Source organism: Camelus bactrianus, chromosome 2 (assembly GCF_048773025.1).
Source record: "Camelus bactrianus isolate YW-2024 breed Bactrian camel chromosome 2, ASM4877302v1, whole genome shotgun sequence".
Classification (NCBI taxonomy): domain Eukaryota; kingdom Metazoa; phylum Chordata; class Mammalia; order Artiodactyla; family Camelidae; genus Camelus; species Camelus bactrianus.
The window spans coordinates 48,297,760-48,586,117 of NC_133540.1; the positions used below are offsets into that span (position 1 = coordinate 48,297,760).

The 288,358-nt window shown below is 36.8% G+C and overlaps 2 long non-coding RNA genes and 1 other non-coding gene across 4 annotated transcripts; 2 read left to right on the forward strand and 1 right to left on the reverse strand.

Annotated features, from left to right (window-relative positions):
* Positions 1–49,095: 49,095 nt before the first annotated feature.
* Positions 49,096–236,206, forward strand: LOC123616184 (uncharacterized). Its single transcript, XR_006724064.2, has 5 exons — positions 49,096–49,229; positions 62,461–62,557; positions 89,494–89,757; positions 225,619–225,706; positions 226,191–236,206. It is a non-coding gene; the product is annotated as an uncharacterized LOC123616184 (long non-coding RNA).
* TRNAA-CGC (transfer RNA alanine (anticodon CGC)) lies at positions 174,259–174,331 on the forward strand. Its single transcript has one exon. It is a non-coding gene; the product is annotated as a tRNA-Ala (tRNA).
* Positions 202,095–213,686, reverse strand: LOC123616185 (uncharacterized). Of its 2 annotated transcripts, XR_012498980.1 has the most exons (4): positions 206,852–213,686; positions 204,217–204,361; positions 202,930–203,171; positions 202,095–202,426 (listed from the first exon to the last, which is right to left on the reverse strand). It is a non-coding gene; the product is annotated as an uncharacterized LOC123616185 (long non-coding RNA). The 2 variants fall into 2 exon arrangements; XR_006724066.2 differs by lacking the exon at positions 206,852–213,686 and having other exon boundaries at positions 204,217–206,838.
* Positions 236,207–288,358: the final 52,152 nt, after the last annotated feature.

The window sequence follows — 288,358 nt, forward strand, 5'->3', positions numbered from 1 at the left end:
ACAATATTAACTGGTGCATTGTTATATGAAAACTTTTCAAAAATGAGGAAAATTTATTTTTATTCCTAGATTTTCTAATTATTTGTTGTAAATATATATTAAACTTGACTTTAATCATATTAACTTTTCTGTCTTTTAAGACACCCATATGATTTATCTGCCTCAGTTTATTAGTGAAGGTATTTCACAGAAAGAGTTCCTGCTATCCATCATCCTTTCAGTCCCAGGATTAAAAATGCCAATTGATTATGGTATATTTTGTGATATATTGTTAGACTTACCTAGTTAATATTTTGTTTAGGATATTTGCTTCTATGTTTCTAAGACAAATTATTCAGTACGTCCTTCCTTTTCTTTTTTTCCTTGCTAGTTGTGGGATCAAGATTATACTTACCCTATACAATAAGCAGGCAGATTTTGCAGCTTTTTATTTTCTAGAAACACATATACAATATAAAAAATAACTATTTTTTAAAAGTTTGAGTAACATCAAACTATTTTGAGAAGAATTTGAGGAATTATGGTAAAGCAATCTAGATTTTGAGAAGTTTGTGGGAGGCTCTGACTATGATTACAACTTCAGTTTCATTAATACTCACTGTTTTGTTTAAGTCTTTTATTTCTTGTTTTACATTTTGTGTGTTTTATATTTTTCTCCAAGTTTATCCCCTTTAATTAAGTATTCAGATTTACTAATAAATTCTTGTTCATAAGAATCTTTATTATTACCCATTTTTGGTCATTTCTTTGAGTTCTAACTTCCTGAAAAATATGTACACCTATAAAGCTAAAAGTTTTCTTCTGAATATCATTTAGCTATCATAGACATGTTATCTTTCAGGTCTAAGTACTTCACAATTTTCCATATGATTTCTCTTTTGATCTAAAGTATATGTGATTTTTGTTTTCAGAAAAGTGAAATTTTGTTAACTATCTTTTTGTTATTAAATTCTAATTTTATTCTATTATGGCCAAAGAACATGATTTATAAGCTATTTGTTTTAGAATGTATTCAATATTGCTTTGAACAGTAGTAGAGGTCAATTTTTATAAATTATTCATGTATGATAAAAAGTATATTCTTTCTTTATTAAGTTTAGAGGTTTATAAATACCTAATAGTTGGATCTTACACATTACATTATTTATACCTGTCATGTTTGCCATTTTACTTTTTGTCCTGCTTGATATTCTTAGCTATTGAACAGTTATATTAAAAATCTCTAACCACAATGGTTAATATATCTATTTCTTCATACATTTCTTTTATATATATATGTATTTTTTTAATTGAAGTATAGTGAGTTTACAATGTTGTATCAATTTCTGGTATACATCACAATGCTTCAGTTATATAGGAACATACATATATTTGTTCTCATATTCTTTTTCACCATAGTTACTACAAGATATTGCATATAGTTCCCTGTGCTATAGTTCCCAAGTTCACTATGAACTTGTTTAATTATTTTATATATATTAGTTAGTATCTGCAAATCTCATAGTCCCAATTTATCCCTTCCCACCCTCTTCCCCACCCACACTACCATAAGTTTGTTTTCTATGTCTGTGAGTTTGTTTCTGTTTTATAAATAAGTTTGTTTGTCTTTTTTTATTCTTTTAGATTCCACATATAAGTGATATCATATGGTATTTTTCTTTCTCTTTCTGGCTTACTTCACTTAGAATGACATTCTCCAGGTCCATCCATGTTGCTGAAAATGGTGTTATTTTATTCTTTTTTTACAGTTCAGTAGTATTCCATTGTATAAATATACCACAGCTCCTTTATCCAGTCATCTGTCAATGGACATTTAGGTTGTTTCTATGTCTGGGCTATTGTAAATAGTGCTGCTATGAACATTGGGGTGCATGTATCCATTTGAATTAAGGTTCCCTTTGGATATATGCCCAGGAGTGGGATTGCTGGATCATATGATAAGTCTATTTTTAGTCTTTTGAGGAATCTTCATAGTGTTTTCCATAATGACTGCACCAAACTACATTCCCACCCACAGTGTAAGAGGGTTCCCCTTTCTCCACATCCTCTCCAGCATTGATCATTTGTGGACTTTTGAGTAATGGCCATTCTGACTGAGGTGATATCTCAGTGTGAGGTGATACCTCATTGTAGTTTTGATTTGCATTTCTCTGGTAATTAGTGATACTGAGCATTTTTTCATGTGCCTTTTGGCCATTTGTATGTCTTCATTGGAGAAATGCTTGTTTAGGTCTTCTGCCCATTTTTGGCTTGGGTTGTTTTTTTGTTATTATGTTGTATGAGCTCTTTATATATTCTGGAAATGTCTTCATGAATTTCTGTTAGTTGTAACTTTATATATTTTGAAACTATATTATGAAATATGTCATCATGATGAACCATGATATCTTCATTCTATATTGTTCCTTTTTCCAGTATGCAAAGATCACATTTGTCTCTTTTCATTGTTTCTTGCCTTGAATTATACCTTGTGAGATACTAGTACCTGAAAATTAACTATACATTTCCCTTTAAAAAAGACCTGTGGTCCAAATTTTCTGACCACTGCTATGAATTCATTTGACTATACGTTCCATTTCAGTGAATAAGACCTAACTGCTTTTTAAAACAAATGTGTGCTATGAAGAGAGAACTTTGAAAATGGATACTTGGAAATTTTGTTTGTTGTTTTAGATTTTGGTTGCCAATAATAACATAGAAAGAACCCTTACTCCTCAAAATTTTCCACTTGATGAATGTGGGAGAAGAGAATGGGCATGTGTGGCTCAGGCCCCCTCCCTATTTTTGGGATCTGTCCTTTGTCCATGCAGCAATTGCTTCTGGTATGCAACAGGCTTGGCAAGAAGATCTGAAGTCCGGGGACTAGTTCAACTCAAGAGGATGTAAAAGAGCAAGCTGATTCGATTGTTTAACTTAGTCACATATTTAACTTAAGTTTATTAGTAATAAAGCTGACATTTTAATCTCATCCGCCTGACTCCCACATTTACATTCTTAAGTCATTCCAAACTTGGTGAGAAAAAAAAGAGTATTATTAGTATTATTATTATTACTACTACTACTACTATTTTTCCTTTGGGTCCTCAAATCCCAAATAGTCCTGTTATGGAAGTGAAGAAACATATATGATTGCTATATTCCCAGTGCTTTTGCTCAATTAATTGGCTGCAAATATTTGATAATAGCCATAAAAATGACAGTGAAAGTGGGTAGTTGGTATTTGGCCTTTGGTTTCTGAAGCTCCTGGAAGGCAGGGAATGACCTAACGATTCTTGGTCCAGGAACATCTGGGATCTGGGGAAAGAAAATGAGAAAATGGAAATTTGAAAATATAGAGATTCATTAAGACCAGTCACAGTTTTTAAATTTATCCATGGATTTATCTTATTGCATTCTATCATCACAATGCCTTAATGTTTCTGCTAATAATGGAAGTACCCAATTGGTTTATTATCCAGTTTTTAAATTATAAAATTATAAATTATAAATTATAAATAGGCCTCTGGCATTCCTTCAGCTATGTAGAGTAGCTAAAATTTATCAAAGACCTAAATATTTCATGTTTGCAGTAGATTAAAGATGGTCAAAAATTCGTTGACACTCTTCCTGTCAAGAGATTGGTTCTGTGTCCCTCACTATAAATTTAGTATGCTTTGATGACAGATGTGTCTCTTGGAACATTACTTTTTGGAATCCTAAACCACCACATAAGCAGTCTGATGTTTCTACGCTAAAAGGCATCCCAAGCTAGCCACATGGAGATACCATACAAAGAAAGGAGGAAACAGCTGACAGACAAAATCAACATGGCTAGTAAAGCCATCTTAATCATCTCCAGAAGTTAGAGCTACCCGATTTGAGATCCAAGACATCCTGAAGAAGAGAACAGTCATCACTGCTGTGCTGTGCTGTGCCTAAATTCTTCACCCACAAAATCATGAACATAATAAAATAGTTGTTTTATGTTATTCGGCTTTGGGGAGATTTGCTTCATAGTTATAGATTATGGGATAATCATTGAGTCAGAATTTGTATATACATATATAAATATATTTGTGTACATGTATGTGTATAAATGCATGCGTATGTGTATATATAATATATGTAGGTATCTTAAAGGAACTATCTGAAATAGATTTCAATTATCCATTCAATTTTTTTAGTTATAATTATGTCAAACTTACAATAAGAATGTATATTATTATTTCAAAGAAATGTCATTTAATTCAATTAGTATCCTCATTTGTCAAATACCTGGAAGCAAACTGATATGCCAAATAAGACTAAAAAAAATATTTCTTAATTCTTGATCTCGATAAAAGCCACATTGCTTTTATCTATCTTTTGTGCTTTATAAGGGTCGTGCATTTTTTATAATGGGCCAGTCTAAAAGACACTGACTCAGAAAGCTTGATTCTTTTTTAAAGTGTTACCTATTTCTGCTTTTTCTTTGTTATAAAAATCTCTCTTCAAACACAACAATGGGTTTGGCCAGAAAAACTCTTTTTGAAAAAGAAGTAATTTTAATAACATGAGTAATAAATATTGCAGTTTGTTAAAACAAAGCACAGTGTTTGTTCTCTGAAAGCATTTATATGAATGTATAGGTTATTTGTAACACTGAAAATCCTTATTTAAAAAAAAAAGGCTGCAACATGATTTTAATAAGAATATTTCAGGAATTTGTCTATCTTTTGACACATCTTTGACTAGAGAGTACTTCCATTGAAGAGAAACTAAGTTATTAAGAAAGCAATACCTAAGTATAAATGAGTCAATGTCTTAATTATGGAGATATTCTTTCTATTTTAAAATGGAATTATAGAAGGAGGTACTGATGTCTCTTAATAAAAGAGGGGAAAGTACATTTTGAGCATTTAATTCTCATCAATAAAGTGACTTTAATTTTAAATGAAAGAGAACTCTCATTTCCAAGGTCAAAAGTGGTGCTAACAAGTAACTCTTCTTCCTGGGGCTTAGTTCTGAAGTTCAAAAGATTATTAGGTGACTTTTACCAGTCTCTGGAAAGCAAAGGATTTTTTGCCTCAGTTAAATGGTACTTTTCCAATCTATTTGTGTGGGGGATTCAGGCATTGAAGTTACTAATTATCATTATTAGGTGTGACGAGATTTCCATTTATCAATTAAAAATGCACTTCAGTCTGAACTCCCAGGGTTTTGATCTTCTGCTATAACAGAATGATAAAAAGTGTCATGGATAGTCAGTTTTAACTTACGTTTCTGCTTTAAGTAGTCCTGCAAACATAGACTTGTCCATCTATCCCCCTGAGACAGATTTCATCCCTTTGTGATTACTCAGAGTGGCCACTAAAGGTCACTCTTACTCCATTTTCTCAGGCCAGTTTTGAAACATGAGCCCAGGTATTAAAATCTGTGAATCTCCTATCTTTGCACTAGCACAGGATGCACTTGGGATGGAATATTTGGGGGCCAAGGAGTACTAGTTAGCATACCCATCCAATTCAGAAAGAAGCAAAATCTACCTGTGTAAGTGAGAAGTTTGAAACAGAAGGTTTGTGATACAGCCTCGCACTGATACATTTCTAGGAACTTCATCAAAGTTCATAAAGTTTATTTTAAACTGGACACTGGCAGATGTGAAATTCAGTGATTATATTCTGGCCCACAATGAAAATGTTTTATTTAAAAGAGAAATAAATCTTTTTCAGGAAACACATTTAAAACCTCAAATATTTATTGAGTTAATAAATTACAACTGATCATATTTGGAGAGGGGAAAGAAAGTTGAAAATAGCACTTGCCAAGAATTTAACAGCTTAAATCATCTGTAAAAGTAAAGACATTACATGTAAGAGCTATTTCCTTTTTACACATTAGAGTTTTGGATATTTAGGAAATGCTCATATTTAAAAGTCTTGGATTTCTTAGGTAAAGGAAAGATCATATTTTTCTGCACAATATACAGGAATTACTTCAAATAACCAGTATAAATGCTTAATCTCACTAATAATCAGGAGAACATAAATTAAATCAATTAAAGATCTGTTTAACTGTAAAAATGACCAAAAAAATTTAATGGGGAAATATCAAGTATTAATATTGTGGGCAAGTACATCACATTTTTCTGGGATGGTAAATAAGTGGTGACATTTGGCACTCTCTGGTGAAATAGAATGTGAATTCTTACAGATCTGACAATTTACTTCTAGGATTTACCTTAGGGAAACACTCATTTGTTCAAGGAAGTATGTATAATAAGTTATGGTGAAAAAAGTAGCACAATCTAAAGTTAATTATTGAGAGACTGTCTAATTCTGTATCACAGAATATCATTCATTAGTTAAAAAGAATTATTCTTTATGAGCTATGATGGAAAGTTTTTTAAAGACATTTAAATGATGAAAAATTGAAATGCTATTAGATATGTAGAGTAGAATAGTGTACCTCTTAATTTACAAAATTATAATGTTGGTTTGAGTCACATAAAATTGCTAATGGTCAGCTATGTTCAATCTACAAATTTCATATGGTTCAATACATACATAGAAATACTGAGAAAGTAAACTAGCTTTTTCTATGACCTAAGATTAGAGTAGTGATATGAGGAGACTTTTAATTTTTAAATATCTTAAAGTGTTTTTTTAATTTTTTAAATATTTAAAATATTTTTGCAAGGAGAATGTACTTATATATTGTGTAAATACAAGTTATTAAACAGATATGTGATTTTCCCCCAAATTTTAAATCATTTACATTCATATGTATGTATTATATAAATTATATATAATATATATATTTGCTATATATATATATATCTCCAGGTAAAATATTAAGCATTCCTGTTAGCAGATGTCAGCAAAAGTCAACTTGCCTGTCAATAAATAAAATATGTTGGATAAAAGTAGCTTGAAGTCCTATTCTGGGTCCTCTAAAAAAGCCAACTCTCTCCCCAAGACATACTGTACAAATTTGTAGGGCTAACTTCCCATGCTAACCTCTGATTCAGATCATCTTATGCTAAACTATTCTAGTTACTTTCAACAGACTTTTCAGAAGCAAGGAATGGGTTTTTCCCTTGCCCTTTCCCTTCCCCTTTTTTACCCACAGAGTAGTCCCAACAATAACAATGAACTTTGTAGATGTTTCTGGTGATTTAGAAAGATAGAGGGGTTTACATCACAGCATATAATTGTGTTTAAAGAATACATTCCTTTTCTTAATAGTTTCCTGTTTTATTTCTGCCCACTCGGGCTCTGACTTCCCTACTTGTTTTTCACCCATCCTTCCAACCACCTTTCATGGATTGTCACTAGGAATCACAATTACCTATATCTCTGTTAATGGACAGAGCAATTCAACTCTCTCCAAGATCTTGTTCCAACTCAGGTTGACATTCATTTTTGCCTATGCCAACCTTCCAGGATCCTCTGATGAACAATGTCATCTTATCCTTTAATGCTATTTACTTTCTCTAGAACACAACTCTGAGTTAAGTTGTGGTTATAATTTTTCACTTTTTACTGGTATATAGATTAAACAAAGTATGGCCTTGGTCCTCATAGATCTCAGAATCTGGGAGGAAATAGATAAGCCTAAACAAAGTTTAGTTATTATATAAATTTGGATAACTTTGATTTAAAACTAGTTGAATATGTTTCTTAACTGCACTTCTGAGCACACTGAGAACAGTTATTATGCATAGGGATTCTTCAACAGACATATCTAGTATATGTCATTTCAAACCTCTTTGAAGACAAAACTCTTACAGAAAGAGAGTTCTGTAAAACCTGCAATTGAAAACTGGTTAGCACCTAATTGCAATACAGTGCAAAAAATGTTAAACCACTAATATAAGACAACAAAAGAAAAAAATCAGTAATTGTTCCTTGGAGGAAAGAATCAGGAAAAATTTCAAAGAAAAGTAACATTTAAATGTGAACTTGAAATATAATTTTCTGAGCATTTCCTTGCTCCAATTAATTCTACAAATTGTTGTCAGAGTAACCTTCCCAAAGCACAGTTCTGATCATGTTACTTCTGAGGTCTGCACATCAAGTATCCTACTTAAGGTTCCTTTCATTCTTGTTCAAACTTACTATTATAGACTTACTTTCCTCTTCTTTCTCTCATGTGGTATATGCTCTATACAAATTAACCCTTGATATCAATCCCTCATATATTATAGGTGCTCAATGAAGTAATATTTTCAATGAGCATGAATGATCTCTCCAAATGGTAGCAAATGTACAGTGATCTTGATATATTTTTAAACCTTTAGCATATAATAACTTATTTGATAAAAATAGTCATAAAAACAGCAGAAAGTTATTATTATCCATGTAACCGGCATACACAGTACACTCAATTCCCTTATACTTTTGTCTCCCTCTGATCCTTAAACATTGTTCTCAGTGGAGAACAATGCTCCCCTACCCCAAAGTGAAAACTTCAGTTAGTTGCAGGGCTTTTCTGCCAATTTTTAATTATAGAATGCCTTATGGTCACAAGTTATGAAGACAGCCTCAGTTCAGTAAATGGTGCCACTCCAAACATAACCTACCATTCAATCTCATCTTTTGTAGCTGACACCAGCCTTCAGCTAGATGCCAACAAAAAAGAGACCATGAGCTTGCTGCTTCCAATTGTTGCCTGCTCTTCTTCTCTGATACTCCAGCGTGCTGTTTCACTCCAACCAGAATCTAAAATGATCGGGAAGAGGACAGGTAGGTAGGGGCAGGAGGATACTTTTCACTCCACACTGAGGGGCTTCTATCTCCTGAGGTTGGCAGATACTAAAATGGATTCTTTTTGGTGGAGTTTCCTGAGGATCTTAATATGAACTCAGCAGAATCCTGCTCTCTTTGGCAGATGGGTCTTGTGTCCCCTGCCTCGGACACCTTCTTGGGATTCCTGTCTCATCACTGGGTGTCTGTCAGCATGCATCCAGTCTTTCTGCTAAGATTTCTGCTCTCTTCCCCACGGCCCTATTGAATAGGACCTCAAGTGACCCCTCCGTTTTGCATGGCCCACTTATGGAGAGAGGAAACACTTGTGAATCCTTTGCCCCCCAAAATTGAATGAACTCTGGGCTTGCAGCTCTCCCCTACATCTAGGCTTCCCCACACAGTTTGCCAGCCTTTTCATTGCTCTCAAGATTTCCTGGACAAGAGAGGGATCCAGTTCAGAGTTCTCTCAGTCACAAGTCCTCCATTTCTCCACCCTCTGGACTTTCTTGTATTTTCTAGTAGATAAAGAGAGTCAGTAGTCAAGTTCTTGGCTATTTCCTATGAAAATTTTCATATGCAGATTTATCTCACAGATTGATATATGATAACTTATGGGAAGAGACTGCAGTGAAAACTGAAGAAGGAAGGATCAGATTCTGATATCCCCTTATACTCATTTTTACCAGAGGGAAAAAAGGAAAGAGAGAAGTTAGTTTTCTAGACCTTACCAAGCATGTCACAGGTTTTTGGCACTGTGTAGGCCCTGATTATGATTAAGATCAGATCACCTGACAGTGAGATGGGTACAAAAGCTTAGAGAAATTTTATTTTGATTTAGAAAAGTAAATAAATGAAATTGGCATTTCTTTACTCAAGTGTTTTGGTGTCAAATTTATACTGGCCCCACAAGATAAACCAAGGCCTCCTGCCTCCTTCCAGTGATTTTCCTACTATGGGATGTTTAAACACCTAAGAAAAAAGGTATACACATCCTGTGTGGTACTTTGTAGAAATGGATACAGTTTGAGTTATTTTTAGTCTATGGTGGAAGCCATAGCAAATGGTGAAATTTAATCAGAAACCATGATGATAGTTTATTAACCAAAAGTTAAAAAAGAAAGTTTTACTTATATTTTTAAATCAATTAAGTATTCCCCAAAAGTGATACTCATGACCTAAATAAATGGAAATACAACTTAATTTTGTGTTTTTGTTTGCTAAGGAGCAATATTACATAAAACCTCCACACTGATGATGAACAAGATATGTTAAAGCAGAAATTAATTTATAAAGAAAATATGGTCATTTTCTTATTTATGTTTACTCTAATGGTACCTATTAAAAGGGTATTTCTATGAATCACAAATGAAAAATATTAATGAATATATCAATAATTATATAATAGATCTTGACTCGTAGAATGAACATTGTCACCATTTCTATTCACTACTCACCAAATACAGGATCTTGTTCATAAACTTCTTCATGCAAGTATACTGTCTGTCTCCAAAGAGAAATCAGGTGAAAATAAAAGCTCTGTTTCCAAAGTCACTTTTATTTAAAGAAACAATCTAATTCCTCACACATCTCTCCAAAACAGCAAACAACTAAAATGGCATAAGATTTGCCAGAGTCCAGAATGTCAATAATTTTACTTTGGCTAATAATTAAGGGATTTACTTGCCTTTTTCATGTGATTCAGCTTAGTAGAGAGTATTGTTTCAAATTTTCACATGCACAGAGATTTCAATTTAAAAATTTTTAAATCTTTCATTTTCCTAATAGATGCTACTGCAACTAAATACTTTCAAAGCATTCAATTCTATATTTAAGGAAATAATTGTTTCTGTTTCCTAACTAATGGTACCTACAACACCCATGTCAAATGTAAGAGGATTTCCAAGGTTATCAAAACTTTTCAAAACTTCCAAACTCTATTCTTTACTAATAGTTTTCTCCACCCAGTATTTATACCTCCTTTCCCCATACCAAAATAATTCTAAGATCTTGAGCAAGGAATGTCATTTTATTAATGACATTTTAATTAATGACATGAATGATATCATTTTATTAATGACATTGCCAGTTATCTCAGACTTTCTCTTATTTTTATCCTTAATGATCAAGGAAATATTGACATGACAAAATGGACTGTGCTCTGATAAGATCTGGCTGTTTAGAATAGAAACTACTGTGAGATTTATCTTTTTAAAATGCTTACTAATTGTACAAAGTGCTACAGGTGTTAGTAGAAACAGAATAGCGAATCTATAAAAACCCACATACTAAGGTCCTCTGCTTTATGACAAAGGCAACTTTTTTTCCTGCTGTGAAGTGGGAAAGCATGGTCTTATTTTTTCAAATGTACTTCAGCAATTGAATATAGAGAGAAAAAGTATCTTGACATTAACCTCATGTCACACACAAAAGTCAATTCCAGGTGTACAGAAGATGTAAATGTGAAAAGGAAAACAATAAAGCTTTTAGAGTCCAATACAATAGCCACTGGTCATCAACTGTTTACAATGTAAAAAGTCAGTTCCTTGCTCACACTAGTCACATTTTAAGTTATCAGTCAGTACATATGTCTAGTAATTACTACATTGGACAAAGCAGGATAGAACATTTTAATCATCTCAGAAAGACCGTGTAGTAGCAACAATCTGTTTACTAGGACACAAAAAGCGCTAACAATAAAGGAAAAAATTATATACATATTAGAAGGGAAAACTAGAAACTTCTGTTAATATACTTTACCTTCATGAAATCATAAAAATGAAAAGAATTTTAGTGCCATAAAACTATAAACCATAAATAGACATTTAATGTGGTAAGTGAGATATTTTACATCAATTAACTTGCTTTTTTTTTATTTAAGAGTGCAGAGCTGTACATTCAGGTCCAGTTCTATTTTCAGTATTTCTTGGAACTTTACTAATACCACTACCAGTGATGTGTACTACATTATCATGTTACTCAGTAAGTTAGTACATTAAGGATTTGTTTATTAGTTTAGGAGAATCATTATCCAGGCCCAGATCAGTTCCTCCCCAAGTTTATACCATCTTAATAAATAGCATTACCATTCATTTTATCTGGTTGCTCAGTTAAAAATAGAGTAGTCATGCATGATTTTTCCTTCTCGCACACAAAAACTTAATCCATTTCTGGATGTCCTTAAGGGCACCACCTACATTCACTACCAGGTTTATCTATCAATAGAAGAATGTTTGAAGTAACAATCCAGAGTTAAGGATTCAACAGATTTTGTTTTTCCCTCAGGCACTCTCTTGACAGGCCTGTAATGAAAAACAAGAGAAAGATGGTCAGAAGTCAAAATTTCAAACATTTCAAAGTTCAGTTTGTGCCATATTGTTCTTACCATGCTAAATCTTTTACCACTCACTTGAAAGTGAATTTATTACATGTTCAAAGAGGTTGTTCAGATGCCTGCTCTGCTTGGTTTTCATCAGTACAGAGAGGCTGAGATGAATAAAACTTACAGGAGAGAATATCAGAGAAAGGACTTGAAGCAGTAAGTGTGCAGAAGCTCTTTACTCTGGGACAAGAGGAGAGGAGAGAGAGCCACTCTCTGATGGAAGCCCCAAAAGAGGTGGGCTCACCTCCACATGAAGGAGTGTGGCACAACTTTCTGAGGCTGTGACAGAGACCAGATTATCCTATGATGTCACTGTGGCTGGTTTGGAACTGGTTTTGGCCACACCACTCATGACCTTATGTCATTATTTGGCCTTGGAACAAAATTCTCTGAGTCTTTGGTTTTAGCCATTGTTTCTTTTAATAGTAGTATAGGCAACTTTGTCATCATCTAATTGTTTAATATCAATAATAATAGTAATATTTGTCAATATCAACTGTTTACTTTATGCCAGGCATTGTTTAACACGCTTCACATGCATTGAACACCCCCTTTTACCAACAACTCTCGAAGTAGGTACAGTCAGCCCTGCAAATCCATGGGTTCTGCATCTTCTGATTCAACCAAACTCAACTGAAAATAATTTTTTTAATTTTTCAGAGATTTCCAAAAAGCAAAACTTCAATTTTCTGCCTGTCAGCAACCATTTACATTGTATTCACAACTATTTACACAGCATTAGATTGTATTAGATATTATAAGTAATCTAGAGACGATTTAAAATATCCTGGAGGATGCATGTCAGTTATATGCAAATACTATGCCATTTTATGTAAATAACTTGATTTTGGTATCTGAGGGGGGTCCTGGAGCCAATCCCCCATGGATACCAAGGAACAACTGTACTATAATTGTCCCATTTTATAGATATTGAAACTGAAGCATAAAGGGAGCTAAGTTATTTGCCCAAAATTACACAATCGATGAGAGACAAAGCTTGGATTAGAACTCAGGCATCTGACTTCAGATTCCAAGATCTTAATCATTTACAGAGTTTTAAATGTAAATGAGAGGTCAGGAAGACAATAATAGATGTGACAGTTGGACTGGCTAAGTCTAAGGTAGGGAGCTATGGAAATCTCTGGTAAATTGGAAGGATTTGGCCAACTCAACAAGTCATATTAGTAGTTGGATATATTTATTAAAATGAAAACAATCTTAAGGGCTAACACTTTAGCTAAGTTGCTGGTTAAAGATACAAATACAGGCTTCTCTTTTCCAAATTTCCTAAAAAGTTTAGCCCCTCCTCTTTCTTCTACCATTAATGAAGTTCTAAACTTCTCTGAAGACACAGATATAAGGTTTCTGCACGCTCTGAATTTCTTGGCTTTAATCTGAACTGTATTCTAACTCCTTTCCATGTGCTATTGTCTCTCTTTTAAGCTTCTGTAATTTTTTTCTTTGATATTCTCAAATTTCACTATAATGTGTCCAGGCATAGTTTTGTGGGGGTTTTTTCCCCATTGTCTTTCCTCTTTGCCATGCTATGGACCCTTTCAGTCTGAGATTTTTTTTTCTGTTTTTAATTAATTCTGAGAAATCTCTCTTGATTATTTCCTCAAATATTTCCTCCTCTCAACTTTTATCTCTTATTTTCCAGGAATATTATATAGGATATTTCATTTATGCTTCTCTCCCACATGTCACTTAATTCTTCTGTAAGTCTTCCATATGTTTATCCTTTTCTGATTCCTTCTGGAATGTTTTTTAAACTAAACCTTCAATTTGTTACTTAATGGATTACTTATTTACATAACCTATTATATTCTTTATTTAATCTATTATAACTTTCACTCATAATATTTCTGCTTGGTTCTTATGGTTTCTTATCTGTGTTGCATATTTTAAATAAATTCCTTTATCTCTTCTAATTATTATGCTAAATTATATTATTTAGTTATTTATTCTACTTTCTGCTTCCACTGAAATATGAATTCAAGTTTATTTGTAGTTTTGAAATAGTTGTGCTCTCTTTAATTCTCTCTCTTTCTGTCTCTCTCCCTCCTCTCTATGTGCCTATGAAATCATATTCCCTTGGGGTTATTGGATAATCTAACTGGAAATGCATGAAGTGGGAGGGAGGTGGATCCTGTATTCCCTGCTGGTTCAGCATTTTGGTAGAAATTGGAACTGAAATCTCTCTTCTACTCTTTTTACTGTTTTCCAGATATGATAGAGAACATGTGCTCTGACCACAAAGCAATAAATTTAGAAGTTAATAATAAAAAATATAAATAAAATTCTTAAACTTGGAAATTTTTTAAAATTGCCAAGTAGCTCATGAGTTAGAAAGAAATCAAAACAAAAAAATTTAAAGAGTTAGAAGTATATGATAATAAAACGCATCTCAAAACGTACAGGGCTGCATAAGCCATGCCATAAGGGAACATTAGTCTTTTTACGTGTGTATGTCAGGAAGTCAGAAAGGCTGTAAATTAATGATTTAAGTGTACAACTTATGAATGTAGAAAATGAATAACAAAATATACCTAAATATAGTATAAAGAAAAATAAAATAAAAATAACAGCATAAATTATAAAATAGAAAACAAAGATACATCTGAGTATCAAAAATGTAATAGATTAGGGGTGATATAAGCAAGATGGCAGATTAAGAAACACCAGACCCTCCTTCCTCCCTCAGAGAAACAAATTCAACAATGCATGGACCAATGTAGAATATGTTTTGAAAATTTATTAAAAATGGACAAATGCTTTGAGAACTGTAACTTATCAAATCAGAATTAAGAAGAATTCAAAAGCCTGATTAGTCCTGGAACTATTAAAAAATTGAAGTAATAGTCAAACAAAAATATTCCCAAAATAAAACTTTAGGCACAGATAGTCTTATTAGCTATTTCATTAAACTTTCAAATAATGGATAATTCCTATGTTAGGAAATCTGAAAGTCTTAGGATAAAACTGACTGTTCTATAACCATGATAGCAAGTAAACAGCAGAAGTGGCTTTAACCATATTTAGTTGATCAATGACAACTCACTTAGTCAACCTTTACGTGAAAGCCAACCGATAAGTGAGTCTCAAGCGTCAGTTAGGCGGCAGCAGACTCACTACAGATCATGCTTCTAAAACTAACATTGACCTACACCTACCTGTGTGAGCAACAGCAACAACAAACACACACTTAGGAAACTAATAGAAAACCCACTTCTGCCCCATGCCCAGCCCAGTACAACATAAAACAAACTCTTAGCCAAAATCCTGTGTTTCAGAGCAGCAGTTTACGTCTCCCAACGAGACCATGCATGACTCCCATAGCCTTTCACTTTGTAACATTCTATAGGGTGCTCAAACAAATGAGCATGTTAACCAGATACCTGTGCCCAAATTCCATTTGTCCTTCAAATTTGCTGCCAAATGAGCCTAATTAAAAATGAGCACTCACTTAATTTGTAGCATTTTTGTTGATAACTTATTTTTGTTTTTTACACTACAATGTATAACCAATAGGTTTTTATTGTAAGGCAATCAGGCTTAAATTATGGCATATGCCAATTAGGCCTTTTTTTTTTTTAACTTTTTTTTATTGAGTTGCAGTCATTTTACAATGTTGTGTCAAACTCCAGTACAGAGCACAATTTTTCAGCCATACATGAACATACATATATTCATTGCCACACCTTCCCTATCTGTGAGCCACCAAAAGATCTTGCACACACTTCCCTGTGCTATATAGTACAATCCTGTTTATCTATTCTACATATGCCTGTCAGTATCTACAAATTTTGAACTCCCAGTCCATCCCTTCCCACCACTCTCCACCTTGGCAACCACAAGTTTGCATTCTATGTCTATGAGTCTGTTTCTGTTTTGTATTTATGTTCTTTATTTTATTTTATTTTATTTTTAGATTCCACATATAAGCAATCTCATATGGTATTTTTCTTTCTCTTTCTGGCTTACTTCACTTAGAATGACATTCTCCAGGGACATCCATGTTGCTACAAATGGTGTTATGTTGTCATTTTTATGGCTGAATAGTATTCCACCGTGTAAATATACCACTTCTTCTTTATCCAGTTGACGGACATTTAGTCTGTTTCCATGTCTTGGCTATTGTAAATAGTGCTGCTATGAACATTGGGGTGCAGGTGTCTTTTTGAAGTAGTGTTCCTTCTGGATATATGCCCAGGAGTGGGATTCCTGGGTCATATAGTAAGTCTATTCTTAGTGTTTTGAGGAATCTCCATACTGTTTAAAACAGTGGCTTTCCTTGCTTCCCTCTCCCACTCTTAATGATTTAGATGTCTTCTTTTACAATTTTGTCTTTATTCTTTTTTGTAATTCATGGCAGTTATCTCCTTTCCAGTTATGAGTTTCTCATTTTTGTAGCATCCTGCTTCTTTTCTATTTAGACTAGACCTGTCAATATTTCTTTCAGCATGGGTTTAGTGTTGCTAAACTCTTTTAGTTTTTGCTTGTCTCTGAAGTTCTTTATCTCTCTTTTGATTCTAAAGGATACTTCGATTCCTGGATAGAGTATCCTAGGCTGCATCTTTTTTTCATTCAGGACTTTGAATATATCTTGCCACTCCCTTCTGGCCTGTAGTGTTTGTGTAGAGAAATCAGCTGAGAGCCTTATGGGGGTTCCCTTGTAACTCAGTCTTTGTTTTTCTCTTGCTGCTTTTAGGATCATTTCTTTATCCTTGACTCTGGCCATCTTGATTATGATATATCTTGGTGTGGGTCTGTTTGGGTTCTTCCTGTTTGGGACCCTCTGAGCCTCTTGTACTTGGATATCTGATTCCTTTAGGTCTGGGAAGTTTTCAGTCATGATTTCTTCAAAGACCTTTTCAAGCCCCTTTTGTTCTTTCTTCCCCTTCTGAAACCCCTATTATGTGTAGATTGGCACACTTTATATTATCCCATAGGCCCCTTATATTGTTTTCATTGTTTTTTATTTGTTTTTCTCTCAGCTGTTCTGATTGTGTGCTTTCTGTTGTCCTGTCTTCTAGGTCACTTATTCATTCCTCTATATTATGTAGCCTGCTTTGTACAGCCTTTAGGTCAGCTGTCATCTCAGCAAATGAGTTTACTAATTCTTGGTTCTTCTTTATAGCTTCTATTTCACTTTTGACATATTTTATATCTCTAAACACTTCCTTTTAGTTCCTTCAGTACTTTGATTACTCCTTTTTTGAAATCTTGATCTAATAGGCCATCAATGTCTATTTCCTTGATCATGCTTTCAGGGGATTTCTCTTGATCTGTTAATTGGGAGTGGTTCCTCTGCTTCTTCATATTGCTCATATCTCTCTGGCACTGTGGCTAAATGAGTATCAGTTATCTAGTTCTGGAGGTGCTGTGCTCTTAATGATTTTATCGAGAGGTCTTTGTGTCTTCGCCCTGTTTGTCGAACTCAGCTTGCTGTTTCCAGAGGCCTTCTGCTGGCGCCCTCATCTGTGCTGCTCCCAGAGGCTGTCGGCTAGCAGATAGCGCTCCCTTCCAACCCTGGGTCAGGTGCTGAGCTCCTACCTGGTGGGTAGGCGAGTCACTCCGCCTCCTGATGCCGCAGTCAGATGCTGCGCTAGGGCGAGGCAGGTGGGCGGATCACGTCCCCCTCCAGCACCGTGGTCAGGTGCTGTGTTCCTGCCAGGAAAGCAGGTTGCCACCCGCCCTCTCCCGGCGCTGGTCGCTCCGCTGCTCTGTGAAGCTGCTCACTCCACCTCAGGTCAGTGCTCCGAAGGGCTCGGGGAAGACCGCAGAATGGCCCCACCCCTGCTCCGTGCCAAATCTCAGCTCCTTGTTTGTCTTGGCTGCGCGAGTTCTCTGAGGTTCCAGGGCAGAAAGATCCTATCTGCCTCAGGCTGTAAACAAGTCTCCGTCCTGTCTAGGAGGTTGTGGAGCCCCCGGGTGCGGATTCAGGGCTCAGCCCTGCCCCCGCCCCCACCCGGGCGCTTCGCACAGGAGATGGCGGCTGTGGATGAGCTCCACCTCTCTTCTTGCAAGAAGCACCAATTATGGCGGTGCAGGTCTGAGGAGACAAAGGCTACGGTGCCCCTCCCCCCAGAGCACACCAGCCCAGTTGCTTTGCTTTTTTTGCAATTTATAGGGGACCAAGGTTGTTCTGCTCCGTATCCCCTCCCAGCCACAGCACACAGCCCCCTGCAGTCCCCTGGGGCTGCCCCAGTGCAGCTGCCTCAGTCCTTTGCCCGGCTCGGGTGGCCTGTCCCAGCCCCCAGCTGCCGGCTCGCGTCTCGGGCTGGGTGTCACAGGGACTCTTTGTGCCCGTTTAACTCAGTTCTGTCGGTCAGGGGGTGCTCGGGGCAGATCTGAGCCTCAGAGGCTCCCCCTCCATCCCACTGGCCTCTCTGTTGGAGAGGAGAGACCCAGCAAATGAGCGCCAGTCCTCCTTTGCCGCTCCCACCCCGCAGGATTGGTCCCGCACTGTTTTGCTTTTTCTTTTTTGTTTTTTCCTTTTCTCCTACCAGATTTTTGGCGTCTTTGTCTTTCAAAGAGGGCGATGTTCTGTCGGAGTTCAGCAGGTGCTCTGGTTAGCTGAGTAGGTCCGTAGATGTGAGTTTTGGTGTATTTGTGGGAGAGGGTGAGCTACAAGCGTTCTTCTACTCCACCATCTTGCTTGTCTCTGGTTGTATTTTCATTTTCATTTGTCTCAAGGAATTTTTTTTTAATTTCAACTTTGATTTCATCATTGACCCATTGATTTTTTAATAGCATGTTGTTTAATCTCCATGCTTTCCTTTTTTTCTCCTTTGTTTCTCTGTAGTTGATTTCTAGTTTCATGGCATTATGATCAGTAAAGACGCTTGAGATAATTTCTATCTTCTTAAAATTGTTGAGGCTTCTTTTGTGCCCAAATACATGATCAGTCCTAGAAAATGTTCCATGTACACTTGAAGAGAATGTATATCCTATTTGTTGGGAGTGTAATGCTCTGAAAATATCCACCAAATTGAATTTTTCTATTGTATCATTTAATTTCTCTGTTGCCTTATTTATTTTCTGTCTGGAAGATCTGTCTAGTAATGTTAATGCGGTGTTAAAATCTCCGACAATGATTATATTCCCATCAATTTCCCCCTTTATCTCTGTTAGTAATTGTTTTATGTACTCAGGTGCTCCTATATTGGGTGCACATATATTAATGAGTGTAATATCCTCATCTTGTATTACTCCTTTAATCATTATAAAATGTCCTTCTTTATCTTTCTTTATGGCCTTTGTTTTAATTAGGCCTTTTAGTTTGGAGGAACATCATATATTGAAAATTAGAGATAGGCTTTTGTATAAAGTCACTAGATGTTTTTGTTGCAGTATTTAATAAATATTTTTTCAGTTAATTTGCTTATCATTTCCTTTCCCTTTTGTTTGACTGTTTGTACAAAGTATAACCTCATGTATTTTTGTTTTGCCCTGGATTGTCTTGAGTTAAACACATAACACAGTGTGCTTCATAGGGAAACTACAAAAAAAAAGTTAGCAGATCATTAATCTTCATAGGCTGTAATGGCTAATGTCTTTAAGCAAGGATTCTTCATACAGGAGAAAAACAAATCTTTGGAGATATCCAAGATTTGACACCAGATTTGGAAAAGAGACAGTGAGTACAATCAGGTAGTAAAATGCATCAGGTTAAGATAAAACTAGACAGTTCAAATTGGCACCTGACAAACTCTTCCACGAGGCAACCTATCATATTTGGAACATGTTGACCTTGTTAGTAAACAAATACTAAGAAGAAATATTTTCTATGATAGCAAAAGATATGACTAATTGATACCTCATCTGTAACTTTATTTCCTTTATCAGGCCTGGGAAATCTTCCAGGGAGCCTTCCAATTCCTTTCTATAATATTTTAATTGTACCTGTTTCCTCATTGTCATCTAATGTAACCTAATAACTGTTGTCCAGAGTATTAAATTATTCTACATTTTGTAGAATCTTTGTCCCAATAGATGATACAACAAATGATTCAAAGCCATGAACAGGATAAAATCATGCTGACTGAAGCTCAATGAAAGATCAGACTTCTGCAAACAAAACCACATTTTCAAGAAAAATCACTTTTGTTAAAAGTGGTGGAAAGCTGGACAGTCCCTGATGGTCTCATGAGCAGCTTTGGTTGATTAAGAATGAAATGGGAGACCTGAGAATTTTATAAGCTCCCACACTACTAAGAAATTGTTGATGTTCTATTACCATGGGTGGTATGATACAAAATATATATATTTGGTCTTTGCTTTGTATTCCTGGCACAAAACTTCAAAAACCTTTGGAATTTCCTGAGTGACAGAAATGCTTTTTATTACTCATAACAAGCCTTGTTTTGGCAATGAAGTTAAGCTAGCACGGTGACTCATGGTGGACCCACAGAAAGTTTCAACAGAGGGGCTGGCCAAACACATAATAAGAGAATCAGACCTTTCATTCCCACCTCCCAATATCTGGGGGGGGGGGGGGAGCTGGAGATTGATTTAATCAAGTGCTAATAATTTGATCAATCATACCTATGTAATGGGGCCTCAGTAAAAAATCTTGAACAAGGTAGTCCAGGGCACTTCCAGATTGGTAAACATCTTGATGTTTTGGCAGGGAGGTGTGCCTGGATTCCAGAAGGAAAGAGAGTGTGAAAGTCCTTTACCTCCCCTCTCCCAATCCAACCTTGTTCTGTGTCTCTCTTTGCTTAGCTAATCCTAAGTCTTATCCTTTACAATACAACTGTAATCTTCAGTACAGCACTTTCCCAAGTTCTGTGAGTTTTCTAGAAAATTATCAGATCTGAAGGGGCAAGGGTTCTGGAACTCCTGAATTTGTAGAAAGTCATCCAGAAGTGCAGGTAGCCAAAAGACCTAGGACTTTCTTCTGGTATCTGAAGTGGTGGCAGTTTTGTGGGACTGTGCTCGCTAACTTGTGTGATCTGTGCTAACTCCAGGTAGTTAGTGTCAGAATTGAACTGAATTGTAGAACACTCAGTTAGTGTAAGAAAATTCGTGTAAGAGGAGATTTTAAACCTGTTTAGTTAACCAGTGACAGCTGAATGAACACACCTTTGAGAGCCAACCAATCAGTGACAGCCTTACATTATGAAAGTCAGCTAAGTTTCAATGGACTTACTCCAAGCTATGCTTCTAGGACCAGTATCCCACTCCCATCTCTCTAAACAACACTGACCATGCTTCTGTAACATTGACATCTGCCCATTTCTGTCCCTATATCCATCATAACCAGAATCAAATCTTCCTGCCAAAACCATGTATCATCAGCTATTTGTTCCATCCAGTGTGACTGTATCTGGCCACTGTAGCTCTCTGTAGTTAAATAAGGCATAAATCAAGCTTTTCTACTAAAGATAGTGCATGGTAGTCTGATGTTTTGACACATGTAAACTCTTTCATGGATTGTGAAAAAAGAAACACTCCTCAAGTTATTCTAAGAAGTCATTATAATTTTTGAAACTGTCAGAAAATGATAATACAAGAAAAGAACTTTACAGACATATTTACCTGATGACTATAGGTGAAAAATTCCTAAACAAAATATCACCAATTTCCACATGGCAGCATAGTAAAAAAAAAAAATACATTATGATTAAGTTCAGTTTGCCCCAGGTATGTAAAGATAGCTCCATGTTAACATTAACGGATTACATCATAACAATTAATACAGAAAAACTTTTGATAACAATGTAAAAGTATGCCTAAAATTTAAAATAAATCCTTATGAATTAGCAATAGGAGGCAACTTCTTCAACTTGATAAAATAATTTATGAAAAACCTACAGCGATTATGATCCCAAATGGGGAAATTTTAGAAGCACTCCATTTAAAGTTAAGGCGAACAAGTTACTCCTATCATCACTTTCATTCAATATGTATTTGAGCTCAAAATGCAAAAGACAGGAGAAGAGCATTATTATCTAAGGAATAAAAAAGAGAAAATAAATTTGCATAATTAGCCAATGATATAATTCTTTACATAGAAAACACAAGGAAACTACAGGTAAATTATTAGAAAAAATAAGAAAATTTGAAAGATGGATGGATATAAGATTAATGTATAAAAATCAATTATATTTGCACACACTAGTTATCAGCTCAGAGATCATTAATATTTTTGTGATTGATCACTATGTGGCTTTTAGAATATAAGTTAAAATAAGTGGCATTGAAAGTTTTAAAAAAGACTTCTAGTTCAATATACTTATTTGTTTGAATTAGGGTTTTTTAAAATTACTTATTGCTTATGAGATTTAAAACTAGGAATTAGAATGATTCAACCAATAGGTGATAGTCATCAGTAGGTAAATAGATAATTAGAAAAAATATATTTTATCTCATGGAAAAATGCATTTCCAATAATATTTTATTTATGTTTAATATGATATATCGAATAGTGTAATATATTATTTTTGTTTGATTTTATGTTATTATATTTATAATGGTAAGTCTAATGATAACTGCAGTCATTTCAATAAACTCAAACACCATTCACTCTTTTCTTTGCCCAGAGGGACCACCACTCTTTGTGCTCCAAATACTTCTGCTGTGGCTTGGAACACGCCCCCAGGCAAAAAGCCAAGGTGAGCTTGGAGGTCACTTCATATGTTTCCTTGCTTTCAAGGAATCACAGTCCTGACTTATTTGGGGTCCAATGCTTAAAAACAGTTCCTTCATATATTTTGTCCAGATTTATAGTTATTTGCTCAGAGGTAAGCTGATACTTGTTAACTCCCTTATGGCTACAAATAGAAATTAACAGTAATGTTTTTACATGTCACTCTTTATAAACTCTAAAAATTACATCCTCTTCAGATATTTAATTTATGGTGAAACATTTGAGATAGAAGCCTAAAAATGTGCAAGTGTTTTAAAGTTGCAAAGGCTAAGGTGGTGAATTATGAGATCTATTTGTACATTTTTGTTTGTGATACAGAGAAAATTTGTAGGCTCTGGGATATGTGGTCCTGAAAATGGGAAGAGAAGTCCCATGCTAGAAATGAAGATTTTGGAGCTGTTAGTATAGAGTCTCATTTTGGGGTTCTCAAAGTAGATGTAATTACCTAATTAGAGGCAGTCTTTTAAGGAAAAGGAAAAGGACCTAGAAATGAATGCTGAGGAAATCCAATATTTAACTGTTATTCAAGGAGGAAGTACCAGAGAACAAGACAAGGAATAAAGAGAAAAAAGGTAGGAGAAAAAAAATATGAAAATGCAGCTTACAAAAGCTAAGGAAAATTTAAGAAAGATGAGTGGTCCACTATCTTAAAAGTGTAATGAGATCAAGAAAGACAGACTGAAAGGAGGCCACTGAAAGGATCTAACAGCGCACAATAGTCTTGAGTACATTTAAACTGAGATGCTAAGTTTTCAGAGGGAAGTGTGGAGATTCAGAAAAGATAGCACCACATGCAAGATTGCTTAATGGTACAACACAATGTGGTCCAAAGCACACATGACAAGATTTGCCTTAGATGGAGTTTTGGCAACATTGGTTCTAAAGGGATTAAAAATAGCCTTCCTTAAGGCTCTCTAATTCACTTAGGTGTCTAGATATAATCAAGAGCATTCGTAACATCAAGTACATATTGTTTAACAAAGGGGGAACTAACCTATTTTTTCAGTCGAAAAAGATGTGGCACCACTTACCCATGCCTCCTATTTTACACCCTGGTTCCAGTGCAGGATGTGTTAACAGTCCAGGCTTCTTTCTCTGGTTGTTTTGACTTCACCTCACTGGTTTTTTGTTTTTGTTTTTGTTTTTGTTTGCCAACCTTCTGTTCAGAGAAATTCACATGGGTTGGGTTGGATTGGAGGGCATTGTTCAAACAAGAAGAAAGTGCCAACTGCAGCAGTCTCATCCCATTATGGTTCTTTTGTAAAGTTTTTATCCTCCTTTTATCCTGCTAGGTTATGCATTTTAGAGCAAGTTAAGCTTTCCAGTAGGTCCATCTCTTCCAAGAGTGTTGTATCAGAAACACTGTATCTCAATAACTCATTTCCAACTCAGGGAAGCAGAGAAAATAGTCATTATTGGATCAACAGGTTTATTTTGCTTAAGGAGACAAAATTTAATAAATAGCAGGAATAAAATTATTGAGCTAAATATGTTTAAGGTTTTAAATAAAATGTAGGACTTCTATGTTCTTATGAAGGATAAATATTCATAAATGATATTTTGTGTAAAAAGAGCATGGATTTATACATTTGGTGATGGAAAGTTTAGGTGGATCCCATTTTATAGCTACTCTCTTCCTTATGAAATAGGAAGAATGATAATTTGCTAAGAAGTAAGAAAGTTGAGGCTAATGCTGAAGTTGAAGGGAATGGGACAAGTTTAAAAAGTATTCCCTCAAAGTAAGAGAGACATAACTAGAAGAATAGTGAGGGACTACTTGACATTGTTGATCATTAAGTCATATTGATACCAATCTTCTGTCTATTTTATTTCCCCCCTTCACCCTTCACCCCGAGGTGTTTAGCAGGCTACATTTAGGAAAAGAGAAAGCAGATACCTGGAATCATGAAAACTAGAATCTTTTCCAGTGTAGTTAGAAAAAAGAATGGCAACATGGTTCAGAGTATTGACTAGAAATGAATAAAGACAAGAGAGGGCTTTTGCACTTGAGGCAAGTTGAGTGGCCAAAAAAAAAGAGTAAGATGGCAGGCAGGCAAGTTTAGCAGGCAAAATGGAAGAATATCCAAGAGATTGTGTGCAGAAAGCAGATGTCAAGAACTGTGAAATATTCAAGATTTAACCCTATGTGCCATACTTCTATGAATGTACATAGAAGACACAGACCAGTAGTGTGGAGATGAATAATGATTGATTACTCACAGGAATAAAATTAGCCAGAATACATATAATTAATTTGTAACAGTTTTCCAGGATCTATTTTCCATAGGGCAACACAAAGGGCCATGTGGACACACATGGACACACATTCAGTGGCTTGATTACAGGAGAGGAAAGTTGAGTTTAGGGAATACAAAGTTTTTATAATGGTCAGTGAGCACTTGGTAGAAGATATTTTTATTATACTGGATGGTAAACACAACTGCCCTTTGCTCTAGAGGACAATATCTTTCAAGATTGTAAGCAAACATGCTTCTTGTCCTGGAGGGAGACTATTTCTATCAAATTCTTTGAAACAATTTTCTATATACCCATTCTTTTAAAGATAGTTCAGAACAAAGGGCAATCAATACTTCACTTTCAAAATGTGCAGAAATGTGAGACAACCATGGAGACTTGTCTTCCAGTATTGGGCATCTGATTTATGGGTTTTGTGAGAGAAATAATTTCAGGTGATGACAATTTCCTGGCTATGGTTTTGAGAGCTTATGGCTGAGAAGTAAATGAACCAAGAGTTGGATATGTTGCTTATTTGAATATTGAAATTTCCTATGATGATGGCAAGGGTTTGAGTTGAAAGGAAAACAGGAATTAAAGTCTTCAATAAGAAGTAAAAGACATAATATATAATAATGAATTATACATAATGTAAGCTTAAGTATAGGACATATAGGACATAAACAGTGGGGGTTAGAAAAGTAGAATGTCTATCTTATAGCTAGATGGTATAGCCTCAAACAGAGATTTAAGACAATGAATATAATTAACAGCATGAGGAAAATGGCTTTTACATTAAGCTAGTTGAAAGATGAAGGGAAAGAAAATATCTTTTTGAAATGACACCATTGTCCTAATTCTCAAGCTTCAGTGGATGTTTCTAATAAAACCCAGTGAAGACAGTTCATTTAGGAACCTGATACCACTTAGCACATCATCCTGTGTCTAAAGATTGAAAAAGATTCAGCTGAAATGCCCATGCATGGATGACTAGAAGACATTCCGAATCTACCCAACTCTAAAGTACTTCTGGAAGTATTTCATGTTGCAATCATTCTCTGTGTACTGCTTAAAAGAAGAATAATCCATTCATGTATTCCCTCACAGAAACAATATAGATCTAAGTAAAGGACCAATATATTTTATTTAAGAACCCAGCCTTTAGAGTTAGGCAGAAATAACTTTTAATCCCAAGACTTAATCCTTGTTTAACCTAGAAGAAATCAGTTAAGGTCTCTTTATTTGGTTTCTTCATCTATAAAATAAGATGATGAGAGGAGAATGATGATGAACATTATGATGATAATAAGGTTGTTTTAGAATTAAATGAGACAAAATATAAAAGTCTTGATAACTAGAAAATCCATGAATGGTAATTATAATCACAGTTATCATTTTATTACTATGGTGACATAAAGTTCATCTTGTCAACAGACAGACTTACCTTCCTCACTCAAATCAGAAGATTTGGTATTTGTCTTTAAGTAATCTTAAATCATATCTGAAATTATAGTGATTCTTCCTAACTTGGAATACTGCATTAGTGTTTCCATCTCAATTTAAATCAGTTCAGATCAATTTAGCAGATTATACGATTTTTAAGACCTATTCCTGTTCTGGGTTCTTGGAATAAGTATATGAAGAAGTTACTGTCTGCACATAAAGTATACAAAATTTATCACATGCTATGACACAGATGTTACCTCTCTGAACACCTTTAGTTGATTCTTAATAACTGCCTGAAAAAGACTCTAAGACCACATATAGATTCAACAGGGGAAAAAAAATCACCCTGTTTATTCTGAGAGTTTGCTAGAGATTAGGGGAAGGTTGCATGCATCCTAAGCCAGATAAGAGCAGAATGAGGTAACATTTAATTTTATCTGTGAGTACAGCTTTACTGCTTTACTGAGAATTTTGACATTTGAATTAAGCTTGAAAAAAATGAGTAGGAACACAGAAGAAAAGTTGAAAAAGCATTTGAAGCAGAGAGATAATAATAAACAAAGACATGCATGAGACAGAAAGGATATTAAGTACTTGGGAAATAGAGTCTTGAAAACATAAGAGTGCACATAGCAGTAGGATATGGGAATATACAGTAAATGGGCTTGAATGACATGCCAAGGATTTGGACTTTGTCATGAGGTAATGGGAGATACCAATGAAATTTAATAAACACTCGAACAGATGAGTATTTAAGATTACTGGCAACAGAGTATGTGATATATTTAGAGGAATAGATGCTGAAAATGAGACTAGATACTAAAATATTCAGGTACAAGATGGGTATGATCAGTGGGTAGAACAGACCTTGAGAGAGATAAGCACTATTGTGACCAATTAGATATGGGAACTATGAAAGAAGTGGTAGATAAAAACACCTTTCAAGTATTCACTGAAACAAAATAAGTAGATTAAAATGGCATTAAATAAATTTGGTTTTGAACATGTTAAACTTTCAAACTTCAGCTGCAACTTTATGGAGAGTCAGCCACATTCTAGGTCATGTTGGCAAACTTTTTGTTGAAGGGTCACACAGTAAACATTTTAGGTGTGGTGTGCCACACATTCTCTCCTGCAAGTACTCAGCTCTGCCATTGCAGTGAGAAAGCAGCCACAACAATGAGTGAGCGTGACTGTACTCCAATAAAACTCAATTTGCAAAAACAGGCAGTCAGCCTGGGGACCTGTAGTTCAGGTGATGCTTAACGATGTGAATGTGGCAAAGTTCACCCAAAGAAAGTAAATGTAAACAGGGAAACAAAGTTTTTGTAGAAGGTTGAGGAAGAGGAGATAAGGATACTGGAAAAGAGTAGTCAGACATGTAGGAAATTAACCAGCAAAGATCTGAGTCATGGAAAAAGAAAGATAGCATTTCCAGGAGAAAGAAGTGGTCACTGGTGTTTCATGTTTTAAGTTTGCCAAAGTAACTCCATCAGGGAGTGAATGATTCAGTCAGCCAAGTGGAATGTATGTCATATTTTCTAAGCTAATCCAAACTAGAAAAAAATATTTAAAGTAGTACTCTTAGTTGAGTTCAATGAATGGATTACAAACAGTGATTTCCCTCCAGTGTCGACCACGTAATATCAAAATTAGGAGGATGAAGAGAAGGGGCAGTGTGCAAATGTTTAGTATGAAAGGATACTGCCATGGTGCCCATTATAGAGTGATCAGTTACTGATATGGTGTTCAGTTGGCTGGTGCCTATTTTGTGATTTTGTTTCATACCAGATCACACAGCTCGTAAGATGATTTCCAATACAAACAGCACTATTGATTATTTGGTGTAAACTGTTATAAAATTATTTAGAAACTGTGTCATATTTTTCAGAATCATTCCCTAAATGATATAAAATTATTTAGAAACTATATCATATTTTTCAGAATCATTCCCTAAATGATATTGCTTTTTTTCTGACACTATTCTCTCCACTTCTTATTTTTCATAGTGGAATAGGGCTCAGAATTTGTTAAGAGTAGTAAAAAAATGAAAAAAAATGATTCTTTTTCTAGAAACAATATACTGAACTGGACAAAGAAAAGACAATCTATAAGTCAACAATCAGGAGCTAGTTAAAATTACATGTATTTCCTTCCTTAAGAATGTATGGTTTCTGTTCAAGATTTCAAGATTTGTATTGTGTACCTAAAGGAAGCCATAATCCTACATCCTATTTGTGGTAATGCTTTCATGGGAACTAAAGGCAACACATAATAAGCAGATACCAATTCTTATTGCTTCATATTCCAAACCGTATAAAAATGAATATTATTCACTAAGGTTTACTTAGCCACAACTCCCATTGGCTTTAGTGGGAGTTTTGCCATGGCTAAAGACCACAAATAAGGTCCATGTTTCTGGTAATAAAAAGACTGCCCTGTTACTGTGGAGAAACTGTTAAACCACAGAGTGAAAGAAAACAGTTTCATGTCACTGGAGAAGTCTCCAAGTTGACTTCCATTAAAATGTAACCTTATATTAGGATGTGGATAATTAGAAAGTACTTAGGATAAAGGACAAAGGTTACTTTCCCAAAAGAGAAATTGTGTTCAAGTGAATGGAGGTTGTAGATGGGACGCCTAGGGATACTGGCTGCTTTCCCATTTTGACACATACTTGACTTGTCTTCTTTGGCAAGTTATACACAGGTCCTCCCTCTCCCTTGGTCCCATGTGCCAAATCCGGGCCCTGGTCATCTCACAGCTGGACTACCCTTACCTTTCCTTCCTACAATACTTCCTGCATATCTGCTCTCCAATCAACCGAATACTCTCCTGCTCATATTACCTTCATTCCTTTTCATTCAGTTCATTTTGCTCTTCTCTTTAAAAATCTCTCAGCAATTTCCCATCCTTACCTTCATAAAAGTTATTTTCTTGTCTTTGGCTTTCAATTCCTCAGTGACCAAAATCTGCCATCTGTTCATCCTCACCAAACTGATCTATTCAAGTGGAAATACTGACAAATCCAACAGAGAATATGCATTGAGAAAAATCAGCCCTTCTGAATTCCAGGGGCTAAAATATATGTCAGCCAGTTTGGGATTCTATCATGTGGCAAAATGAGTATCCTAAAGCAATTTGTTAGATTTTTTTTTAATCATTTTTTTATCTTAATGTCAAAGACAAAAAGTTTCATCTAGGTCTGATTACCCAAAACCTCTTTCTGTTTTTCCACATAATTAAAACTGTAGGTTTTTTGTTTGTTTTGTTTGTTTGTTTGTTTTTAAGCTGGAATGGACTTTTAGTATTATCTAGTCTGTGGTTTGAAAACTGTTATTGTTTTCATAGCAGAATTATTTATTAAAGACACATTTTATAATTTTTTTTTTTTTAGAAAATGTGTTGCACTGAACCAGAGTGAGAGTACCTGAGTACTACTCACCCTCCTCCTGTTCAGGTCCTGAGGTTGCTAGGGGCCATAAAGACTTCACCAGTATATTCTAACTTTCTCAATTTACAGCTGAGAAAACCGATGCTGAGAGAGTATAAGTTTTGTTCTGAGCTATAGTTAAAGGCAGAGCTGGCACCGGAATTCAGTGTCCTGATTCTGAATCTCTAGGACTTCTTCCACTACTGCCTTCATAATCACTCTTCTTTATTGTTTGTTTGGGAAACCATATGTCCAGGTTTCTGTGATGAATTTTGGCATAAATCATGGGAATGGTTGCCTTTGGTGGAGTATGATGTCTATACAAAATGGTTCGGACACTCTCTGGTCACCAATCCAGTAACACAAATTCAGGAGCTTCCTTGGGCCTATTAATTTCTCTTGGCTAATCCAATGATTGAAATAGAAATTATTAATCTTCATGAAAAAAATCATGAATAAGCATTCTACCTATTAAATATATGACTTAATGATTGAATTTATAATGCAAAGCTATTTGAGAATTATTCACATGGATGAGGAAGAAGAACTATTAGGGTAGGAATAGTCTCCTGTCAGGCCCAACCCTGACTTTATGAGGTGCACACACACGGCGAAACTACACATGGAGAAAAAATGTTTAAAAAAAAAAAAAAACTACACATGGAGGTTGATGTATCATATGTCTAAATATTTTAAGGCTGTAAGTCAAGCTAGGCCCAGCCATGCCTGAGTTCCTGTCCTCCCATCCACCGTCCCCTGCTACCTGAGGACTGCTCTATCAGCCCTGAGATTTCAGGACTTCTTGGCTCTATCCTGGACCGATCTTCATTCTATGGAATGGGTCTTCTGGAGCAAGGTAGAGTGGAAACTGAGGCTGAGTCCAGGACTCCTGGATGGTGTCTAAATCTATTAGAACCCCAAGTGAGACTGACTTGGTTAGCCTCCCTAGTAGTCTAGGGTATATAATTTTCCCTACTCCACCCTCACTTCTCTGACTCAGCACCTCCAGGTTAAGCATCTCCCCAAACTATCCCTTGTCCTGCAACTCTTGACTTTAACATTTTTCCCAAGCAGAACTCTGTCAAAAGAATAACCAGCTCAACGCATTGAATAGCCATTTCAGGACAAGAAAGTACTAGAGGTTTTTATGGTTTAATTGATCCTGATATTTTACATTTACATAAATTTAACAGTCTTGTGTGTGATGCAGAGGAAGAATTCTCTGAGCCCCTCTGATTAAGAATGAACAAACAAACAAAGAAATATCTTGTTGAAGGGAAACTTCTTGTTTTTGTGATTTCTGGACCAGAATATAAGGCATTTTTCAACTTTGGGCTACAAAGCATTATAGAAGCAATGTGGAAAGCTTGTTTGTTAAATTTTCTTCATAATTAAGGTAAAGAATTATTTTAGAAAACAGTTTTGGTTTATAAAATAATTGATATTCATAATTAGTTTATTCTGACTGAATCAGATGAGACTTCCATTTCAATGGAGAACTACTATAATATATAGTTCTTATAATTTTTTCACTCCTAAAAATCACCTATTGAGTTAAAAAAAGAATGCCTTCAACCATCAACTAAATTCAGTAGCTAACATGAGCATTTTAAAAAGTTTATACACACCAAAGCATGGTGCTTTAACATTAGAAATAGTTCTGTTTCTGTAATGTTTCCGCTCATGCTGTTATTTTCCACTGACAGGTAAGAGTGAGGTTTTGACACTCTTAATATAACATAGGGTGTTAATCTTATAATCACCCTGTCAGCACTTTCTGTCAGAGTGTTAATGGCCACCTTTCAGCCACTCAGAGACTCTTGCCAATAAAAATAATACCGGCATCCAGCCAACCAGAAGTTATTCAGCTACTTTTTTCTCTTCATTTTTTAAAAGCAATGAATAAATTAAAAAATAAAAAGTACCAGCCTTCGAGGCAGAAGTCTGTATCTACATCCTACTTCCCTATTTCTGCAAGTCAATTCTTTGCTTGGTAATAAAATTCAAACTTTATCTTTGGTCTGAACCTGTACTACATTTAAGCTACTCAAAGTATTTCTTAGTTTTCACATAAATATTCCAAGAAAAAGGCCAATCTTGACTGAAAATAGAAAGCATCCTTTCAACCAGATTGAAAGGGGGAGCTACTTATACACAGTTAAGAATCACCAAAGAATCAGTGCATATAGGGGTTGGGGAGTGGGAGACAAACTATTGGGTGTAAGATAAGCCCAAAGATGTAGTGTACAAACCAAGGAATAGAGCCACTATTTTGTAATAACTGTAAATGAAAAGCAATCTTTAAAATTTGTATAAAAATTTAAAAATTTTAAAAAATAAAAATAAAATAGGGCTATAAAAAAGAACCAGTGCATCTAAAAGCAACAACTAGTATACCTATATAATGCTATAGGTATATTTACTATACATTAGGAGACTCTAAAATCCATTTCACACAGAAATTTGAAATAAAACAGATTAATGAAATTATAATTGCCTGAATTTTTATGTTCTGGATTGGATCCTTCATTGAATCAAATAAAAGCCTACAACTTTTGTCTCTGGCCACTCAGCAAGCAAATAAAAACCTAGGAGGGAAAAATATAAGTTGACTGATAGGAAAGATTATCTCACCAACTGACAGTTCCTTTTTCTCATGTTCATTTCACTCTTTTGCCTTCTAAAGACATTCATTTAGGTTTGAGGACTTCTGTTCTGTGTTAACAGCTATCTTCCAACTCATCCAAGTTATACCCAACCACCCTGTATTTAAACGTTCTAAATTAGTGCTTTTTTGTGTGGATGGCTATATGTGTTTGGAACATTTTTGGCAAGGAAATAGCTCTGTGATGCATAATTTTTTATTGAAATATAAGGATATTTAACATTACACATAGACTTTTCCCAGTGGAATGCCTACTCATAAATCTACAATTATCATAACCACAAAGATCAGTATGAAAATAATCTAAGACATACTGAACTGAATTTCTCACTTTTTGTTTCACCTTAGCTGATGTGCCTTTTATATCTCTTGTGTGTTGTTTTTTTAAAAAGTGACATGTATGCAATAGTACTATGATTAGTATTGATTAAAACAAAGAGTTTATGCAGTACTTGACTGATTGATTTTATGTTAAGGATAGATCTGTCATCCTTTTCTTTTAATCACAATACTTTTCGATGGTGTTTTATTTTTCCTAATGGCAGACTGCACATGGAAAATATATTTCCAAGAAATATAATCCAAAGAAATTCGTAACATCCTCTTTTCATTGAAAACTAAGTGAAATGTATCAGCAAATCTTTCACTGGGTTTGGATCTAAAACAGGGAAAACAATGAAGTACCAAGTATAGAAACAATTTTATGAGGACATGGGTAACATACTTTTCTGAGAGAGATTCCCTTTCCAAAATGCTGGTTAAAACAAACTCAAAGTAAAATTCAAAGCTAAAAAAACCCAAGTTCAGTTTAAAAAAAGAATGGAAATTTAATCAAGCTTGTATTGGGTTTTATGATTTGCCCAGAAACAGAAGGTAGGAATGGAAGGAAGTCAGTGAGTAGAAAATTAAATTATAAGTTCAACTGAACTTGCTTTAAGCCACTATAGTTGTCTCTAGGAAAATGTATTGAAATCTAAATTAAAACTCAGATGTCTCATTTGGTAGAATTTCAGCAAAATTATGGCATATACAAATGACTTAGTTTCTAAGGCATTTTTTATAGATTAATTCTTTTTAAGCAAAAGAAGCTGCTAATATAATTTCCTGTAAGTCCTTAATTTCATCTGTAAAATGAGATCCAATTAGATGTGGATTCTCCCTCCTCCACCAGAAGATCTATTTTCTCAAAATCTTTAGTGTTCTATGAGAAAAGAGAAAGGATTATAGAGTTGTGGAAGTAGACATTCTTTGGGTTCAAAGTGATGACATGTTATCATTTGGTCACTGAGGAGGTAAAAAGTGGTCCAGACTGACAGTTAGGCTTAGTAGAAACAGATAACCCAAACCACTTTGATTGGTATGTGACACTGTTTTCTTGAGCCAGCAATCAACTCTATTGAATTTAAAGTACTATCAAACATGATCAGCAACTTGGAGACACTCTATTTAATGATCTCAAAGTTTCCTTTATATTATATGATTTTTCTCAGACTATAGTTTGTTTTATCTATCAAGGACATGTTATAACTCTATCGAGTATATGCCATTTTTTCTAAAGATATGGAGAGAATTTTAGTTTTTTATTTTTCTGACTCTCTTTAAATTGCATTAATTAAATGGTGTTTTTATTTACATTTCTATTCACTACAAATGTATGATCAATAATCTGAATATATTCTTGTCAAAGCAATATGCATTTAATTAAAAAAATAAAGTGCCTTCATATTCCTTCTTTTTCTATTTCATAACTTTCTCACCCTCCAAATGTGAGAGACTCTATTTTCTTTTTTTTTAATTGAAGTATAGTCAGTTTACAATGTTGTGTCAATTTCTGGTGTACAGCATAGTGTTTCAGTCATACATATACATACATTTATTCCTTTTCATATTCTTTTTCATTATAGGTTACTACAAGATATTGAGTATAGCTCCCTGTGCTATACAGTATAAAATTATTGTTCATTTTATATATAGTAGTTAATATCTGCAAATCTCAATGTCCCAATTTATCCCTTCCCATACCCTCTACCCCCTGGCAACCACAAGTTTGTTTTCTATGTCTGTGAGTCTGTTTCTATTTTGTAAATAAGCTTATTTGTGTCTTTTTTTTAGATTCCACATATAAGTGATATCATATGATGTTTTTCTCTTTCTGGCTTACTTCACTTAGTATGACAATCTCCAGGTACATCCATGTTGCAGCAGATGGCATTATTTTATTCTTTTTTAATGACTGAGTTTTATATATATATGTATATATATACACACCACAACTTCTTTATCCAGTCATCTGTCAGTGGACACTTAGGTTGTTTCTATGTCTTGGATACTGTAAATAGTGCTGCTGTGAACATTGGGTTTCATGTATCTTTTTAAATGAAGGTTCCCTCTAGATATATGTCCAAGAGTGGGATTGCTGGATCATAGAGTAAGTCTGTTTTTAGTCTTTTGAGGAATCTCCATACTGTTTTCTATAATGGCTGCACCAAACTACATTCCCACCAACAGTGTAGGAGGGATCCCTTTTCTCCACACCCTCTCCAGCATTTATCATTTGTGGACTTTCTGATGCTAGACATTCTAACTGATGTGAGCTGGTAACCTCATTGTAGTTTTGATTTGCATTTGAAGGATTCTATTTTCATGCTCACTCATCTTTTACTTGTTCCTGAGTATTCTAGCATTCTGAAGTTCTCACATTCACCTGAGTCAGGTTTTCCAGATACCAACACATGGCAACATGGCATAATATTAGAGGGGTTTCTGGTAGTTTTTTTTTTTTTTTTTTTGCACTTAACACATATTAAATAATAAAAGGAAAAAATTCTAATTGATAAAGGCATCATGTAGTTTTATTCTGTAGCTATATTATTTTGTTTGTAAACAGCAAGAACAAAAAATGACTCTAGGTTGACTTTACAAAGAGTGACTCCATTTGAAGGACATATGGGATCTTGTAGGATTACAGGGAAGGCTGAAGATGAACAGCCTCTCAGCTGTCCAGAACCAGTCTCAGTAGCAAGGCTTGCTTGACAGTCTTCCTGAGGAGTGGGTGAAATCCAGCTCATTCTTTCAGCCTTTGCTTTGCACTACTGAAGTTCAGAGTCCCTGGCCTTCCCAGTGTGGGGACATGCACAAACAATGTCCAGGGATCTGAAAGCAGCTTTTGAAGGGGAGGGCAGGCACATGGATTTCATGTTCCACTAAGATGACTTTCAACGAGGGGAGGTTCATCTGCAAATTAAATCGTGGTGCTGGGTGGCCAAAATACTAAAACTCATTACAGTAATATTTATCTTTATAAGTGAAGCACTATACTTTCCCACCAGTGGCAAGGAAACTCACATAAAAAGTGATGGTTAGGTAATGAGAAGAAAAGAGGGGGAAAGAGCTTACTTTTATAGATACTCTAAAACCAACCAAATGAAGTCTTATGTTAACATACTGTAATAACAGCAAAACATTAATGACTTAGAAGTTATAGGTCTAAGTCACTAGGGACTGACTAAAAGAAACTGGTGTTAAGACATTTACTTAGGCTGATGACAGTTTGCTACTAATTAAATCATTAACTGAGGATTCTGCAACACTTTGGCAGTACTCAACATGCTTGAATCAGTTTCTCACACCTAGTTTAAAGGAATGCTCTTGCTTTCTTTTTATCATTAAATAAACTTTGCTTAATTAGCAGTTACCTTCTCAAGTTTGCCAAACATAGCTTGGCACTTAGTCTAACTAAACACAGGATAAACTAAGAACAAACTTTAAGAAAATTACTTTATGGTATTTTATTAAATATACCAATGAAAGTGCAAAACAACACAAAACAAAACAACTTAAATAGAATTTCTACAAAGATATCAAAAAATACTTTTTTAAACTTCCAAACACTCAGGAAAGAAATGAATAAAGAAATTGAGAAATTTTATGGGAATAAGGATTCAAAAGTGGGCACATGATATCAGTAGCTAATTTATTCTCTTACAAACAAACTTAAAAATCGAAATAAGCAAGAGTAAATCCAACTGGTTTTTCATTATACTCTGAAATGTACCACCATAATGTGTCATAAGCAGAGAAAAAAACCTTCCTCCCTCACTCACCTGACCCAACTAAACTTTTAAACTTCCTAACTCTCAGCATCTAGTTTGTATAATATATCATCAGGAAATAAAACTAAGTTATGAAACCACTAACTGAAAAGTGACAGGCAGAGACAACATTTTGAGGCTAAACAATTAGTACATACTCAGAAAGAAGATCTGTATTATGAGAAGTTTTTAAATGGCTGCTGTTCTCAGAGTTTGAAATTCATTTCAGGAAGATGAGAATGACTTTGAAAAAAAAATTAAACAAGACAAAAAGCAGAAAGTGCTTAAGTTGTGCAAGAAAGTAGGAAATGAGTTGAAGCTTGAGGATGAGATGCAGTTTTAAAAGATGGAGAGTGAATATTCCAGGGAAGGCAAAGATAGTCATGAGTGTGGTGCCAGGCAGGGGCATCACTTGTAACTGGGAACAGGAGTTCTGGAGAAGAAGGGTCAGGATCACATGGTGTGGGATAGGAGAACTTTGGTTTTGGTGGACAAACAGAAGATTCACCTGGCCAGATCAAGAGGTCTAAAGAATAACAGAAAATGGTGTTGATTAGTTGGGGTCACATAATGGAAAGCCTTGAATAACATACAGAAGGAACGTAGAGGTATTTGTACTTGAAGAAATAGGACTTATCAGAATGATAAGTCAACAATGTAAATCAGAGAAAAGTCTGGATGGCGTTTGCAGAAAGGATATGTCTACCTCTGTGTTTCTTTAACATGATAAATACCAACAGATTTAAAATAGAAGCTGAAATCAACTAAATCATAGAGACCAGAAAATGTACTGCCAAAGAAATGGAAAACCCACAGTTACATCAATGATATGACTGAAACAGAAAAAAAAATTTTTTTAAATAAAAGTGCAGTATTTAATCAAGCAATTGAGTGGAAATGTCAGCCCCTATTGCGTTCATGGTGCTGAGCTATAATCATTTAGTCTTTTAACCTCTAGCCTCAGGTCTGCCTAGTCTGAAGCCAATTCTTCTGTGTAGAGCAGGGAGTATACTGGAATCTTCAGTCTGGGTGTCTGGTTAAACATCAAGGCAGCCACGTGCATTTATCACTTTTCCCTTCTCAAATCCTACTAAGTTAGCAGAGAGAGGGAAGGGGGAAGGAACAAAAGGAGGAGGAGAGAGTGAGAGAGAGGAAATGAGGAAGCAAGTGAGACAGGCAGAAGAAAGCAGGAGAGGGACCAAACATAGACTAGCAATTTCAACTACTTAACTATTTTTTGAAGTATGGGAAGCACGTGGAAGGGTAATTACCTTATAAGAGGAGAAGTTACAAACTAAGGACCTGCAGAAAGGAATATCAAAAAGAAGGGAGATTATTTTCTCCTAAAGAACTCTGTATTTGGAGGTAATAAACTGCCAAAGACTACAAAATAAGATGCAGACTTAAAAACAGGAGAACTGCTTCAAAAATCTGTGTGTGGAACAAGTGCTACACACACACACACGCACACACACACACACACACACATACCCATCACAGTCCTCAATGTGGAAAGCTACAGGATCATTCTCTCTTGGCACTCCCCACCCCAAGGCACACACAGACTTTTGACCTCTCCTCTAGCTGTGACCTCAGGAGATCATGAGTCTACTACTTGTAGAAATTGAACCAGTACTTTCCAAATTTAGGGACAGCAAACACAGAGAAGAATGGCTGTGAAGTGCCACAATAATAAGAGGGAAATTATGATGAAGTCTTTAAAATTGATGCTGGGACCTCCATCCACCTCCCTCAACCCTTCTCTCACAGTGTGAACTGTTGAGGAAAATAACTCAGGCAGACGAAGAGATGATTCTTCTCTGGAGAAACATGAGTGTTTCAGAAAAATGATGTCTAGATATTGACATACAGAAATCTTCCAAGAAAAAGTAAGCTTGCTGTCTAATCATGCTATTAAAAAAAAAAAACCCATTCACAAGCCCACTCAGACACACAGTGTCCAGTCCCTTTCTAGAGCTCCTTGTTTAATATCAATGAAGAACAAAGTATTATTTGAGGAAGGCCTGCAACATGGAAGCCAAAATAAACAAATAGACAAAAGGGAAGAAGAGTGAAATTGCAGAAGTAGAAAAGACTTTGAAAAAAAATCGAGTTAACATCATCAGCTATATACGAAATGCCATTTAATCTATGATATATCAATAAAGGAGTTGAATAGAAAACTCTGAGAAATCAACAAAGAACTCTTCGAAATTAAAAGTGTGATTGCCAGAAACTTTTAAAGGGAAGTTGCATCCTCCAGGAATTGGAGGTCCTTTTCTGATGGAATACACATTTTTTCCCAGTTGGGCTGTGTCTTATTATACTCTGCTTGTATTATGGCTGTTTCTAGACTCCCAGAAAGGTCACATTTCCAAAGGGCAACCAAATAACCAGTCCCTGCCTCCTTGGAAACATCTCTGCACAAACTAGATTATGGAAACCAATGTGCCAAAATGCTTCTGCTACATTTTTAGGGTTACCTACGTTTTGGGGCTATGGATAAGAAATTATAAAGGTAGTACTGCAATAACCACATCTTTCAAAAATAAGTTTCAGTGTTTATTTTCTTGTTATTAGTTTGAATATTGTATATTGAAATTTCTGTGTTTATGATGACTGTACCATAAAATGTATAGAAAATTATAAATTAGACTATTGTCTGCAATAAAATACTATTTATCTGAGAAAAAAAGAAGTGCAGAGAAGGGACTTTTTCATGGCATTAAAGCAATACCATAATGTCAAATGGATTTGGACATAAAGCACATATTTTCTCAATACTTGTATTTTAAAATTTATATATAAGCTAATGGATTCTCTGAATCCATTAGCTTCTATATTCCTGCTGAACCCCATTTGAATTTACTGATAACACATCAGTTTTACATTTAGCAGCCTTTGTTAAATCTTGGAGACAGAGTGGTGAAAATAAAGTTAAATAAAGCTTATGAATTTTCTATAAGACAGATTTATTCATGTTCTTTCTAGAATCAGAATGGCTAATTAAAACTTGACTATAATCTCAGCTGGACATTAAACTTACCCAGTTTCAGAATTCCCTCCAAATATTACTGATGATAAAATATTAAGGAACACAGTAATAATTTTAATGGAATTTATCACTTACTTAATTTTTTTTCCTTATTTAAATTTTATTTCTTAAAAAAATTATTAGTTTTCTGTTGTTACTTGGAGGAAGTAACACATTAAATAGGGTAGAAATAAACACTTTTGTTTCATTGACTGAGGTTACCCATATTTGCCATGTGCTGCCTATCTGGATTTTAAAAATTTGAATTCATATTGAATTTTATAAAAGATATGTGCAGCATAAGCAATTAAAGTTTATTTTCCAAGGGATTCCATGCAGTTGCAAGTCTTCCTCAAGAATATCATTAAGTGTCATTTTTTATTTTTTAAAAGCAATAAAAACATGGAGTCTTTATTTTCCACTTAATGGAAAGTTTGAAATTGAACAGGCTGTAACATCTCAGCTGCCGTCCTTAGCTCCTTATCCATTTTCTATCACTTGACTTTGAAACACTGAAATTTAATTGGGATAACTGGATCATTCACAGAGTTATAGTTTGACCACTCTTGGTCATTTTTTCCGTGTTAAAACAGGCTGCTTCTAAGAAGGTGAGTTGTATATGTATGTGAATGCCATTAGCAGAACTGCAGTAAGAAGCTGGACTAAAAGGGCAATACTCAGGATGTGCTCTACTGTAAAAGCTTAAAATATTTGAAGTTTGAAAATGAATTCATTATATGGAACATATAAATATCTATTCTTCTAAAACTCACATGAACATTTACTTTTACTAGAATACTAATTTTTTGTTCACAAACTTGTATAAAAATGTAAAGTTCATTTGGAGAAATATTAAGAGACATATTATATTCATTGAGATCAGTAACCTAAACAACAGTTTTTAATCTTTAATTTTTTTTTTTCACAATAAAGCCTATATTCACATTACCTTCTTATCCTGGTATTTCAGTTTGGGGAATAGTTTAGTATTAGCTCTTTATTACTTTTTAAAGAATAACAGTAGCTACATTTACTGAATACAGAAACCATGTTAATTTGTGATGTTCAATCATATCTTGCTCACTCTTCATTGTTTCTGAAGTTTTAGTGTTTTAATCTGTTTCTGTTAAACTCCATCTATCCAATCTATTTGCCTATGGAGACAACTTGTATCACTATCATGGATCTCCTGAAATATAGCAGTCAAAATTATACCTAAACTATTTCAAGTAAAATGAGACTAGAATTTTGTACAAACCAAAAACATCATATTAGCTTTTTGATAATTTTCTTGACTGTCACAAATATAAGCCAGGAAATAGAGGAGTACAGGTTGTAAACTATTTTGATTATTTCTCTTACAAAATTTTTATTTGTCATGAATTAAATTTATTTTTGAATATGACAAATTGGAAATTTTTGATTGAGAGAGTTCCTAATATACATAATTGTTCTTCTGCTCCTTCCATTTTTTCTCTCATTTTCTCAAACCATTAGTATTCCGAGGCTAGTGCACAATTTTTCTGTATTTCAAGAAATTTCTTTGCCCTTGGAGACCTAGTACCTGGAACTTAAATATCTAATGAGCAAGTCTAACTAGGTTGAGAAGACTTGAGGGAAACAGATTAAAAGTTATGAAGGCATATTTAGCACAAGTCTAAGCTTGATATTCACCAAGTTTAGAATTTGGGTTTAGATTTCAACTTGATTTATCTTTTACTAACAAAGTGTTGACATTTTCTTCCTTTATTAGTGAAGTCCAGTTTTATGGAAGAGAAAATACCATAGTAATTTCCAAAAGCAAGGGACTCAATCCAGGGGATTGAATGTTTACAATATCATTGGAAGAACTGAAGGAATGCAAGTCAGAGGCCAACTAGGTGGAAGGTGGAAAGGAGTTTGTGAGAAACAACCACATAATTTACTGCACTCCCTCAGTCTAGCCATTCAAACCTTCAAACAGGCATGAAAATTCCAAATTAGATAGAATAGCATAAATAAAGCAAGCAGCATTTAGTCTGAGAAATAATCAGCTCTTGAAAAAAAGAATCAATGTTCTACTAATGGCGCTAGTTAAATATCCTCTTTAAAGATACTTTCTAAAAAGTATTTCCCCCTGAGTTTCAGGTTCAATATCTAGGACAACAAGTTTATCACTGATTTAGAAAAATAACATATAGGTATATATGTCCTTCCCTATCCTCATTAAAATCTTCCTAACACAAAATTTGGGAGCAGATAAGAATTGGTCTATAAAACAGTACAGTGGAAAGAATATGGATTTTACATGGATTTCTGAGACAAGAATGAGTTCTAATTCTGACCTCAAAGATTAATAACTATGCAATCTTCTACAGGTTACTTATCTTCCTGGGCCTTTGTTTTCTTATTTACAAAAATAATTAAAATACTTTGTAGGGTTGTTTTGAAAAGCAAATGAGATAATGTGTCTTAGTAAACAATAGTATTTACTGAAGGAATGACCTATACATCACAGATATAATACAACACTTCTGCCTTCTTTTGTCTATCTGAGACATTTAGGAGATAAGCAGGTTATTGGACAACAATTTCTGTGGTCATGATGGTAATAGTAGAAGAAATACCAGAGGGAGAATGGTAGTTTCTATCATCCAATGACCCACACCATGTGCTAGGAACAGTGCCAGAGCTTTGAATACATTTACTTTAATAGATTTAATGTATTGAATAAATAAAATAGTCAAATAAAAGCTTGTAGTAGAAGAAGAAAATGGAAAATAGAACCTGAGGGAACAGCCCACTTTGGAAAGAGCAAAAAAAGGGAGTCAGCAAAACAAAGGGTCCCAATGATTGTAAAGGAATAGAAGAACCAAACAAATACTGTCACATAATGAACAGGGAAGAGGAGAGTTTCAAGAAAGAGGAAATACTGAAAGGTACAAGATGCAACTGAGATAATTAATGACTTAATCTTGGACTTTCCCAAAGTACAGAATTGGTCATCTCCACTCTCTATCTTGAGCATTGTTATAATTTTCAGAGTCCTGGCTGAGAATCACTTTTCCCACTTAGGTTCATAATGTTTATTTGTACTTAGTCATGTCCCTTTTCAGATGATGGATTTGGCAAAGTAAACTAATTATTTTCCACTTTGCAACGTTCAATTATAATTTTCATATATATACATATATATACACACATATATACACATAGTCACACATACAAAATATATAATAAAACATGTATTTCCATAATATTGGTGGATATTTAATTTGAATAATATATTTAATTTTGAATAATATATTATAATTTGAATTATAATTACTATATATATAAATAAAATACAATATTCTCACTTACTGCAGGTATCTGGTCATCGTTATCCTTTACCTATTTACATAGTCTTGTTAAATTGTTCTGAAACTAAGCACAAAATTTTGCTTCTCTGAAGAGCTTAGCTATTGCTACAAAATTTGTGACTGTATCCTCCTTTTCCAAACCATTGCAATAACTGTAAAATTAGATGTTTAGTACCAATCTAGTAAACTCCCATCAGCAATATTTATCCATCAAAGAAATGTTATTCATGTTTCACATAGCCGGTGTTTAACATTACATTTCCTCCAATTCATCCTGACACAATTTATTTTAAAAAGTACAGTATTGGGTGCAAACCTCTAGAAAAAAACTTTTCAAAAATATAAATTATTTTTGCCTAAAATTAATGTAGAATTGACAAGTTCTAACCTATTGGACATGGGATAATATCTAAGAGACATTTTCTTTTTGTTTTACTCTGCAGATATTGCTGATTTAGAAATTAAAAAATGCTGTTTTGTTAAGCTTTGTCCATTATTGTTTTTCAGAGGTTTCCATGCAATTATGTTATTCTTTATGTTGACTGAATGGTGGATTCTGTAACTTAATTCACCTAGCCTACATCACAGAGGATTTCCAGGGTTGATGCTTGCAGAGCTACTTAGAGATTAAGGTCTCCAATTCCCTCTGGGACCTGAGTTCTTGTCCAAGTGAACAAATTATGGCTAAACTGTCTCAATAATTCTCAAAGTAATCAGTTCTTATAGATGTGGGGTGATGACTTATTCTTGGTTATTAGCTTACCTTCCACCAGGCCTCCTTTCTTTTGTAGTTCAAGATTCTAATTCTGTGTGTCTAGTCTTTGAACCAAGTCATATATTCTTTGGAGTCTCATCACATATGGCCTTATCAGCTCCACCACTTGCTGAGCTACTCTCAAGCAATACTTGCAAGCTGCTGAGAACCAAGTTTCTCCGTGCTAAGCTTTGGTTTCCTCATAGGCTGTTCTCCATACCTCCCTCAAGAACCAGCTTGATGTTTCCTGGTTTAAAACCGTCAAAGTTAAAATAGTGAAATCAGATTTTATTCAGTAACCACTACCAGTAAGGGAAAGAACTGAGGTCCATTCCAATTTGCACAGAAGTAACTGGGTATTTTAAAGGGAAAATAAGTGGGTAGGTAGAGGGAGTGAGCAAGGGCTCAAACAGAGTCAGGAAAGTTGTAAATTGGATTAAGTCAGCTGTATTAGCTAGCTGGCAATTATGAAAGTTAAGATTCTATCCACCCCAGAGACTAGGCCCTATCTTTCCTGATGATTTACATGTCAAAGGAATGGCTTTCAGGAACCTAAGAAAGGCACCCCTGAGTTGTAGGAGGTACATATACCTCTCAAAAGGACAGAGGAAGAATTAGAAATTGTAAGCCTTTTTTAGAAACTGCTCTAAGAAAGGGAGGTCAGGGCCTATGGTTAAGTGCTGGCTTGAACAGTAAATTCTTTGACAGTCCTGAGTATTTTCAGGCAGAAACTCAAAAGGAGTCTTGAGTCTTCCCAGGAGCTTGGTTTTAGTCTGCTAGAAGTCATGTTAAAGTTTGGTGAAGTCTTTTAGTGCAGGAGTTTGAATGGAGTGTTCCTGCCAAGATTTTTTGCAGGCTTCAAAATTACCCCTCAGAGATGACCAATTCCTGGAAATTGCTGTTTCTCATTTGTCTCTGGTTTCACAAACTAGAGAATGGTGAGAATGATAGTATCACTGCCTGCCATTCTAAGAAGGATATTTCAGAGGGAGCAGAGACTACTGATTTCATATTTTGTTACAAAAAGTGCTTTGTTGAATTCTCAGTAAATGGTCCATCTATGCCTTGAATGGTAAGTAAGCATCAATAAACCGACCAGGAGAGAGAAGGAAATTCCATGCAAAGGGCCTATATAAGGCCAAAGTCACAGAAAATATGCTTTGATTTTATATGTAGCTGCCAGCACAGTAAATCTTCTAGTATGTTAGTTGATTTCTTTTCAAGAAGCTATTATCATCTGTACTTGTTATCAACTAAATTTTCCTTAAGCATATACATGCTCTCAGTTCAGTGTCAATACCCAATTCTGAAATGTTGGAAAACAGCTTTTGTTCTCGCTGCATCAAGGACTTTGCCTTGGCCCAATGCAGCACAAGCCATCCATTAAACATTCACATTCAAAGAGTTAGAGTTCATGGGATCCATGTAATATACTGAAACACCTTTAAATATCCTATGCAATGCTGGGGATTACATTTTTCCTTTTAAAAAAATTTAGCAGGTTGGTGTAAACTAAATCTTAACCAGAATATTAGTACAAAGCAGATAAAATATTGAACAGCTCTGGCAGAAGTTGAAGGACATGTCCAGACCCCACTAGCCTCCAAAAGGAAGTACCTCTCTCCTTCTGAAGGTCCATTATACAACTCCATAAATACACAGAATTCTGTAGAGAACTTTGAAAATTATTGGATTAGATGAGAGACAGCAAATGAAATAAGAGACAGCAAGTGAGATAGTGCATAAGGGCCCGTGGAACTGATGCCAGCAAGAGCAGAGGCCTTCCAATCTGATATTTTTCTTTGGCTATGCTTGCCCAGAAAAGTGCCAACAGCCAGCAGCCCCAGAAACTGGGTCTCTTGGTTCCCAAAATGATCCTCAAAGCTGAAAAATCTTCTAGCTCAAAAAGCTTCCCATTTTTGGAGTAGGTCCTTTACCTAAATTTAGTACTGCATCATTTATAGATGTTTTGTTCCATTATAGTCTGTCCTTGAAAATCCCATACTATTTGGTCATTTATTGGTTAAGTAAATGTTTAAATAACATTACAACCCTGTGAAATTTCTACCCTTTATGTGACTATTGGGGCCTCATTTAAATAAACTTAAAGGCTGTTATTTATCACATTTTGGGATTCAGGAAACTTATGAACAGACCCTTCAGTAGATCTTACATTTTAAACACAATTTATTTGAGAAGTATACAAAAATCAATTTTAAATAGTGTATCCCCATACAGGTAATAGAGTGAAGACATAGCTTTTTATTCTGGGAAATAAACAGGTTCTACTTCAGTGGTCCCAAAGATCTGATTTTTAAAGTATTCTCAAGAGCACCTAGGCTGAACGGAAGCAGAGGAAAGAAATGCAATAATAGATGGAATAAAGATGATGATGTAAGAGGCACCTGAGTTCTCTTCCTCCCACAGATGCACTGAATGTACAGCCATGCATGAGCAATCCTCTCTGAGAGAGATCTAGAAACTGAGTGACTCCTACATGTTGGGCAAATGAGAGAATACCTGCATCCAAACAGATAGGAAAGGCCAGATGCACTCTTGACATAAACCCCACTCCTTGCACAGTGCCATACAATCAGGAGAGAACTCTCAACTCCCAGCTTCTCCCTGAGGATGGAAGAGTTTGGACCCCACATCTGGTGCCCCAACTTTTAAGACTACCAGTGGAGGGCAGGGTTCCCAGAATACCTAGCTCCAAAAGCCAATGGTTCTCTGGTCCCTGAGACCCACAAGACTATGGTAAACAAAGAAGTGATCTGTAAGTGGTGAGAGTACTTGGCACAGCTATCCCCCCAGGGCTTTAGGTAGAGGGAGCAGGCAAAATTGCCCATCTCCACCTCTTCCTGAAAGAGTTTATTTGCATAATTTAAAAGCTACCTGATGTCAAGCTGCTAAATCATAAGACAGTAAAGGCTAGCTGAGATGGTCCCCAGAGACCAGGGCAGCTGGAAGACTGTACTCTTGCTTTCTCCTTCCAGCGCACTCCAAATCACCAGTAGCTCCCTGGACAGAACTTGTGCACAGATCTGGTGCCCTAGCTTTTGCAACAGCCACTCAAAGGATGGGTCTTTGGATTACCAGGCTCTAAGAACCAAATGAGAGATTGCATGCACAAGTCCCACAGGACCACAGCAGACAAAGAAACAATTTTTAATAGGCACAGGGGCAACCTCTAGCAGCTATACACCTGGGGAAGCAGGTAAAAATGCCCATATCTCAGTTTCCTCCTGGAAGGGGCTTAACCACATACTTCCAGCTGCACCTGAGAGTCCAACTTCCAATCAGTCTGCAACTAGGTGCTGACTGTGATCCTCCCCCTTAGGACACTGATGGGTATTGGAACACCCTCAACAACTGGGAGCTACTGAGAACAAAGAAGGAGGGTTGTACAATCATGAACGTTTGGGAGACAACTAGGTGCTCAGGCCAGGCCGATCAGCAAGGTTCATCTCCTACTTGAGCTCACTCTGTCAAGGCTGTCTCTTTCATCTACTGTGCAGAAACCCACAAAGAGAGTCAAGGAAAAAGAGGAAGCAGAGGAACATGTTCCAAACAAAATCTCCAGAAACAGATTTTATTGAAGTGGAGATAAGTGATTTACCTAATAAGAGAGTTCATACTAACAAATATCCTCACCAAGGTCAGAAGAACAATGCGTGAACGAAGTGAGAGTTTCAACAAAGAGATAGAAAATATAAAGTATTCTCAATAGTTTTCTTTTATTGATTTAGAGCAGTAATGTTTATTACTTTTTAAAAGAGCCAAATCTGTTTTTACACATATCTGCAAATTGTTAAGGAAAATGCATACCATTTTATTCTAATTTCATACTATTTGTAGGTATATAGATATTCTTATATATCTGAAATAAAGCTACCAGATGTCACTCTTTTATATCAGATATTGCTCAGAATATTTAAAAATTCTGGTAAGTTCACTGCAGTTCAAATAAAGAGGTCTAAGAATCTTATCCAAGCAGCTGTGGTTCCTATTTGAATTTTAGCCTAGATTATTAAAACCTCAAACCACAAAATCCCCTAGGAAATCTTGCATAAGCATTGTTCTCATTGAAAAGGGCTGGGATCAGAAAGGAAGCAAGAGGTTCATGCTTTAGTTGGCTTTAGAACATCAAAAACCCAGTGGTCAATTCCCCTTCAGATGTGTGTTCATAACCCCTTTTAAAGGCAATGAAAATTATATGTGTGGATTTGGGGAGAACATACCCCCAAGTAAGGAAATTAAGAAATGCCAAGAACAACCAAATTTCTTTGCTTCAAAAAAATTGGCTTAAACAATAGTTATTTTAAAAAATAATTTTAAGCAATATGTCAAGTAAATCTATTCATCACTGATAGGATTTCTATGACCAGTTTGAAGGAAAGACTTAAAAAATATTTTAACCATATTTCTTTTCTGGTTTCAAACAGAAAAATACAGTTGCTAAGCTATTTTTGAAAAAGCACTTATTTATGTTTCTCTAAAGCAAATATCTCATAATTCAAAAATTGGTTATTTTTCTACCAGGGCCTGATGGGAACACTTTCATATTTGCTAATAGTATAGCATGTAAAAAAAACATTTTGTAGACAGAGCTTCCAAAACAGTAATGCTTTAGATATTGCTTTTATCACTGAGAGACGAGGTAATGTTCTTAAATTTTTCTAAGAATGTCTGTGATAGACAATATTAATTTAGCAGAGGAAAGGTGAGTAAGGGAGGAATGGGTAGGGGAGTTATTATTTTTGACAAAGCGGATAGGGAGTTTGGCCGAAAATACTCTTCACTATATCCAAACCACAAAGGTTTACTAAACAGAAATTTGAAATCAAAAGACAAACAGGATGTTCATCTGGGACACATTTTTGGACACATACTTTTAATACCACATGAAAGCTGTGCCATCCAGATGTGAAAGCAATAAAATTTAAACAAAAAACCCCAAACAATAAAATAAGAAGTGAAACTGAATGATAGCCTTTAACAAGGAGCCCGTTCTGTCACTGGATCAGAGACAAAGCTATTTACTCTGAGGAAGAGGTGGGGCAGGTTCTGTAGGCCTGGGCTTCCTCACAATGGAAGAAGTAAATAGCAATCTGGTTTTAGGAAACAGTGCGCTTTGGCAGCCTCTGCTTTCTGGATTTCTTAAATTATCTGTTTTAGACTGAAGTGGAAACTTATTAAAGTCAGTACTTTAATATCAGATCAGCTTCAGGAAGGAAAACAGAGAAAAAATTGTTGGTACATATTGTACCCAGAATGTTATGAAGCAAGAAGTGAATAACAATTTCTGTGAGCTACCTAAGGCTAGTCATCCTATCACAAATACAAAATGATAATGTCATTAAAACTCGGCACACTTAAGAATTTGGAAATAAGGTCTTTGCTAAGACTTAAGATAGGACATGTTACCGTAACATAAAACTATTGTCTTTTTCACACAACCGGAAGGGAAATTTTTCAAGTATCATGTAAGTATTTTTCAGATTCTTAATTTTAATATTTTAAATTACAAATGAGAGGTAACTAGGCAGCCATAAAAGTCGTTACTTGAGTTTCATATGTTTTAAAATGGCAAATGTTATGCATTTAAATTCACTTTTTTTTTTAATAAATAGAGTGCTCAAAGTCCAAATGTCTATTAACAATGTCTGATTCTCTTGTCCAGGTTGTGATAAACCCTGGCAGATGCTATCTACCAAATTTCCAGATTAAGTTTCTGTCATTTGCTGTATTTCAAAAAAATTAAATATAACATTCTAAAACATGTATAAGCCATTTGTATTTTCCCCCCAAACATTAGTTTTGGAGATCAGGAATTAAAACTTCCAAAATTTTGATTGTTTAAACATTTGTTTTCTTTAAGCTTTATCTGCTATATTCTTAAAATTTAAGGCAAAAATACTTAAAGTAAAAGAGTTAAAAGTTATTTTTGATAGTGACAAAGTCACATGTTTTATATCCTGTAAAGGAAGAGAAGACGCTTGGGAAAGCACCAGTTTGTGAGACACAATTATTTCAGAGAAGTAGATTATTGATACTTAATGATAATAATCTTAGAACTATTTGAAATTTTTATAATTTTTACTAAAAATTATTACTTATTTTGTACAATTTTGAAGTATTTTTGACAGAGTTTTACTTTCCTAAATAAAACAGAGGTTGACCTGCCATAGTTTACAAAATAATAGTAGCCACAAAATACTTTAAAATAGAAAGCTTGAATAAATATTGATGTAAACCCAAGGGAAGCACATGGTTGGGTTTTCCTTTCTCCTCTATTTCATTAAAATTGATATAAGACTTTACTATTCATTCTTAATTGGATTATCATGCATTTTTCTCATAACAGTTTGTCATGATTCTTGAATTATAATTCAGATAGCATTAGATTTTCCTTTAGTGCTTTGAAACTTTGCTTTTCATTAACATGTTTATTCTTGCAGTTTTGAAGTTTATATAACAATATAAATTTGTTATGCTAAATGTGTTGAAGAGTGACCTATAGTATGTTCATTTTAAACAATATAACAAATTACCACAAATTTATCAACTTAAAGCAACACATGTTTATTATCTCATAGTTATCATAGGTGAGGAGTTCAGACACTCCTTGACTGGATTCTCTGAGATAGTCAAGGTACAGACTGGGCTGCAGTCTTTCTGAAGCTCAGGGTCTATCTGGAGCTCCCACTGATTGTTGACAGAACTCAGTTCTTTGTGGTTGGAGAATTGAGTTCACTGTTTTCTTGCTGGTTAGGTGCTGTTCAGCTACTAGAGGCTACCAAAGCTCCCTGTCAGGCGACCCTCTCATAACTTGGCATCTTACTTTTTCAAAGCCAGCAAAAGAGGCTCACTCTTGCCTGTTAAAGGAAGTCTTATATAGCACAGTAACATCATGGGAGTGATGACCCATTACCTTTGCCATATTCTATTGGCTAAAAGCAAATCACAGGTCCCACCCACACTCACAGGGAGAGGATTATACAGGGCTTAAAAACAGAGGACACAGATTACAGTGGCAATCTTTAAATTCTGCCTCCCACTCTACTGTTTTACTAAATTAGGAGGACACTTTTATTAAAAATGATTTCAGGCATTCAAAATATTACTTTAAATCTGGGAGATGTTAACTTACTTTTTTACATAAAATTTATTAGTATACTTAATTTTAATTTGATATTATTCAATATAACCAACTGCGTGTACATTTAGAGAGTAAAAGGCACAGATAAAATTTGGCTCCCTGTAAAAGCAGAAAGTCACACTGAAAATATTTCCTTCAAATATTGCCATTTAATAAGAACACTTTTAAAACAAAAATGATATATTTTAGCTTCCCTCCTCTACACTATTTTGGAATTCACTATTTTTGATATTTTTATTACAGAAAATGAAATTTTTTTCCTTTCCTTTTTCATTCATTCACTCGAGTATATATTAAGTCTCTTCTGTATTTCACGCTTTTTGTAAAGTTCTGAGAATGTCAGTTAAAGAATAATGAAGAATTACATCTTTTGTCATTTACTAGCTGTATGACAATGGACAAATTACTTGACCTTTTTGGGCTTTAGTTCACTCAACTTTCAAATAAACATGTATAATTTTGATAGCATTTCATTTGCAAAATAATATTTAGTCTCTACAATAATCCTGTCATCATAGGAGGCCTGAATATTCTGAGACAAAAGATATAGCAAATCTTTTTTACAAGCTTGAGTCTAGTAAGTGAGAGAATATCACAGACTTAACACTGTTATCATTAAGAGGAGTACACAGGAAGACATGGAAAGCATAAAATCTGAGATGAGTTTTGATGGATGAGTGGGAGTAAGCCAACTGTGTCACATGAATTTAATAGCAAATGCAAACAGGTGCATGAGAGAGCACGTGTACTAGGGGAAAGTGCAAATAAATCAGTCAGATGGAATGTAGTCTGTAGACACAGATTTGTATGATAATAAAGTATCCAGATAAGCACAGGTCAGATCAAATAAGTACTGACTGAGAAGCTCAGACTGTATCCTGAGTAATGGGGAGCAACTGAAAGATGTTACACGAGAAGTAAAAGAGTTATCTTCCAAGGGATTAAAAAGAAGGCTGTTAGAAATGGTGAGGATGGGATGGAGCGAGCTATTAAGGAGGTAATGTAATTAGTACTTCATGGCTAATTGGAGGTGGAACATGAAGATGAAAAGGAAAGGAATAGATGACTTGTGGGTTTTTTGACTGAGTGAGTTGACGGTTCTTTCATTAACCAATAATGGAGAGGGAGGAGGAGGAGAAATTTGAGAAGGAAAGAGAAGATGAATTTAATTGGAGAATAACAACTTTGAACTTGAAACATCTTTAGAATACATCAGGGGAGATTTCCAGCAGACAACATGATATATAATTATAGATCTTAGGATAAATGTATTTGCTGACGTACATGTTAGAGTTTCATCAATGTTTCTACATCTAAAATGTCTATAAGCTCATCCAGGGAAACTGAGGGAAGACTGAGAATTTAAAATGGTATACAAGGTAAGTCAGAAGAAATGGAGCCCATAAAGGGCCCTGAGAAACAATAGTCAGAGTTCTAGGATAAAAACCTGGTCACAAAAATATCACAGAATTCAAATAATTCAAAAGAATCAAGAAAGAAGTAAGGAGTCCAAATGCTATAGAGAGCTAGAGTAAGAATAAAGATTAAAAGAGAAACTACTGATAAGACTTTCAGTAACTTGACCAGAAACAATTTCAGGGAATAATAGGAAAGGAAGCTGTATTTCAGTGGATTGAGAGTGGAAGAAAGGCAATGAAATGGAGCAAGCGAAATTAAGTCATGCTTTACGCACATCTAGCGAGGACAGGGCTAGGAAGTAGAGAAGTCTTTGTCAACAGAAATGAGATAGGTGGGGGATTTTATTAAGATATATACATAGCTAGTTATTTACTCATGCAGTATATAAGGAGGTCAAAATATGCATATATAATACACATATATGTGAAGAGAGAGATAAAGATATAGATATGTATAGTATATAAAGGTATGTGTGGAAAGATTATGCATATGTTATGAGGTCTAAAGCACAGAGATAAAAACATGGGCTATGAGGCTAGGCTGACTGAGTTTGAATCTCAGCTCTACTGCTCACTGGTTAACAAACAACCTTGGGCAAGTCATTGAATCACTCTCTACATAAATTGTCTCACCTGTAAAATGTAAATAATAATAGGATCTACTTTATTAATATTGTTGAGAGGGATTACATAAGATAAATAAAACATGCAAAGTGCTTAAACCAGTATATAGAACAGAGTAAGCGCTCAATACATTTAACTGTTGTTGGTTATGGTTCCTAGTGATCAATGACTAGTTTAACCAGAAAAGGAATTTAATAAAGCATGACAGGTAGCTCCTAGAATCTCTGCAGTCAGAGTCAAGCATGAAAGCCACACACCACGGAACAGCAACCAATTACAAAACAGAGTTACTCCAGCGTAAACACCACTATACTCAGCATTGATCATGATGATGCGGTTTACACTGCTGTTGCTGGAGACCCACAGTTTGTGCCAAAAAGAGCAGGGCCTGATGTCAGAAGCCAGATGCTGGAAGTGCCACGTTTGTGACACTGTTTATTTCCGAATCAAAGTCTTACCTCAGCACATCTTATAAGAGTCTGCACATCAGTAACAAGAAAGATTGAGGAAGTAAATTCTGGCTTCTCTTTAGCAGAGGCTGTAATCAGAATGTGGCAAACTCTCCAAATACAAGAAGGGTGTTTCACACATACTTCGCATTCAAAAATATCTGATAAATATTCACTGTTTCACTCCTCTGGTTAATGGAGGTAAAAACTTACACCTAAACTTGCTAGAAAAATGCACATCAGTCTTATGTGGTTTAAATAGTTTTTTTTTATATCAAACAGTCTTGTTTATAAAGAATCAAAACAGATTTCTTCTGTATAGCGCAGGGAACTATATTCAATATCTTGTAATAACCTTTAATGAAAAAGAATATGAAAACAGATGTATTTATGTGTGTGTGTGTGTGTGTATATATATATATATATATATATATATATATATATATATATATATATATAAAATAAAACTGGGACATTGTGTTGTATAACAGAAATTGACACATTATAACTGACTGTACTTCAATTAAACAGAAAAAAACGGGGCTCTGACTCTCAAAAAAAAAAAAAAGGAATCTATTGAAAGTCCCGTTTCTCATCACAACTGTTCTTCACATTCTCTTCTTCCTTCCTGAGGTGGTTTTTGGGCTCGAGGAAAATGTAGCCCTCATGGAGTTGGGCAAAAGAGTCTCTCAGGCCTCCTGCTCACCCCCATGCTGACTTCCAGTGGAGGGAGCCTTCAGAGGGTCTTTGACATGAAAGGAAACTGCATACGTGCCTCCTCCCAAGGTTCCAAACAGGAAGTGGTAACAACTTTGCTCCATTCTTGGCTTTTCTTCACACTTAATAACATGTATCACATTTGGAACCACGGTCTAAAGAGAGGCAATCAGGACCTCATCGTATATTTGACCCACCCAGACCTAGCAATAGGAGTGGGAAGGCTTCCCCACCAACATTTATGACAGACTTTGTTCACGACATATCCTGACTTTTCTTTATTCTTGGTAAATAGAAAATGGGTATGATCTAGCATGACAAGCCAAATACATAATACCTTAGTACATTAGTGGAAGCTAGAGGGTTTTAGAAATAGAATTTCTTTTCTAGCCAAGCCTGGCTTTCAAAACTTCAGCCTTATAGTCAACCCAGATATTTTATTCTGAGCATCAAAATCTGAATCTTTACTGCCTCTGACTCAATGCAATCCAGCTTCCACAATTTCAGTCGTCCTCAAGGCAAACAGATGACTGGCTGAACTGGGGGAGAGTCCTACTAAGGAAATGCAAAAGAAAAAAACATATTCACCCCTTTTAAAAAACATTGTTATCATGCTACACAAAAGAGGCTTGACCTGCTTATATACCAAGAGTAAAAGGCAAGTAGGTCAGAGTAGCCTGAAGTCAGACTGGAGAGAACCAATTTGTAGGTTAAATTGCACAAGACAGAGGGTGTAGTTTCAAAGTACAAGCAAAAGTATTTGTCTTAAAAGGAGAGAGAGCCCTTCCACTGAAATAGAAGAGAAAGGCTAGGGGCTTGTAATAATTAATTATCACTATATTGACTCCTTGCTGCCAATATATTCTGAGTCTGTAATTTTTTGGTAATAGTTCTTTGATTCTAACAACGAGTGAATTGCAATGTTAAGAAATGTGAATGCTGTTTAACATGATTGGAAAGAAATGGGGATGGGAAGAATGGAGAGTTCTAATGTACAATAGTTATTTTAAATGGAATGCTGTTGCTGTACAAAAATGTCCCATCTTCCTGTGATCCTTCCTTTAAACATATTTAAGTCATTTTATTAGAAGATAATAATCCTGTCAATTTACAACACAAGCACAGTGTTTTATTGTTTTTGCTCACATAAGAACATTAGCCAGACCCAAAGTCACAATGTGGCCTATTCTCCATATTAGCTGGTTTGGGTTTTAACCAGGACAGATGCCTTGTCTTGTATTTTCTTTCACTGTTTCCTTTTATTATGTTTCCTTTCATGCATTTCTTTTATTCAACTTTAGAAATGGAATATGGCAACCAGATTTTAGACTATTAGCTTATTCAATAGAAAATGCATAGTCCTCTTTCAAATTGCACATCTGTCTGCTCTCAGGAATGTTAAATAACAATAGCACAACAACCAAGCTGCTTAGAATAGGAAATAAAAACCACCATGAGTTCTGGAACACTTGGAAGGATACTCTAGGCGGAATGTAACTAAGTAGTTGGAATTTGTGGTTTAGGCCACCAGGGTTAAAAATATGCCTTCTGAGCAATGTGCCTTAGGTTTTTTTTAAAGATCAGAAAATACCAGCACATATAATAGGATGATCAGAGCATCCTTCCTCCAGGCACCTCCACCATAAATATTGATTCTGTGAGTCTTACACGATTCTGTTCTCTTAATTAAAGCCAGAGAGGAGAGGAGAGCATGTGCTCTTAGGAAAAGGGAGAAGAGAGTCCTCTTTGTTTCCCATTAGGGCACATGAATTCCAGTTACCAGGGCTGCCATCTTTCTATTTCATCTGCTCAGCTAAGAAAAACAAACTCATTATATTTTACATATCACTAGTGGGAAGTTACAGAAGTGAAGATAACAACATAGAAAAGAATCTTGTTGGAGAACCATTTTTCTAATGCACTTTACTGCCTTCTTCCTTTATCCAAGGCCCCAACACCAAAAATACAATGGATATGGGTGGTATAATCATACCAAAATGATATAAAATGAAACAAAACTCATCTGCTTCCAACAATGGGAAAGGTGAAAATAAAATGCTCAAGGAAAAAAATTAATTCTGCCATTGCAGTATTATTATATGTGTAAGTTTAATAATGGCCCCAAAGTTAATCAGGTCTTAATCTCTGGAAACTGTGAATATTAGCTTACATGACTAATGAGATTTTGTAGGTATAATTAAGAATCTTGAAATCTTGAATTATCTGAAAAAGAATCCTTAGAATTATCCTTATGAGATGGAGATAAATGGTGATTTGACTATAGACAGAAGATAGATGGCTCTGTGATGAAAACCAAGGTCAGCAGAGCCAGAAAGAGAAGAATCTAGGCCATTGGCTTCGAAAAACAAAGAAGAGGCCATAATTCAAGACATGCAGAGTCCTGGGGAAGCTGGAAAAGGCAAGCAAACAGGTTTTCTCCCAGAGACTCTGGAGGGAACGTGGTACTGTTGATACCTTGATTTCAGCTCAGTGAAATCCACTTAGGATTTCTGACCTCCAGACCTGTAGGAGAATGCATCTGTGCTGGTTTAAGCTGCTCAGGTTGTGGTACTTTGTACCGGAGTACTACACATGGTTGTGATCTACCAGTACAGTGGAATAAGCATCCTGAAAGCTCTGTATATCACTTAACCAAAGTCTGATTTTCATGATTGTATTCTGAGAAAATGTTGTCCCTGTTTATGCTATACAGTGTTTCAGAAAATAATAAGAACATTTATATGACAGTGTTATTTAATACATAGTTTTATTACCTTCAGAATATCTCGATCTAGAAAATGGTAATAGCATAATATGTCAAAATTTTTTCTGCCAGATCACCCTAAAAAAATGTTTTTAATGTAAAACTGAAAATTAAAAAATAGTATAAATGGCCTTGAAAGTCCTCTGAACCACACATTTTACCTAGCAGAACATATAGGAATGTGTGTACAAAATTAAAATAATACAGCAAAGTTTATTGATAATTTTTTCATATCTTGTTAAGTAATTGAAAAAGTTTCCTGGGGAACAATTATTTTAATTAACACTGAGATAATTAAAAATATCACATAAACTCATTTGAAAAATAAGACCAGCAAATTTAAACTCAACTTCAGTTAATTGAGTCAAAAAAAAAATCTTTATTTTTTTTGGTAATGCGCTGACAGATAATCCATGTTTTTGTTGTTGGTTTTGCTCCTTTTATTTTACTTGTTTGTTTTTCAAATGTCTTCATTTATCAGTCAGTTTTATTGGGATCAAGTAAAGCTTCCAGAGGTAATAAATTTGACACATTTCACTTTATAACTGATAAATTTCCACTGTATATATTGACTTAAAATATTTCCCTGGTCATAGTCCCAGAAATGATTTTCAGGCATTCTACTAAATTTATTTCAATATAAAAGGAGTTCATTCCATATCAATGGAAATACTAATACTTACTGAATAAAAGATTATTAATTTTAGTAAACATTTACTAAACATTTATCTCCATTTACTTTATTTTACTTCAGACTCCCACAATTCTCACTTGGGTTACTATAAAAGTTTCCCAACTAGTTACTTTCCACTGCTTTTCTTTAATCATCAATTTTCTGTCCTATTTTCAGAAAAATCTTTCCACAGTGCCATTCCCATGATTAGAAAATTTAGATAGCTCTATATTTCTCTTGAAATAAAATCCACACTTCTTAGTATGTTTTATAAAGATCTCCATGAATAATAGCTATCATTTCTTTCCAGTCTCATTTGCTATTCTCCTGTTTACTCAAAATGAAACATTCTCAGATTCTCTAAATCCACTATTGCTTCTGTCCTCTGCACAGATTCTCTCTGCCTGAAAATACTTCTCCAAAATAAAATGTTTAGTGGGTGACTGGATATATGCATCTCCAAAGTGTCCAGGAGATGAATCTAAGCTGGAGTCATCTGGGTAGAAAGTGGGCTTAAAAGCATAAAATGTATTTGCAGTAGGAAGAGTTTGTGGATGAAAATCTGAAAAGCACTGGCATTGAAAGAATGGAGAGGACAAATAGCTCATGAAAGGGATTTTAAAAAGAGCAGTCAGAAAGATTAAAGGGGGAAAAAAGCAAGGACAGTGTGGTTTCATATAAGCTTATAGAAAAGAGCATTTCAGAAGATGAGGATGTTGCCAAACAAACCAATTAAGGAGAACAGAATAATACCTGTTAGCTAGTGATGACGTGGTCACTCCATTCTCAATGAAGTGATAAGATTGGAAAGTTGAAGTGTTGAGATTGAGAATTTGGACCTGTGAGTCCAGGTTTCAATATTACAGTAGAGGAGACACATAAATGAAAAGTTAGAATATTGATTGATTCAATAAATGGTTGAACCCACCTTGACAATGTACAAAATTTGGGGTGAAGAGGAAAATAATGTCAAATCCTTCAGTAAATGGGAAGGACTGAGAAGGGGTCAGGAAATCATAGATCCCAGAAGGATGAGAGAGTAATATAGCTGATGTTTGAGCCTGTATAGTACAGGAAGATTTACATGGTCATGAAAGAAAATGGTCTGATCTTGTAAAAATTTGGGAAAGGACATTAATCCTGTTTCCCTACCTGGGGAATGAAGAGTGAACGCTTAAGAGCTATGCTGGTCTGTCCTCTTAAGTTTCATTCAAAGATTTCCTCCTGGTATATAGCATATTTTATCTTAAAGTTCAATTTGAAGAAAATTCATTCAAAATTTGACTAATGTCATCTAAGTTATCAATTCTTTATATTCTCAAGGTGACAAAACTAATGTGTGCTTGAACATGTTATTGCTTGACAGCTCTTTGTATTACAACACAATACACTGTACTTTGTTATGTGGCATTAATGAGTGTTTTCCACCATCCTTGTTATAAGCTGAGTATGTATTAGAAAAGTGTTTCTATGCCATAAAATAAGACTGTAGATCAGAGTCTTTAGAAGCCAGAATTTAGAGTCTGTTTGGGTTTGAATACCAAGTTATTTTAGGCAAGCTATTCAACTATCAAATCCATAGCTTTCTCACCAGTAATATGGAGTTAATAAGTCCTATAGTGGTGAGGTTAAACAGTGTTTTACAAGTGCTTAGCACAATGTGTGGCACATATAAAGACCTATTATCTTATAAACTTGTTGACCTCACATGCCTATTCCTACTTGGTTTCTGATTTATTTAGAACTAGAAAGAATGTTAATCAAGAAAAGGCAGAATTTCATTTATGACATGCATTTAGGAGGATACTGTCTAGAGAACAAATGTTTTGAAACAACGTTTTTTCAAAGGGTGGAACCAGTTCTCATACTGTCATCCTTTCCCACAACCATATGCCGTGGTTCCATACTTGCCAGAAAATGAAATTTGCTCTTACACAGACGCAGTCATTGACTTTGATTCAAATTCTTATTGACATGTTTACTTCTAAGGACACTTTATTTTGTGATTGATTGACATAGGTCCAAAGGGCTTTTGTTTGTGACAGATTTTCAGAAGTCATTGCCATGCCATGTTATCTTTAAATGTTATGTCTTCCTTCTGTTTATAAGTACGCTTCTATGCCTTTTTATTTGCTATTTCTCTGACCCTAGTACCGTTTCCTTTTTCTCTACCTACTGAACTCCCACATAATCCTCAAGATCCAGATTAAAGTTATGCTAGACCAAATGTTGCCTCCCAGCCTGAGTTCATCATTCCCTCTGCTGAATCATCATCTTCCTATGACTCCAATAAACACGCAAGTCAGAATCAAAGTAATGCTTTTTAAAACTCATACACCTGAAATGCATAGCCATGCACATGTGTTTTGAAAAACAATGATAAAAGAAATGCCTATAAGTATTTGTTGTGCATCCCTGTGTAAGAATAACTGCTCCAGTATAGTACTTATAAATAATAACAATTGGTTTTTAAGCCTTTTTTCCCCACTAGACTATTAGGTCTCTGAAGAGAAAGACTTGGTTCTGGTTTTTGTATCCACAAAACCCAGCTGGACATTGTATAAAACATACTCAATAAACTTTTATTTAAAGAATGAATAAATGGAAACCAGTTTTAACTTTATTAGAGCAATTGCTTGGATATTCAATTATTTTTACCATTGAGAAGAAAAGCTGTAGTCTTTCCAGTGTTACATATTTAGCTTAAGGACTTTTTTGTCCCAACATGACAACTAAAATCTGAAATTTAAAAATTATTTTGCAAAGATTACTTTGCCTCTAATTAATATAAAAAGTTATTAGCTGCCTACCTCTGTATTAAAGGCTGCTGTTGACAGATATTATTGTAGGTCCTGTATAGTGACTATAAAATGGCAGAGAACAAAGCCTCAGACCACACACGTTTAGGGTGAAATTGGATAATGTGGATCAAGAAGTCATCACAAAATAAGGTTTTCTAAATAGGATTTTTACTTGTTGAAACTTTTTTGAAATCACAAGCTGAGGAATTTGATACTTTTCTCTTTTTTCCTTCTTTTCCCTGACTTCTATTATGGAGAAAACATTCAGGTCTGTGTAGTTAAATTGGGCACCATTGTAGAGTACACATTCTGAGAGGCACAGCACCAGTTCAACTTGCAGGCTGCCTTCAGTGGGCACAGAATAGCAACAGGAACTAAAGTGTAGTCGATGTCACCTCTGTATCATAAAGGCTGAAATTTGAGCAACTGCTGATGGAGAGACTGCGAATTTCTTACAGTATTTGTTGGTATTCGTGTAAGAAAGTGACCAGCACCACATGAATCAGCATGGGATTCCTCATACAAAATAACTGGTTGATATCAGAGAATAAGGAAAATAAAAGAAACAAAATGTTTAGGCACAACCAAAATGAAGACAGTTCTATTAAATATATCTGGCCAAAGACTTTAGCAATAATCTGGTGGTGGAAAAGTTGATAATAATGCCAATATTACTGTGTAACTATATACAAGTTTATTATGGGAAGGAAAGATCTGCGAGGAACTTTGATATTTTTTTAAGAACGTGGAAAAGTATTATTTCTTTCTCTAGAAATGAAGACAGCAATTCACCTTCAAGCTGTTTTTCGTTTTTTGCCTTGAGGAATTGAAGGATTTATCTGTATCCATGTTCACAGTGGAATGGTGTGGGAAAATTGAAGCTTCCCGGAGAAGTTGCTCATAGGTAGAAGAAAGGGCCTCAGCAGAGCTTTGGCATAGCTGAAGTCAGGAACAAGTTGGATTTATAGAACATGTAACACTTCCAGAGAAAAATTATGGCAGTGGGGGGAACATTCTCAAAATCTGCTGAATGGAGCCTCAGATCACAATTTGAAAAGTATGAAAAGGGCGACCACAATGGCTGGAGATCTTGGGTCTTATGTTTATTTATCCATATTAGTTATGTAATAAACCACAAATATTTCATTCCATAAGGTGGCTACTCATATTGTCAATTAAGTCTTTTGTTGTTTTTATTAAGCCTTGATTTAATAGTTTCCCTTTTGTAAGATTAAGGAGAAGTACCTTAAGTAAGTGAACTCAACTGACGTTTGCTCTCACTATTCTAGCACTCAAGATGGGTAGACCATTTAAGCAGCAACACTTTAAAAAGAAAGAACCTAAACAAAGCCTGTTCCAACTAGGGTGTGCCACATGGAGAGTTATTATTCTAGGTTAATATGAAGAACCTAAGGAAATAAGATTGTGGAAGGCCTCCTGTAATCACAAACAGAATCCCATCATCCAACACTGGCTCACTCCAGCCATGCCACAGCACCCTTGGATGTGTCTTCAGAGACAATGTGGAAGCAAAATGAAGAGTTAAATAACCAACCAGTAAAACTTTAATTTCCTTTTTTTCACCCGGTAGTGGGAACAGGATGAACTATATCAGAAAGAATTTTCTTTTCTCTGTTTTCTTAATCATTGGCCATACAGATTTGTAACTAATTCTTCCTGTATTATTATTTAGTTTAGTATAATAACAATTACAAATTTTTCAAAGAGAGCAGTTATATCTTTTAATTTTCATGTGTCTCAGCAACACCAATGTGTCTGTTTATCGCCAGTATATAATAGATGATCAGGAATTTTTCATTAGCAAATCTTATTTACGACTGTGGAATCATAGCTTAATCACCTGGCAATGAGTGATGATCTTTAGAAGCTTATGGATCAGAAGTGACAAAATCAACCAAAAGAGAAGTAGATCAAGGGGCCACTTTGTGTTTCTGCTGGAGATGAATGGATTACACTGTGAATAAGATTTCCTAAAATAAACATGTTAAAAAAAATAACTTGCAGCCCTTACTAAAGGCACAAATTTATTTGGAAGCATAAAAAGGTTTTGTTTAAGAATAATTTGTTCTCCTGAACCATCTATTCCAGTGATGTTGCTGTGTACAGTGAAGGTTCAGACTGTGTGTCCTGACCTTAGACATGCAAGAGATGGCCTAGGTCACTTCACCTGCCAAACTACATTTATGTAAGTCTAAGACTCTTATTATTTCAGAGTAATTGTCTTCATTTTACTTTTCTTATTTTATTTGGCAAGTTAAACTCTATTTACCAACAACATAGACCTCTTAGATGTCCCAAGTTGCTAAAGCAAATAAACAAACACATACACACACAATCGAAAGATACTCTTAGGAAAGTTTCTCTGATGATAAGGCAGTAAACAGAAAGTCAGGAGACATGCATTGTAGATGGTAAGATTAGGGTGGGTGGCCTTCCACAGGATATTGGATGTGATATTGAATGGCGGTTCATTATGGGAGAGACATCCTGGAAGGAGAGAAAGAAAATGGTAACCAGAAAGAGAAAACATCAACATGCCCTGATGAAATTGCAAGGCTTGGCAGTGATTTCAGAGTTCTCAACAAAACAAAAAGAGTAACTGCATGGGACAATGAGGTATTTAGGAAGGAATACGTTGCAAAAGTCTAGGGAGAGATCTCCTCTCCAAACTGCCTCCCCAACACCACCATCACTCCCCTATTCAGCTGTATAACAGTAACAGACTACACAAAACTCATCAAAAAATTGGCAACCAGGGGCACAAAAACAGACACATAGATCAATGGAACAGAATAGAGAGCCCAGAAATAAAACCATGCACATAAGGTCAACTAATCTATGGCAAAGAAAGCAAAAATATACAATGAAGAAAAAATTATCTCTTCAACAACTGGTGCTGGGAAAACTGGACAGCCACATGTAAAAAATAAACTTAGAACATTTTCTAATACCATATATAAAAATAAACTCAAAATGGATTAAAGACCTAAATGTAAGGCAGGAAACCATTAAACTAGAAGAAAACATAGGCAGAACACACTTTGGCATAAACTGCTGCCAGTGTATTTTTGAATCTGTCTCTTAAGGCAAAGGAAACAAAAGCAAAAAATAAGCAAGTGGGACCTAATTAAACTTAAAAGGTTTTATACAGCAAAGAAAACCATCAACGAAATGCAAAGACAACCTACTGAAAGGGAGAAAATATTTGCAAATGATATGACCAATAAGGGGTTAATATCCAAAATATATAAACAGCTCATACAACTGAACATCAAAAAGACAAACAACCTGATTAAATAATGGGCAGAAGACTTGAATAGACATTTTTCCAAAGAAGATATACAGATGGCCAACAGACACATGAAAAGATGCTCAACATCGTTAATCGTCAGAGAGTGCAAATCAAAACCACCATGAGATATCACCTCACACTTGTCAGAAAGGCTATCATCAAAAAGACTACAAATATCAAATGCTGGCAAGGATGTGGAGAAAAGAGAATCCGTGTACACTGTTGGTGGGAATGTAAATTGATGCAACCACTGTGGAAAACATTGTACAGGTTCCTCAAAAAAATGAAAACTAAAAATACCATATGATCTAGCAATTTCACTCCTGTGTATATACCCAAAGAAAACAAAAACAATAATTTGAAAAAATACATGCACTCCACTGATCACAGCAGCATTATTTACAATAGCCAAGATATGGAAGCAACTTCAGTGCTCATCAACAGATGAGTGGATAAAGAAGACATGGTATAGATATACAATGTACTACTCAGCCACGAAAAAGAATGAAATTTTGCCATTTGCAACAACATAGGTGGACTTGGAGGGTATTATGCTTAGTGAAATAAGTTAGAGAAAGAAATATTGTGTGGTATTACTTATATGTGAAATCTAAAAAAAAGCAAACTAACGAATATAACAAAAAAGAAACAGACTCTCAGATACAGAGAACAAACTAGTGGTTACAGATGGGAAAAGAGAAGGGGAAGGGATAGGATATGGGTAGGGAATTAAGAGGTACAAACTACTATGTATACAGTAAATAAGCTACAAGGCTATATTGTACAGCACAGGGAATACAGCCAACATTTTATAGTAACTGTAAATGGAGTATAACCTTTAAAATTGTGAATTGCTCTGTTGTATACCTGAAACTTTTATAGTATTGGAAATCAACTATACCTCAATACAATTTTTAATTAAAAAAATAAATATTCCACCTCCAGTGGTGGGGGGAGGGGTGGAATTTGGCAACACGAGGAATAAGGAATTTGCCTAGTCACTAAATCAAAACTGTTGTATGCTTGTTCAATATACTTAATAAATCTTGAAGCAAAGAATGGGCAAATGTGACTATTCCTTAAACCAAATAGCTTGGGGAAAATCAGGCTAGTATGCATTTTCATGCCTGTTATAAAACTGCTATCAAAAACAGTATAGAGATTCCTCAGAAAAGTAAAAATAGAGCTACTATATGATCCAGCTGTTCCATTTCTGTGTGTATATATTTATATATATCCAGAAGAATTTAAATCAGAATCTGGAAGAGGTATCTGAACTCCTATATTCATTTTATTTTGAAATTATAGTGCTATAATTTGCTGTATGAATTAGCTAATTCAGAGATAATGTTGAAACCAAAAGAGTCCTATAGGATATCCATCTCCATGAGAAATAAATGGATTTTGAAAGGAGATTAAATAGACATAACAAAAGTTTGCTTTCAGTCTGACTCATGAAAAAATTTATTAGGAATTGTCATTTCTGAAAATGACATTTTAAAAAAATCATTAAATAGAATAATTTAGTCAGAACTCAAGATTTAAAGTTTAACTGCTGACCGCTCAATCATCTCAAACATACTGTTACCACAGTGCTTTTATTTCTATATTTTTCCTGGGAAAACAATGTCTATATATTTACTGGGAAAATATGAAGACAAAGTATTCTGTGTATATGTACAATGATTGTTGTACCTTCTTACTTTAAGTCCGAAAAATAATACATCTGTTTAACATCATGGCTGCTCTGGAATTCTCATTGAAAAGTTTTTTTTAACAGACTACTCCAAGAATATCCTTTGTTTCCTCTTACTGTGTAATATTAAATCCTCTATAAACAAAGAAAGCTTAACCTTTCCCTCCCCTCCTTGGTACCCTTTCTGATAAATCAGCACGCAGAAACATTTTAAATCATATGTTTACATATTAGATATTTGGTTTATCAGTTATTTCTTCCCCTAGTCATTCTTCCAGAAACAAGATGGATTTAGACATAGACACAAAACATTTTTTGCCAGCAGTTTCACTGTTAGTTTGCATATGTGTTTAATTGTACAGGGTGTACCAAGTGTTGTTGCTATTTTCAGTCATGGTTTCTTTGCTGGAAAATGGGATCTGGTTTTTGTGAAGCCTGACCATTCATATTTGATTTCCTGAAGAAATTTGTTTGAAATTTGTCTAATATTTCAGTACCTTCACATAGCTTTAATTATTCAGAGTTTTTCTCAGCTGTCCCACCAACTGGCTGCTGCCTTTAAAAAAATGAGGTTACAATACTGTAGACAACATTTTGGCATGGTCTCATCAGAATCAAGATGGTCTACAAGCCAATATTCACTTACATCATTTACTTTTGCATAGCATACAAAGTAAGGTAAATGTGATTTTGTTCTAACATTTTCTGTAAGATTTCACAATTATTCACATCTTCTTTCTCCCTGAAGCTTAGCAACCCTCTTTTTTTATATAAACTCTAAATTCTAAAAGTTTTAACCATTATATGGTTTATATACATTCATATGAAATCCCTCTTTAGATTTTAGCACTACCCACTTTAGCATAATAGACAATTCTATTAAAAATCCTCTTCGAAGTTATTAAGCTGTTAAATGTCTAAAGCTACCCCTATAAACTCATTAAGACTGAGAAAAGTATAGCTTTATGCTGCTAACATTCATATCATGTTTTTACACATAGCTTTCCAGGTTTTGATGGCTGTACAATTAATCTAACAGATTTTGAGTAAACTGCTGTGCACCAAATGTTAGGATGCTGATTTCTAAGTATTACAATCAATCACAGGATGACTAAAAGCCTGTGCATTGCACTGTACCTGCTGCTCCCCAGACTGTTGTGTGAGAAGTTGCCTTGGCACCCAAAACACTACATGGAAAGCACCTGTAGCACAGCGCCATTAGGAGGGGCCTATGCACCAGGCGGCGTGAGTGTCCTGTAGAGCTGTAAGGTACAGTTTTCCAATGGCCAGTCAGATTCTGGCACCAGTGATTTCTCTCAGTGCCAATATTATTGTTCAAAAATTATTCTTTAATATTATTCAGAAAAGAAATTATATAATTCCACTATTAAAAAAAGCAAAATACAAATTTAAAGTATAAGTAAATACTACACTGGATGAAAGAAAAACTAAATCCAGAATACGAAACATGAGGATAGATGGGAGAGAAAACTCAGATAACTGTTTTCAGAGTAAACTGCAAATAACAAGGCCTTGCTAAAAGTTGGTACAATTCAAGGAAATACCCAATAAGAGACCACAGCATGTTTAATTCCTCTTTGTGGGGAACAGTTATTTCATCTGTGAGAGTTCTGAATGGGCAGAACCAAGAAGATAAAGGTTCACCTTAAATACTCCTCATTTTGCTGATTAAGAAAGTGAAATTAGGATATTTAGTTATTCAAAGACATCTAACTTGTCAATCAAATTTTGAACCGAAGTATTTTTCTTCTAAACAAAATAAGAAAAAAAGACATAACTGTATCTTAAAATATTTTCCATGTACTTTTTCCATTTGAATTATGGAATATCATCAGGTCTTTGTTGTATTGAAGCAACCAAAATCCAATTACTGTTAACATAAAAAAAAAATGAATGTGTTGGAAAGTTAAATACTCATTATACCTTATTTGTATTCTAATATTGAGGATGGGCATGTTTCTCAATTTAATTATTGCAATATAATGCTTAGAGTTTAACACTAATTCATTTCTTTTATGTTTTTAAGTATATAATTTTATTAAAAACTATTTTTTATTCAGTGATATTAAAATGCAATATAAACACTAAAAAGAAAAGTATTCATATACAGAGTACATACAGTCTGATCATTATAGGCAAAACCTCTGGCTTATTTGAAAGTGTAATTTTGTTTTACAGACATGAAACAATCAAGATAATTGATTTTATAAGATATTTAAACTAACATTATTGAGTTCTTTATTACAGATAGCAGCTGTGCAAAGCAATTTACAAAATTGATTTTTTTTCTTTAAACAACCTTAAACTTAGGTACAGCTAAGATGCTTATTTTGTTTAAACTCAGTGTGAGGGCAATACAGACTCAGTCTGCATGATGCTAGATACATAACATTACTTGTTAAATGAGTGTTATGAGTTTAATATTTACTGAATTAAATATGATTTTTTTTAACAATTGTTAGGTAGAAATGTTTCACTTAAAGCCTCTCCAGTGAGGAAAAATTTATTTATTATTCATCATGAAGTGTTTCTACTTCTCACTTTTTTCTTTTTCTAATTTTTTATGTTTTATCCTTTTGATCTTAAACATCTGAGATCACAGATAATTACTTAGCTGCGTATTTCTGTTTTGACTCTTATCTAGCCAAGAATGGAGGTAAAGGATGAAGAAAGGATTGACTAACTCTCCTCCAGAAAGAAAAGGGAAAGAAAAATTCAATATAAGCATAACCATTCAAAACACTATGGATTTATGTACTTTTGAAGTCCTGGAAAGAGATGAATTCCATGCAGCATCCCTGGACAGCGTTTGTACTTTGTCGATGTAGATATGAAATACTTCTCTCTAAATGGCCGGGCTAGACAAGAAACATTATATCTGCCAACCCTCAGTTATCCACAGAGTATTATTAAATTTGAAAATTAAACAGGCCTCTGCCTTCTCTTTTTATTTCACTTATATTTTTTTTCTTCCTGCTAAATTTTTGACAATTTTTACTACCAAGTGGTTTTCTACCCAAATATCTACCTAGAAAAGAATAAAGAAAAATCACTTTTAATGGACCATGTAAAAAGGAGTTAGAGAAAAAAATTAGCTCATGTAACACCCAATTTTCAAAAAAAAAATTCTTGTCATATTCTGGGTAGTGCACAGTTTAGAAAGAAAAAATCTTTCATTTGAGACTTTGAAGTTGTCTTAAAATTCAAAATACCAGGCAATAGCAAGTGACAATATATAATATCTTATGTATCTTTGCCCAGCATAAGGTATAGTCTTGCAAGTGTAGACCATTTTTGCTATAATCAAGCAGACAATACTTGCAATACTATATTTTCCTGTAATACAGCAGAATTTGGCATCAATAGTTTTATGTATATGTTATTTCCCATAAATTTGGCAAGGGTACTATCAAGATTAAGTTTCCATTGCATAGAAATTTTTAAGCATATTTTCCAAAAGAACAGAAAGTTTAGAAACAAAATATATAGCTAAGAAGCCTTATTAAAGTTACTCCAGTGAAATTTAGTTTTCATCTATTGCCTGAAGGGCTACATATGAAGAGACTAGATTAGAAATGCATGCATTATTTTTTCTAACTAAAAAAATCTCTTTTTCCTTCTCATGCAAGTTCAAGAGGGATGACTTTAAAGGTGTATTTTCATGGGAATTTCCTCCAGTCTCTACCAGGCCCAAGGTATGTTTAAGTTAGTTCCAGCCTGAGGCCTGTTATCTAAGGACAGAGAAAAAGTCTAGTCCATGATCTGGGTGTACCAGTTACCCAAATGTTATCAAGGGACCTGTGCAATTCTCACTTTTTAATCTAAATGTTGATACTATAAAAGCAGGCATAATCTGAGAATAGGTGATATAACTCCCCAAGGAAAGCCCTTGTCCGATTTCTTTTAATAAGGCACAAATTTAAAAAAAAAGATGGTTAGGCAAGTTTTACATTTCTCTCCGTCTGACTTCCACAGACATAAGTCTTTATATGTACTCAGTTTTTTAAGACAATACCCAAAATATTGCTGAAATAGATTTTGGATCAATACTAGATATATATGATATGGAAATTTTTAATTCTTTTTCTTGTTTAGACTTTTCATACAAACCTATTTTCAATGAAGGTACCTAATTAAGAACTTTTCTCAATTTAATATGGTTTTGTGAAATACTTCCTATATGTCTAATAAGATATTAATTATTATGGTGATATTAAAACTAGATTTGGAACAAGCAAGTTGCATACTTTATATAAATCAACCAAAAAACATAATTTAAATAATCTGGTTAGAATGCAACAGAATTTGAAAAGCGAGAGATTTTATGGTAAGTTAGAAAAGAGAACAAGGACTAATCCTACTAAGAATGATCATTATATCCCCACACAGCAACCTGACACTTGGCAGGAATTCAGAAAATATATATTGAATAAGTAAAGAAGTTTGAAGACAAGGCAATCTAAACTATACAATGTGTCATGTAGGCTGGAACATGAATGTAACACTTTCATAAACTTGATGAGGAGTTTTATATTCCACAGCTACATGGCAATTGCCCAGTTCTGATATGAATGAGAGAATTCTGACCAATATTGGAGACATCCCTGGGACAGCATCATCCCCTGCTGTTGGGGAATCATGGTCAATAATCTAAGAAAGACCAACAAGCATGAATACAGGTGTATGGAAATCCAAAACAATGTCTCAGCCATCAGTGTCCTACCTTGGAATCCTTAATGAATTTTAAGGATGGTATTGATAGACTGACTAAAGAGCTGGGGTGGTGGGGCAGGGAAAGAAACATGTCTGACATTCAGCATATACTTTTTTTTCTCTTTATCTTTCTGTTTCCTACCCTGCTTCCTTCTTGCTTCCCACCTCCCCCATTGCACCTACACAAGTAAAAGCAATATTTGATATTATACAATTTAAAAACAGTTTATTCTGAGAGTGATGTTTAAGTGAGTGCTACTTTAAAAAAGTATGGTCAAGCCTCTTTTGTTCTTGCCTAACTAAAGATAAGAAAAACATTCCATGCAATAAAAGTAGTTTAGTTTTCTCAAAGTTCTGGGAATGATATTTATCTAGAGACCAAATGTCACATCTTCAAACAGAGGCGTCATGCAGTTACGGTGTCATCATAGAATGCAGACCATCTGGGAAAGGGGGCCTTTGCCACACCCTTCTGGACCCTGCTGACAGGACTGCGAGTTACATTGGGTTGCTGTACACACACAGCTGCTGGCCGGGTGAATTTCTCAGTAGAGCTTTTCAATTAGTTGGCTCCTTCTAGCCCATTCCCCATAGAGGATGCAAAAGGGTAGCACCTGTTCATTTTGAGTGCTGACTGAGGAAAACAGGCTCTGAGAAAGTCCTCAGAGCATGTGGGGATGAAATAATGCAACCAGGAAGCTTAAGAGACAGTCTGACAATAGGAAATGTTTCCAGTGGCTCAAGATTTTGGACAGTTAAAGTCTACTAACTGAGAAAGGAAAGGAATAAAAGATGTGTGTAACTTTCAGTGCAGGGTTAACCCGACACACAAAATACTGATTCCTGTTGGGGCGGGAAGTGTAGGACTAATTCTGTGAGGTTGGTTTGAGTCATGTTAATTCTCTCTTCAATTATCTGTAGACAAGTGATTCATTCTACCAAAATTGAATTCAATTCATAATTCATGATTGGACATTTTATTTACCTTTATTTTCAACAAATTCTCCAGAAAAATTGCCATAATCTCAGAATTTTATTTTCTAATAAAACTGTCTAATCTCAACATATGCGGTTTTGTTTATTTAAAATAGATGTTAAACTTTTATAAGCACTTTAAAATAATTTCTGCTGACTCAAGTTTAACAAGTTTCTGTCTCTAGAGGATGATTTTAAAATACCTCCCAGAGACAGAACATCATGAAAGAAAACACTCATATGTCATTAATAAATAGCAAATATAACACCATTCTTTGAAGAAGGTGAGGATATTCTGTTACATTAAACTAGAGATTAGTCTGTTTGAGTCTCTTACACAAACCCAGTTTCTTTTTGGAATAAGCACATGTTCCCCACTTTCCTCCCATGTATCTGGATGCATATTTACCTTTGTTTTATATTTTAAGTCACAGTTTAAAAAATAGGGGTTCAGTATAGAAATATAACATAATATAGACAAGTTAAAAAAGAAAAATAAAAATACCTAAAATTCAGTCACCAAGGGAAAAAACAAATAAATTTGAGAAAACAGCTGTCTAGACTTCTCTCGATATCCAATCTAGGCATATTTATCTATATCTTATATGTGTTAAGGTATATAGATAGACGGATACAAAACCTGACAGAAACTTCATGATGATAAAGCATCTATATTGTACAGGCTATTTTCTAACCTACTTTAATTTCATTCAGTATTTTTGCATGTCTGTAGAATAGAACTACATTATTCATTTTGATATTTGAATCATAAACATGCTAATTTCACTACATTTTTACCGTTACTGGGTATTAATTTTTTTCTTCTAATCTGATGGGGAAAATATGATATTTTGTTGTTTAATTTTACTGCATTTATTTGATTTTTAGTCGAATTAGAAAATTTTCAAAGCGTTAGTGACTGTATTTACGTGCTTAGGAAATTACCTGTTCAAACTCAGTATTTCATCTTATTGAGTTGTTTACTTTTGTTTTTAATAATTTCTTACAACAATTTGTATATTATTGATATTGGCATTTTTATATCTTAATGTTATAAATGATAATCCCAGACTTTCATTCACTAGGTGCAAATAAATGCATATATATGTGTGTGAATGAATGTGAGCAATAGTATTTATTTATTATTTCCAGGAGTGAAATCCTTGCTCTAGGTCATATGCTTCTTTATGAAAGACTACCCAATATTTATTATGTTTTGCATACAGAATATACATTTTCTTAAAATTTTGGTGGGCAAGGAACAGTGTCTATTAACAAAGTAATTTGTTGTAGAATACTGTGTAGATACGAGACAAAGGGAAGAAAGAAAAAGAAAGAAATTGAGAGGAGTGAAAAGAAAAATACTACCTACAGGGATTTTTCCGAATTGGCTTGATACTTGAATTGTTATTGTCAACCAGGCAAAAGGCCTCTGAGTAGGTGTCTACCTTAGAATTGAAAAGGTTTATCACTTGTGACCAAATTTTTTTTGTTTTTGCAATAGTGAGCAAACTGTCAGTCCACAAATGTGTGTCATTATTTGCATCACAACAGACACAGGCTAAGCTTCAAGTGAAAGAAATGTCACTGCACAATGTTTAGTCCTGGAAAGACATTTTCAAACAGAATGATGTATAAAAGCAGAAGACTGATTCAATCATGTGATGAGAAATATCACCATCCAGCCACAGGCTCTCTCCTCATTTTCCCAAAGTTGTTTGGTCACAGTGTGATCAGAAACAGCAGAACAAGATGGAGGTGGTGATTCCTTGATCCCATAGTATAATGAGTGTCATCCCTGTGTAATGAATGCTAGATGGCTCCCTTACAACAGCATGACCAATATACCCAAACTGGTCTCACAATGCATTATTCTTTTCTGATAAGCATGGCCATCTCTGTCTCTATGGCTTTTTTTCCCCAAGTCTTCTATGGCTGACCAAAACCATTCTGATTGACATCCCATTTATTTAGAGATGGCAGGTTACTCTCTAGCCCCTCTGTCCTAGAAACCATTCTTCTTGTTCTTCTTTTTTGAAAAAGAAATGAATTTACATAGCTCTGCTCTAATCCGTTATTTAAAGTTCAATTCTCAGAGTACCATGTCATTTCCAAATTATTGTGTTATGCCTTGTTACCTCCCAGATATCACTTAAAATAAAATTTCTAAATTCTAAACCAAACCTTCATTATTAGTAGTAACAAAAATTCTAAAATTCTTGTTGGATGATACCAGAAAATAGTCATTATGACAATAATTGTTATATTTAACAACATATTTATATAATTAGCTAACTTGATCAGTACTTCATAGTTCTAGTAATAGCATACTAATAGTATAGTATGGTCATAGCACAAGGATTTTAAATAAGGTATATCCAAAGGGTGAAGAAGAAAATTATTTCTGCATAAAAACAATGAAATATATGTATATACAGTGATAAGACTGCAATTTTTCAGAGTCCATCAAAATTCAACAGCCTTTGAAACTTTTTATTATGTTACTTTAATTTATGCTTCTTGTTCAAATTATGTGGAAATTTGTTTTTGTTTTACAAATACTGGCTGATGCATCGTATGGTGACATGCTGGCATTTGAATATTTCCTTCTTTTCCTCCATTTTTCTAATGTAGACTACCCAGCAGCAAGTGGTCAAAAAGAAAACACCTAGACATAAAAGAGAATTCTAAGAAAGCAAAACCCTGTATCATCTATTTCTGAATAACTGAAGATTGGCACATGTCCACATTTTCTGAATCATCTAGAGGGACTCGTTTGTCTTTGAGCACATTAAATCCAACTCTTTCAGATGATCTCCAGTTTTAAAGAAACTTGGACTCTACTGGTTAAATAAAAATTCAGGCTGATTTCTCAGTTCATATAATAAAAATAATGTGTGCTGTCCCAGGTTCAGGTGTTCTGAATTTTTTAAAATATGCAGTAAATTTGATAATTAACACTTGGATAAGTAAGCATGCAGGATATAGAACACACTTCAGGAAGAAAAAAAAAAAATACGTGTGGTGTTAGCAGAATGGGAAGGCTGCCCAGAACATGTCCCCTGCTATAAGATTAGTTTGGGAATTAGGGATTTACAGTGCTTACCCCCATCTAGAGAGGACTTGGCAATATTCCCTAAAACTGCAAAGATAAATTGGTGGGAGTGAAAGAAGTAAGTGAAGGCCAGAGGCTGCTGGAAAACAGGCTTTCCTGTCACTAAGCTGTGATACTGTAAGGAATTTTGAAACCAACCTAGGTTCTAGTGTGAGAAAAAAAGACAGTTTCTGTATTTTAACAGCAATGACAACTGACCAATTTGACCAATTCAGTCTTTGAGCAGTCAGCCTGAGAAACATAATGTAAAAGTCCATCTTGAGAGAGGAAATGGTGGTAGGGTCACCACTCAGTCAAAGAGCTTCACAGCTTATCTCCTGTCACAGTGTCTTGCATCCAGTGGAGTTTTGAGAATAAGACTGAATGATGATGATAAGGTTGAAGGCAATAATGAATGATGACAAAGGTGAGATTTGAAAATAATTAGAAGACTATTGCAGGCAGGAAGAATTCATAATTTTTTAAAAGTGAATATGTGAATGTAAGTAGGGCAGATATGAGACATTGGCAATGAACTTATATTCTTTTCAGAAAGAAATCCATCAGAATTTGCTATCATTCAAAAATAAAGTAAAACAAAAAAAAGACTGTAACATGGTGAAGTAGTTTCTAAAAGCTATTGCAAAAATAAAACATTTGAATTCCTAAGGGGAATTAATTATATTAAGCAAAATAAACTGGGATTTAAAGTTTGCCTGGAAATTCCCCTCACCTGGCCCTAGACACCACTTTTGGTTTCTTATTTTGCTCTCTGTTGTCCTCCTGTCCTCTACTATGAGAGGAAATTCCAATTTGAATGCAACGTTAATGGTCTTATTTTAAATATTTTAATGAGCAGATATATGTAATTTGCTATTGTTCCCCTTTATGTCTTCCTTCCTCCTTCTTTCCACTTTTTATTTCTCTTGCCTCATTCCTTCTTTCCCTCTCTTTCTTCTTCATCCCTTCCTCCTGTCTACTCACTTTCTTCTCTTTCTCTTCTCTTTCCCTCTCCCCACTGCCCATATCCTAGAAGAGGTTCAGCAGGAAACAGCTTGCATTTCCTCAAGTCAAAGACATTCATATTGTAGTACTTCTCTTGGAAACCTAAAAGAGAAGAACAAAACAAAACAAAAACACTCAAACTCTCAAGCTGTGCAGGTATAAATTTGATCCCAGCCTGCCAGACCTCTGCAGCTGGCTTTTCCACCAGTATTCGGAAGCATAGATTTTAGGCCATGATTACACAAATCCAGCCTTTTCCAGGTCTTTGTATTAGGCCTGTCCAGGGCTTCTTTGGCATTCAGTTTACGTGGACTTCAGCATTCAATGGAGTAATGAACTGAGTTGATTATAGGAGAAGGATGGAGAGTTCCAGACTCAATCAAAGCTGATGTTATATACATTTCACTACAGGTTATTTTAATTCTTAAACAAGAGAAACATGAATATACCAAAGATTATACCTTTAACAGTCAATTGTGATCAGTGGTGATTTCTAATTTAGGCCACCACCATAAAACTACATTACTCCTGACTAAAAAGGAAAATATTCATAGAAATCTTTCTATTAAACTTTCAAAAAGCATTTAATACATTTTTCCTTCAATAGCATGTTGTATTTTTCAGTATAGGCAGACATAGGCTCTGTGTTTATTGCCTGACAATACAGAAATCTTCTTTACACTTCAGCTATAATAAAAAACAGGACTGGATTTGCATGACCATGGCAGAACGCCAGTGTTTTTAGATGTGAGCAAGGGAAAATCATGACAGCTGAAGTGCACCCCTCCACCCCTCCACTGAAAACTGGGCAAAAGGCACATCTGTGTGAAAATATCTATAAATTTTCACTTATGAGATGAATAAGTTCTGAGGAGCACATATATAGCATGGTGACTGTAGTTTATAACACTATATTGTATATTTGAAATTTGCTCAGAGAGGAGATCTTAAGTGGTCTTCCCCCCACCCCTCCCAAAAAAGAGAGAACTATGTGAGGTGATGGAGTTAATTATACATTAATTAACTTGATTGTGGGACTTATTTCACAAAGTATACATATATCAAATCATCACATTGTACACTTTTAAACATATTGCAGTTTTATTTGTCAAATATACTTCCATAAAGCTGGAAGAAAAATAAAAATCAGTCTCATCTTCAGACCTCACTCCTCTGTAGGGTTGCCAGATAAAAATATAGGATGCCCAGTTAAATTTGAATTTCCAATAAAACAACAAATAATTTTTAGTACATTATGCCATACTTATAATTTAAAATATTTGGTGTTTATTTGAAAATCAAATTTAAACTCAGAGTCTTGGATTTTTTTTTTCCTCTACTAAATCTGGCTATCCCATACTACAACATACCTCTCCCTCTCCCAGCTGTTCCCTTACCCTACTTTTGTCTTCTTTGCATTTATCAAACCATCTGTTATTACATTGCTCATTCATTTTTTACGGGGTCATTGTCTGTGTTCCAGCACTGAAATGTTAACTATACTGGAACTTGATCTCCTAGAACAGTGCTCAGCATATAATAGTTGCTCAATAATACTGAATTAATAAATGAAACATTTATCTAAAAAATCTGTTGCTCGTCCATCAGCTATGCAAATAATTCACATGGATAACTAAATCTACAATATTTGCTGTTTATCTTTACTTTTGCTGGTTGCTTCCCTAGTTAGGGTGAAAGCATTCAAAGATAATGGATGATGCTAATATTTGTTGACTACTTACTATGTATTTGCCCTCTAAGTTATGTACACTTAATACTCACAAAAAAATTATAAAATTGGTGTAATTTTTACTCTCAGTTTGGCCTCTGAAAAATGAAGCTTAGCAAATAATCATGTCCAAGTTCAAATAATCCAATTATTAATCAAGCAAGACTTGGAGACCTCATTTAAAACTGTCCATGGGGTAAATTATTTTCTTAGTACTTATTTTATGTTGTTATTCTCTTATAGTAGTGGAAACTTAAAAGACACATGAACAATATTGTTGCACTTTTTTCTTTTTATGAAAATGTGTTTTTACAATTCCTTGTCTAATATACTGGCAAAAAGTAAGAAAGAAAAATTACTAGCAAACAACTAACTTAAATCAATCTTTGCTAACAAATTAAAAGAAATTTAGTACTTCATTTCCCAAGGGTGAAATTACATGGCTTTTTAAATGAATTTTACTTTACTAATTGTAAGTAATTAAATATAGTATTAATACAATTTCACAAGAGTTTTCATTTTGGGTTTTACTAATGCAATTCTACATACATTCAGAGAAACTGAGAAGAGAGATCTGCAGTGTGTTTTCTTATGTTATTCAATATTCTACAGGCTTCCTTCCAAACCAAGCAACTAAAATGAAACACAGCTTCCCTTCCCAAGAGGGTTTCACTTGTTCCTTTTCTTGCCTCCATTCCCTTGACCCCCTTGCCTGTCTTCCTGTGCTTTTGACTTTCCTTCTCTTTTCTTCCACCCACAGGCACTTTTGAAATGGACTCAGACGAGAGGGTGAGATCAGAAAAATGCCTATAGAACCCTCTACGTGGATCTGGCAGGCATTCAACACAAACGCAATTAGAGGGCTTACTCTTGCGTGAAATATTTGCTTTCCTGATAGTCACCAACATTAAACTTTAGGAATGCTGGGGTGTAGTGTTTCTATGTCAGAGCTAGGATCCTCAACTTCTCTTTCCTCAAAATTTGTGTGTAGTATCAGAAAGCCCATCAAGCAATCAATAGGAAAGCATGAAGTTTATTAAAGTCTACTTGGGACAGCTGCATCTTCCACTGGTATCTTTGGCCAGGGTCTGAGAAGTTATAGTACACCAGCCAGAGGTACTGAAGAGCATTGTCCTTACATAAATATTAAATGCCCTTGGCAAGTACACCGTGCCCTGGGCTCAGAGCAGTGTGACGTCCTGAAGTTCACCTTCATTGGTAGACACAGGCAACTAAACAGGAAATTGCAGGATAATTGATAGAGGTGCTTGATCTTCCTTATACCTCTATATTGTAGAATTTCCACAAATTAAAGAAGACTAAATAGAATATTTGATTTGCTTTGGGCAAGGATGAAAATATTTCAAATGTACAAATTTGATCAATTCACTGATACTTAAGAGAAAAAAGAAAAAATATATATATGCAGACACATCCCATGTATTAGTTAAGTAAGTTCTGAAATCTGGAAAATATTAGTTTGTAAAGTTTTTTTTTTTTCTTTTACCCTAAGTCACTTAAAATTGTTGTGGTATTACAGTCATTGATTTCAGTCACCATATTTTACACTACATTGTATCCTTGGAAATTAGTCTTAAAAATAAGTGTTGTTCAATAAATATTAAAGTTTAATAATACAATACTAAGAAATATTATACATTGTTAAATTATATGTAGAGGTCTTTATCTTCTTCAAAACAGAGAATCAAATGAATAGACAAACACTAAAAGTACTATGAAAGAAAAGTAATGTTTATTGATGTTCAGGATGTGCTAGTTACACTACTAAGGATTTTGAAAGCATTAAGTCATTCAGTCTTTGGATAACCTTGAGAGGTAACAAACTATTTTATAGATGAGGAGACTGAGACTTAGAGAGTTTAAAGAATGTTGCCCAAGATTATACCTTGTAAGGGATATGCTTTAGCTTCCTGTAGCTGATGTAACAAATTATCACAAATCTGGTGGCTTAAAACAACAAAAATGTCTTCTCTCACAGTTCCAGAAGTCTGACCTAAGTACCACTTGGCTGAAATCGAGGTGTTCACAGGGCTGTTTTCCTTCCAGAGATTCTTCCAGAGAATCTCTCCCTTGACTCTTTCAGTTTCTGGTGGCTCCTAACATTCCTTGGCTTGTGGACACTGCGCTCCAGTCTTCAAGGCCAGCATCTTCAAATCTCTCATTGTTCCATTTTCACAATACTTTCTAGTCTGTGTGTATGTATCTAATCTCCCTCTGCATCTCTTAGGAGGATGTTTGTGATGGCATTTAACACCCAGCCAGGTAATCCAATATAATTTCCTCATCTCAAGATTTTTAAATTTAATCAGTTCTGTAAAAAGTCTATGATATAAGGTAACATTCACAGGTTCCATTGATTAGGACCTGCTGTCTTTTAGGGGCCATCTTCCCTCCAACACAGCATTAGATCTAAGATTTGAACAGGCAGTCTGCCTCTAGTGCTGTTACACTATGACACTACATCTCCAATAGATAAGATTTATCTAGATAGAGAGGAAATGCAATAAATGAGAACCTTAGCAAAATGCTAGACTATCATAAAAAGCTGGCGAGAACTACTAGTGGTTTTATGGAAGGAAGAGACAAGGTGACACCAGCATTTTCAGGATGATTGATGTCCTGTGGTTTGAAGTGTGGTGTAAAATAGAGAGACCTGACATTGGAGTCTAACAGAACAGGTAGGAAACAATTGCAGTAATTTATGTAGAAAATTATAAGAGCCTGAGCTGGGGGTGATGGTGTAGGAAGTGGATAGTTTGGGCAGGAGATATGAAAGAAATGCAAAGACTTGTGACTAAGTAGATCAGAACCACAACACAGTTGGAAGAACTTTGCGTTCATTCAACAACATTTGTAAGTACTATCTATCTATATTTGGATCCAAATATGGAGAGTAAATCACAGTTCTTAACTTCAAAAAGTGGTATAAAAAATGAGAACAAATCAACAAATGATTAAAATAGAGTGTGATTAGGATGATCTCACAGGGTATGTGGGAAGACTGTAAAAGCACTGCTCGGAATGGGTGTGTACGTCAGGGAAGGTGTTTTATTTTGGGTTCTTCCCGAAGCAGGCCGAAGACAAAGATTCCAGTCCCAGTAGGCTATAAAGTCAGTAAACACAAGTAGGGGAATGGAGAATTGAGACAGGGAAGAGAGGGAGGCCAATAAAGCATTCATTTTCAAGCCAGTTGTCAGTGTGGGTAACTGGAACTGCATTCTGCTGGGACCCTTTGGGAGCCAATGTAGAAAAGATGCTATAGCATTATCCCACCTAGGACTGGGGTTGCTGGGAGATTTATACACCAAATCCCAATGAAAAAATTAGAAAATTAGGTTATTGTGGTTGTCATAGAGGCACCATAGTATCTGCCTGAAAACTAAATACTTATTTTTCACACATAAGTCTGACTTTAATAGCCTTTAAAATAATATTTCAGTAATGGTTAAATATTTTTATTTTCATATCACTAGGGAAGAAAGAGATTTATTAATACTGAGAATGCATCGGGACCCTTCAATCCAATAATCCTATATTGCTGTAATAGAGTCACTAATTCTCAGTATTAAGGGTATTTATTTTTGTTTCTGAACATGCCTTCTACGTAGGGCTACACTTGCCGTCTTCCATACTTCAGCCTTCTAGGTCTTACACGGAAATTGTGCAAATAAGGCAGCATAAATCTGAGTTAACATCTATTTCTCTTTTACTTCATTTCTTCAGAGCTTCTGTAGAAGTCTTTTTACCTTTTTTTTTTAAAGGAGGGCTATTCCACAGTATGACAAACAAAAATTTAAACTAGATTTCTACAAAGAGCCATAGGAAGAAAAAATCTCATGGGCTTACAGAGATGGATCTTGTGCTCCACTTGCAGCAGCAAGTAAATCCCTCAGCACTTCCCTGCCTGAGCGCCTCCCTCCACCTATGGCTCTCCACTTCCTTAGACTGTGTGCATTTCAGTGACTTATCAAACTACTAGAGGGCTAGTCCATCAGGAATCTTATCACCTGCAGTTTTTATGGACTGTTCAGTAATAAAAATAAAGAGGAGTTTGAACTCCCTGACATGGAAACCTTCAAGAAGCCATGGAATGTGGTCACTGGTATTTCTGGTATCTTTTAAATGTCAAGAGAGCAGAATTTCTCTTGTCAGTTGTCACAGCAAGGCTAACAATTAAAGCCATCTGCTCTTCATTTCACTCCCCAAGGGCATCTTTCATTTTTCACCAACTTCCTGTTGTTGACAGCACAGTTCCTCCCAATTTCTCTCTGAAACTGTGAAGTCACCACCAGGCTCAGGCCATTCAGGGAACTGCTGGTGTGCTCCAGAATGTCCTGTGCCCCGGGAGCTGCAGCCTCCAGTAACTGGGACCCGCAGACTGCAGTAACTGGGACCCTGCAGCAGATCCAGTTCATGAAGAACACTGGCTCCTCCCCAAGCAATGCTGATGAGGGCAGTAGACGCACTTGTGCCAGGACCAGCAGCACAGCTGACACTGTGTTGGGGTGGGGAGGTTCTCATTTAAGAAAAAAATAGGAAGAAAGGAAAAGAATAGGTAAAGAGGGGGAAAGGAAGCCAAGAGGAGGTGGAGATAAGGAAGGAAATGAAGAAGGAAGATAGGGAAAAAGAATGGAACATAAAAGAAAATGGAGAAAACAGAAGAAAGCAAGGGAAGGAAGGGGAAAAAAGAAAAGCTAGTATGTTTGGGGTTTTTTTTTTTTTTTTCTTAATTCGGGATCATTGCTTTACTCTGTTGGTGTTAAAATACCTGTCCATCACAAATTTTTTATGCCTTTATTGTTGTTGTGTTTATCTTAAAAGAAGGATGGTGGCAAATGAAAGAGCAGAAAGTATATCAAACAAGTTTGTAGATTCCATAGACTCTGTAAGAAACCTTAAGGTGAACAGATTGCAGTGATTCAGACTAATAATTTTGCTGATTAATGTACCCAAGGGCTGTTCTTTTTTTGTTGTTATTGTGAGAGTGCCATGAAACAATAAGAAATGTAATCCCGATGCTAAGAAAACCACCTTATAGTTTGGGGGATAGATTTTTCTGTCTGATATCCAAGGCCATCAGATATCATATACTTATAAATGTTGTGAATTCATAATGCATGTTTGAATGAGTTTATGGATCAACTCAGTTCAGACAAAAGCAAAGTTTCCAGAAATTCTGTCAGCCTGAAGATCATGTATAAGCTAGGGAAATACACAGTTGTCATCATTTCAAGCAGAAATTTTAAAATACCTAGTTAGACTTGTTAATAAGCTTTTCAGTTTCATATGCACTTTTCTAACTAAAGCAAATAAACAACTTACAAGGAATAATTCTCTTTGGCGCTCTCTCATGGGATACTTTCACTGATTTCTTCTCCGTGTTCCCTTCTAATGGGGCCCTCAGTACTCTGCCTTTCCCTGACTCCTTTGGCAACCGTCACTCTTTCAAAATGAGTCCTGTCTTCCAGCCTCTACCTGGTCCCAGGACAGTGCATGCATCCTAAACCTGCTAGACTAAAAACCTGCAGGCTGATCCCACAGCTCCCCTCTCTCCTTACTCTGCCAGTGTGAGCTGCAGTCATCCTGCCACCTATGAACTTTTCCAAGCAAAGGTCAAAATCTGCCTCTACAGTCCACAAGAAGGAAGCCAGCTCCTCCAAGGTCCTGCTCCATAGCAAGCCCACGTGCATTAGCAGCTCAGCAAGCAGGCAGTCAGGAAATAAAATGCCAGGAATTCTCCTTCTATGATATTCCCACTTTGCTTCAGTACAGTGTTCTTTTCCCCAGAATCTCTTCATATAATTTGATCAAGGCTCTCTAAGTTACTGCCATTCAGGCATGATGGAGATGGATAGCTAAACAACCAGACTGCCTCACTGTTGGTCTGGTGGGGATGTGTCTGTCACTGTCTTTGAAGTATTTGGGCACTTACTACACATTCACCCTTAGTTTAGTTCTGTCTCTACCTCTACCTCTAACCTCTACCTTTCTTTCTCTCTCTCTCTCTCTCTGATGCACTCTGTCTTCTCATTCTGTGGCAACCTTGAAAACTGTATGTTTAAGATGGCAACACTTCAAGATAGAAGAAGCCTGGAGTCACTGCTTAGAGGAGAGCTGCCAAAAAGAACTTCCCAAGCCACATCAAACTGTGAAATGAGCAAGAAATAAACCTTTATTGTATTAAGCTACTGAGATTGGGGGATTTGTTTGTTATTGCAGCATGGCCTAGTCTATCGTGTCTATTCCAAAAATTGACACCTGAAGTAGAGCACTGATGTAACAAACCTAAAATACAGGGCACTGACTTCGCTCACAGGTAGAATAAGCAAAGGAACTGATATGAGGGGCTTAGCAGTTGACAATCTATGTTGCACAGTGACAAAATATTTGGATAAGCTGTCTCGTGCAATAACTTGAGAGGCAGACCATGTGCCTGCTGAGTGAAAAGCTCTAGGGGGATAGCCTGGAAAATACCATGTTATTGTGTTTTGACTATTATTGGCTGTGCTTAACAAGTTATTACAGGAAAAGGATGAATTTAGAAAAGAATTGTCTAGTTTGTAAGTGATTATCTCAGGGAAAAGAACTTGGGACATTGCAAGTTTGAAGAAATCTAGCTGCTTCTAAACCTGAAGGGGTGGAAAGTGGGTTTTTTGGATGCTATTAGCAATAATGGTCCAGTAAAAAAAACTTCTCAATTGAATAAAGAAAACCTAGGAAAAGATGAGATTAAGGGTATGTTCTCCTCATTTGTTTTGTTTCCAGATAGGCTGAAGTAGCTGTCCCTAAGTCAAAAGAGAGAGGCTTGAAGACAAAAAAGCACAGAAATGAGCTAAATAACTTGTCTTTTAATTTCGAGGGACTACACTGAGAGGTACCATCTCTAAACCCTGTAACAGAATGGTTTATTACTTGAGATGATACTTAATTTCATGTGTCAATTTGACTAGGCCATAGTGCTCAGGTATTCAATCAAAAACATTTTTCTAAATGTTTCTGTAATGGTGTTTTTTTAAATGAGATTAGCTTTTAAATCAGTGGATTTTGAGTTAAAAAGATTACCCTTCATAATGTGGGTGAACCTCATTCAACTAGTTGAAGGTCTTACTAGAACAAAGATTGACCTCCCCTGAGCAAGGAAGAATTCTGTCAGCAGACTGTCTTTGGACTCAAACTGAACTCTTCCCTAAGTCTCCAGCCTTTTGGACTCCCGCATCAGATTTCAAACTAACCAAACCTCCACAATCATGTGAGCCAATTCCTTAAAATAAATCTTTCTCTTGAAATATATGCATATCCCTTATTGGTACTAATACACCTGAATATTGCGAACTTTCTACTGGATTTAATAACTGGGTAGTACTTTGAGTTGTCCCTCTTAAAAAGGGTCAATATATGTTCTAGGTATGGGAGGGAGCGTGAAAGTGTTATTTGGTCATCTGAAGGGGGAGCTTTGACAAAAGCTAACTAAACATGCACTGATCCCATTTCTCCTTCAGGGAACACAGGAAGGCTACATTTCCTAGCCTCCCTTCCAGGTATATTGGGGCTATATGACAATTCTGGCCAATGGGATAGGAACACTGAAGAAAAAAGGCATTAACAAAAATATTTAAATCATATTTATTCTTTCAGTCCAAAATAACTACTGTTAATATTTTTCATATGACCTTCTATTACTATGTGCTTGCATATATATGTATATGTACTGTATAAAGTATATACCATAGTATATATGTATACTGTACATACATAGGTTTATGTACATATGCACATAATTATGAGAAAATCTTGTTTGGGGGAGTTTGTACAGCACACATATATACTATGGTATATACTATATATAGTACATATATAGTGCATATACATACATATGCAAGCACATAATAATAGAGGGTCATATGAAAAATATTAACAGTAATTATTTTAGACTGCAAGAATAAATATGATTTAAGTATTTTTGTTAATGTCTTTTTTCTTCAGTGTGAATTTGTCTTTTGCAATTTAAAAAGAAAAATATGATTTATCAAAATCAATCAAAGCAATTATCTTTCATGTTTGAGATCCTCACTTCATTCCACCATGTAACAACTCAGTCATTTTCATCTTCCACTGTCTTCCATTAGCACAATTCAATGACTATTTTCCATATCAGGACACTGTATTAAGATAGGCCAGGATTTGTTAGGGTAACAAAATAAACGCAGGTCTCAGTGGTTTAACATGACAAAGTTTCATGTCTCACTTAGGTCACCTCCAATTCAAGCCTTTGGTCATTATTCTTTACGTGGTGACTCTAGCATCCATCTCCTTCCTTCTGGTTACATCACTAGCTTACCTACATGGCCCCAAAGTCCCCCCAAACAAGAGTAAGTAAGAACATGTATGGAGTTTTATGACCAGGGCAGAAAGAAATGTACATACATAGGTTTGTGTGCACATGTAACATATAATTATGAGAAAATTTTGTTTGGGGGAGTTTGTACCATAAACAAGTATTTCCAAGTTAAAAAATATTCCTAATAAATGAATTTTGCACTTCTCACTTATTTCCAGACTTCTTTTATGAACACAGGCTTTTAAAAACTACAAATGGAAAACTTTGTGCTATTAGATCTTTATAGTGTATTCTATTCTATGACTTGACAGATTCTTACCAAAAAAAATCATATTTTCTTGCTGGCTGGCCTTTAAACTGAGAAATAAAATTTTATTTGAACATCTATCTATAATAGAATTTTAAATATTATACACACTATTTTCTCCTTTGTTCTTTTCGCATATTTCTTTATATTGAATATTTTGTATAGCATTTCTACAAATTATTTTATTAGTATCCAATGATAATAAGTGCTAATCTGCTCACCCAGAGTCCTAGATTAGATCGTTAGATAATATTTACTATTATGAATAATTCTGGATGAGCATCCTTGAATTTAAACATTTGTCTATATTTTCAATGGAATTGTCAATGTCTGAATGGATTGTCACACACTGATATGGAAATTTATCACGACCTCTCCTACTTAATGCATAATATATTTATTTGGTTATTTAAACATTAACATTTTCTTAACATTAAACAAACAGCATTCCTCTAAGTAGCCACAATATTTATAAAATTAACAAATAAAAATTCATGTATTTAACAAATTTCCTCATTATCTGCAAAACTACTTAATAAAATCCTTCAAAACATCCAATTAAAACTTTAAATCTAGCCTATCCATTTCTCTTAAATGCATTAGACATTATAATTAGAAGAAAAAACACAGAAATGTTATTACATAGAAAGAAGATACAAACTTAATATTCTGGATTTAAGTTTCTTTTGCATGACTGTAATTCTTCTTGCTAACTTTTGCTTTTTATAATTTCCTGGAGTTACCTTCCCAACAATGCAGTAATTCTACCAGACTCAAAAGAAAAGCCGCACTGTCTCAGACTAGCTGCGGTTGCAGAATCTGGAATGCCAACCTGTTGATCCTTGGTTGGTACAGAACTTGACTGCACGGTCTGAGATGATTCTCATCTGAGCCTCTAGCTCTTAAGCAGTGTCTTGTTGTGTAAGAAAGTGTCTATTGCTACCTCATAGGACTTGTCAGTCCATTCCTTTCACATGAATGTTAATTTTATGAAGCTTGAGGCTTCCGAAGTGTTGCTGTAACTTCAGTTTCTGTATAACCGCCATCAACTAACTCATTGTTCTGCTCTTGCGTCCTGTTGCCCTGGTCAGTTAGTACTATTGCAGACTTACCCGTGCCTTACCCGTATCTCACCACCATTTTCATCACTGACTGTGATGTTAGCTGTAGGGTTTTTGTGGATACCGTTTATCACATTGATGAGGCTACTTTTGAAAGTTACAGATAGCTGAGAGTTTTTGTTATCAATGACTATTGAATTGTATCAAATATTTTTACTCATTTATTGAAAAGACTACATGATTTTTTCTTTGTTATCCTGTTGATGTTGTGTATTATAGTGCTCATTTTAAAATGTTATATCAATCTTGCATTCCTAGGATAAAACCAGTGTTGTGCTGGAATAAGATTGTACCAACCCCTAAGAGTCAATAGTTCAATTTTCAAGAATTCTTCTAGCTAGTTTTAAATACAGACATTATTAAATACTAAATTATATAAACTTAAGAAGAGAATGTATTAAAAACAAAAGAACTAAATCCTCAAAACTCATCACTTCCTAATTATTACATTTCACTATCACCTGTGCTCTTGAGGTGATTTTTATCTATTTTATCTGTACGATGGAAATACTATGTAGTGGTATGCCTCCCTACTCCTGCTCAGTGATGTCACATTGATAGCTTAAACTCTCATGCTGGAAGTATTTGCACCATGATAATAAGCAAATATTACAAATCAGAGCTTGATTTATTGTTTTATTGATTATCTATCCTTATAAAAGTGAGGAAGAAAAAGCTAATAATGCTGATTTAACTTAAAAGTGTGTGTGTCTAGCCATTATATTGTGTATAAGACAAAACTGCTTAAACTAACTTCCAGTATTTGAAAACCATTAGTTGATTCAGCAAAAAATGGTGCTCATATTATTGATGAATGGGTGAAGTCCTACTACACTTTGTTATTTCACTTTTGTCTTACTCATTAACGTAAACCAAAATATCAACCAACATTTATATTGAAACTGCACTTATTCATCTGTTGCAACCATAGGTTGTCAACAAATATAGTTCAGTAAAAATCAATAAAATCAATGAGACTAATTAACTATATGGAATTAACAATAAAAGTAATTTATATTTTATTAAGATTTATAGATCTTATAGTAAACATCCTTTATATCAGTAAATTTATAATGAACTTGTGTGTGCCTATGTATATATAATATCCATATATCCCTTTTTAATTTGGAGAGCCAGGTGTTAAATATTTATCAGCAAATCACTGGATAAAATGCATTCCATCATGATGTACTTCTGTTCTTTTAATATAACTGGACCTGATTATTAGTATACAATTTAAATTTTTTTCTATATGGGTCCATGGGGGATATTGGTATGTGCTTTTTTCCCTTTTTTGTAATGTCCTTGCCTGTTTTGTATTGGGTTTATATTGGCTTAATGAAATGAATTAGAAATATCCTCCCCTTGCCTTTTTTTGTCAACAAGTTTGAATGAGGTTATTATTATTTTTTCTGTAAATGTATATTAGAATTAACCTGTCAAGCCATTTGTAACTAGAGATTTGGGATTTTTTTGGCAGGAAAGTCTTTAATTACAGATTCAATTTCTATAATACATATACATCTACTTAGACTTTATGTATATTCTATGTGCATTCAAAATACATTTCTTATCTCAATTTATACCATAGTTGCTTTTCTGGATGACACAAAGTATATCCAAAATGTGTAAAAATATTCAAGATTATTTTTAGCTAGGATTAGAGATTAGACTCAGATAACTGTAAACAGGTTTTTCATATACACATATAGAGATTAGACTCAGATAACTGTAAACAGTATTTCATATAATGCAGGGGGTAGACATTTGAAAGCCATGAGTGTTAAGAGAATTATATGATCTGGAGTAAAGTTGTATTTATTCTCCTCAATATTTACACATTTAAATTTTTAAAACTTCAATTTTCTTCAATATACTATTCTTTCCTCAATATATTGTTCTTTCTTCAATACACTATTGAATAAGTACTTCGATACAATTTTTAATAAAAATGGAGACAGTTAAAAAAAAAAGAAATCCATGAGTGTTACGGGACAACTTTTTTTGTACAACACAGTTCTGTGTTTGTGGGACATCTAGAAACCCTGGTTAATGTCTTGTATTGACTACTCATTGTCTTCATATTTCAAATTTCCATGGGCCTAGCTAAAATTTGAAAGGATAGAGTGATGAGAGTGGGTCTGATGGCATAGAACTAATACTCTTTGACAAAATCTGCCTCTTTGGCTACTCAAACAGACATTTATATTCTTCCCCTCCATGGAACACACCCTCTCCATGCCAAAGAAATGACCCTAAATTCTATCCAGTGACTACATTTAACTCCAGTTCTGAGATTGCTTAGTCCTAATGTGCTTCTTGTGGTTCGATGATTCATAAACTAAAATGCAAGGCATCTGCCTTCAGTATACCCACTACAAAACACTGGAGAAAGAACAAAATAATCTTAGTAAAGTTACTCTCTAGTAACAGTTAAGTAGTAGATGCAATAGTTTCTGATCCATAACAATCATTAAGTTTGGTTAGTAAGGAAAGCAAAGACTCCAGCCCCTACTGGTGGAGTTAAACTCCTTCTTTAGCCCACCTAGAAGCCATGGTTACTTTCTCTGGAAAGTTTTTCTATAGCAAATAGGCTTTAAAGCGGCCCTTATGATCCCACTTCCTGGTGGTCACACCTTTGTATGATCCTCACCCCTTGAGTGTGGGTCAGATCCGCAACTTACTTTGAACCAAAAGAACACGGCAAATGTGATGGGATGTCACTCCCATAACTACATTACATTCTGTAAGACTCCTTCTTGCTAGCAGACTGATTTGTTCCCTCTGTTCTCTCTCTCTCCATTGCAAGGTGTCATAAAATGAATGGCCACTTGGAGAAGCCTACATGTCGAGGAACCATGAGCAGCTTCTAGGAGCTGAAGGCTGGCTTCAGCAATAAACTGAAACCATTAGTCCTGCAGCCACAGAGAAATGAATTCTGCCAACAATCTGAAGGAGCTCAGAAGCAGATTCTCACCAAGTCTCCAGATGAAGATGCAATCCAGCCTACCTGTTCGGACACTTGGAGCCAAGGACCAGCTAAGTCACACCTGGTCACCTGACTCACAGGAATGTGAGTAATACATGTGTTTTGATTTTAAGTCAATAAGTTTGCAGCAGTTTGTTATACAGCATTGAAAACTAATACACTCTTTTATCAGCTGTCCATGAGACCGGTGGCTCTGCCCTGAGGAAGATTCTTGCTTGTTCGCAACTGAGGTGTGAACTGGGTGAAGCTGGGGGTCTAGAGGCTGCTAATGTCTTTAAAACTCCTTCCTGCAGCTCTAAGTTAGGTGTCCAGCTACTCTCAGCCAGGCTGTAGGCTTATTTGTTGTTTCTGTTTGGTTGGGTTTTGTTCAGCACTGTAATTCTCTCTAAAGTTCAGTACACTTCTTTTTAATTGGCTTCAAGTCAGTTTCATGTTTGAATAACCACAGCCAAGTGTCTTTCTAGAAATTTAAATGCAAAGTCTCTTGTCTTTTACTTAATGGACTGTCCTCTCATTCTCCCAGCTGCTCCACGTAACTGCTACTGATTTGAGGCTTTCCGAAATAATGGTTTTGCATAGAAAGGCAATACAGTTAATTTCATCTCTGCCAGTAGATTGCTTATAGCCTCTTCAGTTTTTCACTCACTGTTTATAGCAACTTCAATTTGGGGTGCAAAAACAGTTGGATTTTTTTACCTAACAAGATTTCAAATTACAGAACACTTGGGCAATTTAGACATCTGAGTCAGATACTGCCTCCCCCCAGCAAAATCACATATCCTGAGTGGCCACTCTGGCTTGAATTCCTTTCTCTCCATAGCACTTTGCTAAATGCTTCCAGGCAACCAACATGACTTACTGAATCTTTCCTACAACTTCCCCTAATGATATGGCTCCTGGCAGTTCTTGCAAGACCTTCTATTATAGGTGGCAATCGGTGCCCAGAAAAGAAAAAAAAAAGGAAGTTCTTTTACCCAGGAAGAAGAAAGGGTGGATGTTGGGGTTGAATACTAGCAATGACTGCCATGGGTATTGTATTCGTTTTCTATTACTACAGAGCAAATCATCACCAAACATGGTGGGTTTTGAATAATCAGCCATTCTATTTTCCTGTGATTCCATGGGATCAGTTGGAAAGTTCTTTTTTAAGTCTTTTCTGGCTAATTAATGAGGTCACTTGTGAAGCTGCAGTCAGCTGTGGGTTGTCTGGGGCTGGTTGGTCTAGGAGTCTGAACAGGTATGGTTCCTCTTCCAACTCTGTCTTCCAATAGGCTAGCCTTGGCTTCCTCATATGGTGACCTCAAAGAGAGCAAAAATAGAAGCTACAAGACTTCTCAGAGGCTAGACTCAGAACTGGCACATCATTTCCACAACATTCTGTCTGTCAAAGCAAGCCTTAATGCCAGCTCAGATTTAAGGATATGGGGAAACAGACTCTACCTCTTGATGGGAGGAGTTGCAATAAATTTTTAATCATTATAGGTATTAAATCAATACTTACAGAGCAAAGAAAATAATTAGTAAAGAAAAGAAGGAGAACAAAGAAAAAGAAAGGAGAGAAAGAGGGACAAAAGAGGGGAAAAGGAAGGGGAGAAAAGAGTATTCTCAGACATATTGAAAAGTAAAATACAGGGGAAAATACTCAGGATATAATAAAGCCAGTGCCCTTAATACAGAGAAATAACATTTAATAAATTTTAAAATAATAAAGTAATGATCATAAATTTAAAAAATTGTGAAGTTGAATTATATTTACAACACTCAACCTGTTTCACTTATCTAATGTTATACAGAAAATTACCCCAAATTTAGTGGCACAAGCAACCATCTATTCTTCTCACAGCTTCTGTGGGTCAGGAATTTGTAAAGAGCTTGAGTGAGGGGATTTGCCTGGGGGTCTATCAATTGTGGTCAGATGTCAGTTGGAGCAGCAGTCTTCTCAAAACTTGTCTGAGGCCGGAAGTTCCATTCCCAGGGTGTCTGACTATCACAGCTGATAATTGGTACTGGTTTTTGGACCAGGGACCCCATTTCTCCACAAAGAAATTACCTCTCTATTACGTGTCTGAATATGTTTGGCTAGTGGCATGGTGGCTAGCTTCTGCAAGAGCAAGCAATCCAAAAGGCCAAAGCAAAAGCTGCAATGACTTTTATGATCAAATTTCAGAAGTCACACACTGTCAATTTCACTGCAATTTACTGGTCACATAACAACAAACCTGATTTAATATGGAGGATTATATGCAAGCATGGAACAAGGAGGCAGACATCACTGGGGGCTGTCTTGGAGACTGGGCACCACAACCAGAAAAGATTTTTTAATGTGAAATATACAATTTAATATTTAAACCAACAAAACCTAAAAACAGGAATAACGCTATGAGATTCAAAATTATTGTCTGTGAGGTAAGGCAATGATAAAAGGTTTATTTCAAGTACAAGATTTACAAATGGAAATTCCAAGTGTCACTGAATCTCTTTTACTGTTTAATTATGTGAAAGAGGACAACGGGAGGAAAAAACACATGTGCATCTGTCTCTCAGTCGGTAGGCAAGATCCTTTCACATTTTCATTTGACAGAAGAACTCAGTAAAATATCTCCAAGCAAAAATAACCTCTGTAGAAATTTTGGCTTCATGTAAGATTTATCTCTTCTGATAGGCCAGTGAGCAAAAATAGCCCACTGTTATGGACTGAATCATTTCTTTCCCAAATTAGTAATATTGAAGCCCTGACCCCTAAAGTGTCTGCATTTGAAGATGGAGCCTTTATGGAGGTAATTAGGGTTAAATGAGGTCATAAGGGTGGATCCCAAACCCATATGACTGGTGTCCTTATAAGGGAGAGAAATAGCAAGGATGTGCATGTACAGAGGAAGGACCATGTGGAGACACAGTGAGACAGTGGCCATCTGCAACACAAGGAGAGTGGCCTCAGCAGAAACCAAACCTACTGGTACCTTGATCTTGGACTTCCAGCCTCCAGAACTATGAGAAAATAAAAACCTGTTGTTTAAGTCACTCAGGTTGTGGTATTTTGCTATGGCAGACCTAGAAAACTAACACACCCACCAACATTTAAAATACATTTGAAATTAACAAGAGAAAACTGGTTGGTAGCATAAACGTTAAAAATGGGTTCCCTGTTTGGGGGTTTAGATTCCCTGTCTGGTATTTAATCTTTACCTTAGATAAATCTTTGACACTTCCAAATATAGAGATATCTATGGCATAAAAATGTAGTAGCTAGGGACTTGGATTTGTGTTAACTTTAAATATTAATGTTGACAAACTAGCATTTCAACCAAATTGGTCATTTATCTGAAAGCTTTGACTATCACTATTATTTTTTTTAATTTTTAAATTTATTTTTTCAACATAGATTCCTAGGTGCAGAATTTCTGTTTTGAAGTATGGGTATGTTTTTTGAGTCTCGGCCATTATTGGAAGCAGAGTTGCACTGCCATTTACAGTGCTATAACAAAGGGAGGGCAGTTGGGTAAGAAATGCCTTTTCTGGTTGCCAGTGGAGATGGAAAACTGTCAGGCTGTTCCCTGTGTGTCTGCTCAGCAGCTGGCCTGGCCTAAGGCTTCTTGTCTTCCAGACATTCTGTTTTCAGAGAGAGCAACCCTCCTTTGCAAAAGGCCCCAAACTAGCAGAATTGGGCCCCTCTGATATACCTATTTCCTCTCACTTGTATTTACCTAAGAAATTTTGTGCATAGAAAGGAAAAAATGGAAAAGATACTCACTGCAAGACAGGAATGAGATTTGTGTTGTCACTGCCTTCTAAGTATCTTAAAACACAGCTGAATGGAGAAGGATTATGGAATAGTAAAATGCTGTCTAAAATATTCAGCGAATGAATAGCATGAGATATTTACCATAAAAATAACACTGAACCAAAGAAGCAATTCCTTCACTGAGTGCACCCACAACTAACCTTAATATTGCTGTGAGAAATCTGTTAATAAATGGCACTGTAGTGGGTCAAGAAACTTTTTATTTTTGTTGAGTCTTAAGACCATCCCTTCTTAAGGGTAGTAGTCATTTGTCACCAGAGTTTTGTTGTTAACACTTGTAGCAACTTTTTAGAAATAAGTTACTGTAGTTTATCATCTATCTTGAAGTTCTCCTAGGGTTAATTTAGTTTTTAAAGTCTAAACCCTGAATGTATTTTTATTTATTAGGTCCAGAAAAAGATACCATTTTTGTTATAATATTCTAGTTTTTAGAGCCACATCTGGGTGAGATACGGGTATTCATGGATTAAGTAGACTATTAGCCAAGAGAAAAGAAGTAAAAAAGCAGAGTGGTTTGTAATTTTTTTTTAAGTGAGATCTAGAGTTTAAAAAGTTAACTTCTGTTCCCAGATGTGTTACTACGAACTACGTGACTAACACATTAGGAAAGTCACTTCACATCTTTGAATGTTCTTCCTTGTCTGTATAAAAACATCTAAGATTGTGGTGTTAATCTACTGTGGAAACATATCAGTGTTTCCCACGTGGGAGGAAGTCTCGGTAACACGCTTGTCGGAGCAGGGAAGTGTGTGCTGTGGAGCAAGTCAGGGGAGGCTCCACCCAGGATCAAGGAGATGGGCCCGCCTGAGCCACCAGTAGTCCTTTTGCATGTGTGACCAAGAAATCTTCACAGAGAAAAACTCCTCTTGAGAAGAGAAAATCAGGCTCTTGAGCCAGCATTGCCGATCTCTCAGTTGTCAGCGGAGACCAAGTCTGAGACAGTCCTGGCTGCTGCCCCATGAACTTACACTGAAATCTTAGCTGAAGCAGAGACTATGTGTAAAAGCAGAGACATAACCATGAATAACGGTTTCTTAGAAACTCTTGTAAAACATTTAGAGATTAAATGATGTTTGTATGGAACAGGTATGACAATTTACAATTATGGAGAAAGAGACATTTTTCCCTACTTCTACTTGGAAAATAGCATAGTGTCCAGGCACTAATGGCTCCAGCAAACACAAGAGACCTTCATGCACCCACAGTTCAGCCCTCCAAAAGCAGCAAAGAAGATGTGACTTGGCTTGATGAGAGAGAACACAGCTTCCCCGGCACAGGTATCAGGTCCTCAGAGTGGACTCCAAGCAAAGTGACACCTTCAGACCAGTTTAGAACATCAGCTAAAACACTTTTGGCAAGTGGACTTAGAATGGTATTGATAATTGAGTATGTACATAATATAGTTTTTCAGACATTTTTCAATCCAGCGTATCACACAACCAGGGCAGGCAGAAGAAAGGGAAGCATACTCCACTTCAATAAAACAAGCATGCTCTAGACTTCTGTTTCTCAAACTGTCTTCTGTGGAACATAATTCCCCACAAATTAATGAAGGCAAAATTGGGGTTTGCCAGAATGTTAAGACAAGATATTAAAAAAAGAATTGGGAGAGATGATAGACCTAAAGGACTGAAGAATGGAGAGAAAACTTAGAATTCTAGCCATTTCTGAGTGGAAAAACAAGAATAACTTGAACAGAAGGAATAAAAAACAATTAAGGTAAGCTTATCTGAACTGAAGAATATTCTCTTTTAATATGTGCTCTTACTAGGTGCCAGGCACTCTTTTAAATACTTTAGCTGAATTGTCTCGTTTAATTCTTAAAATAATCCTCTGAGTTAGTTTACATTAGTCTCATCTGGAGAGAAGGAAACTGAGCTTTCTAATGGTTAAATGGGTGCTCACTATACTGTTCCTGGGACTACAAGTCAGAGAAGAATATAGTCTTAATGTCTTGACATACACACGCACGCGCACGCACACGCACACGCACACGCACACGCACACACAAAGGAGTTTACCATGGACTCCAGGAAAAAATGTATAAACAGACATAACTCAGACACATTTTTATATGATTACACATAAAAGTATGGAAAAATCCAGGAAGAACTAGTATATTAATTATAAAGTAAAAAGAGTGGGCTATCTCAGATATCTTCTGTAAAGCAGTAAATATTGGAAAACAAAAGGAGCAACATAGTTTTGAGAAAAAAAAAGACAATAACCAGTGTGTCCTTTGTATCTGCATCAATATACACATAAAGAGTCATAAAATACATGACACAGGTGGTCTTCTAAAATATAAAGGGCTAGAGATGAATAAAAATTAAGAACTGAAGAATATGGATGACAAAATATAATTTAAAACAATTAATCATATAAGTAAATCTAAACAATTGTAAGTCTAACTACAAAATTAAAGGCACAGTTTTTAAAAGTGGTCTTAGAAGATACATAATTTCAAATTTAACTTTGTGTATTAATCTGGATTTAAAATAATAAAGTTTCTCATGTCATGTGAAAAAAAAATCTAATCTTAATTTTTTTATAGCCCAAATTTCTGAAAAGTTATACAGGATAGTTAAAAGCACAAGCTTGAGAGAGATTTATTAGGCAAAGGCAAAGGTTATAAAATCAATTCAGCCAAAAGAGATTTCAAGGTAAAAAATATACATAACAGGAAAAAGAAGGTTATCTAATACTGATAAGAAGAGATAACAGCTATGAAAGTTTATGAGCAGAATAATATGTCATAGAGATATACAAAATCAAAATGAAGTTTAAAAATGTTGAAATGTTAACATTGAAAGAAATGTTAGGAAATGAAGTAAAACAAACCTATGAATATCATAATGGGGACTTTAAATAAGGTTGCCTTGTGCAACTTTATGTATAAATCTTCATAGGACTTAGAGCACCCTAAGTTGAATTAACTACTTACTGAGGTCTCATGGTACATTCACAGGTGTTATTTTCTCATAGGAAAAACTCAATTAATTCCAAAATGCTGAAAATATATGTATTTTCAAATAATACAGGAAATTTTTTTAAGTTATACATAAGATATTACCAACAACAAAAAAAAGGCCAACGCATGCAGACTTGAAAATGTCCTTAAATAACTCTAGTGCCAATGAGGTATATAAAATTACAACTAAAATAATATTAAGACACTAAGGGTGACAGTGCTATACTTGAAACCTATGGGTTACCCAAAGCTATGTGCTCAGTTGAAACCATAACTGTAAATATGTTGGCTATTGAAGAACCCTTTGAATGGACAAATCTTCAATCTACATTCCTATTTCTGGACTGCTCTTGCTCTCACCTCCCCTTAAATAGGTAGTTCTTCATTTCTACAATTAGTTGCTTAGCATTGATTAATTTCCACTCAAATGTCATTTTTCCCAAGAAAGCCCTACCTTATATCCCAAACCATATCAGTTCATACCATTATTTGTAACACATTTTATTTTGATTACTGATTCACAAAATAAGAGCAGGTTGCTATGAAAAAGGAGCAGGGAAAAAGACTTAATGGAAATTAAAATTAAAATTCCCAGAATGTAAAAGTAAACACAAGGGCTGGAAGATACATTTGAGGAATTCCCTTACAACAAAGAGCAAAAGGACAAGGCAAAAAAGCAAACAAGAGAATTCAATTCAGGAGACCGGAAACTTAACAATTAAGAGTTCCCAAAAGAGGGAAAAGAAAAAAAAAAGGGGAGGGAGAGGGCTTAAAAGAAATATTACAAATAAAATTTTCCAAAACTGAAGAGAGTAATCAATCTTATATTAAAACTGTTAAATGTTTACAGTGGACAGCTTTTCACCAAATGGACTCAAACAGCCCATCGGACTACCTGGAAGCCCTTTTCTTCTATTAAACCCACTTCCAGGTACTTCATCATTTTCTGATTGGTGGACTTGGCCTCTGACTGGCCTACTCAGAGAGCTCCCAGCCTCACATCCGGGGGTGGGAGAGGACCCTGCTGTTGGGGGAAATCAGTGCGGAAGGCGGACATCCTCCAGTCAGGTCTGCATGGGTAGAAGTGCCACAGCGTGCTCAGAAACTATACCGTCATCACCCCTGGGCTCCCTTGGACTGGTCGCACATTAACCAAACCCATGAGACACTGATGCAAGAAAACCAGAAACTTAACTTATTAATGTAACAGAAGATGTGAAACTATGAACCAGGCTGAAATATCAGAGTTCAACTATGAGTACATTTTCTCCTCCACGGCCCAATCATGGGCAGGCAGTCACATGGCAAGCGTGGACAGAAGCAGAGCAGGAAGGGTTTCTAGATTAACTCAATGGACTAAATTTCTGTTATATGAACAGATCTACTGCCTGGAAAACAATTAACTCTAATCACGGTGCACTCTTCGTGGACAGTGGCCGAGACACGACTGTGAGCACCTGTGTGACTCTCCTTTCCCTGTCCTTTCTGGGCTAACTGATGCACAGAGGTACAGAGATCCACGGATGCAGATACCCCTAAACACCCAAAGCCCATCTCTGTGAGCCTCAAAACCAGACAGCCAGGGTTTAAATACCACCTCTGCCACTTACTAGTTCTGTGACCTTGGCCAACTTACATGCCCTCTTCCTGCCTCAATTTCCACACTGTAAAACTAGGATAACAATCAAACCTTCCTTACTCGCTTGTTGAGAAGATTGAAGGATTCATTTCTGTAAAACTCTCAGAAAAGAATGTAGCACATTTTTGGTGCTCAAGAAATGTCAACTTAATATTAAAGTGATTTACAAAAAAAAATGGTTGAAGCAATTTCATCTTAAATTGATTTTATATAAATTTGAAAACAACATGAATGAGAACATTAAGAATGAAATGAAAAATTATGTACATTTTTTCCTTTATGTTCTTTTTTATAAACCTCTCAATATTTTCCAAAATGATGCATGAAAACCCCTGCATGTTTCTCCCTGCTCCAATGCAAACACTGTCTCTTCTCCTGAACTTGGTGGGTTTCCAGAGAAGCAGGCAGGACCTGGAGCAGGTCTGGGACTAGCATGAGATGAGTGAGGCCCTCACCTCAGGTATAAAAGTTAAGTTGTACCCCAAAACTCAGTAACTAAGATAAGTAATACCTTAATTCAGCATTTTAAAAAATCAAAAGTAATACAAAAAATCCATGATGAACAAAATATCAAAATTTTTAATAAAGGCATGAGTAGAATTACTGAATTTTCTTTTTGCCTCAGGTTTCAGTGTGGTTCAGCACAGCACTGCTGGTGAGCATGAACAAATCTTAGAATCTGTGGTATCTTTTTTTTTTTCAATTGAAGTATAGTCACTTTATAATGTGTCAATTACTGGTGTACAGCATAATGCTTCAGTCATACATATACATACATACATTCTTTTTCGTATTCTTTTTCATTATAGATTACTATAAGACATTGAATATAGTTCCCTGTGCTGTACAGTGTAAACTTCTTATTTATCTATTTTATATATATAGTAGTTAGTATCTGCAAATCTTGAACTCCCAATTTATCCCTTCCCACCCTGATTCTCCCTTGGTAACCATAATTTTGTTCTCTATGTCTGTGTATCTTAATTAAGGATTCAAACTCACTACTTCCTCCACCTTGTACCAGTCAGAGAGGGCCTGGGGTGAGCATGAGAACAGAGTGAATCCCAGAAAGAGAGTGTTCTGAGGAGATCTGTGCCCCATGAGAGGGGCCATAGTACTCTCCCACAGGAGAGTTTTACTACATGTGCCTCTGCATACGCTTTCGTTTGGAGTCTGGGCAGGTTGGTTGAGACAAGGAGAACGCTAGCACTTGCAGCTGTGATTAGCAAGAAGCATAGAGACATCCTCAAGGGATGTCTAACTGATGGGATATCAATGGGATACTAATTGATTCCTGACCAATGCATCACCTGCTCCCAATGCAAGAGGTGGCCACATGTACCACCATCCACAAGATGGCTGCCACTTGTGGTTCCAGCACTGTGCCTGCTGAGCAGGTGAAGAACAACTGTGGTGCAACTAAGGGGACAGCACAGGAGCCAGCTAGAGGGAGAACAAGCACAAGGCTCAGCATAGGTGGCTCACACTGTTGGAGGAACAGTTGAACTGTTGGAGGAAAGAGAAGACAATTGGCCCATAAAATAATAACAAAAACACAAAACACGTAAGAAAAGTTAATGATGACACGTGAATACACACACAGATGCACACATACACATTACAACTTTTCTGGCACTTAGAAAACAACATGATTTTGAAATTTAAAGAAAATTGGTGGTGAATTAAAGAGGGAACAATTACAATAAAATTGAATGACCATGTGGGTGAGACATCTAATAATATGGAAGAAGAAATAGGCATATGTGACAAAATTATGAAAAGATATGCAAGAATAGGATGACAGATTCAGGAAGGCATGACTACTCTAATGATAAATATCTGCAAGTGGTATAATTGATGGAAAGATAGGCACACAGTCAAACCGCTTGGGTAAATCAAACAAGTTGTGTCCATCTGGGGATTCAGAAGAACATCAGAAGAGTCAGAGTACACAGCATGTTCTCTGAGAAAGATGCAAATCTCCTGGCCCCCAAAGGCTTAGTAAAACCTACACATTTGCAATTAATAGTATCCAAGTCAATCAAGTTTGAGAGCATACCTGTCCTCTTCTAAGTTTGGCCTGATACACAAAAGCCGAGAGTGCTCCAGGATGGAGCCTTGTCTGGAAACCTGCTGGAGACCTCTTCACCTGAGTCTAGTGCACCTCATTAATCTTGAGGTACACAGTGCTTGATATGATTGCTACAGGACAGTACTCAGTACTCTGGCTTGAAACAGTTTGTCAAGCATGTTCACAGCCTGCACAGTCTAACACAGCTTGATCTAGTTACCATCTTGAATGCTGTGCAGTTTCGCAGGGGTTTCTAGGAGATCCCAGCTATAGGACCCATCATCCTGCAAGGAAACTGAAAATGGGGAAGTAGGAGTCCCAGTGAGAGGAAAAGCAACAGATGCCGGAAAGGATATCATTAAACCAGTAACATTAAAAATTTCTCTAAGCAGAGAAAAGACTTGAATTTTCAGACCAGAAGGGCTCACTGAGTTCCAGGAAGGGCTCGTTAGGTAAGACACACACTAATACTACATATATCCTGATAAAATTCCTGAATTCCAAGTAGACATCTTAATAAGCTTCCAAACAGAAGTGGTTATTTGCGAGGAATAATAAATACATTTAACATTGAACTCCTTATCTGCTACAGAGGAATTAAGAAGAGAATTGATCACTTATCAGTGTCAAAAAAAAGATATGTGGGGATATGCAGAGATCAAAAATATAAAAGAGATGTGCTTTATTGGAGGCAATCACTAAACAAAGGATTCTAACCAAAAAAAAATTAATAAGAACAGAAACCTTGAGAAGGGAGAATGCAAGATGAGAGAATTACTGAGAATATGAACTTTGAAATTAAGGGTGGCCATATTTGGCTAATTTCAGGCCATTGAGATATAAGCAAATGACATGTGCTTGACTTCTGTGTTTTCTCTCTTTGGAAAAAGGTACTTGCCCTGGGCCTCATCTTTTTCTCTGCTTGATGGCTAGGAAATGGGGAAAATCAGAGCAAACTTGAAAGACATGTTGAGAATGAGAGAGTTGCTCCACCAATCACAGGCTGATCACATCTGGACTGACTTGTGAGAGAATTAAATGATAGTGTTTGGTCCCCTGTATTTAAAGTCCCTTTGACACAGCAGCTTACTCAACTAATACATTAGGCTGAACCATGTGGGATTGCTGATGTTCACTGAATAGTTGTTGACCTTGGAAAAATGGCAATTTTATATGGTTCAATCTAACAGCTCCTATTTCATAGATCAGTTGAATTTCTGTATTATAAATTCCAAGGCCTCCCAATATCTGTTCTTGTCCCTCTATTTTCCTTAAGGAGAAAATAATGAGACCCTTAGTCAGTCTTATTCTTTTAGGACTAGTGGTTCTTTGTAAACCAAAAAATGAGTAAGCATAGTGATGGAAAGGAGAAATACTATGATTGTATTCTGACAGAAGATATAAGAAGAGTAAGGCTCAAAGGATTCTACCATTTTAATGATTTTTAATGACTTTTATGATTAAAAATCATTTAAATTTTAATGATTAAAATCATTTAAAATTAAATTCACAGTTTAAGCTGTGTATAATAACACAGCTAGTATTAGTTGATGCCACAGATCCACAAGAGAGTTGACATATAGTTACAATGTCCCAGGAAGTTGTTTTTCCCTCTAGCTTGGCTCAGGGTTGAGGTACATTTCTTTGCATTCTTCTGGGAGTAAAGAGGAAAGGGGGTAGTTTAACTCCTCTTAACTCATCCTGAAGATACAGCTTTGGGCTGCTTCCACTTCCAGGCAGGGCTGTTTCTGACTCCCCATTCTAGGTGGAACCTGAGCCTTGAATTCAGCCTGTTATGTCTCAGTGCAGACCTCATTCTGGAAGGTCAAGTTCACCTCATTCAGCAAAGACTTTCAGGACAAAAGTAGCTTCAGTCACTGTCTTACTGGTCTAGGTTCCTGCTTTTGGTTAGAAGTTGTCCTGAGAAGTCTTCTTATGTTTTTTGGTTATTTGATTCTTTTAAGAATTTTTTAAAAAAATATTTCACCCAGCATTTTTATTTGTTTTCAGTGGAGTATTGGTTCATAGTCATATTATCAGAAATTAAGGTCATCAATAAATAGAAAAAAATTTTCAACATTAAGTTTGTTAAAGTATTGAGGGGGTCAGAGATGTATATATCAGGCACATCAATACTTCCCCATTTCGCCTACCTCCACCCCTCTCCCCATCATTTTATTTATATTCTCTGATTTACATGGGGCTCGAAGAGCCAACTTGAAGCATGTACACAACCTTCAAATGGTGTTTTTGCAATTAAAATTCTTGTGTGGAATGCTAAAAACTCAATGGCTGTTGGTGACCAGACATTTCATTTGATACTTGAATATCTCTGCTCTATAGCAAGACATTTCTTTACTTGATATCAAATCTCTAAATATGTGTCCCAAATACATTTTGCTTGATGATTAAAATCTTTCAAAGACAAGAACTTGACAATATGCCTGAGGTAATTATAACAGGAAGAATAATAAAATGAGTAGATATCTCGAGCCTTAAACATGAAAGAAAATGAGAATCTTCTTCCCAAAGGTATGTAGTACAAAGTTAAAATATTAGTCAATGATCAGGAATGCAAAAGAATCCCAGTGTTTCTATGAGTACAATGTGAAGTTGTTGTATTTGCAAGCCCTATTTCTTTTCTTTCTTGTTACTTCTTACTTTGAATTTACCAAAGAAATTCTTCGTACATAGTATCTCCTTCATCGACTGTTAAAAAGTATTGGCACCATAGACACAAAAATGTACCATAAAACATTCCTTTGCATTTTACATAGTTCCATGGGAAGGAATTTATGCAAATCATACTCACAGACAAAACATATCCTGGTGACATCATGATTTCACTGAAAACTTTCCAACACTGAAAAAAAAAAATGTTTCTTCTGTCCTTAACCTCCCCCTCCAATGGCAACAGGCACATCCAGCTGTTGTTTTTAGAGAAGGGAGTCTGTTGAAGCACCACCCTGTTTTTGATGGTCTCATCCTTCAGCATATTTGCAGAGTGCTAAAATCGGTTCCTCATGTTATGGTCAAGGCTGGAGTTCTTTGTTCTATAACTCCTTTCTGATTAAGATTTTCAAGAAGTTATTAAAAATAATAAACAAAGAATCCAGAGCAATGTTATTAAAGGATACACATATTCTTGTTTGCCATCCTGACAAAATTCTAAACAGTTTCAAGCTGTTATAAAAATGAATATGTAATTAAAATCATAAGCCAACTAAATTAAAACCATTAAGAATTTCATCATAATAAGATATATCAAATTCAAAACAAGATTTTATAGCTGATTTTGGTGGGGCATTGAAAATGTCATACTTCCTAGCTTTATCTTTGTGGTTTTAAGCAGAAATGATTTTGGCCAATGCAGATTTTAAAATAGTGAATGCAATTATTTCATTCTTGGAGGAAAATATCCCTACCAGTGCCATCATTATTATAAGTGCCTCATAACAAAATCTTCACCACTTCAGCCCAAAATCCTGAAGAAAATTAGTGAAAATGCAGAAAAATGTTTTCTGATTATATAATCAGGTATTTGGTGCTGTACCCTCAGGAACAAAATAAGTTTCTCCTGAGCAGAAACCACAGGTGCTTACCACAGTGTCTTCGTCATATAATTTTGCATTGTTACATAGGTAAATCACATACCCTAATCTGAATGTGCAAGGATTCTTGGAGAAATAAATAAAATGTAGATACATATTATTTCATAGTAATCTTTTTGCATAAACAAAAACCTCAATCTGCAAAAATGAGCCTGTTGTGAAAAGTTGTTGTTGTTTTTTTTAACTAAACACTTTCTAGGTGGCAATTAATTGGACTAAAATGCGGGGAGTGAATTTTTATTTCCAGCCCCTTAATAGGCCCATTTCTTTAAACAGCAGTCACAGTGATAACGTTTTAACAATCTGTTGAGGATGAGTTAGAAGATGACTGGTAGAAATACTAAGAAAAATACATAAAAGCAAGGCTTCACGTCCAATGATCCTTTGGGCCTTTGGCCAATTTTCTTAATTTACACTTGGTCTCTTTGTTTCTTTTTCTGTAAAATTAGAGAGTTAGACTTGAATTGGTGGTTTTTCTATTCTTTTAGCCAGACAACCGTTGTTCAAAGTGCCCTGACAGAAATGCTCACACAGTGCAAGTGCTGTGACTGAAGCAGCTACACCTCCTTACCTATTTCTGCATGGCATGTGGGCATGATGCTAGAGGCACACCAGCCATCTTGCAACCACAGGAACAAGATTCACAACCCCTGGATGACAGAGAAATAAAAAGAGCCTGGATCCCAAAAAGCATTAGGTAGCTACCATACTAGTCTTGTTCTAGCTGAGAACAATAAACCCAATTGTTTAGGCCAAACTTAATTCCTAACTGATAGAGAAGTCAAGCTTTTCTTTCAACCTCCTCTATCCCCTAAAACTGGTAGTACACTGGGATAGCACTGTTGAAGCCAATGGTTAACAACTTCTGAGTTACAGAAACCAAAGCAGGTAACTAGAAGATGACCACACTCAGCCTTACGTGAAAGGAAGTCAAAGCTGAGTGAGGCAGAAATTCAAACACCGAAGGACATAGGAGTAGACTGTGGGGGAAGGCAGGGGCAGAGACCAAAGACACGATTGCGTGTAAGCTCCTGCAATAAGAGCTTGCAGCTGTGTCTGCAGAGATTGGACATTAGGAACTGTGGCTTATAGATAAGCAGTGAAAGCAGCTGTGAACACATCTGTAGGCAAGGGAATGAATGAGCAGACAGGAGTCTGAGTAGAGCAGGCTGCGTGACAAATGACCGAAAAGCAATAATGAAAGCACACTCAGTAGCATAAGGAATCAGGGAAAAGGTGGGAGGGTCCAGGTTTTACAGACTCACACCTATTCCTGGGCCCTTAATAGTTTAAGTTCAAAATTCTTGTTTGATTATGGAAATTGAGTTTTGAATTAGGAATGTGGGGGAGGGACTCAGAGAAGACTAAATTTGACTTATTGAATTAAAGGAATGCAGCATATCATTAACCTAGAAGAGACAGTTGTATATTAGGTTCACAAATGTAATACATAATTGCTCTTATTTGCAAAGGAAATGTAGCTTGTTTCTCTTTAAGTAATCTAATCTGCATCTTGAACTCCCATGCAGCCTCATTGACTCACTTGTAGGAGATGGGAAGGATGGGAGAAGCTTCTGTTCACAAATGAGTGGTATCTCAAAATAGTACCTCACTTTTAAAAACAGTTTTGTGTACTCCAGTCTCTAGTGTGGGGTCGAAAAAGGGAAGGGTTCCTAAGGGATCTCATAAAAACAGGGAACAGAAAGTCTTCTGTTTTTGTGTGTCTTCTTCTGTCTGTGGAGGGATAGCTCGACTAATTCGGTCCATAGATCAGTGTCACTGGTGAGCATCTAGTTCTGTCTGGCCATGTGGGTAGTGGATAGTCCTGTGGGTAACCTGCTTGATTAGGGTCCTGTAGTCTTACCACTCTGAAGCCTTTGAGTCTGGTGTTAGGCCAGCCTACCCTCCACTCAAGAGGATTCCCTTTAGTCAAAAGCACACTAAGAATGCCAGTAGGTGTAACTAAATCTGTGCTTGAACTCAAGATTCCAGAAATTCCCATGTGCTCTAATATTTACCTGAAGCCCAAAATTTGTGGTGACTGATGTATTATCTTTAAAGACTCAGACATTGACACTCTCTGAACTCCCTAAGAAAATGACTGTTGAGTGACTGAAGTACAATATCCATACTTCAGAACCAGTTTTGACCATATGGAAACTGGGGAGGTGGAGCCAGCAGCCTCAAAGTCTCTAGCTGAGGCAGTCCTTTCTCCAAGTAATGCGAATCGGACCTAATAGAATAAAAGTATAAAGAGGCATTTTGAGTTAAGCACCTTCTTCCAAATTCAACATAATTTGTCATAAACCCCATCTGTTGACAACAGAAGTTGATAATAAATTGGGATGGAGGAACAGAGGGAGGAAGAAGAAGCGGAGGGAGGGAACAGAATCTGGGAAAATTCGAGAAGTTGGCTCCAGTCCCAGCCAGCCAGGGCACACAGGAAGATTATCAAAGCAGTTAAAAGCCATGACCTTACCATCTCAGCATCCTACAGGATGGCTCTATTACACTGATGACATCTCATAGATTTTACTAAAAATAAAAGCAACAGATTTCCTTCCAGACTAGTAAGGCAGATATGGGCTTGATAACATATAACACACTTGAAAATATAGAGACCTTAGTGAAGTTTGGGGGGAAATGTCAAGATTTCAACTTCAAAATGAAAATGGTCAAAAGGTACAAACTTCTAGTTATAAGATAAATAAGTCCTGGGAATGTAATGTGTAGCATTGATTATAATTAACAACACTGTATTATATATGTGCAAGTTGCTAAAAGAGTATGTCTTAAAAGTTCTCATCACAAGGAAAAAATTATAACTATGAGTGGTGATAGATGTGGTAATCATATTGCAGTCTATACATGTATCAGGTCATTATGATGTGCACTTTAAACTAATGCAATGTTATATGTTGTGTGTCAGTTATATCTCAATTTAAAAAAAAACTGAATTTAAAAAAACAAAGAAATGAAGGACAAATTGCCTTCTCTTTTGCTTGCCACCACTAATAAAGAGGTGTAAAAACTGGTTCCATCTTTGAATTTTGGAGGTAACATGTATCACATCTGCATTTACTGTGTTTACTGATTTACTGGTATGAGTGGACTCAGAAAAGGAAAAAACTTGCTACTGGCTCTAGGCTTGAGTACAAGGGGTCCACCCACTTGGCCTTTATAATACATCTGACACAACAAAATTTGAATTATCTGCAGTAGACCACATGTCTTATGTATTCTGTAGCAAATCCTGGTCAGATAATCACCATGGAGGCCCAGAATATTCAGTCAAATACAATCCATCAACTAATAAGTATTCTTCCTTGGCAAAAATCATTTGGCCTGATGTTCAGCCCTAGTATAGACAAGAAGCATAAAATGTAATACCAGGGATTGTGTAATCTGAGCCATACATCTAGAAGTGAGTGATAACTGATCTGTTCAGCTGAAAACTAAGACAAACATAGAAGTATTTCCTTAAAAAGTGAAAGTAGAAATATATGCTGTCTACTCAGGGTGGCCCTAAAGGACAGTGGAGGGGAGAAATCTCCCCCAAAGGAAACACTGCATCTCATTGTCTTTTTTCCTGAAATCAACTGTAAATTGCATAACAGGTGGCTTATGCTACCAGCAGGCAGATTCTTGCTGTACTACTAGCCACTCCCCCCACCACACACACACACTATACTCCCCATCAATCCATATCTACGTTCTCACAGAAAACTCCCTAAGACAAGTTGACTGAGAAGGGAAGAATACAAGTCTGCTTTACAGATTGCTCATACCAACAATAAGTGAACTGTTACTGTGTTGTAGTCTACTCAGTGTGGCCCTAAAAAACAGTGGAGGGGAGAAATCTCCCCCAAAAGAAACACTACATTTCACTTTCCTTTTTTCCTAGAAGAAGAGAAATGGCCTAAGGCACAGTTCCAAACTAAGTCATAAGTCATTGGCTAGTAGTTTGGTAAACAATTAGGAAATTGGAAAGAGGGATACTGAACAATTGGTGACAGAAATAATTGGGAATAAGCCTAATATATTTGTGTTCCATATAAATACTCCTCAAGCAAGCTTGTTTATGTTTTTCTGTCTGTTTATTTGTTTGACTTTTTATTGAGGTATAGTTAGTGTACAATATTATATAAGTTTCAGGTGTACAACATAGTGATTAACAATTTTTAAAGGTTATACTCCATTTATAGTTATTATAAAATATTGGCTATTTTGGGGGCTTGGCTGTACAATATATCCTTGCAGTTTATTTATTTTATACATAATAGTTTGTACCTCTTAATCCCATATTGCTATCTTGCCCCTCCCCGCTAACCTCACCCCACTGGTAATTACTAGTTTGTTTTCTGTATCTATGAATCTGTTTCTGTTTGGTTATATTCACTAGCTTGTTGTATTTTTTAGATTCTGCATATAAGTGGTATCATGTAGTATTTGTCTTTCTCTGTCTGATTTGTTTTACTTAGCATAATATCCTCCAAGTCCATTCATGTTGTTGCAAATAGCAAAATTTCATTCTTTTTTTTATGGCTGGGTAAGCATTCTATCGTATCTGTACACCACATCTTTTTACATTCATCTGTTGATGGACACTTAGGTTACTTTCATATCTCAGCTGTTGTAAATAATGCTGCTAGAAACATTGGGATGCATGTATCAGTGCTTTTGGTTTTCTTTGACTGTATACTCAGGAGTGGCATTGCTGGGTCATATGGTAGTTCTATTTTTAGTGTTTGAGAAACCTCCATACTGTTTTCCATAGTGGCTACACCAATTTACATTCCTGCCATCAGTGTACAAGGGTTCCCTTTTTTCCACATCCTTGCCAACATTTGTTATTTGTGTTCTTTTCGATGATAGCCATTCTGATAGGTATGAGGTGATATAATTCCCCCTGATTTTGGATGCTTACTTTTGGATATATTGCCCACAATAAACTTACTAATTTAAAACAAATGATAAAGCATCATTATCACTTTTTTTATTCATTCTAAAAAGAGTATTTGAATTTACAATGCCAAGGGCAACAAACAAGAATGCCAATTTCAACATATCCTCAAGAGCACTGGGTCATACTGCCTATTTCTGTCTATCTTTATTTCTACCTGTCTATCCATGTATTTCTTTATCACCTATCTTTATATTATCTATCTATAATTGGACAGGCAAAAAGTTGTCTCACTGTTGTTCTCAGTCATTAATTTAATCATATTTATTGACAATCTGCTATGTTTCAAAAATTGTTCTTGGTATTATTTAAGTTGGATTTCTTTGAGCTATAGGATTTTAAATGGTCCACATTTATTTTTTACTAATTATATTTTCTCCTTGAATCTGATAATCATGTTTTTCCTTTTGTTGTTGATAGTCATGTGGCTGTAAATCTGGATCTGTTCTGGCTGATTCAATAAAGTAACAGTCATTACTATTAGAGTAATAGTCTCCCCTGGGCAGAGAGGGGATCCATGTGGTCTTAGAATCAATAAACAAGAAAAGGAATGATGGTTCAATCAGACACTAGGTTTTAGAAAACTAGTTTCAAAGGTTTAGAGAAAATACAGCATGATTCCATGGCATCTCACTGATACCTGCTTCTACAGGGACTAGTGCAGTTCTGAATACATAGTAGGTCTTTGGCAAATATGTCATTTACCTTCTTTGTAACTCTCTGTGAAACTCCTTTACCCTGTCTGAATTTCACTTTCTTCAGCCGTACAATGTGGATAAAAATAAGACCTGCCTCAAGACGAAACTTCAAGGAGAAAATAGGAGAATTTGTTTCATCATCTGAACAGCACTTTAGGAATAAGAGGGATGAATAGTAGGAAGTTGTGTTCACGTTTTCATTCTCAAATAAAATGCTGAAAATACTTTATAATGCTTGAAAGCCTTGCCAGTTTTCTAACTGGAATTTTTCTATTGAATAAAGTAGACAGTCTGCATGGTGGAAGATTAGACATTCTCCTGGAGTGAATTTTTTTTAAAGGTGTATTCATTTTGAATAGAAAAAAATGAAGCTAGTAAACATTTTAATTTTCCTTGAGTTTGACTTCATTCAAGAAGATGTTCCATCATGGACCAAATTTATAATGTTCTCTGAGAATAACACAATGAATTACTGGCAAGACAAAGTTTCACAAGGCCCCACCAGGTACTGGGGAATTTGAAACAGTAAAAGACTAAGCAATAATTTAATCGGATTCCATCAAGTAACATGGTCTAGAATGAATAACTGATTGGTCATTATGTATTATTCTTTTATTATGATTTTGTTAAGGATTTTTATGAAGGAGGTTGGTCTACAATTTTCTTTCCTTGCAATGTATTTGTTAGATATCACAGTTATGCTGCCCTCATAAAACAAATATGGAAGTGTGCTTTATCTATTTTTGGGGAAAAAATTAGGTGAGATTGGCATTATGTCTTCCTTAAATTTGAGAGAACTCACCATGAAAACCATCTGGGCCTAAAATTTTCTTTATGTGGAAGTTTCTGATGTATAATTCAATTTTTCTGATGAATGTAAGGCATTTATATTTCCTGTCTCACCTGGAATCAGATCTGTGTCTTGTGTGTCAGTCAGTTGTGTGTTTTTAAGGACTTTGTCAATTTCATCTATAGTGCTAAATTCATTCATATGAAGTTTTTCATAAGGTCTGAAACCATTTTGGTTTCTGTAATATCTGGAGTAATCTATTTTTCAATCCTAATACCAGAAGTTTGTGATTTCTCTCTCCTTTATCTTCATCAATGTTGCTAGAGTTTATTATACCTTTTAAAAAAAACCCAACTCCTAGTTTTGCAAAAATTTTTGATTATGTCTCTTTTCTATTTCTTTGATTTCTGCTCTTATTATTTCTTCCAACTATGAATTTAATTTTACCTTTTTCTAAATTCTTAAAATAGTCTTATGATAATATTAAGGTATTCGCAATGGCTTCTTAAGGTGGAAAATTAGATCATTAATATTAAGCCTCTCTTTCTTTCTAATATAAGCATTTAAAGGTATAAATTTCCCTCTGAGTACTGTATTAGCTGCGTGCCACCAATTTTGATAAGTTGTATGTTCATCTCATTTAGTTTAAAATATTTTCTAATTAATGATTTCTTCTATGATCTATGGGTTATTCAGAAATTGATTAATTTTCAAATATTGGAACTTTTCTAGAAATCTTACTGATTTCCAATTTAATTCCATATAGTCACAGAATATAATTAATTACCAGTGCTGCCTAGTCCTTTGAACTTCATTGAGACTTATTTTATTACCCAGTGTGATCTATGCTGGTTCATAGTTCAGGTGCACTTTTAAAGAATGTGGATTCTGTACTTGTATTATATGTTCTGTAAATGTCTATGAAGTAAAATGATTGATGGTTATTTTTATATGTTAACTTGATTGGGCTAAGGAATGCCCAAGTACCTGGTAAAACATTAATTCTGGGTGTGTCTGTGAAGATGTCTCAGGAAGAGGTTAGCCCTGAATCAGTAGACTGAGTAAAGAAAATCATCCTCACCAATACAGATGGGCATCATCCAATCCTTTCGGAATCTGAATAGAACAAAAAGGTGGAGGAAAGGTGAACTTGTTCTCTCTGTTTGAGCTGAGATAACCTTCTCTCCTGCCCTCAAATATCTGGGCTCCTGGTTTTCAGGCTTTCTGTCTCAGACAGGAACTTACACCATCAGCCACCATCACCCCCAACTTCCCTCTTACCCATTCTCAGGCCTTTGTACTTGGGCGAATTACACGACCAGCTTTATTAGTTCTTTGGCTTGTGATAGCAGATCATGGGACTTCCTGATCTCTGTAACGATATGAGCCAATTCCTGTAATGAATAACCTATTGGTTCTGCTTTTCTGGAGAACCCTGACTAATTAAATAGTATTATTTATATTTTCTCTTTTCTTAACTGTGATTATTTTTGCTTAATTATTATAATTACTGGGACAGATGTGTTACATTTTCCAAATGCAGTTGTGGTTTTTGCCTCTCTCTCTCTTTTTATCTATCAGTTACTGCTTTATTTTTGTCAAAACTCAGTTTTTAAGCATATACACATTGAAATTAATTCCTCCTGATGTATTCACCCTTGTGACTATTATAGAGCAATTCAGCTGTATTTTAAATAGTACTTGCATGATATATAATTTTTCATCCTTTATACTTTCAAGCTTTTTGTGCTTTTTTAGTTAAAATGCATCTTTTAGTGACAGCATTTAGTTGGATCTTGCTGCTTTATACAAATCAACACTGTCTTTTAATTGGAAAACATAGGCCATTTACCTTTAATGCAACTATTGATATGGTTAGATTTAGGTCTGCCATTTTGTGCCTTTTCTCATATGATTTTGTTGTTGTTGCTTATCCATTTCTTCTTTCCTGTCTTCTTTTGAGTTAATCAGTTTTAGTATTCCATTTTTATTTCTTTCCTGGCTCTTCAATATATTTCCTTGCAATTTTTTAGTGGTTGCTCTAGGAATTACAGTATCTATCTTTAAGTTATTACAAACTATGTAAAGTCAATATTGAACTACTTCATATAAAGTATATAGAAACCTTGTAACAGTGTCATTCAATTTACCACCCCATATTCTCTGTGCTGTTTTTGGATATATATACAAACAGAGCTATATCTATATATAGCTATGTCTATAGTGATAGGTAGATACAGATACATATCCAAAATTAATTTAATTTTGGTTTTATATCATCATACATCTTTTAAAGCAGTAGTACTCCACCAAGGGCAATTTTGCCTCCCAGGAGACATTTAGCAATACCTAGAGATAGTTTTTATTTTCGCAACTGTGAGGGGAATGCTGCTGACAACTAGTGGACAGAGGCCAAGGATGCTGCTGAAAGTCTTACACTGTGCAGGACAATCCCTCCATACAAAGAATTATCCATTTATATATATATATATATAAATTATCCATTTATATTCACACTTAAAGTGTTAAACTTTCTAGGATCATACGAGGTACTTATTAGCTGATGATCAATCACTGAGTTTGCTGAGTGATTTAATTGTGTTGTGTGGTTCCACATGAGAAATTCAAAGACAACTAGAAAGAAACCAGAGTTCCATACAAGGGAATCTCAATAGTCTATCAACTGTCTTCTTTCTCCTCTCTCTCTCCTGGTGTGAAAATACCATCCGAGTAATCATTGTTAGGTTATCTTCATTTAGGAGGAGTAAAGGAGGAAGGCACACACAAAAATCTAGCAAATTATGCTTGCATATTAAGTAAATCTTAATAAATTAAACCCTTTTGTACACAATTATTACACATTTCTGAAAGTACAATGTGTACTTCCTTTTTCAATTGATACCTATCAGTTTTATTAGACACACTGATAAAATGATAATGAACTCAATTTTGGCAAAGAGCACAGGATTTCAAATAAGACCTGGATGTGAATCTCTGGATCTGTCACTTCCCAAATTCACGGTACTGTCCTACCAGCTCTCTTCCAAGCCTCTTATTATCTTTTTTTTCTTCTCTGTAAAATGGAGATAGTATCGATCTCATAAGGTGGTTGAGAAACATCTTGTACCTAGTCTAGCATAAAAGAAAGAATTTAGCCAGTCCAAGGCTTTGTTCTAGCTTGGGAATCTGGTTTGTCGGCCCTGTGACTTGGCTCCTGTGCATAAAGATACATCCCTAGGAAATTGCAGTCTGTGCTGAGCTATCTACTACAGGCAATTGAACCCGTGCCCCTGGAGACACAGATCAGCACTACTGAGATAAGGTCCAGTTGCATTCTGTCACAGATCACTCATTTCAATTAAACCTACAGTGAGCAGGGGCAATGGTGAAGGGTGGCCACTGCATCTTTCCCCATGTTCCCAGGGAAATGCACTGAGTTCAGTCCTGGAAGTAGTTGGATAAACTGCAACTTGCAGCAAGTCAACTCCTTATCGAGATGTCACCAAGTCCTGCAGCTCACACACCTTCTGAATTGCTCAAGGAAGGTTTGGTTTACTGGGCATTCCGAAATTCAAACAGGAACAAAGGCTTTTGGTCCAGGCAGTAAGCCCTCTATTTTACAGACAGCCTCAAAATTGGCAGCAGTTCTAAAGTCACTTTCACACCAGCTCCAAAGGCTGACTGGAGGGGCCTTCTCTAGTCCTGGGAGAACCATCAAATCGAAACACACTTGCACACACAAGCACATGCGCTCAAACAAATGGCATATCTTCCACTTCGTACCTTGCTGGCCACAGCTGCCGTCCCGACAGGGTATTCAATCACGCAAATGTCTTCCGTTTGAAGGCTGTTTCCACCTCCAGTCAGGCAGGTTGTTTTTAGCACATCTGACAAAATAGGCCAGATCTGCACAGCAACCTTTGAGAGGAAGTGCAACAAAAGACATCCAGCTGTGCCGAATTAAAAGGTCTTCATTCATCACCTTCCATCAGTCAAAAAGCAAAAGGAGGCTGACGTTATTTGTAAGAAATTTAAGGGTGTTATTATTCACCTGTAATTAAAAAGAATGGTTTGATTTGGCTTACAGCCTGGAGGAGAATGAATGCTTTTATTTTGCCAGGTTATGAATTTTTCCAAGTCATGAATAGGCTCTGAAAATGAGGCAATGAGACGGAGGAACTTCATAAAGTAGAATTTTCCTCAACCTGTATTCATTTGTTTTTTTTAAATTCAGTGTTTCTTTACCTTTGCTCTTCTGCTTTGGAGAAGTGCTCCCAGAGAATAGAAATCAAGTGTATTTTGAGCCCATCAACATGAAAAAGTCCATGTAGAAGGTTTTAGATGTGCCAAGAAGACCAAATCTGAGGATATTTATTACAGATGCATGAAGTTACTTTTCTCAGATACACTATTCAGAAAGAGTGGACAAGTAAGGATTTCTGTGGTATACGGTGAAAAAATACACACAGTAACAAAACTAGAGATAGTCTTTAAATATTTGTATGCAGCCAGAGTCCTGGAAGATGGATGTAAGGATTTGCCAAGCAATTTTTTAAAGTAAGTTCTTCTTCGACCATGCTTTTTATTCCTGGAAGTGTTTAAGGCAACTGGCAGACACATTAAAACACAGTGTTAATATTAATTGAATGAGAAAAAGGAAAAGCAAAGTAGGAAATAACAGATGAAGCTGAGATTGAGATATTTGTGCCAAATAAGTGTTTATCAAGTCCCTATGTAAGCCACCCATGCAGCTCTGAGTCTTCCAGCAGCCAGTGCAGAGAGGGATCTAAGATCAGTTGCCTGGTGTGTAATGCCTACAAGATTAAAATAGGAGAGGCACACGTATTTCTCAAGCATGCTAATTAGCATGGTCTGACAGGCCGAGGCTTTGGAGGCTGAGGAATAGTTCCCAAAACTGTGTACTGGGAAAGTTAGAAATTTTCAGTAGCAATTACGACTTTTTTTTTTGTATTTTCAGAGTATTCATGTTTTTATTCTGATATCAGTAAATCCAAAAACAAAATTTTCTTTAGGATTGGCAAAGTTGCTGTTGGAAATTAATAGAGTAGGTGGCCTGGAGGCAGTTCTTGGCCAACAGGAACAGCATGTGGGGACAGTGTCAGGCAAGGGCTTGGTAGACCAGTAATTTGGGGTTTTACTGCATCCCATCACTCTGAGCAATGTACACTGAAGTGCAGGGAGGGAAAGGATGGGGCCACTGAAATTGAAGCTGCTTGGACGCCCTGTTTAATATTTGGTATTTTGAAAACACTTTACACTTGCCAGTAAGTAAATCCAGATGGGATTCAAATCAGTTTAGCCAGTATTATTATCCTGGCTCGCTGATGTGGAGAGTCAGGTCTGACTGATTTGCCCAAGGACTTTCAGTTCCTACAGAGCCACCATACAGCCTTTTACCACTTCCTGTACATCCAGTGAGCCAAAGAGAGTCCTGGAAGAAAACAGAGACTCATATTTCCTGTTCTTGGCTCAGCCCAGCAGGTCAAAGAAGCTTCTAAACAAAGGGAAAATGTTTATCCTTATAACTTGGCTGGTTTCTTTTTCAGTGATTTCTTACAAACCTGCCCATGGCCAGTTTTTTTCAGACCTACTGCCTAATTTCTATTAGGCCATTTTTATTAGTCTCAGGTTATTTTTCTGAATAGTTATGAATAACAACTTTTCCCAATTTACCTGTAAGGAAGAGAGCTGTGTGAGAATCTGGAACTGAGAATAGAACATACATTAAGTTTGTATAGATGCATCCTCATTTCTAAGCAAAACCAAAATTGTTAAAATTTTCTGCTATATCCAAGTTGGACATTATACATTTATTCAGTGAAGTAAGTTTCCCAAACTTTCCTGATGAGGAAAATCATCTCATTCAGGCTGATTGTTAAAAAAACAAACAAACAAACAAACCAAAAAAAACCAGATTCCCCAGCCCCACTCAGACTTGGCTGAATAAGAATCTTTCAGAAAGATCTAGTATGGGAAATTATGCCATCAAAGGCTCTGGACCCTCATGAATCCTGAATTCAAATCTCATTTCTTCCACTTAATAGCTGTGTGACCTTGGGCAATTAGCTTACCTTCTCTGTCCTTCTGTTTCTTCATAGTGAAACGTGAAATGATGATTTACTACTTGAAAAACTCCAGATTTAAAGGCAATTTAGTAAAGAAGGACCCAGCAAAGAAAATGTAGGAGGAGCCCAAGATAGTTTTGGAATCAGTCTATTTCTTAAAAATTGAGTAGTGTTAAGAAAAACTGCCTTCCTTCCAGTTAGATTCATTTCAGTCCTAAGAATGAGACTGTAATTTTCCAAAGAAGGATGCATTCTCAGCCTACTTGTAGATATCTAGAAGGAAGCGACCATCAATACTGATCACACCAAAACTTGAGTACAATTTAGAAAGTATGAAATAAATAAGCCACTCTAGCATTTTATACTCTCCATGATTCCACATATTTCCAATCTTAAATCCAAATATTAACCTAACAGCAGGACTTTACGAAATGTTTTAAGAATCTCATTTCTAAGTAGCTCACCAAATATCAGAAAAGATATCATTTGTTCCCCATGAAAAGAATCTTCTACTCAAATGAACTACAAAATGATCTTAAGTTAAAACTGTCACAGAAATGACGTGCTCAAGAAGTCGGAGGCAGGCTCTTGATCAGATGACTAATCAGTGGGAACACTGGGGAAACGTATCAAAATGAATAATAGAGCCAAAATACATAAATAACGCCTGCCTTTCTTAACACTTCGCTGAAGCTGGTTGTTGACAAGCCAGATGGCAGAGGTCATTAGTGCCTTTTGGCTCTGGTGTCCCTGCTGAGGAAACTCAGGACTGGAAACTCCGGACTGGAATAGGACCACCATTGTTAGGGCCCCTCAAAGCACAGTACACTAAAAGGCCCCTCTGGTAGCCGGGGAACAATGCCTTAAAATTCTTTTGTTATTCTGCAATGCCTCAAAATTCATTAAGCCTCATCCTCTTTCACCCAAAGGCACTTTGGGTACTTAATTAAGTTATTGTTTGCAGATGTGGGATAAATTCAGTCACATCACAAAAGAAACAAATTCAGTTCCAAATGTTAACACACACCTCCCTCTAAATGGTAAATCAAGATTCAAGTTGTGTCTGGAAACAGTAATGTAACAGTCGGTCTCTTTCTGAATAAAGGGGCCAAAAGAATATTTTTTTAAAGGGGGAATCTATAAGCTGTTAATCTTATTTTGCATCTTGCTTACCCAAATCTGATGATTTATGTTTAATGTTTAAAAACAGTTAATGCTCTCACGTAATTACTGACAGAGTATTGGTCATTTTAGGTGAAAGAAAGTTTAATACTAAAGATAAAACATGTGATCAGGGCTCTCTTGCTTCTATCTTCATGAAGTCTGTCCCCTAAAAGCAAGCAAGCCCTACTCCATGGAATGTCCTCCAGAAGCTCCAGTGGTCAATGAAGATTTTGCTGCTAGAAAGCTCTAAAATGGATTGAATCACGAAATTATGATAAAGGTTCTTACTCCTTTTATCGAGTTAGTAACAAAATCTATCACCCTTATTTGAGAGAAGTCATTCCTTGGGTCTTGAAAAATCTCATGACATGATTAGAGCTCATGTAAGTTACAAATCCAGAGCAATATGGGACCTTGGAATAGGAAGTGATTCTTGGGTCCACATAGGTCTCCTGAATCCCAGGTTATTCTTTCCCTGTTCCCTCTCTTGGCTCCAAAGGCAAGTCAAACCAACAGCAAACAGTGCCTCCTGCCTAGAGCTGGCACTAAAAGTGTCCCACAGACATTATTGAAAAACATGGCAAACACAGCCTGCAGTGGCTCTGCCCCTTAATTTCTGTACATGAAATCTCTCTTTATATATCCCATGCCTTGTCATCAAGAGTCATAGACACAGCATTTGAAACCAAGTTTATGTCCTGGCTGAGGTCTCCATGGTCCTTGAGTATTTTCTCAGGCTATCCCGGCCCACTCAGCCAATGTTTTGTGTGCTCAAGATCTAAAAACCCACCTATGTTTGCAGAGTCTTGTGCCTTTACTGACATCTGCTCCTTCACTTAAGGCCACCACCTTTATAGACATTGAGGTAAAATTTGCCTATGAAAAAGTATCACTTACCATAAGCTGCAGTGATATTTCAGAGGAAAATCTCACAAGGCTTATGCCTAAATCCTAAAGCCACCTGAAGACCCAGCCACACTCCACAATAGGCCACGGTACACTCTCCAAACTTGCTCAGAGTCTCCTACTAAAATCCAAGGCCCAAAGCCTCACCTACCCTGTGTCTCTTCATATGTGTTTTTGTCTGAACATAACATACCTTGTCTTCTGTTACACAAAGTTCCCAGTGCCAAGGTGGGGGAGAGGGGGAAGGTGGCCTGACAGAGGGCATCCTTCTCATCCACCAAGATTCTGTGCCTTTGGTGAAATAAGACAAAGGAGTCGGCTGAGGAAGCCTAAACTCTCATCTTATGCATGTTAAGCTGGAGGAGGTGACTTGGTGAGGCAACCTGACTGCTTTGGTCTTGGAAAACTTACCCAAGGGAGATTTTGAAATTTGCAGAGCAAACAGACTTACCCAGGTCATTGCCTCTCTCTGGACTGGGTGGAGAGAAAAGGAGAAATAAGATACCAGGCCCTCACTCACAAGAATCTAATAGATCGGCCCCATTCCACCAAGAAACAGTGCACCAGTGACAGATACCTGACAATCAAATAAACCCTTTCACTTCCCTGGGAGGAGTAGAGTTGGGCTAAGGGACTAACGGATGCTCTTCCAAAGGGATGGAAACATTAGCATCAGAGTGTAGTGTTTCTACGCAAATTCTTACAACACATAAAAACAGTACTTTTGATTAATTAGAAAATTAGTTCTGTAATGTATTGTATTTTTGCTTTTTCCAGAGCATCTAAGAAGCTTACAGCTAAGCGTATTTGCTCAAGTATAATAGTTTGCTCTAGCTATTTGTACTTAAATACAAATAATGCATCAAAAAATAAATTCAGAATCATTCCTTTGCTTTATAAAATTTAAGCCTTCCATATTTCAGGGAATTATAAGACTTGTTTACTCTGAGTTAGCAATCAAATGTGATTTACCATGATGGCATATTGCAGGAAAATCCTTCAGGAACATAAGTATTTTGTCAATACAATGTAGCCCACTGATTTTACAAAAATACTATTGATAACTGCTAAAAATAAATAGGTGCATACTTTTTTTTTGAAATTTAGGCTTTGTGTTGTCATTCATCAGGGCTACAGATATAAAGAAAGTAGGAAGGGATGATCAATAGCCATGAGTTAAAAGCTAAATCAGTTTCAAAAGTGTTTTCTGGTGTGAAATATCAGCAAAACTTCTTCAGAAATTATTAAAAAAAAAAAAAAAACACAGGTGAATTAAAGATACAAAGGACCTCCTTCACTGTAGGTCAGGGTTTTTACATAGCAATAAGCTCATTCCCTTCTGAGAATGACTGGAAATTATTTGACTAAAATCAGTGATAAAAAGAGAAGGAATGAGAAGGAAATAGTCTTGAAATAAGTATATTTTATTTAAGTCCTTTGTGTTGGCCAAATGTCAGTGTAGATAGCAATATTTAGTCTCTCTAAGATTCTTCACAGTTTGATCCACTGACACCATGGTTTTCTTAATTTCCTGACCAGCGGCATTGCGTGTGATCGCTCTGCATGGCCAACAGCTGGTGCCTTTAACCCAGCAGATGTTTTTGTGTCTCAGTTGTAATCATCATACAGACAGGGTCCAGGATTTTGTTTTCCTTCACACCCTTCTCCCACATGCAGAAACTTCCTTCAGAAGACAAAGGGAGTGTGCATAAAAACACACCACAGGGTGTGGATGAGTTTAATAAACTCAGTCTCCGGTGTATAAAGGGCCTAACTCTTTCCTACCAGAGTGGGATTATACAACATCTATTGAAGTAATTTGAAATGGTTCCTATAAGACCAAAACTCACAGCCAACGAAATCACATAATCACAGAATATTGAACTTGGATGGGACCAGTATAGTGTGTGTCAAAAATGAATAATATATGGGCACTTTTAAAGGAAAAAGTTATTTAAGTTCACACTCCACCCCCCATGTTGATTTAAACTATTTTTGTTATAATGGAACTTAAATATGTGCATAAAGAATGTGTACACCATAAAGCAATGTAAGAACTTCTCGTGCCTTTGGTTTCTTCAACTTCTGACTGGGACAGAGACTATCATGCCACTTACTATAAGTAGTAATGATCTTTCAAGGTGAGAGTTATGCCAAGGTGTCAGCATGCCCACCACAGCTCAATCAACTGGACCCTCGTGCTACAGGGTCTCTTGTCCTCCAACGGACCAGCCTGATTGTTCACATAGTGCAGTTTTAAGCCCAGTGAGAGGTATCCCCAATAGACAAATGCTTTTTAAGCCTCTATTTGCTCATGTCCCATTGACCAAAGCTGGTCACAAGGCCAGTCCACATTCAACAGAGTGAAGAAAGGCTCCACTTCTTATTGGGAAGACTTGCATATATTGTCACTATTTTGCTATTTACCACACCCACAATATTTCTCTACCCATGTTCTTTCAATTTAACACTTAAATATCTCTCAAATTCATCCATTTCATTCTTCAGGGAGATTCCTTAGAATAAACTACCATCATCTCCCATAGGACTACTGTGGCAGCTTTCTGACTGGACTCCCTTTAACCACACTTACTGCCGTAACAAGAATGCCACTAAACAATTTTATTTTAAAGTATAGATATTATTAAAACCTTTGAAAGGCTTTCAATTATGTAAGGATAAAAACTCAAGTCCTTATTATGGCCCATAAGGCCCTCCATGGTCTAGTTCACACACCTCAAATATATATGGCTTCCCATAAGAGTGAGCGAAAACATGTACAGTAACCGGAGGGTGGGTGACTAGATGCCTGATCTGGTCTGAAAAGGTCTCTCAAGAAAGGAAATTCAGGCTAAGGTTTGAAAGATCTATAAAAGGTGACTGGAATGAGTTGGGGAGAGGGGATGAATATTTATATCAGTGGCAATTTCACATCTATTTCTATGATTTGTTATTGTTTGAAGGCTGAGATCACATCTGTTTTTAACACCATTAAATTCCTGGTGCCTATCAAAGTGACAGGCAAATGCTTTAGGTAGTAAAAAACTTTAAGACAACAAGATTACATTTTGGATACCTAAGCAAAGAGTAAAATTTTAGATTTACATGAACATCACAATATTTTAGAATCATACTTCATTAATGTTTGAAACCATTATGTTTAAGACATATGACATGTGTTTCTGGGACTGATAACGGAAATGAGGAAATTTGGGTTCTAGGACTAATGCAGCCATTGCTCATCAGTTAAACATTCTTGGTCTCAGTTTCCTTACAGAAAGTGAGAAAGTCTGTGAACATGGCATCTAAATTTTTTTCCAACATTCTAACATTATGTGATGCTGATTCTGAGATTTAAAAATAAGCAGAAAATCTTAGCATAGGTATAAGCTCCAGTCAGAAGTGAGCACATCATACATTTGCTTATCTTAATTTGTTTTATATTTATAATGTGTCTTCAATTTAAGTAGCCAGAGAATATAATTATACATAAAGATCAAATTGCTCAAAATGTTAAATATAGACTTTTTTCAAAACCTAGACAAAATAAAAAATAAAGCATAGAATAAGCATACAATATGTAAACAATAGAATGAAATAAAATTAAATAGTAATTCTCTCAGCAGCTAATAGATTAACTCCCCTAAATTTGTGAACTACTTAGATGCCTCACATTCAGAAACAGGCTGAATTTCAACAGATTTTAACACATGGGACCTGCTAATGAAGCATCTGGAAAAATCCTAAAATCAAAACACGCACTTCAGCAGGACAATTTCAAAAGAGTATAACCCAGAGGCTATGTCCCCCAAGCTGAGTGTGGCAGGAAATAGTTGGGCCCCCGCACGTCAGGGCAAAATTTCTGCAGCACTTCTCAATAGGACATTTAAAAAGAGAAAAGCAAATAGGCAACACAGCAGTAGGTATTTTTTTTTAATACATTTCAGATTTTACTCAAACAAAAACAACATGTGGGGTTCTGAAGTAATTCTCTAATGAATCAAATAAGAGATTTTGAACCTCTTGATACCCAAAGTAATGGGTTTTATTCTCATGAGTCTGTGAGACTTCTGGGGTAAGCTCTAGTTTATTAAGGAATGTACCTGACTTAGGGCATCAGAAAAGCAGAGTTCAAGGTCAGCTATATCATGTGACCTTAGTTTCTCAATCTGACATGTAAATAGAAATAGGTGGTAAAAGAATAGACTCTGGAGGCTGCTTGGTTTTTAATCCCAACTCTCCCTGAGAAAAAAATGTATTCAATAATTTTGCATTTGATAAATGAAGTGTCATGTATTTTGTAGCCTAGCCACTAAAGAATAAAAAGTTATAAATTCCAACTAGAGGATAGAAAAAATGCTGTAACAAGAAATAACACTATCACAAAAGCAAGCAGAAAAAAATAAGAAAAAGCAATCTACAACAGGTTGTATAAGTAGCACAAAAAAGATGGTAAAATATAGTATCAGTAATTATATTAAATATAAATGAGCCATATGCTATAATTAAAAGGCAAAGACAAGATAAATTAAAATGCAAAAATCAAATAAACACCTTTAATTAATGATGCATATTAAGAATAGAGATGCATAAAGAATAAAAATTTCAAAGTTTGAAATAGATATACCTTGTAAATATTAATCCCCCTCAAAAATGAGACTATACAGCAATATTAGGGAGAGAAAAAAGATGTCACAGCAAAAAATCATTACTGTATTTCAACAGGGTCACTTCAAAATGAGAAAAGATGTCTATTACAGATCACCAAGAGGTTATAAAAAGTTTTTTGAGGTTAGAAAATTTTGAACTTTACTGTATGTAATAACAAATATTGATAAAACTAGAAGAATAAAAATACAAATCAAAAGTCAGAGTAGGAGATTTAACAAGCTTTTCCTTATAAGGATATAATAAAAAGAAAAAATGATATAGAAAAATCAAACAGCTTTTTTAAAAATTTTATCTAGTAGATTTTTATAGAATATTCCATTCAACAACCTTAGAATACATGTTCTTTTGCAATATGCACACTTATAAAAACTGACCATATCCTGAGTTAGAAAGTATGTTCAACAAATTTCGAAGAATTTAAATTACACAAGCCATTTTCTATGATTAGAATTTAGAAATCAATGAAAACAAATAAACAAACCTAGACATATTCCTAATGTTGGAAATTAGGAAATGCATTTCCTTTTTAACTCGTCCTAAAATGTGTATTAAAATTAGAAAAATTTTGAACTGAAATACTAGCCAGCCTAAGGGATGCACCCAAAGCAGGACTTAAAGAAAAACTGATAGCTTACTATATATTTAAAAAAAAAACAATAGAATGAAAATTATTAAAATAATTATCCATCTCAGTGAGGTAGAAAAGGCCAGTGTAACAAATGCAAATAAATAAATAAGAAGGAAAAATAATAAAGAAGTAAAAAGCAAAGCTAATGAAATAGAAAATAAGCATGCTCTAGAAAGGGTCAACAAAGCCAAAAGTTGATTTTTAAAAATAAGTTATAAAATTGACAAACTTCTGATAAAATTGATCAAGTGAAACAGAGAAGGCACAAAACAATAATAGTAATGTAAAAATGAACATCATTATTATTGATGTACACATTAAAGAGATGAGATGATATTATGAATAAATTCATGTCCAAAAAAGTGGAAAATTTCAACAAAATAAACTAAACCCTAAAAAATATATATAACTTACCAAATGGACTCATGAAGAAACAAAAAACCAGAATGTCCATTTTAAAAATTGGATAACAGTCACAAATCTTCCCATAAATTAAATTCCAGGTCCAGCTGGGTTCAACAGCAAGTTTTACCAAACATACAAGGATCAGCTAATTCCAATATTACACAAATACTTCCAGAGAACAGAAACAGAAGGATATTCCCCAAATTATTTTATTTAACAAATCTGAAAAGGAAGTTAGGAGAAAATTACTAACCATCTCATTCAGGAACATTGATGCAAAATACTGAACAAACAAAGTAAAAAAAAAATAGTAGAAAAATTTATTAAAACAATAATTAGCAACTTGGGTTTATCCCAGGAATGCTAAGTTGTTGGAACATTAAAAAATCAATTAGTATAATTCACCATATCAATATATTAATCACCTCAATAAAAGCAGGAAATATATTTGATAATACGTAACATCCACTTTTAGAAAATTTCTTAGTATAATAAATGCTATTTATCTGACACCTAAAGGTAATATATTCTAATTAAGAAAAAAGTGAAGTATTCCTTTGTGATCAGTAGAGTGACTGAAGTATACATGTACATTTTATTCAACTTTTTGTATATTTCCTAATAAATGGTGAAAATGGCAGCCACAGCTGCATGAAAATATTTGCAAGGACTAGAACAGATAAATGAAAATTAACTAGAGTATATAAAGAGCTCTTCAAGTGAGTAGGAACAGATAATAGAGAAATAGGTTAAGAATATAAACAGGCAATTAACAAAATAGGTAGACTGAGTGGTTAATAAAAACACCTAAACATTTTTAACTTCACTAATAATCAAAGACATTCCAATTAATTAAAAACATAGCATTTTACCTCTATCAAATGGGAAAAAAAATTGTAAATATTTTACTTTCTAAATTAAAAAAATAATGTGTAAAAAAATGTGATCTATAACAAACAGGGAAAAAGGTTAATATACTTTGAATCTTAAAGAGGACTGTGGATGCTTTTATATTTTGCCTTGTTTTCTGGGTTTGAAATGATTCTTAGTCAAAATTTTTAAACTATTTTAATATAATTTTACAAAACACTTTGTATTAGGATTCAGAGACTTAACCTTGAATCTATGTTCACTAGCTGTGTAAACTTTCTAAACCTTAAACACTTTCTAAACATCACACAATTTCTAAGCCTCCATTTTTTCACTTTTTGAATAGGAAGCATATTATCTATTTTATATGATTATTTGTAAGTATTAAAAGGAAATTTTTAAAAAGGAAGTTAAAAGTGGTAGGCTCAGAGAATAACGTCTGTCCAAAAGTGGCCTTCTACAAATGTTGTCATTTATGTTCTATAAGAAATTAAATTATTGAGGGCAGATTATTTTGCATATTACCTCAACTTTCAGCATCTCATTTCTTCATCCATAAGACAAAGTGATACTTTATACACCTGCACGAAGCAGCTGTGGGAAGCTAATATGAGAATTTCCTTGGCTGCCCATGTCACTTAGAGCCAGGGAGGTAGGTCCTCACAGTGCTTGACAAGGCCCTTCCTGAGCTGCCCTCTCCTTCACAACCCTCCCTGTTACTTACCTCTCCAACCTCCTCTCTCCTCAGTGGGCCCCATCAGTCACAAGGGCCTTCTTGCTGCCCTTTGAACTTGCCAGGCAAGCTCCTGCTTAAAACCTTTGCATTGCTGTTTCCTCTGTTTAGAACACTCTCCCCTATTAAAATTGTAACACTGCTCACCCAGCAATAAACTATTGATTCTCTTTCCTGCTCTACTCATTCTTTTCCCATAGCATAGATCACCCTCTAGAAGCCCACACAGTTAACAATTGATAAAGTTTGTTGTTTATGGCCAATCTCTCCTTGCTACCAAATCAACCCAACAAGGACTGAGGCCTCTGCTTTTCCAATGATGTACCCCATGTGCCTAGAACAGTTCCTAGCACATGGTAGGAACTTGATAAATATTTGTTGAATGAATGAATGTGTGGGAAAAGCCCAACCTTTGGGAAAAAAACACAACCTTAGAGCTCTAAGCACGTTGAACCTTTGTTGCCCAAATAACTCTTGACTTAACTTTATGATTTACAGAATTACAGATAATTTTGGAAATATACATGCAAAATACTCACAGAAGTAATTTCTAAAAATAAACAATATTGGTATTTATAGCCCTTTAACTCTGAATACAAAAATAAAAACTTGTGGAAGAAGATGAACTTTTCTTAAGAAATTGTGGCATAGATCAATGAGTAGTCCTGTTTCAGAACCCCATGCTATCAAAATTGGAGGACAGTGGTTCAGGATGTGGATAACCAATGATGTTGTAAATGTGTCAGTGACAAATCCCCCAAATAAGGCCCCAGCTTTCCCAGAATAATTGTTATCTGATAAGTCCTAATGAGTAGATGAGCAGTTGATGCCATCAGCATGGTATTTCCAGAACATCTCTAGATAATCACTGTAATAAGTACGTTGGATTGGTGTCCTATAACCACCCAGCAGGAAAAACATACTCACAGATGTTTTCCAGGGTGTTGTACCTTCTTTTATTGTTCGTTTGCTTGACTAAAAACAATATATAGATATAGCTCTTTTCCATGTCAAATAACATTCTGAAATGTAAGTATAAAAAATAAATTTAAATAAGATAAGCTATTATAATTTTAAACAAGGGTTTGAATCTCATGCCAAGTTTGGAGCAGCGGGGACAAAGCTGGCAGCAACTAGTTGGTCATACCACTTGCCATGTGGAAGGGGCTGCTCAAGCACCCCAGTACACATGTGGTCACTTGGGCACTGTTCTGCTGTACCCTGCTCTCTCCGAGATCCTGCAGAAGGTCCAAGCATCTTGATCTTATTTATTCTGCTTCTAACAGCTGTGACAATTAGAGATGCCCTCATGGTTGAATCAGAACATTCTTTAGTCAACAAAGTAAACAGCGGTGCAGCACTTTGACTAGAAAACTTTTTGGTCTGACAAGAGTGCTTTTCTAGGTTCAGGCATCTGAGAAAGGCACTGATAATACTGAATCAAGGGAAACTATAATCCAGGAAGAATTTTAGAAAGCACTAACAGGTAAATAAACATCTTTATGGGGCTCAAACCCAGGTAAGATTTTTCACCCTACACAATTCTCTGTAAACAGATTTAATCACAGTTTTCATTAACAAGAATGAAGTATTCCACTCCACAAAGTAGGAAGATAAAAAGGAAATAAAAGATGTATTCCTACCCTCCATGCATTTAGAAGCTAGTTTGAAAGAAATGACGTGAACATTTATAATTTTTAGGAGCTAACATCTGAACAATAGTTTCGAAATAAATCAGAAAAATGTTCAACAGAAAGAGACACCTAAATGGACTGGAGTGCTTGTGAAGGAGCTAGATTGGAAAGCAGGCATTCCAAAAGAAAGATATTCCTTGGTAAGGTGTGGACAAAGGGGCAGAGATGGGATGAGTAGGCTGGGATCCGACGGATATAAAGTCTGGTGCTGTGGGGATAAGAATCATGTACTCATAGCCTTACTTTAGCTCTAAGGAGTTATAGCATCCTGCCCATGGTTGTTTTGTTGATATTGTATATGCACATATATTTTAGCTGACCTTTCCCAACTGTATATTGACTTCATCTTGCCTATCTCCAGCCAAATTATCTGATTAGCAACTTCCAGTCCCAGATTACCACCAAATCCTTTAAACCATAATTATGGGCCCAGAATAAAATATTAATGCCTTCTATTAATCATTGGCCCCAGCTTAGCACACTTATTTTTTTTCTCATAAAACAGAAAACAAATGTTTACTATAACGATGAGTTTGATCTAGCCAGCTTAATAAATGAACGGAGGGAAAGGAAGCCCAGTGTGGTTGTGAATAGCCGGGGCTCTGGAGCTGGATTCCTGGATTCAGAATGCTGGCTCTCCCACTTCCTGGATCTGACACTGGGCAAATCCCTGCACCTCAGTGCTCTCATCTGTAAAACGGAGATAATAATGGTTCTTCACAGTATGGTTGTGAGGATTAAATTATTTAATACTTCCAGTGCACTTTGAACAGAGCCCTGGATAAGTGGTCATGCTACTACTATTAATAATATTAGTTTTATTACTGAGCGAGCTTTGGAAACAGTCACATGGCTCACACACATTCCCCCCCCCCCAAATCTCATTCCATAGGAACCTTTTCAGTTTTTAAAATTTACGATGTTAGTTTTGCTTGCCAAGAGAAATTTCTGTAACATGAATCTTCAGCACATGCCAGCCAAGAGCTGGAATTCACGGAGACCTCAGGTCACTGAAAAGTCAAAAAGCCCTCCCAAACTATGGGTGGACCATCTTATGGACTGGGACTGTGGTCATTGCCATGTAGGTTGGTCAATACGAAAGACAGAATGTTCTCAGAGGTGGTATGGATTCCTAAGACAATGAAGCAATTGGGAATTTGAAGATTTTCTTTTCACTGTTCCTAAACTTTGGGCATAAAAAAATTCTGGAAGGAACTTTTTCTGGCTGCCTAAACTGAAGGTCCAAGGACAGGTGGGGAAGATTTATTTCCAAGGCAGTTTGCCATTCAGACACATATGTCATAAGCACCTGTAGCTGCAGAGTTGTGTCCTGCAGAGGTTGTGGAGAGACTGCTAACTGCCCACCAAATATCTATGCTTTTTTCTTTCCTTGTGTGCAACTGTGTTTGAGAAGCCCCCTGTCCAGTAAGAAACTACATATTCCTACACCTTTTAATTTGGGGTAGGACCCTGAGACTCAGTTCCAGCGAGTGGAAATTGTCCAAACTGATATTTTTAAAAATTCTGCCATGAGATTCTGCACTTCCTTCTTCTCCTTCCTGCAGGCAGGATTTGAGGCTGGGAGTGACTGTGAACACCAACTGTTTCCTAAGCCCGGTCCCTACATGCTGCAGGGAGAAGATCCCATGCTGCCACTTAGATCTGATATGAGTGAGAAATGAATTTCTATGATGTTAAGCCACAAAGAATCTGGGCTTTATTTGTTTCAGCAGCTAGCATTACATTACTAAGTATAAATTAGAGAGCTGCCCTTGCCCAGTCGCAATGATAGCCAAGCCACAAGGCATAACTCAACATTTGACCACAGCCTTAAAAAAACAATGGGCATGTAGATGTCTCATTGGACAGTATGATGAGAAAGTATCAGACTACTGTGAAAAGTTACCAAGAAGTTTGGTTTCACTGTCTTCCAGCGCAATTCAAAGCTACAAACCTTGTAAGAAGCTACAAAATATTCACGAATTTCAGCATTTTTCCAGACTAATGAGGTTTAGACAAACTTTGAATAAACATCTAAATGTCTGGGTGCTTATTTAAAAGCAAAATAAATCCCAAACCCTTTAGAGGCCTTTGTATTAATAAGGACTATTACTGTAGTGGTTGTGGGATGAAATCAGCTATAACAACAAAGCAGTAGCTATAAAGTTTCTCAGTAGAGGGGGAAGCTGTTGGGTCTTCCTTGGGCCACCTTCTCTTTGTAATTACTTCTAAATCGTTACCTTATGCCAACCTTCACTACAACAGAGACCCAATTCTGCATGACTTTTAAAAGGGACATAGAAGAGTACCTGTCAAAAACAATTATTGTGGTTGAGAGAGAGTGAATATCTGATTTTAGTAAGAAAAATATTTATGTAAAGGGAAAAAGACTATAAGAATTTAATAGATTTAGTGCTACAATAAAGAATGATTAAACAAGACTGATGTCTGCAAAATCTGGTAAAAACATGTAGTCCACCTTCCTCTGTAGACCCTGTCTCTACATAAATGCTTAGTAAAAAGTCGAATCACTTGAAAGGAAGGATTTGACCACCCTTCTGCTAAATCAGCTTTATGAGCCATTTGCTCAGCTTGTCCTGGGTCTTGTCAGGTGTGTCCTATGTTTACCATACTTGTCAGCATTTGTTCTCACCTTTCACTCAGTCGTACCTTTTAGTGCATTGACAGCTTCCTTCATCAAATTTAATGGCCTCTTCCAGACAAAGGGATAATTGACTAATCAGATCTTCTTATTTGCAATAATCCGAAGGAACCAATTTCTTAGCAGTCCCCCAGAGAGTTAAAAGCATGTCCCAGGCCTATAAATGATGGCAATTCAGAAATCACTAGGTATTTATCACTCCCATGGAGCAGAGGACTGCACCTAGGGGTGACCTTCCATTGAAAAATTCCACCTCAAGTCTTCCGTCTCTTTATCTTATGCTTACTTTTTTTTTCAACTAATGCAAAACGTTGATTTTTTTTTTTGTAAGTTAATAACTGGTATTTTCATAAAAACTATCTTAAAATTTCATTAGTGCAATGTAAAAAGGCAGTGGTTTTACAGATATTTTGCCAATGTATACCTGGAGAAACAGTTCAAACTTAAGCTCTGTGGTATTTTATTTCTAGAACACAAGAAAGTTCCAATTTCTTGACAGTGAAACATAGAGCCAGATCTCTACCACTGCATTGAGTGGCCATTTGTTGTTTCATACTCCCTAATTCTGCTAACAACCTGTCAAATGTGTGCTTGAGGAATCACACCCCTTTCCCCACTCTCCATCTATAGAATTCACATAAAATTGACACCATCCAGTTTCAAGGATAGAGCTGAGCAAAGCACTGTATCTCTCTAGTGATGAAAATTGGTTAAATCACCACTTTCCAATCTTTATCCACAGGCTGGCTACAAAAAAAAATGATAATATTAGCATGCCACAGTAAGATAAAAAATGAAGCTACTGACAGCCAGAGATGACTAGCCCAGGTCTCTGGCTACCCAGGTCCTGCCAGACTGCACTCTAAGGCAGAAGAGATTTGATACCTCAGCACATGTACAACTCATTCAAGGAATACCAGCCCTACTACAGTACCCAGTGTGCTTGGGCACACCAGCTGAAACTCAAGGTTAAGGGAGACATTTGCAAAACAAACCAGAACAATTCAAGATGATGATATTTGATTCCTGTTTGCGCTACAGGGAAAGCAAAGTCTCTATTTCCCTGTGAACTTGCTACGATAATGATGTGAGCCTGGCAAAGCCAGGACTACTCCGTGGGGCCAAAAGATGGTGACCTCATGTGAATGCACTTGTGTCGCAATGAAAAGGAGACATACCTTGAAACATTTCATTTACATAAGCCAAAAAAATGCCTTTTTCACTTAAACCGATTTCTGTGCCGTACAATTGAAGTTAAAACCGATAAAGTTCTGTACGTATCATAATTATCTTTTCATCTGTTGTCTTCTCAGCTGGACTATAAATTTGTTGAGGAAGGAGCTATATATTAGCCAAATTTGTATGCTGAGAAAAGTGCATGGCCCTTAAGATGAGATACTCCATCAGGATACATGTTTGTTAAAATGAATGTAAGAATGCATATTTCTGCCATCAATAGTTGGCCTGTTATAATCCATAGACTGCTGAATGGCTTTATAAGCAAGGCCTTAAGAAACTGGATGCCTTGGAATATGTGGAGGAAAAGAGAATGAGTTAAATGACTTCAGTTAAAAATTGTATTTGCCAAATTTATTTTTTGGTCATTCAAATCTGCAAATCTTTCCTTTCAAGTCAAATGGCCTTAAAGTTACAGTAAATAAACAAAAACGCTAAAACTGTTATCTTTCAATTCTATTTTCTGGTAATTACTTATTCTATGCCCTTTCCCCAAATCATACAATCTAATTGCTTCCCTTTTTATGTTTTCCTCCCCTAAAAAAAGGAATCAGTTCTTATCTCCAAATCATGAAAGTGATGGGCAGATGATCACAATGACCAAACAAACCAGTCCACAAGTCAAGCTGGACATATCTAATTTTTAGACCTCTCCCCTTAGCAAATCTCCATGACTGATCTATAGTAAAATTATCTTTAAGTTTGCTTTGGCAATTTTCAAGTTTATTCAAAGGTGAATCAGGATAAACTAGCCCTGACTTTCTTTCACAAACACTATATTGAAGTTCAACTGGGAATTTAGGAACAGGAGTCAGACTGGAAGACTCATGGTGTTTTGAGCAAAGCAGGATGTCATTTACAATGCTCTGAATGTGTCAATTGGATGGCAGGCTTAAAGGGAAAAGGAGAAAGATATGAGATAATTTTTCAACATTTCTCTCTACATGGAGTCCATTAGCTTAGTCCCCATAACTTTTCTCTTAGACCTGCACCTGGTGTCCCTGAATTGTCTTAAAGTGGTCCTCACTGGAAGAGAGTTTAAAGCCCTTAGATTTTAGTAAAGAGATCTCAAGCTCTGGACTGTCATCCTATAGTCATCAGTCATTCACTTGAAAAGAGAATTCCATGCTGCGTTAGTTAATGGCTAAGAAGTCTCTGCTTCAATTACAAAGAAACATCAAGTAGAGCTTTCCCTCCTCTGCTTTCCACCCTACAAAGAACATCACTGCACTGTGAGATGACTATTAGATGGACAGTGAAGAGCTCTAACTTCGAGATCTTCCATCTCAAACTAGCTAAAAGACCTTGTTTCCATCTTTATTTTAAACTCTTTTAACCTCAGTTTATATATTCATAAAACAAGGCTGTGCCTCAGAGTCTATTTTTCTATAGTTCAGTGATTCTCTAGCACTGGGGCAAAGTGGCTGAGAACATCTGAGACCACGTTGTGTGTCATTATTTATTTCTGGAATATTGTCAAGCCTTCTAACTGGGGTTCACTTTAATGCTATACCAGTATATCTCATATGCCAACTAACACGAGGGATATGCTCCTGTTACGGCAGGAAGTGGTGACAGAATCAAGGGGAAAGTAATCAATTTTATTAACTTATACATATGTAAGGTGCCTAATTACCAATTTATTATAGAATTTGTTTGCCAGGTCCTGGTAAAACATCTCCCAACTTCTCACTAAATTATCTTTGTATACTATGAAATTAATGGAATTAATCAAATCCTAAGACTAGCAACCAAATAGTTACCAGATTATAAGAGGAATTTCTACTCATAAGCTTGATAGAACTCAGTTGAAAAATAATAATATGGCCCACTCAGCCCGTATGACTGAAAGTAGGTAGAAAATCTTTCATCCTTTGAATCAGATATGCAATAGCTGGACTAAGCAAAAAATGCAGGGATGTGTCTTGCTTCTTGAGATTGCTGGAGTACTGCTGCCCCGTACCACCTTGAATATCTCCTCCTTTACATCTCTTCCATCAGAGGCTGAAAACCCAAAGAGCAACAGGATAAGAGGTTGGGCAGGGTTAGAGGAGCATGGCACGTTGACACTGATGTGCAGATCTTGTCATTAGAGAGCTATCCAGAGGAACAGATTAAAGAAGAGTTTGGTAACATGACTGTGCTTTTTTAACACTAACTTTGTGCAGAGTTAGAAAGTACAGCAGTGAGGGTACCAGAAGCCCCTATCTATCTGGCAACCATTGTTATGCAATAAGTATGGGTAACTGAACTTGTAGCATATCATCCATCTGTGCTTTGTAGAAGATAACACAAGCAGGACTCAAAAGAAACGTGAACGGGGCCAAGAACAGAGCTTACTCTTTGATGACAAATTAAGACTGGTGTATATTATTTGTGAAAGAATAAAAATAAAATATGTACATGAGGAAAATGGAAAAAAATGGAAAAGGGAAAGAAGACATTAAAAAGATTAGCAAAACTCTGAAAATTACCAACTGGAGGAACCAAAAGCAGTAGAAAATTTTGGACTATTTTATTCAATCCTAATTGGAAACAAGAGAATATAACTGCTATGTGACAAAAATATGAAACTTATAGAAAGCACAGATTGAAATGAAAATACTGTGAGAAGAGAATGAAAAGAAATTAAGAGAGATTAAAGAGAATGAGGTGAGAAGAGATTGCAAAGGAACAAAAAATGCAATACTTAAAAATGGGAAAGGATAGTCTTTTCAACAAGTAGTATTGGGAAAACTGGATATCCATATGTGGAAGAATGAAACTAGACATCTATCTTACACTGTACACAAAAATCTACTGAAACTGCAGTAAATATTTGAACATAAGACCTGAAGCCATATAACTCCTAGAATAAAACACAAGGAGTGTGCTCTTTGACCTTGGTCTTGGCAATAATTTTTTAGATATGACACTAAAAGCAAGGGCAACAAAAGCAAAAATAAATAAATGGGACTAGAGCAAACTAAAAAGCTTCTGCACAGCAAAGAAACCCATCAACAAAATGCAGAGATAACTTATGGAATGGGAGAAGACATCTGCAAGTCAAATATTTGATAAGGAGTTAATATCCAAAATAGATTTAAAATCTTGTACAACTAAATAGCAAAACAAACAAAGAAACAAACAAAAACCCCTGAAGAATTCAATTAAAAAATGGACAGAGGTACTGAAAAAACATTTTTCCAAAGAAGATATACAGTTGGCCAACAGGTACATGAAAAGGTGCTTAATACACTATAATCATCAGGAAAATGCAAATCAAAACCGTAATGAGCTATTACCTTACACCTGTTAGGATGACTGTCATCAAAAAGATAAGAAATAACAAGCGTTGATAAGGGTGTGGAGAAAAGGGAACTCTTGTGTTGGTGGGAAGTAAATTGTGTAGCTATTATAGAAAATGATATGGAGGTTCCTCAAAAAAATTAAAAATAGAACTACCATATGATCCAGCAACCCCATTTCTGGGTAGACATCCAAAGAAATGGAAAACAGTATCTAGAAGACACACGTGCACACCTCTATGTTTACTGCAGCATTATTTACTACAGCCAGGCTGTGGAGATTAAGTGTCTATCAACAGATGACTGGATAAAGAAGATGGAATATTATTCTGCCCTACAAATGAAATCCTGCCTTTGTAACAAGGATGAATCTTGAGGGCATTACACTGAGTGAAATAAGTCACAGAGAAAGATGGCTACTGTATAATATCACTTACATATGGAATTTTAAAAAACCAAACTCATAGAAACAGAGATTAGAAAGGGGCTGAAAGATGGAGGGAAAGGGGAGATGCTAGTTAAGGATTACAAACTTTCAGGTCTAAGATAAATAAGTTAATAAATAGCATAGTGACTGTGGCTAATGATACCGTATTATACACTTGAAAGTTGCCAAGAGAGTAAATCTTAAGTGTTCTCACCATAAAAAATAAGTGATAATTATGTGATATGATGCAGGTGTTAGCTAATACTAAGGTAGTAATCATTCTGAAATATATGTGAATCAAATCAACATATTGTATGTTGATTTATATTTATGTTATACATATGCATATCTGTCTATATTTATACAATGTTATATATCAGTCATATCTCAATAAAGCTGAAAAATGCAATATTCAAATAAAATGAATATTGGAGTCTAAATTTGCTTTGTAAAAACTTGAATGAATCCTAATGACATGGAGGACAAAATTTAAAAGTCCCTCCAAACTACAGAGGAAAAAGCAAAATGTTTGGATTTTGAAGATTAAGTAAAAAATTCTCAAGCATCCAGGGAATTAAAATTATAATCTATCAATAAAGAAATAAAAATTAGTAAGCTATCATACTTCTTATCTGTTATATAGAATGCCAAAGGCAATAGACTAATGTTTTAGAGAATTTGGGGAAAAGTATCTTAATCCAAGCTTTTTATTAATGATTAATTGTATTTCATAACAAAACAAAAAGACATTATGAAATATGTGAGCACTTAAAAATATATTAGCCACCAATCCTTCATGAAAATATTACTTGAGGCACATTATTGCCAATTGAAAGCTGAACAAAAATTAAGTATTTAGTATATTAGGATGTGGCCATAACTTTGGGGGTCATTATCAGCCTGCCACACTACAGTGAAAGTAAATTGTTAAAATTCCACTCATTAAAAGAAAGAAAAAGCAAATTTCAAGTTGACATAAAATTAAATATAAGGATTTAATTTCTTTTCTTCTTAAGAATAAAACTTTTTTAAAGTGATTTGCTTTTTAAGAAATAAATCCACAAGGATGGAAAGAATGAAGGAAAAAGAGTAAACAAGAACATTTCCAAATCAAGAAATCAGATGACTGAATGGCACTTTATATACAGATTCAAGACAGAGAGAACTAAAGCCAGAAATGGGGAGAGCTCAGAAACAAACCAATTTAAAGAGGAAAACGTCTGAAAAGCTTCAGCATGCAGCAGAATCAGGTAAGTTTAGAATTGGAGTGAAGGATGCAGTGTTAAAATAAGATGAAAGTTGGAAGAAAGACATTTTAAGACATTAAAGACATTCGAGGACTAGTTAGAGCCCTAAAGCCCCGGATAGCTTCTCCTACTCCATGACTTTAGGTGGTTACTCTTTCTGCATCCCTAAAGAAATCCTAAGTTTTAATGTCCAGAAAAAGTAAAATAGAAATTATCTGGAAAGGAGGATTCTAAGCACAAATACCTTTGTACTTAATGAAAACAAAGAATTGTTAGATGCAAACTGTCATTATCTCTCGGCTCACCCTGCAATGAAGTTTGAAGCTGGCAATCTCATCCACTTGTCGAATGTTTCCAATCACTTTTACTCCCCCATTCATAATCAGGTTCAACACCTGAATAATAGGGGTTGAAAGAGAGGAAAGGAATATAGAAAAACATAGCGATGTGAGGGAGAAAATCATTAATAAAATAATTTAAGATAATATCACAATATAGAATGATATGAGTTTCTAAAACAGAAGGGCCCACTTCGTGCCCAAACCAACATTTGAGAGCAGACCACAGCAAAGCATATCACTGTAAAATTGTACAGAAATGCAGACAAGAACTTAATAGCTTCCAGAGAAAAAAGAAAAAAAGAAAAACCTAGCAAACAAAAAAGCAGGTCGCATTTAAAGGATCAGGAATCCAAATGGCCCCCACACTCTACCATTAACAATCAGGAACTAGCAATAATGTGGCAGTGCTTTCAAAATACAGAAGGAAATTTACTTCCAACTTGGATTCCTATAGTAGGATCTATTTGATTCAAAATAGCAATCAAATAGAGGAAGATTAGAATAACAACATTTTGAGCCATAAACAGTCTTTGAAAGATCTCACCTTCCTCTCTCCAGAAGCATCAGTGGGATGCTCTGCCAAAATGAAATTGAACACAAAACAGAAATACAAGAGCAGTAGTAAATAATGAATCCAAAGTAGGAAGAGAAGTGAGGGAAGGAAATGTCCTGGATATTTCTGAAGGGAGCAACAAGTCTAGATTTCATGGCAAAGCCCCCCTGCTCTTTTCATGTGTGCCAACATTCAAGCACATGGAAGTCAACAGTCCTCATTGTCAATGATGAGGTTCATATTGGTGATGGCCTAAATCTGAGATTAAATAGTGGAAAATAAAGACTAATATGCATGGTTGCAATGATGCCTGCTATCTCTCTTTTAACCAACAACTTGACAAACCTTTTGATCATCAAAGACTACAGCACAGAGGAAAACACAGATCTTCCCACTGAATGAAATTCTTACACAGTACATTTCATCAAATCTAAGAGACTATCCATTGCAATTTGCAATTCATATAAGGAGAAAGAATAAACAACCAAGACTGAGAATCTAATTGATGACACACACATACAGCTATAACCAAACTGCTACATCCTCACTAGTGGGTAAATGAAAATTAAACCCAATAGGCAGAGAAATAGCAGGAAAACTAGCATGTCTCAAATTTGACACGATCTGGAAAGGGAAAAATCATCTCCTACTGGAATTCGAACCACAAGCCAGTACTCATGTAGGCTTTGTGGACTGAATTCGCATCACTGATGTTGTTCAAAAAAACCAAAGAGTTTTAACCTCGGTAATTTAATTTGAAGTAGTGTCAGGTTGATAACACCTCAGGTGACTGGCAGAAGCAAATGTAAGTCCTCTTGAGAAGAACTCAATTTCACTTGATTGTAAGATGCATCCTAATTTCACACTTAAAAATTGAACACATGACACATGGTATGTAAAGGCTTATAAATGTCTAGATGTCTCAGAAAACATGTAAGGGGGCCCCATACAGTGAGATGAAGTTCCATCTAGTGAGAGGAATGAGTTGTTTATTTAGCAGAGGGAGTATGTGAAGTACTCCTTCTCTTTTCCGCCTTTCTTAATTTTCTATGCTGCTTTAACAAATTGCCACCAATTTGGGGGACCAAAACAGCACAGGTTTATTATCGTACAATATTGTAGGTCAGAAGTCTGAGAAGGTCTCACTTCTCACCGAGTTAAAAGCAAGGTGTCAGGAGGGCTGCTTACCTTTCAGCAGGCTCCAGGGGGAAATCCATTTTCTTGTCTTTTCAAGCTTCTAAAGGCCACATGTATTCCTTGGCTTGTGGTCCCCTTTCTCTGCTTTCAAAGACAGCAACATCTCATCTCTCTGACTGTCCATCTATCTTCAAGTCTCTCACTAACTGCAGCCAGAAAACACTCTCTAGTTCAAGGATTTTGTATGATTAAATCAAGCCCATCCAAATGATCCAGAATGATCTCCTCATCTCAAGGTCCTCAACTTTAGTCACACCTGCAAAGTTCCTTTATCCATGTAAGGTTACGTATTCAAAGGTTCTTGAGATAAAGATGTGGACATCTTTAGGGGAGGGAGAGGAGGAGCAATTTCTCTGCCTACCCTATTGTTTCCTTTGAATTCTGTAATTTGTGGTGTATTACTGACTCAAGAATGGAAAAAAATAATATACATTCTCTGACAAAGAAATTATAAATGCCCCTTGACTTTGCAATTTCAGTTATAGGATTTTATAGATACATTAGTAACAGGGAAAGAAGGGTATATAGAAGGTTATTCACTGCAAAATTGTAATATCAAAACACTGAAAAGAACCTAAGTGTACATCTATGGAATGGTGACTAAATTGTGCCTGCATACAAAATGGAATTCTAAGCAGCCATTTGAAAGAATGAAGAGACTCATTATGTACTGACGTGGAATAATCTATAAAGTTAATTTTAAGGGAAGAAAAAGGCCAGACACAGGAATAATATGTGTGCCTGTGTGTTCATGTGTGCAAAATAATGTATGTCTGTACACTGGCTTACAGAGTCATAAATTATCTCTTGAAAGATACACAGGAAATTGATAACAAGAGAAACTGATAAGCATGTCTTAACAAGGGAAAACTGGATCCAGGAGGTAATATTATGAGGAAGGCTCTTCACTATATACCACTGTGTACATTTTAGATTTTGTGTCATTTGAATGCATTGCTCATTTTAAATGTTTTAATTTAAAATTAAAAAAAAGAACACTCAGATTGCCCTTTAAAACATAATCCAACAATCAGTTATTTAAAATAACTGTATCTTGAAAATAATACAAATCATTACCAAGAAAAAGATACTAGTATATTTATGAAGTTAAAAAAAATAAAAAGAAAACCAAGAGGCAGTATTAAATCAGACAAAGTAGAAATTAAGGCCAAATTCCAAAATCTAGAATAGAAGAGTTATTTTACATTGTTAAAGAGTTAAAATCCTCAAAAAAATGTGACTCTGGAAGCAATGTGTCAAGTAACAAAATGTTGTACATGTGCATTTATGGACCATACAAGTCTTTACCCATAAGACAAAAAGAATTTGAAAATAAGGAAAAATTGACAGTATTACTATTTCTGAGAAAGGTCTGAAGCATCTTTAACCCTTGTAGAGCAAATAAAAACTATAAACTCAGAAAATTATAATAAATTGATAAGATTTATTTGACATACACAATTTCAAGTGTGTTCTTACTCTATGAACTTGAGGGGGAAAAGCCTTATAGAATATAATCTCTTTTGCGAACTATACTATTGCACAACGGAGAATATTTTGTAATTATTTGCACCTAATGAGATCTGTGGTGTACCCGACAGCCCTCAGAAAGCTCCCACCTCTGTTGAAGTTAAGATACTCTGTGGACAACTAGGTCTATTTACTTCCCAGTTACCGTTTCCTGATCCTCTAGTTTTATGACATTAAGTTTATGACAAATGTAGGCCTCAGAAAAACTGAAAAATACTATATGTTATGTAACTTCAGGGACACTCATAAATGTCAATAACATAAACATTAGACAAGAGAATGCCAAGAATCTGGTGAATACGAACAGTGTATGCACAGATAGCAAATGCACATGGAGGGCAGAAAAGTAATCTCAGATAAATGACCTAAAGTGGAATTTGCACAGTCTTTCTCCTCTGGCCACAATGCAATAAAGGACAAAGCCAAAACTAAACAAATAAAGGACAAAACCAAAGCTAAAACATAACAAAAGTGAGATGATTTTAAAGACAAAGCCAAAGTTATAAAATCCTTTATGATTAAAAAAAAAAAAGAATGAACGTAAGTATATCAGCAATCAATTTTAGAAAATTTTAAAGCAATAATAAACAATCTCCAGGGAATTAGAAAGAAGAAGAAGAAATTTAATATCTATTGAGTGCCTTTTCAGACAAAATCCTAATTATTTTTCATACATTATCTCATTTAATCATGAGAAAACATTTAGGTCCACTTGACAATTAAATATATGTATACATTAGAATACATTTAAATAATTTACCTGCGTGTACAAACATAGATAAAGCTAGAGATTTCTTACCCAATTCTAAGTCCAAATTCTATATTTTCCTTTCTTGAATCAGTCTCAACTTACTGTCATTTTAAAATGTGGGTCGCTTTTTCCATCTGTTTTCTTTATTTTTACCAGAGAAGCTTCTTATTTTTTATGTATTTTTTATCCTATGGACCTTGATTTGGATATTTAGTCTCTTCTGATAATTCCTCCTTTATCTCTCAGCTGTTACAAAGATTTATTTCCTATTAGAAAAGCAGAGGGCTGATGTCAGAGGGCTTCTGTGTTGCATACTAGCTATTTCTGGAGGAAAGTAATTATTGAGTACATTTGTGATGCATTTCACATATGTTTGTGACAGTACAATTGCAGTAAGTCTTGTTTTTAAGTGGACTTTCTTTCAACAAATGATGTGTTTTATTCTGTTTCCCCTTTCCTGAGTTTTAATGACCACATCCTTCAATGTAGAATTATGTTCCAACTTCCATTTTGCAGTCTAATGCCAACCTCCATGCCTTTTCTTCAGCTCTGCAGAAAATGTGATATGTTCTCCCCCAGTCCTCAGTCTCAAATATCTCCACACAGAGAATATGAGAATAAAGGATGGATGATGGGTGGGCAGGACGGATGAATGGATAGATGAATGGATGGATAGATCTGGCATACTTTCACAGTTTATTTTTGACCATTCTCAAAGATGAAGTTATTCATTATAATCTGGCACTGCAAACATTGTATACCAATAAAAATATTTTAAATTATTTTTCCTCCAAGTTTAGGAAATATATGGTCTCATGAAACTACTATGATAAATGACATAGAAATAAGATATCTTGAGCCAAGGGTTCAATTTTCAGTGTGCTATGCACATGAAATTTTTTCACTATAGTGACTAATTTTAGTAATACAACCAAAATTATATGTAGATGAGGTTAAGAGTAATTTGGCTTTATAAGCAATGTTTTTCCAGTGAAATGTTCCTTCCATTCAGGTGAAGAGACAAGAATCTGTTTTCAAGTATTGCTCTGTAAACTGCTTCCTCAACAGCTTGGTACAGGTGTTATCAAGAAAAAGAACATTGCAGGAAGCAATTCACTACTGAACAAGGGAAGGTATTACAAGATTCTTGATAAAATATGGTCTTGATCCAGAGGCAGGAATGGACCTATGAATCATCAAAACCACAGGAGAGAAAATTGGATTTTGCTCATGAAGTTGCTGAAATGTGGCATTATCAGACATGCCAGTCTATGGGGCCAAAGCTTTCACAGTTATCTCATTGTAAAATACATACACTTTTTTTCTCAAGTATATTTAGTACTAAACTTTAACTAAAATCAGCAAGTGATGTTATGAATTTCCATCTATTTAGGGTAATAACTGAAAACAACTGAAGTTTTAGGAAAACCATATGCAATTGTGAAACGGCACGTCAGGGAATTAAACACCAAAAATGACGTTATACTTAGTGTGGTTTTCTCAGGAAGCTAGGATGGGGAGGATTCTAAGTATACTTGTTTCAAAATAGATATTTGTATTTTCTGAATTTGTTGAAGTGAAAAACATGGGAATCAGTAGAGCATCTCTGATAAATGCTGGTGTGACTTTATAATTAATGAGTCTGTTCAAACTGGCAATATTTGGCTAATATTTTCCCTACGAAGAAGGCAATGTTTACAGCAGCCTAATATGTCCTACAATGCATTTTCAAATCTAGCAAATGACCTTCATACCCACCTCTAAAAAAAATATTAGTTATTTCCATATTTGGTAGAAATTGGGTATCAACTCTCCTGTATCCAGAACCCCTGAAAGCACTAGATGGGGATAAATCTGTCATTCTGTGACAAGAAAGGATAAGAGTTATAAGCATTTTACTAGCTCTAAGAGAAAAAATCAGGGATAAAAACAGAGAAAAAGAAGAGAAGAGGAATAAGAAAATCGGAGGAAAAGCGTTTCTGAAAAATAGCTACATCTTTAAAATAAGTTAATTTTTTAAAATATAAGAAAGATGAGCTCATGAGTGGTAATGATACGAAGATTTAAAGGAAACTCAAGAAGGAAAGAACTGGGGACATTTAGGATCAAACTGGAGCTCTTGGGTGGTGGTTCTTTTCAAACTGGCCTCTGCTTGCCCCTAAAGGATTTGAGAGTTAGTGATTTAAGGCTATTATTTCTTTACAAGCCTCATGAGATTAAAATACAATAGAGCCCAAGAAATAGCCTGGGTGGGACGTGGGCATATGCACTCATTTCCTAGTTGCATTCAGGTGAGAGAGCACCTGGCTGTTGTGAGCCATTTTATAGAACACCATAAAAAATGAACTTATTAAACCAAATAATTATCAAACTTAAATAAACTAAATGTATGTTTGTGCTAAATCAAATACTGTGTTAGATGTGAGTGTAGGGAAATGAAAAAAGTTATTGAAAAATTGAAAAACATAAGTTCATTTTTGGTATTTCCTATTCAACCATTGCCCTTTACTTGATTTTTACAGTAAAATAACCTGACCTAGTTCATAAAATACTAGAGTTCTATGGCATCTGAGTTTCAGGACAACTCTCCCAAAGCACCTTCTTCAAAGGACTGTATGGGAATTTAAAATAATAATTTATAAAAAAAAAAAAATTGCTTTCCTGTCATAGATTTTTTTTTAGGGTTTTGCAATTTTTGTTTTAATTGGAAGGAAGAGTCCCCTCTAAAAATACGCCCCTTTTAATAAGGTTTTGAGTTCTAAACAAATAATAATTATAGAGGTATTTTGATAGCTAACTGTAAAACAGAAAAAAGTTCCCCTTATAATGTATCTCTTCCCTTTACGAACTTTAAATTGGATAAGAGGGTTTATTTAACTTAGAGGTTCCATATCATTTTCTTCTCTCTTTTTTTCCTAATTTATAACCTCACTTTGAAAAGTTGGCTGCTCAACTTGCTATTTTTAATGTGAAGGAAACTAAACAAAGGCTCTTACAGTACTGCTCAAATATCTAAAATATTAAACAAAAGTCTATTGACACAGAGAAATAACCAAACAACTGCTAATGATTTTCCTATAATTTCCGTATTTTTATCCTATTTTTCCTAAAGCGCTAGCCAAATTCCAGGGGATGTTTTGGTTTTCTCACTCTGGCCATTGGAACGGAGCTGTGGAGCACAAGCAGCTGCAGCTCATTTGCAGCAGGAGTGTCCCCGCAGCCCAGCCGGCCGGAGAACGGGCGCTTCTCTTCCGCGACTTTTCTGAACTCGTTTAATCAGTGCATGAGAAAAAAACAAAGCAACACAAAAAACCCTCCTGAGGTGATTGTAAGAAAACACAATGGTAGTAGTTTAAATGGAAAAGAAATTGTGTTCAAGTAGGCAATTATATCAGACAAGTAAAGATCACATTTAATTAAATGATCTCCTTCTGTCCAACTGGGGTTTACTATTGGCAGACAAAGAGATTAGTCTGCTCTGAGAGTCTAGTCAAATATATAACAAAGGAAAATATTCTCCAATTTAGAGTCAAAAGGCAGTTACACTGCCATGTCTTGAAATGGGCAGTAAGATATCTTGATTTGACAGATGTATATAGTCATTCATGTTTCTAATTAAGAATTTTGGGGAGGATCAGGGCTCTCTCCTTGAAGCTAGCACTCTTTTTTTCTTTCAAGTGTCTTATATGGCATTCCTAAATGTCTTCTTTTCTGCTATTCTACTGTGGAACATTCAGTGTTTCTCTGTATAGATAAGAGCCTACATTTCAATGTGTCATGCAAAAAAAAAAAAAAAATCCCCCCAAAACAATACCCCTATTATTACCTGGGTGTGGACTGGATTCTCTCAGTACATTGTTTTGGCTATATTGCTCTTGGGCTAAATCACTATTTTCAATCCACCGAACCATAATGGAGAAGAAGGAGTGCAGGAAAATCAAGACTGTGGACACAATACTTACACCCTCAGCCGCAGCCCTTGTAATTTAACAATAACAGAACCGCATTAATAGTGTCTTGGGCTACAGCAGCGCAGGTCTTTGGTACAGCTTTTATGACCTATGTTTGCAAGTCAGTGGATTGTAGTCATGTTAATGGCAAACACTTGGTGCCCTCAGAGAAATTTCACATTAATAAAACCTACAAAGCACATTCTGGTCCTTTGAAGTTGCTCCTAAACATGTAATATTAGCTTGTGAAGCATTAGATGAGGAAATGAGCTCGATAAGGACTCTTGTAGTAATAGTTCTAAATTGATTATTTCCTTCCCAAAATAAACTTGCCAGGCAGCCCTGTGGGCTTACTTCCGAAGACTTGCTCTGCCCAGGAATTTTATCACAAGGAAACGAACAGCAAAAACGCAGACACACTGTGATAAGGCACATTCGCCAGATAGTAATACAGTTATGAGATGCTGGCTTTCTAAATGAACTTAAGACCTCTTGAGTGCTGCCCTGAATTAAATATTCATTAACTTCATCCTACACATGGGGTGAAGAAAGAACAGTGTCCTTTAATGCTGTTATATTAACTAGTCGAACACAAAAATTTCTAGTTAAGTATGAAGGAAGGCAAATTCAAGCCTATGTGTATTGTGGTGTGAAAAACATCACACTTAGTCATATGAAAAGATATGTAAAGAACAATCTTTTAAAAGACGTCCACAGAATACATCCTTAAATTTAACAATACTGTATTTTGGTGTCATTCATCTGCATCTTCTTTTTGAAATCAGAGGCAAAAAGTCAAATTTTCTATTAATAATTTTAAAACTCTTTATTCTGATCTTTCAGACATGTATCTACATAAAAAATAAATATTTCTTTAAAAAAAAAGAAATAATCCTCTTTAGGAAATAGCATTTTCTATATTCCTTGCACTTCTTCGATCAGTATTAGCCACAAAAGAAATAGAATTTGGAACTGGCAATTCTTGTGGTTTTGGTTTCTATAAAGAAGAGTCTCTTCTTACCCAGAATTACTGTGTGACAAAGTTTACCCTAAGCACATTGTTCCTGCCATTGTTTTCAGACTAATGTATAAATACTGATTTATATAATTCAGATGGCCTAACTTTCCATCTAAATTTGTAGTTCTTCCCACCATTTATCCTGATCCAAAATTGAATCCAATTTGTTATTAGGACATTTAGAAAGAACTCTAATAAAAGAACAGAGTTGAGGCAACTGGAATAATTATCATTCTTTTATCTTTTCAGAAAATACATTTATAGCAGTCTAGAAACATAATTTTAATTATGAAAAACATGTTCAGTAAAATAAGATCTTCTCCCCCAATTCCCATTGAAAAGATTGACAATCACCATGGCATTCTCTTCATTTTAGCCTTTAAAGAAGCACTTTCACTGAAGATTCATTTCTAGTTCACTATGATGTTATCATTTTTAAGACTTCCCTGGAACTAATATATTCTATGAACTAACTTTCAAATGGATGTCTTTTGTATGACTTTCATCCCTCTAGTTTTAACTCCATTTTGTCCATGTTGCATTATTAAATTCCTGTATGTATTCTGGTTCTCTAAAATCCATTTGCCTTGAGTCTCTGACATGTGTGATGTTTATAACACCTCACGATTTAATACCATTTGTTAAATCCACTTATGTGCTACCTTATCTTCCCTCAAATCATTCTAATAACATTTTTGTATAATCTAGTCTCTATGAATGGGTCTCAATACTTTCCTGAAATATCTTCCACTAGTGTTCTATTTTAAAGTATCGTGGCTAATATTATTCAACATGATCTCATTTTAGATGCTATTCCCAGGAAATACAATGCTGTGAAAGGTTATCTCATGCTTTTCTACATACACAAAGAGACTTTTTGGAAAAAGAAATTTATTTAGAGTTCTAATCTGGAATCTGGAAATTAATGTAATTTTTACTTCTCATTATTGTTTGACTTGGTTCTGCTTACTTAACTAGATAATTATATTTAATATTTCATACTCTGAAAGAAAGTAAAGAAGGTTTATCTTTCTTAGGGAGACCACAATCTTTGCTTCAAAGAAAAACTTGAAAAATGTTCTTGGAGTTGGGTGTAAGAATCCAAGAGAATCCTCAAGCCAAAAAAAAAAAAAGATTCCTAAACTGCTTTCCTTAAATAAAGGAATTGGTTCTGAAAGGGGAGACAAAGAGAGAGAAAAAGAAAAAGGAAAGTTGAGAATCCTATACCATGGAAAGCAATGGTGAGCAAAGAAACCAGTGAATACAAGGCTACCAGTAGATGTTTTAGCAGTTTCTTTCTTTAATGAAGGGTAATTGGATATTTTACTATGATCCAGGGACTATTCTAGGCTCCGGTTATATACAAATGAGCAAGTAAATAACTACCTCCTCAAGGATCTTCCAATCTTCTGAGGAAGTCACACAATAAACTAGGTAGATAAATGTAGATAGATATAAACAGACAAATGGACATAGATGTTAAATACATAGATAGGTTATATTGGCATTAGATACAATGACAACAGTGCTCAGGAGAAAAATTTCAGCACAGAAGAAAATAGAGAGTGTAGGATCAGGGGTGGCAAATGTAAACAAAATCATCAAAGAAGTTCTCCCTGAGAAAATGACATTTTAGGGAAGAGATGAAGCAGGTGAGGGAGATACAAATGAAGCTATCTTGAGGAAGAGCATTTCAAGCAAGGAAAACAAAAGTGCAGTGTATTTAAAGACGGAAGATGCCTGGTGTGTGTCAGGAGTCTGAGGAGACTGGGAGAGAGGGAGCAGAGCAGTGGGCTCGGAGAGGCGACGACGGGCCAGATCACTTAAGAAAGTAGATGTGAATTGGAGCCTGGTCATTTGGTGAATAGGCTTTTGGTGAGTTAACCTAGATCTGAACTCCACGGGCCAGACTGGGTGCTTGCTGTTACAAGTCTCTTTTATACATGAGGGTCATGGGTAACCATGCTGACGTTGCTTCAGTTTCCGTATTCTGAGGAGCTTCAAAGAGTGTGTGGCCTCTGGGAAGTTCTTATGTTTTGTAAGTGAGATGTGTGTATACACACACACACACACACACACACACACACACACACACACACACACACACGTCTTAATTCCCATTGGTTTCTGCCAGTACTGTTGCTGACTTAATTCACACAATCAATTCTCCAATCTTTGAATATATCTTCACATAGACTATCTGTTATCATTTATCTTATTGCCAAAGATGCTTAGTAGATATAATAGGTCAGTTGGTCGTACACACAACTGCAGCCCAGCTCAGTACCACATGCAAAGAATCATAAACCAGGCCAAATCCCCCGTCAACATGGTGTACAATAGAAAGTACCCTGCAACATATGCATCTCTTTTTTACCTTCCAAATTATCCATCTTAGGAAGATAAGGAGCAGAGAAAAAAGAAAATCATTCAGAAAGGCTGTTAGAAGAAGTTGGGGGCTAGGACATTCATGCCAGCTACAATGCATCTTCTCAGTATAAAAATTGCATATAAACAAAAATAACTATTTTCAATGCAGCTGCTTTGAATTCTCCTTCCTAAATTCAGCATTTATATTTATAAATGTGAATTTATAAATGTAAATTTTCACATTCAGTACCTAAGCTTATGTTTGGAAAATGACTAGAATGGTTTTGTAAGAAGTTGTTAGCCTTTTAAACATGTAAAATGCCATTAAGAAGGCTCTTCCAAGGCAAAATCCTCTACCCAGTAGGTCATTCTCTGTACCCATCAGGTATTCTCTGTACTCCACGTTAATTACTTTTTGATAAGCTACCCAAGTCTTAAGAAATGAGATTTGAATGGCTATTCCTAAAGCTTAGTACCATCTTGTCACCTTGCTCAGGTTGTGTTCAAGTTAAATATGAGAATTTGTGACAGAAAATTCCCAGTGTTCTCTCTTACCCCTGAAACTTTCCCAGCCCTTGCTTTGATACTGAAGTTAAGGAACCCACTGCTTCCTCAAGTACTGTACCCCTTTCTCTACATAAAAAAACCAAGATTGTCCCCATAGAAATCCAGTGTTGTCAACAAGTGAGGCAGACAGCACAATGGTCCAGAAACATGGCTTTCTCAACAGAGCAAAAGAGAGCCACTCCCTTGGGCTCCCTGAAACTTTGGGCAGGCAGAGATGAGCACTAAACCAATGTAGTAATTAGGAACTACTTCTTTCAGAGAGGCACCCCTAGTTATTGTCTGCCCACTGGGGAAATCATTGACAGTCCTATTATGCAAGTACTATGCTGTACCTGATGTGGTCTGAATGTCAACGTGTTGGCTACACTCTGCTGATTTTTTTTTCCAAAGATGGAGAAGGGGGTGGGAGAGAGAGAGAAAAAAAGAAGAAGACAGAGTCTTTATTCTTGGGCAGGGGGGTGGGTAATATAGCCTTTTAATAATCCCAGTCCATTAGCATCAGTTTGCAAATAATCTGTTTAGTTTCAAAGTTGGTTATCAAAATATTCAGTAAGTACAGCATTGCATGCTGTAGACTTCATTTGTTTTTTTTTTTTGGAGTCACCCTAAGCCAAAAAAACAAAGTCCACTATTTTGTCTTTTGCAAGGGATCCATATGTGCCTATAAATCCCATATTCAGGGTCCACTTCCCGGACTCCTCTATCTTGCCTGGCAGAGAAGCCCCTGGCTGCCTGGTAATCAACATGCACTCCTGCCATCCTCACCTTGCTGTGCATACTCTCTTCCCTTCCCAGTTTCACAGTTTGGCTATTTTATGTAATTCATTCGAGGGCAGACCTTCCATGCCTTTGGATTAATCTGATAAATGATTATATGCTAATGGATTAGGGTTGTGGCTGAAAGTCTCAGTTCATTCACTTAAAAAAATTTAAACTATAACTCTTCATCACAGTGCATTTCAACGTGACTAGATGTATCCTTTCATTCCTAAACAGATATTTTGTAATGCTGCCTCATTGTTCAAACATTAACTTCAGAGGCAAACACAAACTACTTACACACAATTTTTTTAAGTCTATACAATGCATTAAATTAAGCATCATATAAGGAAAATAAGAGAGAATGGTTTATGTAAAGTTGATATAAAGTTGTGTACTCTGGAAGACATAGTGAAGCAGTTGCTGTGTGGGCCCTGGACTCATGGTGACTGGAGCATCTGTAAGTGCAGGCTGCTAGAGGGAGGCGCTGTTGCTCCTGATAGCAGTCTTCAAAACGGCGAAGTAGTGACGTTCCAAACAAAACAAGAATTCAGTCTTTTTCTGAATTATCCAGTGGTAGCTGTGGCAGACACACCCAAGTCGTGTCCCTGTGCAATCTCCTTCCCTGAAAGTGGATGGAACCTGTGAGTGACTTTCCTGCTTCTAAACAACAGATCACAACAAAGATGATGAGACATCAGTCTTGTTGATTATGTTTGACCAGGTGGCCGGGATGAAGAGAATTTTATAAAGATCCCTAATCAGTTAATTTTGAGTGCATCAAAAGAGAAATATCCTGAATGGGCCTGGCCTCATCCCGGAGAGCCCTCTCAGTGGGTCTAGAAACTAAAGATGGAAAGCAGCAGAGATGCTGTCTATTGCTGATCTTGAGGAAGGCAGTGGCTATGACTTCTACAGCTGCATGGGTGTGAATTCTGCCACCAACCACGTGAGCTGAGAAGAGGATCTAGTTTTTAGATGGGCCGACATCTTAACTGCAGGCTTGTGAAAGCCTGAGCAGGGGATTCTGCTAAGCATGCCCAGACTATTGACCCATGACCCAGCAAAAACTGGGAGATAATAAATATCTGTGATGTGAGCTGCTTAAGTGTATGGCAGTTTGTTATGCAGCAGTAACAAACAAATGCAGTTACATGCATCATGTATTCAATGTATAATAAAAACAAAATTCTTTCATGTATATATGCAAAACACACGTGGAGATTCAGATCATTACAGTGTGTTGTTCACTTAAGTAACGTCCAGTGGGACTTTTGAGTGTCAGTCAGAACATACGAGAATTCTTTTTTATGTAGAGGATCCCTCTCACTGCAGGATGGCTATACTATTCCAGGACCCCATCCAGTAACTGCCTGTAACACTCCACCAATCACTGCTAAGGAGGAAAAAAAACTCTTCCAAAACTTTCCAAATTCCCACTGTGGAGACTTTATTTTCCTAGGTAAGACCCAAAGGCCTATAAGATATTAACAGAGTCTGGAGCCAAAGTTCTGCTTCTTAAATATATTTTGGAGTCGACGGGGTGAGTGTTAAAGACAACTTTAAGAAACTGATGAAAGCATTAGATTCCTTTCCCCTGGGGGAAAGAAATGAACAGAAAAAAGAGCACCAAGTTTTTCATAAAATTGTGGGGTACTGGATCCCCTGAAGGACATCTCTGAGTCTTTACGAGTGCACACTCCTTACCCTATGGATAGAGATTTCAGAGCTGGAATATGAAGATAAGGCAATGCCAAATAGATTGGGGAAGTTTCTTTGTAAATAAAAGACTTAGAGTCTGTTCTTTAAACAGTTCCCTCCAGATAGAGGGCAAGCTGCTAATCAGCCAGCCAGCCACTAGCTAATAAATCTTCCTCTTTCTAGTTCGTTTGCTGCCCAGGAGTGATCTGAGAAACTGAGGAAGCTTGAGAAGATTCTTAAAGATAATGAAAGAGTAATTACAATCATCTGTTTTACTAAAAGTTTAATTAAAAACAGTTATACAGAAAACATGTGTTTCTTATCCTTCAGTTGTTTTGTAATCAGCAACAAAAATGTGAAAGTAGCAGCTCAAAAAAATTAAGGAAGCAAGAACATTTTAAAGAAAGCAATCTGAGGTGCAGAGTAAAATCTTTCTGGTGCACAATGTGGGACACAAAAGTGAAAACAATGAAAATAATTCTTATTAACATTTTTAGGGACCTTCTTTTTTCATGGTCCTTTATTAGTTTGTTGAATGTATACCCCAGTTCATTGTTCATTTAAATGATCTGATTTTGATTGCAATGATGACATTTGTTTGAGCTCTTTAGAAATCAAGGAAATTAGACAATATGTATTGCAATTTTTCCCCCAAAAATGTCAGTTGTGTTTTCTTTGTTGACCGATTCTTTTCACCAGACAGAAGTTTGTTTTGCTTAGTAGTTGAATGGTTTTCTTTGGATTCTCATGGACACTTTATGAATTCTAGGTTCAACAACACTTAAGAAGTCCCACTGGGACGACTGAGTGAGGCAGAAACACAAAGGCATGATTTTCAGCCCAACAGGGAACAAAGGCCCAGCCATTTTGGCCCCAGAAGGGAGATTGTTGGGATGGCAAGTCTGACTCCAGCCCACCCTGCCGTATGGGTGCATCACAGTTGTACTTCTTCCTCTGCCCCATTCTGTTTCCCCTACATTCTTTTAACGGTTGTTAATCCAGAGACATTGGAACGTGAACTCATTGTGGCATAAGAGTGTGGGTAAGCGTGAGGAGCATCACACAGAAGTAACAGGAGCTACCCTGATGCAGCAGCATCGAGATGATGGAAACATCTCAGTTAAATTCAAGCATGATTGTGTTCAAAGACTTCATGGACCCTGGGCATATTAGTTAGGGTAAGTGACACTTCTTGCAGTAGCCAGTAAACCTCTGGCCCTCCCTTCATTCAGTCTTTACAGAACACACAGTCACTTTAACTGAAAAATCTTACTGAACCTCTTTCAATAATTTTCAAAGTTTGTTTCTTACTACAGTGGGTCAGAAGCAATCCTTGACCACTGAACCATCTCCATTTTCTTTAATCTTTCTTTGAAACCCAGCCAATTTTTCTTTATCACAAATCACCAGAGGCTGCCAATGATAGGCATTACCATAACTATCTGTCAGGCATGTGGTCTGTCTTCTAAGTTATCCACAGGTATCAGTTTTACCACATATTTTCCCGTGGCTAAGAGCATTCTCAAGTGATCCTGTTTGCGACATCTTTATTTTTGGAATCTGACTACTAATCCAATCCTAAAAATTTTAGAATTTTTATTATTCCAACACTCCACTTCAAGCTACTGATGTCTGAGTTAGTTAAGGTAAGTGACCTAATGCTGTTACAGATGAGCTCCCCAATCTCAGTGACTGCCCAGTAGTTTATTTCTCTCTCCTATGCAGTCACACTGGTTGTTTCAGCTCAGTGGGCAGCTTTGCTCAGAGCCATACAGGGACCAAGACTCCTTCCATTTTGTGGTTCTATACTTACTTAGGCCACTAGAATCCTCTGCATCCAGCAGTTAGAAGGGGGAAGAAAATGAGGAATTATGAATGGATAGTTTTTATAGGCCAGACTTAGAAGTGACAATATCACTTCTATCCACATTCTGTCCCCAAGAAATCAAACACATGGCCACAGGCAAAGGAACCTAAGAAATATAGTGTAGCTGGATATCCAAGGGAAAGACAAAGTGAGATCTGTGAGCAGCTAGCCAGTCCCTTCCACGGAGATGGAGCAAGTAAGATGACTGGCAGCTGTGCTGAGGGCTGTTCCCTTGGGTGAGAGCAGCTAACAGAACCAGTAATGAGGCCAGTTAGAAATAGGGCATCTACTTTTGAAGAATCCAAGCACAAGACAAAAACCCAAAGAGTGTCTTCCCTGAAAGCACGAAGAGGAGGCCCTAGAAGATATCACTCTGGTTCTGCTTACTAGCAGAGCAACTTTGCCAGATAAGCAGAAGACACTGTGCAATGGTGAAGTTCTACTGATTGGGGTCTTGGCTTGCTCTGCATTCCCTCCAGGTTGCCAGGTTGCTGCAAAAGCATCTAATCTCACTTGAGATCTAAGAAAGGAACCCTCATCTACATTAAAAGGGAGATAATTTAGGAAAAACCTATTAATCTTCTTTTCAGTAAGGATTTCAAGGCAATAAGGAACACATTTTAAAAGTAAGATCACTGAAAAAAATATTAAGCAAGAAGCACAGAAAGAATTACTTTTTTGGATTTTTTTTATTGAAGTATAGTTGATGTACAATGTAAGTTACAAGTGTACAACATAGTGATTCACAATTTTTAAAGGTTATACTCCATTTATAGTTATAAAATACTGGCTATATTCCCTGAGTTGTATAATATATCCTTATAGCTTATTTATTTTATAGATAATAGTTTGTACCTCTTAATTGCCTGCACTTCTCTTGTCCCTCCCCCCTTACCTCTCCCCATTGGTAACTGCCAGTTTGTTCTCTATATCTGTATGTCTATTTCTTTATTGTTATATTCACTAGTGGGGTTTTTTTTTGTATTCTTTAGATTCCATGTATAAATAATATCATACAGTATTTGTCTTTCCCTGTCTGACTTATTTCACTTAGCGTAGCACCCTCCAAGCCATCCATGTTGTTGCAAATGGCAACATTTCATTCTTTTTAATGGCTGAGTAGTATTCCTCTGTGTGTGTGTGTGTGTGTGTGTGTGTGTGTGTGTGTGTGTGTGTGTGCACCACATCTTCTTTACTCATATCTGTTGATGGACACTTAGGTTGCTTCCATACCTTGGCTATTATAAATAATGCTGCTATGAACACTGGGGTTCATGTATCTTTTTGAATTAGTGTTTTTGGTTTTTTTGGATATATACCCAGGAATGGAATTTCTGGGTCATATGGTAGTGCTATTTTTCGTTTTTTGAGAAACCTCCATACTATTTTCCACAGTGGTTTCACCAATTTACATTCCACCTACAGTATGTGAGGGTTCCCTTTTCTCCGTATCCTTGCCAACATTTGTTACTTGTGTTACTTTTTAAATGATTCATTGGAGGAAATTTTAAAAAATGATTGTATTGGTTAGCTATTCCTGCTTAGCAATATTCTTACATATATTCTTATTGTCCATGCATCTGCAAATACACTACAATCTGACTGGCCTAGGCTGGGCTCAGCTGGGAAGCTCTTTTTGTCACTGTATGTCTATTATTTAGCTGGAGTGCCTCTGTCTACATCTTTCTTTTATCCTCCTCAGGGAACCAGCAGGTTATCCATGAAAATCACTGGTATATTTTTCTCATGGCACTCACAGAGTTGGAAGAGGAAAAGCAGAAACATGTGAGGTCTTCAAGGCCTTGTCTTGAAATACACACTATGACTTTCACTCATATACCATTGGCCAAAGTAGGTCACCTAGCTAAGCCTAGGGGCGAAATGGAGGAAGTACATGCCGTCTATGGTGATGAGGCCATGGCAAGGGAATGATGCAGGAAGGGGTGAAAGATTGAGCACAATAATGCAATCTATCAAATTTCTTTCCACAAAAGTCAAGTAACTTAGCTCCAAAACAAAGGACAGAAAAGAGACTGTCCTCTCTCTTTTCACCAGGGCGTATCCAGATGTTGGTGTCTTACTCTTCATATGTAATGTCTTTAAATCTGTAGATTAGTTCAAAAATTATTTTCTATTAATGCTTCTTTTCAGTGTGTGGTTAGTGTATTCAAAGGAATAAGAAAAAGAAGGTCTGGCAAACAGGAAAAAATTAAAATGAGCTGAAAAAGAAAAGGAAAAAAGTACTATAAATTATAAATTTTGTAAAACTAATATAATATTAGTTGTAAGAATACAGAGAAAACTCATTAATGTAGAAAGTTAAGTTAGGCCTGGTGAACCACTCTGAAGCTCTCTACCAGATTGCAGATGAAATAAAAAGGAAATGAAACAAACAACAGAGAAGATATTAAATTGGAGGGCATGCTGGAATCCATATTTGATAAATCATTCTTTAAAATAAAACAGAAGAAAATATTGAAAAGAAGCATGAATAGAAAAAAATGGAGTTGAATCTAAAGATTTAAAGAGGTAACATCCGAGGGGTAAAATACCAACATGTAGCTGTACCCCGATGGAAAAAGTAAGAATTCAACCAGACCAGAGGCTGGAAAGAAATGTAACCTACTATGAAGAACAATTCAACTGAAGTAGGACTTCTTCTCTACTGAATTAGACGCTGTAAGAAATGGGCAAACATAACTACAAACGCATCAGGGGAACAAACTTTCAGCCGCATGTTCTATATTCACTGAAGCTCTGCTTCGTGTGTAAAAAGAACTGAAAAGATATCATCCATATATTTGTCCTGGAAAAGAAAAGCCAGACAGACTACTCAAGAAAGGAGTATTTCAAGGTATTTCTGTACACAAGAAAGGGAAAGTGATGGTGTAGCAATAGGAGTGAGTATTAGAACTAACATTAAGACATGATATTATATTAGAATGTACATTTTAGCAATATTTGAAAGAAAAGTAATTGAGCCATCACATAATATGAAAATAATACTTTAATACTAATATTTTAAGTATTTAATTATACTCTAATAAACTGGGTACAAGATCATAGATTATATTTTTAAAAAGCTATAATAGAGAACAATGTAAGTTTATGACCTTAAATTATAACTCACACAACTTCAAGCTGAAGAATAAATTACAGAATTACACAAATCAAAAACTGGTTTGAGAAAAAAAGGAAAATGACAGCAGTAGCATGCTACTTCATCCTACCCCACAGTCCCTGTTAATTCAAGGAAAACAAAAGTGAATAAAGAGAGAGTAAGTAGAGAATCAGTTAGGATGCTCTGACCAGTAACAGAAAGTAGAATTCAAAACAGTATGAAAATCAGGGAAAACATTTTACATTTCTTTTTACTTGGTCTTAAATAAGAGGAAATATGAAAGAAATGCAGTGATTCTGTGATGTCAGAAGAGAGCAAGTTATCTTTAATCTTCTACTCGGCAGTTTTCTCTGTGGCTAAATCCCCTCCTGGTTGCAAGATTAAAATCACACTTACCATCCACACATGCAGACATGGTCATGTCCTGGGAAAGGAAAAGGATAATTAACCCCTTATTCATCTCTCTCTCTTTTTAACTGAAAAATATTTTATAATCAAAATCTCTCCAGCAGATTTCTCTTCAACTTACTCAGTCCATCAGTAGAGAAAACTTACTACCATACAATAAAAATAAAGTAAGCATTCTGCTAATGAAGTTAGGAAAATAAAACATAATAAAGACTAAGAATTAATAAAGATGAACGAAGAAAATACTGATTTTTTAAACTGCAAAACAGCAGAATGATAAATAATCCCCAAATGTATTTTGCTATGTGTCAAACCCCAGTAATAGAAATGTGTAAATACACAAAATTAAAAATAAAAATGGAGATATAACTAAGGCTGTAGAGCATTTTTTTTAATTATAAAAGGTACATAACAGCATACATATAATGAAAAAATACAGGAAAAATTAGTTTTCTATTCTACCAGCAATTGTTAGTTTAAAAACACAAGGAGAAAAAGTTCAGAGCAACAGGAACTCATAAATTGCAGATAGATGTGGAAAATGGTAAAATCACTTTGGAAATCCGGGATATGTGTGAAGGTGAACATACACATTCCCAGCAACTCCACTCCTAAACATGGAGCTAACAGAAATCTGTACACCGAGAGACATAAAAGCATGTTTAGAGCAACATTGTTTGTAGTAGCCCCAAACTGAAAACAACCCAAATGCCACCTACAGTAGAACAAACAAACTGTGGTTTATACATATAATGGAAAGAACTATCGCTGAACCCGACAACAAAGCAGAAATATAATGTTGAGCAAAAGAAGCCAGACACACAAGTATGCATGCTCTCTGACTCCAGTTACATGATGTTCAAAATCAGGCAATAGTGGTTACCCTAGAGGGACTTCACGACTGGAAGGGGACCTGGGATAGGCATCTGGGGTGCCAGCAATATTCTCTCTCTTTATCGGATGGACATTACCTGAGTATGTCTGTAGAAATTCTTTGAGCTGTACATTTATTATTTTGCAGATTTCTCCACATATGTTAAACTTAATTTTAAGAAATTACTGAAAAATTTCCAAATGTTGGTTTCAAAATTTTCCACCACTTACTAGGTGTATTGCCCTTGGAACGATATAAAAGCCACTTCAAGCCTCAGTTTTCCCATTTCTGTATCTAGGATAATGATTGTGCCCTCTTTATATGGTTTTTGTGAGGAGTAGATAAGATCATTCATGTGAAATGCTCAGCACAGTGTTTGGCGTCTAGTGAGAACTGAGTAATTGACAGTATAATTGAGAATTATTAGCAATCTATTTATAAAACCTATAAGGAGGAAGGAGTAACATCTTACTAAAGGACTTGAATGACTTGACTATATTCAGAAATTCCATATTTATAGATAAGATGTAGATAGATGTTTATAGGTGATATTTAATGTGGTTGTAAATAGGGTCAGGAATAGATGGGGATATTTCCTGTTATTAAATAACACATGTGCATATATTTTATTGAGGTGTAATTGACATGTAACATCATGTTAGTTTCAGGTATACAACATAATAATTCAATATTTGTATATATTGTGAAATGATCACCACAATAAGTGTAGGTAACACGCATCACCATGCACAGGTACAATATTTTTTCCTATAATGAGAACTTTTAAGATCCGCTCTCAGCAACTTCCAAATATACAATACAGCATTATTTACTTTAGTCACCATACTGTACATTAAATCTTAATGGAATATGATTTTAATAAAAATTCCAAATATTTTGGGAACTTAGGCAAAATTTTCTCCAGTTCATTGAAATGGATAGAAATAACCAGTCAATGGTTGATTGACCAAGGCAAGAGTTATATTTGTGATTATTTCTCTGTTTGGCAGTGCCTAGCCCAGTTCCTCAATAAATAATTTTCCAAGCAAGAAAGAAAAAAGAAGGGGAGGGTATAGCTCAGTGGTAGAGTGTGTGTGTAGCATGCACAGGGTCCTGGGTTCAATCCCCAGTACCTCCATTAAAAATAAACAAATAAATAAATAAATAATTACCTCCCCCTCAATTTTTTTTTCAAAAAAGAACATGAAGATATAGTTGTAATCTGTAAGATCACTGCTTACGTCCAAGTTCAGATAAACCATAAATGATGCTGAGATAAGCATTCGGAAATCTGGCCTTCCAAAAATAAATATCAGATTTTGGCAAAATACAATAGCTGAAGAGGGGGACTTTGATACATTCCCAATATGTACATCTACAAATCAGTATCAAGGTTTTAAACATAATCTCTTATATGAGGGAAATCGGTTTCCAAATGCAACAATAATTCATAAAGATGCAAACATAAAGGCAAACTAAATGTTCAAAAGTAGAGGGTATACTTAAGTGAATTGTTATATTCTTTATAATTTACTAAAATTAAATATTATTAATTGAATTATTTTAAAATCAGAATTATTTACTAATCTTTAAGTATTTAATGACATGAAAACATTGCTGACATATTGTTAAGTAAGCAAAATTAGTAAGTTTCATGTTCAAATACATATATTTTATAAATATATGCAAAGATAAAAAGAGGCTAAGAAAAGATATAGTAGAATCCTTAAGACTAATTATTTGTGTATAGTCAAAGTATAAATACATTTTTACTTGTGTTTTTTTCCTATGTTTTCTGAATTGAGCATGTATTACTTTATTAAGTAAAAAATTATGAAAATGCTCCTTTCCTGAAGAAACAGCAGAAAGCTAGAAAAACCACAGAACAACATCAGATGCTTGTCGAATTTTATGTCCATTCTAAAGTCTGGTCTTTTTCCTTTTTACCATAATTTTAACCTTGTGAAGTCGTTTAATTTCTCTGTTTTGATACATGTAAAATGACAAGATCATTAAGTTAGTTCTTACCTGTCTAAAGACATAGTAAATAAGCCTTTAAAGCAATACATATTAAAATTCCCAAAAGGAGGCCAAATGAGGGAAAAGAGTTGTAAACTTTTAGAACTGCATGGAAAAATAAAGATAGTTTTTTTTTTTTAAACCTATAGCTCCTTTTCTTGTCTGAATTTTGGTGTCTTATGTGAGATAATACTGCAAGCCAGTAGCAGAGCTGCAGTAAAGCACTCAAATCATTAACAATAACTAATATTCAAATAACTCTGTTTTTTAATAGTAATATAATTGTAACTTCTTTTCAAAGTCACTACCTTTTATTACTATTTATTAATATGCATTTTTTCAGCCAGTCATTCCACAAGTATTTATTAAATGCCTAATATGTGCCTGGCTCTAGGTTGTATGTTGGGGCTGCAGTAACGAGTCTGTTCAGAGCTCATCTGAGGATGATCAGTAATGGAGCGCCATGCCAAACACTGGGTGCCAAATGTTCTTCCACAGTATAGCCTAAGTCACAGGTCCTTCTACCAAGAGCCCCGTGACACAGTAAATAGAAAACAAGCAGAGAGGTGCCAGAAGACTGGGGTCCTTTGTCTGGCTTCCATTTAGGACTAACATTGAAACATGCATGACAAATTAACTTTAATCTTAATCTTAAAGATTTCCCAAATCTGGTTGCTTGACTTGGTATCCATTTCAAATTCTGATTTTCTGAAATAAATGAAGTCCACACCAAGCCCTAAGACATGTCTGTGGAATGAAATTGGTATTTATTAATAATAGCTTTTGTTATCTAATTGAGATCATCAAAAAAATTTAAAATCATCTTCCAGAATTCTTGTTTCTTTCTACATTACCAACTAAACCTTTAAAAGAACAGAGGAGTATTCTTTGGGTTTTTAATTTAGGGCATGTAGTGACATGATCTTGTATTTTGATGGTTTATTCTTATTTTATAAATAATAAGGAAACATAAATTGTATTCAGTTATAATAATTGATAATTTATCCATTTCAAGTCTTTACACAGTAAAATAAAGTTATATAATTGTATTAATTGGCATTACAATATTCTACTGAAAATATTTCTCCCTCATCTCCTATGGGCCTTCCCCAACACACATGACTACCGACCCAAAGAAGTATAACAGTAAGAAAAAAATTACTGTTTCGTTTTCTAAAACCTACTACAAAATTCAAATTTTTCTCAGTATCTGTCACTCACTGTATAATTTTAAGAATTAATAAATCAAAAATTATGCTATGGAATATTGTATCTTCTATATGAATTAGTATTTTAAATTGGCTTATTTTATTTGTTGATTTGTAGGTATAATTAACATATTGTGGATATACTTATTCAGATACGTGTGCTGTTAATATTCTTCCCATGTGTGGCATGTCTGTTGATTTTCTTAGCAATGTTTTTGTTGAGCATAATTTTTAAATTTATCTTTTTCTTAAAGTTAGTAGGTTTTTGTTCTTTGTTTGTTTGTTGAAGAAATATTTGCCTTTCCCAAGGTCACAAAGATACTCTCCTACATTTTTGTCTATAAGATCTATGGTTGTGAATTTTATGTTTAGATTTATTAACCATCTCAAAAAACCAGGGGGTAAGAAGTTAGACAGCAGTTTTCCCATATTGATATACAGTTGTTCTGGCAACATTTGTTTAAAGTCCTATTCTTTTTTTTTTATTAGTTATTTATTATTTATCTGGTACCTTTTCCCAAAAGTCAAATGACCACCTATCTGGTAGTTTATTTCTGGCCTCTACTCCATATCAATGCCAGTACCACACTCTATTGATTAACACATGTATACAGTAGGTCTTAAAATAAAATAGGGTGAGTACTCTTACTTTGTGTTTCCTTTATCAGACTTGTTCTGGCTATTCTAGATCAGGTCTTAGAAGCTGCTTCTAGCTGCCTTCCATGTGGCCTCTCCATAGGCAGTTCATGACATAGCTGTTAACTTCTCCAAGACCAGTAGGAGAATCTTTCCAGTATATGCTGGCAAGGCAGAGTGACCTCATTAAGAGAAAGGCGTCTCATCACTTTTGCCATCTTATTGGTTAGAAGCTAGTCTTAGTTTCTGCTCAGACTCAAAGGGAGGAGATAATACAGGGCACAGTGCATTGGGTTTAACTTAGGTTGTGTCTGCCACAACATTTTACGTTAAATTTATTCTTGAGCATTGTATAATTTCTGATGCTACAGAAAATGATAGTTTTAAGCTTTCATTTTCTAATTTTTGGTTGCAAATATATAAAATATCATTGATTTTTGTGTTTAGAATGTGTATCCTGTGAACTTTCTATATTCACTTATTAGTTCTAGCACTTTTTTTGTAGATTCCATAGGGGTTTCTATGTAAGCAGTCATGTCATCTGCAAATAACATAATTCTACTTCATCTTTTCCTATTTTTATGTCTGTTCTTTATTTTTTTTTTCCATTCTGTACTTTCTAGAACATTTACTGCAATGTTGAATGGGAATGGTGAGAATGGGCATCCTTCACCTCTTCCTGATCCTTGGAGAAAAGTTTTCACTATTTCAACATTGTGTGTATTAGATGTTGTTTTTTTGTTTTTGTTTTTGTTTTTCACAGATTCCCTTTATCAAGCTAAGGAAGCTCCTTCAACTCCTTCCATTGTTGGAAGAACATTTTTCACTGTAAAATTGTTGAATTTTGTCTCACCTTTTTTCTGCTTATACTTCATAGAATGACAAACTTTTCTTGCTAAAACCTGCTCATATTGCATATTCTTGAGCTAAATAAAAGATTATTGTTTTAAACTATTAATTTGGGGGTGGTTGATTATGCAGCAGTAGATAATTGGAAGGTTTGGGTGCCCAGATGTGGGTGCTATCATAATAAAAATCTGATGTATATGTCCTTGGTTTGGGGGCATGCTGTGTCAATACAGGAACTTAGTGTTTTAGGAGAAGCAAGTTTAGTATGTTCCAGCCACTGAGTAAAGCCCAGTGCAGCCATAACAGAGTGGGTGAGGGGGATGGGTTGGAGATGGTGCTGCAGAGGTAAGCGGGGCCAGATCACATAGAGTATTTGAGGCAATGTAGAGTTTAAATTTCATTCTTCTCACAATGGCAAGCCATCGGGAAGGTTTTCCATCAGAGAACTGATGAGATCTAGTTAAAGTTTTGAAAAAGACACTATTAAAAAGCTGCCATTTAATAATGAGTTATAAGAGTAGACAAACAGAGACTAATTAGAAGGCAGTCTATGTAATCCAGGTATGAAATGATGGAGTCTAGGACTAGAGTGTTGAGGCAGGAGGAGATGGGAAATGGTAACTTTATTTTAAGCATGTTAATAAAGACATACTTTCCTGCATTCCATATGTGCTCCTCTATTATGCAGTGTTCTCTTTAGGAATATCCACACAAGTAAATGTAAGTAAACTCTTTAAGACCTCAATTGCTTACAATCATGTTTCTACTTTTCTTTGCCCAACAGAAAGCTCATGGCCAAATTTGTGGCTCAACCTTAGGAAGTTATAACATGTATATCTGTGCACTATTTTTCCCATTGCTCTCATTCATTTCTTATTTCTATCATTGTTTTCTCCAGCCTGATTTTTATTTTGCTTTAAATTGCCCAGATTTAGATTTAGATTGCCCATTGCTTAAAGTGGACTCAAATTCTGTATGGAATCCAGTGATATACAAACATGTGTATTAAGTAACTTTAAATATATGAGTCTAGAAACCATGGAAGAGAAACTTGGTTGAGATTGGCCCGGGCTATGCTGGACCCACTAGTTTGCCACCTGTTTTCTTGAAATAGTCCCAGACATGGGAGCTGATCTGCCCCTCTCACATGAAGACAGTTTGGTAGCAGGCATGACTCTGGACCTGGGCAGTAGCTATTAGTTACTGTCCTAATATAGCTTCTTTTCTTTATCCCTTAACCTTCCTTAGACCCTGGTAAAAATTAGATTTGGTCTGAATATGTGGGAAATTACAGAAGAGGGGACTACCCCAGGGGATAGCAGTGTTTCTTTCTCTAAAACTGAGATGATGGTCACTCTGGTGATGGAAGATAGGTTTTCCAGCAAATGCCAGACTCACAAGAGGGACTAGTTAGTTAGCTACCTAAAAGGATGGTCGAGCAAGATGGCAGGAGCATAGCTGGTTGGAAGTCTGTTTTTGAGTATAGATAATGCCAGAGCCTAAGGACTTCTCAGATCTAACTAGGGGATGTTTTATGGGATTAACATCTGACAACAATAAAACTAGTAAATGTTCAGATCACAGTAACTTAGATTAGACACAAAGAAGAAAGACAAGAGGGAGGAGGGAGCAAAGAGAAGAAGGAGAGGTTGGAAGGGGAGAAAGAGAGGTAGGTGCAAATCTATCTGTACCTATGTACACTACCCTGTGTATAAGCACTCCTCTCTTTTGTAGATGTTTCCGTGTGTTTTTTCCTGTATATTTTTCCCAAATGGATGCTAGCCTAGATATTTCAGAGTGAATTATGACTTTTTCTGCATTTAAATCCATAACCCTGCCCTTGCAGTTTATACCTGAGAAACATAGACCTATTTAGAATAGGGTGACATGATCGCCCACCCTAAGGTCATTGTTCTTTTTTGAAGAGGCAGCCTTTGAAATAAACAAATTAGTAAAGCAAAACACAGATACTTTCATCTGCCAGATCCAATGTAGTAATTTAATAGCCATGAGATTATTTAAATAAGTAAAGTCTGTAAAAATATCATTATAAAGCCATTAGTTTCAGCATTTACTTAGAAAGTAATATTGACTCCGACAGAAACAATGATCTGGGATTTGTTTGGAAATTATGTTCTCATTCATGGGAAAAAGTTTTGCCTAGTGCCTGGTATAAGCAAAGAATTAAAAAAGCATAAGAATCAATGATGATTTACCAGTTAGTGTTATAGATATTTCACAAGTATATACCACACTTATTTCTGTGTAGATACTTATGCCTTTATTTTTCCTCCTCCAGTAGACAATCCCCTTTCTTTAAAGAAAAACTTATGTTCTAGCACTACCATGACTAAGATCTTTATGAATTTTTCAACCTCAGTTGAGATTTATCTCTTCTGAACACCACACAATCCTTAGGCCACAGTAGAGGCTTTCATTATATCCTTTTCATATAGCATTTATTGTTCATATAAGTTTGTTATATCTTCCCCCAGTGTTGCTGAAATATCTGCGATGATGACACCCAGGTCTTGGGAGATCTTAATGAGCTATGTAGAAGATAAGCCTATACACTATTACAAAAATTAAATGCTATTTTAAGACTTTTTTAAAATCCAAAATACCAATGCATATATTGTATTTTTTTAAAGCTATCAAAGATACCAACATACTCAAAGTAAAGGAACCAACCAGTCTCCCCAAAACAACAACAATGATGATAATGACAGTTACTGTTTGTTGAGTGCTTACTATGGCACACACCGCTTAGCACGTCATATAGATTAGCTCACACAGTCCTCACGACAGCCCATGACTTGGTTACTATTATGACTTTTGATATTAGGCACACCTACTTGGAAATTCATATCATCATCAGGTAACTTTAAAATTAGTTTAAAAGGATACGTAACTGCAACATGAACTGTAATACCCTGATGTCAGTATGGCATCCTCTTTCCATGGGGAGAGACAGGATGACATGACCCAGTCTCTTTCCTTGATCATTATTATTTCCTTACTTCCTCTGAATTTGAGCTTTGTTAGGTCTTCTTTTCCTAATTCCTTTAGATGGTAAGTCAGGTTGTTTATTTGAGGATTTTTTTGTTTCTTGAAAAAGGCCTGTATTGCTATAAACTTACCTCTTAGAACTATTTTTGCTAAATTCCGTAGATTTCGGAAAGGTGTGTTTGCATTTTCATTTGTCTCAAGATATTTTCTGATTTCCTCTTTGATTTCTTCACTGATCCATTGTTTTTTTTAGTAGCATATTGTTTAGTTTCCATATGTTTGTGCTTTTCCCATTTTTCTTTCTGTAATTAATTTCTAGTTTCATACCATTGTGGTTGGAAAAAATGCTTGATATAATTTCTATCCTCTTAAATTTGTTGAGAGTTGCCTTGTGACCTTGCATGGGATCTCTCCTGGAGTATGTTCCATATGCACTTGAAAAGAATGTGTATTCTGCTGTTTTGGAATGGAATGTCCCGTAGCCATCTATTAAGTCCAGCTGGTCTTATTGTGTCATTTAAGACCACTGTAGCCTTACTGGATGATCTGACCATTGATGTAAGTGGGGTGTTAAAGGCCCTTCTACTATTATTGTGCTATTGTCAATTTCTCCCTTTATGTTCTGTTATTATTTGCTTTATAGATTTAGGTGTGCTTGCACTGGGTGTATATATGTTAACGTATCCTCTTCTTGTATTGATCCTTTTATTATTATATAATGCCCTTTGCCTTTTGTTATAGACTTTGTTTTAAAGTCTATTTTGCCTGATATATTTTCCCCCACTTTCTTGCCATTTCTGTTTGTGTGAACTATCTTTTTCCATCCCCTTGCTTTCAGTCTATATGTGTCTTTAGCTCTGAAGTGAGTGTCATATAAGCAGCGTATAGATGGATCTTGTTTTTTAATCCAATCAGCTGCACAGATTGGGACTGCCCCTGATGTGCTGCCTGTGTAAGAGCCAGCGGTGATCACCCCTGCCGTGCTCAAAAGCCAACCCAGGTCTGAGTTGCCTTGGCATCACATGGCAAGCTCTCTTCCTGGTTGTTGCAGACTTCAGTGTGCAGTGCAGAGCTGCAATCTAAAATAAGCAAGACTGGAGCATTCACTCATCTCAGGCTGGGGCATGCACTGGGGTGTTCATGGGAAATTGGGCAGTTTGCAATCTACCCTCTCTACCCTGCCTCAGGAGCAAGCCAGCACTAAAGCACTCCTCACAACTGGAGTCAAAGCTTCCCACAGCCTTCCTGTTAGTCCCAGTGGCCTTCCAACCAGCCAAGGGGGCTTGTCTGCTTGTCTTTCCTGTGTCAACCCCAGGACTGGAGCAACCAATATGTGGCTCATATTGCTCAATCCCCAGGGCAAATCTCCACCCATGTTTCTTCCCTTTTCATCTGATGTCTCCTCCAGGGGCACAGGCCCAGACCCGATCACTTCTCTTCCTTTCCTATCTGATTCTGTGAGGATCTTTCTTACAGCCTTGGTTTTTGCCAGTCTCCAGTTAGTTTTCTGTGAGAATTTCTTCACATGTAGATGTAGTTTTGATGTGTTTATGGAGGGAGATGGGTTCCACATCCTTTTTACTCTGCCATCTTGATCAATCTCCATAATGTATTTTAAAGACCTGTGAAATGCAAAACTTGGGGACTCTTTGGTACAATAGAAAGTGCATGTGCTTGGTAGTCATACAAGATGGGACTTAACTCCCAACTCTGTTACTTACTATTTGGATGACTTTGTTTAATAACTTAACAACTCTGATTTTTAATTTTATCACACCCAAAATGGGCTTATTAGTGACTACCTCAGAAAGTTCTTGTAAAGATTGTGTGAAATTGTATTTTCAATGCACTTAGCATGGGCTTGTCACTTAGGCAACCAAGACTATTATTGTTGTAGTTGTTGGTTGGGTGGAATAATGGTAGCAAAGATAGTAATATTAACAATTGTGCCTTTTTTTACTATTGCTGTGGGAAAAAAGCAAAACTTTTTGTTACTAGTCACATGGAGAATTACAGAAACAAAAACTTCATATAACAGTCATTCTCAATAGTGTACTTTTCTTTGTCAGTTACTGCTATGGCCAATCACTTTTGCATACATAGATGGATTGTGACTTCTGATTAACTCTTTCCAAATAAATTCAACTCATATCAAGAGATTAAGCTAACTCATATGTGATTAAGCTAAAACATATGTGATGTTGGTTTCTGCTCTCAGTGCAGTTTTAAACTGTTAAACCCACACCAGCTGCTTTCATAAACCAGCGGTCCTAATCACCCAGTATCACTCCTGAAGGCACGTTAGATTTAGAAGGAATGTGATAACCAGCATGAATTTTAGATTTTAAGCAGATTTATTTCAGTTTCTAATCAAACTCATCCCCAGCATTTCCCACTCTTGGGCAAAGAAATTTAAAGCAAAGAAAATTGAGCTCAAAGAACTAACAGATAAAAAATTTTATGCTGACCATACCAAATCATATCCTTCATTTCTACTTATGTACAAAACTCCTCAAAATGATTGTCTTATCATCTCCATAGTTTAAATAATTTTTTAAAATGATCTTCCCCTCGTTCAAAATAGAAACATGACAAAAATCAAGGAAATACCTTACAGCTTGCAATTTCCTTGAGATTTCTTATAAATAACTGAAATAATTCATTTGAGTCTAAAGATGGGAACAGTAATATACACTGTCTTCTAAGATTTCATCCCAAAATAATACATCTAAGTTAAAACTTACTGTGTTGTAAGCACTACTTTCCAAGAGCTTTACATGTATTAACTCATTTAAAGCACATAGTAATTCTAAGAGAGAGATGATATTATTATACCCCGTTTTTTTCCTCATTTTTCAGATGAGAAAACTAGGACATACAGGCTTAAGTATTTTGAAATGTGGTAAATATTAAAGCCAAGATTCAAATCCAACAGTTTGTCTCCTTGACCCCTCACTCTTAATGCTTATTTTATAATGGTTTAAAAATTACAGATATTAAGAATGACATTCAGGGATTATTTTAATATAAAAGATATCCAAGTGATTTTAAATCTCATTTTATTTTTTGTATATCAACAAGGTAGCTAAAAAATCACAGAGTTAACAGTCCCGCTAACAGATGGTACAAACAAAGCCGCTCTTTAACAAAGTAACTTGAGCCTATCTTAAAATTTCAACTTTTTTGTTTCACTCCTTTTGTCCTCACCTTTTTCTTTTCTTTCCTGTCTTTTCAAAGGGGTTTTAAAGTGCCTGTTTCAATTTTTTTCCATGTTCCTACTCTTAATTGTCATCTTGTACATGAGGGTTTTCAGTTGCTATGGATGTATGCTGTTATTTGCTTCTGGAAATTTTATTACTTGATTTCTCTTAGTTTATTTCCTTTCTACAGTGTGTTTCAATTATCTCCTTCTCAATAAGTATGTTTGTATAGCTAGTTTAGATTTACTGGTGAATCTTAGAATGTCTAAATGAGTCACCCAGTTCATCATCCCAGAAAAAGTACAAGATATTGAAAGAAGAAGAGATCCTCTACTTGCTGCTTTTCTGAATCGCTCCATCTGCACCCTCACCTCTGACTTCAGTCCTACCCCATGTGAGGGAATGTGCTGATTAGAGTTTCATCTATCTTTTAAAGTTCACATACAGGAAAGAAGAAATACTTTATGTATGTGTATTGCTGTTTTAACCTGAATATTCAAAAATACCTGGCTAATGCATACACTAGACTCAGGTTTAAAATTCTCTGGTTAAATATATACAATATCCAAGGAAAAACTAATCAAGGGAAGAGTTCAATCCAAAAGAAAGATCACATGAGGATGGACATGCCTAAGTGTGAAAATGCCAGATCTTTCCTTATAATACAAAATGACAGCATGCAAAAGCCTTTACTGATTTTCAGCTGTTAAATTCATTATCTTACATAATGGGCTTTCCAGGTAAATCAGCAGAGGGATGTAAAATTGCATAAATTTGTTCACCAGGTTGTAAATGTGCCAGAGTAGCTGTTTTTCAGGTATTCGAGTTGACCCAATAGCTGAATGCTCACTTGTGTTAGTAGGTAATAAAATACTCACGGCTGGACCTCCTTCTGGTCAGGTGCCAAGCTAATTATCTATTACCTGATATTATCCAGGAGTCCTCTTTATGTACTTCTGGTGCAAGCAGGTAAACTACTTAATCCTTCCTCCAAATACACTAATCTGAAACTAGTCTAGATAAAAATAAAAGTGAATAATAACCATAATTTTAAAGTAAATCACCAAATAAGTTCACTGACATAAGTCTTGAGGCATTGCTAGTGATCCAGTGGAATGTTCCTTCTGTCATTTCTTATACTTGGAAGCAATCTATTGAAAGAGGTGAGAACAAAACAAGGCTAACTGATCCATCAACATGATTACTGACAAAAGAAGAAAACAGGTTTTCCAATGTTGTGTTCTCACTTTATTACAGAAGAAAAAATGGCTCAAGATTACATAATTGGGAATGAAGGAACCAGGAAGAGATCTGAATCACTATGACTTATTGGTTTTTTACAACCCTTATTGCACTGAATAGCTGCTTCTTTTTATATCATATTGAGTACTGCTATGTTTAAGCCATTATAAAATCACAAAGTTGAACTGTGGAAATGGCTCTAAGTAGACATTATGATCTGGATACCTATTACAAACAGTATTTATGCAGAAGGAAGAAATTCTTAAGAGATCTGAATAAGCCTGTCATTCGTTTGCTTACTTATTACTGAACATACATGAGCACTATTTCCTTTCTTTATAAGTGTATTAAATTTGGAAGAAACTAGTACTGGAAGTATACTATAAGATACACTCATAATAATTACAACAGTAGACTTCAAGGCAGTGTCTATGAGAGGCTTTGGTGTGCTTGGATTATACTAAACAAACCCTGAACAAACAAGAATAAGATTCTTATGGATGTGTCGCTTTGTTGTAGCTCCTCGTGGCCCATCTAAAGTGCTTATAAGCAGGTGAATTTTACATCTTCCTGAATTAAACATGTTATTCTGTTTTAAATACATTATTTGTTTCTATTGTACAAGTACTACTTGATTTGCCATGTTTAATTTTTTAGTATCTTAAACATGTATTGATTTAATTCTAAACACCAAGTATTATTATACAATACTTCCATTACTCTAGACTGCAAGTAATCCCCCTAATGATTCAGTTGAACTGGAGATTTGAAAAATAAAAACAGACTTAAAGGCATTAAGAGAGTGATAGAATGATAACTTTAACTCATAAAAGGGTACCAATTTCACCAATTTACTTAGCTAAGTGATATCTAAGACTAGAAAATAATATTTAAGATTAATTTTATTTTTGTGAGTTTGTTTTATTTTTAATGTAGTTTTATCAATACAAATTTTCTGTTAGAATAGCAGGAATAAAAAATGCCTATTATTGATTAAATCCTAGTTACACTCTTAAATTGAAAATGTCATTTAAATTTAAGTGTAATTTAATAAATATTTATAGAGACACTGTTGAAGACACATGCTCGGAAGTTGATGGTAGGAGATGGCTTATAAAAAAACGTCATAATAATCCAGTTTTTAAAAAAATAGAAAATCATGTACTTTTATGATTGTTTCAGGATGTAAATTTCAGTTGTATGTTAATTCATTTATCCAATGTTTATTGAATACCACCTCTCCTTCAGGCTGTGTAGGCACTGGGGTCTCTAACAGTGAATTGAACCCAGAATAGTGCACTACACAAGTAAAGTTAGGTCTGCACACAGTACAAAAATGGCATGAGAAGCATTTAAAAGTAAACCCAAGAGAGCTGAAGTCAGGAAAGAGGAAATATCTGGCTAGGGGCATCAGCTCTTCCTGAAGGAGGAAGCATTTAATTTCGAGCTTGAAGGATGGCTAAGATTTCAACAATTAAAGGGAGGAGGGCTTTCCTCAGAGTTATAATTAACAGTATGTGCAAAGGCAGGAGGTAAGAACTCAGGAAGTATGCAAGAAGAGGTAGCATGGGGGATTTTCTGGCTGTGATATTGTGTATTAACCCATACTATCATTTATACTTCTCAGACGAGATGATGGGTTGAGTGATTTCTAAGCAATTAGGAAATTTGAGATCCTTTTTCTCTTCTTCTTGGTAAATTGTTTCCCTGTTTTTTTGTTTTTCTTTTTTTCATTCTCAGTAGCATATTAGTAAGAACCAATTCCATTCTTGTTCTGCTCTGATCCATTTCTGTATGGCAGCAGCCAGAGATTCTTTAAAATGCAGATGTGAGGATGTCACTCCTCTGCTTAAAACTCATCAATGTTTTCTCCTTTTACAGTTCCTGAAATAAAATAAAATAAAGGAAAAGAAAGAAAATAAAATCTAACAAAGTATTGTCTGACTCAGAGCCTCTGAAGAAGTTCTTCCGTCCACCAAAAAAACTTTTCCTCCCAATTTGCCACACTAGTTATGATTTATCATCATTAGAAATCAATAAATGTCAGTTTCTTCCCTGATTCATCTAATCTAAATGAAGTTTTCTTTTAATTCTCTCTTGTGGGGCTCCTAATCCTTTTCTTTTTTCCATTACTTATCACAACTTGTAACTGTTTGTCACTTACATGTTTACTTATATCATGATACTCAATACCCGTTCCCAGATCTTCTATCCAAGTAGAGTAGAAGCTCCATTAAAAAGGCATCATTTTATAATATATATAAAATAGATAAGCAACAAATTTATACTGTATAGCACAGGGAAATATATTCAATATCTTGTAGTAACTTACGATAAAAAAGAATATGAAAACAAATATATGTATGTTCATGCATGACTGAAGCATTGTGCTGAACACCAGAAATTGACACAACATTGTAAACTGACTACACTTCAATAAATATTTATATATATATATATGTATACCCCAAAATAAAGGCATCATTTTAGGTGTGATTTACCATTGTGGACCCAATACCCAGTGTACCATCTGAAGGTAAGATGGTATGCAACAAACATTGGTTGAATAAATCACTTTACATATCCTGAAATCATTTTTCATATTCTGAAGCATAAAAGTACATGATTTCTTTAAGTGGTTTATTATGATTCCTGTTTTCATTAAAATCTAAGCCAGAATTATTACTTGCAATTAAAGGGAGAAAATATTTCTTGAGTATCAAACTCTCTGTCAAAGTAAGTTTAGCATGTTGATTTGATGAGCAATATTCTTTTTATATTCAGCTTCAATTTCCCAAGCATCTGGGCATCCAGCAGAAAGTCTTTAAAGTTATAACAATACATTTCCTTCTGCAGCTCTGGAAAGCAGAATACACACACACACACACACCACACACACACACACAGCTCTCTAAGTATGAAGGTTGGCATTCCACTTGGTTGTTAGTCTTACAGCCACAGAAAATGGAAATGAAGGGCCACAGAGAAGAAAGTGAAAGTAGGTAAGGAAGGTAAATGCTAGATTCCATTTCAGCTATTCCTGAATCATATTAAATTATGGAACCAGAGTAGCTGAATCTCATCGAAAGCTAGGAATTATATAGTGTGGCAGATCGGATTTTCCAAAAATCGATCCTGTCTTCCATTCTCATTTATAACGTGACCTTTACTCTGATCAAAAAGTGGGGTCTATGAACCGCTTCATTAAATAAGGGTGGGCTTCACACTCACTTGGAACCAACAGAATGAGACCCACGATAAGCTGCATTACTTGCGAGGCTAGGTCAGAAAAGGTCGTCCCGTTTCTACATACATTCATATTACAACCCGGCCACAGAAGGAAAGTGATGAAAATGAGGTGAAGATCATCTCCCGGGTTCTCACATTTTTCTTTTTCTTCTATAACATGTTCTTGGCTAAAGAGATGAAACTTTCCCCCCCTTTCTCCATCATCACTTTCCAGATTTCATCATTTCAAAGCAGCCTTGCCTTTGAGTCTTCCCAGCTGAGGCCCCAGGCAGTATGGAGCAGAGTCAAGCCTTCCAAATTCCTGACCCACACAATTCATGAGCATAATAAAATGGTTGTCGTCTTACATCGCTAAATAAGGGGTGGTTTATTAGACAGACAAATTTTACTGTTTAGCATGACATACAAATCTCTTATGATTTAAATTACCTTTATAGTGTCATTTATTTTTTAGCCAAACTCACCTTGGTCATAAAAAGTCAAAGTTATCGTACTTGTTCTTTGGTTGAGACTTCTGTTTTCATCTCTGCAGCATCATCTAACTTGAGCTTGCTCCTCACAAGAGATGGCGTCTAACCCAAAAACTCAGCTCCAAAGTTAGGGGCTGCTGCCTGTGGGCACGTATCACGGAGTGATAACTATGCGTTTTTCTGATTTAAGTACTTTTCAGATTTATCCTCTGTGCACTACTGGAGACCATACTTTTCACTCCAGAAAATCTTAGGGCTAACATCTCGCTGAAATAAAACTAGGCTTGCTCAGCTTAGAGGGTATTGATTCTGGTCTGTTTAGCTAAACTTTTCCTTTCTGGATGGGTGGTGCTTCCTTGCCTTACATGACTCATTTTTCCATAATATCTAAAGTATTTTAAGTTTAGTAGGCTGTCATAGGTGACACGGCTCATACGGGGATTACAGAGCAGAAGCAAACCTGTACACTGAGCCTCCCTTCTTTTCAGGTCCCTCCTAGTGGCCAACTCTGCTCAGAACTACTCCGACCCACCTTGTTCAGCAGGTTCCTCAGCCCTTCTAATTGGAACCTTGCCTGAACATGACAACCAGTTCCTATGTCCTTCTCTCCAGCCCTGGCGTCTGCAGTTTTGCCTAGCTGGATTACTTGATATATTTATCCATCCACTTACGAAAGTAAGAAAACCATCTTGTTTCTTTAACAGATGTGGATTTGCTTACGATCACTAGATCTGTTTCTTTATCTGTGAAAGAGTTAGACTAGATATGCCATAGTTTCTACCTCGATAGAACTCATGCACTTGGAGTTCTGAGCCAGCAAGCACGCTGAGGCTACCACGCTGTTCTGAAGCCAAGCCACATGGAGAGACCAATTAACAGGCGCTCTGGTTGCCCGTCTTGGTTTTCCAGTCCTCCCTACCCAGAGACCAAATATTTGAATGAACAAGCCTTCAGATGATTCCAGCTTCTACTCCTCAAGGCAGTCCTAAAAATTGAATCTGATCATGACTCTCAATTTTTTCTGTTGAATAACCTTAACCTTTAGGATTTTCCAATGATATGTGCTCTAGAGTCATGTAGAATTATAAGCATACCAAACACAAAATTATCTGTACCATATTAAACTTGCACTGGGGGAGGGTATAGCTCAGTGGTAAAGTGCGTGCCTCGCATGCACAAGGTCCTGGGTTCAATCCCCAGTATCTCTGTTAATAAATAAATAAATAAATAAACACAATTACCACCCCCCCCTAAAGACCTGATGAAATAAACTTGCAGTCAGCATCGTATTCAATTTGCAGGTGAATTTTTTGCATGGGTTCTGTCTTTGTGCATGTAACTTGCACTTTAGTAGCAATAAATAAAGCCATAAACATGCAATGAATAATTTTTCATTAGTTGTTATTGGAATCATGGCTTAAAGTTACTTCATTTTTAATTATCCATTGAATTTTTTATTTATAATCATTCTTAAAATTCTCCACCCAGTCAGGTTGAGACATGCCTCATGTAAAGGGCTAAACTCAGGCAAGACAGAATCAATTATCTGTTCAGTTTCAAACTCCAAAAACAATCTTTTGAAGCTCATTTTAGGTATAAAAAATGTGAAAGATATGACTTCCAGCTGTAAGAGTCAGATTTTGTTGAGAGGAAAAAAAATAGGATAGAGACTTGTATTAATCATGTTTCTATTTAATTTCCTATAATTAATGATGCTGTGAAATTTGGGTCCTTGCAGATACTGGAGAGGCTGCCCCTCCCAGGATTAGCTAATTCCTAGAGATAACAAATGACTTCCCTAAGGTGTGGTTTTCATGTGCAAACTGACCAATCCAGAGTCCATACTCTCCTACTACCTCCTTTATCAAGCTCTCATAGGTTGAGCCACTATCCCTCTGCCCTAGAATCACCTCAGGGCCAGGTATCAGGCAACTAGGGGTGATCCCTACACCCCAGAAATAGTCACACACTCTGTGGAAATAGTCACACCAGCCAATCCTAAACCTGTTTGGCCTGCTTAGCCTGCCTTGCCCATTGCTTCCATGAAAACCTTACTTAAAGCTTTCGTCCATGCTTCCCCTTGTTCCTCTGCCTCCTGACCGACCCGGGTTCTTCCCCATGTGGCCCCATGTGTGATGGCATGCCTCTTGTTTCTAAGGATCTGTGAATATGAACTTACTCCTTCAGGACAATCATTTCCATGTCTGTGTGTCTTACTATGTCTGATAGAAACAAATTATAGGCACTTTTTAGAACAAGATTCTAGAGGTCAAACTTTGGGGAACTGATCACAGAGTTTCTACTCTGTACCACAAAAAGTGGACAGGTTCCTTTCTCAAGTCCCACTTGAACCTCTCCAGGCAGTTCTTAATGCTTCTCATAACTACTTCCCAAGCAAAAGGGAAGAAATAATATGGATAACTGGGGAACCCAGTCCACTTGGACACATTTTGAGTGATTTGGAGCACTCAACTTTAAACAAAAAGAGACCCTTGTTCTGTGGTTTTCAGAGCAAAGCATAGTTTTTCCTTCCCACACGTGGCTTTTGGCCCTTATCTTCCTTGGGGGCTTGTTTTGGTTCATGAATCCCTCCCATAATTCTCTTTTGCTCAAGTGATTAGTCAACCTTCAAAAACAATTTTACAGACATCAAGATGAAAACAAAATAAAATTCATTTGTGTTTGAGTTTGTGATAAGTAAGTCTTTTAAAGCATGGGACTCTGAGTAGAGCCCCTCTTGTCTGGGACTCGAGGAGGCATTGGCTCTATTAGATATTGAGTCTTATGATAAATCTGTAGCATTGAAGACAGTATAGTATTGCCGAAATGATGGAATTTAACTCAAAATCCAGAAACAGACCAGGGCATTTATAAAAAACTTGATTTTTGACAGAGAAGTAATTTAAAATGGGTGAGAAAACCCACAGCAAAAAAAAAAAATGTGACAATGAATATATGTATGTTCATATATAACTGAAAAATTGTGCTCTACACAGGAATTTGACACAACATTGTAAAATGACTATAACTCAATAAAAAAAGGTTAAATAAATAAATAAAATGGGTGAGAAAAGGCTGTGCATTCAATAAATGGTCCTGCAACAGTTGCTTATTCCCACGGAAGAAGCCTAGACCTGGCTGCCACAACTTGCACAATGTCTCTTCTGCTGCATTTTGTTAATCAAAGCAAGTCACAAAGCCAACTCCTGTTCAACAAAGTGGAGCAATAGTCTCCACCTTTGAGAGAGGAGCAACAGTGCCATGTGAAAAAGTGGCAGGGACAGAGAGAGACCTGAGTCATTAAGGGAAGAACTGCCAGATTTAGCAAACCAAAATACAGGAAACCCAGTTAAATCTGAATTTCAGAAAAATAATGTTTTAGCATAGTTAGGTCCCAAATATTGCATAGGACATACATATACTAAAAAAAACTCATTTTTTATCTGATTTCAAATTTAAGATGGGCATCCTGTATTTTATCCTGTAGCACTAATTAATGGCCATTATTGAAATGTTTACCACAAACATGGGCTTTTAACTTGTACATAAAACAATCATAGCTTGATATAGGAAATATCAATCAATAAATATTTCTAAAAATATATGTACAAAGAAATGTTTTAAAGTGTAGGTTTCCAGGAGTTTTGAGCTCTTTATAAATATTAAGAGCTTAACAGTAGAGAATGGCGAGACCAGAAAAGTGATTTCTGTTCAGCAATGTCATTATCTTTAGGTGCATGCTTCCTCCATTTATCAGTCTATTAAATGTACAAGCCAGATTTACCAACTCATTCACATTCATTCTCGTTCTCACATCTCTCCCCAGTACGTTGAAAGAATGAATTCAGTCACAAAGGTAGTGTTCCAGAGCTGCTGTGGTGAAAAGATATTTCCCAGCACTCTCCCGGTTTTTATATCCAAGGACATTGTCCCTTAGGTCTCACCTTCCAGGCTGCAAAGGACCTGTTCTGATCTCACTAATGAGTGGGAAACCTCAGTGCCTCTGACAGAAGAGAGCTCCACAGGCCATCACACAGCAGACTTGTTCAGTGGAGCAGAACAGCTTCCCAGGAAGGCATGATAGATTTTATGACACTTCTAAAACCACCTTATTCTGGCAAGAATAATTTCACCTAAATTTATTTTTATCTCCAATTTCTGTACATCTTACTTTCAGTCATGATTTTATTGAATTCCAGTAGGGTGTGTAATCGTGCACTGGGTTGGGGATACATGAGACCCTTGTCCTTAAGTAGATGAGAAAAACATCAGGAACAGAAATATAAATATATAAAGACAAGAACATAAGAGTCATCTTTCTAACAACTGAAGGAAAGGGATGGCTAATAGCCAAGAATCCTTGGTGAAGTCAGAGAATCATAAATGGAGGTTTAATGGAGGGGATCATGTGACAAGCTGAGCAGGAAGAAGAAAATTAGCAGAGACTACCGGCTGTTCTGCAGGATTCAGTCTCCCATTTTCCCCTTAGTTATATAACCCTCAGGGTTTGCTGGGTATGTGGTCACTCGAATAAAGACTACATTTCCCAGACTCCATTGCAGCTAGGTGTGGATCTGTGGTTAAGTTTCACCCAGTAGAATGTAAATGTGAAAACACCATGTGTAGTTTCCTGGAAACATCCTTAGCAGGAAAGGGCCTGCCTTTCTTCAGCCTTTCCTACTTCTTGCTGGCTGGAATGCTGACAAGATGGCAGCAACAAAAATAGCTCTCTTGAGATGCGAGGTAGAAGCATGAAGTAGAATGCTGAGGGTGAAGGAACAGCAAGACCAGAGGAGTCTTGGTGTCTGATGCCACACAATGCCATACTGCTTACCTCAAGTGCTTACCCCCAAATTTCATTTCCATAATTCAGAAGTGCATATCTGTCCTATTGAAACCCCACTTCGGGGATTTTCTATAAAATAAAATAGTATCTACTCATAAGAGATAAATAACTTAACGGCAAAATCAACTGCTTAATAGGAAATCAAAACTATGGTTACCAGAATACATTTCCCAAAAAGGAGTGATCTTGTAATAGAGTCAGAAGCTTGTTATTCCCCAGGGTCATTCAGGCAGGTTTCCAATTGAAGAGCAAGGCAATGGGGAAAATATTTGAGACCAACTCTAAATGAGCCTGTCATTGAAAAGATTTATTTTCAAGAAGAGATCACAGGGTCAAAAAAGAAAAATAAGGATCGCTTGCATTGAAATAGCTCCAGCCAATTCCTACCAAACCGGGCTGAAAATAAGTACAAGTCAAAGTTGCAGTGAAATTAAATATAACTCTGGCCAATCTCTCTTAGTCCTTAAAGATGGCTGTAATTGAGTTGTGGAATAGCCGGCAAAACATCTTACATGGCACACCATTTTCTTGACTATCAGTCTGCACAATTATTAGATAATTAAATTATGGTACTTTTAACCCAACTTAATTTCCTGGCAATTTAACTTGTTCTTTCTTTCCCCAACTGACAAAGCCCCAAATAAGCATGTAAAATTGAGCATTACTTAGCCATTTGAACAAATATCAGTATTTATTTCAAATGTAGTTAATTCACAGAAATTCTATTACCATTATCAAGCCATTGACAGTATCTTCCACTCAAATAATTTGAAAAAGTAGAGAGTAGATATTCCTTAATTTTTGTTAATTCTTTTTGATTTCTTGCTGTTAAAGTAGCATTTGTTTACTAGGCTGAGATTTTAAACTTCTTAGATAGCATCATATATTTTTCCCTATAATTTCTATCAGTATTTTTCCATAAAGAATTTTACAGGCAACTGGAAACTTTCACTCTAACACTTCGTGTTACAACTTTTATGTCAGGAAAGATATTTTGGGACTCCTTTTGAGACCTTTCAGGGGGAGGCTAGTGATGGCTGTCCCAGCAAACCATAGGGCAGGATGGAAGCTGATTATGGTCTTCACACTTCCTCCCATGTGAAGTGAGCAAGGCGGGCCACACTGACTCTGCTTTGAGGGGGACAGTGGCAAATCTCAGCTAGTTGCATAGAATCAATACAAGAAGACGTTGAAAACAGATCCACAAAGTAGATCCTACTGTATGTATATGATTTAAATATTCCCATCTTAATATGAAGTCTGGTATTAAAATCTGTTGAGCCTAACTTTTTGTTTAAAGGTGATAAGGCAAAATAATAAACCAAATGAACAAACAGAGGGCTCTAAGAAGCTCAAATATTTACATTTTTTTATATATCTATTTACACAATTCCTAGCTCCTATCTGGAAAACAGCATCTCTGCTTTTTTACCATCTCAACATGCTCAAATCACTCTGGAGTAAGGGTCATCAATAATGGCTTAATCAAGAAATCCACCAGAAGTTTACCAGTCCTTGTTTAACATGACCTTTCTGTGGCCTCTGACAATGATGAATTATCCCTATTTCCAGAAAACTCTCCTCTCTCTTGGCTCCTGTATAACTATTTTCTCTTGGTTTACCTCGTCCCTCTCTGAGCAATCCTTCTAAGTCTGCTTTGCTGGAAGTCCCTGAAGTGTTAATGTTCCCCAGGGTCTTGATCATAGCATTGTCTTGCACTGCACTTTCCCGTGGTTCGAGCACTACTCATCTGTTAAAGAATTCCAATTCTTGATAGTATCAGCCTCAGCACACACTCTCAAGATTCATTGCTATAATGTCTGCTATATTCTGGATATTTTTTTCATTTGAACACCCCAAAGGAACCAAATCTGTTTATAGTTCGACTTACTTTCTAAATCTCCTCCCTCCCTCACCCCATCTTCATCCTGTGCTACTAAATCCTATATATTTTACAGGCTAAATATCCAAATCTATCGTTTCCTCTTTTCTCTGTTTTCACTGACTCTTATTCAGCAGTCAACTGGACCATTGCAAAAATTAAAAGAGGAAACAAACAAGCAAACAAACCCTTCTAAATAGCCCTCCTGCTTTTAATTTTGTCCCATTTCCATTGTACAAAAGCTTATGTGGTTCTTCTAAAATATCTCACATAACCACTTCTCTAGTCAAAATCTTACAATGGCTTTCCTTCACCTGTAGGTCAACACCCATACCTTGCTGGTACAGGATGCCATTCATACTTTGAGCACCTTCATTTCTGGATTCATCTACCACTCTCCACATACTCATCCATGCTTTAGCCTCCTTGAACACTTATGTTCACTGCATGAGCCACAATCTTTCTTTCCTCTGTGCCTTTGCACATGCTGATATCACTGACTGGAAAATACTTCCCTTCTTTTTCTACTTGGAAAATTCCTCTTTTAAGACTCATGCACATATCCTTTCTCCTGTGACTATGTCACAGCTTCTTCTATGCGGGATTACATATCCCCTTTCTTATGTTCCTTTGCATTTAGTGCATGTTTTCACTGCAGCAATTTACACAGTGGTTTGGAAGCACTTCTTTACATGTACATGTTTGCTTTATGAGGAGAGAAACCATGTCTTACTCGTTTTTCTATGACCAACACCCAGCACGGTGCCTGGTGCTCAAAAGATGTTTGTTTTGTTAATATTAAGCAGAGAAGGGGGTATGCAGATAAAAGACATATGGTCCTTGATTCCACAGAAATACATTAAAAATCTAAAGGGTTATCACAGAAAAAATAGAAATAGATTTGCTTTTATTCTACCAGAGAGAAGAACTTGAAAAATTCACAAAGAATTGAATTCTTGTTTAATAAAATAAAGTACTAATTCCTGGAGTTATTCAACAACCAAACAGGAAGTCCCAAGAGTTAGTGGGTTTCCCATTACTAGATTCAAACTGAAACCAAGTGGCCTAATCAGCCAGAAGGTGGGCTGTCGTCAATACTTGTAGTAGATGAGGGTTGAGATCTCTATAAGTCTAATGTCATCCTGTGAAAAGAGACGTGTTTTGAATGATTCTGAAATAATTTTTTAGGAACTAAGATTATTGGCTATCTCTGCCTTAATTCTGTGTTTTAAAATATTAAATATCAATTAAGTTCAGTGTATTTATAATAAGAGTTCACTGAAATTTCATAATTCCCCAGTATTCCGGTCATGCAAAACTAGAGACATTGTAGTGGGGTGATTTGGGGAGAAAGCAATAACTACCTATCTGAGTTTGGATACTTAGGAAACATGGACACAGGAGTCAGACAAATGGAGGTCCAATAGCACCTTTGTTACCAATAAAGAAGAACAGCTTTGTTACCAGTAGGCCGCATTCTTCTGCAGGCCTAATAAATAACCCTGAATTAAAAATACTCACCCTCCCAAAGAACAAGATGCAGACTTCCCTTGCTGTGCTGCCGGAGTGTGAAAAGCAGAGCAGGAGAAATATCATGAGGACCCAGAAAACAGTAAGCTAACACTAATGTGTTTCCTCCCATTTTCCACAGTCAGTGGAGGGAGTGAGGAAAGGGTGGGAGAGAAGATAGAAGTGCTTCTTCTACAAATTCTTCGGATTGCTGAGAGGAATTTTCCTCCTCTCTATGAAGAGGGATTGAAAAACAGCGAAAAAGAGCTGTAATATACTCAAGAGCGAGGCCGTCTTTCAGGTGCCTCTTAGTCTATGATTGGCTTTGCATATCAGAAAACGTCGTCTTGCTTCTTCGATATTTTGAAAGAATAGAAAGTCAGCAGCTATACTAGAGACTAACCTCTTTCCTTAGGATGAATTGTTTTACCGTTTGCACATGCACCCATACAGTCAACAGACATTTATTAAATGCCTGCCGTGCTCCTGGTGCTTTTGTGCTAGAGGTCAAAGACAAATAAGCCCCTTTGTCCTTAAAGACTTCTAGCTGGAGAAATGGCCTATTAAATAATAGTAACAACAACAACAATAATAATAGTGTGATACACATGGTAACCGATGCAGGGATATTATGCTATGAAGGAGAAATTAATTACTGGAAGAAAGAAAAAGGAATATGGTAATGAAAATGGCAAAGATGTGGGGGAGTCCTGATACAGGCTTTGAAAAGTGAGGCAGAGCTCACCAGGAGAAAGTGGATGGGCACAGAGACACCCCTTGGAAAAGAATATCCATCAGCAAAGGCTCAAACATCTCAATGTGCAGAGCTCCAGGGAGCACTAAACTAAAAGGAAACCATGCTTGATATTTGTGAAATATTTTCACATTTAACTTAAAGTTTATTAAAGTAAGGGAACTTCTGCATAGTTTAATATGGTTACAAGGACCTAGATGTGAGCCATTTTGTACTAGTTAATAATAACCAAACGATTTAGGGTATTAGTCATTAACCATTAACAAATACCCGCTGGATCCCTCATCTTTGGTTGATTTCCAACAGTTATATCTCAGAGGCCTTGGCACTTGTTATTTGAATTTAAGCATTTATGTCTGGAATATAAGGACCAAAGATATTTTGCTTCTGGGCCATTAAAATTTTTAGAATAATAAGCCATTCCCTCGCAGCCCCTCTCTTTGGTAGAACGCCATTCAGGAATGTGTTCCCTATCAGAATTCATGAGGGAAATAAAGCAGTGCTCTTATTAAGGAAATCCATTTCCTCCAAAAGGATAAAGTATGACAAGGACTGTTTTTTCAACCTAATGTAAATTTCATAACATCAGCAGTGTGCTGTGCAAACTGCCAAATAGAAAGGCTCTCTCTCACGCCTGATCCGCAGAACATATGGGCTCAAAAGGACACAGATTCCGTGCACCTCAGGGAAGCACATCCTCCACCCTGCTCTCTAAGCTCTAAACCGGTGAACCTACTCCTATCTCTTGAAGGCTTAGTCTTTATTAGATACCTTCTTTCCAGACAGATAAAATGATGAGGGGTTTTGTTTTTTGGTGTTTTTCTTTTCCCTTTCCCGTCCCTTTCTCTTCACAGATACAGCACCAGTGATTGAAAAGCCTGGCCTGCAAATCTGACAGTTCACTTATCTGGGTCTATCTCTAAGTACAAGGTCAACATTATCTCAGCCTGCATCCTGTGTAATTACAGTATTTGGCTGGCATTGCTGAACAGGGGCTGAAATCCATCAGGTTCTAGTTAATCTGCCTTGAGTAACCACAGCTGGTTGGCCGGAAGAAAATGATTATGAAATAAAGTTGTTGTGTCTTAATAATAAAGATTACTGATATGCAGGGCAAGATGGATCTCAGGTTAACCTTTTCCTATGTATGAAGGCTCTGTATAATGTGAGGCAAAAGGAATTTTTCTGTAAAGTCTTCTTGATTTCATATTTTGTGTCTCCTTTCTTTTCACTCTTACCGAATGTCCCACTAGTCCTGAATTTTCATTACTCTTCAGTGAAACACATATATTAACCTTTTGGACGTTTTCCAAACAGACCAAACTAGAAATTTAATAGATATGAGATCAGCTTCCTTCTTTTTAATTAGTCTTCAAACTTAATCTTGTCTTGTTTTATTAAGAATCAGTTTATCTTGCTAATGTTGAGGCTATGAGTTACTCACACTACAGACAGAACAATGATGAATTTACAGGGTAATATTAGGTAGTATGTCTAGTGATGTGTGGCCTGGGGCAAGCAGTATAGTCAACACATGAAACAGACTTGCAGTTGGGCGAAAACTCCCCATCACTATCTGTACAACATGAACAACTCAAGCACACTTCCAATCCAATAATTTTGACCCCTTCCAATAATAAAAGATGATCATAAAATGTTTTATCTGGCAACTATGAAAAGCCTCAGGCAGTGGTACGGTGGTTAAGAGCATAGATTCCAGAGTCATACCCCGTTCTGCCACTCACTAGCTGTGTGACCTTGGGCAAATTACTTGACTTCTCTGTGCCTAAAATTTCTCAGATTTAACATGGAGATGATAATAATAATAGCTGTCTCATGTGGTTGTCTTTAGAATTAAATGAATTAACATATCAAAAGCACTTCAGACAGTGCCTAGCATTTAATAAGCACGGTAAGTGGTTCACTGTTGATAAAATGAAAACAGCTAAAGAAACAGGGCGGTCTGGATCATGATCCTGTTGGATAGTTAGTAGGTAGGGCTTGCAAGATTTTTAGCTCTAAATTCTTGTGTTTGATATTTGACTTCAGGCTATTAACATTTAACCAGAGGCTCATAAATAAGATGAACTATGGTTAAACCCATCACGTTAATGTGTCTACTCATAAGAAAATAAGAATGCACATAAAAATGATACACTATGGATTGCATTTGGCAGGGTAGGATGAGAGCAAGAGAGGACGAGGGAGGGTGATGTGCTTGAGGCTGATGAGTCTGGACATGGTGGCTCCCAGGCTCTTCCTTGGTCCACTGCTGTCATTGCCCTTAGCACACATGACCGGGATGACTGTGAAGTCCCTCCTACGAAGGAATTCATTTTCCTTTCTAGGTTTCCAAGTCCACTTTCGGCATCCATGCCTTAGCTGTTGCGCTGAGTCTTCTGTCTTCATAATTACATCTCTAATGTAATGCATCCAGCAACGATCCTTACTTACATCCTCTTAATGACATACCTACTACAGGTCCATGCCAAATCCCCTTTGTCAACATTTAAGTCAATTGGTTAATACTAAACAAAACAAACACATAGAGACAAAAGAAAAGCATCAGTGGGGATTTTGGGTGAAAAGATAAGCTGAGGAATATGTATTTTGAATAATTTCTCTTCATTTTTTGCATGCTTTTAAATTCTGGAAATTGCTTGGAAATCATTTTACAATAGCTCTTTTTCATTCTTATGACTCTTACCTGACTTCCTAAAAGGTAACAAAGGAAGAAGTTTCAGGACAGACTCTAGAAGTTCATGATGTGTTTGTTCATAAGATTTTAAGACATCATACACACATTTATATATTTTTGTTGATCTCACAAATCTTCCTTTATTTTAGCTGAAGATAATATATAAAAGTCAAAACATGTCAAAACATATATATCCTCTCTATATAACAGAAAAGTCAACAATTCATTTTAGAGGCATTCTGTGTATTTTGTAATCTAAAATGAATTTCTGCCTAAGTCCCTATTTCTCACCATAGTATATCTACATAGCTCTTATTAATGTCAAGGAAACTATTCAAGTGTCCTAATGGAAAGATAATTTGAGAACAAATGTCTTTTGAAAAGTAACAACCACTGTCAATTGAAAGAAAAGAACAGCTTTTTTTGGTTAAAGTTTGATACTGGGGGTGGGGGTGGGGAGGGATGTCTGCAATTTTGGTTGCTAAGATGAGGCTTTTTGAGGCATCATCTTTTCAGATGGAGTTTGTAATGGGTGGGTTTTAAGATTGTCTTTTGCTCCCAAATTGTATCTCTAAATGTAAGGAAGGGAAAAATGAAATCAAATCACTTTAGTAAAATATTAAAAAGTCAAACTATTTTAAATATATCAGTATGAAAATAGAACTTTCATAAGATCTTCACTTTCTGGGGTTTTTTTTGTTTTGTTTTTTTTAAACAGCGGTCTGTTTTTTCTTTAATACTATTCATTGCTGCTCGTGTTTCCAGTCTTATACTGAGCTTCCTAACATCTGTTTTCTATTTTTCTTTAATTTCCCCTCATGACCTTTGGCCTATTCTCTGTGTTTGGAAAAACACAGGAATTAAAGTAGACATTATCTCTATGCTTTCTCCAAACTGCATAAATTCACATTTTTAGCCTGCCTTATTTCTAAGCACAGGCTCTCTAACCACAGAATCAGTTTGTCTGTTACTGAGGAGGAAGTTTCATAATGTTCAAAATTGGGATCTGTAACCCTGGAGTGTGGCGTCCTGGGGGCTGCAAGGGCTTGTAGGGCACCAGAATATCTGTTCTAAATCTGTGGCCACTGTGAAAATTGCTCTGGCCTCGTCTAGTGTTCTAGAAAATCCCCAAAGCATGACACACTTGAAGTTATTTTTATAATTATAGCATTTAGTCTCTCACGTGAGACTGAAGAATGTGATACTAATATAGGATGAGAACATATTGTGCAGGTTTGAAAAAACATCAGTTAAATGAGCAGTTACTTAACGATCATGCTTAACGAGCTAAATTATTCACCAAAGGTAACAGTGAGAGAAACAAAGAGGAATTCAATGCTGTGCTAAATGCAGACCATACATTAGAACACAGAAAGCCTGAGCTACACAGAACCGCTGGGTAACCAATATTCTGAATAAATGGGTGAATAGGTGGGGGATTATCCAAAGGAGCCTCCATTTTTCTAATGACTCTGAATATAATATATACTTTTATACCTCCTTTTAATTGAATTATAATTTACATGCAAAAAAAGTACATAGATCTTATGTATACAACTGGGTAGGTTACCCAGATGTACATACCTGTGTTCCATGCCTTCTTAAACAGAATATGCCTAAAACAATTATAGTTTTCTTGGGAACCCAGGTGCAGATACTATTGTGTTAAAATATATAATGCCTTCAAAGTCTAGTGATGGGACTTGAATTTGTTGCCTTTACTGTAAGAGACTTTATCTTACTTGGTTCTTTCTGCTTCCTGTAGATTTTTCTGCCTCATTTTAAATTTTCACTTAGTTGTCTTTATATGCCTGGACCTAATGTGGAATCAAATAAGATGTCCAACAAAAGTTTGTAGTAACAAATTGGCTATTGGACATCCAGACTTGAGGGCATTATATGGTTAGTGAAAGTAAATAACGTCGAGAGTTTTTGTCCTAAAGGAACAAGTATTAGTAATGTTAATGAGTTTTTAGAGGTCACAAAATATCTTGCTTATCCAAACTGAGGTAAGACTTGCTACACTGACGTTTTGTAAGTACCACTGACAGAGGATCTGAAACTACAGCCATGCCGAGAAGGGCTCAGTCATCCCGAACCTAACAGAGCCAGCAAGATAACTGGCTGAGATGCTGATATCACATTACACAACCAGACAAGTCCTATGAAAGACTCTTCAACAAACAACCTGCTTCTGTAATATGGAGGTTCCACACAGACCTTCTTTGTGCATTCGAAAGCGTCAGAGAGATTTCGCCTTCTTATGCTCAGAATTGGCCAAGATCATGCTGCACAATCTTGAAGAGTTTCTTTGATTTTTAGAACAAATATGCTCAATTAGAAGCTTTGAAGGAACCCTTGGAAGGAACGCACCACTATCTCAAGGCAACTTTGTCAAGTAAGGCACGTGCTTCCAAGACTCTAAGGTCAGCTCCAAGGAGCCCAGGTGGGCCACCCCTTCACCCCAGGGAGTATCACTCATGGGGATATTAGGGAGGCAGAAAAATAGTTAAGAACCCTGACCTTGAGTTACCAGTTTGGTAAAGGTGACCCTATAGAGGAATTATACGAAGTCCAAAAAAGCAGAATTCCCCAAGAAGCAGAAACCACAGCTAATTAGATCAATTATTATCACTGGAAACTCACTGCAGAGAGAGCATTATGCTATTACCCAAGACAGCCGCCAGCAGGCTGCCGCCATGCTCTGCACTCACCCGACCCCGCCTCAGCCTGAAGGCCACTCGGCTAGAGAGAACCAACAAAAATCACAGCTTTTCTACTCCTTTTGGCACCAGCAACTAGTTTTACAAGTTCCCTTCAAAGATTGAATGACTTCCTGTTTATCTCTACGAAGTGCTTTTTATACAGATTTTGCTACATATTTCAATATCAAACAAAGCATTTCCCTCCAAGAAGCACTATTTTAGAGGATAAAATGCAAAATTTTCTGGGAAGACAAAGGTGAGCCTAAAACAAAAAGATGGACCTATGATGTTCCTTACTTTTATAGTTTAAGATCATTTTTATTAATTATTTACTTGTAACATTGCCTGGGTCTGTGGATCTTTTTCTACAAATGCTCTCTTATATAGTTCTTTGAAATTACAATTTTAAAAAAAGTAACCAAAGTGTTTTCCATGATGTAGAGAAGTAAATAAATAAATCAGAAACCTTAAAAAGGCTAGCTATTTCTGTTCACCATCATACTTGAAATGAGGAATTTATTTTTGGTCCACTTTGTATTTTTCTCTTATGTGTCATAAGAGTGATTGTCAAAGTAATAGAAGAGGATCTTTTCTTGACACCAGAACTATGAAATGTAAGACAAATTATTTTATTTGGCTAACCATTTTTATAGATCTATATTTAAACGCGATTAAATCCATTTTAGAATCACGTCCATGTGACCCTTCATTCTTCCTTTCCAAGTTTTTTAGTTTCTCTTTGAATATGCTGTATTCTCCACTACAAAGTCTGCATATCCGGTGTTTATTCCCACTTTCTTTTAAAACAAATTAGTCTTGGCACAGTGCAGGCATACTTTCAATGTTTGCTTCCTCCTCTTGCTTGAAATAAAGGTTCAAAAACAATTTCAAAAGAGCCAGGGATCTCTCAATTCTCTGAACACCTAAAGCACTTTTTTAAACCATCATCCAGTAGAAAATGCTATTTCCTGGAGGCCCAGTTTATGCACCTCCCCAGATGGGACTGTTCTCATCTGCCCCAGCTTGCCTCTGCTGCTTGTCCTGCTTTCTCACGTTGAAAGCCTGGACTCCTCTCCCCAGCATCACCTTGTCTTCCAGCAGCGCGGTCTCCTTGGCACCTGGACAGTTGGAGCCAAACACTCCCCAACACCTCAGTCCCACGCATCAGCACTCGGAGACACTGGCTGATCTGGGGGCCTGCACAGAAGGGCCAGGGAGCAGTACCTGAAAGTGCAGGGAATTCAAAAGAGACAGAAAGAGAGGGAGAGAGGGGAAGGATGAGGAGACAGTACATTCTCTCAGCTATACCTTCCTTGGCCACTATTTCAGCGCACAACACGCCATATTGCTTCTCCAGAGACACCCTGTTTATGCGGTCTTTTCTTGTTGAGCTCTGGCCAACATAATAACGTGACATTTGTATTTACTCTTCCTCCATCTCTGACTCCCATCCATTTTTCCCTCCTCACTTCCCTTGGCATTATACTCCTCCAATGAAACATTAGCACATTAGCTTCACCACAGGCTCTATTTTCTGGAGAACTGGGGCTTAGATGCCATTTTTACTAGATTATATTTGTTCAGGTTTAAATCTCTCTGTATCCTTCACAGCACCTGCTTTTGTACAAAATACTACTAGTATATACCACATACTAGTAGATGTTAAATAATACATTCCTGCTGGAAGATCAGCTAGTTTAAAAAAAAAAAAAAAGAGCATGTGTCTAAACCCCTAATGGAAACATCCACAAAGAGGCTCGTCTTTATCATTTCTCTTTATAAAAAGCATGAGTATTTACTTGAAAGTATTATGTATCAGGCAGCCCCTAGCTGATAAATAACATTTAAAAGCTATTTTCAACCTATTTTTAGAATGAGAGAACTAATACTTGTATTTTCAAAGCAGAAACATCCACGTCTATAAACTCCATTCTTAAGTCATGGTTGTTACTAAATTTTCCATGCCACTTCCCCCAAACTAGAAAAACCTTGAACTAAAATTAAATGATTATAAAGCATTTGTGAATCTACATAAAGTATATTTTTATAGAACTTTTTTTTAAGGAGGGCTCAATCATCAACATCTGTCTTTATAGATGCCAAAATTACAAATTCCTGCGCCCCATGCTACTTCTCAGTTTCTGGATCTGACTGATGTTAGTGCTCAAAAAAAACAAGCAAACCTATTGACAAAGTTATTTTCAGTTGAGTATCCAAATATTTTTATTTAAATACCTCTTTAATCCCAATTGCTTTTTTTTATCTTTCGTTTTGTTTTGTTTTGTTTTGTTTTTACTTTTTTAAATATTGGAAGAGAGATTCAAAAGTTGCTCAAAGACACATGGCATAAAGTGTCAATACTGGAACATGAGGAGTTTCCGCTCTGAAAGTTGCTTGTTTATCAAGCCAGATACGATCCTATTTAGACACCCAGTGCTCTTTCAGAAGTAAGACTTCCGCAGGTGTGCCGCTGGCCACCCCTCTTTTCTCTCTAGAGGGGAAATTCTAGCTGTCTCTACAGTAAAGACACTCTCAGATGTTTGGATTTTAAAGACATTGTGGGACCACTCAATATATGAGGAAGAAACAGGAGTCCAGAGTTATCTGCTCTGTAATTACAGTGGATCTCCTGGGAGCCCTCCCATAAAGCTAACAAGATGATATACAGTCAAAATAGAGGATCTTGCCTCATATGTGTGAGACAAGCACAAATGGTAAAATGAGATAGCACAGCATAGAATTCACATTAATAACATCATGTAACCCACACTTGTGTTATGTCAGTGGTAATTCCAATGCATTCATGATAGTTGAGAGTTCTTCTGCCAAGTCATTCCCTTCATGTACCTAAGACTGGAGAGCACACTTCAAGGGTATAATGACTGGAAATTGGGGGAGGGGGGAATCTTATTACAGAAGCCTTAAATGCCAGAAGCCAATTTATTATTTAAATCAATTCAGTACAAGGTAAAGAGTTACTGAAAATATTTTTGGAACAGGAGAAAAGTAATCTTAGGGCTTCACTCAGAAAAAGAGTTTGGTGTTGTATGTATTATGGGGAGAGTAAAAGTGAGATGATTTAAGATGCTACTGCATTGGTCCAGACAACATGGACTAGAAGCACGGGACAGATGCAAGGGACAGTAGAGTGCAGAAGCTCTATGACTTGGTTCCCCTTGTTCCCATTCCACCTCCCCCATCTTCCCAAATTAAAGTGAGAAGAGGCAGCCATGTGGACTGCTGGCAATGGTCCTCACTCTTCCCAAGGTACCAGCCCAATCTGCAGCCCCTTATGTGTAGTTCTGCTCAATCCAGTTTGAGCTACAGTTGCTCTAGGCAAGATGAAGTTTTCTGACTATTTTTTAAATAAAGAGCTCACTATAAATTCTAGATTTTGGAATTCTAAATTTGAAGCCTAATACTAAGGTTCTCATACTCCAAAAATTTTTTGTCTAGTCTCTAACTTAGTGACGTGAGATATTTGTGCTGTATTTGGTTACAAGTGTTGTTTATTTGGAGTTGGGGTGGGCACACAGGCACGGTGCATCACTGATTTCACGATGAGTTCAGATTCAATCTGTTCCTTCTTATTTCTCATATCATCTCTTAATAAAAAGTGTTTAAATGTCATTTTAAAATACTTTTCAGATTTTATGTTACAACTAAATAACCTTATTACAAATTTTTGTCATCTTTGGTAATTCTTAGTAGCAGTAAGAAAGCATTGCTTTCTTCCTTGCTGCCTAAACCTTGGCTTATTTAATAGGTGCTGAACATCAAAGTGTAACTAATGGACCATAAGACACTTAAAACACCTTCATGGACTAATTAGTAAAATTTCCTTTATGTAATTCTTGGAGGATCGATCTCCAAGAAAATTACAACCTGGTGACAACATGAACAGAAAATGCAAGGTTAAACCCTCATTGTAACAGAATAGCAAATAGTGGCCACTTGGCTGATCATAGCAAACATGAATCAAATTAGTACTTATCCAGTTCATTTATTATATAACATTTGCTTAAAAACTGCTTTCTTTCTATGAAATTGAGTCTTTTAACTGAATTTTTTCATCCCGAAGCAAATAATTTTACTGTAGTGGCTACTGATCAATTCTTTAAGAAAATATCTAGGTAGAGACTAACTTTTTTAAAAATTGGCTTGTTTAATAGTTCCAGTGTAATTGAAGAGATCCTAATAAGCCATTTTCTGTATTAGGATATGAAACCTTGTTAAGACAACTAAATATTAATAATGCCTTTTCATTCTTCAAATACAAATTAAGGGGAAAAAACCTTCTAAATGAAAAGATGGAATCAATGAACTAAATTCAGCTAACACGAGTCTTATCCTTTAGAAACAGGCTGTGCTTGTTACTAACCAAGGATTCCTGAGACAAGGAACCTGACTTCATCTGTTTTACCATAAATATTTTGATTCAAGAGAACATAAACTGGCTTTCCATATCAGGGAAAAACCTCACCTTTCAGTCCATCTTCAACCACCTTAAAAGACTTTCAAGTGAGGAAAGGTGAAAACAAACCCAATCAGTTATTAGCAGTGTTTGTGAAAACAAAGTAGACTGGTCTCTAATTTTGAGTTCAAAAGTTTATCAAAAGCCACATTTTTCTGAACTAGTTAAGCAGACAATAGCCTCCTTGATCTGCTGTTACTTTGAAAACATAATGATCTGTTGTTTATTTTTTCATATTTGAAACTTGAAACAAAAGCCAAATGTAGTTTTTAAACTGCTTTACTTCTCTTAAATGATCAGAATGTGTGATCCCGCATGTGTGCAAACTGACTTCTTTTCTCTGAAAGCTATATGCACAACCAAGGTTTACAGATACAGTCTGCCCTTGCCCACAAAGCCCTCACCAATGTATTGGCATAACTAAATAGTGTATTTCACTTTCAGACTGTAAACAGAGAATTTACAAATTCTCAACTGGGAAAACCTACACATTGAATTTGAGTCTGTCTAGCCTGAAGTGCTGGAAAACTCCCAAGACATCCTCCTCAGATCCATTGGGGATGTGAGGCAAAGGTGAGACTCATCAAGGTAGCATGGCATCCTTGTACATGTTCAACAGAAGGGACCCAGTTGAACACATTCAACTTATCTGTACCTGTGAGGATGGCCTTTTGTGGGATTTTTAACATGTGGTTTCTGCATTGTTTGGGAGTGTTCAATTTTGCTATAGAAGTCAGGAAAAAATGGAATGGATAAAACTCATAAGAAATATCAGAAAGTAAGTCAATCAGTAAAGCATATTAAAGATGGGTTGAATTGATGGGCCATATGGTGTTTAAGACAGATAAAAACAATGAAACAAATACTAAATTCTGGAGAGGGTTTGGAGAAAAGGGAACCCTCCTATGCTGTTGGTAAGAATGTAAATTGGTGCAGCCACTATGGAAAACAATATGGAAGTTCCTCAAAAAACTACAAATAGGTTACCATATGATCCAACAATCCCACTCCTGGACATATATTCAGAAAAGACAAAAACTCTAATTTGAAAAGATATAAGCACTGTTTATTTATATGGTATATATGTACAATGGAATATTACTTAATCATAAAAAAAGAATTAAATGCCATTTGCAGCAACATGGATGGACCTAGAGATTATCATACTAAGTGAAGTAAGTCAGAGACAGATATAAAGATACCACTTATAGGCAGAATCTTAAAAAAAGATACAAATGAATGTATTTACAAAACAGAAACAGACTCATACACATAGAAACCTGTGGTTACCAGGGGGGGAACAGGGGAGAGGGATAAATTAGGAGTCTGGAATTAGCAGATACACACTACTATATCTAAAATAGATAAACAACAAGGATCTTCTATATAGCCCAGAGAACTGTATTCAATTTCTTGTAATAACCTATAATGAAAAAGCACCTGAAAAAAAATATATATATAGCACCTTTCACCTGCCAAGCCCCTTGCTTTACGTCCTATATTAGTTTCCTTTAGCTGCCATAACAAACTGCCACAAACTTAGTGGCTTAAACAACACAATTAATTTCTTACAGTACTGTAGGTTGGAGGTGGGATATGAATTTCACTGGGCAAAAATCAAGGTATCAGCTGGGCTGTGTTCCTTTCTGAAGGCTTTAGAGGAGAGTCAATTTCCCTGCCCTTTGTAGGTCACTCTTTAGCCAGTGGTCCCTTCCTTTGTGTTCAAAGTCAGCAATGAACATCACACCTTTATGACCCTACATTCATCCTCACTTCTGTCTCTGCTGTAGCCAGAAAATCTTCCCCAGTGTTTAAGTACACATGTGATTAGATTAGATTCATCTACATGATCGAGAATAATTTCCCCACCTCAAGGTCCTTAACACAATCATGTCTGCAGAATCCCTTTTGCCATGTCAGACAATATATTGGCAGCATCTGGGAATCAGGGCATGAACACCTTAAGGGCAGTATGCCTACCACACCTGGTTTCTGTAACCATGCTATCAATAGGGAGGGCCAGAGCATGTGACCATGACTAAGCTGGACTTGATTGGATGGGCCTTCCGTTTACTTGCTCCCTGTTTATTCCAAGTGTGTCAGTTTATTCAGTCCCCTGTCCTTTACTACCATTGTATATTTGCAGTTCTTTAATACATTCTGTGATATGAGCATTTTCTTTTAGTCTGTCTGTCTTTCTGTTTCATGAGCTCTGGAATGAGCTGCCTGAGAGTGTACCTGGAGGCCACCACTGAATCATGGTAATGCCGTAAACAACAGGATCTCAGTCTTGGCTGGTCCCCAGATGGAGCCACTCAAACCCCACAACCTCATATACGTAAATCAGATGAGAATATAAATAATTGATCACTTATCTTTCCTGGAATAAAACAAGTCTATTACTGAAAGAGTAGAAGTTCAAATCGATCAAAAAAGAAACCGAGAAAGCTACGAGTAGGAAGAAGCAGATATAAAAATGGAAACAGTTTTAATTCAGTAGAAACTAGAAACCAGAAAGGCATACTGCTTGGATTGCCAAGAATGATAACTTTAAGCCTGGAGTAGAAATTGAAGGTCAAAGAGGGAAGTTATTTGTGGTAGCCAAAAAAGGTCAGTCTCAGAGCAAGAGAAGTTTAAAACTAGAAAAAGAATTCTGATTTTTCAGTAGGCAAGCCAAAAAACGTGACTTAGGCATATTTTTGGCCTGAGCAGTGACATAAAGTTCTTTGTGTCCCAGGTTTCTTAATCTTATATTTTAAGCTGGACCCTGTATCCATTTTAGGCACCCAGTATTTGCCTATCTACATTACTGGGCACCTGTTATATGCAAAGCATTTTCCTAGGTGCCTTAAGCCTGGCTTTTGGAAAACAAAAATGGAAACTAATGACTGTAGCACACCATCTGGCTCCTGCGAACCCCTCCAGCTTTTCACATCAGCCTTCCCCTTACCTACAGTGTCTCCTTTCTGCTATTCAACACCCCAGTGAATAACACCTGAGTTATTTCCACTCTTAAGGTCTTTGCTGTTGCTTCTTCCGGAATGCTCTTTTCAGATTCTGCCCCAAATTGGCTACTCCCTGCATTAGGTGTCCGTTCAGATGTCACTTCGGAGAGGTCTTCTCTGCCCACCTTGTCTAAAGTTGCATCCCCCACTCCTACCCTAGCTGTGCTCTATGGTGTCACTTCTTCCACAACCCCCATTACGATTTGCAAGTACCTTATGCATTTGTTCACTTGGAGTCAATAATCTGTTTCTTTGTTTCTGTTCACTAGAATGCAAACTCCAGGTCTGTGTTCTCACGTCTATATCACCAGCACCCAGTGCTCAGTGTTTTACACATTTTAAATAAAATCTGAATGACTACATTAATGACTAAGTAAATGGGTGGATGAATGAGTTTAAGGATGAATTAGATTATGTTTTCTGATAACACTGTTGAAGTTGTAATTCTACTGAGATATGTACAGAACTAAAAATTGTCATGTTTCTGACTGGACTATATTCATGGTTCCCAAACTCTGTGCCCAAGCATACCAGGAAACTACAAGTAACATTCAGAGGTGACACTGGATAGGTTAAACATTTGAGGAATTTATAGCAAAACATGTATTAGACACCATGAGAACTGCTAGATCAAGGTCATTCACACTTTCAATGTTAGAACACATTCCATTTTTTGATGATGTCATATTTTGTGAAGATGGGTTTTCTATGGTTGCCATCATAACAAGCAAATACCATGCAAAAATCAGTGTAGAATAGGAAATGAACTTGGTGGTATGCATTCTGAGTCCAAGACTGGCAAAACAGTACAGGGCTCAACAGGTAAATAATCTGGTAATTAAAATTAAACTCTCTAGTAGCCACATTTTTAAAAGTAAAAAAAAAAAGCAGGTCAAATTAATTTTAATGATATATTTTATTTAACCCAGTCAGTCAAAATACTACAATTTCACATGTAGTCAATATAAAAACATTAAAGTAATACTTTAACCTCTTTTATGCATTCTTGGTCTTTCAGTTCAGACCAGCCACACTCAGATGCCCAGCAGATACTTGTGGCCAGAGCTGGTCTACAGCCATAAGATCTCAAGCAGAAGCATGTTCCATTACAAAATTCTCCTATTTTTTTTAGTCTAAAGAAGAAAAATTTTAACCAGGTCATAGGGCAAACAACCAATAATTGAACACAACTTAAAAGAGAAGCTAGGATAAAATACTGTTTGCATTTATTACAAAATAATAGTCTGTCAATGATTTCATACTTATTCACCTGATGTAATGGCATCCTTTTAATGAGATAATTTGTTTGGAGCATTTACACAGTACTTGGCATGATTCTGGATAAGTATTGAGTATTGTTATTAATACCAAGGATATTGTTGCATATTGTTATATAGCATATTGCTGCAGGGAAGTGTGTTTCAGCTCAGTGTTACAGCTCCGTTGTGACAGCAACCTGGATCCAGGCGAGAGACCAAGCAGCACTCAGAGAGTTGGAGAACTCAGGTTTATTATGCCGGCAGGCCCAGAGGAATTAATATTCCAAGCTCTGGACCCCGTCTGTAGGTTTACGCAGGCTTTTATAGGCTGCCAGTTTATACTTTGCAACATCATATGCAAATAAGGTGTAACAAAGTTGACTAATTAGGAACGAGCTTTGTAGAAATGGACAAATCAGGAGTGATAGAAATGGGCCAGTCAGGAGTGAGCTCCATGCAAATGAGGCATTATGAATGGACCAATCAGGAGTTAGCTCAGGGAACCAATAGAATCTTAGGTATCAGTTCTGCTTTCCTAGAAGTAAGCCGTTTTAGAGTTAAAAAGCAAGATAATGCCGCTGGGCTAGGGAACCAAATGGTGCTGGTAGGAGAGTAGTGGCCCTGCCTGGGGGTCCTGCTATCTTTTTAATGGGGCTTCCCACCTCAATATCAGTTTATCCATATCCATAAGCATGACTAAGAAGAAAGAAAGCATGACAGTACAAAGTACCCATCAATTTCTTTTTAGACTCTTCCTGGTAAACAATGGCCAAATAAATACATCAGGAGATATCTGTAAATTCAATATAGAAGGTGAGTGGTAGATTAAGCATTTCTTAAGAATTTGAAAATCTTTCAAGTTTCTGAGCTTTATTAGGTTATTCATCCCTGAGCGTCTCAAATACAAGCCTCTGTCATTATTGTTTTGACCAAGACTCATCAGTGCTTCAACCACGAATTTTCAGGCGTTTGCCATTATTCACAGCTGCCTCATTTTGGTTCAGTTTAGGGGAAAAAATAATGTGCTAATGTTTTATTTCCACATTCTCTGTTAAGAAACCCCTTTCGTTACCTGGTCCATGTGCCTTCCCACTTAGGCAGGAATGTGGCCAGTGTGACCACCCTTACCCTGGTTAAAGCAGAGTTAGCATTCCCTTCAAGCATGAATTAATGCTAACCTTTGTAAGGATGTATTTAACCTCTTAAAAATCCTGCTAGTTTCTGAAATATTCATTGTACTGAAATCAATAAATCACTGAAATCCCCACTGGGAGGGTAACTTCCTGAGGTCTCAGAGGCCAAGCCAGAGTGGAGCTAGTAAACATCAGTTTCTCACAGACATGCAATTAGAACATCTGCTTGTGTCTTCTATGCCTATTAAGATGTTTACTCTGTTAATTGTAGGCATAACATGGGTATCCATCAGTATTTTTGTTTTCACTCCCACTACAGGAATTCAATAACAGAGCTCTAACCCGGGCCAGCTACCTTGCCAGTCAATTAGCAACTTGTCTTTTTAAAGAGAGTATAAGAAACGCACTTTGTCAGAAGCAAATGATGACTGGTGAGAGACAATCGTGAGAAAAAAAAAGTCTGTGCAAGTTGCAGTGTGGACAAACGTATTTCACCAGCATTTATTTAAATAGTTCTGAATTTCATAATTGGGTTGATTAAATCAAAAAGAGCCACTTCTGGCATCTAGGGATAGATTTTGAGCCTATCCAAGCATTTTTAAATGCTAACTTCTTTAGCCTTTCCAGCTGTGCCGTTAATTTTCCAGCTTGGGTTTTTCTGCACAAATGAGGAGTAATCATCTGTCGTTTCCTCAATTTTAGAGTATTGGGAGAGAAAGTATATACCAAAATGTCTGAATTAGAGGTTACCGAAAACTATTAGTTACATTTCAGTAAATTATCCACATTTAAAAATTGAACTAGATAGATATAACAATCATAAATTCATTAAATTAATCCACCTGAAAACTTTGAAATATTGGTGAAATTTAGTTATGTAGTTTACAGATTATGTTCTAATGGTATCATAAACTTTAGGCGATATTTAGCACACAAAATTTGGGTTTCAGCTGTCTCTAATATTGCTAAATGCATAGAATAGTTTGGCAGCATTTAATATAAACTTTACTTGGTATTTACCCCAGGAAACTTAACTTGTTCCCATTTACAGAAATTATTATGTCATAGTAAACATCTGTATAAAATCTTGAAAATGTAATTGATATTTAATTTACATAAATTTCTGTCAAAAAATTATCCTGATAATCTGATAAGGAATAAAAATATCGTGTTAATTTCATCTTAATTTCCATTCATTATTTCTGATGAATATAAATAATGACAATTGCCATGAATAATGATAATACAGAAGCAAGAATTTGAGAATATTTAGGAAACATCTTGCTCTGCGTCCAGCACTGTCTCTAAAATATACCAGCTGGTTTAGGAGAGTATTTCTATGTCACCAGTCCATTAAAAGAAGAAATTAAAAAGAAGGTAATACTCACCTGAAATTGAATTTTAAGATGGACTTTACATCCACTATTTAAGTTGAAATTTCTGAACTTCCTCAAAGGTAAGCACAACTAAAGTAGAAACTCGATTGCTAAACGTTCTGCCTCAAATGATATTTTTCAAACATCTGGAAACATTCCTTTGCCTCCCTTCTGAAACCATAAGAACTACACACTGCTGAAGCTTGATGAAGAAATTTTATTTCAATGACTGTGGAACAGATACTCTCCATGTTGGAACTATGTCGATGCAGGGCTTTTCCAGTTCATAGAATGTCCTGGGCTGTTCGTGGCTAAGAGGTGGGTTGTTTTGTTTTATTTTGTTTTTGTAAGGCTTATGGACCCCTTCTCCACTTAGCACACCTATCTTAGCTCTAGGAATCAATCCTGTTAGCAAACAGCTTCCATACAGCTTCATAGTCACTTTACCTACTGTCACAAACTCAGGTGGCCTCAGTACAGTCAAGACTCAAATGAATCCTTTGTCCTTATTAATATATACGTATTCTGTTTCTAAGTTAAACCAGAATGGTAACTTCACTGGGGACTGGATTCATGCTAGAGTAATTTCTACATCCTTCTGTTGTTCTATCTCAACCCACAGATGGGGATGAAAGAAAACATAGTCTGTATGTATCAGATGTGTGCATGTTATAGCATCAGGCAATTATGAAAACGAAAGGAATACGCATAGCCTGTGACTTCAGTACTCACACACTTAGCCACTGTGCCATCCAGCCTCTTTATAATGAAAAAATTCAACACCTATTTTAAATACCCACTAAGGAACATTTTTCTTTGAACTATGATCAGAAGAAAATGGAATTTTCTAAATAAGGGATCCACTACAAGAATGATATAAAAAAAAAATATTCCATAAAACTATAGTGTAGTTCTTCAAAACCTGGCATGTGAATTTTAGAAAGAAAATATGCAATGTTTATAATAAAATATATAATTTGGTTTTAATGGTAAACATTAGTATGCACATGCTTATATGTTTCTGAGCTATAAATCAAACTCACGGAGGGAGATTTTCTTAATGCGAACCTACAAGTAAAGCCACGTCCCTCAGAAAACATGCAGACTATACAGCTGTGCAGCTGAATAGCACATTATATGGCCATGTCCAGTTATCATGAAAATTGGCCAGAATTCCTGCAGGCTAATCCAGTATGGTTTTGATAACTAAAATATAAAACACATCATAATTCACATTGTCATAATGTAGACTTAACCAAAACTCAGCAGTTTTGAAATCACTAATTTATGTAATGATCATTCCATCAAAGTTGAGTACCATGGTAATAATTTATTAAATTATTCACAGAATTTCTGAAACTGTCTCAAAAATATATGGGGCCAAGTTCTATGAAATTCACTAAAGTCGACAACAACAACAAAAAATAAGAATGAGCATAAAAGGAGTGTTGTTTATTCTCTAAACCTTGCATACCTTACAAAACCAGAAGCTCCATCAAATTTCTTTAATCACATGATGACAAAACGTCAGAATTGGAAAGGAAAAAATTATATCTAGTCAGGAACATAATTAAGAAAAACAACGAAGGCTTTTAAGGTTATTGTATTAGTCTGATGATCATCCACAAAGAGAAGCTCACATCAAAATGCAATCTTCTAGGTCATATTTTCTTCTGACAATTCTCTGTACATTTTCCAACCCTCTAGCACAGTCTGTGCACCTGCAATGCACAGCAGCCTGGACACGATGCTGTCCCAGCGCCTCTGCCATTAACCTTGTCACACAATAAAATTCTGTTTACTTTTCAGCCTCCTAAATTATACCATAAGAACCTTAAGGACAAAAATCTATCTATCTTATTTTCTCTTTATTGCTAACACCTAGTATAGACTGTTGTTCTTTAAGTATTTGTTGAATTATACTAAATCCAACACAGTAACTTTTAAGCACAAGGGAAATCTGTTTCACTTTGTTTCCTATATTATACATTTACACACTAAGGGAATGTGAGTGTATATGTATAAGTAAATTATACATACACATTAATATGTAATGGGTATATATAATTTATATATAATTATATATAACTGCATATATGTCATTATATACAAATTTTATATATATATATTAAACTGTTCTGTCATTAAACTCTCAAGTTTTCATTCTTGAATTGTGTGGTTTAGAATGGAGACATTATTCCAAATTATTGATAAATATTTTGGTATTGTGTATGGTCAGACATAAGAGTTCAGGATTTAAATCCCAGCCAGATGTAAAGTCAAAGAGTATTTGAAAGAACTCCCCCTTTCTAACTCAGCCTTTCCAGAAATCCTACTGCAATATACAAGAGGCCTTCCAAGAGGCTTGGAAAGGCGCTACACCTATAGTCACTATAATGATTAGGGGGAGAAAGATGATAAAAAAAAAAGGAAACTGAATAGAAAGGCAAGCATGTAGGCTCTCTCATTAAAAATAAAAACTGAGATACAGAGTCAAATGAGCCATAGTTTGAATAAAGTAATGAGACGGACTCATGATGGCCAGCTCTTGTGTTTGCCCGCTTTCAATTTTGAAGGATGTGGAATAGAATGATTTAAGATTTCTTACTGGGTTGTGTTTTCTGGAATTCTGGAAAGTAATCTGTACTCTTACAGTGTGTTCATGCTGTGTAAGGCTGTTTGATATAACTGATGAGAATCTGTACCGAGCGTCTTCCAAAATCACTTCCCTTGGCTTGTAGCCCAAACAAAATGCAGTCACAAGTATTTAACTAAAAAAGATTAATTGTCCAGGTGATTGCATGGTCTTTCTCAGTGGCGTCTTCACTGTGATCCTCTTTCCTTTGTTCTCACACTGTACTACCATACAACCAAGTTGAAGCCTCCTGCTCTGCAGCAGAAAGTCTTGCCCATTAGGGCTTCAAAGTGCAGCCCATCACCCTTAACACGCAGCTCTCCGAATTCACTGAACCGAAGCAAAGGCCAGGGCCATCCTCCCATGGTCAAAGCAGCGGTTTCCCTTCCATATCTAACAGTGCCTTGCTGGAAAACAGGGAACAAGGAAAGGCAAGCCTGACCCTGTCAGCAAATAATAGAAGGTGGAAAGAATGTAAGAGATAGGCATATTGTATTATGATAATTTATACTTGAGAATAAAATTTAGTTTTCTCTTTCAATTATTCTCCATCTGCCCCTGTGAAACAGAAATCCTTCTTTGGTAGCATAAGGCCACTTACTAGCATCCCACAAACATGATTAATAGATTCCAGTCTTCTGAAGGAATACTTTGTAACAAAGCTACACATACACACACACACACACATTATGATTTAATGTGGACAAAAACTTGTAATTTTTAACAATTTTAAACACAATTTTATTCAAATAAAAACAGCCACCAAGAGCTGTTGTTTACAGTTGAAGAGGTGTTCTTATTTAAAAGATAAAGCCAGTAGAGAAAACATCCGAGTCCTTAATTATAGGTTTTTTACACACTGCTGATCATGCTCACATTGGATTGCTAACTTTCTGGCAGAATAAGGAAAGTGGCAGATTAAGAAAACCAGTTTTATCAGTTCTTTGTCTGGATTCTCCTCTGTCTCTTGAGAGAGTTCCTTGGATGATCCAAGTAAAAATGTTTTTACTGATTCATTTTTATTTTCCTGTGTGAGGGAAAAGATTGACACAGATAAAATATGAATAACAGCTACTAAAATATTAATTATTTAAGCCATTACTGTGGCAATCACTTATTCTGATTTTCTGGAACATTCTTGATTATAAACATCTGTTCTGTGGTTCCCAGAAAGACAGTCCTAATATTTTACAACGTACATCCCAACTTTGGATTCTGAACAAATGATCATAAAATCTCCTGCTTCCCAATAGTACTATGAAAACTTTCTGCAGCACATTCTCCAAAACAGTAAAGGTAACTTTTTCAGTGAATAAGTCGTTTGGGCACATATGTTCTCATGCCCTTTAAAAAGAGATTTTAAATAACTTAAAGGGTACTGTCAGAAGAAAAGATTTCTGACAGTAGTTTTGTGATATGTTGGATCTTCTTCCTGAGAAAGTTTGGGTTATTAAGTGGTATTTGCGTGGCATCCCATCAAAGGGAGCTCAGTTGTTGCAGAAAGAGAGTCTGGGTAATTCATTTGCCCACCTGGATCTCACAAGGCAGTGCTGAATCGATGCTCCAAGCACCAAAGCCATGACAATGCTGGAGCACAGGAGTGAAGTCAGAAGGCTTTCTCAGTCATTGCACAGTCATCAAACAGAGACTGACTGTCTGGCTGAAGTAGCCACATGCTTCATTTCCCTGAAGGCCTACTGGTGCCCAGCTTCAGAGAAACTCGGTGTGTCACCAAGGTGATCTCTGATTAGGAACAGTCAACCATGCAAACCCTGAGAACGGCAGGGAAACAAGGGACTGTCATCTACATGCTGATGGTATAAGGATTACCACATGCCCTATCTCAGCACCCACTCAGAGTGTCCTCCCTGTGACCTCCAGTTGCCCAGAGAGGACCCACCTGGAAAGTCATTAGATGACTAAGACCCCGATCCTTAAGCTTAATCTGTGCTGGAGTAATAACATTTTTTTCTTTAAAAACAAAAAGTGTGCGTGTGTATGTAAGCATATGGCTATCTCACTAAGTGTCCTTGCCCAGATTCTACTTCTTCATAAAATGGCAAATTCATTCTAAGGATATGATTTTAAACCTTTTCTGTTACTGAGTAATAATCATGACTGGTCCACAGACCCAGGCACTATACATAACTAAATACTGGTGCACAGGAAAGAATGGAAAATACTCATATCTGGTTACACACTTCAAACTGGCTTATCTAATTTTATTTTGCTTATTTTATTTGTATTTGTCTACCTAAATCACCGGACTTGTCGTCTTCTCCCCGTCCACACAAAAGCAGGAAGAGTAAAAAGAGAGTCTGTTTGCTGTGGCGTACGTTAGTACATGAAAACCGGATGGAATAAAACGAGCGTGTGGTGAAGTCAGTGAGCTTAGAGGCGCGTATCTGATCAGACCTTTAACCTCACTGTTTCCTCTCCTTCTCTGAGTATTTATTTTAACTCTGAATTTTCGTCTGTGGCCTTCAGTGCCAGAAATATTCTTACATGTTCAGATAAGACACTTTCATCCACTTCCAAAAATGTTGAGGGTGAGGGTCAGATCTGAATTCCTGCTTATCCTGAGGCAAATGTCTCCAACTGGACCAGCACTTGGGATGTTTGGGATGTCTTGACTGATGTCTCTGCAGCTGATGGGGCTGTTTGCGGTCTCTTTTTTTTTTTTTTTTCTCTCCGCCATCCCCCTCTTCTGAATTTACACCAGCAGAGACAATAAATCGCTTCCTAGATTCTTCCCATTCCCTCCAAAGCTAAGCTGAGGACAGAAGGCCCCCGTCGATTTTTTCAGCTTGACCCTACCTGTGTTTGGCTCTGGCCACTCGACCATGTCAGCATTCCAGGACCATGAGAGAAGGCCACGTTTGAACCCAACAGGAAGCAGAGGAAGCCAGGCGTTGACATCACCTGACAGATGTGTTTCTCAAGTGGGAAATGTTATTCAGGGCTTTTTCATGGAAATCATTGACAGAGAAAAGGAATAAAGAAAAGAGGGAGAGGAGAGAGAATATCAGTGCCATGATGGGCATGTTCTGCACCCCATAAAAAAAAGAATTAAAATGACGCAACCTCACCTCCCTCTGTCTCCACTCCCCCTCGCCCCCTCATCCTTTTCGTCTGGAAGTAAACGTTGCTGAAACACTATAGCTACCGGCAGAGTAGCAACACAGAATAACATGGTAGCAACACATAAAACTGTCCGTCTTCAAGGAAAATGGATGGTGAGGTTGAGGGGGGAAATGAACTAAATCAATTTGAACAAGCATGTTAAGGACTGTGAAAGGGCAGAGTTTAGTGCTGCTAGGCTGGAAAACATTTGTCTCTGTCTTCTTGTATTTCCACAGCACCGGGCAGAATCCACCCACAGGCTTCTCACTTGGCTCCAGTCTGACTCTGTGTCTGATTAATGGCAGCTGGAGGTGTCCAGTAATTTCCTCACCTAATAATAAACTGCAACCCAAAATGGAGGTTCCTCTCAAGCCCACAGTTAACATACCTGCACTTACAACCAGGAGGTAGCCAATTACCCTGCCTCTGTGCCCGCTACCTAGGGAATACATGCTCCAGCAGGGCCAAGGCTGTTTTGTGTACTGGGGACCCAATTCCTGCCTACACCAGACAGACTGTTCTTGTTACACAAAGAACACATATCAAGTTCAATCAGAGATGGAAACAAAAAATCAAAATGCTTAGAAAAATCTTCCAGCAGCACCACCAAATACATGTTAAAAGTAATCTCAAAACTGTGGGAGAAAAAAAGGTCAGAGGATGGACCTGGTCTTAAGCCTTTTTGGAACTTAAATTTTAAATTGTCGTTACTGAAATGCCAGCTTGTAATTGCAAAGCCTGAAGCCTAAACAATCAGTCTCATTCCCTGCTACCTCAGCAACCAGTAAAGCTGTGTTTGCCCAGTACTTCTGCCTCTCAGATGCCTTCAGCAATGAGAAATGGTCCATGGCACGCACCATACGGTGATTATGTGGCTTAACTCTGCCATATTCATTAAGTGGTTAGCCTCAACATTTGTATTTATAGTAATTAACACAATTAATTAAGCTGAAGAATAATACACATTATATACTGAGATGAAAATACAGAATCCTATGTGTGTGCGGGGTTGTGTGTGTGTCTGTGTGCACAAATACGTTAGTACACACGGGTAGTGGGCTTGTGGCGTAGTGGAGACTACACGGGCCTGCATTCAGATTTCATTTCTGCTGCTTTATTGCATGATCTCATGAAATTATTTTAACTCCTGTGAACTTCTGCTTCTTCACTTGTAAAATGAGAATAATAATATTTATCAGTAATAAATGTATGTAAAGTACCTAGTTCAACATCTGGCACATAGTAGGTAACCTATAATTGGTTTCACATGTTAGAGGTGACGTCTAAAAAAATTTTAATAGGTGTAAAATATACATGATGTTAAATTTATCATCTTAACCATTTTTCAGTGTACGGTTAGATGTCATTAAACATATTCATATTGTTGTCCTACCATTACCACCATCCATGTACAGAGCTCTTCTCCTCTTGCAAAACTGAAAGGCTGTATCCATTAAACAATAACTCGTCCTCCCTGTCTCCCTCCCTCCCCGACAGCCATTCTACTTCCTATCACTGAATGTGACTGTTCTAGATTCCTCGTATAAGTGGGCTTATGCAGGATTTTTCCTTTTGTGACTGGCTTATTTCACTTAGCACAATGTCCTCAAGATTCATCCTTATTTTAGCAAGTGTCTGAGTTTCCTTCCTTTTCAAAGCTGAAAAATAATTCCATTGAATTCACATATCACATTTTGTTTATCCATTCATCTGTCAATAGACATGTGAGTCGTTTCTACCTTTTGGCCATTGCGAATAATGCTGCTATGAACAATGGTGTAAAAATATTTCTTTGAGTCCCTACATTCAATTATTTTAGGTATATACCCAAGAGTGGAATTGCTGGATCATATAAAATTATTTTATATGGTTAAATAATTTCATATTAAAATTAATAATCTTCCCATTCCTTTGCTTAGGACCAAAGAGGAAAGCAGTTTTTCTGATCCTTTATTGCCAGAAATAGAGAAATAAAGATGCTTCCTGACCCTTTAATGCCAGCAATAGAGAAAATTGTTTTTTCTCACTTTTAGGGGAAATCAGAATAATCCATTGGGGATGACATAGCACAAGGGATAGGCAGAACTAACTGGCCAGGGCATTACAGAGACACACAGAATCTGTGATGCTGAAAACCCTATTTAACTCATCTTTCTTCTATATTTTCAAGGAAATCATACAAGGCTTGTAGCCTGATACGCCTCCTGTCCCTATTCAAAGCCCAGGCTGCCACACAGAACGTATTTATTACTATTCCCATATGTAAAAGCCGTGATTCTGGTGGTCTTTAGGCATGGGGAAGATCTCAATGACAGGCGTCTCTACTCACCAGCAAGATGATAAGGAGACATCATGGAGGGCAGACCTACCCATGTGAAAAAAAAATTACAGTGTCACAAGTATTCTTAAATAAAGAAGAGTATGTATCATTGAATTGCTGTAACATTTTATGTTACAATGAAAAGTATGTTGTAAAGAAGTATAGTACCATCACATTCTGGCTGAGGCCAACCTGGAAACTGACAGTGAGAATGGGTAGATCAGATGTGTGTGGGCGAGGAGCCTGGCACTAAGATGATGAAGGAGAAGAGACAAGAATAAAGGGATGATGAAAAGATCAGACAAAGAGGAACAGTAGCAGAACAAATCAAAGATATCAGGTCAAAAATGAAAACTTTGCAATGTGAGTGCTGGCCCTCTGTCAGGAGATCCTAAACTGGGGTTGGCCAAGCAAAGGGAGGACAGACAAGGGACAGAACCAAGTTTGTGGCAGAATGTTTCACGGAATCACACATTGTTGGGGTCTCGGTAGAGACTTAGAACAAACAGGAATTCACTTGATGAATTAATGGCATGTGCTAGCACACGCCCTTGCTAACGGTGCTATTTTGTATGACTAAGCGTGTGCCTGTACCCATCGGGGCAGTGTAGGACTGTCTCTAAGCTACATTCAGCTAACTAGATTTGCACATGCCATGGAAGGGGAGAAAGTGGGTGTGTGTCATTTTTAATAGAAAAATGTTAAACCTTCTTAGCCAGCCCCTGAGCTCCCCAAACAGAGGAGACCTTTAGATAAGTGAGGACCTTCCAAGACTCTGGACCATGCAATGTGAACTCTCCACTGGGGATGACTCGGGTGCACTTTGACCAAAAGGGTGCAACTGGGTTGGGAGATTTAAATGTGTGCACGCCAGGGTTCAAGTGCATTCTGATGCAGTCCCCCAGCTTTGTAATGGGGTCTTAGTTTTCCAAGTATCACCCATTGAGCTGTTTCCCTGGTTAGCCTCCTTGGATGTCCTGCTCACAGTCAGTAGCTCCCTACCCAGATCAATACTAACACCTCCCTCATCATTCTTAAAATGAATCCTTACCTTTAATCTGAGTCTCTCGTAGGCAAACTAGTGCTATTTTTTCCTGTTTCCATTCTACTTCTCCCTTTTAATCATCATAAATCAACATATTATTTTCAAAGGTGTAAGGCCAATTCTGCACCCCCCACCACACACACACACACACACACACACACACACACACACACACACACACACACACACACCTATCTTTATCAGAAAACCTGGAAGAAGTTTTTTATTTCTTTGTTTTTCTTTTTAAGTGGAAATCTTATATTGCTGTTTACGAAATAAGATTAGGAAGCAGCCCAATGAAAGAGAGAGAAAATCCCCCAAAGACTAGCAGTGATACCAGGAGGGCATCCAAACTGGGCTCCAAAACTGGACCTGCCGTGGGCCAGTCATAGATTTAGAGGGTATACTTCCTCCTCTGTTCTACTTGGCCTCAAAGTTGCTGTTCCTTCAAGCAAAAGAAAAAAAGGAATAAATCTACAGAGAAAAACACACCTCAGGAGAATGAAAGGGTGAGGAAAACACGTGGAAACCTCTAAGCTTCACTGGCAAGCAAGTCTAGAAACATCAGCTTTGTGAAAACTGGAAAGAAAGTTTGAAGACTTGAGCTGCTGGAGAGAAGTGAGTGAGTCCTTGGCATGTGCGTCCTCAGTGGGGTGAGCCTCGACTAGACACACCCAGGGGGCTGCCTCCTAGTGGCTCTCTGATTATTACCTGGCATGCTGCAGCGGCCACCAACAGCCCCTTGGCTGCTTCCCACCAAACTCCCTTGTCATCACCGTCTCCAACTCCCCACAGCAGTCCCCCCCCTTATCAAAACCTGACACTCCCATCCCATTCGTGTCGGCTCAGCTGCACCGGCTGCTGCCGAGTCAGGGTTCAGTGTCGTATCTGAATGTTCAGTGATTCACGAAATGTTTGTGGAGTACCTATTAGGTACCAGAGAGTGTGCTAAGTACTAGGGTGAGTAAGATAAATAACCACTCATAAAATAATAACAAAGGGAAAAGAATGGAGTTTAGAGACGTTACACAAACTGAACCACATCGATCCCAGTCAAGGCAGAAGGAGATGTCCTTTCAGGGTCTAGGCTTCGATGTGAGATCTGGAAAGTCAGAAGAGGTCTCCCTGCCACTGACTACAGAGCAGAGATTTAAAGAAAGGATAGGAGTGACCTAGATTTTGAGGGGAAGGGGATGGTAGATGGTGGGGATGAATGTAGGGTGAGAAGGGGCATTTTAGCAGAAAAGAATAATATACACAAAACCCTGCAGTGGAAGAAAGCATGACTTCTCCCGGGACACTGAAAAGAAGCCAGTGTGGCTGGAGGCCAGGGAGCAATCAAGGTGGCGACGAAGTAAGAATTTGAGGCTAGAGAGACCTGCAGCACACAGACAACTCAGAATTGTGTGGAGGATATGATGAGGGTTTTTATTTTTCCCTTGATCTTGGTGGAAGGTCTTTGAAATGCCAGTTAAGGAATTAGGATGGATGAAGTACCTGTACAGACAGAGTCACCATGGGCTGGCATGATGGACAATGGGGATGTGTGCAACCTTAAAAAGTTAGTAAAGTGGATTGGAGATTAGTCACCTAAGGTCCAGAAAAATGACAACTTGAGCTCAGGGTCCTGTCCTACCACTTACCAGCACCTTGACCTTGAGAGAATTCGTGAACTTCTCTTAGTGTCAACTTAAGGCACCTACTGTCAATTGCAGGTGTGAGTATCAAATGAGGTCGTCCATTTGAGAGCAGTTTACAACCGCCAGTGGTGTAAAAGTGTAAAGCAGCAATGAGTGCTGGCAACGTTACAGCAATACTTGTTATGACAGTAACATTAAAACATGTATTAGATAGTTTTTGCTGTGGCAACAAGCAAGCCCCAAATCTCAGAGCTAACTCTGGCAGTTATTTCTCACTCATGTTAAATGAGGACTGCAGGCTGGCTGTGGCTCTGGTGCAGGCTGTGGGCTGATGGAGTCTGCTTCATTTGTTTTCTCAATCCAGAATCCAGGCTGGAGGAGCAGCACCCATCTCATACCTGCTTTTCTTGAGGGGAATGGGGTGGAGGGGCAGAAGTGAAAGAACTTTTCAGATTTGGCATATCCCTTGGCTTGAGCAAATCAGACGACCATGCTGCACATCAATGGGAAAAGAATGCGTTATCTTTTTTGGGGTAAGGAGAAAAGGAATATTAGGAACAATAGTACAATCTGCCATAAATATTTGTGTGTATGTGTGTTCAAAACTTTCTAAATCTAAGGAAAAAAAGAGTAGACGTTGCAGATTGTAGCTATTCTGATAATAGGAGAGGGGTGTGGCTAAGACAGGACATCTATGTGACTTTTTGTGAGACTCAACAAACAAAAACTTTTTAAAGTAAAATATATTTCAACTATTAGATGTGTTCTTCAACATTTTTCTAAATTAAATAATGGGAGAAATTATTTAAACAAATAATTTTCATGCCCTATTTAACACATAAAATGAAAATAACCACCCCTAATTTGCCATTTTTGTGCATTGAATATGAATCTGAAAGATACATACAATATGCTTCCAAAAAATACACACAAACTGTGTAGCATGCCATCAGGCTTGCCAGCTGCTAAGGAACTTGGTGCTATCAGAGCCACTGATGTGGTTGCACAGGCTGGTCACTGACCAAAGGCACCAATCAAGAGGAAAATAAGAGATGAGATCCAACCCACCCTTTGCTCACCAAGCCAGCTTCCCTGGTGCAAAGCTATGTCTACTCAGAGGAAGGGGCAACAGTTTCCAGCTTGCACAAATGAGTCATGTAGCCCCAGATGAAGCTTCAGAGGGTAAGCATCAACATCCTGGGTCTGGTTCATAATGTTGTGTGCAGTGATCATGCCAGTGACAAAAACTGTCTGAACTACACATTAAAACCTCAGACTAATATAATTCACAAGAGACTGTATATAATCGATATTTTTTTTTTTACTGGAGTAACATAGAGTAAAAAATAAAACTGCCAAAAAGACAGGATACTCAAATCTTCTGTAGTTTTTCTTTTTTAAGTAGCAAGTGCACAGAAGTCAAATTACAATCTGAAGATGATCCTAGAACTGGATAAAACGGAGGCAGTCATATATTTTCATGTTAATGGTAACAAGTATCTCTTTCGAGAAGTATGCTGCTCCATAGGTGGAAGCATTTCCCTCATGCTCTGTGCTCTCTCTGATTGATACAGCCAACCCACAGCCCCCGTATCTACCAGTTCTTTACTGACCAATCCCCTCCTGACAGACATCGCCTCTTCAGATCTATTAACATCATCTCAGAGCCTTTCCCTGAGTCATAAACCAACTAAATTTCTAAGTAGCAACAAGAATCCATGCATTTTAAAGCCCTTAGTACAATCCATCACAGATGTAGACTTTCTTCCCTGGGTCACTGAGATGATCTCCAATATCTGACTTAAACCTTAGGCTGCTACATTTATGAGGTTTCTCTCATACAGGAATTCTATAATATCTGTGGATACTTAATGTCCAGGTATTTTATGTGTTGAATGTTTACAGCAGTTTTACTCATGGGATATCTCTGACTAATAATATCTTGTAACGTATAGTTGCAAAGTCTCCTAAATTTACCAGGACCAAAGGGTTTCCATTTCTTAGTACATCTGATATAGCTATTTCAAAGGAAATTGCTCTGACACAGGAGCTTCTAGGTACCATTTTCCCCCTTGAGAAAATTCTGCATACATATTATTCTTTCTTCCATATCGAGTTGCATCTGAGTTTTGGGGTGGGGGGAGGTTGCTATATTTTTGTTTTTAAAGGAATTGGACTCTCTGAGAAAGCCACATGGAATTTTCCTTCAGAGACCTGTCTTGTCATTCCTAGGAACTATGTACTTGTAAATTTTGATATTTTAAGTCCTCAACCCTTCCCCTTAAAGTCACGCAGGGTCTACATCTAGAAGTCTACACAAAGTTTTCCTACCCTTGATACGGTTCAAGCCTTCATGGTCTAGATCTCTGGGATGGTCTTCATAAATGGTCCCATGTAACAATCTCTCAAACATCTGAAAGGCCTGGTCTTTCCAGCATAAAAGTTTCCCATCTTCTAAATGTGCTCTCTCTCCCATAACTATTATGTAGACCTATTATGTAGAAGTATTTGAGTTTCTCCACAGCTCTCCATTCCCCAGAGCACACATGTACACTAAAATCTGAGATAGTAAGACTGAGAACATCCTTAAAAGAAGAGAAGAGCTAAGAGACAAAATGATTAAAGCAAAAGACATCCTTGCAGATTGTTCTTCTACAACTGTGGGGTTTGATACAGCAGCCGCTTTTAGGATCCCTTTCTTTCTTTCTCTGCAGATTTAATCCCTTAAAAGAAACTCTTAATGGTACGTGGATGTGTTGTAGTAATGATAATACCTTTCTCTCTTTTCCTCAGGAAGGTACCACTTAAGATATTATAAATTCCTGGCATCTATGTGATGGGTCTCTATGAAAGAAATAAGCCGTAAGAAAAACTAATAAGCTATTCCATTAAAGAAAATTACATATATATGACATTTATCAAGTGCTAAAATAAGCAATACATTTATTTTTACAGCAAAGGATAACAAGAGAAAGAAGAAAGAAAAACTGGAAGGCGAAAAAGGAAATAGGAGAGGCAAATGAGATACAGAACTGTATTTGCAAAATATTTTTCTCCTTTGCTTAATGAAACAGTAGGTTCAAACCTTGCCTTCCCCACCCCTCCTCCTGCTTGTCTTACAACTTTTTTGTTATTAAGAGTGACTCCTTTAACTAACAAAATTCCCACTCAGTAGCCACCTCTGGTACATGGCAAATACCTGACTCAGTGCTATTATACTTGTCCCCAAAAGCTCAAAGCAGGTTCAAATTTACATAAAAGCTATTTGCTAGACGTAGAGATGAAAAACATATTTAAGCAACATAGGTATTTTTTTTTATTTAAGTTGGCTCTTAGTGCTCGTTTTTAATAATGTTCATCACAGGAGCCATAAAACTAACAAATTTAGAACAATCCCACTCAATAAAAGAGAGTTGAATTTAGCACCTCAATGTTATTGCCTGAAAAATAACAATTTTTAATTAATAAATAAATTTCCAAACCATGTGTGACTGTGTGTAGTCACTCATTACGAGAGATCCAATTAACCTTCTGAGGCTTAGGGGCCAAATGACTTTACCAGAATATACAGTAAAAGCGTATTGCAAAAATTTCACTGATTCGTCTTACAGTCCTTTAAAATTTAGGCACAAGTTGATTTTCCAGACATTAGTGCAAATGTATATTCCATCTTTTCAGTGAAATTAGATCCTTTTTCCTGGTACACCTAACTCCATGACCAGTTCTAGACAGAGGTATAAAATGCCCATCTTAGGACACTGCAAAGTGAGATGGTGTATATTTTGCAGGGCAAGGTACTCAAAACAGTGGTAATCACACCGCCAAGACCAAAAAACCTCTGAGTTGGACTTTTAGGAAGAAGCCCCTTTCAGAGATGACTGTCTCCATTCTAAAGACATGGGTTGAAACATTTGTTTTATATAAAACTGCTTGTAAAATTGGTCTAATTAAACCTCAAGATTGTGTCTGCTGGAATGTAAGCTATCACACGTAGTGATATTCAAACACAAACACAACTTACAAAGTTTTCAGCTTGGGCAAATAGGAATTTTTTAAAATATGAATTAATACAGCAAACCCAGCAGCAAATGTTATTACAGTATGATTAAAGAAGAAACATTAATATAGTTCAATGGATACAGCACATATAATCTTCCAGGATCTGGCCCCTGCTAGCTCTGCAAACTCCACCCCCACCTCCCCTCCCAGCCCAGCTCCCACCACCCCCACCCCTCATGCTGTCACACGGTGCTCCAACCAAGCACACCTGTGTCACATGCAGCCTCCAAAATCTCCTTGATCCTGAAATTCGTATAAACTGATTTCTCCACCTCAAATCTCACCTCCCCACCCCCATTCTCCAAACTTATTCTCACAGTTCTTCCTTTGATTAATTCCTCCTTGTCCCCTCAAAATGTACACAGGCTCTAAAACTGCCAAAAATGGACATGGCATTAAAACAAACATCTTTTTTAGCCTCTTTGAGGCACTCTCATATCCTGCTTTACATTACAGGATTTGGCTTTGCACAGATCTCCGTTTGGGTAAATGAACAAATAAATGGTCTTGCCTGCTAGCAGAAAAATTCATTAAATTCCCAAGACCTCTTCTAGTACATTTCATTTCATACTAAATATTTCACCCTGAGTATCATATTGATATTCTAGTAGTCAAACTTACTATATTTTCACCATCTAGATTATGTTTCATTTCCAAAGAAGTGTCTAATTTCATGGCTTGTGGCACATTTGATTTGTTACTTAAGCAAACAATAATGAACAAGTCACCGTCTCCTTGCATCTTAAATTCATAGAGTAATGTTAACTGAAATTCCTAGAGAAACTAAACAAGAAACTATGTATAATAAATCCTCATGCTTTTGTTTTCAACAAGTAGCCAAACTTAAGAAAGTACTGACAACTGATAAGTGATGTAGAAAATAAAAAGATGAGTCATTTTTATTCTGGCTTTATCCTTATAATGATCATTATCAAACTGTAATTTCAATTATATTATTGCTCTTTTATGTTAGGTTTGCTAACAACAATCCTGCTCATAATTTTTTCCACTATAAAGATCACTTATATGTGGAATCTAAAAAAAAAAAAAAGACACAAATTTATTTACAAAACATAAAGAAACTCATGGACATAGAAAACAAACTTATGGTTACCAGAAGGGAAAGGGGGCAGGGAGGGATAAACTGGGAGTCGGAATTGGCAGATACAAACTACTATGTACAGAATAGATAAATGGCAAGGTCCTACTGTATAGCACATGGGACTATATTCAATGGCTCATAGTAACCTGCAATGAAAAAGAGTATGAAAAAGAATGTGTTTGTGTCTGTGTATAAATATATAACTGAATCACTATGCTGTACACCAGAAACTAATACCATATTATAAATCAACTTTTTACTTCAATTTAAAAAATGGGGGGAAAAAAGATATTCAAAGATATTCAAAACCACACTTGGAAGTAGTGCGACAAGCCGTGTACCTTCAGTGTGAGAGAAGCAAGTACTGCTGTGTTGTAACCCGAGAAATAACAGACTCACTTCTCTTAAAACTTAAACACTGAAATAGTGGGCCTGGGTTCATGAAGTGGACCTCTTTAACAAAGTTTCTTCCCCTTTAAAGTTCTGACACCTCTAAGCGTGCCCTCATTCCTGAACACGATTCTTCTGCGCTGGGATCATCGGTTCCCATATTAAAAAACAAGAGAACAAAGCTGAAAAAGAAAAAGGAAAGGGCCGTTCCTCACTTCCAGGACCCAGGCTTATCTCAGCAGCCTCCTATTTTTAACCAGATTGCAAATGGTATCCCTGATCAAAGGCCCAGAGCCCTGGAGGAACTTGGGCAAACAGCACGCAGCAGAATGCTTCCTGATGATCTGTAAGCAGGAAAGGACTTTTGACATGAAAGACAGCTTACGCAGCACAAGAATAGCCACAAACCAGCTGTAAAATGCTTAACGTTGCCCTTGAACGAATGCAAATTGTTCCAAATAATTTTTCCTTTTTTCACAGCCTCTGGAAGCCCCGCTGGGGCATTTAAACAGCCACATGCTCAGTATACAAAAGCTTCTCCAAGTGGGAAAATACGGTGTACTAATGTGTTTAGAATAAGGGAACTGAGCACATCCACAGTTCACATTTGATGCCTCCTTTTCCTTTTGTTGGGGAATAAGTTCATTAATGACAGACTTGTTTTGGATACTAACTAAGCTTCCAATGTTTTGGCTTAGGAATACTTATTTAACCACTGAAGTGGTTGTTAATTTAAAAGGTAAATGTGTAACTGAGTCTTAACCTAGGACTGTTCATGCCACTGGAATGTATATTTACCTAAAGGTTAAGAAGTACAGTGCTTACTTTTCTTTTTGTTTTCTTTTAGACAAATATATATTATAGAAATGCAATGAATACTATGAGGTTTATATATCTTTTCCACTATAAGTCATGAGAATAGTATTATTATCTAATATTTCATATTTGCATAGTTACAAAACACTTATCTATATATGAATTCATTTACTTCACAAAAAGGCTCTCAAATACATTAATGTTCTTCCACATAATCCTTCAAATAAAGAGGTAAAACAAAATGATCCCTCTCAATAATGATGCCTGTCCTAATCAATTATGTTCATTCTTCATTTAAACTAACAGATTAAAAAGAAACCTCTTAATACTTCATTATTTTAAAATCACATTGTGTAGTTTAGAAAACTATATACCTACAGTTAAAAGATATGCTTTATTTTGCAAGAGAAAATTTACCTTCAAATAATTTGACAATTCACTAATAAAAGTTAGGCAGAAGGGTGTATTTAAAAAATCAAACAAACAATTAAAAAAAAAAAACCTTTAAAGTTACTTTGATAGATACAAATACACTGTACTTGACAGAGTGGGTGTGTTGCTTCAATATTAAATTTAAATAAAATATTTATGAATCAAAACATATAAATTATACTTTATAACTAAACAATAGACTATGCTATCAAATTCTTCTGTAAAGAACATCTTTCTGTAATAAATTATTGCCTTAACCTTATTTATTAAGTCTACATTTTCACATTTGTCTAAAAATAATAAAATCATTTGAGATGGTTACTTTGTGGTCTCAAGTAGAATAAATATCCCCACAAAACCATGTTCTGTATATATATATAGTATAACCAGGGAAGAAAAATATCCCTCTACTCAAATATCAAAAATCACTTTAAAAATTAATGTTTTAAAGCAAACATGCATGGAAAAGAGAACTTTTCTACAGTAATACGCAGCTTAAAAATATTTGTTTAGAAGCATTGTACTGGAGACTTCTGATAGGGTCAGTGATATTATATATTAAATTTCTAAGTGCTTTCTGTGAAAGTAGTCATTATCAAAACTAGTTGCTTTTTCAAGCAGAGAAAAGTGGTACTTTTTAAAATAAGTACTTATTTCTTTAATGTCATGCAAACCTATAACATTTATTAGTAAGAGTATAGTATGCATTAAAATCTAATCCCCATTCCCCCCGAGATTTATTTCATATTATACTCTGTCTTTATTTTTATAATAATAAATATGGACGCAGTGAGTACACAAAGCCTTACTGTGCTTCGTTGGGGAACCAGCTAGACGACTAGCACAATTGCTGTGATTTTAAACCATGTTTTACTTAAGACTAATTTTTCATCAGTGTTAGAGGTTAATAACACTGTTATTTCCTCTATTACCTGGATTTAATAAAAGCAGTGGGGCATAACATTCTGTAAAGCCAGGCAATAAGAGGAAATAACACAAATGTTAACCTCTAACATAAATGTAACGGTAATTACTCCAGTCTAGTTTTAAAATTAATGCCTTTGGTAGTGTCCCAAGTGGCCGGAAAAAAAAAAAAAAAAAAACCCACCTCTCTCTCCTCAGAGTTCTAGCAACCCCAAGATCCAAGGTCAAGGGCAAATTATGCCATCAGTTTACATGCTTAACAACAGTTGTGCACCACATCAGCCTTTAATACAGGAGCACATTATATTAAGAGTAACACATCGTTATAAAATAATAAAACTGTAATTATAAATCAGCTAAACTGAAATTGCATATTGAAAATGTTATTTAACCCCCCAAAATGCTGCAATACAGAAAAGTTGATCCATCTTCTCATGTGTCAAAAATAAAATCAAGTTACACAATAAGGTAGGTAAATTTCCAAGTTAAATACGTAAGAAAGGGAAGCATGCAAAACGGTTTCATCTCTACCTAACCGGTACTTTTTAAAGGGGCACTTCAGTTTTATTACAAGTCAGCTTTGTCTTCCATAGCAGCAACTCGTGTCAGCAGCCTCTTGGCAAACTGTTGTTAGCAAGTTTGAGGTTAATTTCTATTAATTATCTCAGATCCTCAAGCCCTGCCATGTGTTCACTGAAAACCAAATTTCGGAGTTCAGTTTTGCAATTCTGTGAGGCCTATCTGCATTTTGTAGGTCCACCAAGGACAAGCATGCCAAGCTTCCATTTTTCCCACACCACCACTCATCACAGGCTTCAGCCGTCTATTATTCCCTGTCATCTTTTCATATTCAGTTTACAAAAGCAAAAATGTGCCTCCAAGCTGTTGATGACCCAAAGTTTGTTGGACTCCTTTCTTAATAAATTCCTTCTGTATGTGGATCTTGTCACTCATCTCTTGTATTCATCAAGGCATGGGCACTTGGTGGCACCCCAAAATGTTTACTGACTGATACACTGACTGATATGCAATAGTGGAAACAAGAGGGGAAGATCTTTGTTCCAGCTGAACTAGACAAGCCCTACTACATCGTGTAGCAGAAACCTAATTCCTGATCCACTTCTTGTCTCATAGACTGTGACTGTCAAAGTGTGAGCATGAATTTATCTTGTCCTAGGATAACTGGCAGGTAGGGTGAGGACTACCGTGATAACTAATTCTTTTAAAGAAAATTCTGATCAGCACGGCAAATATAATTATGATGACAATGTCATTTAAAAAGTACCTATCAGCTTCATCTTTGGAGAACTTGAAATCTTAATCACCCTATAAACTACTGGGAGGGAAAAACTTCAAACAGGCTTACAGGAAGTTTCAGAAAGGGAAATGGAAAATGTGACTGATGAGAAGGATCTTCAGTGGCCCAGAGCCATGAACAAGGTCACTCAAATAGACAGAAGGCCCTCCTCAGGTGTGGTCCCTTTGTTGTGTATTTACACTGGCTCCTGTGTTGAGAGGAGGCCTCCACGGTCCTGAAAACTGCCAAAAACCCCTGGCTGAGCGCCGCAGTAAACACGGTCTGTGATGATAACCTCTGGTGCACTCCACATGTACCCGGATCGTCTGCGACCTTCACTCCCCTCTGCAGCAAGTCAGAATAACATTTGCAGTCCATCGACTTGGGGACACGGGGAGCAATGAGAGCAGCACAAAGGGCGAGTGGTGAAGAGAAGCAGAGGGACACAGCTCATTGTTTGCAAAGAGTGGGCCAGGCTCACAGCCAGCCAGACCGCTCACCAGCTCTACTACCAGCTGATGAGTTAACCTCTCACAGTCTCCTCACTCATAAAATTAGAATCAAAACTGCAACTACCTCAAAGTCAATAAAATGACCTACATAAAGCAGTGATTACTATCCAGTAATTATAATCCTGCATGGAAGGCTCACTAAAACCATCAGGAAATCAAAATTGCAGTAGCAAATGCTGCTATACAAAGTTGCACATTTATCTTTTATTATCCAAACCAAGAATTCTAGAATAAGTTACCTGATTTAGAAAAGTCCAGAAGAGCACGTGCTTACATTATAACATCTCAATACTACCCACTCTTAAAAAAGAAGTTGTATCTGATACTGCTCCCACTAAGAAAATGCCCCTCACCTAATGAACTGCCAATAACTACACATTTGAAGAAGGAACAAGGATTAACAAATTGTAGTTTCCTCTTAAAAATTTTTCTTGGATGGAAAGAAAGTAAAATTTTCTTTTTTTATTACAAATATTCAACTCTGTATGTATATTTGACAATATAATGAAACTTATCAAAATAAACAAAGACAAATAAAACATGGTCTCAATGCCTGCAGAGTTCAGAGGCTAATGAAAGAAAAATCACATGCATAAATAATTATAATACTAACCTATGCTATAACAAAGGTGTTTCAAAGCTTCTGGAGTACAGAGTCGAAAGGATAAGTAGGAATTCATAGTAAAACTGAAATATTTCCTGGACCTAGAAAGATGACTTGGGCCAGAGGAAAAAACAAATTTTCTGAATGTCCTGAATGGATAGCCTTTTGTATGCTGACTCTAGGAAGCTAACCAAATACATGGCTGACTGTTCCCACAACAAGAATTACCCAAATGATGGTAAAAAATTGCCCCACACATTCCATCATTACCATGACTGAGTATCCAGAAGGAATTTCCAAGGGAAACATTAATGCTTGCTACCTTCACACAGTTTAAAAACTATTTAGAGCAAGAGCCATTCCTTATTCAGCTTTGTATTCTTTGGCAAGTAAAACAAAAATTGTTGTCGGCCACTTAAAGGGCTGGTCTCTCGGTCAGAAACCAGAATTCCCTTAGCTTTGTGGCATGTGCTCTGAATCCAGAAGTTAATCCCCACCAGTCAGAACTACCTCTCGCCTTTGGGGAACAAATCCTTGTTTTAGGAAGACTTCCCTGGGGATCAAGTTATCCCATCAACAACTAGCGACTTTCTTATGAATAAAATAGTCCTTACGTTTGTTGGTCCCTCATTCTTGTAAAGCTTGTTAATTCTGAGAAACTCAGGACTTTCCCCCAAATTAACATCCATTTTCTTAAGGCTCTAAGAAGATATGGTGATGGTTGATGCCATTATGTTATTTAAATTCCGTTAAATGCCAAATCCATTGTTTTATATAAACACATTAATTTTTATCACTCAAGCTACAGAAATCAAGAGGCATTGCTCTATTTTAAGATGTTATAGTGGGCAAGAGACAATATCAAATGAGGTGGCCCATAATCAGGATGCGATTGCCTGGAAAGACGTCTAACTAAAACAGTATAGGAGATAATCTTTGAGAAATTAATCATTGATGGACTTTGTGCTATGTATTTCAGCTTAAGAGCCTGTCTAATCCTAGGAAACTTCTAGTTCAGGAAGATTAAAGTCATTCTAGGTCTCACTGTTTTAAGCATTTGGCTGCAGTCTTAGAAATCTGCTCGAGGACCTCTGTCCTAAAGCTGTTCATTTCTCTGAACGGGATGGACAGGATTTTGCAGTCTGGAACAGTCTGCAATCAGAGCCCAGTCTTTCCTAGCTGACTGCTTAGCAACCAACTAGGACCCAAAGGATATGGACTAAAGGCACTTAGAGTTTCCTAATTAAGGCTGCTAATAACAGAAGCTTTCTATATACAAAGCTTAAAAAGAGGAAGAGGCAACTGGAGATGATTTAAAGATAAAGCAGGACATTTCAATGACTCACCCATTACCAAAAGTTGTATTAACTCTAGACAGAGGCTTTGGCAAATACTAACCTCCTGACCTAAAAAAAAAAAAAATTTAGCTATATGAGCTTAAAATCAATTACTGTACGGGAACAATTTAGCTATATATAACTATTATGCATAAGCAGCATTTGTGGATCAATAATTTACTAGAAAGAATTAGAGAGGATATTTGCCCTACGGGCTTAGAATTTAAAAGTTAAAAAGCAAAATAGGTACTTTTAAGGATTCAGAGTGGTTGAATGATTCATATTTGTTTTGTGTATGGAACAGAGATGATATTTTCATTTCCTATTTTCAATTCATTTGAAAAGCTAAATGCTTTGTAGTGGTGCAAGGACCACTGTAAATACATCCAGTCAACAAGGCCATAGAAAGACACAGCCACCACTGGTATAGCGTCCTCTAAAGTGAAATTTGAAAATAATAGAAAATTAATTCTGATCAGTATTGCTAATAGAACAATAGTAGCTCATCCTGACGCCACTGTCCTAGGTTTTCCCGTCTCCCCCAGCCAGCAGATGAGTCAGCCCAGAGCAGGCATCCAGCTGAGGCAACTCTGGAAACAGAAGAACTCATAGCTACAAAATACCATTGTGAGACCTTAAATCTATATTATTCTTTAACTTTAAAAAACAAAAAGAAAGAAAACGGAAACGAAAGTTTCCCTGTTAGTAGTTTCCCGTAATCGCCTTAGTAACACTGAGACAAAGGGGATCCCAGTTATGTTACAGATGAGGAATAAAAGTCTCCACGAAATTCCAAGACCTAATAAATAGAAACCTTAGAACTAAAACGGATGTCCTTCAACCTGAAGCCAAAAAAAATCTTCCTGCTCTACAAACCACATGCCATCTTGTTCATATTCCTAAGTTCGTGGGCAACTGACTTGATTTGCTTTCTCTTTGCAGATGTTTCATGGAATTCCTCTGTTATTTAAAACAAATGTATTAAAACCTTGGTTAAAGCCAGATAGAGGAAACCTGAAAGCTATTCTGCATCTGTTTTTGTTACACATGGTAACCAAGGAGACAAAAACACCCACAGGCCCCACTTCTGCTACTGCTAGTAGTTGAGTGTCAGTGTTTTATGGCCTTGACGGCCATATTTGATTTTTTTAAGAGACAGAAAATAAACAAAAACTCTATGTACCGTTTCCTCTGTTTGCAAGAACTGTGACCTTTGACTCTTATAAATCTATTCAAAGCCAAAGTCTGGAGATTGGGTGTTTCAGGAATGTTCAAGATATAGCTTGAGATTTATAGAACTGCAAACTTTTCTTGGCTTTTCTTGGTCCGTTTTATTTGATAAAACTTAACTGGTAAACAAAGTGGCTGCACATCCTCTACAAAACGTCCATTAGGTTATCTTGCTTTATACCAAACTAGAGTTTGTTTGCACAAAGAATTAATGAGAGGGGTTACTGAAGGACTTTAGTCTCTTCTTTTCTTCCACTTGGACAGACTGTTTGCAATACCAGCACTAATGAATACAAATAAAAGTAACTGACATTCTAATGTATAACTCACTTTCAGGGAGTCTAGCTCCACTGTTAAAACAGAAAAAGATGTTTCTTTTAAAAAGTCCTGTGAGGAGTTTGATGTTAAGACAGTTGAAATTTCTATCAGTGTGTATAAAGTCCATGGTGTTCACTAGCGCTGAGCTAGATCTCAGGGTCTTGAATAACGCAATTTCCTTAAGAGTGTTTCAGCCTTCCTATTTGGAATGCGGCCCTATAATTAACGCTGTATGTTGTATCTTCCATAACGAACGTATCATTGGTGTTTAAATTAGCTGGAATTAACATAATATATTTCTGTGTCTAGAAACATTTCAAGTTCAAAAAGCCTCAACATCTAATACTTCAAAATACATTTTAAGAATTTATCATTAGACCAGAACACTGAAGCAGTGTTGCTTGCTTGGCATAGACAGTGGCAGCGCTGACCTTTCTGGCTGCAACTGTTTCCTGAAAACAGAGGTAAAATATCTTACTCCCATCTCTGGGTGTCATCCTAAAACCTCACTTGACAGCTAGCCACTCTGGCCCATCCCTGATGGCAAAAGATTTCTGACTCCCCTACCTTATCAGAGCAGCAGTTTCCAATTCATGGTGCTTGCATTCCAGAGGGTCACAAGATGGACCTTTTATATTCATTTTTAATTTAAAAAATAGGAAAGCAACTAAGTTTACTAATATTTAATATACAGATTGAAACTGGCTCCATCATTAAGCCTTTGGGTCAGAGGGACTTAGGGATTATATTATAGTAAATTTCATGATGGTATTATATTGAATAGAAAAATATTTATCACTGTTTGTACTAAAATGGGGATTGACATGAAAATCTTAAGTATCATAAAGAGACTGGTCATCTCACAGTAAAGTTTTTTAAAAGTTGGAGAATCTGAAGATTAGTTACATGTTTTCCTCTTACTAAAAAAAAAAAAGGTTCCAAATTTTTGAACTTTTCTATAATTAAAAATGCCTGCTTAGCAGTATTTAAACACACACACACACACCCTTAATATGTCCCAGTGTAAAAGCACTTTTAATAAGAAGTGAGAAAATGATTGTTTTGGAAAATAATTCCTGCTATCAAGACAAAATTTTGAAAACAGATATTTGGCAATGTTTTCATCATTATGCAACTTTGTTACTGAAAACAATTTGTGTGTCAATTATAAAATGATCATCTGCACGCTTTGAAAATTAAATGTTGTACATTTTATAGAAATACATGATATGTGTTAATTTCCGTTAATGTTTTATTTAGTGTTTGCATCTATGCTTATAAAAGGATTGGCCCATATTGCACTCCTTCCTCTCCATCTCTCTCTGACTTTCATGAGTTGGAAAACTTCCCTATTCCTCAGTTTTTGAAAGTGTGCCCCAAATAGATGTTCTCTCTCCTATGAAGATTTAGTAAAACCTGTACTAAAAAAGTGTCTGGTTTTGTGGGTAGGTTCTTGACTGCCAGTTAAGTGACAATGGTTTTAGATTAATTTGTTTTTTAAAATTTCTTTTCTGTCAATTTTGGTAATATACAGTGTTCTGGAAAATTGGCCAGTTCACCCAAGTATTTACATAAAATTTTTAATATTTTAATATTTCCATTCTGCATATACTCATCTTCCTTTTTTTATTCATAATATTTATATCACCTTTTTGAAAATCAGTTTTGTCAGAGGAATTTCTTTCTAAAGAAACAGATTTTAGGGCTTTGTTTCTTTGATTTATATTTAATTCATATTTTTGTTCTGGCTTCTTTATGTCCTGAGTTTATATCCTGAGTTTGTTTCCTGAGTGTACTGTGCTTTTCTCTTTCTACCTTTTGGTGCTGAATGCATGGAAAGAAAGTTAATTTTCCACGTGTCTTCTACACTGTTACATGAATTTAAGATAAAACTCCCTACAAACAATTTAATAACTGCCTTCCACAAATTTTAACATGTAGTGTTTCACTGATGCTTAGTTCTACCGTTCGTTTTTATTTCTTCATATTGTCATGGTTTAAAGCATGGTAACGGAAGTCAGGTTGTCTGGGCTTTCCATCTTAGCTCCATCCTTCACTAGATCTGTGCTTTCATTTCCTCATCAGCAAAATAAGAACAGCATAGAACCCACCTAAGGGTGTTATGAAGTTTATAGCATGCACGTGTCACAGCACATGACCCACTGAACACTCTGCTGAAACTGGCTGCCACCTTCATCATCATCTAAACATCATCAGTATTAAATCCATTAAATATGTTAGAGAATATTGCTTTAAAATGCATAATATGTAAGTTATACCCATATGTTCAAAATATATCATTATATAATGTTATTGGCTATGGTCAGACAATATCATACTGATTCACTGACATTGGTTGTGATTGACTTTGTAGGGTCAATCTGTATGTAAGCTTTGTGTGTGCTTGAAAAGTGATCTCTCTACTCTGTAGTTGTTGGGGGAGGGATTTTGTAAATACACATTAGACCAACTGTGTTAATTTTATTATTCATTGTGTCTGTATATGTATTAAACTTCTATGCTTGACACCAGTACTTCACAGAGTTGTGTTAAAATCTTCTATGTGGATTTGTTAATTTCATCTCAACTTCAAATTATTTCAGTTTTGGCCCCTGTGTTTGAGGATGTGTTGTTAGTTACTCACAAGTTGAAACTGCTACATATTCTTGGGAAATAGCAGCTTCCTCATTAAAAATGATCCTCTTTAGTAATGTATTTTGGGTCTCAGTTCTACTAATACAGTATTTCCCTAATATACTTTTCCATGTGTTTACTTTCAGCCTTTCTATGTCATTGTTTTGCTCTACTTCTTACAAAGAAGTACATAAATCAAAGATTAAAATTAAAATCTCTGTTTAACTGATCATACGTTTAATCAGTTTACATCTATTGAGATGATTTATCCACTTGGATCCTCTCTACCATTTTGTGTTGTGTCATTTTTGTTTGTATTTTCTCTTCTCCTTTCCTGACATCTAATGAATTGATTGAATTATTTTTACTCTCTTTACAATATTGTTAAGTTCTTTTTGTGGAGATGCTTATGTTTTATTTTGTTTTTAAATTTTAGACATATGATTTTAATTATCTGCTAGACCATTCACATGGAAATATGTGGTAACCGAATGGAAACAAGGGGTCATAAACTTAGAAGAGAGGTAAGTATTTTTGAGCAGCATTTTCCATTTAAATCAAGTTAGGTTTAGACATTCACCAGATTGGTCCACTTTTTTAACATTTAAAATAAACTTCCTGTGCCGAAAATTTTTACAAAACAATGTATTTAAACTGGCTTCCAGAAATTGTCCAAATAATTTTTTTAACACAATTCAAGTGCTTTTTTCCCCCTACTTTTCTTGAAATCTCAAGTTTTCCTTGGCAACTTTATCCAAAAGGCTACATTTTCATTTTAGAGATTATACTTCATATTTATGTAAGAGTGTCCTAAATTGATGTTCACAGGATATCTTTCTCTAAGCCCTAGTGGTTTATACTTTCTCTTTAAAATATCTAAATATCCTATAAGTAAGTTGTCATTCTCAAAGTTGTTTTGTAGAAAAATTTGTGAATTACACATCTATAAATTCCTACCCTTTGCTCTCTCCTTCCCTTTTGTACCACCTGGATGCAAAATTTATGAAGCACTAGGGAAGAAGAAGCCATGCAATAGAAAGACCTTGGTCCTTGACCCTGTGCAGACGACCTTGGTCCCTAACCTGGCCTAGGAACCTGATCAACTTCTACGTGAGTGAGAAGAAAACTCGTATTGTGTTAAGCCACTGAAATTGTAAGGACTCCCTGTCAGAGCAGCTACCATTATTTCACTGATACAATTCCATATTTATTTCTTAATTCACTCCAACAAGTGTTCCTTTTAATTGATGTCTATAAGCATTTAAAGTGATTATTGATACAGTTGAATCAGTATCTACCATGTTTAACTGTTCTAATTATTGCATTTGTTCTGTTTCTTCTTATTTCTATCTTTTTCTGCCTTTCCAATTTCAGGTGAGCATTTCATGATTCCATTTTTTCTCCTCTTGTAGCATGTTATACTTCTTTTAAAAATATTTTCAATAGTTGATGAAATATCAAAAATGCATTTTTAACCAATCTAAATCCACCTCACGTAACTCTATGCTGCTTCATGTAATGCAGTTATTCCTAATTCCTCCTTCTCATCTCTTATTCACTTATTTACTCATTTCACTTATCCGTATGCCACAATAACCCAATACTTTGTTACTATTATTGCTTTAAACCAACAATTATCTTTTAGTGCAATTAAAAACAAGAAAAGCAAAAGACTTCATTTTACGTTATGTATTGCTTCTTTGACACACTTCCTTTCTTCACATAGGTCTGAGTTTCTGACCTACATCATTTTCCTTCTCACTGAAGAACTTCGCTTCACATTTCTGTCAGGGTAGTTCTGCTGGTGAAAAAGTCCCTCAAGTTTTGTTTGTCTGAGAAAACCTTTTCTTCTTTACTCTTGAAGAGTAATTTTACTGCATATAGAATTATATGTTGATGTTTTTCTTTCAAAACTTTAAACACTTCCCTCCACTCTTTTCTTATTTGCATGGTTTCTCATTAGAAGATCACTATAATTCTTATCTTTGTTCATATATAAGTAAGGTGTATTTTTTTCCTCTGGATTCTTTCAAGAATTTTCTCTATGTTTTTGATTTTCTGCAGCTTGATTATGATATACCTAGGTATAGTTTCTTGGTTATTTTTTGGAGGGATGGTACAGTAATTCTTCTTCTTAGGCTGAGCTTCTTAGATCTGTGGTTTAGTGTCTGTGATTAATTTTGGAAAGTTCTTAGCCATTATTACCTCATCTATTTCTTCTGCTTCTTCTCTATCTGGTATTCTAATTATGTATATGTTACATCTTTTGCAACTGTCTCATAGTTCTTGGATGTTCTGGAATTTTTTTCCCTTTACTTTTTTTTGTTTTTGTTGATACTGGGTTTCCCTTTACCTTCTAATTTGGTAAGTTTCTATTGACCTATCTGCATTCTCACTAGCTCTCTCCGCAGGCATGCCCAGTCTACTGAGGAGGGCATCAAAGACACTCTTCCTTTCTGTCTTTGATTTCTAACATCTCCTTTTGACTCTTTCTTATAGTTTCCGTCTCTTCACTTACATTACTCATCTGTTCTTGCACGTTGTCTTCTCTTCCCTTTAGTCTTTAAGTTATTAATCTTAGTTATATTAACTTCTGATAATTCCAACATCTGTCCCGTATCTAAAGCTGATTCTGATTCTTGCTTGTCTCTTTGGACTGTGTTTTTCTTGCTTTTTGGCATGCTTTGTGATTTTGTTTGAAAGCCAGACACATCATACTAATATTTGCTATAAATGTAGGTGCCAGAGTATTCAGTTTTCTCTAGTATCCTTGTTTTTATTGCCCCTGTTGACTCTGGGCTTCCCTAAGCACTCTTCTTCAGAGACAGCCTGCATCTTACAGCTCTTTCTATCGTAATCCACCATCACTACATCGGAGCCTGGCTGGTGTGGTGATAAAGTGCGGGAGGAGGGAAGCATTATGGAATCTGAAGATTAAATCTCAAGTTTTTAGTATGTCTGGGTCCCTGGGCTGTGACCTTCACAAGCACTTCTTCATGGTATACCTTTCTTCCTCTTAAGTCAGACCAGAAAACTAGCTGGAGTAAGCATGCCCTCCCCCAACTGGGATAAGGCTCTGGTACAGTCTTACCTCCTCAAGCGTATGCCTTTGTTATGAACAACTCTGTGGGAATATTTCATGATGATTGCTCTTTCCCTTTCCACCCCAAAGTCACAAGACGATCCTTCTTGGATCTTCACTGTGACAGCGGTTGGGTTCCTGGAACTTAAAGCTCACCGGAGCCCCATAAAAGCATAAGCCTCACAAGTTTCTCACTTTCCCCCTGGTTCATAGCCCCCAGCATTTTCCTCAAAATTACAATTTAAGGGTCCCGACCCTCTGATGGCACCAGCTGCTTCTGCCCCAGGTAAGCAGATCTCAGCTGTGACTCTGGATTTGCCCATCTCACCAAAATCTAAAGTGGGAGTTGGCCCTGTAACCTCTGTTCTCTGATGGGTCCAAGGAAAGTCATCCATTTTAAGTGCATGTAGCTTCTCTGTTGTAAAGACAGGAGGGAGGGACCACTTCCAAGCTCTTCACATGTTAGAACTGAAATCAGAAGTCCTAGTCTTAATTTTCTACTCAGTTGGTAATTCTTCCCTTCACACAAACCAATTGCTCTTATCCACACCTATTTTGTCGGCCTCACATGGTTTTAATGTGTCTCAGAGCAAGAAAACATATAAGTCCTTCTCTCTTAATGTGGAACAAAACTGCCCGCAGAAATCAAGCCTTTGGAGATTTTCTGAAAAACAAACCAAAATAAGCTGTGTCTAGAAAGCAGGGGTAACCATGAATAGAGCACTTGGTCCTGCAAGTCAAAGAAAGAGGAGCATTGTCTTTCTCTAAATCTTTTCCTAACTGAGCTTAAGATATTCACCTAGACTGATTTATGAGAGTGTAAGTGGAAGCAAGGGCAGGGGTTGGATTTCCTCAAACATATTCCTTGTGTCCTTACGTGCTGCTCTTACGGCATTGATTCAGAGCGAAGGGTGTGTCTTACAAATGCTCACGGCCTGTTCCTGTAATATTTCATCACGTGCCAATGCAGTCTTCATCCCCTGCAAAGTAGCAGTGTCGGGGAACAAGTTATCATTCTGAAATAATAAAGGCCATTCATTTTAGTGACGTTTAAAATGCATGAGAACATTTATGACCAAACCCATATATTTCTCACCATGAATATGTGGTATTAATTATCAATCCTGCTGCAGGGAAGAACACGTTTATAACATTATGAAGAAAATCTTTCTTTTACGTTAAGGATGTTCGCATTTGGAAGGAAATTATTGTGTTGGTTAATGTGGCCCAGTTTCTGGTGATAACCTTTCTGCAACTGTCAATATTTTTCTCCATGGGGCTGCATTTCAAAAACATTTGATATGACATTCTATACCATGCTAGTAGGAAATTATGTTTAATATTGTAAAATATTACAATTTAGGCATTACTTGACTAGAATTGGCTACCTGAGTCACACTTCATTTGAAAAAAATAAGAATCTAATTTATAATAGCCACTACTACCTCACATAAGATACAATAACCAAGTAACGCATTAGCTGGCATGCCTACAAAGACAATATAATATCATAATAATATTAGCAATAGTAATAAGGTGATATTTTCAACCCAACACTGAGAAGAAAGACCTTTGGCTCCTTTTATTTTCACAACAGTCTTCAGTTGGATATTTTTGTGAGAAGCAGAGAAGCCCTATAATGACCTGAAAGAACACATGGATCCCCAGAGCCCTTTCCAGATGGAGAAGGCAATGTCCTCTACTTACAGGTCATATGAGTAAAGAACCTGCTGTGGGAGTATCCATCCAAAAATCCTCAACCCTTACAATAGCACCCATTACTGAAATAGCAACTTTCAGCACCAGCCAGAGCTTGGAAAGTTTAAAATGAGAAAAGAGGTTTTAAAGCATTACTTTACATTATTAGAATCAGGCCAGGAGAAAATGGATATCAGGATGTTAGAACTGGCTGACAGGATGAATGTTTCCTGCCATACATTTCTGTGTTCTTGTTCCAGTACCTATACTTACTAATTAGGTGTCCTAGACCAAGTCTCTCTGAGCCTTGTCAGAAAAAAAAAATCTCTTGATGTCTTCATCTCTAAAATGAACTTAAAGGCATCTCTCACATGGGCAGTGATGAGGCCTGTATGAGGTAATTTGTAAAAAAAAAAAAAAAAAAAAAAAAAGTTCTGTATAATGTCCAGCATGAAGCAAATCTTCAATACTAGCTCAATGCTCAGACTCATCTCCTTTTTTTTTTCCTTCCTCTAATCCAACTAGGAGAAATATTTTCAACTTAAATGGCTAAGAAATTGGAATAAAATTCCCCTATATTTACTTAGAAATGCTCAGATATCTAACTTTTGTTTGCATATCTTATTTCATTTTATTATGTATCTTGTATTATTTTGTTTCCGGGAACACAGTTGAGATTAGACTTGGCCCCAGCTGCACGATTATGGTTTAATAAGGGAAACAGCACAGACACACATTCTATCTATAAAAATAAGAGCTGCAATGATGACCAAAGAAGTGAGTAGTCAAGAGGATCCAGAATTACGTTGGTGGTTTGGAGGTCACTGGATGTTAGGGAAATTGTCCTGAACTGTCATTTGAAGGAGAACAAGGAAGTGATGAAGCAGAGGAAAGGTGTTATCCAGAGCAAACATTTGGACTGACAGAGAACATCAAGGTCAAGCGGAACACGGCTCTTCACATGAACCAACACCCACCCAGGCAGGTGCTCAAGACTCTCGTCCTTCCTAGAGAGCCCCAGAACGCTCCAGCAGTCAGCACCCGAGTCAGCCCTGAGCCAGACATCATCTATGCTCTAGGCTTTTTAAAAAAATCTCCCTCACTTTTTTCCATTCCGTCAAAGTACTCAGTCCTACGATATCCTCTTCTCTATTTACTATATATAAAATAGGTTATAAAAACCCAAATTTCTTCTCTATAACACAGGGAACTATGTTCAGTATCTTATAGTAACCAATAGTGAGAAAGACTATGAAAATGAATATATGTATGTATATGTATGCCTGAAACATTATGCTGTACACCAGAAACTGACACATTGTAACTGACTATACTTCAGTAAAAAATAAAGTACACTAAGCTCATCTGATATAATAATATTTACTAGTATAACATGAGTGTAGTTATGAAGTACAAAATCCACATTTTCCCAAAAAAGCACTAATAAAAATTCCAGCAGTTTTCCTAGAGCTATCCCAGAATCCACTAATCAAAATAAGCATGACCTGCAAACAAAAATAGAGGCTGAAAATGACAGTTGTCTATTTCAAAGAATGAATTAACATACACTTGAGCTATTCAGTAAAGATGGCAAAATAACTGCATGTGTATTTACTGAAAACATTATGAATTGAGTTATAATATAATCTCAAATTATATAAACATTTACTTAGATAACAAAATACTTAGTTTTGAAAAATCTTACCTTTGGAAATATTTTAGAATTTCCGATGTGAACAATTCAAATCACAGATGGCATAAAACAAATGCAATAATATTTTCCCTCGAATGTTTAGACTGTTTCAGAAACAGAGGTAGGAGTTCATTCCAACACTTAAACATCATGCTAGAGACTCTCCACAACTATTATCACAAAACACCATTATCTCAAAACATTATCTCAAAACAACATGCTTGAAACTAGCTCAACTAATTCTCATCCGAGAAAACCAAAGAGTTTATATTCCATAAGGCACCAACATGCAAAAGATCATCATTGCAAAAAATAAATGTGTGTGTGTATTTTTCTCTTTGAAAATATTTTTATGTTAGAAAGTATATTCTTACTTTTAAAAGATGCATACAAAGCTCACTGAATTTAGTATTTTCATTATACACATCTCCCCACGTCTAGTAAACCAAGTTAAAAAATAATAGCTCACTCTTAGTCTCATATCAGTGAGTAATCACACACAGAGAGCAAACTCAAACAAGTAAGAGACTCACAGTGTCCTCTAGGTGGTAACAATATTTGCTCTCTAGTTAACAGCTAAAGACGTCCAAGTTCTTATAGAAGCATAATGCAGTTTATACCCCAGATTTAGCAAATGTGAGTCAGAGATCTCTCATAAGGAGGTATGCAAATGTGACGGATGCCACTGTTAAATTTAGGATCAGCATCCTCTTACTTGAAGGATAGAAACGAGACCTCCTCTCTCTGGAACACTTACCATCAGTGATGGATGCCACCTAGTTCATATATTTCAGAAAATGATACTCCTGCTGTGTGGACGCTAAGCCACTGTAACCCTACATGTCTCGCTGGGGAGTTGTTTTTTTTTTTTTTCAATAGACCTATTCACCCTTTGCCACATTTTAAAGTCCTGCAGCACTGAGTATAAACTACAGCTTTTGAAATTAGAATAAAAAGTGTTGGTGATGGGCCCACTGTGTATCAAAAACCTTACATATGTCTATACCCTTTGATCCAGGAACTCTACTTCTGAAAATGTAAAGGGAACATTACATATAAATGTGTAATTATATGAATCTTTATTTCAGAATATTTACAACAAAGAAAATTTGTTCTCAAAGTGTTCAAAAATCAACGAAATGAAAATCAGTGAAAAAAATGTCCAAAATATAAGATAAATAAGAAACTATTTTGTAGTCCCAATAAAAGTGATATTCTAAACATACTCACATGAAAAATGCCCATGTAATAGTTACATGTAATAGTATAAAAAAGTAGGTTAAATGTGATGCCATTTTTTAAATTGCAATGAACATATGTAAAAATAGTGGTTTTCTCTGGGGAATTGGATTATAATTGAATTTAATTTTCTTTTTCATTATCTGTATTTTCTACTTTTATTCAATTAGCATGTATTACTTATATAATGAAAAGTTTCAAATTAGTACCAATAAAAAAATGAAAAAATTAAAGTGCAAAATAGACAAGCTTTCCCCTTGCCCTCTCTCCTGTAGCTTAAAATACACAACACAAAGAAAACCAGATTAAGCACATTAGTCTTAAAACAATCAAAAATAAGCACTAAACTAATACAAGTGAAATTCAACTGCATGTGATCTGCTTAAATCAGTATAAATATATATGTCATACCATGAAAAAATGACCACACATAGAGGAAAGATAAGTATGTTTATATCTGAGTTTATGCTATCTTTCTGAGTAACCTTAGGCAAGTCACATGTACAGTTATAGTCATAGAATAAGATGGGAGGAGTAGATGAGTTCTGAAAGCCCTTTCAGATCTAATATTCGATCAACCACTGGAAAAATCCTCTTAATGTAGATGACACCCTGGACTTCCTTCAGCCATCGGAAGGCCCCACACCAGTTTCAGTAACTGTGCACAAGGCCCCCTGGGTAGGGACTGTGTCTTGTATAAATATTTACACTTTAAATAAGTCTCCTTCACATAATAACAGCTCGATAAATACCTGGCAATAAAGCATTCTTCTTGTTATAGTTATATTTTCATGACCTCAGCAAACCTGTCCCAAAATATTTCCAAAAATTTGATCAACTTGTCTGCACAAATAGCAACGGCTAATCTGGTCTAAGATCCGATGCGAGTGTAAAAACTAATTATGGTAAGACTTAGTACACAGGTTTGAGTAAGCTGCTTTCATTCAATTCTCAGCATGAGAGAGCGTGGCCCCCCAAAGCCACTGAGCACCGCTGTTCCTGTGCTCTGCGAGAGCTCGGAGACGTCTTCCATAGCGGCTCTGTTTGATCCATCTTTCTGGTTTGGCCTTCCCTTTGTTCTTCACAGGAGCCTAAATTTGTTTTGGTAATTTCATCAGCTTCAGAAAAAGCCAGAGTAAGTGTGCTGGTTAAAATATTCAGTGAGCACATCTATCAGCATGTTGTACGTGAGAAACAAAAGGCTAAAGCTGCAGTTGTAGCTTTAGGAGCCAGCAGCCAGAATGGGTAGCTAGAGCAGCCCACAATCAGGAAACCAACGGGCCAACGGCATGGATGCTAAGGGCAGAGAGCCCCACAGCAGACAGCTCCTCCGCTGAGCTGGGACAAGGCAAAGTCAAAACAGTGGGGAAGAATGGCAGTGAAGACCCATCACCACACTAAACTGATCCAAATCACATTCCTGTCGCTCCTCTATAAATTGAATTTATTTTTAAATTTTTGGATTGATAAATGGAAAATATGATATATGGTTTAATCATTAAAATTAATCAAAACTTTCAAGAGTAGTGTGGTGATCAGTCTGCAATATATACAGATATCGAATCACTATGTTTTATATCTGAAACTAAGAGAATGTCATATTATCAATTATACCTCAATAAAAAAAGAACTTTCAATTTTCTAGTTACCATGTAGTACTGAATGCACTGTAAAATATTTAACAGAACTAAACATACTTATTTAACCAGCATTATATTTACTTTTGAAAGCAAGGAGCAGGAAAGAGATCCATTAAAATAAATGCAGTAGATTATTTTAAGTAGAAAGATACACCCCCAAGGGGGGAAAAAGTCTGTGGAGGCAATAGCAAATGTTTTCTGGGACTTTCAGTATAAAAGTCATGGGTTCAGCTCCTGGCTTTCTTACTACTCCATACTATATCATAACGGACTTTGGTTTACAAATCTTTTGTGTTTTTAACCATAATCAGTTATGTGAGTCAAATCAGCAATGTTCAAAAAGGGTCTGTTTAATTCTTAGCTACATATAGAGATTCCAAATGTTGGACGCATGTATGTGGAAGATACAATTTTTTTTCTTCTAGGAGCATACTATCATTTATAAACTCAAGTAAATGTTTATAATTGTGGCTATGCAAAAAAAAAAATACATAATCATACCTCCAATAAAAGCCTCTATTTGAGAAATAAGCTATGGTGGTTGCATTATGTTGCATATGTATGTCTACTATGTGACATACACGGGAATATAAAATGTCACGAAGTAAAACAGACCCTAAGTAATCAACTTTAAAATATATTTCACCTAAGATGGAGGGAATTTGAAGACTACTGTTCCATGGTAGTTTAGTTAAGATACTGCCTCTTACATGAACATCCCAATTCATCCCCTGACAGTGATTTTCATTCTTCCTCTAAGCTCCTTCAAATTTTTATTTTCATCTTCCCTTTTCGTTTTCTAACTACTGTGTTATGTACTGCAGGACTTATTTTGGATAATTTATTTTTCAGCCAGATCATAAACTTCAGGAAAAGGTGCAACTTAAAATTTTTTGTGAACTCCATCTACATGCATACACATTGCTCACCATATTGTAATCACTTAATAAATGTTGGTTGGATGAATTCATACTGTCTTTTCCCCCTAGACAGCTCTGGAGTCAGAAGTGTAATAGCCTTTATAGCTTTTACGTATTCTGATATTCTCCCCAAATGAAACATCCTAGAGATCTCAAAATCCCGGGAAGGGCTCCAAGTAGAGCTGATGAAAGGTGCACAACTTCTCACTAAGTGGCCTGGAGAGGCGCAGCTCTCCCCGGCACCTTGTAAATGACTTGTGACAGAAGTGCGTTTTATCATCCAAATAAGAAACTCCATCACTGCAACAGACCTGCAAGACAGCAATGGCCAGCCAACCAGAAGTGATGAGAAGTCTGGTGTAAAACACAACGATGAATAGGAACCGGGTTTTGACCTGGACTGAGGACTGGTCCACTGAGGGGTGGGAGCCATGTTGGTACCCAAATTAGAAGTCAGTGGGACACAGAAGAAAGACTGTTGCAATCAGTGTCAGAGGCCTTGATGCCAGTTCTTAATCTGCCACCAGGTAATTCCTGACTGAGGGAACATCACTTAATATCGCTGGCCTCAAGGTATTTTAAGTTCTCTTATTTTTTAATTTGAAGAGGTTAAACTCAAGATGCTCTGATGTTTCTATAAGCTATTACATTCTATGCTCACAAATCAAATAAATCGTAAGCCTCTTGGTAACTCTGCAGACCTCAACAGTATTTTGAGGATTTTTTTAAAGCACGGTATCTGAGTCGGAAACAGATGATAATAGTAGTAATTATAATAACTAATATTCATTTATTTAACAGATATTTGTGAAGACCTGCGTGCTATCAGCTGCTCTTCTAGGTAATAAGGATACAGCAGAGAACAAAACATACCTGGTTTCACAGAACTTATGTTCTAGTTTAGGGAGGCAACACTTAACAAATATAATCCAGTGTGTCTGACTGCAGTGAGGACCTAGGAGAAAAATAATACAGAGATCGGTGATGGAAAGTGCCAAAAGGCATTTCAGTGCATACTATTGAATACTTGTTACAGGGCACACATTTTACATGTATTCTCTCATTACATCCCAACAACAATCCTAGGAGACAGGTATTATTTCTCTACACCCTACTGCACAGATGGGGAAAAAAATGGGCACAGAGACATCAGTTAAATTCCCCAAGGTCACAGAGATAGGAAGTAATGAAACGCCAGAGCCTGTGCCCTAACCACTATGTAGTACTGTCTCCTGCCAAGTATCACAGTACAAGTCTTTAAAAATTTCATAAACCAAAATAAGCACACATATTTTGTGCATTTAGAACTCTTTCTTTTTTCCCCCACTATGTTAATCACATAAAAACTATTGGAAGTGTTAAAATTTTTAGAAGATGGAATCTTGACACTTGATTTTGGCTTAAATCAGTGCATCTTGGACAGTAAGTTTCAAAAGTACATGTAACAACCATAATGAAAACATCAAAACTGAAAAAAATGGCTTCATGGCGTGGTCCTCAGTCTTCAACCTGCTGGGTTGGTGAAGTGTTCTAAATGAATAGACCCTAAACACCACAATTATCTAGGTACTTGATTGAAGCTTGTTCAAGAAGATACAAGAAGTCATGTTTCAATGGAGCATAACGTCAGAGGCTGGAAGAGAATCAGATTTCACACAGAGCAGAGACACACGACAGTAACACAGAGGAGTGGATACATTCAGGGCTCAGTGGATACTCAGACCTGGCTTCAAGCTCGCTCTCTTTCTAGCCCTATCTCCTTAGGCAAGCCTACTAGCTTCCATGAACCCCAATGTCCTTATCTTTAGAAGAATTATAATAATATCAACATTATATGCATTTTGTGAGAATTAAAAGAGTTCACTTATGTTAAAGGCTTAGCCCAGTATTGGCAAATAGGAAATCTGCAATAAATGTTATGCTACTGTCATTATCGTGAATAAACGTACCAACTTGGGCAAAAGAGACTTGCATACCCAGGGGAGTAAGAAGTCTGATACCTAACAGGACACTTAACGTTATTTTTCAAAGAACCCACCCTGCATGTGAATGTTGAAGGAACCCCCCCGACACACACCTCCTCCCCAAATTGCTGCTTCAGGAAAATGTTTAGACACCAACAGTTAGCAGTAGCAGCATTTCCAAACAAAAAAAGGGCAATGACATAACTTTGACTTGTTTCTGTACATTGATATAAATAACTCAATTAATGAATGTCTTACACAAAGAACGAAGGCGACTCCAGTGGTATGTAAAAACAGCCCTCTAGCCCCAGCCGCCTTCGCCAGCTCACAATAGCCACTGATGACCTGATCATTTCCTCTCTGTTTGGAGGACTTGAAGGCACTTCCCAGCAAGGAAACTTGTGACATTAAAGCTACGCTCATTCCCAATTTATACAGATTTCGTCCCATCGTATCAACAGCCCATATAGCCAAAGAAAGGACTTTCTAACACGTTGTTTCCATGGTGTTTATGTGTTTCTACCCTAAACAGACAGACGCAGATTAAGCAATGCATGTCAATCCCATTATGAGGCTGTGAAATGGGCAGAAGTTTTGCTACACACTCATGCAATCACACACACTGTGAACATCCTGTTTATTTGGCTCGTCCTCCAATGATTGGCCGCGGTGTATCAGCACATTACTGACAGCTGGGAATGTCTCCAGTGGAACATGCCTTTCCGATGACAAACATCCAAATAGCAATGGGAACACGTGTCTGCCCACTGGGTCCTTACAAAGCAGCACAGTTTCTCCAAATGCAGAGGGTGTTGGGTGCTGGGGTTTTGTTGGAACGCCACCGAGGGGCCCCTGGTGACCTTGAGAGGCCGTATGAGATAATACATTCTTGGACCCCTATTTCCGGACCGCTTTGGGCAAGGTCAGGATGGCAGATATCCCACTTCCACAATATCAGATGTTACGGTAATTCCTTTTAGCTAATGTGTAAGAGCAAAGGAATGCCTTCAAACCTCATCTAGGCCCTGTGGAATCTGTTGAAAATGCATGACAGCTGTGGGCTTTGGCGAGGCTGTCTGTGAATGTATGAGATTTGGACACAATTCAAAGCTAGAAATAACTGTACAACTCATAACCCTGCACCACTGCTTGCCCCCTCTCCCCCTCTCCCCATCTCCCTCTCTCTCTCTCCACATCACTCATCTCGCACACGCTGAAGCAGGGTCACCATCTCTCTTCCTCATGACTTTCATGCATTCTTCACGGCCGGGAACTGTGGGTAACATCCTCCCCACACAAACACAGATGTGAAAAGAAGAAAGAAACAGGGGCGGGGGTCAGGGCAACAGAATGATTTTAATAAGGCCTGAGAACAGGAAATTGAGAAAGAGACTTTTTTTCTTTTTCTTTTTTTTTTTTTAGTATCCAATTGGGAGCAGGGAAGCAGCAACAAACTCACCCACTTGTTTAAAAGCCCATCTGCAGTTAGAATCACCATCGAGTTTTCCAGTGATTTATAGAGGCACTCGTTTTCTGAAACCTGCATTATTTTTAAAGGCTGTGACTATTTACACTTGGCTCTTGCCACTTTTATAAGTGTTCTATGCCCCTCACCATTTACTCTCTCACAGCAAGAGTCTGTGTGTAATGCTGCTGAGAAGCGTAGGATGGTTGGAAAAAGTCCTAAGAGGAATGGGGTCCACTTAAAGACTCTCTTTTCTTAAATCAAATGACTGTTATCCAAACACTATTGAGTCTGACCTCAAAATTCCTACTCTTGTCATTTTAACTTAAACGTCATCTCAAGATTCAAAGACCTCTGGCAACACGACTCATGAAGAGTATGACATCCTAGGAAACACTGGCTCTTCTCCTGCGACTCCTGCTACTGCCACGTACAGTCCAGCTGCCCGTCAGTGTCTGTGGGGCGTTGGTTCCGGACCTCCGTGGATAAAGGAATCCGTGGATGCTCAGGTCCCTTATGTGCAACGGTGCAGCACAGTACATCTCTGTGTCCACAGGTTCTCTTGGTTGGCTCTGCAGATGTGGAAATCATGGTTATGGAGGACTGGTTGCATATCTAAAGTATTACCTCTTGGCACAGTCAGGTTATTCTCATACAGTTTTTCCTTTTGGTTAACCCCGGCTTTGACACACATGGTGGCTGTGTGTCAGTCATTAACAACATGGACCCTTAACTAGCCCAAAATAAACCACACATTATCATTCTCCAAAGTTTGGCTCAGATAACTCCCCAAGATGGAGGTTTTAAAAGTAAGGAATTATTTCTACAGCTAACATTACCCCATTGATATCCTAAAATGAAACAAAAACACACATATAATACTTAAAGATAACTTAGGGCATGGAAAGCAACATAAAGGGGAAAAAACAATTCCTACTGAGAATTTGCTGGATGCTGTCAAGCACCTCACGAGCCAGCTGGATCTATTCAATTGTTCAGAAGCAAAGAAAATATTACTCTGGCCATCCATGCACTAAAACTTGTAACACCTAACTAGAAGAAGAGATTCCCAAAGAAACTCACTGGAGGGACACAGATGCTTGCCTGGGGGCATTTACTCTTACATTACGATCAAGTCTAACAAGCTGTGTTGTTTGGATTCCCAGGCCACGATGGATTAGAAACAGCATGTTCAAGAAAGACAGCGTTCTAGTAGAGGAAAGTGTGCTGGCAGCTACCAGAAGCACGGCTGGCCAGCTCACAGCAAGAGAACAGAACAACAGTTCACTATGTGATCGTCCAGGGCTTTTAGGAAAGGGGTCCCAGAACATCACAATATAGCACAGAACAATAATGGATGTTCATAACCTGGACCTTGAGTCATCCAGGAAAAGAGACAGAATGTCTAAGAATCCATGGAGGTGTACAGTACACTTAAGGTATATTCATATCAAAAGAGCAGAAAATTAGAAATTTTGGTAGTTCAGAAGAGCAGATTTCCTTTATGTCTAAAGTAAATAAATGTGAAATACCTCATCGTTCCCAAATCACAGATTTTTAAATCATTGTATTTAAATACAGAAGACTTAACAAGAATTTAATATCAGTCATTTTTCTTATCCTCATAATCCACAAGATAGACATTACATGCCATCAACCTCACTTAAGCACTTCTTAAAAAACTTCAAGAATATTCTACCGGAGAAGAAAACCACAGACAGAGATGCTGCTCTATCACTTAATGTCTAAATATGGATATGGATAATGGTACACATATCACTCTACACACACACACACACACACACCACTCCACACCAGTGACAGTGAATGAGGCAAGTGAGTGAGTTAGGCAAGACTAAGGGGACGGACATTTCTGACGTAGAGCATTTATGGACACAGTCAGCAAGAAGCAGACATGCTTAGGGACGAGCTCGTCTGGATGGAAGAGAGAGTGTCTGTCCCCCTGTCTCATTATCTCTACTCTCTTGCCTGGACTTCACACTAGCTCTTCCTAGCACTGAGATTCCCATGCCCCGCTGTCAACACAATACTCCAACCTGGCTCTCATCCTGTATCTACGACTGCCTGCTCGGAAACTCCCTTGACCAATTCTATAATCAACACCAGTGCCACATCCCCTTCTCATGATAACTACCCTCTGTACCACTGTATTAGTTTCCCAAGCCTGCCATAAAGAATAACCACAAACTGGGTGGCTTAATACAAGAGAAATGTGTTCTCTCGTAATTCTAGAAGCTAAAGGTCAGAAGCCAAGGTGTAGGGTCATGCACTCTCTGAAGGCTCTAGGGGAGAATCCTTCCTGGCCTCTTTCAGCTTCTGGTGATTACAAGCACTCCTTGGCTTATGGCAACATAACTCCAGACTCCGCCTCCATCGCCACACAGCCTTCTTCTCTGTGTGTCTGTCTCCTCTTCTAGAAGGACACCAATCATCAAACTTAGGGCCCACCCCAAGTCCATTGTAATTCATCCCAAGGTCCTTAAGTAATAACATCTGCAAAGGCCCTATTTCCAAAGAAGGTTATATTCTGAGACTCCAGGTAGACAAATTGGGGGATACTATTCATCCCACTACACCTATCCACATAGTTACTGAAAAGAACAGCCACTTTGTACAGTATGATTCTACCCCTCTGGCTGTGCATAAATATTCCAATGACAGACATCTGTGAACACCAGCTGGTCCTCATTTGACAGCCGTTCCTCTCCCCTTCTTCCCTAGTCTTAGGTACCTCTCTCCAAAGTCAGCTGCTGCAAGTTCCAGACACTTGCTTTCCTCACAGCCAAGAGTGACCACGTGACTCAGTTCAGCCTTGGAGACAAGAGATGAAATGCAGGAGAGACTTGATTTACTTGGAAGCTAATGAAACTTCAGCTTAGGGCTCCATTCTCCCAATGACCCCATCCAAGACCTTGTGCATAAGTTTGTATTTTTAATATTGTTCTGTTTTTATGGAAGATGATCCCCCAAATTGCATTTGTTGAGGCCCCACTAAAGCTGAAGCGCAGTCCTTTCCCTCCTGGCAAACAGGGACTGTCACACGGAGAGTCTTCTTTCCCGCCCCCTTCCCCCTGCTTCAGGTGCCCGTAAGGATGTGAAGATTGGAGCAACAGTGGCCACTGTGCTGTGGTGAGAGGAATGCGGAAGGAGTCCCAGACAGTCCGCCCTTGGCACCGTCCAGGGCTGAACCAGCCCTCGAGCCTCCTCCCTCCAGATTTCCTGCTGTGTGAGAAAAATATACAATAAGGGGTTACTTAGGTTTTCTCTGTCATACAGCAAAAAGTTTCCCAACTGATAGAGCAATTAACCTTGGCTGAGCCAGTTAGAGCCTTGCCCTGAATTTCTGGACTTGAGTCTCAGAGAGTCTTGTCATTGTGCCTTTGTTGGCTAAAATCACAAACTATACAATTCTGGGACCTTTGGCTACCTGAATTCCAGCCACATGGATAAAACCACTCTATAGAGAGAGAGAATGAACGTGGCCCATGCAGAGAAGCCTGGCTAAGGCACAGAGAATGAAGCTTCATGCTCTGGGCCCCGATGCCCAATGTTATGGGAGACTGTGGCCTTTATTCAGTCTTGCTTGTCTAATTATTTCATAGCTTATCCTCCCATTAAAAGCCTCTCTTGCTTTTAAACCAATTCAGGTGTGATTTCTTCCACTAAGAAGTTAAGTGGACTAATTAGTAAAGCTTCCTTTCCTTCTCCCATTCCCTGTGGTATTTCTTCTCTTACTTCTCTTTCCCTTCTGCCAAGGACCTGGAATCCAATCTCCTGGCTTCGAAAGCCCTTGGTGATTAAGAGCAAGCTATGCAGTCAGACACACCTGGGTTTACTTCCTGATTCTGTTACTTACCAGCAATGAAGCATTGGCAAGTAACCATCTCAAAGCCTCATTTATATTATTTCAAAGAAGAGGCTCATGGTAATAACAATCTCCTGTAGTACTAAGACATAAGTAAACTGGTATGTATAGAGCATTCAATAAAATGCTTGACACATGGTAAACACTTATAGATACATACTGATCATTGTCACAAAGGCAAATGTTAGCATTATAACTCCTGAATCACAAGAAAAAAGTCTTTCACTGACCCCAATCTGTCTTACATTTTAACCCTATATCTTTTATTTCCCTCTGAGCCTTTCTTTCCATGAATATTTGTCAACTTGACCTTAAACTATATGGATTCCCACTCTTCTTTCTATAACCCCTCCCGCACTCACACTGCAATGAACAGTCCACAGTTCAGTCTGTGACACCACTATCATTCTCTGTGTTCTCCAGCCTCAGACCTCGGTCTGGTACTGGTTTTGTTAATTACCCTGTCACATGTATGTAAAGTGTATTCCTAACCAAAACCAAAACCAAAACAAAATCACAAGGATTATGAATTACAGTTAGTTGTATTTTTCTTTTACTTATTTAGTTTAGCTATTCAATATTTTTTGAAATAAATTTGAGTCGCCACATCTTGAATCTATTGTGCTAGACACAGGTGATGGTTCAAAAACAAATGAGGTTTAATTCATTGGTCATAAAGAACTTGTTTCCTCTGCAAGGAGTTATGACATGTGGGCAAACTGTTACTGTTTTTATCACATTTTTCCAGGCCTTGGGGGGAAAAGGCAAAGTGTTTAGAGATTTCAGAATTGTACACTACTCCTATCCAAAGAACACTTTCTTCTAGAAAGTATTACACATGGGTAAGAAGAACACCTAACTGCAGGGAGCCCTGCTCATTATAAACATACGAACTGAATTTGTAAAAGAATACACGGATGCCCTGTCACCTGGGATCCAGCAGACAGAGCAGGTCCAGCCCGACCTGTGCTTTTTAACGTTGGCTCTTATGTCAAACCTCTTTCAGCTCAAACCCTTTTCAGTCAAACCAAATCATCATTTCTTCAAATCTCTTGCTGTTTGTCCCCAAGACAAAAGACAAATGCATCCGTGTGCTGCGGTGGACTTCAGAGGTACAGTGCTTCGTTATGTGGGGAAGACCTGGGCAGCAGAATCCACCAGGTGAAAGAAGATGCAAATGCATCCACTTGTCCTGTCCTTCTCAGGGTAGATGCAATCGATTCTTGCAAAATGCAGGCTCTATCCCCAGCTGTTGCAGAGCACCCATTTTCTTCTCCAGATGATCCAGGTGTGGCATCGGGACACAGTCCTATTTCAGTAAACTAGCACATTTGTCACCAGTGCACATGGAAGCTGAGGGACAGTTTGCAATATCAAACACTTCAAATTTTTCTTAACTTTTGGTATATGTAAGTCTAGAAGTAATATACCTGACCTGTGATACCGGTTGTTTATATTACCATATGGATTTAGATATTGCTTCAAAAGATGATAAGAGTGATAGACTATTGCTAGCATTTTATTCAAGGAAGTTAAAATACTTTAAAACTATTTTCTGGGAGGATATTTTATCATAAGTCAGTTTATTAGAATGGTACAATGTGATGTGTAAAATTTATGGTCATTTAGAATCAAACACTGCTTTAAGAATTTTATTGACAGTTCCAGCTATGACAGCCTTAATAGAATTCTCCAAATTAGAAGTTAAAAACCCAAAAGTCTAGACACTATGGTGACTCAAGACGTGCTTTTAAGTGGGGAACACTGCCAATATAACACAACGAGGGTTAGAAAATCTTATTTTAGCATTACTGATTTTTGTTGACATGAAGGCAAGAAAAAATTTAAGAAATAAACACATAATAATTTATTAATTATGTTTATATTTCATTACTTACCTGAACAATGTCAGTTGATCAATAGAGAATACCCAGATCTGCATAATAGCACATTTAGTCATCTTGGATATTAGCAACGCCACAGTCTTACACATTTTTCAATTTTGACGTTATCCGGGTTTTTAGCTAGGTTTATCTTTTAAATATTTAGACAAATGGTATGTGACTCTCATTCATACTTCAGTTCTAAGCCTTGCAAATGTTAACAGCAAGTCTACTTTTGAAGGTACTTTATGGGTTAAGGACAATCTGAATTTAGCTTTGAAATACAGGCACTTGTTGAAAGAATACTGAACAAAGTTGAGATTGGGCAGACAGGTGAGAAGGCACTGCCAGAGATGAGCAAACGTGCAAACCTGGAGATGCCCATATCCACGTCAGAATACAAGGTCCTTGACAGCACAGATCATGTCTGTTTTGTTTATTGATACGTCTTTGGAAACTAGAACACAAATATTTTTTCAATGAAAGAATGAATGAATAGCTAAGAGTCTAATATGACTAGACCATAAAGTATATAAAACAGAATAGTGGGAGATAAGGCTTAAAGGAACAGAAAATAGGAGATAGAAAATACTTCAAATGGTATTTTTCTCCAATTCATCAGAAAACAGGGCATTGTTTCATAACAGAGAGTGACAGACATCATCTCCCTCTATCCTCTCTTCAAGATGAGGACAGTGTTGCTCTGGGGCATGGAAATTTTCACTCACAGGAGTAAAGAGAGAAGAAAAGAATGGTGAAGAGAATAGAAGAAAAGAAAGGAAAAGAAAGAAAGAAAAGCTACATGTGAAGGATCTTTAGGGGCCTTGGGGATAAATCCAGGCAGACCTTGGGTGGTTTTATTTAGATAAGGGCTCAGCACACTCCCGGGAAGAACAGAGAGAAGATGCATTGGAAGTGACGTGAGCCTCCAGACTATGTCTAGACAAGGTGAGGGACAGAGGCCACCTCCTCACCTCTCAGGACATGTCTCCACGAAACACGAGAAACTCATCCTTCAGTGGGAGCACATCACTCAGCTGTGTCCTTGTGCAATGACAGTGGTCACAACAGTGTTCACAAGTTAACAGGGAAGAGCACTTCAGAGTGCACTGTTACTGGGTTCATTCACTGTGTCCTATGACTCAGTCCTCTAAGAAATTCTGGTAAGTTCTCCATGAAAGAAGAGCTTTGAAAAAATAAAATGAGTGATTGGAATTGAAGGGCCATACACTGAAGGCAAAGGAAAATATTAAGAGAAGTTCCTCTACAGAACCTGTCAAGAAAATGCAGCACAGCACAGAAGACCCCGTGCAGAAGTCTACAGCTAGAACTATGGGAAAAAGAGAAAAAATGAGAGCAAATTTCATGAAATGCTCACTTCTCACAAATGTTCTGAGTTGGTTGTTTAAGATTTAAAGTTTTCTGCTCAGTCACCAAGTTTTTGTAGAATTCTCATATTTTCTTTTAGTTTATAAATATTTTTATTGCTAAAATTGAGGCCTCAGTATAAGACTCCTGACCTGGGTTCACATTTTATAGCTAAAATAACGTATAAAACCTCAAAAAATTAAATAACCAAATTGTTGAATTTTAGTTGGTTTTAGGTCAGAGAGCAAGAATCCATCGAATTTTATGTTCTTTCCACTGAAAATAAAGAAATAACCAAGTTGGCCTAAACTTGGCCATAATTCCCCACTGTATCTGGGGCCAAATTTTTCAGTTAATCTGGCACAAAGGTAGAGTTTTTAATGACACCTGAGACCAGGTGAATTCTTTTAAATGATTTTGATGCTAAAATTTTATAAGGCTACAGAAAACAAAAATTTTCTATTGCCCAAATATTCACTAGATGATACTTAAGGACAGAAAATAAAGTTTCTTAGAATAAGTTATCATACAGTACAATTCCTTTGTATTTTAAACTAGTGCTTTCCCCAAAATAGGCATATACTAACGTCATGCTTCCATGTGGCTTAGGTCTCAGTCAAGACTTTGAAACACGGAATCAAAGTTCAAATATTCCTTTCCTATTTAATGATTTCTTCCATCCAAATTTCATAAGCCAAGGTCAATAAGAATAAAACGTAAGAGTGAATGGAGGTTTTGAAGCAGTGGATTATTTATACTGTGGTTGTGATTAAGACATAAAGTGGGGAAGTAAGATGTAATTCTATAAACTGATTTCATGCAAGCTAACATTTTTTTTTAAAACCCCAAATTGGAAATTCCAATATGAACATAATTCATCTTAGTTCTGAACCACTAAGAAATTGCTGAGAAGCAGAGTCTGATTCCCTATCAGGGGAAAAAATGTAAAAGATAAGTTTAAGCCAGGCTATCTTCCTCCCAAGATACATTTATATCCTAGATATTTCCACCAGGGATTACATTAACAAGTCTTTAGCAAGAGATTTTCTTATTCCCAACACAAACGCCACAAAAGATATGAATTCTGTCCCTTCAAGGTGTATAATTTAGGTGAACCAAGCAAGCACAGGCAAGGGAGATGAGGCACTGCCAGAACCCAAAATTACCTATAATCCAAACACTAGATTGTTCAGAATAGACTACGGTTTCAGAGATTGTCTACAAAATGAAAGTTGTTAGCTAAATTTTAAGAGCAAATAGATCTTGACTTGGAGACTCACTGACTCATATACCACCCTTAGTGAGTGACTATTAGTCATTGGCACCAAGTGAAATTGTGGAGAGTCAAAGATGACAGAGTCCACACTCTCTACAAAAAAAAAAAAAATCTATAGGAGACACAAACACACAGAGAGATAAAGACACTAAAATTCAGTAAGCAATAGGAATATGTTTAGAGTACAATGTGAGCACAGAGGGAAGGTGCCAGAATCAGGTGGGGTTGGGGGTGGGTGGGGAGCTGGCTGGAAGGAACCTTGCACACCAGACGTGTGAAAAGGAAAGGGAGCACATGCTAGGCAGAGAACGGAAATGAACAACACAAACAATGTTGTCTGCAATGAGCAGAGTTCGTGGACTAGGGCTAGGTAAGGGTCAAGAAATAAATAAATACTATGAGAAGCGCTGGGAGATAAGGACGGATGGCTGAGCTGGGGCTGGATACAGATGGTGTAGTGCGTTGAATGGTAGCCCCCCCAAAAGATATGTCTATACCTTAATCCCCAGAACCTGTGAATGTAACCTATTTGGGGAAAATAAAAAGGTCTTTGCAAACGTAATTGAGTTAAGGATCTTGAGATAAGGAGATCATCCTGGATTATCCGGATGAAGCTTATAACTGATGACAAGGGTCTTTATATGAGGCAGAAAGCTATCTGATGCAGAGGAACAGGTACAGAGGAGAGAAGGAAGCCCTATGAAGACCGATGTGGAAACTGGAATTTTACAGCCACAAGAAATCGAGAAATGCCAACAGTTACCAGAAGTTGGAAGAGACAGAGAATGGATTCTCTACTAAAACCCGAAGAGGAAGCATGGCCTTCCTGACACCTTGATTTTGGACTTTTGTCTTCCAGAACTGTGAAAGGATACATTCTTGTTGTTTTAATCCACCTGGATTGTGGTAGTTTGCTATGACAGCCTTAAGAAACTAATAAAGAGGACCCTGAATTCCATGCTGAGTTCAGGCTCATTTCTGATGGCTAATGATTTTATTTTGCTGTAAAGTTGGTTTAAAAGTGGGATGCAAGATTGATAGTTTCAGCAGGGATGATGGGGAAGGAAACCTTTTGGTAAACTATTACAATAATTCAAGAAAGGGATCATAAGACTGTTGTCAAACATATCATTCTGAAAATCTTGAAACAACATAATTCTCATAGAAATGCATCGTCAAAGTTTTACTGAGCTTATTAGTAAGGAAATCAACAGGATGCAAAGCCAGTCTGTCCTGCTGGTGCGTTACACTAAAGCACACTAACAAATGTATGTAGAGTCAGTAAAAGAAAAAAAGAAATCTGGAATGAGATTGCTAAATTACAACATCAAAAATAAAAACAAATTACTTTCCTTAAGAGTCAGAAATTGTAAACTTTGGATTATCTTCTTTACTGGGCTGAAACCATTTGCATTACTACCCAAAAAAAATAAAAGTGCACCTTCTTTGTTTTCTACAAGCTAATATTTATGCTTACAAAACTGTAAAATGTTCCCATGGATACCAGTAAACAGCAAGTCAAGGAAAGTTACATTCTTAAGACAGATGAGTTTTGGGTGATTATGTTAGGACCAAACTGTAGCTTAATAATGAAAATCATGTCATTATCTTTTTTTCCCAAGTTTTGGGTAGTTTTTCTTAATATTTGAGACTCAAGTTGAGTCAAAAATAGAGTGAAAAGCATGTATTTTAGAGAACTTGCAAAGAGAAAAGTTACAAGACTAGTACTCACCTCATTGTTAGGAGAATTACGTAAGTTCAAACGTGCAGAGCCCTCATGGGAACTCCTCCTCCAGTACTCCGTCATTATCTCACGTTATCTTGATGTCAAATTTGTTTAGAAAGCCTTCTAGGAGGATGTATTTTTAATAAAATGCATCTGTGCATTTTTGTATTCCTATATTTAATAATATTTGAGTAGCTACTATGTATATAAAGTTACATGATACTTTATTGTATTGCTAAGGTTTGAAAGTGCTAAAAGTTTAACACGTGAAATGATACAAGAATAAAATATCATACAATAAATGTTAACTATATTTAATCAAATGTCAAAATATGTCATTCCCTTCTTATCTAGGTCTTAAATTTACAGTTGCTCATAATTTTTGTGTAACAGGGGAGTTAATGAGACAGGATTAGAAAGCTAACAAGACACTAGATTTCACAGATGACCAGGGAGGAGAATCCTGCTTTTGCTTGAGCAGAACATAGAAGGGACAAAATTAGGGCTTGATGAATTCTATTCACATAATTTATCCTCAAAACAGACTTAGTAACAAGATGAACTTCCTTGGAAACGTGAAACAAACAGAGGTCTTTGTTGGCAGCTGATGAAAAAATATAATCATAATTTTTTGGTTAAATAAAACCATTTGATGATTTTAAAAGGAGCCATAAATGTACTAGCAACTTCTATTTTAGTGGTTACACAGAAGAGGACTTTATGTCAACTTATGTGATTAAGTTTTGATTTTAACATTGGAATATACTTAGGACTGTATATATGATGTGACAAACATAGGAAACTTGTTTCCAGGATGCCATGTCTGATCCATGATTTCAATGAAAGTGCTTTAAGTTAGCTCCCACAGTGCCTGGTTTACGACTATTGTAGCATTTCTGGTATTGTATCATCATTTTCTTCCTGTACCCTACAATGGGATGTTAGCTCCTCAAAGACAAGAGCCATGCTGCTTTCATCACAAAACTCATAGCACGGTGCCTGACACATCCTAGGTTCTCAACTAGTAATTGTTCAGTTGTAAAGGGATGGATCCATAAATAAAACATTTGGGGCCACAAAAGCGTTTAAGGTCAGTTTGCTAAATTATATAATAATAATAATAATAATAATAATAATAATAATAATAATAATAATAATAATAATAATAATACCACCTCTAAAAGTGATTTACCTCTGTACAAAAGTTCTCTCAAAGGGAAATATTACTAGAAGTTTCTAATCCAAAGCGTTAAAACATTTACATGGACATACAGAGATACATATTGAGGGGAACCAGGATGTGCCAGTCCAAAATAGGCATCTTTGGCATATTGGTTATTTTGAATTACAGGCACTTGAAATGAACAGCAGGTGCAAAGGCACTCTGACCCTCTTCTGTTTCCCTTGTGTCTCGTGCATTTTCCCCTGCAGGTGACTTGATATCCATCAAACAATGACCATAGTTCCAAAGCACATGAGGCTGCAACATTCACTCTGTACTTAAAGAATAGCTGTACAGGGACGGTGAATTAGGGCTCAAGACCAAGATATTTAAGCAAGAGCCAACAGGGTGAGTATGTCAAATTTTAGGGACAATAAAATTCAAGGAAAGGTTAGGAGCTTGGGGAGCCTTCATTAATCAGGCAGATACCAGAAATCAAAGCAGAACTACATACGCACGAGCGTATGCAGGAGGGCCGGAAGCAGGGAATCTGGCCGGCCAAACATACGGGGTTAGCGCCATTTTACATGGAGGCTGTCCTAGCCAATGAAATTTTCTTGAAATTGGGGGAATTGGGGAAACCTCAGCATATGTTCTACAGAAGCAGGAAAAAGAGCAGTGTACTTCTATGACAACCCCCGTCTACACAGACAGAGAGGATTCAGTGAGACGTTAAATGATGTCTACAATTGGAGGTGAAAGCTAAACGCTATTTCTGACTCAAGAATACCAAAGCAGAGCTCTGAAAAATTTCAATGAATTTTTTTAAGTAATTCTTTTGATTAGCTACATATGTCAAGGTCCCAGAAATATCCGTTAAAAGACACCAGACAGACAATACAGAGCTAAAGTTTCAGCCACACTTGCCTTCACCTGAGCTGGATAGATTGCCTGTTATGTAAGCGTGTCTTGAATTCTCCACTTCATCTTATGAGTCAATTTACTGAGGCCTGAAATTAAAGATGGTATACCACAATATAAAATGTTGTTATTTAATCAGGAAAGATCCAAATCCCTTAACAGGATCAGCATGCAGTATAAAGTCTCAAGTGAGGGACTCCTCACAGTAAGGTGAAGGAAACAGGCAGCTCAAATGCAAAGGGGCTCGAGGAGACAGCACAAGTTTAAGGAAGTTCGATTCTGTTGACCATATGATAGGTACTTAATACTTTGAACATGGTATTCCCTGTACATGGAATGTGGTTTTTGACACGCTTGCTCCTTCGTGCAATTAATTCATCTTAACTTGCCCTTCAAATTTCAGTTCAAGTGCCTTTCCTTTCTTGAGGGAAGCCTTATCTCATCCTGAGTAAGTTTCTTTACTCAGATACAGTCTTGTCTCCTTCCTTTATGTCACATACTTCAATTTTTAACCATAAAACCCCTTGTGCAATTATTTATTGATGTCTTTATGCATAATGTCATAGTGGAGACTGCGTCTCTCTTTGTTCGCCACTTAAACTGTCCTACCTAGAATATGGCTTTTTCATATGCTGTGATTCAAAAATATTTCTCGAGCGCGTGAATGAATGAATAAATGAACGTCATCACCAACAGAAGCCACTGTTGTACTTAACTCCAATTAAAACGAGTAGAATACAACCATTTGTCCATAAAGATTGGATAAATAGAGAAAAAAAACAGCCTAGGAAAAATTCAGAGGTCAGTTAAAGAGAGACAAATACAAACTACTATTAAAACTTCTACTTCCAGAAAAATAAATCAGTTAAAATCAGTGACTCCTGTTTCTTTAAGGCAATGCCTCCTCTAAACCCAGTTACTGCAATCAGATCATGTAAGAAACAGGAAGACAGTACAGTAATTTAGCCCTGCCAAGGGAGGGTGCTTTAAAGGTGGCTTCAGTCATGTTCCCTTTATACCCAGTAGCGGTGTCCCCCTCTGGAGTTTCCAGTCATAACTGTAATGAGGAGAGTTGGAGAAAAACTCAGTGAAAATGATTAAAGAGCCAAAAAACACAGACACCATGATGAAAGGCTAAAGGAATCAGGATTATTTCATCCCCAGAAAAGGTTGGCAGATTCAGTGATGGAATGGTATGGATGGCGAGCAGCTGTTCTGCATCCCAGGAGCGTAGGTAAGGGAGGAAGGCTTCAAGTGCAGCCTAAGAAAGGACTCCTCCCCTCCACCCCCACATACCTTCTACCCCAGCGCCCCGTGTCTCAGGTGGCCTCCCACGTCTCAGTGCTAAACCTCTTCCATCTCTTTTTTCATGGCCCTCCTTAAAAGTCCTTGTAAAAAAGTTTCCCTGATTATAAAAGCTGGGTGAAGACTCTTCCACGCAGCTACGCTCACTCTCTCCAGCAATTATTTGAATCTGTTGTTTCTGAAATCTTTTCAAATATTTGTTTAAGACAGGAAGTCTCAAAAGGGTCTTTCATGTCTTTAATGTCTTAAGTCAATAGCAAAACTATTTGGTGTAGATGACACGTATTTTCCATAATATGGGGGATATACACCCAGCAAGACACAGTTTTTAAGGGCACTGATGCCAGATTATGTTGTTGCCTGTGGCTTAACTCTAAATTCCTTCTCTTATCATTTCAGGCTCTCCAGCAGTTGCAGTCCTGACTGGAGGCAGATGAGGGAAGACCGAGAGAATGAGGTTGCATCTCACATCTCTCACAGATCCTCGAAATAATAATAGGCTCATCAGTCTTCACTGAACCACATATGATAACCGGATTATTGCATGAACTTTCTCCCCAAACCCTAGGCTCTTTCCCCCTTGTTGATACTGGCAAGTAATAAAACAACTATATAAAAGCTCAAATTGAATGAGGATGAGCGGAATTCAGAACATCTTATCTGACGAAAGTATTTGTAGCCACTGATAGACCTGAGTAACATTTTCAAGCAGAATGATTATTTTCCATTACGGATTCACCACCCCAAACTATCCTTAAGAACCCATGATTTGGGGCTTTATTCACATAGTGTACAAAGGAGTGCTTAAGATTCATTATAAATCTTAAAGCATGGTGCAACAATGTATACAAAGTTCAGCAACTTATTTTACAAGAACTCAAGTAAATTTATTTTAACATCAATAAATAAACAACATATCAAACGAGCAGAGAATCAAAACTTTCATCTACTTTTATCCAGGAAATTTAAAAACGAAATCCTTAGCAGAGTCACAATTCTTTATGAAGACAAGATAGAGACATCTCAAGTTCTTAAAATTCTAACGATGATTTATGTTTTGAATTTTAGTTGTGTGTGCTTATGTATGTATATGCATGTGTGTCTTAGCTGAAGAGGAGAGGTGTCATTTTCATATGAGTCAAATTAATTCTTGAAAATATATAAAAAGATCTATCTTTGCACCGAAAAAATTAGAACCCAAAGGGGAAAATATGAAAAACATCAGATAAAAAGGGGATTATCACAAGGCCTGACTTACAATCTTATGTGCACTGTTCAAGTATCCCAACAAGCCGCATATATCCTTTGTGTGATTTCATTTTCATCACACAGAAGTGAAGAAAACAGAAGTTATGAATAACAAAATCACCTAGCACCACTCAATTGAAAATAAAAACCAACCCAAGCAACTTTGGGGATCAGTGCTAACAAACAATTTAATTTCATGTGACCAATTTTGTAGCATTTTTTCTAGAACCAATGAAGTCTGCCACAGTATTTTGTCTTTTGGTCTGCATTTATAGAACAGATTGGGGGGGAAAAATTCCTGTCAGAGTCCAACAAGAAAGAATTTGTGCAATGCCTCCAAGTTTCTAATTGTATAAATATTCATGTTTCCAAACTGCAATGTAATAATTAAAGTAGTGTGTTCTCCTTCAAGAAAACCCACATTTCATAATGGACAACGTTACCCATGGTAACATGGACAGAAGTGCATTTCTGTGCTCTGTTCCACATGCTTTTCATTTAGTATCTAAAAATGATACAGTCATGTGATAGGCAATCCAAAAAAGCAAGTTGATGGAAAAAGGCCTTGGAACTTAATATATTCTTAATAAAATTTTTTTAATCAAAATAGATTAAAGTTTAAATTTAACCAGGTCATGACTCCTTCCTCAAAGTAGCATAAGAAAGTTTCACCCAAGCTTAAATAATCAGTGGCCCTTTGTCCATGTGATAGACTAACACATGGGCAAGAAACACAGCTGCCTGTTTGGCTAAATTAAATGCACTTCTCTAGTACAAGGGCTCTCAGAAGAGTCTTTCTTATAAATAAATGGCTACGAGTGGCCACCATCTCACTGGTCTCCCATGTTTTTCCTCATCCTTATTGTTCCCTTCCCACTCTGCTCCTTCTACATCCACAGTCAAATAAGGTAAGTGGGAGAAGATCAAGCCACTTACTACTTCTAGTTAAATGGAATTACCACTGCAAACGGGAGCTGAACTGGGAGAAATGGGATGATCTTTTCATGACAGCTACCTCTGATTGGGCTCCCGCCAAATACCCAGAAAGGTGTTGGACACGTCATGCATTGTCACCAATCCTTCTTGTCAACCTTAGGGTAGACACAGCAGAGACAACATTAGAAGCCAGGTCTCTCCTACTTCAAAGCCCATGTTTTTCCCACCATGCCAAATTCCCTTCCTTTGCAGGCTGTGCTGGAGCTCCAGAAAGGCACAGAATTCCAGTCTTCCAGCTGAATTACACGAGTAAGCAAAACAGCTTTGCACCGTCAACAGAACCAAAAATGGAAGACAGTTTCTTGCCTGTTTGGAAGCATATGTCTTAAAGGTCAGTTGTACTCAATACGGAAATGATCCAATGATTGTACGAAACAGGATCCCATCCACACTGATAATAGAAGCTAAACGACTTAAAGGGTCATATGGGAAGAGATCGCCTGTGGCTGCAGCTCTGTACATAACAGAGAAGCAGAACTCCAGTCTGAGGATGTTTAACTGCGGAAAGGGCACAGAGGGGCACAAGCAGCCGCAGGTGAGGACTTTGCCTGGATTGTGTATCTCAGGCAGCCAGCTGAGGATCGAGGAAGGGCACAGTGTAAACGTTCCCCATTCCAGGGGCTGAAGAACGTCAGCTGAATGTGGAGATGCTGAGGCAATGCCATCCCGCCTCACACTCAGGTGTCTCCTCCAGTCAGATCCATCTTTATTGTAACGTAAACCACAGGTAGCTCTGTTTACAGCTCTGTCCCTCTGGGGCACCAAGAGATCTTCCTGTGCGCTAGATGGACTGTCTGACAACTTACCTAGCTTCACAGACCAAATAAATGATGCTGTGTTTCAGAAACTTCTACTCATATTAAAAAAGGAGAGTTTTCTTACTTCTTGTTGAGCAGAAACCAGTTATTTACCTCCTTAGCACTAGAATATTAGTGCAATTTTTGCAAAAACAAATATTTGCAAAAGAAATTCATGCAAAAGAGAATCCTTCAGTTTGAATTATAAGACAGTCTAAGAAAACGGGTGTGCTTTAATACCACTCTGACTACACGGTTTGTGAATTACAGCAAATTGGCCTAGTACGATTATTGAAGCTTATTAATGTAATTCCCCAGAGAGTAGGCCTCGGTCTTACGTAATAATACGTAAAATAATCCTTAAAATGATTGATTTATTCCATTGTACATTTTAAAATCATTTACAGTGTTTACTACCAACGTTACTATGTTCTGAGGACTTTCCACATAAATACACTCATTATGATCAGATAAACACACATCGAGAGCTATTCGGAGCTGACATTACTGTAAGGCTGTCACAGTGGACAAAAATCTGCTGTCAATTTTCTGTAAGTGACAATAAAGATAATAGTTTGTCCATTAATTTGTTCCGGCTGCATATAGTATTGACATCATGAGTAGAAAAAAATCTCTACAAGAATAAACCCAACAGCAAGAAATGGTGCATATTTAAAACTCTATTATGTAACTTGCTATGGGAATATTTTTCTTGGACATCGACTATTATATAAATATTTTCATACATTTATGTTAAGTATATTTCTAGTATTCATATTGTTTGAAAGAAATCCCATCTTAAACTCCCTGAGAAATTTTGAAAAGAAATTTAAAAGTTCTCAAGTGACTATGAAAACGAATATAACTTCTGTGGTCTCCGATTTCAACAGCCAGATTCACTGGCTTCACCTGATTTTCAACAACTAATTTCCCAGGTTTAAAAAAATAGTCCTTATAATAGCTAAGGTTTCCAATAAGCCGTTCTTTAGAGATCTGGCTTGGTAATTACTCCAAGCTCCAGAGGAAATGCAATATTTTCAACACATATTGAACAGCACACCTGTGTCCTCTGCACAGCCTGGCCTCCTGTAATCTCCATGCGAGTGTTTCCAAGCCCGTTGTGTCTTTGGGTCTCCTCCACTCATGGAGGGACACAAAAGGAAACGCTGTGATGTATGTTAATTGATGTTTGTCCAAGCATTATGAAGTAATAATCCACAGGAGCCACAGAAGCTTTTACAAGGCAAAGTCAAGGGAACAATCAAAGTTTTGAGTGGATTATTGCAAGTCCACACCCAGGCAAGGCTGACTTAGAGCTTTTCATCCTTCCACAATGATACTATAAATAAAGCTAAGAAATTTTTGTCCTCAGCTAATCCCCTCTATTATGTGGTCTTGCATTCTGTCTCACGCGATTGGTGCTGTCTACACGGCAAGCTCGCTGTGCGACACGGGTAGCTTCCAGACATGTCTGCTGGCTTCATACCGTAGCCCAGTGGAACCTTGAGGGCCTGGCATGTCCCCACAAGGCAAATCTCTGAAGTACAGGAAAAGAACTCACAAATCCAAAAAAAAGATAAAGATTTGGAAAGTTGAGGTTAAAATGCCCCAAATGCACCCTCAGGAAAAAACAAAAACAAAAACACAGAAACAACTAACTTTGAGGTGTTGCTCAATGGAACATTCCAGCTTTTGCTTCCATTTAGCAAAAATAAAACTACAGAGCGCTCATGTATAATATGGTATTCTATGCTTCTCCTTCCAGTGATACAGAGAGCAAGCTTTAGCTGCCCCTAACTGAGGAATGAACAAGACTACACCATCGGCACAACCGGTGTGAACTGCCGTACAAGCGCTTCGGCTGCGGTGATCCGTGTATTTGCACACCAAGGAAAGGCGTGATGTGACTTCCTCCTGTGTGATTCCTTGTTTATATAAAAGGCCTCAAGGCATTAACAACTTTATGGCTCACCTAATTCCTTAGAATTACACAAATATATATACGTTGTAAGAAAAATAAATTAAGCCACACCTCCAGGCCATGCTCATTTCAACTGCCTTTAGTCATTATTATTTTGTCCTTTAAAAAAGTCAGTGACTGTACGGTGCACCTGCGTGAGTGTGTTGCAGAGGTCCCTCCCACGTGGCAGGAAGCCCACTGCGCCATCTGTTTGGTCCTGATACAAAGCTAACAATCATGCCTGGTTTAAGACAGACAATAGGGAGTCATCATATTCATAACATGGTAAATATAAGTTGATATGGGAAGTATTTAATCTGTTCTCGTGCCACCACTCTGGGGAAAAAAAAAAAGGGATAGACATTTTATAGAGATTGTTTAGAAATTCTCCACACCATGCCATGGAGTATCAGGGTTTGTGACAATAAGCTCATATACACTGGAAACATGAAATAACTATCTGTTAAATTAATGAATAGATATCAGGAAAACACAACAGTGCGTGTGTGTGTTCTCAGTTGAATAAAAGAGTTAGGATGGAGGAATTTTAAGGAAGATGATTCCAACATAAGAGTGGATAGAAGAATCAATGTCTACGTTACTGTCTACAGACATGAGTTCTCTTAATTAAGAAACTCAAAAAGAGATGTTTGCTTTATTACTAATGAGAAAAGGGACTAGCTGTTTTTGGGTCAAATGTTCGTCCAGTGACTGGGAAGCTGGAGGAGGTCGTGGGGCCATGCTGCTTCCCCAGGGCTGTGGAATGGTGAGTTTTCCTAAAAAGGGATATGAGCAGGGCAGGCAATGAAATGGATTCATAAAGATACGATCAAGATAAAGTTCCAAGAAAAAAAATCAGAGAAACATTTATGCACAAATTTGAAAAGAAAATGATCAGCCTTACAGAAAATGTACCCAGGCTGCAAGGAGGAGTGGTTTTATAACTAGACACTTCATAATTTGGGGAAGGGCAAGGATTATACTAATATTTCAAATGCACATGAAATGGCCTGTTTCCAAGGGTCACCTAGAGAGGCTCACTTAGAAAAAGGCTTTAGTAAATAATCCCTCGTCTTCATGAAACCAGTATTGCATGCGATTCTGAAAACCATGCAGCGTAATTGGTGGAGAAACCTGTCTGGCCTGGCAAATGTTACTTCAACCACTTCTCGTTTGTTTGGTAAAGGCCGGAACTTTTTTCATACTGAAAGGTAAGGGAACTAATTTTTTTCTTGAAATCAGAAGCTGCTTTCCCTTTTGAGCCCGCCCAGCGTGACTACTGAGCGGTGACTAAGGGAAGATCTTGGAGCAGGGAAGGTGTTCCGACAAAGACTGAACCTGGCAAAGGGGGCTTCCCACTGCCTAGAGACGTAAGCCCGACGGCATATAAGGCTGGTCTATGATCACTTCTTTCCATCCTTCTACATACATTCTGTGCTTTATGCATACCAGGGGTCAATTTATTCCTCCAATGCACCTTTCAGGACCCCATGCCTTTGCCTGCACAGCTCACTCTGCCTCGCTTGCCCTTTGCTCTCTTTCCCAACTAGTGAATTCCTGCTCACGTCCCAAAGCCCCAGATCGAATATGTCCTTTCTCTAGCTCCTCCTTATTCCCTGGGTACTGTTAACACTCTTTTAGCATTACATTTTTCACATTGTCCTGGCTGTTTATGTACCTCTGTCCTCTGAGACACTGAGCACTTGAAGATCAGGACATTCTCTTATTTATCTTCATGCTCCTAACATGGTACCTACATATAGTAGGAGATCAACAGAGGTTGGTTTTGTAAGGAAAAAAGAAGATGCAATTTAGAGAATTAGAATATTCATGATAAAAGTCATTAAGAGAGAGAGGATTTTGGACAATTTTGAATGTCTACCAAATCCTTCCACCTCCCAATAAAACATGTCTAATTTTCGCAACAGAAAGAAAGATAACATTTGTTTTTTAAAATTTGTGACAACGTGTACATGGTTTAAAAAAGGAAGAAAAAAGGTAAACGCATCGCAATGCCCAAGGGAGGACACAGCCTCATACCCATCAGTGTTTATCAAAGCAAGGAGCCCTGAAGGTGGGCTTTGCCATCGAATGAAGGACATCAAGGTTAAATGTCATTAAAAAAAAGAAAAAGAACTCAAGGTGAAGCTGGGAGTGACAGCAGAATTAGCCTCACAAGATTTCCAAGAGGCAGAAAAACTAAGAGCAGCAGTGACAGAAAGTGGCAAATGAGCTGAATCAGACACCAGTCCCGCAGCATGCCTCCCATGGCCGTGACCACCTGCACCGCGGGTGCCTCTCATGGCCATGACGACCTCAGCTAGGAGTTCAAAACACAGAGTCCAAAGCTTCACCCCCTGGTTTTGAGTTCTACCATTTACCAAGTATGTCACCTCAAGAAAATTACTTACTCTCTCTGTTACTTAGATTTTTTAAAAAGGAGGACGCTGAGAGTATTTATCCCATCATCCCTCATCCCATTGCTGTGAGGTTAAATGGGGAAGCTCATGTCAGGACTCAGAAGTGTGACTGTCAAAAGTGATCTTGATGATCTTCCTTTGGGAGGGTCTGTTCTGGCAAAGTATAGGTTGTACATGTCATAACACCATAGCCCTAGGGGCATAAGACAAAGATGTACAACCAGAGAGTAATCTCTGCTTTAAACAACCCACCAGGGATCTGATACCCAGTGAATCCCTTAAAACATGTAGTACTAATTTCCTTTTGCATGGAGGACCTAAAAAAAGTAAGTTAAGCCACAGGGGCTTAAACAAAGTTAAGTTTGATGCCCAAGCTATGGAGCGAAGGAAGTCAAGTTCTCCAGCAGACCTGGACTGGGAATACAGGCAGGCAGTGGTGTTCTCATGGCTTCACCATTCTTCTATCTGTACACAAAATCAACAAAGTATAGGAGGAAAGTTGGGGCTCTGAAACAAAGTAGACCTGGAGTTAAATCCTGGCTCTACCAATTACAATGTATAAGGATGAATGTCAGTGGAGAAATGTCTGTTTAGGTTTTCTGCCCATTTTTTGACTGGGTTGTTTGCTTTTTTTGTTTTCTCCAATGAAGACATACAGATGACCAATAGGCACATGAAAAGATGCTTATTATTGCTAATTATCAGAGAAATGCAAATCAAAACTACAATGAGGTTATCACCTCACACCAGTCAGAATGGCCATCATTAAAAAGTCCACAAAAGATAAATTCTAGAGAGGGTGTGGAGAAAAGGGTACCATTCTATACTGTTGGTGGGAATGTACTTTGGTGCAGGCATTATGGAAAATAGTACAGAGATGCCTTTAAAAACTAAAAATAGACTTACCCTATGATCTAGCAATCCCATTTCTGGACATATAGCTGGAAAAAAACTTTAACTTGAAAACATACATGCACCTCAATGTTCCTAGCAGCACTATTTACAATAGCCAAGACATGGAAGCAACCTAAGTGTCCATGGATAGATGACTAGATAAAGAAGTTGAGAAGTTGTGAGATTATATATATACAAATATTCAATGGAATACTACTTGGTCATTAAAAAGAATGAAATAATGCCATTTGCAGCAAAACAAATGCACCTAGATATTATCATGCTAAGTGAAGTAAGTCAAAGACAAATACCATATGATATCACTTATATGTGGAATCTAAAAAAATGACACAAATGATCTTATTTGCAAAATAGAAACAGACTCACAGACATAGACAACAAACTTATTTACCAAAGGGGAAAAGGGAGGAAGGATAAATTAAGAGTTTGGGATTAGCAGATACAAACTACTATATACAAAGCAGATAAACAACAAGGTCCTACTATATATAGCACAGGGAACTCTATTCAGTATCTTGTATTAGCCTAAATGAAAAGAATATGAAAAAGAATATATATACATGTATAACTGAATCACTACGCTGTACACCATAAACTAACACATTTTAAACCAACTACACTTCAATTTGAAAAACAAATAAACACATTCATTGCTCTGACCAAAAAACAGAAAAAATGGACCTTGGATAGGCCTATAGCTTGTGCCTCTTATGAGATGCCATTTCTGGGAAAATGACCTTTTATTCACCTGGTTCCACAATAAGCACTCGAGAATTTGGAGGCGTTATTTTGTACCAGTGACTCGCAGACGGTCATATAGATTTAAAAAAAAAAAACGCTCACACTGTGTAGCGTGTACTGGCTACACCTGTACTTCCATCTGGGAGTGCTGTGTGCTGCCTCCTGCTTTGTGTAATTGGTACCATAAGCTTCTACATCCTTTGTGATTAAAGGAACTTTACATCCTTTCACTTACGTCTTTAGTGTCTCTCCATCAATCATTTCAGTACACTGTGATTGCACGATTGTGACAACCACCTATTAGCCATATGACCCTAGACAAATTACTTAAATTTCTGAGTCCCAGTCCCTTATCCTCAGTACCTGTCATGTAATAGCAGCTCAACAAATGACAGCAGTGAGATAGCAAAAAGATTTTTTTACAATCTCTCATCTTCAACATCTTTTACCTTTGTTTATACTCTTTCTTCATGTATTTAATCAGTCACCAAGTCACATCAATTTGTCCTTCCAGACATTGATTCTTTGAGCCTTACTTTTCATTTCCATAGGTTTATAAAACATTATATACTATACCTTTCACTCTCTTGGAAATTTATAATACATACTAATATATTAAAGACTAATAATTCCTAAAGAAAAAAACATACTTATTCAATATTTGCCAAATGAAATTACCTCTGGAACTGTTTTTTTTTCCCTCTCTCTCTCTCCAATAGTATGTGTCTTCAAAACTTTCTAAATTTATGTTCTATGGGACACACTTTGAAAAAACCAGATGTGTGTTTTGAAGCTAATGCTCCTTCATCTGTAAACCAATATTCTCTACCTCAACTGTCTAAGCTGACCAAAACCTCCTTTAGTGCATCATCTTATCTACTTTCCTCTGTAAGAACCTTTACCAAAAATATTTATTAATTATTTTCTGAAGAGCATCTACATTTCCTACATTCAGCTTTTTCAGCTTTTTCTCCTCAGCCCCCAGCCCCTTCCCCAGCCAATCCTGGAATGCCAGGGCCCCTCCTCTGTATCTTCAACTAAATTATGAATCCTTTGATCACATGTCTCCATGTCTCCATATACCTTCTAGCATCTCAGACAGCACCTGACACATATTAACTCAAAAACTGTTGATTCGCTTTAAGGAAATCATCTTCTCTTTAATAATGTAAATAGGCACGTGGGATCTCTTGCTACTGCACAAAATCACGTATCTTCAGCCCTCTGTGGTGCCTACAGTCAGACAACATAAAGACTTAGCAAGGAATTCCAACTAATGACTTTAACCCAAGCCACTTGGTCACCAAGACTAACACAGTTCTGTGGCGTCATGTTTGCTTTCTCACTCCGCTATGTGTGGAGAATCAATACAAACCCAGGGAAAGCCAGGAGAGCGCACTCTCTTTACATAGTTGCATGTTAAAAAAGGGAGCAGTTCTGAAAGTAGATGTTACATACATGGCAAAGTATGATGAGCCTGCAATAGAAAGGAAGGTCATTACTGTCCAGAGATTTGGGAGTCAACAAGTCACACAGAAAAGACGGGGTGAAGTAGCGGTTAATTATAGGTTAAGGGTAAGTATATTTACAGGAAAAGGTAAATAGCTGCAGTATTGTGTGAGATTAAGCACTTGTTTTTGTTTTGGTTCTGATCAACATTAGCTTATAACTTGGAGGTTTTTGCTGTTATTTGAGCTGTTGTTTTTCTAAATGTGTTGCCTTATTGTATAACTATTTTAAATGGTTCTCTAAAAAAACACAATAAAAGTGAAAAAGCAAAGTTCATTCAGTAGGCCACTGACAAAGAAAGATCAGATGTGATCTTTCTTCCAGAAGAAGAACGGGTGAATATTTCCCCCAATGAAGCAAACTAGAAATTGTACAGAAATCTACACGTGGTACTTGCATATACTCTACACTATATGTTTCATAAAATAATTTTCATCTCATATATTTTTGGATGATTCACTCATATAACAAACTTTTATTGAATATATTCTTTATGAGAAATACTATTTGGGGGATATAAGTTCTTAATAAACATAGTGGAGAAACTCAGTTTAACAGCAACTGTGGCCAACAGAAAAAGTTGGTTAAAGTAGGGAATCACAAAAAAATGATGCATACATGCCTCAAATATTTTGTTCTAACTCAAAACATATAAATGTATACTTGTTTTGACAATCTTTTGATGTTGGGCCAATTTTTTTTTTTTTTTTTTTGGTATGAGACCATTCTTTTTCTTTCCAGAATGAATCATAATCAAAATGCAGCATCTAAGATTTCCATTTGTGCTCTTTAAAGTGAAAACTTTTATATATTTGAGAAGCAATATAAGTATACATCTTTCCTAGATATATAAAACCTCTTCTGATATTTTACAGTTGTTTTGGTTATAACTAATGTGGCAGCAATTTTTTTAGTACCTGTCTTTACTGAGTCTTTCAAAACAACACTTTTTTTTGTTTCACCTTCATATGCCACTATAATTCCTACAGAAAATATGACTGATAAAGGCTGATCTTCAAAGATGCTGTCAAAGCTGACCTTAGACATGTAGGGTGGCATTACAGAGCAGACACAAGAATCTTTCCAGTGTCTACAAATCTTTTGTTTAAATAGCAAATCTATTTCACATTTCACATTTCTTCCTTTTATAACTGTAAAATTTCTGGTACACTGGTGAGTATTTAGTAGATAGCTGCTGACTGAATGAGGGCACACAAGTAATTACCCAGTCTCTACTGTACATGACTGAAGCTGTGTGGCTACTGCTAACCCTTTTAGCAGGCAGCATGATATACTGAAAAGAGCATGGATACTGTAGCTAAATAGACCAAAATGTGGAAGCCAGCGTGTTTGATTTGACTTCCGGTGAGTTATTTAACCTAAGTCTTAACCTCTCACCTGTGTAATAGAGCTAGTAATACCAACCTCGGGGAGTTATTACGAAGATTAAATAACATAGAAGACTGAAAGGGTGTCACAGGTGGGTTCTCCAAGAAGTAGACTGTGAGATGGAGTCAGAGTGTAGAACAGTTATTAGAGAGTGCTCTTAGGATCAGCACCTGTGGAAAGGTAGGGACGGAAGCAGGACTGGGCAGAAGGAAACTGAGCTTTGATAGAGGCCTGACAGCAGCTTTAGCTGACCCCATAGCAGGTTTCAGAGCTAAAATAAGCCATCAGAATTTCCCCAGGTAAGGCCAAAGGGACTGGACTTGTAAACCTGATCCTTGATCAGTCACTAGGTGTGGTGCCGGCCACACTGGAAAAGATGTGACCTTAGGCAAGGTGGCTCTGTGCAGCTGAGGAAGTCCCTGAAGGGACCAACAGCTGAAGGCTACCTGGGATCAGCTCTCCCAGTGGCTGGGCGACAGAATTTCATCTGAAGGGGATCTAGGCTCCAATCGATATTCATCAAAGAGGGTCTGACAAGTGTTACCAGAAAACAAAAGGTAGTTCCATCAGCCCCCTCAGTCTAGACAGAGTACCCACTCTACTTGAGCCTCCCCCTCAAGTCACCATCCATGCCACTACACTCTCTCTTCTCAGAGGACTTTACCCACATCTCGACTTTCTAGCATTGGAAGTGCACCCTTCCTGATAAGTTACTCTCTTGTTTCTGCCTCAGCTAAACATGCACTTTTTCCCTCTGCACTCACCCACTTATTGAAAACACATGTTTTCTTGGATGTAAAGTCAACTATTTTACAAGTATATGTTGTCTATATTTTTACTCACCTGAATAGTCTCAATTTCTCTATTTGTATTACCTGTAAGGATCTTAAAGAGCAATATTGCATCTAACACTTGATAATTTTTTAAAATGTGACACGTGCACCACGAAGCAGGCATACACCATCACTCAGCCCTTATCGAACATGCAGTGCGTGCTTCCTGAAGACCTAAGAGACACCCACACACCCACTACTGGGTCAACAACGTACAGCCAGTGCTCACAAGGCAATCAGCTATAGAGACTGGAGAATAAATTGAGTTCTTCTGAACTAAGAATTTTTCTGATACATAAGTGTCAGAGTTTTGTGAGCTCAGAATAGATCTGGGGTTTTAAAAGCACTCCAGAAGTTAAAGCTGCATAGTCCTAAAGATGCCTTCAGATACAGGTCAACTGGTCAACCCTCAAAGGCGCCCTCTTTCACCAAACCCTTTCCCCTTCTATACCTGGGATGTTCTCCTCTCATGACCTTGTCCTAACTCTGTAATCTCCTTTATGGTTTAGCTTTGGAGGTTGGGAGGGAAAGGTGTTTGTTTTGTAACCAAAAATTAACCAGAAAATGAAATGAGGATGATGGAAGCTTTCATAATAATCAGAGGATAAGAATATTTCAGAAAACCTGCCTCATTCCCCTAAGATTGAGATGGACACCCTTAGTTATGTGGGAAAATAAAAACCAGATCAAAGTAACCAGCTACCATACTGTTTCTGAAAACTGTCCAGCATGTGGCCGTAGAAGGAATTGTGTGGGTTCTTCCATCTGTAGTGCTGACATGACATCCTCCTCCTCTGAATGGCCATTTTGCCTGGAGGAAGGAGATTCCTGTTTGCTTCTGTGTTACTTCCAGGCAGCAGGCTGCTTCAGGACTAAGGTTGCTTCTAATGTAGCATTAAGCAGCTTTTACAATGAAAGAAGGTCTGGAATTTTCTACAATGCAGTGAAGCATTGAGTTTTAACCTGAGTTGCCTTTGTATGTGTGCACATTCTCCATCGTACCTGTTGTTAAGAGGTCTGAAAACCCTGGGAGGAGGAATGGGAGAAAGAAGAGAAGATGAGAGAGGGGAGGAGGAGAGAAGAAAAGTGTTGGGGAGGAGAAGGGAGGAGGAAGAGAAAGGAAGAAAAAGGAGAAAAGGAAGGTATTGGTGAAGGGAGGAGGAAGGAGGTGGGAGGAGGAGGAGGAGTGCAAATATGGTCTCAGAGAAAGTCAGAAAAGGCATGCGAACTCCATACGTGGCCAAAGTCTGGGAACGTGGTCTATAAGTGCACACGCATGTGTCTGTGCCCATATGAAGCCGTTCATGTTTCTCGGCTGTGTTGTGGAGAACTCCGAGAGCATGGGGACAACGAACATGTAATGGGCTCTCATGGGTTTGTATGTGCCACGTGCTGCCCTTGGCACTTTACTCTCATTAGCCCACAAAAAAAAAAAAAAATCCTATGAAATACGCATTCCTGTCATCTCCAATTTACAAGCAAGGAACTGAAGCTCAGATGGGTAGATAACTTGCTCAAGGTCGTAGAGAAAATGGCAGAGCTAGGATAAAATCCAGCTCTTTTTGACTCAAAATCTTTGCTCCCAATGGAAGAATGACTAAGATTAATGACAGACTTCATAATTTCTCTTCTCAGTCATTCCAGTTTATATTCTTGGTCATGAAATAGAATACGTGGAAGTAAAGATTAGACACATGTAGCTGTCATTGGGTTGAGTTCCTAACACAATGGCGGCTGCGTCCAAGACCTCCACGCGGCAGAATACCCTTCTCCTCTTGTCTATTGACAGCATGAAAGCTAGTTATGTCTGAAGATGGTCGGAGTTTTCCCATCTTTTTGTGTCTTGTCACAGTCTACGAAGTAGGAAGAGATTTCTCTCCCAGGGACAAAATCCAGTGCTTGGTCTCTCTACACCCGTCACTCAGTGTTTTCCACAGAGGCTCAGTCCAGAGTGAGAGACTGCCTAGGGGGTGGGCTGTAAGGACCTCAAAATCTCATGCATCAAAATAAATATCTGACTCACTTGGTTAAAATCTAAAGTCTCATCATCATCGTCTTGGGTCAACCAGGAAACACATTTTTCGTAGGAGGGCGAAATAAAGTTGTAAACGCCAATTTACACAGCTCCACAACTTCCTAACCTCTCGGCGTGCACTAGTGATGTCTACAGATGCTGGGAGCGCGCACCTAAAAGCAGCAATGTTGTCAGCCAGGGACCTCATTTACTAGTGCTCTTTCTCTGGAACTCATGTTTTCACACATTTTTCATATTGTCTAAAATTTCCTCCATATGTAACCCATATCTTAAACTTTTAATCTATTATCTGTGTTCAGTTATTTAATGTATTTTCTGAGCTGTTAGAATAGCACACAAAAGAAAACTGAGTAAGAGAAACAAAGATGTTGCAGATGTTTAGCTGACATAACCCAGGCGAGAGAAGAAAACCCTTATGGGTATTTTCTACGAGACTTTATAATATCCATGTAAGGTTCTCCTAATTTAATGCGTGTCATTGGTGAATATTCTCTACTAATGAGTGACAGAAAAATTGTGAAATAAAATAAAATTCCAAGGATGTTAAAATGTTATGTTGCGTTCAGAACATATAATAAATTTCTTAATTTTGAAGATAAAGGCATACAATTGGGAGGCTAAAAGTTTTTAAACATTTTGTTTTATTTTGGGATAATTTTAGGTTTATAGAAAAATTGCAAAGAGAGTGTAGAGAATTCCTTTACAGACTCATCCAGTTTCCCCTAATGTCAACTTTGGCAGAAACATAGTACATTTGTCAATACTGAGAGGTGGACATTGGTACAATACGATTAACCAAACCACAGACTTGATTCGAATCACCAGTTTTTCCACTAATGTCTGTTTACTATTCCAAGATCTCCGGGATGCCACATAGCATTTAGTATGATTTTTATTAAAGCAGAATCTGGTTCTTCTCAATCCATGAAATAAATGATGGACAGAAAATTGGTTTAAATGGCCCCATATTATTAGCCTGCCAGGGTGCCTGCAATTCTTGGTATTGTCCCTATGAAAGGAAAACTGTTAGGAGAAAAATTTGAAAGACGAGGTGCAGATAACTCACAAAGACAGAGGTGGCACATAAGTAATGCTTCCCTGCCATTTATGTATAAAAGGATAATTCACAGCCTGAAGCCTCCAGCCATGCTCTCAGCTGGGACCCAGGCTTCTAGCACCAACATCATGTCCAGGTTCACAAAGAACTGTTGTTATCCAGTTGCCTTCCTGTGGATCCATGCTGATTATTTACCTGGCTCATGAGTTGTCTAATAATTCATTATCTTTTTGATGGATGTTTGAATTTTTTCCAACACTCCATTATAGAGTGCTGCTATGAACGCTCATACTTGTCGTTTAGCGAGTACGTATTTCCCTTGAATGTACACTTAGAGCAGGATTGCTGGCTCATAAACTGTGCACATAGTTAACTCTAATAGATTCTACCAAATATTTTTTCAAAAGCATTATACCAATTCACACACTCAATAATAAACAGTCCATAAGAGTTCCACCTGTTCCAGTGTTACCAACATTTGATACTGTCTCTTGATTTGTCTTTCTAGTGGAGGTATAGTAGTATTCCATTGTGGTTTTAGTCCAAGTCCCCCAATGAACAGTGATGTTGAATACATTCTCATGATTTATTAGCCATTTGGATACTCACTTTTATGAAGTATCTGTTCAAGCCTTCTGTCTGTTTAGCTATTGAATTGTCTATTTTTTCTTTTTAGTAGTTCTCTACGTATTCTGGAAAAATGTCCTTGGTCAGAAAGATATATGACAAATATTTTCTCCCAGTCTTCAGCTTGTCTTTTCATTTTCATAATTGCATATTTGAAAAATGGGTTTTAATTTTAATATGATCCAAATAACTGATTTTCTTCTCTATCTCGAGCTTAGTAGATGTCTGTCTAGCCAAAGGTCAAGAAGATACTATCCTTCTTTGTCCTAAAGCTTTATTGTTTAATCTTTCATGCTTAGATCTACAATCCATCTGAAATTGATAATTGGGCATAGTGTGAGATAGGGCTTAAAATGCCCTTTCCTTTTTAAAATATAGTATCCAGTTGCTCAGTGTTAATTTATTGAAAAGACCCTTCTTCCCTACGTTGAACTGCAGTGTCATTTTCATAATAAATAATAATACACTGGAGTCTGTTCTGTTAATCTTTCCTTGTTCTACGTGTCAATCCTTGAGCCAATACCATATTATCTTAATTATTCTAGCTTAATTCTTCTATTACATGACATCTAATAATATAAGTCCTTCAGTTTTGTTCTTCTTTTTCAAGATGATTTCAGCTATTCTTGGATTTTTGTATTTCTATTTAAATGTTAGATTTAGCTTGTCAATTTCTACCACCCCCTTCTTGCCATTTTGGGATTTTAATAAGGGTTAAACTCTATCAAAACGCTACTGCAGGAAAAAAATTAACATGTTTATGATACTGGATCTTCTTATCCATGAACATGGCTTATCACTTTTTGGTGCTTGGCTTTGTTTTGTTTTTGCTTTTTTAAAGATATAATTCATATACAATAAATTTCATACTCTTAATTGACGCTTTTATGGGTTTGACAAATGCATACAGTCATGGCAGCACCAGTTTAATGAAGGTGTAGAATATTTTCACCACCCCAAAAAATTCCTTTTGCTCCTTGGTACTAAACTCCTCCCTCTCCCTTAGTCCCTGAAAATGACTGATTGTTATCGTCTCTGTGGTTCTGCCTACTCAGACATGTCATACAAATGGAATCACAGAGTGTATACCCTTTCCAGTCTGGCTTCTTTTACTTAGTGTAATGCATCTGAAACATGTCCACATTGATAAATTTCGCTCCTTTTCACTTTTGAGTGGTATTCCATTGTATGGATATATCACAATTTATTTATCCATTAACCATTGAAACACACCTGGGCTATTTCCAGGTTTTGGCAATTGTAAGTAAGATTACTATAAATATTACAGTACAAATTTTTGCATGACAATGAGAGTTTTTATTTCACTTTTAAATACCTGAGAGTAGAACTGAAGGTTTCATGGTAAGTGTACATTTAAACTAATAAGCAATTGACAAACTACTTTCCAAAGTGACTGCAGCTTTTGCACTCCCAGCAGCAGTGTATGAGCGTGCTAGTTGCTCTGCATCCTCACCAACACTTGGTATTGGTATTTGCATTTTTCTAACAACTGATATTATCTTTTAATGTGCTTATTTGCCACGTGTAGTTTCTTTGGTGAAATTTCTGTTAAATTGTACCTATTTTATTTTATTAGATTGTTTTCTTATTACTGAGTTTGACAGTTCTTTGTATATTCTGGATACTAGCTCTTTATCAGGTATGTGTTTTGCAAATATTTTTCCCAGGATTTTCTTTTAAATGAGAATTCTTTTGAAGAGCAGAAGTATTTAATTTTGATTAAGAACAATTATCAATATTTTCTTAGAAATCATGCTTTTGATGTTGTATCTAAGAAATCTTTGTGTTAGTAACCCAAGGTCCCAAATATTTTCTTCTATGTTCTTTAAATTTTGTGTGGGTTTAATTTCACATTTTGTTCTATGATCCATTTTGATTTAATTTTTACATATGATGCAAAGAATGGCTCAAGAATCATTTTTACAGATGAACGTGCAGTTGCCCCGCCCACACAGACATGCACATCCGTGTTTTATTACCTGCTATGTCCCCTTGTTCTCCACTGCCTGCTCCTGCACCTTCGTCCAAAATCAGTCAGTCATTTGTATTCCTGGATCCTCTGTCCTGCCCCATTGATCTACATGTCTATTCTGTCACCAATACCTTTAATCTGATTTTCAAAGGCACTTTCACTAGATAACTAGATATATAAATTACTGTCCCCATTTTGGTGCTGGCTTGGTATAGATGAGAATAGAAATAATTTCCTAAAGAATATATTTTCGAAAACTTCGTTCTCTTTTACCATTAAACAATCTCCCTCCAGCTCTTCTGGTAAACATGCAGATTCTTTCTTTGGGCTCTTTTTCAATTTTTTTATTCAAATACTTCCTATTATTTTGCTACAGAAGAGGCATTAGGATAAGGTTATTCATCTGAAGAAGACAATAAAAGGAAATTCCCCTAAGGAAGTTAACCCTGGGTCCAAGAGATGTTCTACCTTTATGCCCAGTGGCCCTCAACCACTGCCAAATACACACACACACACACACACACACCCCTGTTGGCTGATTACAGTTCTTCTCTCCACCTTCATTCTGGTATTCTTCCTTCAACTTTGTTTTTCTATAATACCCTTCTCACCTTAAAAATTCTCCATGTCCTATTGTTATTCTCTGAGCCAATTCTTAGTTCACCTATCTTTTCTATTAAATACACATTAAAAAGACACTCAAGCTAATTATATAAAGCATACATTAACTTTTCAGCTTGATTGTTAACTGACACTGACGGAGAATAAAATATAATAAAAAGTAGGTATCACGGTACTTTTAAATACAAGAAAATAAAAGTAAAAGAAACCAAAAACATGTTCTAAGAAAAGTGGGCCTCTATCCAAAATTAGAAAAGGTACAAGGACAGTGAGAAGCACACAGCTGAACGTAACACCGAGTGTCATCAGAGAGGTGTAAGGGAAAGGGACTCCCGGGGCTCCCATTTTATAATCACCCCACCATGTAATCCCACTGATGTTTCTGGGTAGGCAAAATGTCCCAGCGTAGGTACTGCGCAGGAACCTGGGTGAAATCTTGAGTAGGAACAAAGAAAGAGTGTTTATTCAGTTGTCAAAAGCGATGCACGTTTGAGAACTTCTGGGAAACCTCAGAACTGTTGCTTTTCCTGTGGTCCTTGATCTGGTCAGCATGGCAACACATCACATAACGGCCTATCCGAATTGCCTTGTCTGTTCTAATAACTGGCTGGCATTAAAGAAGCCATGGACCGGGAATGATGACACACTCAACCTATGCCCCATTCAAGCTGGCCGGTTAAAGAAGAAGTCAGGGCTGACTGCATCCTGGATGCCTTCCCGCCTGTGCCTCTCGGACTGCCCCGCATGGGGAGTACACGTGTTGCTACTTTCCTTTTCATGTCACCATGACAGTGTCCATCTTACTCTGTTTTGGGGAAAATTAAATTAAAAAAAAAGAAAATATCATAATGACATTAATCCCTGCAAACACAGGAACATCTCTTTTCTTTGATTCATGCCGCTACCTAAACATCTTCTATAGAGTCGTGTGTAAAGTGACCATTCATTTAATATTTTAATAAGAAACAGTGATATTTTCTCTTAACAAACAAAAATGAGCAGAGTGATTTAGTTAAAAAAAAAAAAAAGATACCTTTACTCTGGGGGATCCCGCCCTAGGATGATAACAGGATGGGGAGCACAGGTAATATAAAATACACCTTAGAGTTTAAAAACACACGGCAATGCAGGTGAAATACTAATTAAAACCATCTAGTTCAATATATTTTTAAAAATCATTTTAATAAATAAGCAGATGGCCCTAAGAAACTGCTTTGCCAATATGATTACAGGTAATTGTGTTAAATTCTCAGTAACAGATATCTACCAGGCCTCCTTAAGTGACACGTTCTGTCATTTATCATCCATATAGTAACTGCATTTGCCGTTACTCTTAGGAGAGTTTTTAGAAGCTGGCCAAAGTCAGTGTCAAGAATAAGCCAACCACCAGAAGATCTAAACCAACATGACTTGAACGAATTTTGAAAGACAAAATAAAAGAAAAAAAGTACAATATAGAGGGGGGAACTGAAGTCCATAGGCCGTGGAGAAATGGGGGAAATGTGGAAGGAAACCCAAACACCTGATTTGTACAAACAGTGCTGCAGATGAAAATCTTGAGCCCCACGGCTCCACCCAGACACCTCTGCCTGACTCTTCACAACTGGAATTTGAGGGAAAGAAAGATCATGTTATCTCCACTTTTCTCTCCACCCTAGAAGCAAAGAAGTTTTGATTCACAGTCAAGATACTCTACGAAGTCGCAGCAAATTTTGTGTCAGGGAATTAGAATTACTTCATAAAAAATTGAATAGATTAACAACAATATAAGAGAGAAGGTCTCATAAAGTGCTACATACATGTAGGCTATAATGAATGGCCATTATTATAATCATTTTTCAGAAAAAAAAGGTTATTAAGAAAGTCATAAATGAGCTGAGGTTGTAATACACCTAACATAGTGTATATACTTCATCTTCAACAAATGGTGACTGTACTCTCAAATCATTATTATTGAAACACAGCTACTGAGGATCGTGGACCATGTTCACCAAGCAGTAGATAATGTTTGTGATATAGCTGATATAATTAAATGGTAGAAATTCAAATAGTAATCAAGGTCCTGTTTCCTAATTCTCATTCCATTAGATTACCTAGTCTTTGATCCTAAGGGAGGTATACACTAATGGAACTATAATGATTAAACATAGTAAGTTACAATAAAGAAGCACACAGCATCTATCATTTCCCCACTGTCCCTTCCAAGCTTCTTATTCTCATAATTTGCTGTTTAAATAAAAAAAAGTCAACCTGTTTGATGTGGAAGATTATGGTGCAATTGGAATAATTCCATGCCCACTAAGTACACCAGATCCACTGAGGCTAAAAATTCCAGCCATACAATGGTCAAAATATTATTAAATGTTTTTCTTCCCAGTTTCTAGGAAACTCAGCTCTTTTCAAGCATTCAAGTCACACTGGTATCATTGAAATAAAACCAGTATAAAAGTGTAAATCTGAGAATTGACCTCTCTTTGTCCTTCAAAAGAGAATGCTGTGTCCCAGATCTGGAAAGAAAACTGATTTGGCCACTGTGAGATTTCTAGAATTCCCACCTTCCTAGCAAGTAGAAACACTGTAAGAAATCTTTTCTTGGTAGCCAAATCAGGAGGAATACACCCGGAAAGAAAGGTGGAGAATATTTCCTTCAGGGAGTTTTTGTTTTGTCTTTAAATTAGGCTGTTTCCCATAAAGGAAGATGGTACAATTGGTTCATGATCAATGGTTGAGCTGGTCATCAGTGAGGTCATCCATTTGTACCAGAACTAACCACCCAAACTGGGCCTCCTGCATGCCCCAGTCCTCATCCGGCCAACCAGCACACATTCCCATTCTCTCCTGGACTGTCCACCGCCCCTCACAGATCAACTGTTCCCTGAAATGCCACATACTCCCAAACTACCCTTCCTCATTTGCCCCAGTTCTGTGAAGTAATAGGAAAACTGTGTACACACACACACACAGACACATACACACATGTATATTTATACACACACACACACATTTCTATATATATTGGTCTATATATATTTGCTTCTTGCCTTAGTTCCGGGTACAGAACTCTTAAATGCCTTGGAATTTCTTGGGTGACATGAGTCTCTTCTGTACCAATGAGGTGATCTTAGAAAGCGTCCAGATATGGCTGGTCACCAGAAAGAACAAGCCACGATTATTAAAAGCTTGGAAGCTGCAGACCCACTTCCCATCCTCCAGGAGAGGATAACGGACTGGAGGCTGAATTAAGGATCGATCATGCCTGTGTGATGAAGCCTCCATAAAAATCCCCAAAGAATGGGGTTCAGAGAGCTTCTAGGTTGCTGAACACATGGAGGACCGAGAGATGGTACCAACGAGCTCATGGAAGCTCCACACCCCCTCCCCCATAACTTGCACTACACATCTCTTCCATCTGAATGCCCGTCTGTATCCTTTATCATATCCTTCTATTACGAAACAGTAAATGTAAATGTTTCCCTGAGTTCTGTAAGCCATTCTAGCAAACTATCAAACCCAAGTAGGGGTCATGGGAACCTGATGTATAGCTGGTCAGTCAGCAGTACAAGTGACTGTTGGTGACCTGCAGTTGGCATCTGAAGTTGGGGGAGGCCAGTCTTGTGGGACTGAGCCCTTAACCCGTGGGATCTGACAGTACCTGCAGGTAGACAGTGTCAGAATTTAATTAAATTGTAGAACACTCAGCTGGTGTCAGAGAATTGCTTGGCGTGGGTGGGGGGGCACATATTTGGTGACCAGAAATGTCAGAAGTGAAGTGTGGTAGCCATGTGAGAGTAAAGGAAACACACAGGAGTGTTCTTCCTAAACAAGCCTTTAAATTCTTATTCTTATCCCAGGTTTTCCTTAACGATCCCTCTCTCCCATCAGCAGTTTCCAGTTAGAAGTAAGCCAGCTAGCAAAACTAACTTAAACTACGATTCAACATTTTAAAGGCACTATTTGTTCATACAAATGACTCTCTAACTGGTAGCGCTTAAGGGATTATGGGAGAATGAGCATACGAGGGCTACCCCGGTACCTGGGACCATCCCAAACACCCTCTACCCTAGACCTGTCATTCTTCTGTCAACACCAAATCCTCTTCCTGACCAACAGCAAATATTTAAAAGGAGGTCAACTAAGATTCAGAACACAGTCGATTCCAGGAATCAGAGATAAATTAACCCGTTGGTATTGTTATTAGATCTGACATCCAGGCCACTTCACCATCACAATCTAGTGCCTTGGTACCCAAGTGTGGTCCCCAGACCAACAGCATCAGCATCTCCAGGGAACTTGCTAAATCTGCAGACTATCTGGGCTCCACCTTGGATCCACTAAATCTCTGAGGATTTGTAGACACAGTAAAGTCTGAGAAGCTGCCGTAATCTCCAGCGCTGAACATGGTCAGCAAGTCTTTTCACGGGTGATACATGCTTGCACTTAGTGTGTAAGCTGAGCTCCTGCTCTTTTCACTAGCAGGACTCCTGAGGATACCTGCCAAGCACCTTTCTTCCTATCCGGTCCCGATGGAGTAATGAGAGAAGAATGTCCTAGCATGAACAGCCAAGGCTGGAAGTAAGCTTGGCTCTGTTACCCTCATCGGTTCTCAGCTGCCTTCAGACTTCGAAAATGAACTTTCTGGTTTCCACATTCACACCATGTTATAGTCATTATGACAGAATGGTATCTGGACTCCTCAGAGTCACCGTATTGACCCCTTGGCTATGCATGCTGGTACAAAGCCAAAACCAAAGCTAAGGGCCATTCAACATAATCGCTCCAAATGACAAAAGTCCGCCAGGCCTACTACTTCACTGGGCCTTTCTGTTGCAGAGATACACAGAACCCTGTGCTCCACAGCAGCTACCCGATCGCCGTGTCGTCTTCACGTTCTGCTCCGGGAGGTAGACAAGTGAGAGTGACAGGTGGAGACAAAGCACTGGCCCTGCATGTAAGCCGGCCACATCCCTTGGGATGAAAAACTGTCAAGGGGTCCCCAGGTAACGAATGAAACCAATACTTGGATTTGATCCATGTGACTGTGGGAGTGCATTTCTTCCATTTCTAGGGACTCTGTGGGCCCTGAAAGCTAGTGATATGCCAACTTCAGACTCACGTTTAGGGGCAAAGAGAAAGAATTTCTATCTCAACAGCTAAGTCTTGTGGAAGAATTGCATGTGTTCTCCCGAAAACGCTCCAAGCTCACCTAGAAGGAACACAGAACAGCATGTACTGTGTGTTTCTACGTAAGTTTTCAATGAACAGAAAAGGGACAATAACGGACAGTGTACAAGGGAGATCAAGAGATGATTATAAACATAAAACAATCCTATCCCAGCAGAAATAGTCACCTGGCCAAAGCCACATCCTAGTGAAGTATTTTGCCAGCATCCTGTGTATTGAGTACCTTTTTTCCCTTTGGGTTTTCTCATTAGAAATGCAAATAGTATGTGTGGGGGTTTTCCCGCTGAGAATTTTCTCATTGGCCTTTTCCCACTCGTCTTGGTGTCTGCATGAAATTAAGAGAAAGCAACTGTGGGAAAGGAGTAAGTGTATATATCAGCCATGCCTCCGTCCCCACGGCTTACAGTAACGTCAGGGAAGGGGCATAGGAAAAAAAAAAAAAAGTACCAGAGTCTGTGAAAATCTGGCCTGTATAATGCTTGGTTTTCATGAAAGTTGTCTTTACCATTTCGCTAACTCTAGGTCTCCTGCCACGACCCCTTCCACTGCTTTCACACTGCCATCCATACCTTGATGTCACTGCAGGTGTAAGGACAGTCACGGGGCAGGGGCAACGTCTTTTAAATCCTTCCTACTGCCACAGCTCAGAGTTCGGTTCGGTGTGCACAAAAGCACTCAATGAGCACTCATTTTTAAAAATGCATGAATCTCTCAGAACTTTCTGTGGCAGGAACTCAAAAGGAAGGTTGAATTATTCTTTGGGTAGAGACAGAGAGCTAAGTATACTGAAGCAATAAAAATGCTGTTGCCCAGTGGACAGTGTGGCCAGCCCACATCATTCAGCTAGATGCATGGACGTGAGGGACGCTGAGAGGACATTCTTGGCCTGAGCTTCCTGAGGCCCTCGACCCTCCTTGCAGCCCTAGAGAGGGGAGAGGTAGCCTCGCCTCTTACCCCTGCAGGCTTTGACCCAGTCAGGAAAGATGCCAAAAGTTGGGCTTGGATTGTTAACCCTTTCTTTGGGCCCCCAGAACCACAGAGCAAGCTTCCTCTCAGACTCATTGTATTCATTTGCCAACAGCCCTGAAAATAATGGATAAAGACACCAGCAAGACAGAAAGAGAAGGCGAGAGGACTGGCCCTCGGCTCCCCTCAACACACACAGACAGCATAGCCCGGATCTACCAGTTTGGTTTCAGAGATTTAGCCAGAGCTGCACTATCTTCTTTAATGCCATCAAGAAATTTCAACCTTCGGCAGCTTTTATCTTCATGGTTTTTTTCTCAACTGCAATATCCTGTTACTATTTTATTTTACACGCCAATTCTGCATGATTGATTTCGCTGTCTCAGGAAAATGCTGTGTTACACCACCACAGAAGACATTAAACTGAATGGAAAGTCTTCCAACATTTTGGTCCTTCATTGTAACTATTAAGCTTTCTTCTTCAATCCACAGAGAAGCAGGGAAGGGTAACAGTTTAACTACTTCTTTGAATTCTGAAAATCAGTTAAAATTATCCTCTGCTTATACTGGGGGAGAATTTTAAGCAAACTTCCAAAGTAAGTTCACTTTGCAGTGAATTTTCAAAATAAGTGATAGTCATAAAGCCACGACCAACTTCAGATAGATGTGCGGAAGTGCTTCGCAGAAGGCTGACTACCTCTGGCATCGCTAAATCAGGAGCGGACAGCCCATGAGGGTCCCTTTGGCAACAAGCACCCACACGTAGTCGGAAGTACACAGGAGGAAAAAGTGAAAACATCTTCTGTTTGGCCAAAAGCTTGTCTCAGTGTCTCCTCTGGGCTACGTTACCACCTATTCCAGTGTCGATGATTAAATAGGACCCCACCTATTTTGATATCTCAGTGATGGATGAAAAATTCTTGCTGTTGATGCTTCTTCTCTGGGCTTGGCCTTTTCTCATTCTAATCTCTGATATCCCATGCCTTCTTACTCTGCAAATTCAAACTCCTTCCCTCACCTGTCAAACCAAACCAAACCAAGCCCCTCCTGCCCCCTTTGTTCTGTTCATCTGAATTATTCCCGATCCACTGCTGCCCCAGAGAGACAATCTGGCACGAGTTTGCATGCCGTAAGGACTAGCACTCCCCAAACAGGACATGACATGCTTTGCAGAATCAATCACACGCAAGTTATTTAAAGAGTCCATATAAACACACACTCAAATATTAAAGAAAAATGTGCCGTCACTGCTAGGACGTCTCCAAAGAGGAATCTGTGGTGAAAAGCCTTAAAAGGCGGGAATGAATAGGGCATGGCCTTTCACAGTACGAGGCACAGCTACTTGACCCAGGAGAGGCTGAGAGTCAGCGTGAAACAGGCTGTAAGGGTAGTGAACACACTACCGTCTGTGTGGCTCCATCTCTGTAGCCACCAAAGACCAGTGTCCTCCCTCCAGAAGGTTAACCCCCCGCACCAGCTGAGCCTGGCCCAGAGCCCGCCGTCTGTTCCACTGGCAAATGCCTTCTGAAACCACCTTCTGCGAACAGTTCAGTTCTCAGGCTGCTCTAGCACAGCTGCGGCCAGCTGCACGCGGCCTCCAGCCTCGCCAAGGACTATGTACCAGATGATTCTTGTCCATTGAAAATACTGGAAACAATAAGGGCTAATTGGTACTGCCGAGAAACTGGATCCACCGAGAGGGACGCAAGGAAAGCTGTGACATTTGAGGAACAGGCAGACACTTCCCCTGCAAGCATTCACCGAAACAGGTATAACATAAGGACATTAATCCCTCAGATTCCCAGACACACATTTATTTTCTGGTTCCTTTGTTTGTAATTTTGTTCCTTTCTGGTGGGAGGAAGTTTAGGAGGGGGAGAATTCTCTCATACTTCACCCAATACATTTTCTTTTCTTCTTTGTCAAAGAGCGTAAAAACGACTTTGATACTCTGCTGGAATGTTGTCACAGTTCTGAATTTGGAAACCGATATAACCATGGCTGTAAAGGACAAGGTACAACAAGTAATGCTTTGTAAAACTCAGAAAACTGATCGACATCTGAGAACAAACTTGGTCCAGCCAAATATTTCTATGTGTACTGCTTCTCACTCTAGTTAGAACTACCGTGGACCACTTCACAGACACTGCAAGAATCTTGCGTAGTATAATTGCACGTATCTTATAATGCTTTGTGCTATTGTTTTTATAAATTTTTATTCCCACAATTAATGCTAAGATTTTTGTTGTCATGAGCTAATTTTCTCTTACAGAAAATGAGAAATGAAAATAAATGATAAGTAATGCATGTCTTAAAAAGACAACTAAAATCAGAATTGCTGCTTTTAGATAGATCATTTAAACTCCACACAGTAGCTGGATGTCTTCAAGGTAAAGACATTTTTAGTGCTGGAGCATTATCAACCTCTTCTAGACATCTCTTGGCAGACGTTTCTGACGGCCTTCCATCAGTTTTTGTCATTCTTTCCCTCCTCCGGCGCTGTGCCTTCCCACACTCACTGAGTGGAACTTTTGGATCATTCTTAAAGTAGATGAGGGAAGAGACCAAGAGAAAAAAAATAATTGAAGAACAGGGGTACTCTCTAATGGTAACAAATATTTAACTTGAAAAATGTCTAAGAATAAATCTCCCCTAGGTGGGCAGATGCATAGAAAATCTTTGAAAGAACAATCCCAGTGTTTAAGTATGAAAAGCTGAACCACCGTGATTTGATTCACTTGTTCCCAATGTACCTACGTCCACTGAAGTTTTCCTTTGCAAAGAGCTACGTGAACTCCTGCATCTTGTCCCTCTCCTGGCTAATTATTTAAAGAGATGATTCAATGCCATGTTTGAAAAGATAAGAGGCTTTTATTACGAAGGGTCAGTATTCAGAGCATGGCAAAACAGTTTACTTCACAATACTTCTCAAAATTCTTTTCCCACACTGACAAATTTGGCCCTTTCACAGAGACAGGATCAGTGAGCTTCCGGAAGGAGAACGTCTCAGGTTTGCCAAGAGTCTCCCCTACTGGGCTGATGACACCTATTAAACCTCCAAAAGAGAAAATCCTCCAGAGGTCAGGCAGCAGGAGTTCAGGTCCCAGGTCCCAACCGTTTCTTGTTTCTTAATTTGGAGTGAGTCAGGCAATGGCGCAGCAGGGTTCCAGGTGCAGGAAGGAAAGTGAATTGTTTTGCAACTTCAAGGCATCGTTAGGAAGAGAATGGGGTCATGCATAGATGATGCTATTGTTCCTGTGAAACTTCAGTGGGATCCAGAGCAAGCTGCAAATTCATTTGGCATTCCTCTTGTTCTAATACCAGCCTCAGCCCACAATGTGTCTCGGGGCATTAAAAGGTGTTCTGCATCTCAAAAACAATTTGGGAAGAATAGATTTCATTGAAAGCATGCTCATTCTGGATTTTAAAATATCGACGTGTGGAACTTGGGATGGAGAGAGAAGTGGGAGTCAGCTGTGGCAGAAACTGGGATAGTTTTGTCCCTCACTATCCTTTAGTTTTCTCTAGTCATGGGATTCCTGAGCTAGTTGGGCATTTGGCCACCTGGAACAAAGAGTTTTTTCCCAGCCACTCTGTGTTTAGGTATAGCCATTTGTCTAAAGTCTGGCCTGAGAGATGTTAATAGAAGTAATGTGTGCAACTTATGATAAATATCCTTAAAGGGAGAGGGCGGGGTTGTCTCCTTCCTTCTCCTCCTCCACTACTTGAAAAGTGGCATGATGGCTGGAGCTTAAGCAGCCTTCTTGGACCGTGGGGTGAACCAGATGAAGAGATACGTAGGACAAGGTCTGAGAGGGTCCCGATACCAGGAGCTTCTGCCTCTGTGGAGCTAGGGTGTATAGCCCTTCCAGTGTGGATGTGTTCAACAAGCTGGAAGGTCTCTGAACCCTGTACATTTTGGATTTTATAGAGGCTTCATGTGGGCATGATTGATCAGTAACTCTATTTTCAGTCCCTTTCCCTTCTCAAGAGAATGGGGAGTAGGGCTGAAAATTCCAAGCTTCTAATCATGGCTTGGTCTTTCCTGTGACCAGCCCACAACCAGGAGCCTAAACAGAGTTGCCTCATTAAAACAGAAAACACTCCTATCACCCAGCAAATTGTAAGGGTTTCAGGAGCCTTGTGTAAGGAACCAAGGTCAAAGACCAGATATTAGAACAAAAGATGCTCCTAGTCTCTTATCATTTAAGAAATTACAAGGGTATTAGGACTCTGCCAGGAACCTAGGGCAGAGACCAATATATTTATTTTCTATTTTCTCATGCTTATTTACTACAGCTCGTGGATCCCAATGTTTGAAATAGTGAGCAAATTTAGGTCAAAAGTTAAAAATAATTTTCATTAAAGAGAATTGTATTATGTGTTAAATTTATAAAACTATTTCAGAGAATCATACAGTTAAGGCAACAAACCATATTTTGCATGAGTTCTTTCTGCATTTGTTAAAAGGTTTTCTCAATACTCTTGTTGGTTTTGTGAATCACAGAATCGCCAATTATTTGATAAATGTGGAGTATGAAGTTTAATATATTTAGACTTGGCAAAAGTCATCCAACCAGTGAGTCACAAGTGAGAAATATCCAGTACAAATATGCTATTTCCCCTAAATTCTGATTAAGAAAAAAGAAATACGTGTTGAATTTTTTTTTTTCAATTATTTTAACAGAGTCATAGCAAAACACTAGTCAAATACTAGAGTTGGACAGATGATTTCTCTGGGCCATTTCTTTAATTTTCAGATGAGAAAAGCAGAACTAGAAAGTTGACCTGATACGTGCCTCTTCATCCACCCAGGGATGCCAGCCACTCACATCCCAGAGAAGCCCGTAACAGCCTGCCTGCCACCAGAACTCATAGCCACAAGCACCGTCCTCTGCACGCTGGGTGTTGTCACGTGCCAGACACTGCACTAGTGTCTGACTTAATCCTTGCAATAATCCAACAAGGTCCTTAAGACTATCATCTTGGTTTAACAGGAAAAGAGAGAGAGGGCGAGAGGGAGATAGAGAGAGAGAGAGGAGAATTAAAGGGCTGGATTCACTTCCTCAACTAAATGATGAAAGAGCTTTGAATCTGGGTCTCCCTGACTGTGAAACCCAACCTCTTTTCAACCATTCCATCATTGAATGATGGTGCTCTGGTGAACCAGTTGCCAAGGATGGAAGATTTAAGGCAAGTGTGTGACAAGATCAGTGCAGAACTTTTGGTGGAATGATCTAAACAGGGTGTGTGATTCTGGAGGGGAAGAGACTAATTTTGTGTCTACTGGAGTTCCTTTGAATGGAGAATACAGGTGATCTCGTATTTAATTAAGTGGTTCTCTCTGCTTTAATTATCCTGATTCCTGTCCTAAGAGTCTTCCTCATTCTCCTCCCTGCCATCAACCAAGGTTTAGAAGGAGGATGGAAGAGATAAACAGATGAATAAAAACAGGTAGCCCAAGAAGCTTTGCACCAATTCATTCTATAAATAGTTATCGAGTAAATACATGTGCCAAATACTATTCCTGACCTCATAAACCTTACGCGCGCGCGCGCGTGTGTGTGTGTGTGTGTGTGTGTGTGTGTGTGTAGGATGCATATACGCATATAAACAAGGAACTTTATGTGACTATAAATAACTTTTCACAGGAGTAGCTCTTCACAGGAGTGAACACATTTGGGGAATACTGATTAATATTTAGATGCATATTTAAAATGTTTTAAAAATAAGTTTCTAATGCTAAATTTGGGGGCTGAGAATTTGAGCCCAGAAGATGTTGGTGCTGACCTCTGATCCCTTAACTGATGAAAAGGCTTGCAGTCCTGAGATGGCTGCTCTCAAACAGTGTTTTCAGAGCTCTCCAAAGCTCCAGGAACACTTCATTTTTGCATATGTTATAACTATTTGCTGAAAAATTCATCCTGTAGATCACTAAACACTCCAGGGAATAGACTAGGTGAGAAGGGTAAGATAGGCTGTGATGTGAGAGTAACTGGCAAAACAAGGGAGAGGAAAAAACTCCCTGCTTTTCTTTTGCTTGAAAAATAAATATGTGGGAAACTCATGTCCACGGCAGCCTTAGCTTTTTTTTTCTTTTTAAAACTATGGAGATATTTAAAAAACAAAAGCAAAAAACAAACTGCATCTGGAAACATTTTGAGTTAAGGCACTGTAAAAAATGTGCTGGATGATATATTGGGAGGACAGTTGGTTTTAACACTAAAACTAAAAATGAGGTTGTTTATGTCTCTGTTCTATGTCTGGAGGAAAAAAATTCAGTGTGATTAGCAAGGCTGTGCTCCACGAAGCCTTCAGGGACCTAGGTGCCTCCTAGCTTGATGTTTCACCACCTGTGACCTCTCTTCTGAAGGTCTTCCCTGAGTTCTGAGAGCCACCCTAGCAAATTAATCCAACCAAAGGAAGCGGTCAATGGAACTGCTGATCTATAGCCAGTTGGTCAGAAGAACAGGTGATAATTTGAGTTTGCGACTGGTGTCTGATGGAGGGAAGGGGGAAGTCCGTCTTGTGGGATTGAGCCCTTAACCTGTGGGATGTGACACTATGTCCAGGTACATAGGATGAGAATTGAGTTAAATTATAGGACCCAGCTGGTGTCACAGAGGATCACTTGTTGTGAGGAAAAACCTCCACACACTTGGTGACCAAAAGTGTCAGAAGTGATGTGTTCTGCAAGTAATAAGGAGACACACAAGGAGTAAAACAGAGTAGGGAAGAGCAGGGTTTTCCCCACAGCAGAAGGGAAAGACTGGGTTGTCTCTATTTCCATAGGTACATAACCTGGGGTTCTAAAGGTATTCTTCTCTGAGGCAAAATATAGAATATGCTAAAGACTTTTGCATTAGAGGTGTGAGATTATTGGAAGCATAGACAGTGAAAAGGAAGCATTTTGCTTAAACTATATTATATAGGAGCCTGAGTGACTTCCATCTACGTCAGAAAACAAATCTACACTGCATGTGATTCCACGAGAGTAGGATACTTTATCCTTTGAAACATCTGGCGTCCAGCTTGCCACCATTAAAAATGACTAAAATAGCATGTCCTGCTTCTTAAATATAAAAGCCATGAGTCAAACCCAGATCCCTGAGTGCCTGTTGTCCCTGAAATACATGGGGGACTGAATGCTCAGAGTGAGTGCAAAAACAAAAATTTAGTTCTGGAACTTTTGGACAAATAAGGAGAATGGCTCTGAGCAGAGGCTAAATTGGATTGGAACATATGTTTGGTTTCTGCAGCCAAAGTACATAATCAAGTATCACAAACAAAAGCTTGATAACAGACTGGCCAGGGAAACTCGTTTTGTCATTCTGAAATCTGCTCCACTTTAAGCAAATCCTCTCCAAACCAGAAACGAATATCTAATCATGCACTATGTTATTGGTCTTGGTTCCCTGCTCTGCTTGTAAAGGTAGGAAAGAAATCAGTCCACTATTTAGAGAAAACCCTGATTACTTAAACTTAGTTTTCCAGTCAAGAAATTAATTTAAATGCATCTTTGCTAAGTACATATCTACTATGCCATAAAAGAGATACTAGTCAAGTTGCTAGAAATCAATCAATAAGTCACTCTTTTTATGTGCTCAACCCTAAGGCAGCCACACTGAAAGACATAAAAGCCAAGGCCCCAGTCCTCATGTCTGCTCCCCAGTTAATTGGGCGGTTGTTGGTATTTGCAAACCCCAACTCAACACGCTTAATAAGAATGCAGTAATTTAATATCATTGACTGTCAGTTCTGGTTCTCAGGTTCAATTGATTCAAAAAATATAATTCTGAAATTCATTTATAGGCTTAGAAATACCACCATCCATGCCTTATTGTCAGCACTCAAAACTTCTACCCACATTTGGAACCACTTTTTTTTTCTGTTCCTAGAATCTCTTCTTCCTGGAAGGGGCTTCTACTTTCTGCTTAAAACTGGATCTTTATCTTCTGCCCATCTTTTCCAACCCCTCTCTTAATCTAACTCGCTTTCCACACCTTCTAGTCCATTCTTTCAGTCCTTCCTCCTCTCTCCCCCAAAGGTCAGACACTAGTTTCAAGGCCACATTTCTAAAACCTTAAAAAGTACTCACCAACATTACAAAGTCTATATGCTAATATGTTTTATTAAAGATCCATAAAGTTTCACATACACTTCATTGAAATATACCTGCACAAGCCTTCTTCCAAAATGTCAGTCTTAAGAAAATTCTATCTCTTAAATTCATGTTAAGAAGAAAAACAGTGAGATGTATGGTTTTCTTAGCTGTAAAACATTCTAAAGGAACTTCTGGGCGCTTCTTTCAAAAAATATCTTTTAGTATTTGTCTACAGGACCAAACATGAAGTATACGATCTTCACTGTTCTGGCCCCAACCTGCCTCTTGAGACTTCCTTTTTCACCAATCCCATGCTCTCTCCGCACTCTCCCAGCCCACACCCCATAATCTACTTGAAGAGTAAATATACATAAATATACATGTTTCCAAGCCGAGTTTAAGTATAACCTTTTCCCTGTAAAAGGTGACTGATTCCCCCAAAAGGACTAAGCCCCATTTATGCCCTCACTGATACCTGGTCAGATGTCTATCACAGCGCCTAGAATACTGGGGTACATGAGGTTGGACGTTCTGGAACTCTTCTTCCAGAATTGTCCCCCATCTCAACCCATGCAGCTATTTCAAGAGCAGCCACATTTTTACATGACCCTCTCCCAGTGGCTACACTTGACTGATCTAGAATTGGACCCTGGTCTAAACCAGGATGATCCAGTTACTTCTCAATGATTTTTTTTAATTTACATATATGTACTCATTGTTTCTAAAATCATTTAGAGCTTCAGCTTTTCAAACCTACATAGTTATCAAAGGAATAAAAGCCAACCACAAAATAAGAATTAACTCAAAAGATACATACACCCCGCTGTTAACAGCAAAATTATTTATAATCGCCAAGATATGGAAGCATCCTAAGTGCACATCAATAGATGAATGGATAAAGAAGACGCATCATATACATGGAATGGAATACAACTCACCCATTAAAAAGAAGGATATTTTGCCATTTTATGGCCCTTCATTCACTTTTTTTTTTTCATTTCAAAAACCAGAATTTTATAACTGGCATAAACATTTCCATTGCACCAAAAACAACAAAATATCTAGAAATAAACTTAACCAAGGAGGTTACCTATATGCTGAAAACTGTAAAACATTGATGAAGGAAATTGAAGAATGTACCAAGAAATGGAATGACTTCTTGTGCTCTTGGATTGGAAGAATCAATATCATCAAAATGGCCACACTACCCAAAGCAATCTACAGATCCAATGCAATGATTCAACGATTTCTTAAACCAAAGCTTTGAAAGTTAATTGCAACCTCTCCTTTGTGGAAAGCATAGAGTTGACAGGCAGGAGTTGGCAGTAGTGAGACCACCACTAAAGAGAATGTCTGGTCTGCATCGAGGGACGCAGAAGGTATCACTCCAAAGAAAACACTGAGGTAAAAGAGGGAAATTCAGTGCTAGGGGAAATTACCGCTGCAAGGTGTCCCCAAGGTTTGCCTGCATCCTGTCTCTCAGGCTTTGTTCAGAACTTCTGCAGGTCCATAAATTCCCACATTTGTCTTAAACTAGTTTAAGTTGAGTCTGTCACATACAACCCAAAGAGTTCTAACTATATAGTTGCCCTTATTTTTTTCACATGCCTGTCTCCCTTCAACAGATTTGCAACTTCTGGAATGCATGGGCTATGTGTTATTTATCCCCAGTGCAGAGCATGATTCCTGCCCCAAAGTAGCCACCAAATGAATCAATAAATGAGAGAATGAATGAGTTAAGTGACTAGATCCTGAACAAATTAATCAAGACTAGTAGCTAGTTATTTCACTCAGCAGCTTACCTATAGTTTTACTCTGGCCAAAACTGGTGCATTGTCAGTGTTTTAGGTCCTAAGGTAACTAACTCACGCACTTAATCCATCAAAAAAGAGAGATGGAATAGAAAACATACAAAGATAAACACAGAAACATAATTAGCCATGGAAATAGCTACTTATCTTGTTTATTACTGGTTAAATAACAATTTATATTAGGTAAAAGAAAAATCAACATCCTTTCTAGGCTTCATACAATTTTAAACTTGGGGACCATCATGATAGATACCAAAGTACACATGAAGTAAAAATGTCCCTTTTCTTGTTTTGACTTTAATAACATCTATGTCAATACATTTTCACGCAGATCTTTATAGACAGAATAATTCTAATACCAATAAAAGCTTTAAAATATGATACAAATGTCATTGTGAAGACATTCCATGAAATCTTCCTTTAAAAAAGTAAGAAAATGGTTCCAACAAAAGGATACACTTTTAAGAGGACAAACGAGAAACTGAGTGAAGATGGTGTGGCTGGTGTATAGTCTTTTCCCATCAAAAAAATACAATTGGTGGTGGGAGTGGCCTGGGAGACGTCTCCTGTGCTGCGAGATGACTAATTGTATATAAACCACATAAACGGCCCACAATGAGCTGTTCATCCATTCAGAGCAATTTGACAGGAAAAAAATAAAAGAGGGTTTCAGGCTTCCAAAATTCACAAGGACTTAGAGTACTCTGAGATTTCCACTTAGCTTCTCCTTTTGTCCAAATTATCT